Below are 288358 nucleotides of genomic sequence, written 5' to 3' on the forward strand. Positions count from 1 at the left end.
GCCGCCGGGGCTGCGCGGCCGCCGCTGCCCCGCAGGGATCCTCTCTCGCTGCTCCTCCTCTTTCTCCTTCACCCTCTCCCCCCACCTTCACCCCCCGGCTGAGTTCATTCACTGGGATTGGTTTCAAATGACGCCATCGCTTTATATTTACACCAATGACCTCATCCCAGCAGCTTGAAGTTTACTGACCAGCAAAACTCTTTTCTCTCGCTCGTTCCTCTCCTTGTGCCTGCTCTTCCCGGGTGTTTGTAGTCGCTTCTGTCATTCTGGGATTTTAAGGCTTAAAAAAAAAAACAAAACAACTAAACAAAAACCCCCAAACGAACAAAAAGACCAAACACACACACACACAAAACCCCAACCTCCCAAACTTCTTCCCTCCTCCCGAGCTTTTTTGGTGTGTGTGTCCCCCTCATCACCGTCCCCTTTTTATTTTTTCAAGCCATCTTGGGAGGGGGGAAGCAGAGGGAAAAGAGAGCTCCAAAGCTTCAAATGTTTCCTTTTTCTGCTCCTCTCCCCTCTCACCTTCACGCTTCCCACTCTTAAAAAAAAAAAAAAAAAGCCGAATATATTTTTTTCTTTTCTAATTTTTAAATTTGCTGGGGGGTTGGGTGTTGGTTTTGGGAGGGCTTTTTTTTGTTGTTTGGTTTTGGGGTTGTTTTTTGGTTTTTTTTTTCCCCTTATTGAAGAAGAAGGAAAAAGAGGAGCTTTCCCAGCGACTGGAAGAAGACAAAGTTGTTTCGGGCGGCAGCGGCGAGGCTAGTGGGCAATTGCTTTTATCCTTGCCGAGGGGACAGGCAGCCAGGCTGACAGGGCTGACACAGTAAGTGCCGGAGCCGCGCAGGGGACCCCGACCCGGGGCCGCACCGCGGAAGACAAGACGGGAGGGGGGCGAGGGGCGCGGGGGGGCCGGGCCGGGCCGGGCTGGGCGGGGAGGAGGAGGAGGGGGAGGGAGGTGAGGGAGAGGCGGGCGGCGGGAGCCCTCCCTCCCTCCTCCCGCATGCCCTTCCCCGCCGCCCCCTCACCTCCGGAGGAGAGCGCCCGCAGTGGACAGGTCGCTGCCCCGGCCCGGGCGGGCTCCGGCCGCCTCCGCAGGTGGTAAGAACGGGGGCCGGAGGGAGGGGGAACGGCACAGGCACCGCACGGCACCGGCGGCCGCCCCGCGCTGCCCTCCCTACCTGCTGCCGGCACCCTGCTGCCCGCGGCGGCTCCTGCCTCCCGTCCCTTCCTCGCCCTCCTCCCGGCATCCACCTGCCTCTCCCGGTGCGGGGAGGAAGCCGGGCGCCGCCGGAGCGCGGGGCGGGAGGAGGCGCTGCCGGGAGAAGCGATGGGAAGGAGCCCGCGGGCTGCCCCGCGGGGGGCTCGGCGCTGCCCGTGAGCCGCGGCGTGCGCGGCTGCCCGGCTAAACTTAGCCCGGAGCGCTGGCTCCGAGCGCAAAATGGTCGGGGATGCTTTAAAGCCCCGGAGGGCTCCCGAAGAAATGCTGAAGTTCTGCCTTCGCCTTGGAAAACGTTTAAATTGAGGCGGCTGACAAAATGGAGGGCTGCCGCGGCGTCCAGGAGGGAGGCAAATTGTTAACCTGGCATCGCGCTCGCCCGAGCTCCCGGCCCGGGGCTGGCGCCGGGACGCGGCCTGACAGATCCCCGCTCCCGGCTTTGTCCCCCCCGGCCCGGGATGCGGGGCTGAGCGCGCATCACCAGGTGTATGGGATGTGCCTATTGCCGAGCCTGACCAATGGCAGGATTTTTCAGCGGCCAAAAAACATTTGGTTACATGTCAGATGAGAAGCTGGGATTTTAATTTTTTTTTTTTAATTTATTTTAGTTTTTTTTTTTTTTTTTAGAAAAGGAAACCCTCGTTTACCGTCGTTTCAGCTGGTTGAAATATAACAACAATTTCTTTGGTTTTCCTTCAAATGAAGGGTGTAGTGATAGCGAGCTATATTGTCTGACCTCTGACTAATTTTTCTGTTCAAACATTCTGCGTATACCCAGCAGAAAAAATAGATCTGTGCTAGTTTTGAAACCTAAAAGCAGATCGAACTGTTTCTCTTTGCAGGGATGTTTGTTGGGGTTCTTAAAAGAGAAAACCCCAACCAAAACCCGAGAATGATTTTGTAATCCTTGCTCTGAGATTTATACTATTCCTGGCAGTGTGTGGTTTGGTAGATACAGAGTTTACAAAGTCACAACTGACCAAACAGGAGTTGGTTTAGACTCTTGTGTTTTGAGGGGAGGTGGAAAAATAGTAAGTCTTAATTTCTTTTTATGGTGTTCATCCCACTGCCCATTGGAGATTGAAACATTCATCACAGTTGTTTATGTTGGTTGTCTGGGAGTTTCTGCTTGAATGTGGACCGAAGTATGCAGCAGGGAGGTGTACATGTATTTTTAGCTTTTCATTTTTAATGACAAAAGATACAAAGAATAGTGATATTCACAAGTAAATCTTGCATTTACTGAGTATGCTCATTAATATTTTGAGGATGGAATCAATAAGAAATACCTGAGTTGTAGTAAGTTCCACTTGTTGCACTTGTTTAATACAATAGTGCTTTAGTAAACCCTAATACACAATTTAAAAGTCCCTTTTTAAATGAACAAATACATAAAAGCAGCAGAGAATGTGTCAGTTCCTGTGCTACAGATGGTAGCTTTGTTTTAATACATATGGGAAGGTCCAGAAAAACAAACCAAGCATTTAAAAATGTAACATGTTGTATGAAGATACCTGAGTACATTCCTGCTCCAGTAGCTCTGCTTTTGTTAGCTACCCAAGCAGATGTAATGGAACAAAATCACACCAGAAAAACTTCTGTAGAAGATAGCGAGCTCAGTTATCTTTGTTTCTGTAAAAATGCACGCTCCTCTTCCAGCAAAGACAGCTGGCCGGGCAGGGGTGTTTGTTTTTAGCTTGGCCTGACCATAGGGACGGTATCGGCAGAAGCTGTGCAGGAATGTGTTAAATGGATTTCGCTGGGAGCTCTGTCTCCCAAGGCAGCCCCGGCGGGATGCCAGCCCTCAGCCCGTGGGAGGAGTTGTGGTTGTATCTGCCATGTGCCCGTGCACCTTCCTTGGCAAACCGACTCTGCCCTGCGAGCTCCGTGCTGCTGCTCACAGGGGCAGTGAAGTCATACGGAGTCCCTGGCAACTGGGCGTGAGATGGGCCAGTCCTCTTCTGCCTATCAGATAAGAGGTTCACGTAGGCCTGCCGAAGCCCTCAGGGGCTGAATTCAGGCTCTCTTTGTAAGGCCGGCCTTCACAAGAAATGTCAAATAGACAAGTTAGATGTTGGTTTCTGTTACTCGCATTTATCTTCAAGTGAGCTCTGCTCCAATGCATTGGGCAGTAAGAGGTGTGTGTGGGGTGAGGGCTTTGCTCTGTCACCTGGGTTTTTAAAGTTCAATGGAGGGTTATGAGGATTATGGAATCCTCACCTCAATTCAGCAATATTTACTGTTTTCAAAATCTAATTTTGCTAAGAAATACAGTAAGTACAGCTGAAGTATTTTTCCCCCAAAGAAAAGTAGGGAGCAGGATGATAGCTTTCACTTTGTAGTATGTCAGCTGAATTTTCTAGGAGCTTTTTTTTCTTTTTCCTTTCTGTAGAAGCAGTCAGGAAAGCATCATGTATATTCTTCAAGTGCTGACAGTCCTTAATAGCCAGATGGCATAGAGTAGTTACTGTCAAAGGATGAGGTGTGGAAGGATTGACACATCCCTTCCTTTTTCTTTTCCACGATTTTTTCCAACCTTTGAAAGAAACATGGGTTTGGTCTGTGACTCCACTGAATCTGCCCCTATGGATTTGTTGTTATGATAGTGACTAAATGCTTCTTGCAATCTTGTAGTGTTTTGTGCATGGTTGTGTAATGCTAAATCCTTGATTATTTAAGGATTTTCAAGAAGCTGGTTTTCTTAGTAATAGGGAAGAAAGTGTGTCCCTAATGTGTCAAATGATACATTCACTTTCCCTGCAATTCCTTAGGGGTGGCTTCCAGAATGAGCATTGTGACATGGAGGATTTCTGTAGAATATTTTAAATACCAATAAGTATGTATCAATATTGCTAGTATTTCTGTGGTTTGTTTGTATCCCCCTCATACACAAAGGGTAGTGTATCATCCTTTAGGGCTGCCAGTTGAATACGTGGCCTCTGCTTTCTGCACAATTCAAAAGCCACAGGTGATGGCTGGCCTGGTGGTATGTGTCAGGATGTTGTTCTGGGCAAAAGCTATTAATTGACTGAAGATCATGGGTCATTTGCAAGAAATTGAAGTGAACACTAAGCTCAGGCTGCTTCGTAGTTGTTACTTGGGGGACCTATCCCCCGGAATTTATCACTAATAGTATCCTCACCCCAATACTAAAGCTAATGGAGATCAAACTGCCTCTGGAGCAAGGGAGGAGGCTGGGATGCCCTGTGCTCCTGCAGTATTCCTGCTGTGTGAGTACAGGCATGGCAACAGGGCAGCTCTTCTCTGCTCCACCACTTCTCTGTTCCACCATGTCTGATCTTGGCATTGGTCTTGTCTTGCCAGCTCCAAATAGCGAATCTCTAGTATAGTTACTCTGTAAGTTCCTGTAACTCCTGAAGGAAGTAAAAAAATGAATGGTAAAGTTTGGCATCTTAACTTCTAGATTTGCCTAGTTTTAACCTGAGCAGTTCTTGGTTTGCCCATGGGTAGGGCCTGCTGGCAGGTACCATGGTCTCCGGCAGAGATGGAGCTGGGCACCAGTGAATTACTGCTCAGACCTGCATGTAGGGTGTGTGTATGGAGAGCAAGATGGGTGTGAGTTCAAGGCCCTGTGTTTCCTTCTGCTGCACTATGTGGTCTGCTGCTGAGCCAAGAGTGTTCTACTCGGAGCTGGCTCTGGGAAGGCTGGCAGCCTTCCATGTTGTGTCCCTATGAAATGCTCCAACAGCTGAAAAAAACCCCACCAAAATTCATAATTGGGCAAGCTAGGAAAGAGGGGAAAGAGTGTTGTTTCAGTGATGGGAAGTTTCCAGTAGGGCTGCGGGGATTCATTGGGAACATTCCCAAGCTCCCTTGGTGCTGCTTTTCTGTGCTTTCACTGTCCCAAGCTGGAAGGTATCAAAGGAACTCCTGAAACAAGGTTCTTCTTTGAGGGGAATTTAGTTATCTCTTCTCTTTCCTGGTTACAATATGATACTTATGTTGCCAGTGACTTACACAGCTTCTCTCTAAGTGTGTTTTTGGAACTAATTTTTCTCTGTGCAGTATGAGTTTTCATGCTGTTCCTCATAAACTAGGATCAGTTCCTTGCTCAGACCTCCTCAGGTACATTTGCACTCTTGTTTGCTTTCAAGCTGAAGATATAAACTTTTGTCATTAGTTTAGCAAATAAAGATACAAAAGTTTGTGTCTTTGTATAAAAGAGATGTGCAGAAGCTTTCATTAGTTGAGAATAAGATCTTTTTGCACACTAGTCAGAGTGATGGTCTGCTAAAATAGTATGAAAAAATTCTTCATAAAATCATTGCGGAACTGTGTTCCATTACATTAGTTTGGCAGAAAATTGACACATTTCCTAATATTGAGACTGAAATAGCATTACCCATTTTCATTCTGCTTCACTTGATTTTTGCTTTGCTAAAATGGTCTATGAATTGAGCCTGTTGACTAAATGATAGATCAGTGGCTGTACAGATACTCTCTTTTTACATATCCCTGCCTGCTTGTCTAATGTTTTAACAGTACTGAAGGCAATGTGGGAGGCAAAAAGATGAGTCTGAGTGTGCAATGTAGCAACACTGAAATGAGAGCTTTACCGAGAGCATGAACTGAGGAGGACAACGGGGACTAATTGTATGAAATTCCTTTTATGCACACGTTCTTGAGTTTGAATAACTAGTATGTATTCAGCCTGCTGGATTAGAAGGCTTTGGCTCTGCATGTGTAGCATAGATGTTGCTCTCAAAATAGGAAAGGAACTCTCCCTCCTCCCACGCTATTCTGGATAAAATTGATTCAGTGCTGCATTTTGCTCCTACTGAACCCCTAGTAAAGCATGTTTAGGCTTTATAGTTCTGTTTAGGCTGAATAGTTCACAGTGTTAGAGATATAAATGCCCCACTTTTAATAGCCCGCGTGTTGGTTTTGCTTCTTGATTGCTAGGGATAAGAATCATTCACCCCAGACTTGGTAGACTCAAATCCCATGCCAGAACTTGAGCTTTTACCTGCAAGATGGTCCTTGCAGGAGCGTGCCTTTCTCCACAGTGCATATTTCACTAAGTTTGTGCAGTCCCTCAAGCAGGACAGGCGCCCATCTTCTAAACACCATCTTACAAATACATGCAAAGAGTCTGAGTTATGCTTCACAGGGCTTCTCTCAGCCATCCTGCCACTGAAACAAGACTTATGTCAGAGGTGGATTGAAATCACCTGAAGAACAGGCATGGGGTTACTTTCGGCTCATTCTATTAATGCTACCTGGAATAGGTATAGCACCTATCAGCTATCCAGTTCCCACAGGTGTTTGTTACAAGTGCTTAGGTGTTTCATACCTCCCTACTTGAAAATTCCTGCTTGGGACACAGTGTTTTCTCTTGCTTTCCAGCTTTGCTCTCCCTGACTTTCACGGGAGTCTGTTTGAACTCTGGAAAACTGGGAGGGAAGAGAGGGGGAGAGGGAAGAAACTTTGTGTTACATGTCATTCTTCTAATGCCGTCATACTCAGAAGTGCCTTTCCAAACTAAGAGAATTTAGGTAGAGGCCTCTTACTAAGAACAGTTGGGTAGCAAACAGAGTAAGATTCAGCTTGGTTTCCACAAAGATTCATAAATGTTTGCCAATTTCTAAGCGAGAAGAAAAACTATTGCAGCTTGCAGCAGAGGAGTACAGCAGTAATCTCAGTGCATTGGGTTGACATGTTGTTGGATTCTAGTAAGTTTCAAACTATGCAACAGACTGAATCCAGATCAGCAGAAGGCAAATGGTGTCACCACTTTAGGAGGGCTCCCTCCACCTGTCAGAAGACCTTGTGTTTAAGACAGGTGTGCTCCAAACTGAGGATGGGCTGTGAAAGACTCTCTTCCCGTACTCTGCTTGGAGTTCTGCATTGATGGTAAGTCTCTTCTCCTAGCAAGAGGACTCTGAACCTTCTTCCCTTTTCTCCCAGGCTACTCCCATGTCCTTTCAGTTTCCTAAAAGCTCTCCAGCTCTCCAGTGGGTGTTGGGAGGCCTTACCGAAGCAGGGTCATCTCCAGCAACTAGTCTGTATGTTCATAGTCCTGTGTCTCAGGAAGGCAGGGGCAGCTAAGGCAGATGGGCACCATTCTTATGAGAGCTGGTAAACTTCATGTTCTCCTGGCCAGCAGGAGACGTGCAATGAAGTCTAGTAAAGCTAAGAGAGCTGCTTGTACTTGTACTATCTGCTGCACCTTGTTTGTTTCTCAAAATCTCACGTTTTTGTTTTGGTTTTTCTTGCATGTAACTTTTCAGCTGATTTTCCTGGTCCTTTTTTTCTTGTTCAGCTGCTGAAAATCCCTGCCTTCTCATGGCTGATACAGTGTGGGCATGCTGTCATCTTCTCAGTCCTCTTGTTCCCAGTCCCCAGTTCTGCTTGTTAGATAATTCATAATGTTAGAGATAGAATGCCACACTTTTAATAACCATAGATACAGATCCATGTGTGGTTACCATACAGGTGAAAAAGCCTGTTTCCTCAGTGTGGCTCACTTTGCTGTCTGCTGAGATTTCCAGGTTAGACCTATTTGAAGATGCCTGAAAAATTTGCCTATCTAGCCCAGACATGATTGTATGAGTAGTCCATTTGTTGCCTGTTTCCTGTCTAAATATTACTGAAAGAAATTTATCTCCTTCAAGAAAAACAGGGATGAAAAAGAACAGGAGTTCAAATCTCCAAGATACTGGTCCGGACAGCAAAAGAAAGTGATGAAATGCTGATTAACTATTACTGCCATTGCACATTTTCCCAATATACTGTTTCCATGAAGAGACACACATCTTTCCACCCCCTCAAATTTACATGATTTGAATCTTTTTCTGCAACTGAGGCTTGCATGACTTGCCAGCTCTCCTGCAGGCGTGACCTGTTGTGAAATGAGGAAATGTGTGGTGCATTTGTCCCTGCTGCCTCATGTATGCTTAAACTATAGAAAGCTATGGAGGAAGCACAGGCACACTGCTCCTCTGACAGCCTTCTGCAAATACAAGCTATTAATGACCATTGCCTTTCATGGGCAAAACCAGTCTTGGCAATTGCTTTGTGCCCTTCATTTCATGGTGCAACAAGCAAGCACATTAGCTATTTTTATTCAACCCCCCAGACATAAGCCAGTATGGCAAAGTGGCCATGAAATGTCTGCATAGCTAAGTGAAAATACAGCTGCTGTTTAACACTAAATCTTTTTCTTTTATTTTATATTGAAGGTTCAACCAATGATCATCTAATCTTTCTAATTGAGTCATGGTGAGGATTTTGAAGATTTAGCATTAAAATAGGCAGAATATTCTTTTCACTCACTGTCTTTGTCTACTGTTTAAGTCAGCAATAAGGAGGTAATGCAGTAGGAGAGGTGGGTGGGTGGGAAGAGGGGGCTGCTTTGTGGTAAAGGTTCAGGTCTTGGCCTTTCAGAAGGCTTTGGGGCTACATCTTTGAATGTGCTGCTTAGTGGCTGGCACACAAAAAAGCTGGATACAGTGGTACTCTTAGCAAATGCTGGCTTAGAGAGATGAGTTGTTTTGAGAATTTTTAAAGGCTGCCTAGCTGTGTGATGGTGGTTTTCCCATTTTTTTTTCATTTTATTTTCCTTCCCCCTTTCCCCTGAAGAGGCTGTCTACTTTGACAGAAAGATGGCTTTCAAAGCATGATGAATAATTTTTAAAAAATGTAAGACTGTGATGATGATTTAAGTATTTCAATATTTCAAAGCCAAGAATTTATGTCATGAATTAACTTGGGAGCAATGTTAGGCATATAAGTTTTTGTGTATGTACATGCTCAGCATATATATATATACCTCAGTACTGACATGTGATCTCCAATTCAATTATGGTTAAAAAAAGAAAAGAAAGAAAACAAACCTTTCAGCACAAGGTAGATGTTAGAGATCCTAAGGAAAAAAGAGACATCTCCTAATATGCTTTTTCCCTGACCTGCCTGATTCTGGAGTAGATATCCAGTAGCAGCATTTTTATATATTTTAGCTTAACTGAATTATTAAGTGCACTTACAAAAATCTTCTTGTTGTATCCACCAAAGTAAAGCATTTCTATTGAGTGTTTAGTATTTGGCTCAGCTTGTGGTACTGCTTTTATGTACAGTCATACCTTGTGCTTACTTAGCTATTTATTACTTATTTACCTATTTTTGTAATTTATGTGGCAAAATGAGAATATACAAATCTTACTTCCTTCTTGAAATGTCTCTCCCTTTCAAATGTCAATTGTTATACATGAAAGCACAGCTAGAGAAGTTCCAGGAAACAGAATTACTCTTTCTTTAAGGTGAAGTGGGATGGGTGTTAAGTCGATCAGCTGCTTTGGGACAAGATGTTGATAAAGAAATTGAACCACCAACATGTAACCACATCCTTCAGCTTCTCTAACACCAGGAAAATCGGTTTCCTTGAATTCCAAATTCTGCACATTTTGTTCTGATTTATGTTTAAATGTTTAACTTGAAATGTAGTTCTATTTTCTGATGTCTGTGGACAGAACTGTGATCCTGCTTTTATTCAAAATGCAGTTAAATTGCACTACAGTGGAAAAATACTCAGGCTTATCACTTTCTCAAGCTGAAGTTTCAAACAGTTTATCCAGTTTCAAAAGTTGTATGTTATAAAGGTCAACTTCTGTCATAGCGAAAATACTAGAAAAGGAGGATGTGTGTAAGGAACAGAACTGGAGAGAGAGAAAGGACAGGTCACAATAGAAAGAAGAGGTATTGAGAAGATGTTGAGAAAATATACCTATGTGCATTAAATAAAGGAAGAAGGAAAGAAGAAGGTAGAGTCAACAGAGATTAAAAGTATTTCTAAGAAGAAGGAAGAAAAGTTCTGCACTAGTTGCACGTGAAAATGACATTTCATTTAAATCACAGAAGCTGTAATGTCTGTTCTGTCTGACAGCAGAATAGGATCATTTCATTTAAGTTGGTAATGCTAGGCTTGCAGGGGTAGATAACAGAAGAGTTAATTTCTGTGTGTATGAGGAGAAGGATTTTGGACAGGCTGTCTAAATAAAGTCTTAATGACAAGTTGCAGGAAGTACAGGGAAAGGTGTAATTTCTAATAGGTTCATAGTAGTAAATACTATTAGTGCATTTAGAAAATATCTTCTAAAGATTGTTAAACAGTTTGTTTGATTTATAATTCCTTGAAGATACACCTTAAAACCTAGAAATGTTGGGTGAGATTATGTGATGGCTTTTGAGTATATAACATTGTGTGGGTTTGTGTATTTTGTCTTTGTCACTAGGTTTTTTAAAATATTTAAGAATGAGTTGATTTCAAAACTTTTCCTTATAAACCATATCTTCATGTTGAAAACTTTACAGTTCAGAGGCTTAAGCTTCAAATAGTATGCTCCTGAGTCCACATAAAGAAATGTCTTTCAGTGCAACTGAGGGGATGGGAAGAAGTGTGGAAAATGATCTGTCTGAATACTTCTATTGTGAGTTGCTATTTTTCCTCGTGCTGTTAGTAATTTATTGTTGGCTCTTTTTAAGATCTGGTATGTATGGAGTTATTCTAGACAGAAGAGAAACTTTTATTAAAGAAAAAAGTTGGCAAATTTTGTGTTTCCTTCTAAAATATGTTGAGTACAAGAGGCTGATATCCTCTAAATATATTGTAGGTACAAATGTGTGTTTACAATGTAGATACCCAAGCTCCCCCAGGCCCTTGCTGTTTGTCTTCCAGCATTTTGGGGTTATGCTAAATGGTGCTATTGGTGGGAGTGCTTTGTAAGTACAAGTAGTCAGTGCCCCAAGGAGCCTTAACCTAAATACACAAAGCAGAAGAACAGCGACTAAAGACTATTGACAAAGTGTCTTTTTCCAGCTGTGCACGTAGAAAAGGTTACCACGGCTGGCTGCTTGACCCAGTCCCTCTGCCTGTAGCTGCTACCCTAAGCCTGCTGCTTAGGGTAGTTTGTATGACTGTTCATACTTCACTTGAGGCCAAGTTGGGGAATAAATTCACAAGTAGCCTATTTTCTTTGTGTTTGGTTTGAAGCAGACCAGAAATCCATCATACTGCTTGCTCCGTAGGCTCTAGGTGGTTGTTCGCTCCATGCCAGACCCTAAATTACCTGCCTTCTCAAAATCTTAGAAGAAAAATACTTTGTAGACTGTCTTTCCTTTCTTCTGTGTTCTGCCCAACTGGCTATTAGCCTTGTTGTCCAAAAGAAGTGGGTTCAGTCACAGTAAAAGTGGAATTGGAGAACATTAACATGGATCTGCTGAAAGTACTGGAGCTCTCTCTCTCACGTGAGGATGACACAGAGTGCATTTCTGTGGCAAGTAACACCAAAGCCTTGCAGGTACTGGGATTCTTTCTTGTCTTCCCAGCTACTGTCTTTTCAAACTCACTCTTCTAATGGCTGTCAGGATCCCATAGTGAGCCAGAGCTGGGAACCAGAAATGCCTGAAGATTGTTTGGCTGTTGCTTACTGCTGCATTTGTTTATTCTACTTGGTTGTACAGTCGGTTTGTGACTGATGTAACTCTTTAAGTCAGCTTGCTGGATTAACTTGTGAGCTGGCATGAGGGAGGCTGCTCACTGGTAGCCCTGACTTCACTTGTTTTAAGCTGCCATGGAATGTACCCCCTCAAGCTTGTCTTCTGCAGAGGCAGCAAGAAGTATATTCATGACATGGATTTACCCACTGGAAACCAAGGCTGGAGCCATTGATTCAGGCTATTAAGCTGATTACTCTTTATTTGCCAGTGTGCATTCAAGTTGGCTTGTCTTGGCTTTCCAGGGCTCCAGAAACTTTGTGCTCCATTGCAAACTCTTGTCTGCCACCTGACAAGTTTAGAGTTTGGGTTCTGTCAGGATGCTTTTGGTCTAAAACATGGCCAGGACATAGACATATATGTGTATGTGTTTTCATATATACACCCACCTACAAACGATGTACATGAATGTGCATGTGCACCATATACTCTCTCCAGAGTTTGTGTCTTATAAAGCTTTCACTCTATGTGACTTTCTTTTTGGTTTTTTGGCAGTTTATATGATAAGAAAAGCAATTAATTAGCTAGGAGAACAAAATAGCCTTGCAGATGATAACGCTTCTTAGGCTCTTTCTAGGGATAATGAATTGAGAAAATCTGGTTACATGGTCTTCATGTAGTAGGTAGTTTTAGTGGTCATAGCTATCTGAAGTAGGCAGGTAAATTTTGTACATTTGGTAGGGTATGGTGCGTCTGTGTGATCAGAAATCACAAGGATATTCATTACTTATCTTTCAAAGGAAAGTGAAATGAAAACCTCTTCCTACTCAAAAGCATTTATTTTGTATCATACTTATTTGGTAAAATGAAAAATCTCTTTTCTGATATGAGAATGGATAGTTAGTAATGTCTTTTCATTTTTTACCCTTGTTTTTTTTTTTTTTTCCTTCTCATATTAACTTAAATGGTGCTGGTGTGTTCAGAGTTGTCAGTTTTCTCACTTGTTAATAGCTTGTGTCATCTCTGCCCACTGCTCTGGGGAAAGTTTTGATTAAACCTACAACTCTGTTTAGCACTCCCATTCCTGTTCAAGTGGTAGTGTTGGATTTCTTTTTAATCCTAATGCTGTATTTGTATACAGTTTCAATCTCAATCATTTGGGGGTTTTGAGTATTCCTTACATTTACTCTAAGTAATAGCATGGTGATACCAGGAGCATGTTCTTGGAGTCCTGCCTGGAGTAAAAGGATTCTGCAGGTTCAGCTGGAGCTCTGCTGAGCTCCTGGTGCTGCATGGCACTGCTGGAATGGGATGGCATCCACACTGGAAGAGGTGGTGTTGCAGAAGATCTTGTCTTGTGCAGATGGGAATCCAGAACATCCTACTGGTGAACCCGCCATCCCTACAGCATGTTGGGACTAGTCATGTTACTGGTGACATTTTGTCAGCTGAAGGCTTTTGTCATTCAGGGAAGAGATTTTTTTTTTCCCCGCTGCCAGATCATTAAGACTGCATTTTGCTAACTTGTGCCAAATTTGCATGTGGGTTTGGCAAACCAGTCAACTGAAGTAGCCTGTCCGTCATGTCAGCACAGCTCTGCCCTTCAGCCAGGTGCAAATCTAAAGTGGTTAGTTCCCAATGGCTTCATCCAATGTTGCTACTATCAACAGACACATAAATTTGGGGGGTTTTGGGGTTTCTCTACCACTTTACTGAGGGATTTTTTCCATCTCCTTGGGTAGGGAATGAGTGCATATGGTTGTAAATATTACATTTATCTTAAAATTTAGATTTTTAAAAACTTTTTGCTATAGGCTTCAAAGTGAGCTTTCCAGAAAGTCTACGTAAAGTCCCTTCAAGCAATGGAGTTGACATACTCAAAGACACATGAGGAAATTTAATGGTGGCTTTGGGTCTGGAAGAGAAGGGTGTTTCTGTGTCCTCCCTCATTTCTTGTCATATCCTCCTTTATGCCTGTCATAAGGTCTGTCAGAAGCTCTGCGTGGCTAGTCTTAACTAACTTGTTCTGGTACTGAAGTTCAGCAATCTTTCTGTCTTTTTCTTCTTTTCTGTCACGTATAGCACTTTCTACAAACACTTTGTACCTATGCTGGAATAGCTTGCTTTGTGACTATTGCGACCATTAGTGACCACTACATATTTCTGTTTTCTGCTCAACCCTTTAAATACTTAATCCCCTCATAAATGTTGAGAACATGGTGCCTTACTCTTAGTTAATCAACTTTTTTCCCCTCTTCTTCTGCTGTGTCAGCCCTGACTTAACCCATCTTGAACTTACCTTTTGCCAGCACCCTATGTGGGAGGGGTCCTTGCAAAGAAACCTCTCATTGCTTTCTCAGTTATTATTATCTAGTTAGTGATATCAAATTGAATTGCACTCTTTGATTTTTGTGCATAAGCTCCTAGGATTTTTCTTATATCTGATACTTTTTGTTCTTCTAATTTTTTTTCCCTTTTTTTTTTTCTATCTGCTGTCACTTATATTGCTTTCAGTTTCTTCACCGAAGCTTTGATTCACATTTTTCTGGGATATGCTCATTTGGCCTGTGTAACCTCAAGAAAATGTTACCGTTTCAACATAATGACTCTTTTCTTTCATGGGCTTCCTGTTCCCTTTCCTTGTGAAGTGGTATGTATACCTTCCACAACTTCCAGACTCAGCTGGGAGCTAAACACGCAGCTTTTCATTTCCTCTCCCTTCTCGAATTGAGGATCTTTTGGACCGACCAGCAGTATCTAAACCACTGTTTCTGAAGCATAGCAGCATGGCAGGGGTTTTGGTGGGATCTCTTCCAGGAATGTGGTGAACTGGTTGTGTTATGGGCACTGTCATTCAGCAGTGAGCTCATGCAAACAGTGACCTACCTTTCCAACATATAAGATCCTTCTAGTGAAGAGCAGGGGAAAAGCTTATTTTCCTATTGCCAGGTAAAGAACAAACACGGAACAAAAAATGTCCCTTGGCATGACCTGCAGTGGTTCAATGGCTAAATTGAAATGTAGATTCTCCATCAAATTAAATTCCTCTTGTGCTTGGCTCGGTGTTCCCCTTACTTCCTTCTCTAAACAGAATTGGCTGGACCCTTCTCCCTTTTCCACAGTAACTGTGTGATTCCTTGTTTAGTTTGTGGGAATTGCAAGAGCTCTGATGTTTTTCTGAATTAAAGATGCCAGATTCGTAGTGATTTCTTCCTCCTTCCTGTTGTTCCTCCCCTCCTCCCCTGATGGACTCTCTTGGGAGTTGGTTTGTTCTCATTTTCCCTTAGGAGAAGACGTTACCTCATCAGTCCTCATGGCAACTTATGGTTCCTTGTGTTCCTTGAGTTGACTTCAGTGCCCTTTCACCAATGGACCTAAGGAAGGCTGCGCTACAGTGGAGCAGTAGAGTGCACTCTCTGCTTCTGTGTCAGCTGTGTTCATTTCATTTTCCTTCTGGATAGGTTTCCATTTTGAGATACACTCTGTCTGGAATGACACAGCATCTCTGCAGCCACAAAATTGTTATGAAACGCTGAACACAGAGACCTTGCTATCAAAATACTTGTTTCTTCATCTTGTTTTGATCACTGTTGTGAAATGAAATGATTAAGAAGTTCTGCTCCAAAAGTAGAGAAAAGGTATTGGAGCTTGCATCTTTTTTGTGCAAAATAATGCTGTCTTGAGACCCAATTATTCAAAAACAAGTTGTAATGAAAATATCCTAAAATCCTCAGCTTTAGCTTGGTTGTATCAAATACTTGGTAAAACTCCAAAGTGGTAAATAACTTGGTTATTTTCTTTGTGGAGTACTAATCTTGTTTGCTTTGGCATGTAAAACCAAAGACACAGCTTATTTTTACTTAGTGTACACTTTTTTAGAGTATCCCTTCCATACAGTATTAAAGAGATTTATTACAGACCCCAGGAAGCCAGTCACAGACCATGGACTGCTCTGTTTGGTGGTCTCAGAGGCAAAGTGTTCACCTAGGCAGTTCTGGTCAGCACAAATAGTCTTAGTACTGATGCCAAAGTCCTTGTAGACAGTTCAGCAAATAATGGTTTGGAGGGAGTGTGACAGAGGTGACAGTCTCATGCTGTTTTATATAGCTTAAGAAGAAAATAAAGATGCATCTGGTCTAAGAACAAGTCTAAAAAATTACATTTGCTGAAGTGTGTAGGTGTGAGCAGCACAGTTAAGGCAAAAAGAAACACTACTGTGCTACTAGAGAAGAAATCATGTGCCTAGGCGAGCATCTCTCATCCTTCTGTGTGGTTTGAAGTGTCTTAGGATGAAGCAGAAAAATGAGAAGAACTCTGACTTAAATGTAGAAGTCTGGGGGAAAATCCATCACATAAAATGGTGTAAGAGAAGAAAACTGAAAAAGGGGAACCTGTTGGCTGTAGCAGGTAGCTGAATTCCTTCAGGAGGGTACTGGAAATTTTTTGGAACGTGCACTGACTTGACTTGAAGGTGAAACCATTACCTGGTGTTGCATTTTTCAAGACTGGCCATCAGTTAATCATGTTTTCTTTCTGTCACTGCTTTTATTGCAATGTGTGGTGGTTAAAATCCAGGAGAAAGTGTCATGACATCTTAAGTTGACTGTCTTTTCAGTTACTTCTGTTAAAAGCAAGAATTTATTTTTGTTGATGATGCCAACAGTTCACATGCACAAGATGACATTTTCAAAGTAAGTCTTTAACAAATAAACCCCATTTTTTCTCTAACTTCTAGTGTAAATACCTGTCTTTCTGCTTTTTTTCTTGAGACTGTATTACAAGCAATACTGGTTTTCTTAATGTGTGATTAGGTTTGCTGCGGAGGTTTTAACAGAGCCAAATTTTGAGACAGCCAGTCTAAGATGAGATGAGCTGTCAAGGTGATTGGTTTACACCCGATGGTTCCTGACAATCCCTAAAACATTTCATGTAAACTTGTTTCTTCTCTATCAGGACAAATCCCTTGACCACTGTTGTTGCTGTGTTATCTTGGGAACTTAGTGCACATGGTGTGTGTTGAATGGAGATTTATTTTCAGGGTGTTGATGTTCTTAAAAAAACTCAAAGCTACAACAAATGGCCAAGTCTTCTGATTGAACTTTCAGATCTGACTGTGTCTTTTTGAGTGCTAATATGTCATCCTGGGTGTTCACTGAACTGTTTGTATATGATGCCACAGATTTATTTATCTCTTAATGAGGATGTCAACCTCAAACAACGAAGCTAAATTTATAGTTTTATAGCAGATCAAATAACTCCTCTGGATTCAAAAATTAAAATCAAATCACAGTTGATCATGATGACAATATAAATAGGGTAACAAAATTACCAGACCTTCCAGGAGGCTTAATCTCTTGTTCTTTATGGTTTAGTTGAAATCTGTGAATCATAAAAGGTGGCCCAGTGTTGCTCTTCTCCTTCATAATTATTTAACTTTAAGGTTTTCTTAATTGTTGTGAGACAATCAAAAGATGCCTATCTCAGCAAACCTGATGGCACTGTTTCCTCCAGGCTGCTCTCTCTGTGGAGTTTCAAATGCTTCTGCCATGGTGGATGCATCACCATTCCTGCTTGGGGCATCAGTAGTCTAGAGGTGGATTTTGCAATTTTGTCTGTGTCTGAAACTGCTGGTAACCTAATTGCTGGGTTCAGACAGGGAACTTGCTCCTTAGAAAAGCTTTCTCAGGGATAGACCTGCATGCATTTGAATGTCTGAAAAACCCAGAGGTGGGGTAGAGTACCATGGGAATTGCCTTTAGCCTTGCTGGATGGATATACAGCCTGTGAAAGGCCTGAGGAGAATTTGACCGTGCTTTAAAAATACAAAAAGAAGGCACCCATTTTTAAATTCTTAGTCTGGTTCTCTGTGACCATTTATCCCTAAAAAGAAACATGAGTTCCAAGTCAAATCTTTCACTTTATGTCAGTTGTTCACCAAAAGAATTTTGGATATGACTACGATATTTTCGAGCTAGTCATCTTAAAAGAAACTTACCTGGACTATTCATTGCCCATCTGGGAGCCACTGCTTTAAGTCGTAGGTGTTACATGCAGTAGTAGGTGCCAAGTGTAGTGGAGCAGGGCATTTTACTGCACATCTCTATCTTTGTTGAGTTGGGACAGGGTGAGTGTTTTTTCACGTGTTCTTCTTGGAGCTGGGGAAATTCGTCTATTTATTCCTTTTGGAAGAAAGACCTCAAATGCTTTTAAGCAGCTCATGCAGAGAAGGATCCTGCTTTTTCTGTGGTTACAAGCTCAGGTGCTGGTAGCAAGGGTATTTTTATTGGGCAGGCAGAGAGAGAAGCTGATGTTCCTGGGTAGATCTGTGCTACTTAAATTGCTATCTGAACTAGGGCAGTTTGCCTGGGGAGTCCTTTTCTTGTTTGAGAGGGGCTAAAGGTACAGCAAGATACAGTTTCTTCTCTGCTGCTTTCTTCATACTAGTCTACCTGAAGCAGAGTTGCTCTGGCTCTAAAATTGTCATTAAGCTTCCTAGGAATACTTTTATTAAGTGTAATTGCCTGTATAGGTTGACAAGATTAGCAAAGCATGGAGAGCACTTGCTACTGTTAGTTTTTTCTTTTAATGACAAAGTTTTTTTGGATTTGGCACAGTCTGTCTGCTGCAAACTCCTGAAGTAAAAAAAGTGAGGGCTTGGCAAGCAGCACAGCTCCAGCAGGAGGATGTTTGGGCCAAGGACTCCTAGCCAAGCTCTTACCTTTTCACATAAGATTTTCTTTAACGGGAATGCAAAGGAGATGGGACTGTGGTTAAATAATTACTCCTTGATTGAGGGAACAGCCCTGAGGGAGGTGCTCATGTAATGAGCGTCCCTATTGTGCTGTGTAAGAACAAAGATGCTGTGCCGAGACTGTGAGCAATCATCACGCTGGAGCTGGCTCATACCTGACTCTACAGACCTGTGCTGAAAGGCACTATTGACTTCAATTTTACCTCAAACACACCAAAAACCCATGGCAGTCCAGCATGTGGGACAATACTGTACTTCAGACTGTGCAGCAGGACTTTGGACCTTCATGCCCAGGCACCATCCATTTGTACCAGTGGAGTGGGAATTCTGTGTGGCCAAGTTCCCTTTTCCCATCCAAGCAATGCATACTTTGTTTAAAACCAAAGGTATATCCTGGGGAATACTGTACGTTTCACAGATTATGATCTGGTGGCTGGGTTGATCTTCTTGGAGCACTAGGGTATTTTTCCTCTCCTTCAGCATACTTCTCACTCAATTCCATATGCAGCCCCTGCTGTCTGCAGCAGCCTGTTTGTGTTGCCTGTACAGGCAACCTGTTTGTGCTGGTGGCAAGTTTATTTTCCATTCCTTACACTCTTTGTGTGTCTGAGCAGGAGTAATAACAGAAGCTTAGAGATCTCTGCTTTGTCCAGTGTTTGGTACTGTAATGGACACGGCACTCTGGGATGTTGCGGCTGGAGATGCTCAGCCTAGTCCATCTGCCCTGCACTGTGGATTGGCAAGGAGGAAAGGTTTAGCTTGGGTATGTAAAGCTCTCTAGCTGTGCCATGAGGTGAGCTTGCACAAATAAACTCTCCTTTTTATCAAGGCTGGCTTGAGCACTACACTGGTGGTTTGGCTCAGAGGTAGCTCATGAGTCTTAGGTTTAAGCATCTCCCCTGCATGCTGTCCCTACACCGAAGCATGCATGGAATATCAGAGTAATTTAGCTGCCAAACCATTACAAAAACCTCTCAAACCTGCAGCCTCTTGCTTTTTCACTAAAATTCATGGATATGGCCTTAAGCATACCTTTGATATCAGGTGGTCTCCCTGCCAAACCTAAAGCTGATTCTCAGTAAGGTCTTATGTGGTTATGCTTTCAATAGAGTGCCAGAAAGCTAAAGCTTGGCAAGACTGTGCTTTAAGCTGATGGTGAGAATAAGTTTAGGAAGAATGTTTAGTCCTGGATAGGCATTGTAGCCTAGAAACATTTTCTTCTAGAACTAAGTCATAGGTTTTATTTATTTTGCCTCTTCCAAGGCAGTCTAATCTACATTAAAACATAGATGTTCTAAAGAATTATTTGGATTTGTGCTTGATCTTTCCCATCTCCCAGGTTGTGGATTACTTGCCTTTGGAAGTACATGCCCCAGGCATTCCTGCTCTGACTTGAGCCCAGTGGTGAGGCTGCAGAGGAAGAAGCCTGAAGAGGGTGGGAGGAGCCCTTCTCCTTCCCCCCTTTCCTGGTGACCTCCGCTTCTGTGCGTGCGCTCAGCTCTCTTCCTGCACGTTCGGACCCGTGCTAGAATCCTATCAGAGAGGGCAGTTGCAGTCAGGGATGAAGTCTTTGCTGGAAAAAGTTTCTCACCTTAGTCTGCACAGTGTCTTTTGGTGTTTATTAGTAGGAATTGGCTCCTTTTACTCTGTGGTTCAAAGCACCAGGGTTAATCTTTTCACGCCACTTGGTATTCCTGTGGAGAGCCTAACTGCACACGCCATTCCCAGGGGCAAACCGGCTCCAGATAACATTTCTTTGCAATTCAAATAAAGTTCAAAAAATGAGCAGAATGACCCCAGGTAACAAACGCATCAACTACATCTATCTCTGTCATGACTTTATAAAGGTAAATGTGCTTAATCTCCCCTGCTATCTTTGTCAAATATGCGTAATCTCACCTGCTGTCTTTGTCACTGCTACCTAAATCAGCTTGGAACTCCAGCAGAAGAAAATTTGTTTTACTTTAAAACACCCAAGTTACTGTTTCCTCATTGTATTGCAGGATGAAATTTCTAGTTCTAGAATTTTGATTAATGCACTGTATTTTAAGTTGTATCTGGAAATGGTCAAAGTTTTGCAGTAACCTGGAGAACATTTTAAAGGAAAGTAATTTTCATATGGTGTTTTTTTTGAGGGCTTTTATTTGTTTGGGTGGATTCTTGTTTGTTTCATTTTTTCAGAAAATACAAACATTTTCATATTTTCAAACAGGCTACAAGAAGGGTTTGTAAGGAGATTTTTTTCACTTTCGACTGACTTATTTGGAGAAGACAGGCAAGGCTTCAGGAACACAAACTTCACTTAAATCTTGAAAAAAACCCAGTGAATATAAAGCTAGGTCAAGTGTCAGTTAATAGCAATAAACAACTTTATAATCCAGGGAAAAGTTTGTTTATGGGAAAAATCTACAAAAAATCTAGTAACTTCATGATGACTCCAGGATTTTCTTGTCTTGGTATCAACTCCAAGAATTTGGGTGGGGAGAGTGTTCTTTCTTTGAGGTTATCTTTTAGGTTTCTTTCTGTCTTTTATCACATATTTCCAGTGGTGTGACTTCAGCCAGACAGTTTCCATAAGAATATGATTCACTGTGTAATTTATTACATGCTTCGGGATGTGCTTTGGACTTCTTTTCCTGTTTGGGAAGAGGGGCAGGCTGGATGTGGAGATGTGTTGGAAGCCTTGGCTGCAGTTTCTGTGTCACGGTTTGGTTCTGTTTCACGTCAGTGGATGTGAGGAAGGGCTTGTGCATTCTGGAGTTCATGCCCTCCCTCTCCTTATCACTTCATATTAACCTCTCTCATAAAAGATATCACCTCTCCCCGCAAGACTTGCCTTTCCTGTATCCTTGGGCACTTGCAGATGCAGCAGGAACAGCGGGGATCTGTTGGATATGCAGTTCTTGTGGACCACATCTGTTTCTTTTCTTTCATAAAGTACCTGGGATTTACTGTGGTGCTGGAAATGACTCTGGGTTGATGTGCCCTTTCCTGAGACAGAGTGGCATGCATTTCTAAGGATGTTAAGGGTTCATGCAATAGCATTGTTGCATGATTATGTAATACAGGTTTGAACATACTGACATGATATTTTAAAATTTACAAAAAAAACCAAAATAAAAATGTCTGTATGAGTTGTGAACACAACCTCATGAATGAGAGTGGGAGAGCCTGGGCCAGCATTACATCTCTCATAGCATAGCCCCAAGAGAAATGCTTTAGCAGCATAAAAATGGCCACTTTTTCCTCTTTTCCTTCTGCTCCAGCTTAGTGTATATAGGTAAAGTCTCTGCAGTGGGAAACAGAGGCTGTGTGCATCTTCACTGCAGTCAATGTTTAGTATAGCTATTTAGTGACAGGCACAAACTTGAGTCAAATGGTGAGAGTTGGGATTGCTAAGAACAAACTTGCAGGTGACCATTTTTAAACAGTGATCTGGTTTGTGGGGTTTTTTTAACCTACCATTGTATTTCTAGAGGGCTTTCCTTTACTCTCACCTAAGAATTTTTGTGCCCTCGTCTTTAGAGGATATTCCCACAAAAACCTGATTGTGCCTATTTGGGAGAATGTTCCCTGTTCAACCTGGCCTTGGACACTTCCAGGGATGGGGCAGCCACAGCTTCTCTGGGCACCCTGTGCCAGGGCCTCACCACCTTGAACGGGAAGATTTTCTATTTCTTCTTATTATCTAATCTAAACCTATTCCCTTTCAGTTTCAAGCCATTCTTTCTTGTACTATTTTACTTGCCCTTGTAAAAAGCCCTTCCCTGACTTATTGTAGGCCCCCTTTAATTATTGAAATGATTGAGCTGAATTAGTTAAAAACACCTGTTTCCCACACATTTTAGTGAGTGGTTCTCTTCTGGATGTTGTGAGGAAGGTGAGGTCTGAAATGGTAACCGAATACAGACACATATTCCTAAACTTCTAGTTAGTAAAGTTAGAGAAAATAAAAAAAAAATAGAAAAGGAAGAAAAAAACCCCCAAACTGTGCAGTATTTGACGGGAAGCAAGTGCAACTGCCTTGAAACTGGAGTGGCATGCCTGAGTCAGTGAAGTATGAGCTAAGAACCTGGCAGAAGCCTTTTGCACAAAGGAAGGTTGAGAGAGTCTCTCAGGAAGCCTGTGCTCTGCTAAATGTGGCATGTTTGAACATGAGACTGACATCATCGTGAGTTCATAGTAGTGAAAGAACAAAGTATCAGCCACAAATTAGACTGACCTAATTTTTAAGTCACTTATAAAAACTTAATAGCACAGTATCTTGCTTGTGCAAGCTGTTTATTTCTATCCCAACCTCTGACTACTTCAATTAAACTGCAAGTTAACCCTCTAAACTGTTAAAGGAGTTGTTCAGGAAGGTGGGGGGGCAGGGGGTGTTTGAGGGGTGCTGCAGACTTCCTTCCTTGGCTCTTTTTCTACTCTGACCTCAGTTTTCCCATAAAGGAAGTGATTAAGGACCACCCATCGCATACCTTCATCCTTCAGGATCAGTTTCTGGAGGTAAAAACCTCAGGACTGCTACCAAATCCCAACTCGTTCTTATTGGCTGCTCGCATGCAGACTGGAAGTCTGTCTGCAAATTGCCAGAACACGTGCCAACGGTATCAGCAGGAGTTTATGTAGAATGAGTAAGCTATTATAAAACCAATCAGTATCATTTATTGATGTATCTGTGATTGTTGACAAGGAACCAATGCTTTTTCCGTTGCTGAATACTTAGGAAATAGAAGGATCTTGCAGTTTGCAGATGATAAACTTCTTTCCAAGTATTTTAGTTGGCTCTGCATGCCCTGAAGTTGATCCATTCTGTTGATGTATTACTTCAGTTTTTGCAGAAATTTTATAAGCTTTCCAAGCTTGGGATTACTTCGACAACAGTCAGTGCCTTTCCAGTTGCTTTTTAAAGGACTGTAAAACAAGACACCTCAACAGATTCTGAAGAAATGTAGCATTTATAGTTTTGTACAGGGCTGTGCATACATATAAGCACACATCAAATAATACGGGTGTATTTTAAGGGAGCATATTTCATTTCTCTTTGATATTCAAAATTCTGTTATAAACCAGAAAGGTTGTTATAAACATTTCTTGCTGACCCTGGTCCTTGAGTAAGATGCCTATCAGATAATAACAATGTGATTTACTCCCTTGGTTTGGTATTGTGCATTTTTTCCCTTCAAAATTACAAAAGTCCTGGTCCCTTTTGGTTCTTGCCCACTACATAAAACGGTGGTCACATTTCATCAGTTGTTCTTAAGGGGATTTCTGTATTTCTTGGTTAGGTCACTTTTCATCCTCTACATCAGGCAGGAGCACCTGAAGGGAACCTACAAGAGATGTTACACGGGCATGGAGTGATAGGACAAGGGGAAATGGCTTCAAGCTGACAGAGAGCAGGGTGGGTTTAGGTACTGGGAAGAAATTCTTCCTTGTGAGGTTGGTGAGGCCCTGGCACAGGTTGCCCTGGCACAGAGAAGCTGGGACTGCCCCATCTCTGGATGTGTTCAAGGCCAGGCTGGGCAGGGCTTGAAGCAACCTGGGACAGTGGAAGGTGTCTCTGCCCATGGCAGGAGGGTTGAACTGAAATGGACTTTCAAGGTCCCTTCCAACCCAAGCCATTCTTTGACTCTGTGATTCTACTTCAGTGGTAATGTTTGTAGTGATGCAAGAAGCACAGCTGGGGAAGAGAAGTCACCCTCTGCCCTCCTTCTCCCATTGTACAGATGTTCTCTTTTTAGCCATGTGGTTGCCATGTTGGAAATGCGACTTTGGAACCGCTGCAGGCCTGGTATAACCTGATTCAAATTCAAAGAAGCATTTGGGATCCTTTGGGAAAGACACACCAGACCATGTGACTGGGTTCATAGCTCAGTGAGGTACCATGACTCTTGCTTTTATTCCCAGCTGAGGCCCTGTTGGTACCCTCTTGTCAATTGAATTAATATTTGAAAGCAATTTTAATAAGCAAGCCATCATAATTACCTTTGTGGGTACAAATTAGGTATGAAAACATGTTCTGTTCCCAGAGTGTGAGCTGTCAGTAGTCTTACACCACGGTGAGAGATTTGAGTCACCATCATCTGGATCTAAGGGTTTGTTAATTTGTTTTCTGTGCTTCAGCTGCAATTCAGCCATCACTCCATATCGTAGCCTGAACCGCTCAGTGCTCTGAACAGCCCAGAATGTTAGCAGGATTACTGCAGCTGTTTAATTTCTGGGAATGTATAACGACTTGATTTATTTCTCCCTGTTAATTGCGAGCCGTTGCTGTACAGCGTATTCCTCAAAGTTTCCTTTTCTACTCCCACTTGAAGATAGCTGGGCTGGCCCATGTTTGTGGACTCGCTGTTTTCCGGCATCTATTCTGTTTCCTTGCCATGTAAATGTCGTTTAAGGAGAACCCAATTAAATTTAACTGCTGTAATGAGTAGGACTGAGCTTATATATGTGTAATGTCAGTGTTTTATTTGGCCCAGCCTCCCTTCTGAAGATGCTTCTGCGTGCTTTTATCACAATGTAGCATACACTGGTGGTAATATTAATTTTGTATAGAGCATGCAGAGGGCTTTAAAATGAGTTTGACAACAGACTTAATTAACACTTTTATTAGGTTTTTTTTAAACTTCTAGATATTTCCCTGTACAGCTGACAGGACATGCATGCAGCGCAGTGCAGCACCGTGTTTTCAGACACAAGCAGGAAGAAACAAAGTATTAATGTTGACAGTTTAAAAAAAAAAAATTCCTTTCAAACTTTCTCATGCCCTGATGTGAAGGGGTTGAATGTGCATGTTGCCTTCCGGGAGAACTGGTGTCATTTCCTCAAATGGGTGAAAGACCAGAACGTTTTAACCCACGCTGTTCCATACCATGCAAGCAGTTTACAAGTCTCTGTTCTTAAAGGAGATTGACTCATTTGAGTCATTCAGTTTAATTTAAGAGAAGAGTCAATAAAAAGTCTGCTGCAAGAAATTCATCCCTGCCTTGCCCAGAAGCTATTCTGATTAATTTCCCCAATAGAATTGCCATCATTATCCTCTGTCTTTAATCCATCCTAGTCCTTGTTTGATGGTTTCAGATCCACCTTCTGTTTTTATCATACAGTGACCACGAAGTAGATCAGAGTTACCCTTTCTTAAATCTAGTTTTTGGTTCCTTATTTGCAGGGCCATATTATTTGGATGTCTCGTTCTCATTAGGCAGAATGCCTTATGTTTAAAAGTTAACCACTGTCTGAAGACTCTGAGATCCCATCTTACCCTCTTGCCTGGTAAGCCTTTTAAAGAAGTAGCATGGACTATTGTAACAGCTGTGCTTGATGTTTATTTAGCACTACTCTTCAGAGCACTTCTCTTTTTAATCTGTTTCTCAGCAAAAAGATGACCATGCAAAATACAGATGACCATGTGTTGGTCTGCAGAGCTGCAGAACAGGTGATTCAGAACGGGCAGCTTGTGTAGGAGATGAAACCTAGGTGTCGTGAAAGATGCTGCTGTAAAACACCAGTGTCATACAAATAGCAAAGATATGCTGGAATTGCAACAGCTTGAAGATTTATGAATTAGTTCAACACCTTAAGTTTTTCATTGTGTTACTTTGTTTTCTTTGTGCCTTTGAAAGCTACCATACAGGTGCTGGTAGAGGGTGGCAGGTATGGACAATTGGTCACAATTACACAATCAATCTTTGCCATTTGGTGTACAGAGCCAAAGTAGCACTTGTGATGTGTTTTGTAGGGATAGGCAGTTGCCATTCAGTTGTCCTTCAGTTCAGTTGTCTTTCAGTTTTAATTTCGTTTGTGAATTCATGTGTTACATGCTGTGGTTTTGGATTGGATCTCTTCAGACTTGGATTACATAGATAAGTGAAATAATTTTCTAACTTACTGCAAATTTTATAAATATTATACCAGATACTTCATACAGGATTAGATTTTTGGGAAAAAGAGGAAGGTGGTGATGTCCTTAGCGGGATGCTGTCACATTTGACTGCTCCATCTCTCCCTAGCTTCTCTCTTGCTCGATTCTACTCGCTCTCTGCGTGGGAGGAATGCTCTGCGTGACCCCACTGGTTGGGTTTGTTTAGCTGCAGTTTAGGGAAGGCCCTGAGCAAGAGAGGAGAAAAAAAGGCTTCAGTTTTTGATTCTGGAAAAGAGAAAAAGGTATTTAAATAAGGCCTCGAGGACTTCTTATTTGCCAGAAGTGAGTATAAAGACAAGTTTATATCCTTCTGTAACTCACCCTAATTGAAAGGATGTATATTTCTTTTTCTAAAGTCAGCAGAAAAATCCTGGCCTCTTAATGATGAAAGACTTTTTTAAAAAACTTTCTTCTAAGCACAAATAGCTGAAGTTTCCACTTTAAACTTGGGTGGCTCATTCATATTTCACTTAATAGTAATATGGTATCCTCTCTCTCTCTTCCCTTCCTTACCACCAAGACTGAAAAGGGGAGGGAGGGGGGATATAAAATGTTTCTGAAAATTACAGGAAATGTCTTTTCCTTAAACAGCTTTGCCAGGGAATTTCCAAATATGCTTAATGCTTATGGCTGAAGTTGTAGGAGTTCAGTCTTCAATCATGAGTGGATCCTGTTCTTAAAATGTGACACCTCCTTCCAGTAAACTGTGTTGAAATTGAGTACATGCATTGTTTCTCATCTGCTCTTCAGCAGAATTAATCATTCCCTGTGGTGAAATCAGGGCTCTTGGGGGCTGCTCTAAACATTTGATTAACATGTATTTATTAAAGTGGGGAAAACAGAATATAGTGTCCTGAGGTGAGAGCTGGTTAATTTGTAAGAACATCAGAGAGGTGTGGCTGGCAGAAGGAGTCATGGCCTGGCATGGATGGCACAGAGAGGCAGGTAGTGGTGAGTGTGAAGGCTACCTGACCGCTCTCAGGGGGACTTCAGGAGCTGCATGTGAGGCACTAAGGAACAAAAGGGGAGATGCTTTTTGTCTCAGGACTTTGTTTCCTTGGGCTGTCACAAGGTGGTCTCCGATCATAGGGCCCTGTCTCTAGACAGAGCCTCATCAGTGCCGAGCATTAGTTTAGTGTTCATTTCTGGGATGAGATTATAAAGAGGGATAGCAACAAGTACGAAGAGTAGGTTGTGTTTTCTCTTTGTTCTCTATTGCCTTCTGCCAGGCTTTAACCACTGAATTATGGAAAGGAGCAAGGGAGGTCTGCAGAGCCTCTTCCTGAGGCTCAGAAAGAAATGAAAATCTGGAGCAGGCAGAGGGGGGAAAAGGACCCAGCCCAATTTGAACAGATCTTCTGATCCAGCTCTCTGCCCCGCTGCTCATGCATACATATCCCTACATACTAATGATGGAAGAGAGAGGATCTCCAGCCTGGGTCCTTCCAGGGAAAAACACAGGGTCCCAGTCAAGAGATGACCCTAGTGAGCAAAGCCTGTTCTGGGTTGTAACCTCAGTATTGTCTGAAGGGTTCTCACCCCATGTTCTACTGCTGCCATTTGCCTAAAGACAGAGAGGTGATTGATCCCTGTAGTTCTTTTCCTTGTGGGATGCTGTGGGCTTTCAGGCTGCTCACCATAACATGCCCAGCCCTTTGCTGGGGTGGCTCTTCTCAGTTGTCATATCCTTTACTCCGTGCTTCAGGGCCACTCCTGGATCTCACAGCAAGGCACTGCTTGGCAATAATTTATTGTCATGGTTTACATCACAGTGATTAAGGGAAGCTGTCATCTCTTGGCAGCCATGATTGATTCAAATCAGGGGTTTAGCTGCCCAGGAAACAGTTTGGAACTGATACTGATGTGTTTATCTTTGCTTCCTTGTGTAAAAGTTGTAATTTAATTTGTTCCTGTTGGAACAGCAGGTGCTTTGGGTAGAAGTTGTATGGGTATGACTGTGTGGAATGATTGGTGACACTAGTGTTACCAGTTTCCAGTGCTGGCTTTTTTAGAGTGTGGGGAGGTGGGCTTAATTACACAAATGTCCTGATTCATTGGTCTCTGTCCATGCAAAATACAGCTGTATTCACACTTACTTGTGGCAATCTTTCACATTAATAGGTACTGATCAAGAGACTGTGAATTTGTTTAATTCCGTGCAAATACATCACCTTTAATGCTGAGTTGTACATTGGTTTTCTAGCAGTGAGTTGTGTCAAAGAGTTTGGAAGGCTATCACTGGTTTTTTTTTGTTTGTTGGAGTTTTTAAAAGCATCTCCATTAAAAAAAAAATTTAAATTCAAGATAGTAGAGGGACTTGCTGTGGTGGGTTTTTCTCTTTTCTTTTAGAAAATCAGTGTAGCATAACTTTCTATTTTGGACCCATTCCATGTAAATGAATGCCAGCATTCATAAATAACTTCTCACCTAGGTTTTCATGTGTTTGGGGGAGTTGTACAGCAAATGACTGCACTGAAAGTGTAAAATCCATTTCCTGGTTTGGGTTGGGAGGTGTTTGTCTGGGTTTTTTTGGTGTTTTTTTTTAATCTTGTAATAAGGATTTTATTACTGTTATTATTAATATTATTATTTTTCCTGTGTTTAGGTAATTCCTTCTGCTGGCCTTTGTATGTGGACCACCTTCTGTCCTGTTCAGGCCATATAAATTGTGACTTAAATGTAGGTGAGTAACAGCTTTTGACATGAAATAATAATAAATTAATAAAAAATTCATACTCCAAAATTTTCCATTGCTTTGACTTGGAGGTCATCGAGGGAGAACTATTATTTTAAATCCATTGACTCTTTTCCTGGTTTTTTAGTGTCCCAGGCAATAGGAACCTAAAAATGTAATGTATTATAGTATATGTTTGAAGCAGATTAAATAATCTTTCGTTCTGGTTGCCACAGACCTATATGCTGTGAACCTGCAGTGAAAAAGTATTTTGAAATGGAAAGAGCTTCTCGCTCAATTGGGTGGAGAGGGGAATCCCCAGATTAAGTCTGAGTGTCATTTGAGCAGAGTGATGTAACACATCAACAGCATGTTCTAATGCTTCCCATGAGGCCACGTTCTGCCAGTCAGGTTTCCCTGTGGTCACATTTAATAAATGTTTATTGTTTCACTGGGAATGTGAGAGAGATTGGCTCCTTGGTAAAATCAAGTGATGATAACCTGGCTTATTGCTTAGAGATGGTGATGGTGCCTGGATGCTATCTGCAAGAACATTGCAGATGTTTGAGAGCTATGCTGAGTAGGTCAGCAAAGTGTGGTCGTTTGGTGTGTTTTTCGGTTTTATTTTGAAATAATATAATGTATTATTTCAAATATGATTATTTGTGTGACAGGAAATATCTGTTATCTAAATGGAAGGCCCATTCCTCTTGCTTAGCCCAGCTGTCTCAGAGTGTCAGTGGTAAAAATGTTGCTAGACATTTTCAAATGGTGTAGACATAGAGTGAGCTTAAAGATCTTCAGTGAACATCTTTTATGCAGTGTATTTGTGGGAAGCTGATTTCCTTTCTGGCTTTCTCTGTGTCTGTTTTCACATTGGTGAGCACAAAAATGTAGGGAGACTTTTCTTTAGAACTTTAATCAAAGTTGAGTGATTAGTCAAGCAGGATGAAGGACGAGAGTACTGAACAGAAAATCCACCTTCATCTATGTTTTTTCCAATGCATTACACTTGCCTTTCTCATGGTGGTAGAGTGTGTAATCTAAAATGCATGTGGCTGGTATTTCTACAAGGAAGAGAAAATTAACACTATGCATTGTGATTGCGTATATAGGATAAAAGTACAGGTATGTTGAAAGTAGGAGAAGAGGGAGCACCCATAGATAAGCAAAGGAAAACAGGGCAAAATTTTTTAAACTGCTTCCTTTTTATGAACATGGTACATGAGGGACATTAAAAAAATTAAAATCTATGTGTTTCTATTTAAGTGACTTTCTCTGCTACTGTCCAATCTTGCACCACAGTGAAGAGTGCTCAGAGGGTGCTGGAAACTGTCTGTTCTTCAACCTCCCTGCCAGGAAGCATAAGGAAATGATGTGTTTATGAGATAGTGACACTTATTTGAATCATCCCAAAAGGCCAAGACACCCTCATTCCCCTGAGCTGAGGGAATGACACAAGCCCTTGCTAACAGAGCTCTTTGAATTGACGAGCGTTTGTTATCTCACTCCTATGTGTTCTGCACAATGGCAGGTAATACATATGCTTCTTTAACTACTTCAGCTACTGTTTTTTCCCCAGACTTTGCACTTTATTACACAGTTGTTGATCTCTGGAATTTACTGGCTTGCTTGCTGAATTCAAAGGAAGAGCTATTCCTCACTTTCAATTAAAAATTTTATTTCCCTTGTGCTCCATAGACATTCTGTGTTTCTGAACACTGAGTAGCATCTTGAGCAAGGGTTGGACCTCTCTCAGCTGTCACTTAGTCTCTCACAGCACTGGGAAAAGGAACCATCCAGAACACAATTCATTTCCATCTTTTTGAGGCTGGTGAGGGAATGCTGTGCCTGTCATAGGTGTTGGCAGAGGGGAAAAGGTTCTTGCAGGAGTAGAAATTCACCCTGTGGTCCCTGGATCTGGGGTTCCTCTGTAATTTGTGTACACGTCTTTGTCCAGTATCTCGTGGGCTGTGGTAACAGGCTCTGGTGCTGGTGGTACTGGCACCTGCTATTGAACCACTGGCCACTCCCAGTAACACTGGAGCCAAACACCCCTTTTGTAACAGTCAGCAGTAGCTTGTGTCCTGCAGTTTGGGATGTTCTACATTTGCATGTAAATTCAGCTTTTCAGTTCTTTTACAAGGGTGCCCACCCTAAGAACCATGAAAAGGACACTAGGGGATGATAGTGTTTTTCTCATATGTACATGTGTTTGCCTGTTAAAAGTAGAAAAATATACAGTTTAAAAAACCTAACTCTGTCAGGTGTTTCAGCAGAGTCCATAAAGGCTGCCCATCAGGACCTTGTTCAGATGCTGTAAAGTGATTCTGTCAGAGTTTTGCATGACGTGGGAGCACTGCTGCAGACTCCTGACAAAGCAGGCATCAGTGACGTAGCCACACGTTTATGACAGCAAGGTTCAACTTCAAGGTTATCTTCTTACGTGAGCCAGAAGTCTTTCAGAGATTGTAGCAAGGCTTTGAGAAGCTCTTTGCTAGTTCCTTAACTGGGGTAGAATTAGAGACTCTTGTTCTGAGAGTTTTTAAAATATATTCCTAACACATCTGCCTCTCATTCCCAGAAGTATTTGAAAGATGTGTAGATGTGGAGCTTAGGGACATGGCTTAGTGGTGGACTTGGCAATGTTACTCTAACAGTTGGACTTAATGATCTTGGAGGTCTTTTCCAAACTAAATAATTCTGTGATTTTATATGAGCCAAAACCTGAGAACTCAAACAATCATCCTGTTGGGATGGAAAGGAATTGCTTGGAGTCAAAGTGATAGCAGTAGAAATTAAGGGAGTGCATACAAAATGTGAGTTATACTGACTGAAAAACCAAACACAGCCACATAACCAAATGTGTGGCACTTGCTTATTTCACTGCATCTGAACCAGTTGGGATGGGGACAGGAATCCCTGAGGCAAGAGATCCTATAAAATTAAACAAACATGTAAACATTAGTCATCCACTGTTGTTTGTGTGCAAGATAGTAGGAGGATTGTTGGTTTGGTTCTTTAAACAATCAAGAAAAGCTGTAAAGGTACTGGGCAAGTGTAGAACAGATCTTTTTCATTTCACAGTGAGTTAGATGTTTAATTTTCTTGTTTAAAAGTGCCAGTGTTACAGCTCCTCTAGAACGAGGAAGCAGCCATGCAGTGTTCCCAGTGGGTACATGAATGACCCTGTGGGAGATTCTCATGGCTCAATTATGGATCACTTTTCATAATCCTGATTTCAGCATGGAACACCCTGTGACTAGGATGGCTTCCTAGCTTTAAGGTCAGCAGCACAATGGCCTGTGTGGGGCAAAGCATTATATGACATCATTTTATGAGACACTATAATACCATTGAGATCTAAGACACAAGTAGAAAGAGAACAGTCAAGAAATTTAATTTTATCTGTTTTACAAATGCATTAGAAATTAAACAGATGTTTCCACGCCTCAAAGAAGCTGAATTATAAGAGCAGTCATGAGGAATGAGATGAGTGTTCAAGTATTTACCTAAAGCAAGAGGCTACCAATTGTTCTTGTTTAGATAGGTCCCAGGTAAGACTCCCAAACACTGACAGTTCCAGAAACTGAGAGAATTAAGAAAAACCTGTACTTCATAAAAGGTTGTTTCTCCCCAGCACAATTGAGATGTTCCTGTCAAAATAGGACTTCAGTTGCAATAACTCAAGGTGACATTACTGTTAAGTTTATTGTTTCAAACCATGGGCAGAATCCTTTCAAGGTACTTAGTATGTTAAGGTAATAGGGCTATTTTAAAGGATTCTTGACTGAAGCCCACTCGCCCTATGTTCTTTACATGCTCTTTATCCTGTCACCAGATATGACTGGTTTGAGTTCTTCACAACAGTTTTCTGAAACAAAAACTTCTGTTGTATGAAAGTGAAGGCTGAGAAAGCAAACAGTAAGCTTCTAGAAGATAAGAAGCATACACAAACTGAAAGTTGCAAATTAAAGATTAAGTATTTCTAACAGCATCCGTTTTAGAGTTCTTTCTCAGCTTTTAGAAGAGTTCTTTCTCAGCTTTTAGAGTACTTTCTCAGCTGCTATATTTTCCTGTTATTACTCGAGCTTCAAGTCAGCAATTTATCCATCAAAACAAACTGTCTAGTTCACGAACAAACTGTCTAGCTTGCAAAGGAGCTGGAGCCAATTCCCACTAGAGCCAGTGGAAAAGTTTTCATTGAGTTTAGTGGATTTGGTATCTGGCAACCTTTGATGTGAATAAAAGAGAATCAAAATTTGTCACAGGACATGTTAAGAGAAATTTTAAAAATTGCATAATACTATTTTCCTGGGGGGGAATAATTTGACATAACTATCAAGATTCCTCCTCCTCACCATCCCCCGTTGCAAAATGTCATTTTGATAATCAATTGTCTTTTGATATCTTCCTGAGACTAGTGTATAATGACTGCTCTTTGAGGGGGGGCACACCTGCCAACCAGGTTCTTTAAAACATTTAATTAAAACTTGGTATAGTATATTTTCCAGTATTTTTACTGTAGTTTAGAGCAATGTGCGTTTCACTGCTGTGTGCTTCCATTTATCTGGGCAAGCTTACCAGCACTGTCACAACAGCACTAAATCAGGACAAATGGAAGATCACATTTTGTTAACCTAATGTCTGTCTACGTGGAAGCTGGTGTTTTCTTGTATTGCCACATGAAACTCATGAAACAACTTCCAGTTTCCTCTTTTGGGTTGCTAACGTCAAGTTTGTACTTTTTGCAGAATTTATTTTGCTTAACATTGTGTAAATATAGGTTTGTACAATCTATCTAAAGAGTAAAACATCTTCAGACCTGGGACTTCCCACTGCCAAATGCAACTGGCCTGTTGGTATAACAGGACTTTTAATATAAATGTATTGATAGTTGGAATTCATTACTTCCCTTGCAATTAAGGCAAATAATAAACAAGCATTTCAACTCAAGCAGCAAGTCAACACTATAAAATCTAAGTTCAAATGTAAGCTAAATCCCCAAAGGACGTAGCCCCGTGGTGGCTCCTTTCTGAGGAGTGTTCCTACAAGGACTTGTGCCATCAGAATGTGTTTTGGGGCACTCTGAGGAGCCTAAGGGCAGCTGTGAGGCAGTGCTACGAGGAGGAGGATAAAGGTGTTGGGGTTTGACTGCTCTGCTGCTGCCACTCTCAGCTGATGTTGTTCAGATGCTGTCAGGATCTAATTTTAGAGAAATATAGTTTGTTTTAAAGATTATTTAGCATGAGTGCTGGGGGTTACACAGCTCTAGGAAGAACAGAAGAGTGCTCACTGATTTACCTTCCAGTAGTGTGAGACCTCGTCCATCTCTGGTGATTAATTAAAATAAAATGCTTGTGTCCTGATGTGGCATCTTGTCCTGGTTTCTATTCAAGCATTTTCTTCAGAGAAATGGATGTAAGTTTGGTCCTTTCTTTTGTGTAGTTCCAGTTCCCCAACTTGCAGTACTGTTTTGTGAAATATTTTCCAAGTCATTAAATTTTGAAATGTTTAATGTTTAAAATATTTTAGTGTTTTAAAAACAAATTTACTTCTTACTAAGTTGTGCAGTGCTGAAATGTGTTTAAATAGTTTTGCTATTGAAAGGAATACCATCATTCAGGGCAGCATCTCTTAATTATGTTCTAACAAAGTCTTGTGAAGAGGCAGAGCTAGTGGCAACAAAAGTCTGCAATTAAGGCAGGGTATGTTGCCTGAAATACAAGATAATTGTCCAGGCAAGATCACTGGAATGGATTCAGAGCCTGTAGTTGCCAATGCTCTCTCTAGGTGTTTGGCACATCCAGCAGAGAGGAGAACTCCTCAGGAATGTGTTTGTTCCATGTATGGCCCACTGTACAGCTAAGCCTCAGAGCTGAGTGTTTTGTTCTGCAAAGTTTCATGGCCTCATCTGGTTTGTGTTTTTTGTTTTTTTTCGTCTTCCCCTTCTTACAGGCTCTCAATCTGGTATAAAGCTGATGGGTGGGAGCAAAGGTAAAGAATGATGTAATGCAGCAGCAGCCAGAAAGCATCTTTTGTGTGAATTGTGAAATGGCTACTCCGTAGTCATCTCCCGATGAATCAGACGCGAGGGGCCGCTTTGTGGAGCCAACCCTTTGTACATCAACTGGAAGCAGGAGGAGACGCTCAGCCCAACAGCTCTTTCTGAAAATGGATTTAACTTTTCTTTTGCCAGTCACTACCAGCATGACCTCATACACTTCTAGTACAATGGTGTGGCTAAGCCTTTGAGTACACAGCCATTACATCATCGCAGCAAATTAGAGAGGGCGGTGGGGAAAGAGGCCTCGTTGTTGTCATGGCCCATGAGATGATCAGGACCCAGCTCATTGTGGCCGAGAAGTTGGTGGCTTTGCTGGAGAGTGGGACAGAGAAGCTGCTGCTGATTGATAGCCGCCCCTTTGTGGAGTACAACACCTCCCACATCCTGGATGCCATCAACATCAACTGCTCCAAGCTCATGAAGCGCAGGCTGCAGCAGGACAAAGTTTTGATCACAGAGCTCATTCAGCACTCAGCAAAACACAAGGTGGGGGTCATTTTCCTCTTATTCCTTGTATTTGTTTAAAGGAGTGGCTGGAAAGCAACTTGTAATATTTTTTTCCTTAAGTATTTAATTAAATTAATAAAAAAAAAAACCAAACCAACAACCAAAACCCAACAAGATTAGAGGACTGAATTTAGCTGAGATGTTACCTGATCAAAGAGGGTATTGGTTACTACTGTGTTTATCATTGGGAATCAGTGGCAGAGTTAAGGGGAGTGATTTAGGAATTACTCAGAAAGAATGTTCTCAGGATTCTTGTGTGTCTTGCAAAGCACAGTCTCTCAAATGTATGTAACTAAGACAGGAAACATTCTCTCCTAAACTATGAAGGATTCTTAAGGGTCTGTGTTGCTTGCTTAGCAAGTGGTTATTTGGTTTGCAAAGAAACTGCCTCTCTGTCAGTCCTGGCTCCTACTTGCTGTTTAAAGGGCTTTTCATGGGGGTAGTTTGATTTTGGTGTTTGTTTTGTTGTTTGTTTATTTGGGAGGAGGGTGTGTGGTTTTCTCCAAATAGTGTTATCAGTGAAAAGAAAATAGTTATGCTGTTTAAAAGTAATGTGTATCTGTGTCTGTGTGTGTCTTTGTGTGTGTGTGTAGGGGATATTGTGGTTTTTTTTATCCATTGATATTTGTTTCACATGTTTTGGGTACAAAAATAATCTACTATGTTCTTGCTTTGACATGTTAAAAATGAAGCTTTTTATTTTATATATAAAGTTGTGCAGGTAACCAAAATGTGTGTGGCTTAGAGGCAGTTTAAGGTCTCTTTACTGTTTATGTACAAAACTCTCAGAAGCAGAAAGTGAGCTAGGGCCACCTTCTCAAAAGCTCAGCTTCTAAACAAATTCACCATCCTAGCTGAAGGTAGAGCAATTCACAAGTGACATAAAATTACCAAATTATAGAAATTCATGGAGTGGGTTTCAACTTGCAGCAAATAATCAATTTACAAACTCTCCAAGGAATTAAATCTGAGAGGCTTATGAAGTATAAAGTAAAAACTGTTTAGTGAACAAGTGCATAAGAAATCTATATATCTGAACTGCTCTTATAGCAAGTGTGTGGGAACCCTGATGGAGGTGATAATGTGGGGCTTTTAATCATCTTCCTCCTTCCTGTTTTACTCTGAGTTCCTTGTGTTTCAGATTGAAATTGATTGCAAGCAGGAAGTGGTGGTGTATGACCAAAGTTCTAAAGATGTGACCTCTCTCTCATCTGACTGTTTTCTTACTGTGCTCCTGGGCAAACTGGAGAAGAACTTCAGCTCTGTGTATCTGCTTTCAGGTAAGATGTAACAAAAGAAACCCCTTTCAGGTGACGTGTACCAAAAGAAACCTCTGAAACACTTGAATAAAGAGAAGAAAGAAAATGCTGTTGGCATAGCAGACCTGTACAGTTTTGCAAGTGCTGGTATAAACTTCAGTTACAGTAGAGACTTTTCTGTAGTTCTTTTTGCATATAGGGACACTCATAATACATGCACTGCTTAGAAATTGCATCTTGCAGGGGATATATATTATACCATTACTCTGTGTAAATGGACATGGAGCAATGCAGAGGTTTTTAGATGCATATGTCTTCTACTTAGGGTCAAAAAATAGTAAAAAAAAATGGGCTTCCCTGTTTTTTAAGTATTGCACATGGTAGAAAGAAAATCTCTTCCTTACTGAATTGGTAACTGCTAAAATAAGAACAAAGGAAATGATCTCCCAGAGTTACAGAGATTAGTTTGTATGACATTTTAAACTTCAGCTCCCTAAGTGGTAGCACTTTATTTAGGTCTTTTTCTTCACCCTCTTTTTTTTTTTTTTTTTTTTTTTTTTTTTTTTTTTTTTTTTGTGGTTTTTTGGTTTTGTTTTTGGTTTTGTTTTTTTTATTCTAAATCCCAGGTCAAAGAACCTATAGAAATTCAATTCCTGATAACACAGAATTTGCTGCTCTCAGCATGTTCTAGTGCCATTATTTGTCATGGAAGAGCAGACAGTGTTCACAAGAAGGAGCAAGGAGGGGCATGAAGTAGATCCAAGGCTGAAAGAAGAGGGAATGACAAATTTAAACAGGAAATCCATTGCAGTGACTGGATCAGTGATCTAATGAAGTGTACACCTAGTGTCTGAGCAATGCTGAAACACAGGGCCTGAATAATGGTGAGAGAAAGGAAATAACTCCTGAGAGATGCTTCCTCTTAGCTACAGGGTTTCACTACAGTTTGTAGTGACTTCACATGACAGTGAGAGGTTGTGGTACTGGGAAAGCTTTTCTCAACTTCTTTTGAAAGTGATTGCAGAGAAAGTGAATGATTTCTGCACTTGGACATGAGTTTGGTGCTGATGTGAGCTTTACTTACAGTAAGCCAAGTGGGTTTTGCTTTGGCTAGGGTTGGAGATTTTGTTTTCTTTGCCGTCTAGGTAAGAATTACACCTGTGGGTGGTGGATTACAGTATTAGATTAAGTAACTCTTCTTACATATGAGCTACCAAGAATTGTATGGTGTGTAGGCACAGTAAATGCTTAATGCAGAAATGCTGAAATAAGTGGGCAATACTCTCTTAAACTGAAAATTGTTCTTTGAAAAATAAGCCAGTCTAGAAACAGTTAGTATCTCCTCAGAAATCCTTTTCTTGTTCAAATTCCCAACTCTGCTCAGCTGTCCTGAAGCAGATTACAGCTCCAGGCAGGAATCAGACTATCCTCAACTTAATTTCCATGACAGAAACACCTCTCTTACAACTGAGAATTAGACCTCATGGCAGGGAGGTGTTGGGGAGGGGCCAAGCACACGAAAGTGTCACGAACTTCTCTTCCTCTCACTGTTCCTCACTCGTGTGAGACATGTCTTTGATCTTCTGGCTCATCTGCTGGACCCTGTGAACGTGCTCAGAGTCTCAACTCTCAGACTTGCCCGTGGCTCTCCTAGGAATGCACAGGACTAGGAAGGGAATATGTTCCCAGCTGTTCCCAGCTTCCCAGTGCATCACCTGGCCAATCACCAGTTGCATGTATCGTAATGATACTGGGAGAAATGGTTTTCTTTTCATTTCCAGCATGTGGTCATTTTCTGTTCAAGATGAAAATGTTGCCTAAACCCCAAGCAGGATGGTATGTACATGAGCTGAGGTGAACTTAGCCACACACACAGCTGGTAAGGGTTAGTTTGGGAATCTAATGTGTCAAAATCCTCCTTATAAGAAGCAGGACTTCTGCTTTAGTGTGTCAAATGGCAAAGATCAGGTTTGAGAATTTCCTCTTATGTTTGTTTACATAAGAGGAAATTTGTTTATATTTTGTATATTTGTTTATATATTTGTTAATTTTTGTTTATAGTTAGGATGGGGATATTTATGAATGCAGAAACAACTGATGGCTTTAAACCAGTGGAAGAGGAGGACAAGGAAAAAAGGGAAATATAAGGAAATCATTTACTACTGATCTGTAACAGTTAAGTGCTTATTTCATGTGCTTTTTTTTTTTTTTTTTTACATCTCTTAAAAATCTAGCTACTCAATGCACACACAAGAAACCTTTTAGGATGTGGGGTGAAGGAGAATTGGGTGAATTCAGTGTTGCAGAAAGCTCCTTGGAGTTTATTGATATGTGGCTGTAGGAAACTAGATAAAATATGTTGTCTCAGCAAGCTGATGATGAACTCTAATAAATGTTTATGGCCCATAATGAGGGCAGGGGTCAGTGTACTGTGTAAAAAAAAAGGAACCTTTGGACTTGAGTTTTCCATGTGACACTAAATCTGGTTTATTTAAAATAGTGACCTTAAATAAACATTTTGGGATAGGAAAATATTTTTTGTTGGGATAGAATAAGGACTATTTAACAAATATCTGAAATTCCTGCCTCCGTTCTTGTTAAAACCCCCCATTACTGAGCACTCAGTAAGGTGGTTTTTTTATTTAGGTTGTGCATTAAGGTGTGCTCTGCCCTGGAGGTTGTTTTTGATTGAAGTAGCTATTGTAAAGACCTCAAAGGAACCCTTACTAATTAGTTTAAGATCTTGATATAACCTCATAAAAATAATTTGGTGAGGAATGTTTTCAGGAATTAAATGTTCCATTTGGTACTTAATTTTTAACACTGCACAGAATACTGACACCAAGGGCTTAATTCTATTCCCATCATGGCACCTTCTACTCTGACTTAAGTAAGATTTAAACACAGGGATGTCACCTGATTCCTTCTCATAGTTTGAGAATTGGATTTACTTGCAATGTAGTCCTTTTCCTAGTTAGTAGTGTTATGATTTTCCTGCCTGCTCCGCAGAAACAGTTAGGAGAGACTAGTGATTTTTGTTTGAATGATCATTATTGAGGCAGTAAACATCAAGAGCCTTGATTAAATTCTGTTCCACTTTGTGAATGGAAGCATTCACATTCTACTTTCCTTAAATACTTGTTCTCCCCTGCTTTTAATCTGGCTTAGTTCTGCTTGTTCAAGCACAGATGTCTTCATGACAGTTACCTTTCAAATGTTTCCTGTGAAGAAGGTGAAGCCCAGCTTTTTATTTTGTGTTGATTTTTTTAACTTTGTGTCTGTGTGTGTGTGTTCAGAATACTTTGTCTAAATGGAAGGTGTTCTGAAAGACAGGGAAAAAACCTAAACAAAACCCTTTTATATGTACAAATTGTCATTAAAAACTGTCACAGCCTAACACTGAAACACTGTGTGCCTCCCTCTCAAAACAATGGTTGGTGGGGACTTGTCTTCTAATCTCTTGCTACCCTTCTGCCTATGAAAAATATCAGTAGTAATGTGAGGTAGTGGATTCTTCCTTCACCAGAGCTCTCTGACAAACTCCTGCAGAGCACAAAGGAGTAATAAGGAGAAATAAATACGTTTTTGGTTTTTTATTCAGTGACAAATGTTGGGGTCATATGCATGGACAGTGAAGGGCAGCCTAGGCAGAATGAGTTCAGTGAGATTGGACAAAGGTCCTGGAAACAAAGCAGTGAGTGATTACCCAGGGAGTGTGGCAAAAGGTATGTTTTTGCTGAAACTTCCCAGTTCCTTGTTTCCCCCTGACCCGTCCCTCACCTGACAGGGTGTGTATACCAAATGGAAGACTTGCATGGAAGATATGAGAAGGAAGTAAGTCAGGAACTCTTCTTCAGTCTTCTTTATCCTGCCATTCATTTTAGAAATATTTGCAATTGGAAGCCCATTTAAAGAAATCTTTAGTGTAAAAATACTGAAGTATCTCTGGTATATTCACCATTGTGTTGTCTTACTTGCCTAAAGAAAAGCCTAAATAAGAAAAGTGCTTTCTCCCTGCTTTATCTCCAAGGAAGCATTCCCTGTGGCAGGGGAGCAGGAAATCTGAAGAACATTCTCTTGTAGGTAGAGCTGGTCATTTCCATGTGCTGAAGGGACCAGGGCTGTTACCCAGGGCTTTATTCCCAGTTTCTGCAGTCCCCTATGTCAAGTAAGGGTGGTTCAGTGTGGACTGAAAGAAGGCACAAGGTTTGATAAAGTCCTGGCAAACATCCTGGCACCTTTTAACATTTGGATTTGGAGCTTTATAACTTTCAGTTGTGGCTTACTGATGTTCTGAGTGTTTCCTACATATAAGCCTTTGCAGAGTACCCCAGCACACCTTAAAATGGTGGTGTCATCAATTACAATAATCAGGTTATCTGAAAATTGAAATAAGTACGGTGTGAATGAGCTGTTAAATTTCCTGCCACCATTTGGAGGAGGAGAGATTACTGCACAGTGATGCCAGCTTTCCTGAAATTCTGACTTCCATTAGAAGGAAGCCTCTACTGAGAGAGGTACAATCTTGCTGAGGGAATGCAGTATTCCCCAAGTGGTCCCATAAACCCATGGAGTACAGCCAGTGTTGGCAGAGAGGAGATGGGAGTGAGAGAGGAGCTTAGCTCTGGATCACCCCCTTGAAAAGTCTCCATCAATTTTTAAGAGAGCCTAGAAAAGCAAGCACCCTTGGCTACAGCCAGGCCTCTGACTATCCTCCCACCATCTGTACTTAAAATGCAATTTTCAGTGTTCATTTAGTGCCATAATTGTTTTAAGCACTTGAAGAATGGGAGTAGGGTTTATTACTTTCATATGTGTATCCACTTGCTGTCTTTTGAGAGAGAGCAAAGTTTGAATAAAGTAGAGCTCACATAACATTTCTCAAACCCAAGAATAACTTGTTAAGTTTGCTTTTGTTTTGGATACCTCTGGATGCCTGTGAAATTTAATTGACTGAAAGTATGGTGAAGGTTTTTTGGTTTTTTTTTCCCTTAAAGGCAGAAAGGGCGAGTGAGGGTGTCCACTCTGCTCTTTGTACTTGCCATGCCACATGGAATATGGCACTTGGGTGGGATGGGAAGCTTGACCCCATTCTCACACATCTTCCCTTCCTTGTTTGCTTAACCTGCCTATTAACCTTGTCTTACCAAAGGCAGAAACCCTCCAGGGCAGAGAATTTACCCTGCTACTGTGCTTGTAAAACACCTGGAATAACGGGGCCGCTTTCTGAACACCACTGGAATAAAAACACCCCTGGCTTTCCCAAAGTGTGAAACCTTGGATCCTGTGGAAGGACTGCCCGTGGCTGAGGAGGGGGGACAGGAATTGGGATGGGAGCCCTCCCAACAGGGCTCTCCAGCCTGAGCTTATGTAATGGAAAATGGCACGGGTCCCTGCGGAGCGGAGCTGGAATGCGGCAATTGTAGTGCCTCTGGAGGTCTGCGGCTCGTTTAAACAGAGTGGAAACATTGCAGATTCATAAAACTTGTGAGTCAGAAAGTTTACAGCTTTCCTTCCTTACGGCAAGGGAGGAAAAAATCTATACTGCAGCTTTTAGATAAACATGTTAATGTTCAACAGGAATGTGACTGGGAAAGAGCACGAAGAGCCTCTGAGGCAAAGCAAACTTAAAACTTCGGGGTTTGTATATTTTGTGTTTGCTATAGTGCTGTTTGATTTATTTCTTTTTAGCCTAGTTTTTGGTAATGTTTCCTTACTGCCCTGGCACTAATCACTATTTACAGTAACAAATTCTAAATTGCTATTTAGGAGAGGAAAAGAAAGCCCCAAAAGCTAAATATGAGTTATTCCACTGAATGCCTTTGGTGAATACAGGCATTTGGTGAGGCTTACTTAAAATCATAGGGCCTAAATATTATGTTTTAGAGGTAGCTGCAAATTTTCCTGCTTTTTTATTCTTTATTTCCTTTAAAAGGTAAAATTAAATGAAAAAGGAAAAAAAAGTATAGCAATATTCCTTTTTAAAAAGGGATAGCAATATAATATTTAGTAGTATGTGGTTATATAAAATTGTGAATAATTAGTGCCCTTAATGAAGAAAAAAATTCTGGATTAAATAAAGGTGAAATTGTCTGTTAAATCCACAAGCTTCATATTCTCCTTCTTGCAATGCTGTCTGAGTACATGCATGTAGTCTTTAGTTTTCTGACTCATCACTTGGGTCTCGGACCTTTTCCACTCCCTGCTTTAAAATAATGGGTTTTGATGGTGAATTAACACTGATGTACTGGCAGACAATTAGGTCTTGTGGGAAAGGGAAGGAGGTAGCTTCTAGTCTATTTTCATGAATTAATTGAAGAAAACCAATTTCTCCCTTTGGCTTTTTCAGTACAGTCAGAATCCAAAACAGGGGAGAAAGGAGCAGTATCTGATTTAAATGGCACTTCAGAAAAATGCCAGCTTACTCTGTTACCAGTGTGCCTTGTCTGTGGTCTTTTCTAGCAGACTCCATGTGAAAAAAGGACACATCCACTGTCTCTTACATCTCCACCAGGAGCACCACACAGGATCTTTCTGTGCCTCCTGGGTGAGGCCCATGGAGCTGCAGGGCCAGCTGGAGCTGCAGGGATGTTGTATTAAACACTTCTTAGGCTTTTCTTAGCCTGGAGTTTTAGGGAAGCCAGGCTCTTAGGGGTTGCCATGCTGTCTGTGTCTCTGCAGTCACTCACAAAAGACGTTTCAAAAGCTCATCGGTCAGCTTCAATAAGGCTTGACAAAAGGAGTCATTAAATGAAAAAAAGTCATCTAAGTTCTAGTGAGCTGTATGAAATGAGCACTGGTACACTGCAGAGCCTCAAATTAGTGTCTCTCCCTGAAAAGCTGAGCTGGGAATGGATTTGCTGGTGTGACCAAGCAGCTCAGGCTGGAAGCATGCAAGGATCTGCTGTGAGATGGGCACTGGTGGCAGGTGGGATTCCTTGGTTCTGCAGCCCCTCAGTTACTTGGATGAAAAACATGTTTATGTAACCTGAAAGTGGAAAGCTGCTCCTCTGGTCTTTGGAGTTATTCTCCATTAGTTGGAGAAGATGCCAGAGACTTTCACCCTGGTTACCACCTCTTCTCCAGCTGCATCTCCTCTCCCCTCTGCCTTGGCCACACTGCCAGGCTCTAGGGCTCAGAAGCAATTGCTGGGGTTCTCCATCGAGCTGTAGCTGGCCAGGCTCACTGCAAACATGTGAAGGGATGTGAACACCTCTTTTCTCACCTTTCTTTCATTCCAAGTTAGGTTTCATGACTGCATTTACAAAGAAATAGTACAAAATCCTCATGGCACAAATGCACCGTCAGCTTGTTTCTACATTCTTAACTGTTAGGATTTGTGTATGCATGGAGCTCTCACCTGTGCAGGAGTTGTCTCTGTACTTGGATGGAGAGTTACACTGAAAAGACAAGTCACACCTCATGGTAAGGTCCCCTCTTTTCATCTCTCCCTTTCCTCCTTTCCTTGCAGAGATGTGGAAACTCAGAGTTGCCCCTCAGCTGTTGCTCTTCAGATTCACACACAAACTTGACCCACCTTATCTGTGCAGCACAGTCAGATCTCTGTTCCTTTGTCTGCTTTGTCAGTATGCACATGCCCGATTAGCAAGAGCAGCTCTCTCTAGATGATTAAGGATAAAAATTCTGGTGTAAATATCTCTGCAGGCACTTGATGAAAAGGAACTTGGCTGTTTCAAGAATTGGCTGTTTCAACAGTAGAGTCATGAGCAACTATAAAGAGCTATTAGAATTGCCTCCTGATGATTTTTTTTCCTATTTGTTAGAAATACATGTAATTTGAGAGATAGGATGGATGTATGAGGGAGCATCTGTGGTCTGTGAATGAGGAACAATGCTTGCATTTTGAAAACTGATTTTGTAGTAACTGATGCTTCTATTTAACCTTTTTGCTCTTCCCTGGGCCAAATCAGTACTTGGTATGTTCCCTGTGAATTTGTCTTGTCTAATTATGGTCACATCTCTGAATGGTTTGACATCCCATTGAAGGAAATATAAAGACCAGGAGGAAGAAGAGAAATCAGTGTAACATGGAATGAACATAAGAACCATCCACCTGTCCTGTTATGGTGTCATTTAACTGGAAAGGTTTCATTAAATATTGGATAAAACCAATGAAATATGATCTGCACTTCACAACTTTTTACGAAGTGTTCAATCCAGACCTTTGGGGCTTAGCTGATCCTTCCTTTGCAAACCTGCAGAATGGTTTGCAGAGCTCTGTCCATGATTGCAGCAGGGCAGCTGGCAGCACTGGAATGCTCCTGCTCTGTTTCCACAGAACGCAGAGAAATGAGCTGCTGTAACTGCTTGCGCCTCCCCGGAGTCATTCCTCTGGATTAATTTATGATTTGTGTTTAGTGGTAGTTAAACTAAGTAATCATAAGGATCTGGATTGACTCCATTCCCTCAGTGAAAGGAAGCTCTTCCCAAATCAACAATATTTCTCTATCATTTGTTGCCTCCTGATGTCATATTCTTTCCCTGCCTCTTCCTGTTTCTAGCAAAGTTAATTGGGAATTCTGTTTATATAAGGACTTAGACAGTGAATCTATAAGGAGGAATAACTTTTACCACAGCATTTGCTGTAACTTTTTTTCATCCGTTCTGGTTTTGGCCCTGTTTTGTTTCCTGAGTTGGCTGAGAAGGGAGCTGACACTTCTGACGCCAAGATTCCCCTAAAGATCATACCTTTATGATCCCAGCTGTGCTTAGGGAAGCCTTGATCAAAGGGAAGTTTGTGGTCACTGCTTTGCAGAACCATAGCAACAGGGCAATCAAGTAGTTCCCTGGGTCTTGCCAGATTTCTGCTAATGGATGTGGAGGCTTGTAAGCAAGAAACACTTTGCTGTAAGGACTGGGAGGTGTTGGGTTGTCCGCCACACACAAGCGCTGCAAAAGCAGAGAGCTTTTGGCACCTTGACATGGTTTTGTAGAGACATCCTGTTGAATGTCAAGAGAGCTGTTTCAGCTCAGCTTACCACTAAGAATACAGAGAACCTGTGTGGTTCAGAGCTATTGAGGAGAGAATATTTTGGAGTTATTTGTCAGTCATGTATTTCCAAGGCCCAGTGACATTTATCAAAGAATTCAGTGAAACTCTATTAACCCAGCAGCTCTGTTAATGATGTGTGGATTTTTGCTTTCCTCCCCCCCATAGTCTCAACATGCTCTTGCAATTGATTTATTATTCACGTGAGGCTGGAGCAGTGGTGGGAGAAAGGGTGTTATTAAAAGCTAGCTCCAGAAGAAAAGTGTATTTTCTCTAATTAAAAAAAAAACCTGCACAGTGCTGCCAATGTCCCTGTTCCAACTGAGGTAGGTAACGAGATTTAAAGGAAAAAAATTGCCTTCTTGCAAAGGTCATCCCCAAATTATGGAATTTGAAACAAAACCTGTCCCATTTTTCTTTTAAGGCTCAATTTTCTGTTCTGCATTCCTACCTGTAGACTAAATTAATTTTCCAAGTGTTTAAGGTTTATTTTTTGAAAACTGCTTCATTTACAGCAGAAGTGTACAGGTGGTCTGAGTGCTTAAAACACTTTCCTCATAAGAGGCTCCTCATGTAGACTGGTTATCGAGTTCATCTGGGGAGCCACCATCTGTGTTAGAAAACAGAAACATTTGAGATAAATGCCTTTTCTCTATACATTTTTAGGTGCTGAGGGTTTTTTTTTAAATAAATTTCCCTGTGTATTTTAAAAATATGTGTATTTTGTAAGTTAATGCAGGCAAATAGTGATGAGTATAGTTCTTTTGAACAGAAATGAGTCTCATAATGCCATGACAGCTCAGAGATTGTACACGTAGATGCTGTTGTTCCAGACCCCTGATAGTTTGTGGCAGTGAAAGAAATTGGTACTTAAGCAGGATGCATATGTGAGTGTGTCTTCTTGGTTTGGGATTTGCTTGCTTGTGGGCTTTTAAAGCAATTTTTCCATCCACATTGACCTGGAATGGGTTTTTCATATTGGGAAGTGCCATAAAGCAAAGCCAGATTAATTGAAAAGCCACTAGCCTTTTCAAAACCTGGTCATAGAGGATGGCAGGGAAGACAGCTTAATATTTGAAACAAATCACTGGGTTTGTGCTTTCTCAAATCAGTTCAGTACAGATACCAACACCAGGTTAAAATATACTCAGAGGAAAGGAGAGTTCACTTGGTGCACATGTAAAGGCAGGCAGTATATCAGACTTTGAAGATTTGAGAGTTTTGTGAGTGTGATTCACGTTGTAAAGATCCTGAAGCAACATGTTACTAGGAAAGCATGAGTAGAAAAGATGAAACATGACTTTGAAAGGACGAATGCCATGGAGGAAGTATTGAAGCATCTAATCTTGAATCTTTTCAATTGGCCTTGATAGAGTCCTGGAATAAAAATAAAACAAAATAAAAGAATGCTCCTTATCTTAGGATGACAGAGCATGGGTTCCATCTCCCCAGAATCTCAGGTGTTTTGCACATTAGCTTCTTGCCTAATTTCTTGCCACAGGTTTCACACAGAAATGAGACCAATCCCATGGTAGTTGGGAAGACCTTTTTTGCTGAACTTTTCCCATGTAGTCTTTTGCAAAGATAGCACAGATGTAAAATCCTTTCTTCTGCAGCTTCTTTGTAAGGACTTCTCTATTTCCAGCCATGTCAGTGAGAGGATCCACAAAGCAGCCAACAACGCTCCCAGAAAATAAAGGATAAGCAAATGAAACCAAGGCAAATACATGATTTCCTCTTCTTCACTATCCTCTCAAATAACTGCTTAAATTCAATCTCAGAGGTATATAGGGCCTATAAATTCAAGGAATGCTTCCTGTAACAGAAAGGAAAACATTGGGCCATACAGAAGAAAATTTAGCAAGTGTGTGAGAGAATTGTTCTGCAAACTCTTCCTCTCATTTGATGGGACAAGCAGGATCTGTGCCCCTGATGGGCAGTGCCTTAGCTTGTCTCACAAAATAGTCAAGGTATTTATTTTATTTGTTCATTTATTTATTTATTTATTCAGGAGACTGAGCAGGAATTAATTCATAAAATGTTTACTCTAGAATCTGCTTACTGGCTTTTTTATTAGATAAAATGGGTTGTTACACACTATTGCCTTGGTATTCCAACAATTACTAATGATACAGATTTTAAAATGCAAAGAATAAGCATAATTCAGGCAATGGTAATGCAAGCCCTGGCAAAACAGTACATTAACTTATTCCTGAGTAATTTTAATTCACATCTTCAAATTGTAATCATAGTGAACATAGCATTTGGCAGATTGAGCATGTCAGTGCTTCAATTCCTTGATGATAAAAAGGTGCTCTGTTCTGAACAGGTTATAATTACTCTTCCTTCAGTTAAAACTCTGCTCATCTGGGAGGAAAGAGCTGAGGATTTTCACTGTGCTTTGCAAGTCTTCCCTCTTCTTCACCTCCCCCACTTGAGATGGAGAAGCCTTGGCTTGATGTGGTTTTGAAAGATGAAACTTCTTCCAATGTCCTTGATGAAATACATTAATTGCGGAGCAGCACACAAAATAGCTGCAGGATTTTAATTAGTACTGTAGGATTTTAATTAGTAATGTAGGATTTTAAAAGTTAACATTACCAAATGCATATTAATGGAGTAAACATGACTTTTTCTTAATGAGCTCTCAGTATAAAGCTGATATGGGAGAAGGAAGTGTCTAGTAAGCATCTTCTAGGGTGGAGACTAAAAGGTGTGCCAGCTTATGGTGTGGTGGGTGCTGTGCCTGTTTTTCTGAAGAATCATTTCCACATACTAAGAATGGGAAGAAGCATCCAAAACTTCAGAGAAGTGGAGGGAAAGAAATAAATATTCCAGGCAGAGTGGGAATATGAGCCAGGCCTTTGGTGCCAATGTATGGTTCCACAGAATGTTGTGCATTTCTTCTCATATTCTAAGGAGTGAAAAACCAAGGATTATTGTTTCCCATTTTGTCTGGAGAACCACAAAGCTGACCTAAGGAAAGGCACGTGCACAGCTTCTCTGCCAAGGCTTTCCTGCTACCCCTCAGTGCCTCCCCATGTCCCATGCTAAACGCTGCTCTCCCAGAACTGGCACGAGCACCACCATGTTTGTAGATTAAATACCTGCTCTTCCTCTCACAGGTGGATTTGCTGAGTTCTCCAGCTCTTTCCCTGGTCTCTGTGAAGGAAAATCCACACTCATCCCTACTTGCATTTCTCAACCCTGCCTACCTGTTTCCAACACTGGCCCAACTAGAATCCTGCCTCATCTCTACCTTGGGTGTCAGCGAGATGTCCTCAACAAGGTGAGCATTCTGGGAGCCATGTGGGTCACTGGATGTCCTCAGTGAGATGTCCTCAACAAGGTGAGCATTCTGGGAGCCATGTGGGTCACTGGAAGGAGTATCTGATCTCCAGGGATCTTCCATCATGGGGCATCGTTACAGCTATGAAACAGCAGCAGTGGGGGCAGGTAATGCACAAGCCATGGAAAGCTGTGGGAGATGCAGTGATCCACGCACGATGCAATTAATCTGTGGGTCATGTAATATGAAACTTGGGTGTCTTTCTCCTTCGTGCTGGGGCAGATGGAATGGTACATTCCTCAGGAACCTATCAACCAAACCATCACATCTCCATGACAGCAGGTCAAGTGCGTTCCTGTCACAGCTCTGACCAGCTTGTTTTGGCAGGTTTTGGAGGTTGACACAATTATATTCATGGTTACAGCAGGACAAAGGAAGATTGTCTAGTTTTAGTATTTCCTTCAAGTGTAAGGAAAAGACAGCATTTAAACACCATGAATTGTATAATAAGGGATTACTGCAAACAAATCTTTGAGCACCCAATGAAATCAGTGGGGCTGTAAAAATGAGCTTTTGTGGTCGCACTGCATTAAGAAACTTTTACTGTTTCTATGTAACTTAAATTACTAAAAATTAGTAACTTCAACTCCTAAAGAATAGCAAAAAAAATTATATACCTAAAATAGTCAGCAAAGTTATCAAATATAGCACTTGTAGGATGCTGGACTATCAGATGTCAAAGAGAGATTGTCTCAAATTTCCAGGGGTCTCTATTCCTATGTGTATCCACAGATGTTTGCCTCCATGAGGAGCCAGCTCACACTGCTTCCATCCTGCACCTTGGGTCCCTTCAAAGGGAATTTTTATTCCTTGTGCTGCATGTGGCCTCTTGCCTCCCATGCTCTCTGACACTCCTATTCATTAGTTGAATCCCCAACAGCCTTCATAAGCTGGCATTAAATGCATGGATGGGGGTAGAGGGAAGGAGTGCTTCACCCTAGAATTTTGCCTTAATTATGTGCAAGGCTTATGTGTATGATTTTTTTTATCTGCATACAAACCTTAAGCCTATAGAGCTACCATAAGTAGTCCTGTAACTGGATAAAATTTATGTACTTTGACCATTTTAATTTTCACTTTCTACTTCTTTCAGTTTCTTCTACTTTTGCTCCATCCCAGTCTGGCCATTAATAGGCTATTTTTCACATTTTTTAAGGGGATTTTTGACACACAAGCAATAATGTAGGAGGTAATTATGGTTTAGCAGAAAGCACAGAAATAGAGGATAGTCAGCAGTCATTGCATCTACTTTGTCCTTTAAAATCTTCCCTGTCTTTACTGCCAGGTAGCAAGTCAGCCATTCAATTCAGTGATTCACTTATGATGGATGTCAGAGCAGCTTATGACTCTTCCAACCACAAAAGTAATTTATGGTCCTCCAGACAAAAGACAGCAGGAACTAAGTAATTAAAAAAAACCCCAAAAACTTCTTTCAGTTGATAAGGTATTAGATGTTTTTATGCTGTTTGTGTCAGTGTGGCTGCAATCTTGGTGTCACTTCAGTGTGGCTCAAAAGGAACCGTGCAGCTGTAGATACTTTAGAATTAGTGCAAGAGCCCCAGGAGCTGGTCAGATTTGTACATCTTCACATGTTCTTGGGAATGAAAATCAAGGATTACTGTGTTTCCTGTGCTGTATGGAGAACAACATAAATGATAGCACACCACCTATTCAGCTGTTGAGGAAGTTCTTACCACCTGGTGTCATCCCTGACAGTCAGTGTTTTGGAAGTTCTTCCATTGGTGATGTCTTATATTTTTTACCCATTTTTAGGACAAATACAAATCTTTTGGTTTTGTAAATGTATTTTTTTTTGTACCTTTTCCTCTTTCTTGGGCATGTCACTTGCTGGCTGCACTAAACAAGACCTGAGCACCAGTGGCTTATCCACATCTTCAGATTCCATGTTTGCCTCTGGAGAATGCAAAATGGTTTCCATTTTTAATATGGGAAAATACTAAGAAGCTGTGCAAACAAATTACAGTTTCTACCTCTTAGAAGGCACTTGATGTTTTCCCCAATACCAGCAACTCCCAGTTTCCTGGGTTTCATCAGTTTCTGGATTTAACTAAAAGCTACTGGTAGCCACACACTGGCACATTAGAATCACAAGCTTTGGATCTCTGCTGCTCTTCCTGCAACATGCTTGGCTTCTGGGAAGCCTGGGTCCTTCACAGGGGCTTTGGGGAGAGCAAGGAGCATGACTGACTACACTGATTGCCCAGAAACACATGGCAAAAAATCTGGGAAGTAAAAAACATTCAAAAGCAGAGGGCCAGAAATAAAAAAACAAACCAAGAAAAAAATCAAAAAAAACCCACACTGAAAAACCAAAAACAAACAAAAAACCCTCACCAAACAACAACAAAAACCAACCAAACAAAAGCAGGGTCAAGTAGCAAAATGCTGTGTCTGTTAGGACAGTCCAGGAGCTGGTAAGTGGCTATGTTTGCAGGCTCTAGTTTACTGGCCTTGCTGGGGATACTTAGGACAGGAAGTCAGCTTTCTGCTAAGATTAAAATAGCTCTCTTCTATTCAAATCCAGATTATTAAAAAAAAAAAAATGCTGAAAAATTCCAGTAAGATTCCCCAAACTTATGATGTAGTTGTATGACTGACCTTATTTTTGCCTTCAAGTGCTGTGAGTTCTCATGATTCCTTCCATTCACTGGACATACCAATCTCTCTGAAATGAAATAATCTCAAAAATATCTGCAAGAAACTCCTAATCAGCACTACAGACCTGATGAACTAAAGATGTGAATTTTCATCGGGTTTTATCAAGATGAGCTTATCTCTTCAGAATCTTTATAAGCTTATCTCCGAGTGCCTGAGTAGGGAAATGCTTCTGTTGTTGCAGAACAATCTGGATGCATGACCTTTTCAGAATACTAATGCTATTTACCATTAATACCTCTGCTGATAATGCTTTATTTAGGAAAGATGCACAGCCACAAATGCTTGATTTCTGTCCTTTAGCAAAACTAATGATTCATTTAGGAAAATCGTCGGAGAATTTTTTAACTTTTTTGCAATTTCTTTCTAAATGTTTAATTCTGAAAACATTAATTTTTTTTGCAGTGTTGAAATGCTAAAATCTCCCTAAGAGTTCTAAGAGAAAAGTTTGCTCATTTTGGGTCTCAGTGTGCTACACTGTGGTTATTTTCCTGTGATAGACTGGTGGCATTGCAAGACATTACTTTTACAGAAGATCTTCCTTGCTCTTGAGAAAGAGAGGAAAATTGCATTCTAACCTACATAGGAGTGACAGTGTCCTTTCTGAAAGTTAGTGTGACAGAAAGCAATCTTTAGTGTGGTTATGGGCTTGAAGGAGCTTCCTACTTACACCTCATGGCTTGTGCCAGCATTTAAAATGTATAACTTTCTGCCCTCCCACTTGCATAACTATTCTTTTTTTCCAGACCTGGATTTTATTTCCTGGAACAAAATAACATTTTAAGGTGCTATTAATTTTCAGATTAAACAAGTAATAAAATGTCAATAAGCTTACAAAAGAGCATTTACCTTCTTTTCACAGAGTTGTTAGTATTAGGATTTCTGCATCTTCCTCCCATCGTAATTCACTTTTTCCTCTTGGGTGCCTTACAATGAAGGCACTGTTATGGTTATTACACTGGAGCATGTCACAGTGGGAATGATTGATTCTTCAGAACAGAAGGAAGCATAACTTCTTTCTTTAGCCTCAGCCTGAAAGACAAGCACTAATATTTTGGGGTGGTTTTCTTGGCTCGTAGATTTCGGACTTTGGCGTCTGCAGCCTTCTTGTTCCATATGAATAATCAATCCTACAACAAAAACCTGGCATAACTGTGACAGCTGGACTGTGCAGCCCATCAATGGTTATGTTTTAAAAGAAATAATAAGGTTTTCTGGCTTTCTATTCTTCTCAATTCATCACCCCCCCTTAGCTATGTTCTTAACAAACCTGACCGAGGCAGTCCATTTGTTAGTGAAAGCTTCACCACCCCCCTCATCCTACCTGGGAATTCAGGACCCCACGTGTGCTTTGTGGATATTCCAGTTGCTCCTCGCTCTCCTTCAAGCAGTGACAACAGGGAGTGAGCTGTTTGGGGTCAGTATTTCAGCCCAGTGACCTAAAGCCAGTAATTGTTTCCCAGGATTTGCTGCTGAAGAGCTTTGGGATCCTGGGAGGGAAAAGCTGTGTAGTTCAGGACAGTGAGGTGGGGATGCTGGGGATCAGGGGTCTCCCTGGCACATTTAAGATACTAGGAGTCCAGTTAGTGCCCTGTGCCAAGAATCCCATTCCCACTACCTCTCCCCTCTGGATAATTCCCAATATTCCTGTATTTCCTTACAGCACTCCTGCTTTTAGGCATGTCAGTGTGTGAGAGTGAATCTAGGCAAGGAAGGTGCAGCAGCAGCTGTGGAAGGCACGCAGGGCTGGAGGTGCTTTAGCTGGGGGACGTGAAGGAAAGGAGAGGGGCAAACAGGGACATACTGGAATTTGTTGATGAGAAGCTGAGCTATACTGGGAGTCTGACCCAGGAAATTAGCAAGGCAAGAAGCACCAAGGCTGACAACTTACCTTGACACATACAACCCTTTTCCTTTTTTTTTTTTTTTTTAATTTTTTTATTTTGACCATTGCTGCAAATAATATTTCTGATTATTTTCTTTGCAAGGAATTGTCCATCTCCTGTTCCCCTTGGATGGGCATGTTCATGACATAATACATTGGTTTAATCTATTGGTTTAATGTGCCCATGCATGTGCTGGTGTGAGGGACTTCCCATGAGAGGTTGGAGGAGCAGTTCATTTTGCTCCAGGCAACAAAAATCAGCTCCCTAGCAGAAATTCATGTAAATTCCCTGTTTACAACCACTGCTTTGGCTGGACCTTGTGCACTTTGCTCTGAAGTGACTGAAGTAGATTCCCTTCTCCCCTGCAGCTCTTTCAGGTTCTCACTCAGCATTTAATTTATGCATGGATATCCCTGTGTCTGTGTTCATCCCTTCTACACACGCTGTGCCGTGAGTGTGGGGTACCAGAGCTCAACATCACATGTTAGACTGCTCTGACTGAACAAGATAGAGTTCTGGCTCTTCTGCTAAATAAACATCTCCCTGTTTCTCCTCACTAAAAGATGTATATGCTTGCAGAAAGAATTTGGGGAAGAATCAACCATTTGGCTTTGTGACTTTGTATTTTTCTGCTGGTAGGTCTCCAGTTGAAATCATCAGTGTAAGAATTTGTTCATGCTGCTGCTCCTATGGATTGACAAACTTTATTATATATCTGCTATGAAAGAAAAAGGATTAAAACCAGATTTTGGGTTGTTTTCTTTTTCTTAATGTTTATTTTGAGGTAAGAGTTTCCATAGAAATCTGGCCAAAAGCTCCCCAGTGTTTATGTTCAGTGTAAGTAGTGTCCAAGCCTAGTATTGCATGTCACTTACTGCCAGATCCTCTCTGAACCGTGGCAGTTTGATAAGCATTACTCTAGCACGCTAAATTGCTTTTCTGTGTCAAGATGCTTCCTTGGAGGAGACTGGATGGCTTGTGGTGCAGCCATCTCTACTTTTCCTGTACTTCCTCCATTTGTTTTTGTACTGAGGTGCTCACTGCACCAAACTACTGTGCACAACCCTGAATACCGTGCATGTGGCGAGATGCAGAAAAGAGGTGCCTCTCTTCTATTTCAGCCATGAAAACTGACTTACTTAAAAAGCCTTGTGCACCCTTAAATGTACACTGAATGTCTTTGCTTGTTCCTGTGACATTTTTCTGAGGCAAGAGGCCTAGAGACTGAAAACTGAAATTGTACATCACAGAGCAGGACTCCTGTAAAATGCCACTCAGTGCTGTGTGGAAATGGTTTAATTAAAGATCTTAATCTCTTTCCTTGAGGTTTTGAGAGAATTTTGCACATTCCCTTAGAAACAAGAAACTCCTGGACTTGAGAGGTGACTGCAGGAGGCATCCATCTCATTTCCTATTTCCCACCAATATCTGTGATGGGGCAATTTCAGTCCTAGATATGTGATCTGGAAAACACATATTCAGGTCAGCAAGCTGCATGTGGGAAGTGTTTGTTGTCAGCTTGCATGCTGAGAATTCAAACCAAAGTAGCAAAAAGTTCATTCTCTTGGAAGTGATGCTTCAGAGTAGCAGAAGGTATTCTACCATTACTTCTGTTCTTTGTTAACTTTGTTTTTATGGGATGTGCAGGCCATACATTATTTGGACACACTAGATGTCTCATTAGAAGTTGTTAAAAGAATTCAAAGCTGAGGAGGTGTCTTTTTCCTAGAAGAATGTCCCTTACACAGCTAGAGCAATTCCAACACAAATTTCAGCTTGGTCTTTAGCTTTGTAATGTGCCAAAGGTACTATTTGACTTTTCTAGGCCTAATCTTCCTCTCTTTCCCAGGAGCTGATGCAGCAGAATGACATTGGCTACGTCCTGAATGCCAGCAATACTTGTCCAAAGCCTGATTTTATTCCAGAATCCCATTTCCTCAGAGTGCCTGTGAATGACAGCTTTTGTGAGAAAATTTTGCCTTGGTTGGATAAATCAGTCGATTTTATAGGTGAGTAGAAAATTTCAATTCTCTCTCTCAAACAGTGTTTGGGTTCCTCTGCGTGTCTGCTGTGCTGTTTTGGCTGGAGAAGCCCCGAGTTCTTTCCGGGTAGTGTGAAAATACCCTCAGGATCTATGGACATGATCAGCATCACTTCATAAGCACAGGAGCAAAAAGTGGGGAGATTCTGCCCCTGCCTGTTCCTGCATTACAGAACAAAGACTCTTCAGAGCTGCTTTCAGGCAGCCTCATAGACGCCTGATGTATGTCTGCCGAGAGCGGGTTAGAAATTTGGACATACAACTTTTGCCTTTACCTTTGGGAAGTGAACTAGCCATATTTGAACTGGCCAAATTGTTCCATCGTGAATGCTTGCTTTTTACTTGCATATAAAATTAGAGACAATCACCTTTCCCAGACATCTAAATAGGGCTGTTTATGTGCACATTAAAATGAGCTATGCTGTGACTGCAGGATATTTCCTGTGTGTAGTCATGCTTTTTCTATACTCAATGCTACTACACAGTGCTAGAGGAAATAAGTGAGTTTTGTTTCAAGCTTCCATGAGATTTGCAATTAGCAGTTCAATTGGAAGCTTTGAATAATTTTCAATAACAGTGCTTTCTTTAAAAATTTTTTATCCTGGTATGATGCTGCTGAGTTTGACAGTTGCCAATTTCTTTTGCCATGTAGAAAAAGCAAAAGCATCCAATGGCCGTGTGCTGGTGCACTGTTTAGCTGGGATATCTCGCTCTGCCACAATTGCCATTGCATACATCATGAAAAGAATGGATATGTCCTTGGATGAAGCTTACAGGTAGGGACAAATCTTCCCTTCCTACTAACTCTTGTGCCTGTTGCCCTCTTTTTAGGGTGGATGATAAAATGTTCTATGACCAGGGGCAGAAGTAGATATTTTATCTGGTAGCTCACTGGCCACATTTGTTTTAAGCATAGGTTTCCTCCAGAAACAAATTAATGGTATTGAATAGATATCAAACAGCTAATATTAATTGCCCGCTGCAGAATGATCTTTGAACCAAGCATGCAAATACATGGAATGTAAACTGCCTATTCAATGTATGTGTCTTGTCCTGCTGCTGGCCAGGATGGGGTTAATGTTTGCAGTAGCCAGGAGAGGCATGGCCATGACCTGGAGGTAGGGTCCATTCTGAGGCAGGGTCAGGTGCTCTGGGGCTTCCACACGGTGTGAATCACTTGCCTCCTTTCTCACTCCCTCTGTCATTACTATGGTGCTGTTAGTGTTCATTTTCTAATCTCAGCACTGTTCCCAGTAAATTGTTCTTTTCCCAGCCCATGTGCCTCCAGCTCTCCTCTCCATCCTGCTGCAGAGGAGCAGTGCATGGTTTGGGGGTGTTTTGGTGGGAACATGGTTCCTGAACCACAGCTGCTGGGTACAAACACACATGGGTAACAGCATCTTGTGAGCCACAGGGACAGCAGAACGGTCAGGGCTGGAGAGAACCGAGGATATTTAGAGCCACACTTAGACAAATGCTGGGCTGGATCTGGCTCCTACAGTCTGGTAGTGCTCACAAAGAGCTGCCCGAAAGTGAAATGCCCAGGAATGGAGAAAGCTTCTTTGTTACTCTTGAAGTCAACCAAAAACTCTGTGAGAAAGCATTTTGAAGTATCACTTCATTTGGCGTTCGGTAATATTTGTGGAGACCTCCTTCCCCTTCCTCCTTTACAGACACTTTTTCTCTACTTGGATTGTGAACACTTTCCTACCCACCAGGTGTCTTGGCTGACTTCTGTATTTACTTTAACCAACTGCTTTGTTGCGTTGTACAGAAAATGATGATTTTGTTTTGATGGGCTCCCTGGCACAGCTAGTGCATCACTGTAAGGAGTTCTGCAGAACCAGTTTGAGTAATTGCCCTGGAGCAGGGGCAGAGGAGCCCCTTTGGAATCACCTGGGTGTGATTCCAAACCACCATCCCTAAAACAGGGATGAGGACAGAGAGATGAACACTGGATACTCCCATGTGGAGCGTGATTTCCACAGAAACTTTTCTTTTAAGCTGTTGAATGTTACGTGTGCAGTGAAAAAACTGCATGCAAGAGGTGCCTGAGCTACATCTCTCTCCTGCTGTGTTTGGACACTTCCCACATTTCCTTACTAGAGCCTGCTGGGAGCTTGGTGTTGTGCAGGAATTTCAACGTGGAACGGGTTTGCTTAAGAAGTTAAAGCTCGGTTTTTCAGGTACAGATAACAAGCATGAATTACAGTCAGTGTGCACAGATACTGTGCAAGGTGTGAGCTCAGTGAAAAACCTGCCTGGTCTCAGGCTGTAGTGGCTGAGGGCAGAGCTGTAGAGAACTAAACGCTGCTAAAATGCACACACTTCAAGGAATTTCTTCAGGGAGCTTCTAAATTCCTCCATGAAATCTCTGCATTAAATTCTAATTTGTATCTTAATCAAAAGCATGAACAGAGTGTGAAGGATTATTCCCACTAAGTATTTTTCTCTTAGGAGTAAGCAACTGCTGTGAAATTTAGATTATATTCCATCATATTTCCTTTGATATGGCTCAGGGAGAATCCTCTGCAGAACATTTCACTCATTGGTTTGGGATCTCTTGTTGGCCAAACTTAAAAGAAAAATACTTTTCTTTGAATTAGTGGAAGTCATTAGATAAAATGTTTGTCTGACACTATTACAAAAATAAAAAGGTGATACTATTACTTGAAGCCAAAGTCAAAGAAAGAAACTTTTAAAATCTTTTAACAGACTATTTAACAGAAATAAACATAAGAATTAAACATCATACATATTTTCCAATTCGAAAAAATAATGCATATTTTGAGATGAAAAAGCTTGCAAAGCAGGGGATCCAGCAGGCTTTCCCTGCTCTTTTCATTTTTAAAAAATTCTAGTTTTAAATCCAAGACTGCCTAGTATTTTGGAGAGAGAGGAGAAAGTGGAGATGAGGAGAAAGTGAAAAGAACAGAGTGTTGGGGAGGCTACCAGAACACAGGCAAGAAGGACCTTCCTTTAATAATTAACCCAAGTACAACAATTTTGACTGGGAAAAAAAAGGAACAAAGACTATGAATTCCTGGGAGCAAATTGCAAAAAACCTTCACATCAAATGCTAGGAGGACAAACTACAGAGTTTTTCCTGAGGAGACTCACTAGATTTCTCCATTTGCCAGTGTTACACTTCTTGGTGGAAGTTTCCACTATCAGCCTGTGCAATCTGATATTCCAGGTCATAGTGTCAGCTTGACTACTCCTAGGATTGTTTGTTCTCTGGCAAATTAAAAAAAAAAAACAACAGTAATAAAAAATGCAGGTTTTGACATTGTTCATGTGCTAGCATGTACACACATACACAAGTATGCCTTTCCATTTTTCTCACACTGCTCTTAATGACTGCACACTCATCTTCTGTACACTTCCCCAGAAAGGTTTTATTTTTAATAGTATTTAGTTTTCCCAGTGACACATTACGTGTGTGTTTGTACTAGATTTAGCTCCTCAAGGTTTCTTCTCTTATTAATTCTCTTGTCGTCTGGTTAAGCATAGTTCCAGGAATGTTTCTTAAAAAAAACAAACCAAAAAAACCCCCAAAACTGGAGATGGGGGGATTTGGGCACCTCTGTTTTGCAGCCTGTTAAAAGCAAAGTACTTATTTATCTGTATTGCAAATCAGACAGGTAGGAAATAAGTATTTATATTTAACTTTGAAATAAATAGAAATCATGTGATACAAGTCTTTTGTACATGCAGAATCCTGGTTCAGCAAAACATTTTCCCTACCATTGCACTTGCCGTGCATGAGTGGATTGGCACATCTGTGCCAGCCAGGCTGCTTCCTACAGCTCCCAAAAATACCCAAAATAGGTGAACTCCTCCAGGGATTTGGCAATCTTGTTTCCCTGTACTGCTGAACCCCAGCAGGGATTTTGTTTTAATGCTGCATTTGCACCTTTCTAGTTTTGGTCACCCCATCAGTGGTCAAGTATAGCGTGGGGCAGAAACCGCTGGCACTTGCTGGACAAGGTCAGAATGTACCGGGGCTCTCTGTCCTGCCTGACAGTGACAAACAGGGTGGGCAGTGCAGAAGTGACATGAGAGGTGACAGGAACATGTGATGTCACTGGCATGGTGGGGAAGGTGTCCACTCTCTGTAGCACATGGGAAGAAGTCTCTTGGCTAAAGCTCGAGCGCTGTTCATGCAAAACTCCAGGAGTTCTTTACTCTGGTCAGAAACCAAGGTAGCAAAGATCCCGGTGATGAAGTAAATAAGGAAAATTATTCACTTGAATCACTTGTGGGCATCATGAAGAGTTAAAATGTTTATTTCCCCCCACAGTTTTTAGCCACCTTTAAACTATAGAGTCAACTGAGAGCATGCAGCAAGCGTAATTTTGCTTTAAACTGCCTTTTTTAAACTCCATCCTCAAGTTACTTATGCTTGGCTGAACCTTAGTCCAAGTGAAGAATAGGCTGTAGACGTTCACAACATTCAGCGTAGGGTTATCTTATACCTGAGCAGCAGGCTCTTGAATTAATTCTCCCTTTGTCTCCTCTTACCAGATTTGTGAAAGAAAAGAGGCCAACCATTTCTCCCAACTTCAACTTCCTGGGCCAGCTTTTGGATTTCGAGAAGAAGCTCAAGAACCAGAGCGGTCAGCCTGGCCACATCAGCAAGCTGAAGCTCCTGCACTTGGAGAAGAGCAGCGAGCAGGTGCAGGTGCTGGAAGGGGGGCTCCAGAGCAGCCTCTCCCCCGGGCAGCTCTGCCTCTCCGCCGCCCCGGAGCTGCTGGAGCCCAAGGCCACGGAGGGCGGCGCGGCCCCCCGCGGGCACCCGGCCCCGCTGGAGGACGGCCCGCTGCTGCAGGGCATCAACGGGCTGCACGTCTCCCTGGACAAGGTGGAAGACAGCAACCGGCTGAAGCGCTCCTTCTCCTTGGATATCAAATCCGTGTCCTACTCGGCGAGCAGCAGCTGCGTCACCGCATCGGTGCAGGGCTTCGCCTCCTCCGAGGACACGCTGGAGTACTACAAACACGCGGCTGGGCTGGAGGGCAGCAGCAAGCTGTGCCAGTTCTCCCCCGTGCAGGAGGTGTCGGAGCAGAGCCCGGGGAGCAGCCCCGACAAGGAGGAGGCGGCCCGGCCGCAGGAGGCCCCGGGCCCGTGGCCGCTGGACAGCCCGGCCTCACGGCCGCACCCCCGGCCCCTGCTGTACCCCCTGCACCGCAGCGGCAGCGTGGAGGACGCCTACAGAACGAACTTCGTGTTCGGGCTCTCCAGCAGCCAGCAGCACCTGGCCAAGTCCGCCGCGGGGCTGGGCCTCAAGGGCTGGCACTCGGACATCCTGGCCCCGCAGCCCTCGTCGCTCACCAACAGCTGGTATTTCGCCGCCGAGTCCTCGCATTTCTACTCGGCCTCGGCGGTGTTCGGGGGCGGCGCCGCCTTCCCCGCCTACAGCTGCAGCCAGCTGCCCTCGGGCTGCGAGCAGCCGGGCGCCGTGCGCCGCCGGGCCCGCCAGGCCGACCGCGGCGACTCCCGGCGCAGCTGGCACGAGGAGAGCTCCTTCGAGAAGCAGTTCAAGCGCAGGAGCTGCCAGATGGAGTTCGGGGAGAGCATCCTGTCGGACAACAGGTCCAGAGAGGAACTGGGCAAAGTGGGCAGTCAGTCGAGTTTTTCAGGCAGCATGGAAATCATTGAAGTGTCCTGAGGGGCGGAGGCTCGCGTGACTGCGGCGGAGCCGCTCCCCCAGCGTGTGAGAGGTCCCTGTAAATCTGAAACTTTGGGGAAAAAGGTGGGGGGAAGAAAGAACCGGAGACTTTCCTGGGAGCCAGGAAAAGGGTGGTACTGCAGGGAAGCGACCACGGCCTCTGCCCGAGGAGACCAAGGTTGCTGCTGGGTTTTCTCCTCCCCTCTCCGGGAGAAGGGTACAACATTTCACAGACCTTTCCCTGTCAGAGGAAGCAATTCCGTGCAACGGATTGCCCATCCTTTCAGTGGCTTTCAACAAGGAAGCTCTCTTGGTGTCAAACCCTTTCTCTGCTTCCACTGAATCAGGCTCCTACCTGTCAGAACTAGTTTTGTTCTTCCCTCCCATGCCCCACGTCTTCACCAGTGCACCTTAGCCCTGACACTGAGCCAACCTCTGGAGGGAGACCTTTTTCCTATAAGAAAAGGAGACTGGGAGCGATTCCAAAGGCCATCGGGACCGGTTACAGCAAGGCTGGTCTGAACACACCGTTCAGACAAATGTAAATACTGGTGTAACTATTGTTCTAATGAATAGGCTTTAGGTGATTCGCTAGAGAGCTGCTTCAGAGAAAACAAAACCCCAGTACCTCAAAAATACATAAAATAAACTAGGGCTTTATGGCTGCCACATGCTGGTAGTGAGTTCATAAACAATGTGAACAAGTAATGACTGGCCACGTTTAATTTTATTTTTTTTTAAAGCTGTCCACGCACAAGTGTTTCAGTTGGCTCAGCAGCAATTCTTAAAAGATGAATGAACCATACTTAGGACTGTTTCCCCCAGTCTTTTGATAAAGTATTTGTATTTTTGATACTCAGCTGGCTTCTGGGAGAGGGGTAGCTGCTTTGGCTTCTAAGCTATAAAGGAGTGGTTGATACATAGAGCTACATGCAAGAGAAGTGGCTGGTGTGAGTGGCCACAACACACTTTTCATGCCCATTAACAATTCAATTGCTGAAAAACAATTCAAATATTTGGGGCTTTTTTAAGGTAAAAATGAGCTGGGGTGGGCTTTTGTCATTAACTGAGCAGTTCCGGGGTGGAACTGCAGATGCTCAAGGCTCTACCACATCCTCACCCTCTGTACCCCAGGGCAGACATCGCCATCTCGAGGAGGTGTCACAGCCCTGGTTTCACAGGAGACGAGGCACAGCCCTTCCCATGTTTTTAACAGCGACCCAGCTGCTTCCCCTCCCACCTTGGCTGCTGCTCACCTTGGGCTCCGTGTGCACATTGCCATGAGAGGTTTATGGTCAGCGAGGGATGGTAGCCGAGCCACCGTGTAAAGCTGCATCCTTCCTGCCCCCAGGGCCTTCCCCAGCACTCCTCAGAACACCTTGAGGGGAAACTGTATTCTTTTGTCCCATTTCAGTGCAGGCAGCTGAAAACTCTAGTAACAAATAATTAACCCTGGCCAACAGCTTTAAAAAAAAAAATCGTCAGCAGCAAACTGAAGCCCTAATTCAAGTCAGCAGCTTGGGTTATGTTTGGGGTTTTTTTACTGTAAGTTTAGCTAGTTTGTGACTCAAATCTCAGGTTTTACTATATTGAAAAGTGGAGAAGATTTTTGTCATTGTTTTGTTTTGTGGCTAGGATGTGACTTTAATTTCCTACAATGGACCGTTGAAAATAGCACTGAAAGCTACAGCATTGATTAACTTGATCCTAAAAAGTGCAAAAGGCACAGAGAGAGGAGGCACCAGGAGTCACTGAGCCCCGAGGCTCTTTGTGCTGCGTGTGCAAGAGGCTGGACAAAGGGCCTGGGCAAGGGAGAGGCTGACATCACCCTGGACACCGTGTCAGGTGCTGGCTGTTCACTGAACGTGCTGCCACTTGTCTCTGTTTACATCTCCAGTGGAAGTGATTACATCACAGCTATTTTCAGCTGTGTGTGTATTTGCCTATGTTAACAGCTGAGCAGGGCTCCTCTCAGCCACATTTCAGGAAAAGCGGGTGGCTTTGATTTAAACCAGTTAATGGGAGTTAGCATGTATCAATCCCTAGAGGCAGAAACAGATTCTTCCTCTTGTGCTTCCTCAGACACATGTGTTGTCCCCTTCTTTGTATGTTTGGGGTTGGTTTGGTTGATTGCCTTTTGAAGAACTGAAATCTGGTCTTGTGGCTCCTCGTGATTCCCAGTGTGTTCTGGATGAATCCAAGGTGGAAGCTCAGTACTTAGAGGGGGCAGGTTCCCATAGGAGGAAGCCTTAACCCCGTGTCCTGCACAGGGTGGTGCCCTGGCTCATACCTGAACTAGAGTCCTATCCCTGAACAATACTGGAAATGGTTTGCAGAAGGCTGAAAAGCAAAGTGGAGGATGCGAGAGGGAAAAATGTGTACATATTCAGTATGAATATAACGTATGGCATTTGGTGTGTGGCATAATTGGCACGTTTGGTGTATGGCAATGGTGAAATGGTTCAGAGAGATGTGAGTTTCTCATCTTGTTGTGTCATGAGCATTACATGTATGTTATGATGAAATAAAATCAGAAATGGTACCTGTTTATACAGAAGGCTGAGGAAGGAGTTGTGTTTTACCTGCAGCAGGACCTGCTCCCCCCGCAGCCAGGAGAGCAGGGGCCTTGTCCTTTACGGGACACCCTCTTCCCTGCAGGTGTGGTCATGAATGACAGGGCTGGAGCAGCTTTAGACCACTTCTCACAAGCAGCAGTGATCTGACAGCACCAGTAACCATTTAGGGCTCTTACCCGTCCCTGATTATCCCCCTTCTTCTGCTCCATTGATGAGCAGCAGTGGCACTTGTCTGCATTAACACCTTCCACTGTCTAATCCAGATGTGAGTAACCTGTTCCTCAGGCAGCTGGGGTGGTCTTGGTGAAGAAAGTATTTCAGATTGTTGAAGCTACCCAGAATGAACCCCATGCTTTTTTCTTGCCTCCTTCCCATACTACTTATTTGAAGAATAATTTAATTACTCGTTTGAATACTTGTTTTGACTGATGCTGTCAGTCTTGGAAGAATTCAGAGCAAGTTCTGCTCACTGAGATTGGAGCACACCCCTCACTGCTGCTTCAGAGAATGGCTCACACAAATATATCACAGATTAGAATTAAAGAGGGCTGCCACAGCAGTATCCTTAGAGGAGAAAGCTGCGAGTTTATGTAACACCATCTTCAAACTCAGGTGCAGTAACAAAGCCGTTTCTTTTGAGAATTTCAAAGGACAGTCCCAGAAAGGGAAATGCAAAATCTTCAGCCTCTCTAAAAGAAACCAAACCATCAGAGCACAAGGAACAACCTGTGAGTTTCTGTGCTTGTTTTCTACAAACAAGATCTAGCAGCTCCTAGAGAACAAAACAAGAACCATGCAAATTCAATGGCATCATCAACTGCTTAGCCTATACAACAGGTTGACATGACAATCTTCTTAGATTTAGCTGCTCACCCCACTCTAAAGTCCAGTTCTGATTGTAGTAGCTCTGTTCCCTCAAATTCTGTTTTTTGAAGCATTCACTTCAGCTTTCACCACTCCTCCTGCCTGCTTTGCAGGACTTGCTCTGCTCCTGCTCTCTCCATCCCTGGCCCTGCCACCAGCCAGCTCTGGGAAGAGACAGCCTAAATCCACCTCCAGTAAAAACCCAAGGGGCAACTGAAATCTGCCTCATGCATGTCACCAACACCTAATTTTCATTTCACTGCCTGGCATTACTGGGAAGAGGTCCCCAAGGTCAGTGGGCTCCTGATGTAACCATTCCAATGACATTCCTAGAATGAAGTGAACTGAAAACAGCAAACCTCCTCCCAGCAGGGATCAGGTAGCCCTGCTTTTGAGGGGGCTGGGGAGGATAAGAGAGTAGAAATGTGGTGATCAGGTGAACTACTGTCTTTACTAACTGTATGCATCAGCTAGGTGCTCAATGTGCTGCGATTCACAGCACAAGTTATAAACTGGCTTCTACCAGACAGTGGGGGCATGAAAAGCCCAGAACAAGGGGAACAGCACTAGGGTTCTAATAAGACTTGTTACTATTTAAATCCAAAATCACTGTGATTCAACCAAATTTACCTAACCAGACATCTTAACTAGCCAGCCATACACCTAGCTAGTCTGTCATTAATCTGTGATAGAAGTAGTTATTCTAGCACTTTTAGACAGTGTAACATACACAACACCACAATTACGGCATACGCACAAACCCACAACTGAGAATTCAGGTAGAACAGTGTTCCTCATCCACCAGCTTTGCCTGGCAACAGCACTTGCCCTTTGAATGCTGCCTGCAAAGAACTTCTTGGCCCTCAGGTCCAAATGGTTGCTCTGAGGCAAACTGAAGTGTTTCTGCAGTAAGGCCTTGAGCTAGTTCTGCACTTCCAAGAATATTAGTAAGTCACCATAAATAGAAAAGGAAAGGGAGCTATTTCTTGCCTTCTGCAACACCCACCCCTCTGGGAAGGGGCTGCTTTCCTGGCGTGTAAAATGCTGCCAAACACTTCTGGAGAGTTGTCCTGCTGCAAGGGTTTGCTCACTTTGAGGAGTGGATTTCAGCTGCCATTTCCAGGGACCCTCACCATGCTCCACTGCTGAACAAAGTGTGACACTGCAGGCAGCAATGAGGCTGGGGCATCGGGCTACTAAAAATAAAAAAACAAAAGCAAAAACAAAACAGCAGCAAAATAAAAAGAAACCCTGTAAATCTGCCTCTCTTCATTCAGTATCACCCGTGCAGGTGAGAGTTCATCACCATTCCACTTTCCCAATGCCAAGTCCCAAGCATTGCTGCTCATATCTTCTATTCAAACTGGACATCAGTGCCAACCAGAACTGGGACAGCATCAGGGGAAAAAAACCAACCGGCATTTATTTTCATTCCATTTTCTTTCCATCCCATGGCAGAGGCAGCCCCAGGGCAGCTGAAATCAGCCACCTCCGTGTCACAGAGTGAGTTCAAAGTAAAGCTGAGATACGCCTGCACTGCCCAACACCACGGTGGGATGCGGGAATGAAGAATGAGCAGTAAGGCAACTGGAGAAACAACACGCTTGGAAAAGAGCCACACCAAAAGTTTTAATGCTGGAGCTGTGGAAGACGGAGCATGTAGGAAGCTGAACGGGGTAACCACCCATAAACCATGGAGTGCTCAGCCACAAGGCTGGCAATCAAAATACCCTCTGGCAACTTGGGAACTGGAGGGATGTTCCAGCAGTACCTCGGGAAGCTTCTGGCACACAGTCTGAGAGAGGAGCTGGCTCATGCAACCAATGGGCTGCGAAAATGTGTATTTCTACTCTCTCTGTGTAAAAGCTTGGAGGAGGGGAAAACACACTAAAATATTTAAGAATATTTAAATATATTTAATTTAAAATACATACATTAAAAAAAAAACAACAACAAAAACTCTTTTCTCTCCCCTTCAGCAGATCTTCACAGGAATTGCCCTGCAGGTAGGCTGGCACTTTAGCACCCTGTCAACGCATACAGTGACAAAAACAACGAAACAACAAAGCAAACCTGCTCTGCATGGGCAGCACAGTGACCAGTGTGAGACACAAGGAGCACCAGTGGCAGCACAACGCGGGCGTTGCAAGAGCAGAGTCAGGGGAAGGGCCAGAGCAGCTCAGGGCAGAGGGGAACCACAGCTCCAGTGACTCGTCCTGCTCCCCAGCTTTTCACAAGATCACGTATCAAGAAGCTTAGCCTGTACCCAGACCACACACCAGCAGAAAGCAGAAAAGGGCAGCAGTGTCTGGTTTCAGCACACCAGATTATTCACTGTTCATAGCACTAAATTTGTGATAGAAGTAACAGCTGGTACATTCACAAAAGATACCTGAGGCCTCCTCCAAGAGCGTTTGGCTTGGGAAAGGAAATTCCTGCACTGAAAGGTGATTCCAGTCACATCTCCAAGCTCCTGCTAAACAGCGTGGGAGGGAAGCGTCAGTCTTACCCTGAGCATCACTTACATCTGAGCTGAAGCTGAAAGCAGCATGTGGAGCAAAGCCAACAAGGAGCAGCCAAGCAGCAAACAGCAGCTCAAGAAGACGTGGCAGGACACATCTCCCCCTCAGCAAGAGGGGCAAAGACTTACAGTTCCTGAAGGCAGTGACAATGTTTTAAATAAAACTGTAAACCATCGTTCAAGGGCATTTAGAGGGTGCATGTTTCTTACAGTACTCATATGAGAGACTATCACCTGTGGAATGAAGGTGGTGACATGTGAGCACTGGAAAAAGTTGGCCTTCACATTTCAGCTCTAATTTCTTTCTAGTTCAGTTACTACGCCTTCCACAACCTGCCCTTGCTGTTCAAGAAGCTCTGTCTGTGAGGCCCAGCAGCACAGCCACAAGTTTAAAGACTACTGTTCCTAGGAACAAAGGTTTTCTCCCATTCTCAGCCCAGTGCCTTGGTGTTTTCTGGCAAATGAGGAAGGAGCTGATTTGCAGCGCTCACTCCTGCAGCCTTCAGCTGGGAATACTGTTCCTTTGCCCTCATTAGCACTGCAGGGAGCAATGCTTTGATCTGATACTCAATGGCCTGAGGCCAAACGTCTACAAGCCTCAGAGAAGTGTCTTACAGGAGAGAGCATCTGCCTTGACATCCAGTATCAGGATCTTCCCACTGGCACAGGCTTCCAGCACACCAGGGTGTGGGACACTCCTGATCCCGTCTGGCAGACAGCTGAATGTCGCACATTTTAAACATCCAGACAGCATCATCTGGACAAAGAAGACAAAAATGGCTGCAGCCACTATTTAAAGCAGCTCAATATTCTTGTGTCTGATGGTGGGAGGCAGAGACACATTCCATGATGGACAATGAGGACCCACAAGGGCATGGCCATGACAAGCAGCTTTTCCTGGGTTAAGTCTCATGTAAGCTTTTCACAATCCAAGTGTAAAACATGGCAGGAAGCTTGAACAAGGATGGAATTCTGATGTTTTATCCTGGGCAACACACAGCATATGCCTATGTACATACAACTGTGTAAAACCTCTGGGATTGGAGCAGCAGGCAAGGAGACCTGCTGCCTTTGCTAAAAACCCTCCTGCTGAGTTCCCTGCCCTCCCTGAAGCAGTCAGTCCCACTTCCTAGGGCATCATTCCAGGGGGCCTCATTTCTACAGGACTCTGCCTCTAGATAGTGTTCAGCAGGCCCTGGGATCCAACCACCAGATGCACATCTAAGCTGCCTGCAGTCTGTATGACAAAAATTGACACTACATGACCCTTGGGAATGCAACAAGAGAACAGCCTGCTGCTTCTTGCCACCAGGCAATAATTATTACAATCAAAAACCTGCTGCACTCTTACTTCCAAATGCTCAGAGACAGCCTTTTGCTTAATAAATGCTCTTAAGTACTAAGACATATTGAAGCAAATTACCTTTGGCAAGTGACCCTACCTTGTGCTGTACTGGCAGCTGGGCTGTCCCTGACTGTCCTCACTGCTGGAGCTGCACTCCTGACACACAACAACCCTTGGGGTTTATGGGCTCTTCAGCCTGGCAGGAGGCAAGAACATCCCACTGCCTTTGGAGCAGGTGGCTGAGAAGGACCCCGTGGCTTCAGTCGTTCAGCAGCGTGCCACCACCAGCTCCCGGCACAAGGGCAGCTAAACCAACACAAAGAGCCAAAGGACTTCTCACGTCTCTCCTCTCCCCCCTTATGCACTTGAAGAAGCAGCTGCACTCCACTGGTAAAAAAGACAGCACCAAGGTAACTTGAGTGTCCAAATAAAAAAAGACACCTTGTGTCCAGTTTTGAGATGCAAAGTGAGCAGGTTGGTACCGGTGCCTGTCAGAGGGACATGAAATGCCACCAGCTGGGGAACGGGGACATTGCTGGGGAAGAGGGAGAGGAACACTAAGGTTTGCTTTACATTAACAGACATACATATCTAGAACAGTTACTCCTTTACAGCCTCATAAATTAGTGAGCCCATAGAAACAGGAGCCTCATGGACATGCCAAAATCCTGCTGTGCAAACCATGTTAATTATGACAATGGCCAGATTTTAGTAAGCCAGTTCCTGGCTCCCACACTTTCCCCTATAAAACACACATATTTCCAAGGCCAGGGCATCTCAGAAATACCTCCCAGCCATCCAATTGTCTAAACCCCAATGGCACAAAAAACATGTTAGAGGGTTCATCACACCCCATATCCCTTTGAAATTTTTTTAGTAAAAAAATTAAATCAGATAAAAGGAAATTCCTTCTCTGTAAACCCCGACTCATCACAGCAATGAAACAAATGTGTCTGCACAGGCGGTGTAGCGGCAGAGGAGCCAGGAGGGCAAGAGGAGGGAGCTGAGAGAACGGTAAATCATCTCCTCCAGGGAGCTCCTGGATTCCTGGCTCTGCGGCTCCGGCAGCTGACGCCGCTCTCCCTCCGCTGCCCTGGCAGAGTCCGGCAGCAGCGCTGCCCGCTCCCAACCCGCCAGTGCAGCCTGCTGGAAGCGCTTCTGTGCCGAACGTGGAGCGTGGAAGGTGAGGAGGGGGAGCTGCCGGAGCGCTACGACCTCGGCTCCCGGTCGGGTTTCATGGAGAAGGGCTCCAGGCGCTCCCCCTCTGGCAGGAGGCTGTTCAGCCGCTCCATCAGCGGCACCGTCTGGTCGATGCCCATCTGGATGCGCCGCAGGATGGCAGACATCTCGTTGACCTTCTGGATCTGCTCCGCATACTTGGCGTACTTCTTCTGGCGCTCCTGCATGAGGCTGTAAAGAGTTTCCACAGAGAGGTCCATCTGCGTGAAAACAACAAGCACAGCAAGGCTCATTAGGCCAACTGTCGCTGCAGACCTTTCAGCACACTGTCCTTCCCAAAAGCAAGCACCTCGGATGCTCCGCTAACAGGAGGTAACAGACAGGTACAGAGGAGCTCCTCGGAAGGTACATAACCAGTCTGTCATGGAATGGGATGGTTCATAGTTGTATACCAGGGAAGACATATGATGACCTCAGTTCTCCACCCAAATACCTAAATATCTGATCAGAAAATTCTTCATTTGCAGGGCTGAAAGCCAACAGGCACTGCCAGGGTTTTCCCAATAAACCAACAAACACATCCTCCAAGTCATCCAACCCCAGGGGACCCGTGGCCTCTGCCTACAGCTGAACTATATTTTCACTGGAGATCGTTCATCTGCAAGCATGAAGCTCTATCACAGTTGCCAGAGCTAATTTTTCTCAGTTTAGCCAGGTTACTCTGCAACTAAGCCACAGCTGTTATTACCATCGTCATCTGGAAAACTCCTGCCTTGAGAGAACCACAATGGATTGCTAGTGTCCCTAATTTCCCTGAAACCCAAAAATAAGAGTGTTATAAGTGACCCCAGGAGAGACATTAAGTAAATTAGCCATGCAATTAAACACAGTCAGTACCCGAACATGGCTCGAGCATGATGACAATGACAGGAACTGCAGTGCTGTTCCTGCCATTGAGTGATGAAGGCAGCCTTTATAATTCACAGCCCATTTTTCTGTTCAGCCAGACCTGCAATCTCCAGGCAGGATTCAGCTAGTAGCCGCCAGTACCTTACACACAAGCCCAGTCAGATGGTTTAAGCTGTAAACCACCCTAAGATACATATCCTTTACATATCCTAAGATATGTACCACATGTTCCAAGAGCTTGGGTTGTTCCAAGGTTGTTCCAAGCCCTCAAGTGCACACTCGAAGCTCAGTTACTTTGGCTCACTGCAGCTGTACTTAACAACCCCGGTGACTCCAGTGCACTGGCTCTTCCAACTGGGATGTCTTTGTGGAAAGCAGTCCCCTGGCTTGGGACTCAGTACAAGCCTAGAGTGGCTAGGAGTGAAGGGCAAGAGAGGACACACACTGAGCAGTTTTAGCCCACTGTCACCCCTTCCCACTGTTTTCCCAATCCTTTCCCATCTCATTGCTCCCAGAGGAAGGAGGTCACTGCTCACGATGAAGCAGCCTCAGGGAATCGATGCTGAGAACTCCTGGTCTACCAAGAAGCACAGGTTCAAACAACATCCCTCTCCTGAACGGTGTGACAGTCAACCCATCTGGTGGAGGACAGTGACCTGTCACCCAGGACAACACACATTTATCAGTGCAGTGCTAAGAAAACACAAGGTGCTGACCTGCCCTGACTTACACAGCACTGAACAGGCAGGTGCTATCCTGACCCCGTGTCCAGTGCTGTGGGTCTGTGGGGGAGAACCTGCAACAAGGGAGGACTAGGTGGAAGTGGAACATCCCTGGAAGGCCCCACAGAGGAGGGAGGGCAGCAGAAAGAATTCTGCCATCCCACTGGTGGCAGCAGGGTTTGACTCTGGGGATAAACTGCCGTAGCTGTATGTGCTCACAAACGTCCCTTTCAAGCCCTGGGGAAGAGGCCAAGTCAAAAACAGTCAGGCAAGAAAATATTTTATTGAGAAACCTAAGTTACAAACAGCATTGGAAACAAACACACAAGTTTCTGCTGAACTGTCATGGGGATTAGGGGCCATTTTCCCCCCATCACCTCCAAAAGAGCTGCATACGGTACCAATTGACCTTTTATTTTGCCTGCACGCTTTCTACTGCTCTCAGGCTGAATTCTTCCTCTTTGCCTCTGTGCTTTCCTGTGAATTCCCTCCTCCATGCCTTCATGCATGGGACAAAATAAAAACCAGCAGAGCAGGAAACTCCAAATAGAGTGGAAACAATTTAAGCCTACACAGGGGTTTCTATTAAAACCCCAGCTTAATAATTTAGTAGCTTGGCGCTAGCTCTGTAAAGAGCAGTGTGTAAAAAGCAGACCACCACCAACCAGCAAGTTCAATCCAGTGCCTAAAAACATCCTACCTAATGAGAGACAGGGCCTGGAGGGGCAGCCAGTGGGGAACCTGCCAAAAGCCAGCATGCCTCATTAAATGGACCAGCATGGGGACCCCGGCAGAAACCTCCTCTGGTTCTGAAGTTCTCCTCCACTGGCAGGTTCTCCACATGGCCCCACAGCACTGTAGAAGGAGCAAAGCTGGCACCTACCAAGCTTTCAAGCAAAAAACACCCAAGGCCCCCCTTTCCCTCCATTCCAATAATTTCCATCTGCTGACTTTTAGGCTCCTTGTGTAAGTATGAGTAACATCCACTTACTGACAGGGGACAAGGGGAGAAGCTGATACTGACCTGCAGTAGCAAGAAGAAATGCAGAGTGGCCTCCAAGCACTTTGCTACCTTTGGACACATTCACAAGAGCCATAAAAAAAAAGCTGCCTCACGAGAAAAGGTGGAAGTGAGTGTTTCCTTACACCTACCATCCAAGTTTGCCTGCTGAGGGAGGCCACAGCAGCTGCACAGCCTGAGACACAACAGGGAGAACTGAAATGGAGCAATTGTGAGGAAAGGTCAATTTTTACTCAGTCTGAACCTAATCTTTTTAACTATTAAAAAAAAAAAAAAAAAAAAAAAAAGAGGAAACTACATGTTAATTCCTGGAGATAAATGCCAATGTTTCTCTCAGCTTTCCTTGAAGCAGGCCTAAGTACACACTTACATCCTTCCTATCTCCTCACCCTCCACACGAGCTCCTCCAGTGCCAGACCCTGTGCTTTTATCTCTCCTGGCACGCAGTCCCATTCCTCTGGCACTCAGATGGGGCTTTCAGGTTCTGAGGGTCAGCCCTATTTACCCACCACAGAGACTAACACCAGCTTGCAGGAATCCATAATGAGCAGGGAACACGCATAAGAATGCTCCTCATTCCTGTCTATTTCATTTCATATCATACAGTAGCAATAAAAAGCACCTGGAAAAGGGGAGCTGAAGTAAAGTCTGCTCCCTTGCCTACAGCCAAGGCAGTTCAAGGCACCCTCGAGGGTCAATGAGTGAAGCTGCTTTCTCTGAACAGTTCCCATCAACTCCCACGTCCCTGCCACAAAGCCCTGCCACATTCTCATCTGGAAAACATCCAACTCTCAGCCTTCTTGCCCATCCCAGACTGTGAAGCTCTCCAGGAAGCTCAGCAAGACACCCCAGAGCCAGAAGTTCTTCACTGGCCTAAAACCATCTGAGAGTGTTTATGTGAGCCATTGTTTCTGCTCTGGTTGCTCCAAGCTTCCTACGATGCCAGGCCACCAGAGCTGCAGACAACTGAACCCTATTGCCCTGAACCCATCAGATGTGACAGATGTGAAGCAGCAGCACTGTCACCAGCTCCTGACAACCAATCTGTCCTTCAAACATCACCACTCAGTAAGCGACGAACATCCCCAGCTTAGTGGTGTACAGAAGTTTCTGGAGAGTTAAGAGACTGGACTTGAAGCCTGTTAAGAAGCAACAGAACAAAGCAGAGGGCAGGGCCCAGCATGTGATGTCAGAGTCCTAATTTTCATCAAAGCAAGAGGTTCTGCCCCATCTGGAGTTGAGAAAAAAACATGTGTTCTCAATGAAGGGGTGAGAGCTCCTAATGCAAATGTTATTTCTTTCCAAAAATCCTTCCTCCTGTCACAGCAGTAAACCTGAGGCTGGACAGGTTTACAGGCTGGACAGGCTGCCCAGAGCAGAAGACAGGATCTTTTCTCCTCTTCCTACATCAAAAAGGATGGAGGTGTTTCTTCTGTTTTTCTTTCAGAAGCACAGGTCCATAAAAATAGACAAGCCTAAAACTCACCCTCTAGCATGACACACTTTTTTTGTACAGCCAGTTACGTTCAGAATTTGTGTCTGTTTCTGTTTCAAAGCTCATGCCTCCTCCGTGGATTATCATCAGCAGGACACTAATTTATGCCTCAGCTTCACATTTAAACATGAAATGACATCTACTGGGCTTTTCCTTCGTCAAATGAAAACAGATTAACAATTACTTCCAACAACATTGCAAGATGGATATTTTCTCACTTAAAAGGGCCCCAGCACAGCCCCTCCTACTACACCATTCACATTGTCAGCCCTGAGTCTCCTCTGCATTACACAGGCCCATTTGTAACACCACACTGATGAAACACAAAAACAACTGAGGATACTGTCAGACATCTTGCACACCATAAATTCTTGCATTCATTTAAAAATTCTTCTTGGCCCACACTGCCAAGCAGAATAAAGACATTAATTTAGCCCACAAAAAGACTGAGGTCAGCACTGGCCAATGCCCAATTCTTTTCAGGAGACCACACTGAAAACAAACCAGTGCCCATGTATATACATACATATATATATATACACACACATATATACACTTCTTACCTGGCATGGTTTTATAGTGGCCCTATCATGGGCACATGAGTGTCCTAAGCTCTCCGAAACAGAGGTCAGATCTTGTTAGTTCAATGACACAGACTGAAAACTGCAGCTAGACACATTTTCCCTAGTTGCAGAACAGGCAAATGCAATCAGAAGTTCATTAAACTTGGAATCAAATTTCTAGAGAGGCACTGCTGACATTCATAACAAAACAAATACATCTCATAAGAGGATGTTCGGACATTCCCAGCTTCTCCAGTTGCTCCTAAAATGCCAAAAAGGCAAGAAGATACTTTTGTTTCCCCCCCCCACATTTAGTAACAGCTTTCAAGAGCTCATCCAGACATGCCTGTGTCCTTGTGTCCCAACAATTTCCTCTCAGCTCCCATCTACTATGGCTGCCCCTCCAAAATACACGGCTCTTAAGGTGCAATCCTTATTCCAGAAAGTTCTTTTTCTAGAAGAGCACTCTGAGCACAAGCAGCCTTTCCTTCCCATTGTCAGGTGCTTGACTGGGGTTAAATGAACATCTTCCTGCAGCTGCACACAAACCACATCAGAAAGCAGCAGGCGGGAACATGACTGCATGGAATATTAGTCACCGTGTGCTGGTGTGAAAATACTTTTCAATCAACACTTAAAACTGAAGACAGCTCCTCTTTCTCTACTGCCTGAAAACAAATGTGCTCAATGAATGGATTTTTTTTTCTTTCTCTTTGATAATGTCACGAAAAGTCAGCACAATAGATCACAATGACTTCCTGGTGCTGGGAACATCCCCTGTTCCTCCCACCCAGCACACACTGGGAAGTGATAACCTGACTGGGCAGCTTCTGTGCCAGGGTACAGAAGAGAGATGCCAGCCACAGATCCCACCCCCTTCTCTTCAGCTTTCATGGAGCTGTACCCTTCCTCTGCCCCACTGCCAGATAAACAACTACAGTTTGTGTTTAGGATTTCCTTATCGCATCCAAGATCGAATCCACTGCCAAAATATTCCTTTTGCTCTCTCTGTGATCTCTAGTTTCTGTAAACAGTTGACAAGGGTTATTCTGTCTAAGCATTGCACAGATCACAGTCAAGTTAGAGAATGAAGACTAACCATTTTAACTGGCTCTGGAACTGAATTACAGCAATATTAATAGGTACATCAAGGCCCTTACTCCTAAAGATCTAAATGAAATCCATGTTTGGTCCCTTAGTTCTACAGTAGATACATGAAAACATGTATCAACATAAGCTGCTGCACCTGTAAATCTAATTATTCTGGGAGGCCTTGGGACAGACAAAAGCATTCAGAATTCCAAATAATAAGAAGGTTTGTTCTTGAAATAAGCTTTTCCACCTTTATGTCAGTCTTTCCCTGCCTCTTGAGTTATCCATCAGGAGGTGTTTGTCACTCCCACACAGCGTGGCCTCCTCAGCCCACACCTCCCTCCCAGCCCCAACTGGAGCCCTCCTTGCCTGAGAGCCACGAGCATCCCTCTGCCAACCGGCAGGCCCCCAAGATTAAGTTATGGTTGCTATCACTGACTGGTGCTAAAAAAAGAGTACCAAAGCTATGACTGAAACAATACCTTCCTCTTGCTTAGACCTAATGCACCCACAGACTTCCAGGTGTTTAAAAAAGGCAGGGTCCCACTTCAGAGATGAAAGAAGATGTGCAGCAAAACTTGACAGCCAGCTCTCCAGTTTGGACACATCTCCTGTCACAGTCCCATTCTACTGCTCTGTCTTTACTTATATTTCCCTCAACCCACATCTTTGTCTTTCCAAACAGCTAAACTATTTTCACAAAAACAAGTGAAACTCAGGGCACTGCAAAGCAGCAGTCACACCACCCTCCTTCAAAGGAGCTGACTTAGCACAAGCTTAGTTTTGCACCCAAGTCCTCCAAACAAATGGAGTCCTTCCAGCCTCTCTCTTCAGGGGTTTGGAATTCTGGCCCATGAGCTGACCTGACTACCAGTCTGACAGTCACAAACCAGCAGGGTCACATGGTGAAAAAGCACCATCTCTCCCCCTGCACGTGATCCTGGGTTCAAAGCCACTGTTTGCTGTGGCTGTCTCAGACTTAAATGCACAAGATTCCTGAAAAAGCAGAAAGGAAAAAAACCAAAAAGATCTGATTTTACCAGTATGCTTTCTAAACTGCCACCAAGAAAAGGTAATTTCTAGCTCATTGTCTTTGATTAATAAGAACACCTTTTTACAGCTGTCACTTGCTGCTTTTGTAGAGCAATCTAAGAAGTCACCTCTAAAATTTATCATGGCTAAAAATGTTAAGTTACATCCTGAGCATTAGAAATGCTTCCATACCTATTCTAAACAACCAAGTTTAAGAAAAATAAATACAAATACCCCACCCAAACAAAATTATTGCACCTGTGTGTGCAATACTCTCACCAAACCTCTCTTTTGTGGAATACAATTCCACAGTAATTAATAACACATTCCTGATCTGTCTTCAATCAGCTGTTCCTGGAAAAGAAAAAATATGTATCTGTTACAGATCTATTGCCTACAGGATAACTTGCACAACTCTTATTTCAGGCTACCTAACAATTCTGCTAGAAAACACAACCTTCAATCTCCTCGTTTCCTGATTTTACACTGCTGACACATTACCTGCCCACAACACTCCTATAGCCAGCCAGAGCTTGGACTACAGCAGTGATAAATGTTATTTACCCTTAGGGGATTATTTTATAATAAATTTCAGTTTTGTACTTTCAGCATGTCAGAATGACTAGCTTTAAGCAAGTTGGTTTTCCCATCACAAGTAAGCTTTGATTTGAGAAGAGATGACCACTGTCATTAATGAGATGTTTCTCAGAAAACACCATCATTCTCTTTGCAGAGTGAAAATAGTCAGCATCATTACATTTGCAAGCCATCTGCTATTTATTCTCATCTTCACAGATGGGACCTGATAGCTGTAGGTCTTCTTTTCCACATGTCCTACAGAAGTCTTTCAGAAGGGAATGATATTGCTGTTTTTAGTTAGGGATAGACACACTAAAAGAAAATTATTTTTAAGTAGAAAATGCTCTTAAATCTGTTCTCACAGAATGCAAAGGAGCTGAGTTTTAACTATTTCCTACTGTGCTGAAAGGATTATCTAAGACTCCCTCTTTTTTCTCTGGGTAACTGCAGACAAAGCTGGGCTCACAGACCCTGACACACTCACACTGCCAGTCCAAGACATCTGGGTGCAGACCTCCCTCCGTATGCTCTGCATGCCTTGGATACATGCAAGAAGGCTGCAGTGTTAGATGAGCATGGACATGAGCCCAGCAGTCAGGATTTGGGGATTTCTGGACACCTGAGAGCCCTGATGACGCTTTTGCTCTTTTCCTGCCAGCCACATTTCTCATATGAAAGCCCAAATCAACTCCCCTTCACCAGGGAAACTCAAAGGCATGTCAGTTCTAACAAAGTTGTCACTGATAACCTGAAAAGCTCATGAAATATTTATTTGTAGCTCTTCCTTCCATGTTTGAAAAGCACATGAAATGAGCCAAGTACACCCCATTAATGTTAAGGGGAGGATCTACTCCTTCATTCCCAGAAGAGACTTTCAAGGCTGACTCCACCATACTTCCACAGTGCTGAAGCTTAGACATCCCAGCAATTTTCTGGAGGTCCCAACATCTGGACAGAAAATCTCTGGCTCCAGGAAAGCTTCAAGGAAATCGTGAGCACTGTATATTGTTCACAGACCAAGCTCTTCTGAGGCTATATTGTTACAAAATATTCTAACAAGACTGTTGTTCAAAATACAGTAACAAGAGTACAAACCATCAGAGATCAGTGATACACACAAAAGTTCAGTGTGGCAGTAGTGCCAGCTCTGGTCCACTCTGAGCATTCATTTTTATTCTTTTCAGCTGCAGTGGCCTCAAGATTCACAGAAAGCTGAGTATTTCTTTCCTCTTTTTTATGTCTACTAATGAATCTCTAGAATAAACTGATCAAATGCAAGAAGGCATTTGAAAATTTGTACTACAATCTGGTAGTAGAACTTGTCATTGAAAAGTAAGTAGTTCAGTTTCTGTGTAGTCTTATGTCAGGCATAAGGAAGAATTAAATTCTATAGACTGGATAAAGCAAAAGGAAAAGCTATGACCCAAGAATCCTTTCTGACGTTAAAAACTCCTATAAATTCTTGACCATATACTGCTGTTATGTTGATTTCTTTTACAACTGCTACCTGAGCCTCTTTTTCAGCTGGAACTCATCTGATTGGGGATTTTGTCTTTCAGACAATTTGCAGCAAGTCCAGCAGCCACTCTTCAAATGCATCACTTGCTGTTCCAGTTGAAAAAAAAAAAAGTTTAAAAGTTTTATTTTTGTCAAGTTCACTACAGTTCTGGCACAGTTCATACATGTGATTACAGGGGATTCTACTATTTTATAGTTCAGCATTTTATCCAGACTTCTAGAGGTAGATGACACATCCAGTCAGGAGCGATGCCCACAGGAATTAATTAATAGTAAATCCTATGTTTCATACCTCAGAGCAGTTGCAATAATGGCTAATATAAATGTTCTCATGCAGAGGAATTCATGCCCCAGTGGCACAGAAACATTTAGGAAACCCTACCCTTCATAAAAAGCGAGACGGGCAGATTGCTTGCACTAAGGTTTTGTAATGCTTTCAACATGAAGTCATCTCTGCAGATCACATCTGATTACTGCACAATGCTCATTATGGGATTGCCAACACGAGGTCCACCCTGCTCCCTCAAGTACCAGCTACCATCTTAAAGTCATCAGTGCAATTCCAAATATTGGCAAGTAAGGCTGGCTAACTTGTCTAAAACGAAGACTAAACTGCTGAAAACATTCTAGCCAACATTCCTGGCACCTCCACACCCCAGCCCAATTCTCACTTAAGGGCAGAGCTGACACCTTGAAAATTTCAATTCAACACTGCAACAGGAGGTAACAGTTAAGAATGAAACTTGTGAATTGACTTTTCCTTTATCAACACAATCCTGCAAGGAGGGAGAAGGCCATTTTTAGTCTACATTAATGCCAAACTGATTTAGAAAGGGAAATCATTTCATTTTCTGTTGTCATTTGACTAAGCCAAACGAGCAAAGCTTTTCCACTTTCCTCCCCGAGGTTCTCCACTCCCCACACATCCTTACAGCCCTTTTCTTGTGTTTGAGCTCTTGAGAGCTGCACACAGAGATCCCTCAGCTTTGTGCAAGACAATCAGCATCCTCTCCTTTCTCCTGAAGTACAAGCTGTGATGCACCCCAGGTTGATACTTGCTTTCTTCCTACCTCAAATCCCTATCGTGTCCAAGTCCACCATCAAGTCTGCTAGCTCTGTAATGAGATCTAGCACTTTGCATTCATTCCTATTTGAAGTTCTACAAACTTGGGGCAGGGGGTTGTTGAAGGTTTTTTCCACCTGGGAAGACAAGGCTAGAATAAGAAATCCAGTTTCCTAGTTTAAGCAAGCTGTGAGAAGGAAATGAATTATGTTCCTTCTGGTACCTGATGATCATAAACTCCTTGCACTAATCCTGACGAAAGTCTTTCTAAAAGGCTTTGCATGCTATACTTGGGATCTTCAGTGACAGTTTCTTAAGCACCTAAGGTCTATAATAATACAAACCTTTCTGACTGCTAGATGCTTGTTCATGCTTAATTTTCTTCCTTGGAAATGCAGCTGTGGAAAGGATTCCAGTCTAGATCTTTTCTCAAAAGGCCATAAAGCACAAGACAAGGGAACATGCTGGAACTGATTACACACATATATTCTAGGAGCAAGGGACTGGTCTTTTTTATGACCCCAGACAAAGCAGTGCATGTCAGCAAAACAGATTTCAGACTGTCACCAGTGCAAACAATCTTTGCTCTTCCTTCATAACTGCTAGATCCCTTCATAAAGTTCAGGTACGACAGAGCACTGGCCATCTGCCTCAGGCATACACTGCTAGACATTAATTCTCTATATTAAAGTAACAATTGTGAAGCCTTTTCAAGAGCATTTTCACATTTTGGTGCTGGCTGGTTAAGACACCACCCCACCACTTAGGTATTCAAGCTACTTGCACAGCACACTGGAGAAAAATGAGCACGATCAACTAAAGGACATGAAGATTAACATGTTTCCAGCTTAATAATCCTGTGCATTTATTTCTGCATGATGGTGCCTGTTGAGATTCCAGTCTTTATAAACAACACTTCATTGCTGATGAGAGGAGACATAAAGAGCTGGATAGATTGCCACAGTCCTCATCCATCAACTTCCAAGATGCCAAAGACTAAATTTAAGGTATTTCTTTCTTACAGAATACAATGTTCCCTAGTTTGTTTTTTTTTTTTTCTAAAGGGCAGTGTGGCATTAAATCCCTTGAAAATACAAGTGGCATTTCAACTGAGGTTCTTCCCTTTTTCAGAAATATTATAGCACAGGGAATTTCAGACCCCTTTCCCTGGATTTGGGGCATTGGTAATTTAAGTCTGTGAACCAAAAGGCTCAATTTTGCTTGCAAGTTCACACAGCCTCATCTAGAACATCTTTATATGTTGTGTCAAAATTAAATACATCTCCATTTTCACTTTGGCCAGGCTTAGTTTTGATTCCCTGGCCCTCCCCTTTAATGAGCTGAAAGGTAGCTTCACGAGCTGGCCCATATGGGCCTGAAAGCTGAAGGTGCATTTTGGACTTAGTAAGGCCATTCATCTTTTCCTGGCCTAATTCAGTTTAGTCAGAAGGTGGACCACTCTCAGGGCACGTCTGCTGAGAACAGATTTCACAAGCAGTCTTGGGAACTCAGATCTGAAACCACCTAGAGGGAAACCATAACTAAGAGGAAATGGCAATAAACACCTCACTCAGATGAGTCCTGAAACAAAACAAACTAAAGACCAGGCAAAAAACATCTCCCTGAAACTTGCTCTTCATTTGTGTCTATTCCCTGAAGGGACACTGCTCAGCTGTGACTGGAGCATGGGATGAATCCCAGGCACTCCAGAATTTTCTGTCCATGGAGGGATGGAGTTAGGAGAAGTGCCTGTGGTGTCTCACACAGGAGAAGCTCTGTGTGCTTACAGCAGATGTGCACCTTGAGTCTCACTGCAGCTGTGGCTGACACAGTCCCCAGCCAGACAATGTCCTGCCAAAGTTTCTGGCCCAGATCTCATTCATTCCTGGTGATGGAACAGCTCCCTGCACTTAGGACAGCTTTTCCCTTTACCACCACCTTAAGGGACCTTGCCCTTAAATTTCCAGCAGGGATCATCAGACTGCTACAAGCTGTCCCTACCACAGCCAGCCCTCCCATAAAAGAATTTACAGGTATGAAACAAGCCATACACTGCAATTTGCTGCATGGCAAGCCAATTATTGATATTAATGTCTGCCTGTACAAGATTCATTTAACTATCACAAATATAAAAGCAACATTTATTATATTTAAAAATGTGGGGGGGTTCCCCCAACTCCCACCCATAGATGCGTGCCAGCTTAGACTGAGACATTTGAAATTTCACTTTGTATTGTAAAAACTCCTGTTTTCAAAATTATTGGCAGTCTGGGATTCCTGTGGTAATAATAAAAGCTACAAACAACACTGCATTAACATTTGTTTTCAATGCAAAGGATCAGAGCCCTCCCAGTAAACCATTTCCAAATACATCTTAAGCACGGTGTATGTAGGAACTACATTTGCCTTTAAGGGAACATCAAAGATTTCAAAAGCCCAACTCCATTGACAATGCTGGAAGTCTAGTAAGAAATGCTGAAGACCCTTTCACTCAAAGCTTCTTTGAAAAGAGCTTAGAGGGCTTTCAGTTTCCTCTCTGCTTTCATAGAAAGAAGACAGGCCTCAATTTTCACGTGTGACAAGTAATTTTTGTAAGCTTACCTTCAGATATTTTGTAAGATGTGATTTTTGAGAAGCTTAGTACATTGTGTGCACGATAATCATTTTTAAGGCACTGAAACCAGACTATTTTGAAGGCACACAAAATCGTGGGCCCTTCCTGAAAATTTATCTCTGTTCCCCAGCTTTTACCTATTCTACTTGTTTCCCATTCCCTGGTATTCACCATCCCCTATCACACGACTCTTGAAATTGTCTCCCTGGCACCCAAAACAGATATCCTCCACTGCTAAGAACTTAATGTAAAATAGTCCTCTCCCCACTTATTTGCTGCTTTCCCCCATTCAAACCTTTAGAGCTGGTCAACATTTGCCTTCAAACTAACCTTGTCAAACAAAAACCCTGCTCTGCAGATCACAAAACTGGAGCAGACACTCCCAGTGAAGAGAGCACACGTGGCTCTATCAAACCCACAGCAGCTGGAGTTCCTCAAGACTTCCAGTGAGTTACAGTGCAAATCTATAGTATTTTCCCTGAAAAGATGCAAGCACATCCTCCTTTTTTTTTTTCTTGACAGTGAAGACAAAACCTCTTGTCATAAGTCAATCACTCCCTCCCAAAACCAAAATTCATTCAGGTATGAACAACTGCTGGTATGAAAAAAGGCACCTGAGTCAATCACCTTCCATCATGTCTTCAATTCTTTCCCCTTCAAGGAATCTCTTGGATAAATGTATTTCTGCTCAAGAGAGAACAGTCACAGCCACCTGGAAGCTGCACAGGGTTCTACATTTAGGAGCAGATATGGATCTAGCCAACACTGCAAAGAAATTCTGGCTACACTGGGAAATGGGATGGGGAGCAAAGCTAGACTGCACTGCTCCCTGAAGGCAGCAAGGCACAGATGGGTCTGCTCAGACCTGCAGTCACTACTTTCATGCAAGTAGGGTTTTTTATTTAGCTCATTCTCTTTCCTATTCAGAGCCATTGTAATTCAGACTGTGTGCTGATTTGCAAACCACCACAGTTAATTCTGAGTTATTGAGGGCCAATTAATTTACAGCAGTACTTCTGAGTTTTGACAGAATCCAGGAAACTTCTTTCCTGGTGACACAGACAATGAACAAAAGATATTTGCTCTTGGACATTTTGTCAAGGAAAGACTAAAAAAATCCTGGCTGCAGGCAGTGTGAGTGTAGCATATTACAGAGCAGGACTATTAGTAGTACAGTTAGAGTCTGAGAAGTGAACATACTTCAGACAAAAGGCAGGAAAGCAGAGACTGAAGCTGACCAACATTTTGTAGAAAGTTAAAAACATCAGTCACTTGACAAATCTATTATCAGAAAAAAAAAAAAAAACACTTCAGTATTTACAGGGTTAAAGAAAGGGAAAGGGAAATACTGGCTACCAAAATGAGGATAAAAGAATTTACTGTCCCAGCTTGTGCACCCATTCTGCTTTTCACAATACACTTGATTTTCTCTTTCATTTTTACACTTTTGTAAGGGTCGAAGTTTTTTGTACATGGCAAAACAAAACCATTGCTGACAAATGGGTGAAGCCAAAGGCGATTTCCTTTGTCTGCACTTGTAAGGAGAGACATCCCCTGCTCTGGTTCAGCTGCACCCTGGGTTGTCAACAACTGTCAGCAGTGGTTCAATTTAGTGCATCAAGGAGAGCCCAAACAATTTGGAAAGAATTATTTAAGCCAAGTGGGTCCCACCCAGATCCTCCAGAACACACATGCGGAACAGCCAAAGCAAGAAAAATATTTAAAAAATATTAGGAAAATGAACAATAAAAATCCACCGGATCTGGCAGAGGGGCTGAAAGCATCTGAAGTTGCTTAGAAGTTGTGACAAAAAAAAAAAATCAAAAAGAAACCACACCTGATTTGTCAGTTTTCTGACTTACAGAATTCCCCATTTCTCCATCACTTTGTCAGAGGAGGCTGTTATAAAGCTAGTAAGAATGTCAGTATCATAATTTAATTTATTTTAGATGAAAGATAATGATAAGCCTTATGAACCGGAAGAAAACCAGTGTAGCTAATCTGAAAGGGACTCTGCCACTTGCCCTACAGAAGGCAAACCCAATTAATGAATATTGCTCTGGTGGTGTCGACCATGACTTTAAATCATGTCACTATTCCCTCTCACACTTTAACAGCCAAAAGAATTACAATCTGCTCGGATTAATGCAGTACACTGTCATTAGCCTGGCAATTAAATCCCATTTCTGAGATTGTGTGATCTGAGTCACTAACATCTGCAAATATCTTTACATCTTGTGTAATAGCTGGCCTCAGATCTTGATACACCAAAGTAAAAAGGCTTTTTTAATGCTTCCCACATTACTTTGGACTCACAACTTCATGATGACAGCAGCTTCTCAAAACAGCACATGAATCAAATTTATTACCCAGTTTGTCATGTAGGATTTTCTTAACTCTAAGCCAATAGAGCAACAACAAATCAAGGTCAGTGTTTATACTTGGTGAATAAAAATTAACCACATGCTCAAAAACATTTTTTGACACTGAACAGGTATTTGCTCTCAAGGACTTTTGAGATATGCAGAACTCACAAGCTCTTCTACACATCTGGGAGTATCTGAGAAAACACCTCAAGCAACATTTCCCTGTCATGCCAGACTCTTGATTTTTAAAAAATAAAATCTGGCAGCCATTCTACTGCTCCCAACATCAGCAGTCACACATGAGAAAGACAATCTCATTGCAGGATGCTCATCCCAGGAATTATTTCAATCCCAAACAGTATCATTCAATATTTAAACAGATCAGTGTTCCAAATGATGGTTTAGTGGTAAAAGCAGCAGCACAGGAGAACTTTTTGCCATAGAGATTGGAAATGAGATGGCATGTTATGGGTTACGGTTAGTTGAGTGTGGGGTTTCATGCCCTGGATTGGGGTGACCCCAAAAGACGGAAAAGTCTCTCCTCCAACCCGTGCCTTCAAAGAAAGACTCAGTAGTCTTCTGTTGTCCGGTCTCAAGGTTGTTTATTGTTGGTTATCTAAAACATTCTCTTCCCTGAACTGCTGTGGCCCATTCAGTCAGACAAAGGCACACTGCCCTCCCAGGGGGCTGGTGCCATCTTTTATATCATATATTATGTACTACATGTTTATACCTTTTTCCCCAATGCCTACTATCTATATTGAATGGTGACTTTCTACTCTAAACCAATCTGTGAGTGCCAACGTCACCAAAGACATGGAGGCTAGGAAGGAGAAAGAAAGAGGACAGGGCACACCCAAATCCCTCCATCTTAGATCCCCCACGTACAAAACTTGGACCCCTGCGTACAAGGCTTAAAACCCCCCTGTACAGCACTCAAAAATCCTTCCTTTCACTTCATGACTACTTCTACTACAATACCTAAACTTGTGTGTGTGGCTTGTAATTCTTCATACAGAGTTAGTAACTTGCTCCATGGGCTAAGATCAAAACCCCACGTGTGTCTTTGGCTGCATGCCAGGGTCTCAGAGCCCCCTGCCAGTGGCTCTGGCCATCCAGGGCACCCAGAGGGATGTCCTGGGTTCCCACAGTTGAGAACAAATCTAGCTCTACAAATCCACTGAAGTACTACCTTCTCCAGCCACAGAAGATGGTCAGGTAGATGTTCAGATGTTCCTTCCTTAAACTGGAGCCTAACCATGGAGCACAATAAAATGTATGCTGTACATACCTAAATAAGGAGCTACCTTAAAAATTTCAGTGATCTTTTACTTCCGCAAGAGCTGCTTGCAGCACTTGCCATTCCAGAGGAGCAGCCGCTGCTCAGGGCCAGGCCTCCCGGGCCACAGCCAGCACACAGCCAGCCTGGCAGGAGCCGCAGTGCCAGCCCGGGCACTGGGCTCGCAGGGCACAGGCGCAGGGCTGCCCCGGCGTGCCCGGGCTGCCGCAGCTCAGCCAGCGCCGTGCCCGGCCCCGCGGCCCCACGGCCCCGCGGCCCGTCCCCGCCCCGCACCTCCTTGATGCGCTTCACCAGCGCGTTCTGGTCGAAGGCCACGGCCTCGGCGCACTGGTGGAGGTGCTCCTGGTAGCGCAGGCACAGCTGCAGCACCTGCTGCGGATCCAGCTTCTCCAGCTTGGCGTTGGTTGGAGACGTCTGCCCGCTGAGGAGTCCTGCAGAGCAAAGGAAGGCCCGGAGTTAATCTGACTGCTGATACTGTTAGTTCAGCTGCAATCCAAGAGACAGCAGTGTGGCATCCACATTTTCTGAAAAATCCCTTCGCCCAGGATTTTTCTCCTGGGAAGCTGAGAAGCCTCTGAGAAAACGGAAAACAATTGTTCTCTCATTTGCTTCTCCTCTGTTTTGCCCACATGTGGAATGTGTTTGGAGACTGTTTACCAACAGGTGACTGTTTCATTGGTTTCTGCTGTGAATTGTTTTCACTCACTGGCCAATTAGTGCCAGGCTGTGTCAGGGCTCTGGAGAGAGTCACAAGTTTTCATTATTATCTTTTTAGCCTTCTGTCAGTATCCTTTCTGTATTCTTTAGTATAGTTTAGTTTAGTATTCTTTATTATAACATAGTATCTTAAAAGAATAAATTAGCCTTCTGAGAACATGGAGTCAGATTCATTGTTCCTTCCTGCCACGGGGCACCCCACAAACACAATACAGCAGAACAAACCCAGTGGACAAGATTTAGGAGGGGTGATGAAAAGCTAATTCAGAATCTTTTAAGGACGTTTTGAATGTACAGCAGTGCACAGAACAGTTCGTCATAGAGCTTGGCCCTCCCTGACAGAGCCTAAACAGATGCTAAATACATCATGGTCCATCATGTACATCTCCTCAATTTTCAGCAATATGCAAGTCCTGTTTTTTCTCCTCCACAAGCAATCCTAAACTGCGAAGAATGTAGAACTCTTCTACTTCATGTAAGACAGAAGAGGAAGGAGTTGAGATCTGCATTCTCAGAAGGGCACTGGAATCATACTATTTTCACCACACTCACACTGCCAAGACCAGAGCTCTAAAAATTCACTGGTCCCCCAAAACAAACCTGAGTAAACAAATGGCCCCCCTTAAGTTAAATTATTAGGGGTGAATTGTCTCCATCTTGCCCACCTTGCCTTTTTTAAAGCTTCAGAACTCTTCTACCTTCTAAGGCTTTTCTTTACACTCTCAAAGACTAGCAATATACCTCTTTTTGTTTCTTTAATATGGAATTAAGATCCCGACCTACTTTCATGACCAGGTTTCACAAAAAAGCTCCCCAAAAAAAAGACATTGGACTTAAAAGTGGGACACTGGTTAATATTCAGAGGAGCAGAATTGCTCAGAGAAATTTCTCCTGCCCATTGGTTGTTGCCTACATAGTGCAACTTGAGAATGTCTGCTGAGCTCAAGCATGTGTATGCCACACTGACCACCTTCCCCACAGCAGCTGGAAAAAATGATGCTAAGCTCTCTTTTTTGCTATTTCATTTGCTTACTTTTATTTCATTTTCCTTCAGCATTAGCACAACTCTCTTCTTGTTGGGACACCATCTGTGACAAACTGCACACACACACAATGTGCTTTCCCCAAAACATCCATCAAGCTATGTAAACTGAATTCAGTGACTGCACGCATGTGCCCTCTGGGACTCTCCTTTTACAGACAGGAAAAGACATTAAAACAGCAAATGTAAGCAAGTATCACAGTAAGCAATTAAAAAGTAATAAATGCCAGTTATTTGGATTGGAAAAGCTCTTCTAAGAATGTACCTCAGTGGAAAATGGAAAGTATTTTGAATGGCCCCCATGCCTATTGGAAGCTACAACGGGTGACATCGAGTTCTTGCTAAAGCACAAGAGCAAGACAGAAACCAAGAAGCAAGTCAGAAATATCTTATGAATATGAGCAAGTTAAACCTTTTTGAAAACATCTGCCCATCAAAATGAAAATAAAACTAGACAGTAACTTCATCAAATATGAAGAAGCAGGTTTGCATTTCATCAACACTCAGCATCTTATTCTCCCAGGATGCTCTCAATTGCTCTCCACACAAAACCTCATCATAAGAGATTTAAAAAAAGGTAATTTTGTTTTACTGATTTGTCCACTACAATTGTATTGTCTCAGTCAAGAGGTGAGGAGAAGAAACAAACCATTTAGTCCCAAAACCCTGTACTAGCAACAATCAAGTTATTTTTTAATATATTTTTTTTATGTTTTGGAGGGAATAATCTCAAACAAAATCTTAGATGCAGATCTTTCAAATTTACTTTCAGGTAAAGTACAAAACTATGACAGGAACAAACTCACTGAAGGAAGTAAGACCTTTTAAAAATTGTTTATGTTTCATATTCTTGTGCTTCCTCAGTTCACAAATTGGGATCTTTTACAATATTATCTTGTCAGGATGAATGTTCAAATAATGTTGTCAACTTTTAATATGCTGAATGTTCACATAGGAATGAAGAGTTCACCACACACCTGAGGCACTTATCCTGTCTCTGCACTGATCAAATACATGATGCTATCAGCAAACTAATTTTCTTTTATTACTAATCTCTCACCAACTGCAAGAGGAAAAAGAAAATTAGACACTGTTTGAGAGATTTAATTAACATGAAGTATGTACTTTGGCCAACTTATGCTGCTTATGAGAATTTTGAAGTGGAATAGGCCAAGGACTGTAAAATGAGCTAATAAAGAACATGCTACTTAAACTCATGTACTTACAGCCTTGCACAGGTTACATAATGCTAAAACAAAAATTAATAAACCTAAGCCTCTCATTTCCTATCCTGAAAAACACAAGCTCGAGTGAAGGGAGACATTCCCTATTCAGCTGGAATTCCTTCATAAGAAGCAGAGGGGGAAATACAATCCAGTACAAATGTTTGGACTAGGGATAAAAACAAACATCATATGCTGCTTAAAGATAGACCATGGTATTATTCTGGGTGATGCAGTAGGGAGAAACCAAAAGAATTAGCTTCTTCAAAGACCTCTGGGGTAATGCTGACAATGCCAGAGAACAATTTAGCTTATTTTCAACTTGCAAGAAAGGAAAAAGTACAGTAAACAAGGGCCCAAAAAGGCCACGCAGCCTGGCAGGAACTCCCATTGTCAGAAGGTCAATCCACCATTTTTTGCTGCTCACTGTAACCACTTACTAACCACGCTATAAATCTGCATTTCTTTCTAACACTCCCCTCTGCCCCACTCAGCTGTGACCCCACCTGGAGCACTGCATCCAGCTCTGGGGACCCAGCACGAGACAGACATGGATCTGCTGGAGTGAGGCCACAACAGGCACACAAAAATGGTCAGAAGGCTGCAACACCTCTCCAGTGAGGAAAGACAGAGCGCTGGGGTTGTTCAGTCTAAGAAACAGAAATCTCCAGGGAGACCTTATCAGTATTTAAAGGGACTTGTGAAAAAGAGAAAGAGAGACTTGCACCAGGTGACAGCACAAGGGACAGTAGTTTTAAACATGAAGACATTTCAATTGGACATAAGGAAGACACTGTAAATGTGTCTTTAAACATTGTAAACATGAGGGTGGTGGGAAGTTGGATGTCTCATCCCTGAAAGTGTTCAAGGTAAGGTTGGATGGGACTTTGAGCAACCTCATCTAGTGAAAGGGAGTGAAAGATGTCTGCCCATGACAGGGCGGTTGGACTAGATGATCTTCAGAGATCATCTTGTCATCCTCCCAACCAAAACCTCCCAACCATCTGATCATCCTCCCAACCAAAACCATTCTATGATTTAATTAATTTGGTGCATTTTGTTTTTTAGCAAATCTTATTTATATTATTATAATGTATTATTAAAAATCTCTCCTCTTGTAAATCATTGCTTCCTTCTTAAAGCCTTGTCCCACATTTTGACCTCTCCACTGAACAAGGCCATCCCTCAGTGACTGGTCTACATGTGGTTTGTAAGAGGATATGAGATCACATCTGTTGCAATAACATATTTACTAGGTCACTCTTACAAGTGCCAAAAAGGGGAGAGACAGAGGTCACTGAGTGCTTCAGGCTCGCTCCTGAAACATCCAGAACTTGAACCTGGCCACCAGCATATCTCAGAGCAACCAACCACTCTCCCTTCTGCACTGAGGAAATGGTGTTCCTGTGATTTCTTCTGGGGGATTATTACTCCCCAGCCCCCCAAGAGCACAGTTCTGCTCTTAAATGAAAAGAAAACAGCATCGAGAGCTTTCATTTCTTATTAAACTGAATACTCATTTTTCAAGCTGCTGGTTCTCTTCCAAAGAAGGAAGCACACCAGAAACCCTCTGTGCACTGTCTGGAGCCTTGGGAAGAGGCTCCTTGGCACATGAGTGATACAACACACCCCAGCATGAGGAGGGAGGGAGGGAGGGAGGGAGGGAGGGCTCCACGGGGGTGTTGTGGCTGGAGAGAACAGGAAGGGAAGAACAGGAGAAGGCCTCCTGCACAGCTCCAGTGCATGGACCAGAAGGGTTTGGCGAGTGCCAAACATTGCACAGTCCTGGCTATCCAATTACACCATAAAACAAGGAAGACCACAGACCACCTCTGTGCCTGCCATGATGACGAGACGTCAAATCTCCCACCTACTCACACATCTGGTCACTAAACAGCATGACCAGGAGGTGACAAACAGCAGCTGGGACAAAGAAAGAGTCACATTTCTAAAGCACAATGATGCTTCAGAAAAAAACAGCTCAATACACCAAGTACGTCGCGCACAGAGAAATATCATATATCACTACAAGGCTAGCTGACCCACAAACTTGACAAATCTGTTATTGTTTCCATATTCCTTGGCAAAGCAGAGGCATGTTAAAACCATTTTCCTCCTACTTAGTCATCTCCTTGCTGGTTCCAGGTCAACATACACGTCCAACAAATCATATCCTACTGAGCAGAAGAAAGCTGTTAGTTTAAAAAGCATTTTTATGACTAGAAGTGAAGTTCTTGAAAGCAAGCTTTTCACGCAATGCTGATTCTACACCCATACAGAACACAGGACCCCACCATAGTTATGTTCTGCTGCTTTAGTGGGCAATCCCAGCAACACTTTGAGTGCTTTCCAACCTGAAAAGCATTAATATTTCTTTTTGACTTCTGTACTTCCACTTGTCAATCCCCTTTTCAACCAGTAACAGCAGGCATTACAAAAAGAAAACCGGTAGGTTGTTAATTTATTATTACAGACTGCAAAGCATATGAGGTTGTGGGGTCTTGTTACTAATTTTAAGGCCAGAAAGAGTTGCTGTGATGAGCTAACCAATCATTCTGTGGAATATAAGAGAGGATTTGAGAAGTTACACCATCCTAAATCAGACCAGAAGTTTACCTTGCCCAGAATACTGCTTCCAACATCTAACAACAGTGGACATTTAGGGAAAAAACCATCTTTTTCATGCCTCACAAGATATTAATAAAAATTTTAGGCGGAAAAGACTGTGCTCAGTGAAGCTGTGGATACTTGAATTTCACTACTCCTTTTTGAAAGGTATAGCTTTATCTCCACAATATCTTGTGACAATAAGTATGATGCTTATTTACACAGCATGAGAAAAACCATTCTCACTTGCTTTGTGCTCTGTAGTTGTGCTGTGACACAACAGAAGTCTGAGCAGGTTGTACTTCATTCCAACATCTTTCCAAGCTCAAAAACCCCACTGGATCAGTCTCCTCTCCCACAGATAACTGAACTTCTTGGATTACCTCTGTAACACCTTCAAACACCTCTAACCTGAGGCCTTACTTCTCTCTTTAAAAGCCAAGTCAGTTCTTCTCCAGAGTATATTGGTCACACCTCTAAAAATGCAGGTGCTTTTTTAAGTGCTACCCCTTTGCAGGACCTGCTAATCATCAACACCCTTTTTAAGAGTGTGCATTACAGTGCACATCATCGCCTCTTCCCCCAGTTCCACACCATGGTTAGCAATGGCTTGTCAGCTTTCCAGAGGCATTCCTGGTGCTGGTACCTGGTTTTGGAGGGTTATTATGATGGGCATTACCATTTTTTCAAAAACCTCTTCTGTGAACACTTCTCATTCATCCTTGTAAAGAATGATGCTTCTCTGAAAGTCCCTTCTGAAGACAATCCCACAGACTCTCCAGCAAGCTTCCAGAGAACCTAAAAAGCTTTTAGGTTTTTTTTATTTTTATTAAGTACATACAAGTAGAAAATGGCTTTCCTTCAAGCCGTTCTGAAGGAGATTTCTGTTCTGCTTTTCTGATGACTTCCTAAGTAATTCACTACAGTTTTTAAGCTTTCACTCTCCTAACACAAGCTTCTTTTTGTCTGGGTTTGGGGGGTTTTTTGTTTATTTTTGCAGTGTGGGTATCTTTTTGCCTACGGGTCCCTTCATACTGCTTTAACTACACTGCTTTTCCTTCTACCATTCTTCAAACCCACCTATGCTGCCTGAAACTTATTTCAGCCATTCCCCACTTCTCTTGCCACTCTCATTTTTTTAATGATATTCCTCTTCATAAAATTAATCCATGACAGTAAAATTATTCAGCTCTTCTATTTCATATTAATTTGAGTAGATTACAGTTACAGTATATAATAACAACATAGTATATATAATAGTGTCATTTTATTTCCTATCATCAAGGCAACATTAGTTTCAGCTCAAAAAGAACTAGTGTTTTTCAAGTCTCCAGGAATTTTTCTGTGTTCCAAGGGTATTTAAAAACTATCAACCCCACAACTTGCCTCATCAAGCATTTCTAAAGCTCTTAGGTAGAAGCTACCCAGTCTGGTCAGCTGCTTAAATAAAGTCTGGCCTCAGTGGCCACAGATTAACGCTTTTATTATCGCTGTCTTCCTTGTTGCTATTTGCATGGGAAGATTGTTTTGCCAGTACCTTCAAGATTCCTAAGTACCAAAAAAAGATCCACACAAGAAACAGATGAAATTACATCCCTAAAGATGGAGTCTTGTTTCTTGACCGTTGCTGCTTGCACATGTTTGGAAGCAGCAGCTTCTCATCAGCTGCAACAGAGAGCTCATTTCCACATATTCTCTATGCAGGTGCACTTCAATATCATCTACTGAAAAGAAAGAATTGCACACCTATGTGCAGCAGAATAAAAGGTATTAAAATACTTGCATACAGATATTGTAATCAGATTTACAGGACTCTTAGTGACTAAATGCTTTGAATTCTAATTGTGTACTTCCTCTCTCATGCTCAAAAACCAAGAAAAGACTAAATTTTTCAGCAAAGCCTGAACAGTTAAAATAACTTTTCTGAAGGTTGTTTTGGTTTTGTTGTGGGGTTTTTGATGGTTTGCTTTTGGTTGGTTGAGGAAGGTTTTATTTGTTTGCATGTTTTTAATAACACCTGGGTTAGGAAAGATCAATATTTATACACTCAAATTTGAAAACTCAGGCCACCCCTAAGAAAAAGGTAATTAGCAAAAGTCAATCATAAAAAAACTGAAAAATGAAATAAAAATAAAATCACTATTATTCATCCAGAAATGTGGATGACCACATGATCTTTTACTCAGAGCAGTTAATTTTCTCAAAATCTCACTGAAAAAATACCTTGTACTAAAATACATACTCACTCCAAAACAAAAGTTGGCTTTGTTGCCTGTGTATATTTTCAATTCCTTTGAACTTTAGTGGGGGAGCACAATGACTGTAAGCAAACTGAATAGCTATTGTGTGAGCAAAGAACACATTTGTATTGTTGCAAAGAATGTTGGCTGTGGCAGCAGATTTTCCCTCTACTCTGGAGTCGGTACCATGTGACCATTTACTTCTGCATGGGTGACACATGGGCTGAGGACTCTCCTCTTGTCAAACCCTTTATGAGGCAGCTTTTCTGACCACAGAGCACAAATATGTTCTCTATGTGAATTCCCCACCTGGGTCTCCTAACACTCCCCGGTTATGGCCTGCAAGACATTAGTCACTGAGATACATAAATATAAAATCACCTCCCCTTTTGTTCCTCCACCATGTGTCTCAAAAAACAAACATTAAGAGGATCCAGGACATTTAGGCTTCTATAAAAATGCAGCTTGCTACCATTGTAAGAGAAACCCCTCACACTCCACCTATTGAGGTCACATAACTTACATTAAAGAAACTGTGATTCAGAGGGGAATTTGCTGTTACTATTATTTACATTAAGTAAGTTTTTGTTTGTGATACTTAAAAGGAGTGAAGCTGAAATAAATCAGAAATGCTGCCTCATTTAGGTTGTTAGGAACCTGAAGGTCCAAAAGAAAAGGAAACAACAGTGCACCATCTGCAGGTGCTGAGATTTCAGTCTGGAGTCACTAAAGATTCAAATATTCTGCAAGTACGAGATTGCCCAGGGGTTACACCTTCAAAAAGTTCCTAGAGGTTGCCACAAAACTGGAAACTTCTTTTGAAGCTTCAGGTAGGGAAAAAAGTACACAATATATTCCGAAGAAAACATACAGCTGCACTTTGTCAACAAAAAGTGTCAAGATCCTACTTAGTCCATCTCCCCATGAACTTTTCACTTCTACAGCACAGAAGTAATATGGAAAAGAAGTGGTTTTGACTACACAGTTCCAATATCATAGGGCCAACTTCCTGCAACAGAGCTCTAAGTATAAAAATAGACACAAGGGTGGAAAAAAGGGCAGGGTTATTCACAGGGAAGTGAGGGACGATGCTCTTGCTCTATGCAATAAACTGTATTTGCTTTGCAACACCCCTTTTTTCTTGAAAACACACTACGAGAGACCCATGGGGTACAATCATCTGGTCATACTAGCACGTCACATCCAAGGGCTGCAGCTGACCCTGTTATTCTAACTGCTCTGCAAACCCAAAAGCTAGAAGACTAACATCATCTTAAAAGATGAGGAATTGAGGCACCGAGACATTAGATGATTTATCTGAGACCACATGGAAGCTGCTGTCCCTTGGCCTGATGACTTCAGCACCAGAACATCCCTCCCCTTCTCTGACCCTCAAATACCAAACACCAGAGGGGCAGGCAGCAGAGGAGCCTCATTTCCTACAGCACCACAAGGGCTGAGCACTGAGCATCCACACGGCCTCTCCCACACAGACTCCCAGATAGCTACTAAACATTCATAAAAGCCAGAGCCAAATCAACAGCTTCTTCCTTCTGACTCCCAAATTCATGCTCCACGGAAAGGAAGATCCAACTCCCACCTTCCTCATCACGTGCCTCACCACAGCTCTTGCACAGAAAATTATTCACTCCACTAAAACCACAGACAACTAATCCTGTGGTTTCCTCTTCCCTCTCGGGTAGCAGAAGGAATCAGAGCACCACAAGATCAAATACTAGAGCTAGTCCCAGGAGAGGCAGGAGAGGGGGAAGGAAAGGACAGAGGAGAACTTCTCTGTTCTAGCAGCAACAAGATGTCACTTCAATTATTTTATGTGTGCAAAGCCTTGAGTGAGTCTCAACTTTACCAGTCCATTCATCTTCCTTAAAATAATAGGAGCTTAACTACCTTTTGTATCTCTCTCACTACAAAGTTTTCTAGGCTGCACATGGATGAGAAATGGGACAGCAGGATCAAATACACACAATTTCTTTTAAAGAATGTTTAGAAGAATCTACAAGCCAAAACCCATGCAACTGATTCTATTACTAGTGTTAAAGATAAGCCTCACAGCAATGTTTATTTTATTTTAGGCAAAAGTGCATGGGTGTTCATCCACGACACAGCCCATACCAGCAGGAAAAAAAAGCCCCAAAATACCAGCATTTTGTGGTTTAGAGAAAAGGTGACATCTAAAATCACTTCTAAGCACAAGGGCACCCACGTGAAATTGGGGTAGGTTTGCTGTTCCACAATAACCAGCCTGTGTACACAGACTAACCCCAGGTAAACAATGGGGCACATGCACTGTGCTGCTTACACCAAGAGTCCAGAAGTTCTGAGAAAATTAACAGACAGCAGTGTCAGTTTACTTTTGGGCATTTTCTTCAGCTCAGATGTAAATCTGAGAGTCTTGTTTGCAATTTATTTTCACAGCATGGTAAGGAGCAAGACTGATCAACCAGCCATTTACTAACAGGTTCAGCAAGTCCAAGATTTCAGTTCTTTTCCATGCATGGAGAAAACTGCTTTATAAGTGCTAGAGAAAATCTTCACAAAAAGAGTTCCTTTTAAAATAAGTAATAGGATCTCTTAGTGAAGGTTTTATCAGTACTTTGTAATTGCAAACCAAGCCCAGTGCTGGTACTGGTATAACCATCATTTATATTCATGAAACACAATCTCTCTTTGGTACTTTCCACAGAATCACAGAATATTCTGAGTTGGAAGGGACTCACAACAATCATCAACTCCAACTCATTTACTTCCTACCAGTTTTGTACCCGCACAATACAGTGGACAGAACGATGGCACATTGCCATAATAAAAAGAATTATGGCCATATCATGGCCCTTGCCTATTTTTCAACAGCACTGTTTAAAATGTGCATTAAAGAAGCATTGTCCAAAATATACTATTGGCATCTTCTAGCCACAGGTACTAGGAACAGTAATTTATCTCTACCATGTGCATTCAGAAAAATACAGCAAAGAACAGGAGCAAACTTGTAAATGCAACAGAGTTGACCTTTTCTACTTTATCTTCTTTTCTCACATGCAACCAAACTTATCACTCAGTAGTTTTGCTAGCAATGTGGGCTGCCATGTCACATGCAATTTTAATTTGAATGACACTTTTCTACCCTGAAGGCTTTACCAGCCTGACTTGAAATGGCTGCACTACTCAGGAGTAGCAAAGTCTAAGTGGGGCTGAGGAAATATTTGATATTTTATAATCCATCCGTACATAGCTCATACATCATATACTTTACAGAAATTAAGAAATGGCTCCTTGCTTTTTCTTATAACAAGTTTAACTGGATTCTCTTGTTTTTGAGGATAAGTGGTTATCTACTAAAAGGTCCAGAGAGGGAAACATGAAGCTGGCATGAAATTATAACAACCAAATTTAGGATACTGAAATGACCTAAAAGCTGAGCTGGGGAGGGAAGGAGGCTACAACACACACACGATTTACTTCTGACAGCATTTTTAAGAAACTAATCACTCAGTTTGGAGGGCCTTATTATGGCACCTAAAACATTCAACAGTTACAGTTTCACTTACAGAAGTAAGTGGCCCTCTGTGCTCTGCATTACCTCTGCATTTATCATCTTCTGTCAAATACTTTCAAGTGCAACGTGCTTTGAACAAAGACAAAGCACAAAAAGGAATCCTTAGCACAAAGTGTTTTAAAATTCCCGGGGAGGGGGGGAAAATAAAGCAAACCACACCTCCTCAGTTTACATTCTTTCTGCAGTTCAGTAAATGAACTCATTAGTAAAAATATTATGAAAGAACGTAATCTCACTATTAAAATAAGCTGCTACTTAAGCAAGCTTTGAATACCTAATGACATTTGTGTGATCCCGTCCTTCTAGGCAACTCAATCTAGGAGTACTGCTTTTACCAGCTGTAACAGCCCAGGCTCAGGAAACCTGGGAGCTTTTGAGCCTGACTCCAGCACGTGCGCCACTTCTCTGCAGTTAGAAATAGCCAGAATAAAACAATTCATTAATTCCTCCACTTAACCCCCTCAAAACAGGGCAGCTGTAAAAACATCCCCCCTTGTTTTTTTATTTTTCTATATCCAGCCTGCTGATGGTGTGCTCACACACAGCATGAACCAGTTTCCTATGTCTGTCATGGAAAGTATCAGTCATTTTACAGCAAAACTTCACCACAAAGGTTTCAAATAAGGGGCAGGTGGAGTTCTGCTCATCCTAAATCATATCTCCCTCAAGGTACTTATAAGGTCCGTTACAATACCTATAAAGCTGGAAAGCCTCCTAGCAGTAGGAAAAGTCCCCTGTCCCTATTAAAGACACACTCTCAGAACTACATCCTGAGTAGATCTTGGGGTGCTGTCCCAAAAATGGAATTCATTCTTGTTGCTCTGCCACCCCTCCTTGCCTTTCTTGTTCCAGTTCTGGTTCTCACTAAGCTCCTACACAGATGGATTCAGCCCACCAACCTACCAGAAAACTACCTACTTGTCACTCCTGCATTCTCCTCATCCCACTGAGCCAAGCTGGCTCACAAGGGGGCCAACAAGCCCCAGAAGCAGCACGAAACACAAAGCCGTAGGTATGTCCTCCCTCCTCACAGCTGTTACACTGACTCTCCTGCTCTGGGGATGATCTGGAGAGAGACAGACAGACAGACATTCTTCCACAGTCTGGGGCAGAGTCTGGCATGCAAACTTATAAAAGCACCTCCCTGAGCACAGAACTCACTCTTGGCATAATCTTCCTGCACCGTGAGGAAGATCATGTTATGGATACATAGCACAACACTGGAATACCACCAATGAGAGTAATTGTGGTACACGAGGACATACTAATACCAGATGCTCCTAATACTAGAAAATATGCACAACAGCCAAATAGAACTAAAAACACTGAACAGTTATTCAGCTGGTGAGTCTAATATTAATATATATACATGTCCATAAAGCTCACTTTCTCTTCATTGAAACAACAACTTGGTTTGTGACACTGACAGCAATTAATTCTGCAGCTATTAACAGAAAGTAGCTGTTCCAGATGCTTGTTTCATATCAAGTCCTATGCAAACATCTCCACTTTTGCAGTGATTTTAGCACTGCTTTTTCAAACAACACAAAAACAGACTGAGAGGTAGATTTCAGTAAAGGCCACACATTTTCTGAAGTTGTAGAAGAATTTTGATCATCTGGGATCATCTGTAACCACAGGGGTGATGACAGAAGAACCGTTTCTTGTTCTTACTAATATAAATACATATCAACATGTTGACTCCACATCTCTGCCCTAACAATAAAAATCTAAAAGCAATAAGAAAACAAAGTGTGATAGTGCAGACACATATGCATCTCTTCCTGGACTGGAGAAGAAAGAATAGGAAAACTAGCTCTACATAAATACGAGCAACAGCAACATGTAACACTATCTACCTCTTCAACTTATTTAAAATTAAGGTATAAAACAATTTAGAACATGTTAGAACTTTAAAGTCCACAGATTTTACTTCTTAAGACTCTCCTAAAAATTCACCAGAACCTTAAAATTTTTCATTCAACTGTGTAGGTAATGAATGTGTGTTTTTTCCCCTTCTTATGACTTAATTTAAGAGAGGAAGACAGCACTTGCAGCAGCAGTTATTTGTTTGATTCTGAAAGCTTTCAATAAAGGAGTGGAACATGCAACAAACCTGACTGTTCCTCCTTCCCAAGTGAAACTGCCTGCACTTATCAAAGGCTCCAGCCAACACAAACACAACAGCTTTTTCTTTTCCTTGTCCAGTGTGCCTTGAGGGCTGATGCACTGTTCTTTGCTCATGCCCAGAGCTGAGTCACTGCAAAGGTCTCAAGTGCACACGAGTCCAGTAAGGTCATTCACCAGAGAACACTCCAATCTGCTCCCTCCATCCACACCATGCCAGCTGAGTGTTCTGAAGGAGACACCATGGTCTAGCAGGAAGTGATCAAATGGAAAAGCTTCCAGAGGGTCACACATACCTAAGGGAATCCCATAGCAAGAGGGTCAAATGTAAAAGCTTTGCCTCCTTCCACTGCCACAGCAGCTCTACAAGGCTGGTGGTGAGAGCCAGCTGAACATGTCACATTGTTTACCTGATCTGAAAAGTCTGGGCTCTAAACAACCCAGCTCTTAAATCCTGTAACGTTCATGAAGAGAATGGCCCCATTTCCCACAAGTGCTCCATATCCTGAAGGGCTGTTTGATAACCACACAAACACATTAGAGATGGTTGGATAGCTCAGGTTGCTAATAGCAACCTGAGTACACGGTGAGGATGAGGAAAGGGAAAGAGGCACAACACAAAAAGTACCTCACATCCACATTCCTAAAAGGCTCAATACTCACACCTCTTCCAGCCTAGGCGAGCTCTTTTCTAGTTTAACTTGAGCCACTTTACAAATGGTCTGCTCTGAGCTAGAGTGCATGAACACAGAGCAAACACTATACATCTCCTATTCTTGTTATATGTTTTAAAATTATTTTTTTCTTAGAATCCCTGTCACTTCACGCTCTGCAGGAGCATTCATACAGGGGATGATGAGCAGTAGATGTTTCAGTATATAGACAACATATAGATTAGATGCTGTTAAAGATTTCCCATGTTTTTTTGGTTTTAGACGATTGATTGTTTCATTTCTAGGAGCAATTTTTTTTCTAGAACTGTTCTATCACTACATCCACTCATCATACCGACATCTTTTCTGAGGTGCTTTCCAAGACCGCTCACCTTGAAATTCACCAAATATCTACCAGTTGTTGCTTCTTGGCTAGCAAGTGATCCCTGTCGAAAGGCAGCTTTCACTGTTCTGCTGCCTATGTGATGTAAGTCGTTTTCTACAGAGAAAACTCTGCATTACTTGAAGTATAAAATACGATGAAGCTTCAAAATAAGGACACAGAGAGATTGAGGGTGAGGGGATGCCCTCCTACTCATTGGCCAGGCACAGAAACTACCAGAGGTCACAAAAGCTGAACTCCTTTATTCAAGCAGAAATTCCCATTGAAGCCAAATGAGATTTGGTTGAATGAGGGCCACAGGAATAAGCCTGTGGTATATTCTGGGCTGGGAGCAAGTCAAAGCAAATTACGCAACAGCTGTCAGGAATCTGTGCACAGGTCTGCAGAGCCACAGTGCAGGAGCAGCCCTGGTCCATCCTTAACTTTTGTCTATTTATGTCCCAGCACGCCGACGCCTTCCAACAAAACAAGCCATGCCTTAGTATATTTTTATTAGAACAATTTATAGCAGAGAGCTCTCTCCTCCTCTTCCTCTTTCCCCTCCCCTCCTTCCCACCGTTCCCTCTCCTTCCCCTTGCTGTGTTGTGCTGTTTGTGTGGAAAAAAACGAGCTCCCGCCCTTGCCAAGAGTGACATCAACTCATTCTTATCCGGTGATGTCCAGCAGAATCTTCCTCTGATAAACATTTGCTCAGTGTCAGAGCCCCAAGGTTACTGGCTGCATTTTGCTTTCATTGTTGTTTGTTTTCTGACACTTTGCTGCTTGTTATACATTAAAATCCTCCCCCCTGCATGTCTTGGACCTGGAGCGAGTGAGGCAGTGAACAGGACATTCCTTGCTGCTTACCCGGGTCTCCCACCACCCCCTTCCCCTGAAACAAGAGTCTGTTTGTCTCTCTGTGAACAAGAAAAAGCTGATACTGCAGAGAAGCAAAAAAAAAAAAAAAAATTAGGAGTGCAGACCTCTGTACCTCTGTCTTTTTAAACTTAGGTTTCTTTTTTTAATTTTTAATTTCTTATATCCTTTCCTGGCATGCTCTAAAGTTAGTGAAGAGCCATAGCTGATTAATGGGCTGGTGTCTCTTCCTCCCACCTGATGGAGAACCTATGATTTCCTCTTCTCCCCTCCCTCCTTTATCCATCCTCTCCTCACAAGTCACCAGCTTTCTGGAGAAAAGGAAGCAAATGATCTTTTTCCAGGCATGTTCCCCATACCCCTTACCCAAGCTGACATTTACCTGAAGTACATCAACCTGTGCCTTCAGACAACTAGTGCTGAATGAAACGCATTGCTGTCTGTCCATAGGCCCGTGGAGCCCACAGACAATCTATTAAAGCAAGAAAGCAGAGAAAATTTTGACAAAAAAGGGCTGAGTAAAGGTCAAGAGCCCTGAAATGTCTAGCAGTGAATACAGACTGGAAACAGACACCTTTTACCCTGACTGGCTCTTATATACAATTCCATCAAAGAGCAAGCATTCTACAAAAACTTCGACTTACAGAATAATTCATATGTTGCATCTACAACCTCCCTGGGTCACTGGGGAGCAAGAAAAATCCATCTGTACACTTATCCAGAAGGAAAGGTCTGCTGTAAATGGAAGGTGTTCTGCTAGCACCAACCTACTATCTCCCTCTTTTCTAGGAAACCCATCCTAAAATCTCCCCCAGTGTTCAGGAAAAGGCTGCAGCTGTTCTTAACAGCTCAAGAAAACAATGTTCTTTTAGCTTCTATGTGACACAATGAACAACAAGTACCTTCAGAAAGAAAGTAAAGAAAAAAATTCAGTTTTGAATATTACCATGAACATAAGCCAGCTGTACTAGAACATTAGAAGTACCCAGAAAAACCCACAGGAAACGATTCCTTGCCCTGCCACCATAACTTAGAGAAGGTTTTTAGAAGGAGGAAAGGCAAGATGACAACCTGGCTTCAAACAAAGCACAGGCATCCAGTGATTAGACAGGCCAGTCAACCTGTCCTTGGGCTCTTCAACCTTTCCAGGTCTCAGTGGTGTCTCTAATATCACTTGGATCCAACTGCTCTTGCAAGTTCACAAATCCCAGCAGTACCTGCTGCCACAGGGTTCCCTGCAACACCCTCTCACATAACAGCAAGCTCTGTTCTTGTGTAGTTCCCTTTATTGTTTTTTTCCAGTTCATACAGAAAATGTTAACAAACAAGACAGTTCCTCCTCATAACCTGATTTTCTAAAAGCCCTGACTGCTTTAATGGAAGTAGGCAGAGTACAAGTAACAATCATACTCAAGGTCAGGCAAGAAATATGTTCTCAAACCATGAGGAAGTAACATCCAGGCTCTCAAATTACTCTCAAAACTTTAATCAACAAATGAGACTTTTTAATCTCAATTTTCAGTGAGAAGGTTGCCATCTTGTCGAGAGGTGCTTTGGAAGATCAAGGTCTTATTTCTTCTTAACAGTTCTTTTGAAAGTGTAAAATAGTAGTAGCAGCTGAAAAATAAAGTCATCAAATACAAATTTTGCAAAGTAGTGTGCTTAATCTTATTGGGATCCCCTCTCTCTTTCCAATAAGACAGCCAGCCTAAATAAATGGAAAGTCTCCTCTTGCCTCGAAGGCCTGATAAGATGCTACACCACTACTGTAACAGACTGCCCTCAAAGGTATCCTGTCCCTTTCCACGACTAAACCGACAGGCAGATGCACCAACACCTCACACAGAGACACTACAAACATTTAACCAAACATGAACAAGCATGCCATTAAAACCCCACACAAACAGAAACTATACATACCAGCCTTAAAGTAAAATTTAAAAAAGACTGATTTTCCAGACTACACAATGAACAGTTTTAGCACAAAGTTGCTTACAAGCATTTGCACTGAAACGTATATTAACACAGTGTCCAGAGAGAGTAGAGTGGAAAAGGAGGGAATGTTTTTGGAGGGATGGAGAAGCATATCCATTTGATGCTACCCCATCAGTGGCTGTTTTGCTGTCCTAAAGGTGAAACAAGCCTTGGCTGACAAGCAGGGATGCAGCTCCATAGGAAACCTGAGTGCCAGGTTCCACCTGTTCTCATTTTAGGGTTGAGTTCTTTTCTAGGGTATCTTTTTTGCAGTATTTGAAGTATGTGAGTATTTCCAGTACCCAGAAATAGGATGTTTGGTCACAGAAATACTGACAGGAACACAAATTCCCAAACGACCTTGACTATAATTAACCATCTAATTTTAGTGGCGTTTGGCTGACTGACACCTCCCTGGCTGGTTTGTTTCAACAGACAGACTGACTGCAGAAATTGCCAGAGCTGTCCTCCAGTAGGATACACCCCATGCAACGAGGGAGGTGAGAGTTACAATACAGCAATTCATATGCCTGTGAACAAAATAAACACCTTTTTTTTTCCACATCAGGAATTAAACAACATATAGCAGCGCTGTCTCAGGGGTTTAATTAGCTTCAAATGAAGCCTGATAAGAAGACATCTTATCAGAAGCTTTTCTTTCAACAAAACCAATTAGTATCAATTGAAACAGAACCAGCTGAGATAAACGTGTACATAGCATGCATAACCTTGAGGTCCACAATGCCTAATAATTAAGTACTGGATCATTTCCCATACTCAAGAGAGAAAAGTTTGTATAAATCAACAATAATCAAAGGAGTTTTCCTCCTATGGGGACAAGAAGGGTTTGAATCCAGTACATTTATTTCAGCCAGTTGTCCTTGTGAAACTGAGCCATGGCACGGTTCAGGTTTTCTGTGCAGCTTTTTGAGATCTCCAAACAAGATTGTGAACTTTTCCTTCCTAGCATTTTGACTTACTTTCCTCCAAAAATGAGTCCACATTTCCAAAGTCTCTTACAGACAAAGGAAAAGCTAAGCCACAGCTCATTAGCAGAATTCCCACCCAAAACTGTACTTACCCAGCTCCTTTTCTTTCCCTGCTCTTCTGCAACCTTCTGTCTCTACCTCTGCATTACTATTTCTTTTTAATTTCCTGTTTCAAAAAAATATTTATCTGGACCTTTTAATTAACAATGGTTCAATGGGTCCTTACTTACTGACAAAGATTTTAACTTCATACAACCTCTAAATGGGCTGGAGAAAAGTGAGGTGGATTGAAAACTGGCTGAGCTGCTCAAAGGGCTGTGGTAAGCGGAATGAAGTCCAGCTGGAGGACAGTTACTGGTGGTGTGACTCCAGACTATGATACTGGGGCCAATACTGTTTTACATGTTTATAAATGACCCAGATGAAGGGACAGAGCCCCCTCAGCAAACTTTCAGATTATACAAAATAGCTGAAAACACCTCTGCCATTCAGAGGAACCTTGACAGGCTGGAGAAATGTGCTGATGGGAATCTTATGAAGTTCAGCAACACAAAATGCAGAGTCCTGCATCAGGGGAGTAGCCACCCCGAGCCCCAGCTTATGCTGGGGGAAAAGCAGCCTCACAGAGAAGGACTCACAGACAGACAGCAAGTTGAACATGAGCCAACAGCAAGCCTCCGCAGCAGAGGCAGCCAAGAGATCCCAGGCTGCACGGAGAAGAGCTGCCAGCAGATCAAGGAAGGTGGTCCTTCCATTCTGCCCAGCACAGCCCAGTGCTGCGTCCAGTGCTGGGCTTCCCACGACAAGGCAGGCATGGACATGCTGGCAGTAAGTCCAGCGAAGATCACAGAGATCATTAAGGGACTACAAATCTGTCCCACAAGGGAAGGCTGAGTGAGTTGGCACTGCTTACCCGCAAGAAGAAAAAGCAGGGAGGGGAATCCCATCTATGATAAACACCTGATGGGAGGCAGAAAAGGAGACAGGCTTTTCTCAAGTATGTAGTGAAAGGATAAGACATAGTGGACAAAAACTGAAATACATAAACATAAGCTTCTTTTGGTTTGGTTTTGTTGATTTTTTTTTTTTTTTTTTTTACTATGAAGGCGATCCAACAGAGGATCAGGTACCCAAAGAAGTTGGGGAGTCTGAATCCCTAGAGATACTTGAAACACAACCAAACAGGGTCTTGGGCAATCCACTTTTGCTGACCTAGCTTTGTTCAGGGAAACTGGACTAATGTGTGTCCAGAGGCACCAGCCACCTTCAGCAACTCTGAGCAATGGGCAAAGACAAATGTTAGGGTCTTTAAGGGCACTGATGACTTATAAACAGTGCTTCTGTAATCTCTGCTACTCTTAAAGTTACAAAACTTCTCAGCACATTACCCCTTTGCAGTAGGATCATTCTATACCCTTCCAACAAAGAGCTCCCCAGAAATGCTACCAGAACAGAACTTTTAACTTACACCGAGCTCCAACTCAGTGTTTGCACTCTGCCTCTTTTCTCCCACTTGGTTAATGTAAAGTGCAGCCGGGGTGGGAGAAGCAGCAGCAAGGAGCACATCATTTGTATTCTGGTATACGGCCATCACCGCCTGCGACCACAGAATGCACGTTTCCTGTGACATGAAAGAATGCTTCTGACAACATTTCAGATTCAGTCACACGGCCAAATTCCTTTCTTAGTTACTGAAAAATGGAGCAAGCTCACTGTGGTCAGGACGCAGCATCAGGCCATTGTAATTACTGTATATGTGAACGTGTGCATGCACCTATCCCACACATCGAGACTCAGTGCTACTTCCATAACTGCATTGCTACATTTCAAGACATGTAGTATTTTTTCTTTCAGCACTAGCAAAGTTATAGGACTATCTCCTGTACTTCTAGATGTGCTGGCTTCAGAGAGCTCGAAAACACATGTTCTTCCCATACTTCTCCATTTGCCTTCTGATTTTTGTCTACAAAGCAAAATGTCTAAGTGGCAATTTTTGTGGTTAGCATGCAATTCTTCAGTGCTTGTGGCTGATAAAGACAACTGTCATTCAATCAGGACACTTCAATCACATCAAGTCTTTCCTTAGCGAGAACTAAGGTAAACACAGGCGTTTCAACTTACAACTTCTGTGATGCCCACGTAAGTTCTTCAAAGTCATGCATTACTATCATCCAAACGAGCTGTACACAGGAACACTCCCCCAGGTCGCACAGGAAGAAGCCACAACTCCCCCTCCTGCATGAGTCACGCACCTCCTGCCACCTGCACCCACTGGCTTCCACAATCACACAGAGCTTGTCATTTCAACAGGAGCAGCTTCACCCTTCTCTCCTCCAAGTGAAGGGCATGAAGCCCTGCTCTGGTCCTCTTTACCAAAAGCATTCCAAGATCTATGAGTGAAAGCCACTCCTTTGCTTCATTTAAGCCAACCTCTCCCCTCTCAGAGCACACCAAACTTCACAGCTATTGATCTCCTACCTACTATGTTCAGTCTTTAAGAAGGCACTCTCTTCTCCACCAGACCAACACCACCAAACACTTTTGGCAGACTCCACTGGTTTTGAGATCAGAACACTGTCATGTCTCAGGACAATTTAAAAAGGAGAAGTGAGGTCTGAACATTTTGTAATAGCACCATCATTTCTGTGCATGCTTTAACCAATCTGTCCCAGTTTAACCAGCTGGGGCAAGAGTTGAGGAGTTCTGTCTGCATCTTTCAGGTTTCACTGCAAGAGTTCCATTCGAGAGAATGGTGATGTCAGCAGAGAACCTGGAAAAGAGGAAGCAGTTTGCATCCCAGATGTTAACCTTAAGACAGCCACTGCCAGACACCGAGACAGGCTGGAAACAGAGGGTAGAAAACTCTAACTCTGGAGAAACAAATCACTTCTCAACTATGGCTGCAGCACAAAAATAACAATGTAAAGAAACTCAAGTTTCCTTCTTTAACAACACTATATTGAAGGTACCACGTCTTTGACTCACGTCACTGAAATTACTTTTAAAATGGTGACTTTCCCTACAGCCAAATGTCACCTTCCCCATAACCATCAGACCATATGCTGCAAGGCTTCATTCATTCTTTCATCCATGGTGCTGTACACCCTGAAATCCTGGAAGTCTCTTTCCATCCTATTCTTATTTCCTAAGGAAAATTTTTTAAACTGGTAGAAGCACAGTGTAAAATCTTACCGTTTAACTATCAAGAAATTATACTGCTGCTAGAGGAACATTAATGAGCAGCCCTTGACAATATCACTCCCCTTGTTTGCAACAGGTCTTTCCAGCAAGCACCGGAAGAGAATGAAAATTCTGTCCTTTTCATTTTTATCCAAAAGCAGTGGAATTAACCCATAGGATTTTTTACTTATTTTCTTTTCTCTTAATCTTGGCAGCAAAATAAATAAATAAATAACCTCTTAAGGAATGAGGACAGTTCATGGAAGCCTAAGCTCAAACACTTAAAGTAAGGGTATAAGCCCCCAAACTTGTTTCTGCTTTGAATTTGTGTTCAGGATTGCTGGAAGAAACCCTGTATTTCAGCATACAAGGCAGGCCAATTTAAGCCAAAGCTGCTGTCCTACATCCCCATACGCAACCCAAATACACTATACTGACCTCTCCTTTACATCACTGCTGCTTCTACAGCTAGGTGGAAAGCTAGTTCAGGGAAATGAGATTGAGAGAAAGCAGTGTTGTTTTAGAGAGGGTAGGGTTAAGTTTTCAGTTGGCTCAGCTCCCTGTCTGGCTGCATGAGAGGCAGGGATAACACAAGGGAGTAGGGAAAACAAGACTGCCTTCAACCAGCTTTAAGCTCCAACTGAACTTGGCGAGCCAGCTGGAAGGTCAGCAGATGAAACCTGCTGTGCTCATGCCACTCCCCAAAGACCACTGCAGTGCTTGAGGTGTGTACAACGCACATGTTTAAAACTAGAAGCTTTGTGAAGAGGTACAAGTCAATGCTGAACAAGCAGGCAAAGCTACAGAGCCCAGTATAGGCTCTTGCAAAAGATACAGGCTGAGGTCTGGGGGAAGTGCACAACCCAAGCTCAGGGACATTTTTAACAACTTTACAGGCTGAGGATGATTCTGCCCCACTACTCTGGTTTGAGACTCCCTGACACTGCCTCACAGTGCCTAAAAGTTAGTCCCTAACACCCAAATCTACTCCTTCCCAAGGCAGTTTTGGTGTTCGCAGCAATAGTATAACTGCTGAGGGTGTACGTACCTTTATCTACCACAAGCAGCCCTCCCGTAAAATGCATAAAACCAAGAGGTTGTAACTGCATTGCATGCCAAACCTACAAATTTAATTTTCCCAGTTCCCCAAAAGCCTCAGGCATAGTTTTCAAAAAGAGAACTGCCAAAGTGGATCATAACTAGAGGACTGACTAGTGGAGCATCACACCCTAGGAGGAATGAATAACACTAATCACACTAATACTCTTTAATAGGAATATTAGGAACCCAGGCATCAGCAGAAGACAGGTAACCTCGCCAGCACAGACTCAAAAATATAAGGTATGAGACTCCCTCCAAAACGTTTGGTAATCATTTATTCTGACAATTCCCTCTATTCCTAACCCCTAAGCAAACATCCAACTCCTTTTTGAACCTTGTTAAATTCTTGGCCACAGCAGCATCCTGTGGTTGACTGTTCCAGCATCTAATTGCAATTCCTAACTTCTGGAGCCGCCTGCCGCGGTCTGTCTCACTTAAACACTGAGCCCACTCCACCCACGTGCAAGCAAAGAATGTTCCTGATAATCCTTATGAACACATCTGCTCCAGAGCAGAGCACTGCCTCAATGCAGGTCTGCACCAGGCCTCCTAAAGGTATTAAACTGCCAGGAACTGTGGGAATGCCAGAAGCAAAAAGCCTATGGCAGACTAATCCCTGCAGCAATATTTGTAAGAAGCACTTAATCGCTCTGCTAGGTAAAAATAAATAATGCAAAGGCAGAAAACAGGACAGCTGAATAAGAACAGCAGAATACTCCAGCAGTTAATAGCAAGGAGGTGCTCTGGTTTCGTCAGAATGCATTTCATCTGAATTAATCTGAATTACAGACTGGGCTCTTGTAACACATCAGTCCCTCGAAAACACAGACCAAATGTGTCAGGCACATATAGAGACTCATGTTGTATCATCTCCTGCACATCAGGGAATCCAACTGTACTGGCCAGTTTCCAGAGTGAAATCATATAGTCTGCTCTCAGCACTATGAATTTATATTTCCAGAAAATCCTGATGTCATAGCCTGAGAGCAATTATCAATGAGGAATTATTGATTTTAATGTCAAGTTGTGCAATCACTTAACAGGGGGAGAAACAGAAGACAACAGCCAAGAATGAACAGGCTATTCAATGTCTTTAAAAACAAAAAAGAATTTAAGAGTGGCTTTGATATCCAGAACAATTGCAGTCATGGCCAAAAAAAATCTAATTTCATTCCACTAGGGACTTACTGTTGGGTCCAAATTTCTTACTGTAGTTTGTTGATAAAAATAAACAGTTCAGCTGAAATGGACAATATACACGTGGCTGACAATATAAATGGCAGAAGTATGATCTACTAGATCTATTTTACTCAGCAAATGCTGCACTCAGATGTGGAAGCCATGACTTCATCTAAAGGTATGGATGCACCCTGGAGTTCTGAGCAGGAACAGCACATGTGTGCCACGGGATGCCCTAACACACCTGCCAGGCTAATGCCATCAGGGAGCCAAGTCCCCTGTGAAACATGATTCCCACCAAGGGAAAAACAAGGAAAGCTCTTTTATCACACCTGGAGACCACAGTTTCATGGCAGTCTCAGCACGTTTCAGCACGTCACCCAAACAAGCACTGGCACCAGCGCAAAGGGAAGGGACTGGGTCATCAAACAGCAACACTCAGTACCAGAGGAGCAAAGCCTCAGCATGAAGCTCCATCAGCTCCCCCCTAAAGGTTCATCACTGTCACAAAGGGGTGGTGGCCCTGCATCCACCTCCTCTCTTGTACCAGCCCCGGCACTTGTCTGATAGAGCAATAGACCAAAGCAGATTATTAACAGTCGAAAATTAACCTGGCACAGAAAGAGTTCTCTGCCAGGTTAGCAACACAAATCAGTTCCACACAGGGTCAGATGAATGTCAGACTCGGTGAGGATGGAGGGGCATGCCAAGGAGGAATGTGGGAGGGTGTATTCTCCTCCCTGGACAAGAGGGAGCTATTACATCAGCTCAAGCTACACTGCGTACCCTGAGGAGCCAGACTGTCTCACTTGGCCTTGGAAGGGCCATCAGCCTCTCTTATCAGCCTCTCCATGCAGTGTTCCAGTTATGTACAGCACCATTTTAATGTTCTCCCATCCATCAGCACAGGCAAATGAAGTCCATGAACCCCAGGTACAACCTGCACAGCAGCAGTGAACAACAACCCCCATGGTACCCATCCTACAGGCAGAGCCCAAGCCAAGCACTTTCCACACACAGGCCAGAGGAATTTTGCTTTCTGCAAGTTTGCAGAGGAAATACCCTTTAAACCTGCATTTCTTCAGTGATAGCCTCACTTTAATACAGGGCTATATGATTGCAAGGCAACAAATGTTATTTTGATAGGAATCAAATGTTCATTTGAGAAGGGGGAAAAAAGTAGTGTGTTTCCTTATTTTACTTTTCCACACCTCCCATGAGGGCTACTTTACCAGATGTGCCCAAAAAGCAAAACTAGTGCATCAATCTGATCTGTCTATTAAGAAATGATGAATCTAGAACATTTCTGAACTATATTCCAGGCATCCTCTCTGTGCAGGGATTGATTCAGCCACGCACTGGGATAACTGCTCACTCAGATAACAGAGAGATTGTATTCACTTTGCAGAAATAGCTTCCTTTCAAAGACATCAGAAAACAAGTATGCAATGACTGTTTATTTGCATCTGAAGCAGGGGACAGTGAAAATTCAACTTTGTGACTGCGTTTTTAACATTCACTGAAAAGGGACAGATAGTCACTGAATAAAAGACTACAGTGGTTTAGGATGTTCTTAAAAGTAAAGTGGTTTTTTTTGTTCAATTTAACTATTTCCAGAAGCAGAGACAGCAAAGCACATCACAGGAGTCACCTTTATGTGTTTCACTGCAAGATGCCAACATCCCAAAACAAAAAAAAAAAATAAATTCAACAGAGATATGTCAAAGGTTTGTAAGTTATTCCACCTGAGGGACAAGTTTCTCAATACAGAACAGCTTCCTAACAAAAACCTATGATAATTATCCCAAAGCAGGGGGACAGGAGTTAAGTACAACCTGCTTCACATAGTTTTTTAAAAATCCATTAGCTACAGCATCTCCTTTAGACAGAATCATTAACTGCAGAACAAGAACGTGCCTGAGGGCAAACATATTTAGTGTCATGCCAAACTCCTCAATGACACCTCAGAAGAGCAGAGCTCTTTGGGGCTAGCAATTAATTGTCTTCTACATTGTAAGAACCAAAAAAAACCCAAAAAAAACCCCCAACAATTAAAAAAAAAATCAATCTAACAATTTTTTTTTCCCTTTGCAGGTTTGGACAGTATGCCCTCCTGGATAAAAGAGATCCCCTCAGCATATTTACAGGGTCACTTCACAAGAGAATGAGAAGGTAAGGCAGTGATCTGTACATTTTACCACTGGTTAACCCCTACCTGCATTCAGGCAACAAACGCCTTTAAAACCTTAGAGCCTTTGATGGAATCATCCTCCTGTGAGGGCCTTTCAGTGAAGGCACAACAGTGTCCTTCCAAGAACAAGAACACTGAGGTGACCTTCCTAGCTCAGTTCCAAATAAAAAGCTGCCACAGTGAAACTTGAAGCCATTTAGAACATTAGGGCCCATTGTTAAGTGGCTCTGTCTTTTGCCCCATGGAGCATATAGTTCAAGAATAAGGCAAAAAAAAAATGTTGGCAGTGTTATTTGTCCTACTGCTTCCTAATGTGCAGAAGTCTTGATTATCTGTTTCTGCCTAATGGTAAATATTTATGAAAACCAAAACCAGCTACTTAACTTTTTTTGCTTTTCTACTATAGTCAGAAATCCCAGGTCTCATTTCAAAGGCTCACTGCTGAAACCAAAGCCAAAAAACAAACCTAACTCAACAAAACCCAACAAGGTACCTAATCTGTTAAGAAATCATCTGTCTTGATCCAAACTATGTGCAAAACTAAGGTTTTTTGGGCAGTAATGCAGCACATCTCCATTTCCTGACCTGTTTTACAAGAACAATACCTACACCATCACCTGCGAGGGAGCAGCTCACATGAGAGCCTCCTCCAGCAGCAGCAGCCTTGACTCTGAGCATCCCTGGAACTACAGGGAACTCCAAAGGGAGCAGCTGCTCCTTCACCAATACACATCCTAATGCAGTTGTATTTTAAGGATAAGGCTTTTCAGGTAGGCAAGTCCTAAAATGTCACTGTGAAGCAACAAAAAAAAAAAAAAAAAACAAAAAAAAACAAGGAAGAAGAACAACATACAAACACAGGAGTCTTTCAGCTCTCTGATCCTTAAGGATTGAAAGAATGTTCATTCCTTTCATAAGAAAAAAAATCGATAAACAAGAGTTGAAGCTCAGTATAAACATGAGATAAGACACTATTTTAAGGTCACTTATTACATTTCCTGTGGAAGAAATACAAAATTTTCTTTCAAGCTTAAAATTTCTTAGCACTGTTTCATGACCAACATTTTGGCTGGAACAAGCCTAGTGTGTTAAATTAATAAAAATAGTTACAAGGTACAGTAAACTCCAAACTTTGATAACTGAGACTCAAGGGAAAAAAAGACATTTGCACACAACTTTGTGCAAGTGAGCACATCCTGGCTTAATTTCAAGAGAAAATATCCCACAGCTATATCCAAAGAGGTATAGCAATAGCTCTTACCAAAGTTTAATGAAACAGTACTTAAGAGTTCACTAGCAGAACTCACTCCTCCCTGAACTTACAGACACAGTTCTAGATGGACAACAGAGTTTGTGCAGTGAGTTTGTGATTGTGACTGCCTTACTTTACCTCTACACAGAGGGAGTAGAAATGCACTGACAGAACAGCCAACATCAGTGTGTTAAGGCTTGTTACAGCCTAGAACTTTGGCACTGATTCTTTCCCCTAGAGCTCAAGAAGAGGATCCAGCCTCTTTGCTCACTGCATCTCACCCCCGTGTTACTTCTGCTTTTTTGGCTGTGCTTGCTCCACCTCAGCATGACAGGAGGCACAAAGCTCTGTGGCTGAGGAGGGGGACAGCAACCTGTGTGTCCCTCAGCCCATCTGCTCCTCAGCTGCACTGGGTGTGCATGGCCAGTGTTGGGAGCAGAGGAGGCTACAGGAGTGGCTTCTGTGAGAAGCTGCAGGAAGCTTCCCCCATGTCCAGCAAAGCCAATGCCACGGGCTCCAGGAGGCTGAGCCCATCAGGGATGGCTGGTGACACCTCTGGCACAATGGATTTATGGAGGAGCAAAGTTACTGGGTGGAAGCAATTGCAGCCAGAGAAGAGCATGGTGACAACATGTGAGGGGAACAGCCCTGCACACACTAAGGGCAGTGAGGACGGAGGGGCAGAAGATTCCCCCGTGCCCCTGCAGTCCATGGAGATGCAGAGATCCACTTGAAGCTCCTGGAGGAGTCCACACTGGAGCAGGGAGATGCCCGAAGGAGGCTGTGGAGAGAGGAGCCCACACTGGAGCACGTTTGCTGGCAGGACTTGGGACCCTGTGGGGGACCCAGACTGGAGCAGCCTGTTCCTGAGGGACTGCATCCCACAGGAGGGACCCCATGGTGGAGCACAGAAAGGTCTCCAGCCTCTCTCCCTGAGCAGGGGCAGAACAAGGTGTGGTGAACTGACCATGACCCCCATTCCAGGACCCCTGTGATGCTTGGCAGGGAGGAGGTAGAGCCCAGGAAGAAAGGAGGGGTGAGGGGAAGGTGTTTTTAAGGTTTGTTTTACTTCTCATTATACTGTTCTGATTTTGATTGGTATTAAATTAAATTAATTTTCCAAGGTCGAGTCTGTTTTGCCCACGAGTGATCTCTCTGCCCTCAACTCATGAGTCTTTCGTTGTATCTCCTCTACCCTGTGCAGCTGAGGAGGAGGGTGAGAGGGTGGTTTTCATGGGTGTCTGGCCTCCAGCCAGGGTTGCACCACCATATCAACCTATCCACTCCTATCTTTCCCAGGAAACAGCCCCAGCACATCTGAAGAGCTGCTCCTGTCACAGACACTCTCCAGAAACTGCCCTGTTAATGATAAGAGGGAAACAAGCTTGGACAAGGGGTATGAAAATTAAATATTAGTGCTAAGAAAGCAGGCAACAAATATACATCCTAGACTTGCTCATGGAAAATACCAATTGGTCTAATGCTTAGGAGGAAATTTCCCATTTCATTACAATTTCAGGAAAAGAGTTACCTAAGCATTACACGTGCTTATATAAAGACCGTTACACTGAGGTTCAAAGACTTTTTACCATATATTTGAAAGACATTCAAAATAATTCCCATTTTGCTATAAGCCATCCACAAGTACCAAGGTTGTACATGGTTTGTTGCCCGACATTTAAAGCTGAATACAGAGATTAAACAACACCCTTTGGTCACTGGTAAATACCAGGCTAAACTCAGTTCCCCCCCTCCCTGCCTCCATCCTACTGAGGCATCAGCTCCATTTACACCAGGTATAGAATGAGCAATAATAGTAAAATAGACAACTTGCCTTTAGTTTCAAGAAACAATCCCATATCTAGTCTTATGCAACAAAAACATTAGGTGCACCCTGACAGGTTTAATTTAGCACATTATCCATTGAATCCCCTCAAGGCTGAACAATGCCTCTGCCTGAAAATACACATACTAGAAAATCCCCTTTTATTTTTTAACCAAATGCCAGCAACTCAAATCCCTTCTATTTCATGCAGGGGTGCATTTGTGGCCCCATTTTGCAAAGAAACTATTTCAAAGGGGACGTAATCAGTGTGGTGGGCCACAGGAAGTGAAAACCACTTGAGAATTAGTCACATTAATTTTGCTCTTACATGCACAGAGGCTTCAGTCAAAGAGGCAAGAACTCACACACTCTCCCAACTTCCATTGAAGGTATGGTAGTACTGACAAGAAGCTGAGGAAATGACAGAGGAGAGAGAGATTTCTGTGGTTTTCAGCTGCATAGTAAGATTTATTTCATTTTGTTTTCTAATATCCAGGGCTTGAACAATATAGTAATACACACTTATCTTGATTTCACTGTACCTTATTTTGATTTGCAAGAAAAATAAGCCTAGCTATCTGGATAATAAAGAGGCAGTTTAGCACAGCAGAGAACTTGATCAGTCTTCTGAAAAACTTCAGTAGGGTTAAAATTTAGAAGTAGTACAGGTTTTGTTGTCTTACCAAGCCCCTTCAGTTAAGAAGATAAGGGAGCAGGAAAACCAAAAACATCAAAATAGTTGGCATCAAAACAGTTTCTAAACAAAAAGTTTATGAACAGTCTCAGCATGTTTTATCTTTTCCAACCTCAGTTCCTTCTGGATGGCAGCTTTCCAAAGTAAAGACCAATTCTGCTGGTTTTAGGGAAAAGAGTCCCAGGCAATTAGGTTTAGCTTGTTCTGCTCACCCTTGCTCTTGGAAAAATCACCAAACCGAAGTGAGGATTAAAGAGCAGAATACAAAATATTTGTACAGAAGCCCCAAAGGTGCAAGTCCACCAGCCCAGCTGTCTCTGCTCCCCCACAGCATCACCACCCTGAGCTTCACAACCACCCTGCCCCACTTTCCTGGGGAGTATGTCGGTCAGCAAAGCATCAGTGAATCCAAAAGGGACACGCTGTGGGAAGCCAGAGTGCCTCAATAAATCCTGCACAGGTTATCTTCTCCTGCACCAAGTCCAGAAGCTAATTTTGGATATGTGCTTGCCTTAGTCCTAAAGTACCTAACTGGGACAGCTGATCTCAGCTGGTGCCCACATGATCTCAGTGCACAACCCCCGGGATTTCTCCCCACACCAGCCCAAGTGCCTGCCAGATCCCATGGTGAGCCAATTCAAGTTCCTTGCCTGCCAAGAAACATTTTTCCTTTTTTATTTCCCAGGGAATTCCCTGGCTACATTGATCACCCTATCTTCCTTTCATCTCAAAATTTTGTTTACAAGGAGTAGAGATGAGTCACTCAGGAGGACTGGTTAAATATTAATTGATCGGAGGTTGGAAAACAAACATCCTCAGTTTCTCACCTTTTCCCAAAACTCTACCAAATCTGTTAATATTTAACAATTTCTACCTTTTCTTTTGTCCTGAATGCACTACTCTTATCTTTCCCTGTTGCACATTGACCATGCAGATCAGCACAGCCCATTTTTAGCCAACTCGCTCAGCCATTTCCCTGTATCTTTGTGGAGAGATCACCTTTTTTCACATCAATCCTATCCCTGCAGTACAGTACTTCAGAACCTACCTCACACTCCTGTTGTTTCACAGCACAGAAAACTGCTTTATTTTGACTTACATCTTAACTAGTTGATGCAATCAAAACTTTAACCTTTTTACATGCTTCCTTCTGCAAGTTGAGGTGGTACAAAGGTTGACATACCACCACAATTTTCTCTGCACAGGCAAGAGCTATGACATGAAAAATAACTCTGCTCCTACCACATTTGTCCCATTGCCTGGCATTAAAATCTAGGCCAAGACTTTACATTCCTCATCTAAATACATATGCAAACATTGACCACAAAAGTAATTGGATTCAGATAGTAATAAAAGACATTTGGCATTTAAAATAAAGAAGTGAAAGTCTAAAACACCACTGTAGCTTAATCATCGGTTGTCATAATAGAGATCATTAGACAAAAGAAATCATTTACGTTCCAAGTGATTAATCTACAAATTCCTTCTGTCTTCTCTACCACAGAACATAATAAATCAGATGAATAACTGATGTTATGTACAACAGTGTACATAATGGGAGTGTACAACAGTGGAGAATTGCAAACTATTACGAAAAAAAAGCAATTCAGCCACCACCCAAACTGACTCCAAATTTCAGTTCATACTAAAACTGGTGACAAGTTCCCTGAAGGGGAGACAACCAGAACCAAGAGTAAGTACTCTACCCTGATTTGTCCTGTTTCTGCAAATGCATAAACGGAAACATGAACTTCCATTTCAATCACCTGCATCTTGCTGCTTTCACATCACAGAAAAAGTAAGATTTGCTCTCATGGGAGGCAAAGCAGCATGCAGTACTTTAGAAGTTTTATTTCCAGTATCTCTTCCACTTCCTTTTAAAGATAAAGGTTCTGTCTAATCAGATGAAGTCAAGACTTCAGGGTTAAAAGGAAAATCAAGCTTCCCCTTTAGGTTCAGGCTTTGTTTAGCTGACAGAAACCTTCCAAGACTCTTACTACAAAGAAATGAGAATGGATGAAATTCTGACCAACCTTTTTCCCCGTCTTCCTCCTGAGCCAGCTGAGGCCAACCCTGAGCCATTCCTTGCAGAGAGATCAGCCAGCACCAGGAGTGTCAATAGTGCCTTTCCAGCAGTTTTATATGTGTTTGATACAGTATCAAAAGGAACACTTTGACTTTATCCAACACTTGTGAAGCATCACCAGGATTTGTTCTTCCCAACACCATCTTAGTTTGACTAAGAACTAAAAGCAAAGGGTTACTCACTGAAACACTACCAGATGAAAATTATGTTTTTTGAAGTCTCCTGATGACTATGATTTATAATTCCCTGGTCCATAATACCACACTTTCCAAGGAGCTCTTTGGAAGCATTCCATTTACAGCACTACAACTGCAAATGGTATCTGCAGCACAGCAGAGCCCAGGTCAGCTTCCAATGACACACAACAGTCAGAGAGAAGGTGGAGGATGCACAGCAGAAAATCCACAATAAGGACACAGCAGAGTAAAAACCACAGTAGGAAGAGACAATCATTTGTCTGGCCAGATAATATCTGAAAAAGAAAGGGATTCTTTAGGATAAGGGTATTCTTTGGCACTATGCTTCTTGTTTTAACTTGAAACATGGCTTCCCATCCATGGTAGCTGGCACAGGAGTTTAGAAAAAGTCTGCAGAAAGAGTGAACTTTAAACGAGGAAATGCAGACTCCTGTACTTTTACACCAAACTCCATGAGGTGATGAGGCATGCCTTGCCAGGGATTTCACTCTGGCCAGTTGAGATCAGGGAGAGGAGAACATGCCCAACTAATTTTGCATGGTGTCTCACCAAGAACAACTTTAGGCAAGCAGTAACGTTGCCCATATCATAGCATTTTTAATTTTTTTAAATGGTTATAAGCCAATAGGTTATAATCTTAAGTTCCTGGTAAGCACCAACAACCTTCCCAAGCACCAAAAGGTTTGGGCAGCATAGAGTGAAGGACAGTACTCTCCAGCTGATGTCCAGATGTTGTGGTACAGACCTCCTATTAATGCACTGATGAAAAGAGAATCACATAAATCCCTTGCCAACTCAAAGGGCTTTTATTGGCATGATAGACTGGACATAAGATACCTTCATGACATTTCCAAGGCAAGACAGATTAAGGTTCAAGACATTCCTCTTCCACACTCCTTCTCCTAAAAATAACTTAGGAATTAGCAAAGCACTGGATTTAGCTGAACAGACATATGTGATCAATACAAAGATTCTCCCAAACAAATGTCTCCATTTATGTGAGATTACCTGTACTCATACCTGAGGAAGATGGGGTAAAGGCCTGGAATTTTAGGCTATGACTTAACAGATAGATTATTTCTTCCCCTTTCCCCTTCTTACTTTGTGTCTCTCCCCTCACACAGTTCCTCCCATGACCTGCACTCTTGCAGCAATGCTGGTTTGTAGGGCTGGTGATGAACTGGAAAGAAGACCTCATTGAGCTGAACATTTTTGAGCCGGGGAGAAGGAAAGTGTTGCAATCATTTTCTAGACACAGTTCCCAAGTTCCACCCCCTGTGCTGAATAAACATTTTTTTTCTCAGCACAGTGGGCCACCAGGGAAGCACTTACTATGCACCGCTCTTGGCATGAGATCACCTTGGAGTTCAACACACCTATGATCAAAACAGTGTTGTCAAGAAAAAATTACTGAACTCCCTATTACAGATGGTGTACTGAGGTGAGGATCAAGAGCCATGGACAGCCTCTGAACCTCAAATTCTTTCACCTGAGTAACTGCTGATCTATATACACATTTTCTTACCACACACACTTAGAAGCCCACTAGTAACAACAACCAAAAATAAGTAGCACCCAAAATTTCTATTTTTCAAGATCATAAAGCTTTCTGAAAGGTTTTCAGCTGAAGATCACTGCACCATCTCCTCCTCACAGACCTAGTACTGTTTCAGCCTGTAGCTGCCTCTCAGTAAAAGGCACTGTGTGGCTCAACTCACAAGTCCAACGGGTACCAAACCCAGCAAGATCACCAAGGCCTTGGTCACTTGGTACCAGTGCAAATAGAACACAAATGTTAATGGAAAGAGCTTGAAGAGAAAGCAGTTTCCAGTGTGCTGTTTCAGCAAGGTTTCCACCCCTTTTCAACCAAGTCTGCTACTTCTTTTGTATTCCACTGACACCCTGTGGCACTTACCCAGACTGCAGGCTTTCCAATCTCAATATCCATTTTCTTAACTACAGGGGTAAAAAACAGCAAGTCAGAAAACACAGAAAGGACACTGCAAGTCTGAGTTGAAGGACTGCTGGTGCACCTCCTTACTCCCGAGGTATGAAATGCATAGATTTCTCCTGCACAGCAGTTACCCACTAGCAGCCTGTGCTGCTGTCCCACTATCCCACTTGCTGTTACACCTTTCCCTTGGGTACAAATACATCACTGCCATGCTGATGTAGCACGGTGAAAACAAACTAATTTTAATGCCTGAGCTTCTCAGGTCTTTTACTGCAACACTGAACGACACTTCACACTGCAACACTGCTGTCTACGTTACACAGGTGACTTCCAGGGGACATCCTAACTAACAACTGCAGCATGGGATCCCAAAGTCTCAGTTTTCACTGTGTTAGTACAGACTTGCCTACCTTTTCAAGAGTGTCATTTCTACATGCATCAGCATATTAAAAAAAAATAAACAAAAACCCCACACAAGTGTATTCCAACAGCAGCCTAGTATTTTTACTGTTTGCCTTTAACCTCATTAAAAAACCTCTCATAAGTAGCAAGTGCACTTAATTTTGCCCTTCAGCTCTTTACCACATGAAGAAACATACTCATAGCGGCTCTTTATTACAACAGGCAGGCAGGAGATATTGCACATTTTGCATTTAATGAACACATCAAGGGGCAGCCTGGGCATATTGTGTCTTCTCCGAAATTATGTGCCACAATTACACACATAATTATGATATTATAAATATTTTTAAACATGAGAGAAGTAGATATGTGCAACACAGGTAAAAGCACCCATGTAAACAGTCACACAAACACACACAGGAAAACCTCAAACAAAAAACTCCACAAGCATCCAAGATACCAGCTCACACACAGAAGGTGCTCACATCGCTGCAGTGCCATCTTCAGAACTTCTCTAAGTGGCTTAAGATTGCTGAAAGAGAAGAATTTCCACCATAAAAAAAGAAAAACACGACTCTCGCACACTAATAAGCATTACAGTATTCCAAGGATGACCAGAGGCTGAGCAGTGTTTCAGCAGCTCCCACCAAAGGCTGCCTGGAGCCCCTTAGCTCAGCCTGCAGGCGTGCTGGCAGAGCGGTGCCTATGCACAGCTACAGCAGGCAGCAATTCCACTCCCTACTAACATTACTACTCATCACTTTGTTACTACTGCAAACTGAAAATCAGGATGTTCAGGAGATCATCTCAGGGTTCAATATGCAATCTGCAAGCGCACATCTTCTGGTTTATGCGTGCAAGGGTGTCAACAAGCCAAGCATACCATGGCCAGCCCCACATGGAAAATAGAGGGAATATTCAGTATGTCAGACCTCACTGTTTAAGCCAAATGAACCACAAAATTCCTATTTTCCCTTTTGTTAAGATGCCCTAAGAAAGGAATAGAGGCAGATCAAATTTGATTCTAAACTTCAAGGTTTCATAACAATGAGCTTGCTGACCTGTGCTTTATTGGTCAGCTGTTGATCTCATCTTACACAATTATCCAGAGAGAACATGGTTAAAGCTGAGCTCCCACCACACTGCTTTGATAACAAGGCTAAGGGCTGGAGCAGACCTGCTTTTTCATTTGTACCTTAAAACCCTTTTTGTTTTTATGCTATTTTATTAAGTCAAACACTAATTAGAAAAGGGGCTTATTATTTACACATGTGACTTTCTGGGATATGCTCTTTATTCTGCTGATAGTGTTTGGGGAGGAAATAAATACCAGAGTGGAGTTTTTGAATTATGTGATGTTATAGAAAGTGCAGTTAACTGCAGACAGGCACAGAAGCATCCACTCATCTTTTACCTCCACCATAGCCACTTGACTGAATCAGCACCCATAGGGGAAAAAAAATCAATAGCTAGAGTGCAATAATTTACACCCTCTTGGGTAAGCATAATATTTCTCAATAAACTAACTGGCCCAAAACCAAATAACCTTCTGGACTTGGATGAACTCATTAATTCCTATCAAGCCTAAGATCAAATGGAAACGTCCCATTTTCAAAAGTGATGCAATGCAACGCTGCTGCTGGTCCAGCAGTAAGACACAAACATTCCAAAACCAGCCACCAGTCAAGAGAAAGAATATTAATGGGGGTGGGGGGCATGCAGCATCACATGAAGCAACCTACACATGTACAGCTGGTACATACAGTAAAGACAGGTCTGTACAGTACAGATGTACAGGGCATAAATGTATCTCCTAGACACATTTCTGACATGAACAGCTCATTGCATGCAATCTTCATTGATAGAAAACATCACATTCAACAGACGGACATCCATCAGAGAAAGACGCCAACAGACACATTAAAAAGAAGTGAGAAATTTAACTGGCCCCTCAGTCAGAGACTCCATCAAGTCTTAACTTATGAACAAGGCAGTAATGCTGAATAAAAGTACACAAATGTGAAAAAGAGAGAGAGAAAAAAGAAAAAATTCTATCCAGATTTTGATGCCTAAAATCCTTGAGGACAAAAAAAGAGTTCTCCATGTGCTTTCCCATTACATGTTTATCCTTGTCTGGAAAGATTCACCATCTACAATCCAGAAGAACACAGTAGCTCCTCAGCCTGATCAATCAGATGCATCTGATTTCCAGTCTCCTCCCAACATAAAGACATTACACATTCTGTTAGCATTTATGATTACACTTGGATATGTGGGTGTTACAAGCAGTTATTTGCCTTTCACCTTAGCCTGTTAATAGTGATTTCAAGGTACACTGGCCACCATGCAGATATGCCTCATCAAAGTCTGTGGCAAACTGATAAGCCAGGACACAGTTAACTCCCTCCCACATGGTTCTTTTGCTCAGCACATCTTCTGATGTATCCCAAGGGCAGCTGCGCCCCAAGGGCTGCACTGCCAGCTGAAGAGCTCTGCCAGGCTCTGTGAAGGTAAAGGAAGGAGGATCTGCAGGTGACTTGAGATGACCACCAAAGCTTATTCCCATGCAGCAAGATGGTGGGGAGGAGCACTGTGTGCCTGAGGAGATCCAGGTAACAGTCACAGCTATTGGGTTCAGCAGAAATCGGAGCTCCAAGGTCCCCAGCCAGGGAAGAGGCCGGGCTAACCCCCTAGGCAGACAAGCTTACACTCATTCTGCTCATCAGCCAACACACAAACTACACCAAGGGGTGTGGAACAGCTGGCAAAGGGGAAGGGAAAGGTAGAAAGGCAGAGAACTCGTATCTGCAGTTCCTAATGCTCTCCCTGTGGGTGTTGAGCACATTGACTGGATAATGTCTAACCACAGACCCAAATCCTCTCACACAGAACACTGACTTAGATCAGGTCTCCAAACAGCCAACCAACAACTGAGGAATACATGGAAGTCAGACATCATCCTCATCCACTCCTTCAGCTGTCCTTTGAAGGGAAAGCTCCTTTCCTCAAAACTGAAGCATCTTCTAGATTGTGATTTCAGGAGCTACTTTCAAGTCATGAATTCAAAATGGATAGACAGATCTCTACAATACAGAATATTGCTCTACAAGCCTAAAAAAAACCCAAAGAAACACCAAACCCACACCAAAAAAAAAAAAAAAATCCACTAACAAACAAAATAACAATAAAAGAACTCAAACTCACCAGGCCAGGCAGATGTACTCACATTCTTGGTACTTGTTTCCACCCAACATGCAAATTTTGTTACAAGTACTAGGCATGGGGTCCATCCAACAAACTTGGATGTTTCAAATTCTAGTAGAAGCCTGTACCCTCAGCAGTTGCAAGCAGCAGATCCTCCTTGTAAGGCACAGGGACAGAATTATAAAAGTATTCAAGTACCATGTGTGGAGAATTATAGGAATAAAGCTCACGGACATGTGCTATTAGCTAAATTCCCTACACTATAAATTGAAGTAGGAGCATACAGTAAGGAAAGGGGAAGAAGAGAGGATGTAAGAAAATACTGAGGAGTGAGATGTGACAAAATCTTGCTTTAAATGCAGTAAACTCTAAACATCCATCCTTCCTTTATACACTATGCTAGAAAGAAAAATACACCACCGTTTTTTTTAGACAAGTAGCTTTCCTACCCAAAAAACTACTTCATTAAAGAAGTTATAAAAGTATAAACAGTCATTTCAAGGTAACACGAGCTTCTGTTTCCAGTCCCTGGAGGACAAGGGAAGATCCACGGAGCATCCATGGTGTCTTTCTCTTGACATCATCATAAGTTTCACCCCAGATTTCTCAGCATCTCCCTGTGCTTCTCTGCTGAAGATGTACACCAGCTGTAATATATGACAAGTTTTCTACTTCAAAATATATTGAGCCTAAAATGAAATTCCTTATGCTGGACCTGCTCTTCCTGCCATGTAACCTGGGTTTCCTTGTTGCACTATTTCCAGGTAAACTATAGCCTCGACTTTTCAGAGTAAAAGTCTCACTGTGTTCTTTATGAAATGCCTTTCTTAATAAATAACAATAATAAATATGGGCAGCAAGCAGCACAGTAAGTAAAGTTCTCACTGTATACTCCTTAATGTAATTACTTAATTAATTTACTTCCAGTTCATGACTGACAGAGCTTTGCTTAATATGCCCTTAAAAACTTTAAGAGCAGAAATGCCACAACCTTCCTGAGCAACCTCCTCCCATTACTTACTATTCTTAGAAAAACAGGAGATTATTTGCAGGACAAGAATCCAGTTATTCTGGGCTAGAGGATGCTAATGAGCTGCACACAAGACTGTAAGATGAAGACCACCTATGTTAGACAAAGTGGTCTTCAAAACAAGGGGGAATGGAGTGCACAAGTAACTTGCTGGATGCGTGCAAAAAAGACACCTCTCATCTACGTGATACACCTGGGAACGCAGGTGAGCCTCTGCTGACCTTTTTTCTCTCAGTGCTTGAGGGACCAGGCGTTCCTATGACAGAAGACATGCTGCACATGACAAATGCAATTTGCATGTGACATAGCTGAACTGTTGATAGGCCAGCAGCACATCAGCACATTGCTTAATTCACAGAAACAATCCCTGCTGTCCTGGGAACTTGCACACAACAATCCAAACACCATCAGACAAAACAAAACAGAAAGAAAAGTATCATCCCGTTCTTGCAGAAAGCCAAGCAGGCACCACCAACAGCTTCAACAGCTAAATATCTAACATTAAAATTGTTCTTTTAGTAGTAAGGTTTCCTCCAGAAATAAGTCAGAACACAAAATGGGGCTGCTGAATTATCTCTAAATAACCACAAGCTTATATTCAGTGAACTCACAGTATGCTTAATACTCAGTATCACACTTCCAAGGGATGCTGCCATAATACCTTCCTCCAAACAAGGAGGAAACAACAAGGGAAAGGGCAGCACAAAAACATAACCAGTACTTACAGGGGACCAGTTACCAAAAGCTTATTTCATGTTACTACAGGTGCTGTTTTAGTTATGGGCTAATTTTAATGTAAAAGACACACCAGAGGGAGGTCACAGTCTTCCCTGACATGCCAGCAGCAGCTGACAGTCACTGCCTATCTGGCAGCTTTTGTCAACCACTCAGGATCCTCAGATGGTCACAATAACACCAGGCTGACCTGAAGAACCATGAAATAAGATTGGAGAGGAAACTAATCACAAAATCCTATGGGAACGGGAGACAGCACAGTATGTAAAGAAGTTTCTGCTGCTCACACAGTGCCTTTGCAGTGATATAGTAACCTCTGTTTCTATTGCTTCTTCATGCTGAATACCTTTTACCAGTGCATAATTCTAGCCATAAGCAAGAAAATGTTTCTTTGTCCAAAAAACCTCCAGAGACAAATAAAGCTAGTAAGAAAGAGAGAGACTTTTTGTCTAGGCCTGCAATGAAGGAGAAAGGACATAGGTTTTAAACCAAAGAGGGTAGGTTTAGATTGGACATAAAGAAGAAATTTTTTTTATGATGAGGCTGGAACAGGCTTTCCAGATCATGAGGAATCTTCAGGGTCAAGTTGGACAGCGCTTTGAGCAACCTGACAGCAGCTTCCCAGCTCCTGAAGTGAGCCTACAAGAAACATGGAGAGGGACTTTTTACAAGGGGTCATAGCTGTAACTCTGAGGTGCAATTCTCCCTGTAGAAGTCAAGGGAAAGCATGAAAGATGTAATGGACAGGACACTGGCATTTTCTTCCAAGTGAGAGCGCACAGCGGTAAAGATTTCCAGATTCACTGATCATACGCTCAACTCAATACGGCTAGGAGGAAAAAGGGTATTTGTTTTTCAAGAACATGCAGTGTTTACATGACCATGTACTTTGCCAGTCCATTTATTTAAAGATTATTCCCCTTTTGAAACTCCAAAGCAAAATAAAACCCCTTGGGTTTGCTTAGACAAGGAGAAACTGAATAGAACAATGAAGTCCACTTTATGGTGGACTATAAGTCCACCTGCAAGCTGGTAGATCACAAGACACAAGCTTTTAGAATGAGCTCCTAAAAGATCTTGAAACTTCTTCAACCTTTCCAGAAACATCATCTTGCATGGGAAGAATACAGATAAGAGACCAGTCCAAAACAGAACAGTTTCTGAAGTGGGCCTGTGGTAGATTTGCCATCTCTCAGGAGTCAACTCACTCAACAGGCTCACACCGCTTTCTGTAGTGAACACAAGTACCACAGTCTGGTTGTTCAGGTAATAACAAGTACCTGACGCTGAAAAAGGTGTTCACAAAAGTGATTCAGCATGCAAAACTCTTGAGCAGTCACCAGATGTCACCATGTCTCAGGAGACTCATAGGGAAGCAGCAGGCCAAGTGACAAAAACAGAAGAGAATGTTTCTATCATACACATCCACAGCTTCAGGTCCAAAGTAAGGCCAGAAAAAGCAACTCAGTCACCAAGACAACTTAAAGGGTGCACATTTAGGAGCTGAAGGACCTGGACTGGTCATCTAAGCGCCCTCCAACCCTTGCATCTCAGCCACATGGCTGCTGCTCTGTTCCTTCTCACTTCCCACCTCAAGCCCTGGACCCTTGAGACTCTAACAGCCTCACAGGAACACCATCTCTGGAAGTGATCACCAGTCTCACTTCCCAGGACTTCCTTCCACAGGTCACGTGCAACCCAGGTTTGCTCATGAGCTTGGGTGGAACTGAAACTCTTTGTCATCACATTCTTACACAGACACAACTTTCATGCCAGATGTTGTAGCATCTTGTAAATTTTTTCTCTCGTATTAAAACTTCCTCATTTCTTTTAGGGATTTGGATTCCAGCATTTACATTTCAAGCTGTCACTAGCATGACCCTGGTTCTGTCTTACATACAAAGCAGGACGAAGCACGTGCTTTACAGGCGAAGCGTGTTCTGCTTTTTTTCATGGCCTCTCTATTTTTTTGCCCCTTCTGCAGGAAACAGCAGTCAGTGCCATGTACATACAGAACATACTCATAAAATAAAGTGCCCAATAAAATGTTAAATGTATGGCCCAGTAGGCTACAATAATGTCTACAAGTTTTAGTCATGTCTCAGGACCCTCATGCAGTAGGCATACACAAACAAGAAGTAAATACTTTCTGTCCAAAAAGTGGTGGTGTGATGCTACCTGTGGTAGATTTTCCCTCGTAATGCCTTTTCAGGTAATAAGGCCACTCTGCATTTTCTTCACAAAGAGAGAGCTAGAAGCCAGGCCATAAAACACACAGGCCAGGTTTTTTTGTTAAACTGTAGGCTCAACAGCTATGATTGAAATCTTCACTTTCCTTTGAACAGAAGAAACAAAGAATGAGTGCAAGGGATGAAAGAAAAAAAAAAAAAGAGTGGGAGGAAAAGAAACAAAGAAAAGTCTCGGCCCATCTACCCCACTACAAAAAACAAGAATAAAACCTGTTCTGCATTGAAAACTCCACAAGGTACCTTGGTTTCAAGCACCTGAATGCACACACAGGTAGCTATGACTCTGAGAGTTACACACATTCTGTTTTTAAAAGACTAGAGCAAAACAGGAGACTGTCATCCATTATATATCAGAACATAACAGAGCATCTCTCATCAACCAGTGGTACAGGGGAAGCTGGTAGGCTTGGAGCTGTTTTGCCTTCACAGTAGATGGTTCCATTGCAGAGAATATTACCAGCACACCTCTAAAATAGTTGACCCACTGCTTAGGAGGCTGGGATTAATTATGGCATAACAAAAGAGAGTAAGGTTTAAAACAAAAGGGGAAGTGAAAAATAGGGACAGAGATATGAACTTCAGTAGAAACCTCAGGATACAAAAATGCCATTAGGTACAAAAAAAGAGGGCATTTAAAAACAGAGAAAGATCAATCACTTACCTTTCAAAAGGGGCTGGAAAGTTGGAATTTCCTGCAGTTTTATGACATCTGGATCATTGCTGACATTCCGTGAGGACTGTGTCCCTGGGGCTACCACCACAATGTCGTCCATTTTTGCTCGATGCTTGGCTGGCAACGGAGATGCTGGATATTGGACGGAGAGGGAATAATCAACTTTACAAGCCGATTACACCAGAATCCAACCCTACGCGAATATTGCTCTATTTAACATCGCACAGGTATGCTTTTCATGGCACATCGCCGAGATCACTGAAGGGCTCTAAGCTCTTTTTCCTCTCCCCACCGGGGAGCAGCTGATTCCGGAACACCGGCACCACTGACGGCCCGCCAGCTCCGCACCGCGCCCGGGGCGCTGCCCATCCCCGGCTCTGCTCCCCCGGCCCGGGCGGTGCCCCCGCGCCGTCACAGGAAGGGCCGGGCCGCGCTGCCGCTGCCTCCCGGAGAAACAGCCCTTCCCTTCTCCAAGCCCTTCCCTTCTCCACAGCCGCCGTCCCTCCCAAGGAAACAGCCGTGCCCCTCTCCACGGCCGCTGCGCCGGCACAGCGCCCTCGCTCCCCGCCAGGCACCGACCTGCGGCGCTGGGCTCGCCCGGGCGGCTCTCGGCCTCGGCGCTCTGCTCCGCGCCCATGGCGCTGCCTCCGTCCCCCGCCCGCCGCAGCGCGGGGGCCGCCGCCGCCGCCCACGGGGTTCCGGCTGCGCCGGGTCAGGCGACTCCGCCCAGCGGGCGGGGCCCCGCTCGGGGCCGCGGGGCCGGGGCTGCTCCGCTCTGCCCCGCCAGAGCCGGGGTGCTGGGGCTACGGGGGGTGGTAGAGCGGCGCTGATGTGTGTTGTCAGGGAAAATGCTCCTCCTCCCTGCTCGGCCCTAGTGAGGCCGATATTTGTAGTGCTGTGTCCCCTTCTGTGCTCCTCGGTGTTACCGGACAAGTTATATTTCTTTAAAAAGGATCCTGTGACCGAATGTCCTGAGTTGGGAGGGACCCACAAGGATCATCCAGTCCAACCCCTGGCCCTGCACAGACACCCCAACAATCCCACCTGTGCATCCCTGAGAGCGTTGTCCAAATGCTCCCGGAGCTCTGGCAGCCTTGGGGCCGTGACCATTCCCTGGGGAGCCTGGGCAGTGCCCGACACCCTCTGGGGGAAGAACCTTTCCCTGATATCCAGTGTGACCCTCTGACCCAGCTCCAGCCGTTCCCTCGGGTCCTGTCCCTGGTCCCAGAGAGCAGAGCTCAGTGCCTGCCCCTCCTCTGCCCCTCAGGAGAAGCTGTGGCTGCCATGGCTGCCCTCAGCCTCCTCCAGCTGAACAGACCAAGTGCCCTCAGCTGCTCCTCACACGGCTTCCCCTCAAGGCCCTTCACCATCCTCGTGCCCTCCTTTGGACACTGTCTAACGGTTTAATGTCTCTCTGATATTGTGGCACCCAAAACGTCACACAATATTCGAGGTGAGGCTGCCCCAGCCTAGAGCAGAGCAGGACAATCCTCTCCCTGGCCCAGCCAGGGATGCTCGGTATTTGTGCTGAAATCAGCTCCAGTTGGGAAAAGGTAATTCTGGTAGGGGGGATCTCCAACCACTGATCACAGGCCACTAACCCAAGAAACTCCTTGACCCAAAAGAAGAGAAAAACTGAGCATGTGGACTAATTAACATGAAAAGCAAGTGAATCATTAACCAATAGAATATAGAATAGTAATTAATAAGAGAACTACAAAACCAGTAACCAATGAATACTAATTCCTTTGTTTACCAAAATGTATAAATAGTAAAAAGTTTTGATAACTGATTAACAAGTCTGGTGAGGCAATACCCACATACCTCTGTGCTGAATAAAGTAGTGTCAGCTTTCTAACCTATCAAACTGGGTGAGAGAGCTCATTTCCCAGTTTGTGGTGAGGAGAGGGTCTAGCAGAGGCCACAAGAATGATGTGGGTCTGGAGAATCTCTCCTATAAGAGTGCCATTCACATAAGCTCTGCCCTAGCTCAGATTTTGGCAACCGTTTAAGTGTAAGGACTCACTCTGGCCTGCAAGTTCTAGTGATGGCAGATCAGGTCTATTTATAAAAATGAATTATTTATTGAACAGACAAGTGATAAACAGCCAAAAGATCTTAATCAGAATTACTTACTACACAGTATAAAACTAAAACAACTAGGGGTAAATTACAGCATAACACAAAACAGTGCACAATATCAAGGTACCTCTATTAAAGGTAACAAAAGAAATAGTACTAGGAGCAATATGTAACTTCCACTGAAAGGTCAATAACATTCACAGATCCCTTTACTCTGCCTCCAGAGAGTATCCACAAAGCAGTATCCCTGCTCAGGGGAGAAACTCCACACATTTCCAGGGAAATGTGTAGAAGATTTCTGCTTTGTGGAAGTTTGGTGTGGCTTTTATAGTTGTAAAGTGAAGTGTCTGTCAGTCAGAAATCCAGCTTATCATTCCAGATCTCACTTTGGACAGTGAGAGATTTATTGGCAGTTGGGAGATGACAGACCCATGGCCCCAAAATGACCAACTACGAGACTGCTTATCCTGTTTGAGCTGTCTGACCAGTCAACAAATGACAAATAAGTTCTTGTGAGGGGTGAGATGCCCTGCTACAAAGAGACTGTGGAGGCTGGGCCTTTTTAGTCTGGAGAAGAGACAACTGAGAGAGGCTCTCTTTAATGCAGATAAATATCTTAAAGGAGGAGGAACCAGAGGAGGAACCAGACTCTTTTCAGTGGTGCCCAGTGACAGGACAAGAGCAACGGCCATAAAGTAAAATACGAGAAGTTTTATTTCACCATGAAGAAGAGCTTCCCATTTAGGATGACAGAGCACTGGAACAGCTGCCCAGGGAGGTTGTGGAGTCTTCCCTTCTGGAGAAATTCCAAAGCCACCTGGAATGTGGGTTGCTGTGTCACCTGCTCTGGGTGACCCCTTGGCAGGGGGGCAGGATTAGATGATCTCCAGAGATCCCTTCCAACCCTAACAATTCTGTGATTGTGTGATTTTTTAAATTAAAGGCATTCATTCTTCTGTACCAAGGCAAACCTGCCAAACCCCAAAGTGCTGGGCACAGAGCAGAGTAGTGTGGGCAGCACCCATCACCAGCAGCCCTTGTATACCCATGTGCCAAGAGTGAGGGAAAAGCAGCCCAGATCAAAAGTCCACACACAGCTTAGGCTTAGGAAAACAAGATTTAAAAACTCAAAAAATGCCAGTGTAAATGACAAGGAAACATACTTTGAGATTTAAGACATACTGTTTTCATATTTGACAGTCAAATCAGCAAACACATCATGCCTATGACAGAAGAATTGTCTATAAGTAAGAACTGCCCTGGCCTGTGCTGGTTTCTGAACAAGCCTGTTCTCTGCTCACGCCCAAAGCCCAATATTATCCAAAGCTCTGCACTGAACTCGGCACCGTTTCTCTTGGCTGCCTTTGCTAATTTCCACCAAGATCTAATCTCACACAATCATGATGCTCCTACCTCTTGAGGACTGCACCTCAGCAGTGTTACTGGGATCCAGGCCATGGAAAGGCAATCCCAATCCAACAGAAGTTGCTGCTAGCTGTAAGTTGTATGCTGCACTAGGTACTTTTGCAACCTATTAGAATGGATACCAATAGAGATTCATCTTATCTGTGCCCGAGTGTTTCACCATTTAGGGCACTGGCTCCAAAGCAGAGAGATGCTCTACAGAAAACACTTGTACTATGCCTAAGAGCTAATGGTGTCCCACCATTCTCCCTCTCTCAGCCTCCTTTTCTTCCCATTGCTGTGGTAAGGGAACTCAGCAGTGCTGGGCAAGGCTGGCTCTCTCCTAGCTCAGTGGATGTGGTTTCTGCCTTGCTTTTGATGGACCTTGGCTTCCCTGCACCTCAGCAGCCTGATCAACTTGCTTCTGGTCTCCCCAGGGAGACTGAGTGCCTGCCCCACCAGGAAGAGCAGAAAATTGCCATGGTGGCCGGAGTGGGGCAGTCGTGTTATCCCCAGTATCTCTGCTGCCCATATTATAGGTGACATCAGCCCTTCTCATTTTCCCATGGTCATCTGTGCCTGTCTGATCACAGCAGTCTCTGTGCATATTCTCACATTCACCATCCCAAGAGCTCAGGTGAAAAATCAGTTTCCCGAGCTGTTCTGACCACTCAGCCAGACCTTTAGCTTTATTTTTCAGCTTCTTTCTGCTTGGCTTCTTCCACCACCTCTACATAAGCTAAGGCAGGTGGAAGCTGCAACTTTATCTAATACATAGGAGGGGTTATACCTGTGCTTGCTTTTAGTATTCATTCCTCATTCATTCACTGTGTGATGCAGTTAGCAGGCAACACCTTAATGTTCAGATTCTCTTGGGACTTATTCTTTTAACACTGAAAATAATGTCACCAGTTTACCAAAAGAGGGCTAGAAAGGAACATTTTCTTAAACAAATGCAGCTGAACATTTTAGAAGAAACCATCCTACCAAGACTGCAAGAATCACAAACAAACATTATTAATTGCCCCAAGATGGCCATGTGATGCAAAATGAGATGGTGGGCTCAGTGTCTCACAATACTCATGTCCAGATAAAAGCCAATACCCAGCAGTATTGACAAAGGGGACTCACTGGCCATGAAAAACAAGACAACTGCCCATGCCTTGGCATCTAACCATTACAATACATGAACTAACCTACAATACATAAACTAACCTGCCTTTTGGGATCTCTTCAGGTAATGCACATTTCTGAAAAGAAAACGGTCTCTTTCCTGAAAAAGAAGGAATCTGTCTTATAATCCTTTTACTCTTTGCACTCCTTTAGTCTACTTTTACTCCTACACACTACTCCAAAATAGTAAGGAAAAAAAAAAACTGGAAAGAGGAAATGAAAAATTTCCAAGCAAAAACATGACACCAGTCAGGGTCCCAGACAGCCTTTTTTGTTCCTTTTTTTCCCCATTCCACAAACATCTTGTGCTTGGTTATGATTTGAACAGGATTACTCAGGCAGCAAGGAGTCTTTTACACACACGTGGAAATGTGCCCACGTCCGTTTAGTCCAGGATATGCATATTAATCGCTTTCATTACAGCTCCCAAAAGCAGATCTCAGGTGGAGGAAAAGTCTGTCTGTGGGTAAAGCCGTATCAGCTTGACCACCAAGAGCTTCTCTAGGTGTTCTTGCCTTTGTGTCTGATGCTCAGGAAGGACCCTTGGTGCCGGCGAGTGGCTGTAGCAGCGGAATACCCTGGCAGCCCCGCTGGGCAGGCAGGAGGAGGAGGGCGGGAGGAAGTCAGGAGAAGGTCAGGCGGGAGGAAGAAGGGGGCAGGAGGGGGGAAGCAAGGGAGAAGGAGGGAAAGCAGGAGAAAAGGCAGAAATGGGACAGGAGGATGGCGGGCAGTGAGAAGGAAGCAAGAGAGGAGGAGGGCAGGCTGGAAGGCAGGAGGAAGGCAGGTAGGGTAGGTAAGCAGGAATTCCAGGAGGAGGAGGAGGAGGGCAGGCAGACAGGAGGAGGGCAGCAGGCGTCCCGGGCCCGCCTCCCACGGCCCCTCCTCCCGGACGTGCCGGGACAGCCGCGGTTCCCCCGAGCCGCCGTCCCGATCCCTGCCGGGCTCTGCCGCTGCCTTCCCGACCCCTCGCTGCGGGCAGGGGTAGCCCGGAGGTGCCCCGGGAACGCGTGCCCGCCCCGGGAGCAGCGGCTGCCGCTGGCCGCGAATCCCGGCCGTGCCGGAGGAGCCCCGCGGGGACCGGCCCGGGTCACCATGTCCCGCGGGGGCAGCCGCTGGCCGGTTCGCCTGCTGGTGCTCACCTGCCTGACGGCCGGGCCGGCGCTGAGCCAGGAGTGCTCCGCGGAGAAGATGGAGAATTCCATCATCGATATAGACTTGTCCCTGCCCCGCGGCGTCCGGGGCGCGGAGCCGCTGCGCGTCCCCAGCGCGGGTGCGTGTGTCCGCGCCTGCTGCTCGGGGCCCCGGCTCGCAGGTAACCTCGGCCTCCTTCTCCGCCACTGCCTGGGAGGATAGTTCTGGAGTTTGGGCTCGCGGGGCGGTCAGCTGCTGGTGTTCTCCGTATTGAGCACGTAATTTACCCTCTCATTCAGGCTGCGCTTAATTCCAGTTTGCGGCTGCTACCTTCTTTTGCCAGTAGATGTTAGATCTTAACTCAAGAGCCCGTAGTGTTCAGGAAAATAGTTGCATCACAGAAACAGCGTTAGTTTTAGGCGTTAAAACCTCCCAAGTTCTGAACGCTGAAGGTGTGTAAGCTGTGTTTAGTAGATGCGCTAAAAGTAGCTGACGTTTTGCAGCATATTTAATTTTAGCCAAAAATGAGAATGCTCACCCTCCTCTGAGACAGCTGGTTTGAATCAAGCTCTTGGAGCAGTAGGAGGTAGAGCAGCAAGTAGAAATGACAGTGGTGAAGGTGACCCCCCGAAGCAGCAACTAGCCAAGCGATTCCTGGGATGTAATAAGGAAAAATCTCTAAATAATTTTTTCCCCATGAGTATATCGAGGAGGTTTTCGGATTTATCAGGATGTGTAAGCGAGCAATTGTATAAAGTGGTGCCAGGGTGTTTTGCGTGAGGGGAGGATATGAGATTAGACTCATAATTTCCCCAACTTTATTTGTACAGGAAAAGGAAGGTGTGACCTTTCATGCTTTGGCCCTGGGCCATTCTTCTGCAGTCCTAGGCGGTTTTTTCCTGTAGGAATGTTATGCGTTAGTCACATGAGCAAAAGTTAACAAACTAGATCTCATTACCGTTCTGCTATAAAAGTTCTTACTGCTGAAACAGGCATTTACTTTGTTTTGCAGGAGACAAGAAGTGTAATTTGGTTATTTTTTATGCTGCAAGAACAAGTACACATCCAAACTGCTATTTGTTTTACTGTCCTAGCACTGAGGCTTGCCCAATGAAACCTGCAACAGGACTTGTGAGCTACAAGATAACTACAGGTAAACAATATTGAGAGCCATCAGCTCCCACACCACACTGCAAAATAACTTTTGCACCTGTGAACTTTCAGTAGTGACCAGGAACTGTTTGGGAGTCATATTTTTAGTAAAGCCAAGCATTATGATTTAAAAATATTGCTCTTTTTCGTTGCGGAGGATGGATGGGCAGGTGTGTGGTGAGCTCCTTTGTGGGCCCAGCTTCCCGCTTGGAATAATGTCCCCACCCTTATAACATTCCTTCACATTAGGTTCAGAAATCCTCATAATTTGTCCTTGCTTAAAACAAAAAGAAGCTGCTTCCACCTAGATATAGTCAGGAAGGAAAATTTCCTGTACTTAATACTGAAAAGTATCACAAAAACCAATGGAAATACCACGCCCCTGTAGCCAGCTGTGTATTTATAGTTGGCAATAATAATAATAAATAATCATTATTTTCTGCATTCAGTTAGGGAACCTGAAGTGCAGAAGCAAACTTTCTAAACTCAGAGCTTTATGGCATGTGGGCTGCACAAACAAGGAATTTCTTGCTCTCTGGTCTATGCTGGTTTTTTTTTTTTTTTTTTTTTTTTTAACAGCAAGGTCTACTTGTTGATTGACATTGACTTGCACCAGACTCGTTTGAATAGCTCAGATAAGAAACTGATAATCAGACTGTCCTGCCAAGGTGGTTTCTGTATGGCTGCTCGAGAGACCAAACTTTTGCTGAAAAAGAGAACTTTTCCAGCAGGAACTATGCAAGGACCAACAGTATGATGTATAGAAAGATTACTCATGTAATGTTACCAAGTATTTTTGTGCGAGCACAGTCTCACAGGAATCATGCAAAAACAATGTGCAACAAATGAACTGCATTTCTGTAAAATTATTACAAAATTACACTTCCCTCCAGCTCTTTCTCCCTTAGAAGAACTTGGGGGTTTCAAACAAAGAAACAAGAAATGCAATCATGCTTGTGCTTTTGTTCAGCATGTAATGCAATGCTGAGTGAACAACGTGATTGCATTTAACACTTCTTTTTCTTTTTGGAGACTTGATCTCCTGTGAACATTTAATTGTGGCAAGATTATGCTAGCTTGTTTAATGTTCCTGGTAAGTTTTCAAAGGTAGCACCTGAGCACTGTCGGTAGCAACAAATGTTTCAAACTTTGTTCTTTCATATGAGAATCTGTATGTGGTTACACTGAAAACCAAGCTGGAAGGGGGAAAGATACTTCTTTATTTATTTCATTTCCAATGGATTTAACAAACCTTTTTGTTTCAATATTAAAAGGAGATTAGTGAGAGTCAGAACTACTTGAGAGCATGTTTACTTTTAAATGTTCAGTGCAGCAGCTGAATGGTTATCATGAATATATTATATATATTTCCATATTTTTATAAATAAAATCATATAATTATATATATAATATGAATTGACAATTAGCCTGTCTTTCCAACAGCTCATGCTCAGCCAAATACTTTCTATAATACCTGTAAATCAGGTAAACACTGTAGAAAAAATATTGTAAAATCAGGTAGCTTTTAGGATTATTATTTGTATGGTATTTCTGCACAGAACACTGTCATGTGACTAGGCTTGAGGCTGACAGCTTTTATGACATAGAATTTAAATGTCACTGTGCATATTTTAAAGAAAGGAAGTTTCATTAGTCATTATCTCTTAGAGCCCCCTTACATAATTTTTTTCTAAGAAACACAAATAGAGTAAGCCTACATTAGTCAAAGATAGATTTAATCATTAAATACCAGTATTTCTGTTTCCAGACATTCATGCCCTAGAGGATAAATCCATCAAAACTGAGAACTTTTCTTCAAATGAGTATTCTTTGCCTTCGGATGCTGGAACCTTTCTTTCTCACAGTCAGGACATCCATCAGAATCACACTGCCAGTTTGGAGCAGTCTGTCTTTCATCAGGCCTCTGAACTCCTGAACCACATAGGCAAGCATTTGGACAACATGGAACTTCATACAGTTTCTCCTGAATCTCAAAGAGCAAAAGAATCTGAGAGCTTAGACCCCATCTCAAGGCAGCAGGTAATTAATGGGCCACCAAGCAAGCCTTCTGCTGCTCCAGTTGGAGACCCCACTGCTTCCTTCCCCACCACTGCTCGGGCAGGTGCCCCTGAGACCAGCAGAGCTTCTCTTGCTCCTCTGCCGACAGGCACTGCCCAGCTGGAGTCTCTTAGAACCTCTCTGCATCCTGTTGCTGCCAAGCCAACCACAGCTGCCTCTCCACCTGCTGCAGCCCCTGCAGCTAAAACTGCTGTCCCTGCCACCAGCATCGCTGTTACTCAGGTTCCTCTTCCCAAGCCCACAAATTCTGCTTCTCCTTCCACAACCGTGCCAGTCACCATGACTTCTGGATCTGCTGCTACCCTATCAGGGCTAACGACTCCAGCCATGGCTCCTCAGCCAACAGTTGTCTCTTCCAGTGATACCAGCCATGTGACCCTCCTCTCTTTGCCAGGTTTCATTCTGTCCAGCGATTCCCCCGCATCTTCTCAAAATGACCTTCGGGGTTATGACCCAACTGACTCAGAAGGCTCCCTGTTAGAAGGTGTTCTGAGAGGGAAAGGTGTCTTTCAGCTGGGGGAAAAAAGCAGCCTTGTAGCAGCTTTGTTTTTTGGGGTGATATTCTTGTTGCTAGTTATTGTGCTGACAGGGAAGAAAATCCATGAATCTCTTCAGAAGAGGCATTACACCAGGCTGGATTATTTGATCAATGGAATGTATGCTGATGTCTGACTAAATAAATAGGAGAGGGAATAAATTTTGAGGATCATCTCTGACTTTTGAGAGGAGAACTCTGAAGTGGAACAGTAGATATTGAAATCCCAGAAGAGGATGGATTCCTGGGATCTAGTGGGAAAGCAAGAGACAGGAGATGGGTTGGGTGGTGAGGAGGAATGCTCTGTCTGTGCTGAACTATAATGTCTGTCATTTTTGATTTATTCCTAAATCCTGAGAGTAAACATCTAAATCCAAGTTAAGCTAAGAAGGTCTTATATTTAAGGAGAAAAAGCATTTCATGAGCTTAATCTGTACTGTGACAAGATTAATGAAATTGAAGTACACCTAATAAATTGAGTACCTGTGCAGCATGGGTATTTTCAGCGCTGTTTGCACCAAATGCTGGAGTGTTACACAATTGCCTGGCAATCCTATTTACCCTATTTGTAGCTTTAAAGGAATACTTAGTAATAGAGCTTTGCATCCAAATGGTTTTAGGTACAAACAGGAAAAAAATACATTACACATGGCATGATTTAATTTTCCTTATCTAAATATAGTTTATGGTTATATACATATCTTTAAAGTTCTTCTTCTGCATACATCACAGCTATCCTTAAAACTACATAATGCAAATGTGAGTGCTCTCAAAGCACACCCTCTTCACTTCTAGCATCCCCTTCATGTGACTGGTAATAAGCATGGCTGCTTAGTAATAATTATCTTGATATTTGAGTTTTTTTCCAACCTAAACAACTCCATGATTTTATGTTTTCGTGACTCTTCAATGGGGAGAGTAAGTGGGAGCATCTACAGCCACACAACTTCCAGTTCATGTTATTTAAATTTCCCTTTACGTGCAGTCAGTCTAAACCTGGTTTTGGAATGAAAGGCTGGGTTTCAAAGTGTTCATGTCAGGTGGCATGATCAACAACAAATGTCACAGCAGAGGAGTAAGGGTGCCTCACGAATGCAAGGAAACAATTCTATTACAAAATATGAAATTTGACTCACATCCAAGTGATTCTTAGATCTGTCGTGCTTACTGGGGTGGGAAGCAGGTGTGATCCAAAAAATGGCCTCAAGGCAAGTTTTCTGAAAGCTCTAAATAACTAAATGCAGAAAATTCTCTGAGAATTCTGTTATTCAGAGATCAAAGAAAAGTCAGTGTTCCTTGTGTCAAGAACTTGAATTCTCACTATATGGAGGCTGCAAATTGCTTTATATATATATAAAAACAGCTGGTCTGCTTCATTGTTTAAGTCTGACAATGGTTAAAAGAAAAGTAGTCTGGATAGCCTCTTAAAAGTGAACAAAATTACAGAAGAAATGTACCTCAAATTTATCAGCTTGGTTTTTTACTGTGCTTTGTTTAACTTCATTTTCTTTTCTTTTTTATTTTAATAGCTATTTTCAGAGGTTTCTAGTCAAGGAACATAACAAGGAGGAACATTTCTGGGAAATGAGTTCACAGAATGATGAGTACTAGTCCTAGCTGTAAAAAAGCAGATGCAGATCTGAGGTTCACCATCATTTTCTCTCATAAGAACTGCAACCTTCATGAGAAGCTTTCTGTGTTGCTGGTGTCATCACAGCAGGAGAGGTGCTGAGGACAACCCCTGAATGCTCACTGTGCATTTCTGTTGCCATAAATAATTTGTTGGAGGGAAAGGTGGTTGGTATTAACTGATGTGGTTACAATACAGTAGCAAAATATTCAAGAGAAACCAGCAGATGTATCTCAGGGTTGTTCAGAGCACAGGTCATGTATTCATCTGGAGGAGGGGCATTTTACAAGAACATGCAGTGATAGGACAAGGGGGAATAGCTTTAAACTAAAAGAGAGGTTTAGATTAGATACTGAGAAGAAATTGTTCCCTGTGAGGATGGTGAGGCCCTGGCACAGGATGCCCAGAGAAGCTGTGGCTGCCCCATCCCTGGAAGTGTCCAAGGCCGGGTTGGACAGGGCTTGGAGCAATCTGGGGTAGTGGAAGGCATCCCTGCCCATGGCCAAGGGTTTGAATGAGCTGATCCTTACGATCCCTTCCAAGCCAAAGCACTGTCAGGGTACTCAGTGTGGCCCATGTCATTGGGAGCTGCCTTCCAGCCCAAGCAGCAGTGCACACCCAGCACAGTGAATGGCAGAGGTAAAGCTGAGAGGTGCTCAAGCATCACGCCTGATTTGGTGAGGATGCTGACCTCAGTGGTCTTTCAAAACATGAGTAAAACAGCTTTAGAAGCTGTTACATGAAAGATCTTCTTTTATGCTCCAGTAAAGAAAACAAGGTATTAGGCAGGTGTACTGAAACACTTATTAAAAATTATTTTTCCCATCCATTTGTCACGTTGGATTAAGAACTAATGGAATTAATTGATAGCTGACCAGTCTGGATCTTTCTGGAGGGGCCTTTACAAGCTGCGTTTGAACACTAGAGGGCAACAACAGTTTATGAAATAGAATTGACAAGTTATGAGGATTTTTGATAATTTTAAAAAGTTTTAGTTAGATTGTTTTTTTAACTTCCCAAACTGGCTATTTCATTGCAGAAAGGTTTTAAAGGAAAGGTTTTTGTTTATTGAAAGGGTTTGGGTGAAGGATTATATACATACATTTTTAAAACTTTTTACTGCATCATATAATATAGAAGACAACAAAACTAAGCATATTCTCTATTTAATAACATCAAATCAGGTTGCATTATTAATCACGTATTGGCATTTCAAATTAACAGAGAAAGAGAGAGATTTCCCATCATCATTCTTTTGACTATGATGCTTTATTATATGGATTTTTGGAACTTATTTATTTGCCTGGATAGTGCTCTTGTATTATGAATCAAAAAGGAGTGAGACAAAGTAACTAAAAAAGTCCATCCAGTTTGTTATGCTTTCCAACATTAAAACTTCTGTGCACTCTTCTGTTTTTCCACTGACGTCTCCTGTGGTCTTCACTGTGCACCACACATGGAACTGGATCATTAATCACCACGCTGTGATGACAAGTCTCACATTGGGGTGGCTCTTTCTGGACGTAACCAGTTCAGTGATGGCAGCAGGCCAGAAGCTGATTGACGTTTGTCACCTGGAGAGCGTCATAAATTCTGTGGCCGCTTGTTTTCATGTTGTTGCTTTACAGTGCTGAGCAAACACAAGGTGTATAAATATAGACTGTCCTGAACAAAACTGTCTTGTGGTATCGTACGGTAAAGCAAATAGCCCAAATTTTGTAACCACTGCCAACAATGGCAAAGAAACAAATTGTAGTTCTATTTGAGATGGATGAGAAGGGTGCAAAGTCCCTGCCTCCAAGGGCAGCAAACTCAGCATGGTGTGCTCTCTGCAAATAGTGCTTCAGTTCATTTTAAATCCTGTAGGAGCAGGAAATGCTTACACTTGTGGTATTTGTGAGGTCCCCAGGAAGATGGAAGGAGAATCTGACTCCATGTTCTTAGAAGGCTAATTTATTATTCTATTCTATTCTATTCTATTCTATTCTATTCTATTCTATTCTATTCTATTCTATTATGATGCTATACTAAACTCTACTAAAGAATAGAGAAAGGATACTTACAGAAGGCTTAACAAGAATTATATTGAAAACCTGTGACTCCTTCCAGAGTCCTGACACAGCTGGATGGTGATTGGTCATTAAGTTAAAACAATTCGCATTAAACCAATCCAATAGTGACCAGTTGGTAAACAATCTCCATACCACATGCCAAAGCAGCATAACACAGGAGAAGCGAATCAGATAAATATTATTTATGTTTTTTTCTGAGGCTTCTCAGCTTCCCAGGAGAAAAAATCCTGGCGAAGGCATTTTTCAAAAAATATGACAGTGACATACACTCAGGATTATTTCAAGTAAGTTACTAACCAACTAACAAAACCCAACAAACAAACAAGGAAATAAACCCACAAAAAAAAAATTACATGAGAAGGCAGTTTCAAAACTGGATCTTGTTTTCCTGCCTCCTGCAAAACCATCTTGGTGGATTTGAATCTGATGACATGCTTTGATCCTACCGTCCCACACTCCATGCTGATAAAAACGTGGAGTTTAAAGTGCCAGTGCTGCAGTCAGCAGTTCCCAGACAGTATCCCATCATACAGAGAGCTGGACTTCTGTAGACTTCTTTCTGTCACTCTCCTGAAATGGGTCTAGACAGCTGTGCTCTCCCTGTGCATTACTCATCCTCCCACACAGGTAATGCACTTCTCTACATTAATTCTGAACAAATTCCTGTTCACTGCTAGTTGTGGGATAGCTGCATCTCCTCATCCTTGAAGTCTTGCACATACCTTCAGGAGTGTACATGCTGTTCCCAGATGTTTTCCCAGTGTCTTGATAGGTATGTCCCCTGAAGGGCTAGGATATATTGAACATTTTTCTTCCTCTTCAGAAAGCCTACACTCAATCTCACAGTCTAAATTTGCTTTTTTTCCTTTAGGTCTCTACACTTCTTGAGGATGTCAAAGCACAGAGCATAAAACTGCCACTGTTTGTCACCTGTGTGTTTGGTATTATAAACAATGTATAAAAGTATTTTTAAGTTTCAGTACAACAATGCTGTATCACTGTTTTCTGTATATTGGCTCAATTTAAAAAAAAAAAGGTGTGAGGGTCATGCATTACTTCTTTTCTCTTTTTCTCTTACTCCTTCCAGCCTACAAAATGTAATTTTTGTAAGTGGCAAGAGTTTAGATATGCCATGTTCATGCTGTTCTGATCCTTTTTCTTTTTGGTTCACTTTGTTTTAATAGAAAATTGATAGTTCTGTCATACCAATAATATCCAGGAGTAGTAATCAGATAATTTGTGCACACTGTATTTTCTCCAAGAAATTTAACAAGCAGTTAACATCCAGAACAACTGGCTAAACCATAAGGAATGATTTGAAACATTTGCTGATTTGAACAGTCACTCTGAAGACCAAAAAGGTATTTCATCACAATGCTGTGATGGTAAGGATGGTTATATGAGGCAAAATAACTCCTTATACGATGCTTTGGTACCAGCTACCTCAGAGCAGCAGCTGAATTCTGGCTGAAAGTTACCAGGAACATCACCAGAGTTTCTCTGTGCTTCCACTTGTACAGAGGAAAGGATGTCATCAGTGGAGCTTAGACTTTGACACTGTGACTTTTGCAACAATTCTCAACAACACCTAGATGGAAAATTGGCACAAAGTTTAAACATACATTCTTGTGCTGTGAAAATGGTGGAAATCCCCCCTCTATGACACAGATCTCCTATAGGCTTGTCTGCTGTTTAATTAGTTTCTGAGTAAATTTTTCTGTTTGCTTTTATGAAAGAGCTTTTTTTCCTGAAGCCCAGGTTCCACCAACACTACTGAAATACTTGTGTGTAAGTATCTGCATCCTACAAGCAAGGTTTTTTTGATCCTTCACGTAAGGATCCAGGTTAGTTTGGGTCCTCTGAGTAAACTGAATGAGATGATCCCTTTACTACAGTGGTCGTGTGTTACGTGTTTTTGTCAGTGCAGCTCCTGTTGGTGTCAGCTGGGAGGTCTTCCAGCACATATTTATAAGTCAAGTCCTCCCACTTAAGGCTCATTAACTGTTCAAAACAGTTGCCACACAGGATGACAGAACATCTCAGCCCAGAGGTAAAATTTCTGAAATAATCTGTAGAACATTTTCCCAGCTGCTTCTGATTATTTAACCAGGACAATGTTGTCCTTCTTTGGTTCTGGGACATGAAATAAGGAGTTCAAATGTTTTTCCACCATGTGGTAACTCAGGCAGTACTTCTGGAAAGACTCCAGATTTGGCACACACTGTATATTGCCTTTATGGAGAGCTCTGGTTTAGAAAGGGCAAAAAATAATTTGCTTGTGGGATACAGTTTTAAACCCACGAGAACAGCTCACTCCATTCTTCTCACTGCTCAGCAAGATTCACATGTGGCTTTCCTACACTGACAAGGGTACACCCCATTCAAGTGAACATTATAAAGGATGGTGGAATTTGAAAATGAAAGCCTGAATGCTGAAGCCTATCCACACGCTACATCTAGCAGAGGTGCTACATCTGGCAACTTTTCCAGAAATATGCCAGACACTCCATCTCAAGGGTGAATTCTAGTGTAGTTAAGTGCTGGGATGTTTTTGCAGATGCCAAAAATGGGTATCCCTGGTGATGGTATTGAAAATTATTTCAGGAGCATTGACAACAGCAAAAGCAGCAATCAAAGAAGTGTCTGTGTGCTGCAAGCAGGTACAGTACAGGTCACTTCCTCTTGCCTGGAGCATCTCCTGACGCTTTCTAAACCATCAGGCATTTGGAACATAGAAGAAGGTTATCCTGGGCAGCAAACAGAGTAAAAGTGGGAAGACGCAGCAAGTCAGCATACAAAAGAAATGCATGGAATTTGTGAGGCACTAGCTTTCCAATATGATGTAAATTAATTTATTTTTGCTTCTGTTCATGCTATAATGAGACATTAATCAGAGTTTATCAATGCACGGTGAATTTCAGTTTCTGAAAAAGCATAGTAATAAAAAAGTTATGTGTTTAAAGCTTCCAAATCTAGCTTTTCAATACCACCAGTGCCTACTCTTAGGGCAGTGGGGGCTGTGCTGGCTGTGGGGTTAGTGAGGGCTATGGGGGCCGTGAGGGGTGTTAGGGCTATAGGGTCTCTGAGAGCTATAGGGTCTGTGAGGGGCAGTGAGGGCTATGGAGTGTTTGAGTGCTATGAGGGTTGTGAGCTCTACGAGGTCTCAGGGGGTTTGAATGCTGTAAGGGCTATGGGGTCTGTAAGCTGTGGTGGCTATAGGATCTTGGAGGGCTTTGGGGTCTGTGAGGTCTTTGGGGGCTATGGGTGCTCTGAGGGCAATGAGGGTTACAGGGGCTGTGAATGCTATGGGGGCTGTAAGCTCTCGGGGGGCTGAGAGGGCTGTGGAGTTTGTGAGGGGTGTGGCATCTGTGAGGGCTGTGGTTCTGACATTTTTTAGTCACCTCCTTTTCCTTCTTTCTCCCCCTTTTCTTTTCTTTTTTATTTTTTGGTATGGTTTGGGTTTTTTGGTATGGGTTTTGATTTTTGGTTTTTGGTTTTTGGTTTGGTTTTTTTTTTTTCCCTCTGGTTGGCATTCCCTCTTCTCTGCTCAAGCCTCTCTTTTCTTACTTTTCCTTTGCTTTTCATTTTTCTGCAGGAAGCCTGCAAACCCCTCCACCCAACAGTGGGCTTATACAGCTAAAGCCAGCATCAGCTGGAATCAGCTCTTGGTTTAGCCAAAGCTGACTCATTTTACCCTCTTTTCTTGGAAAAGCTTTTTAGGTCTCCCATGTAATGCCAAGGAATCTGCTGTAGTCTCTGGGGTGCACAGGGTGAAAGCAATGGGTGCCTAAACCAGAAATGTCAGAGTCAGAAATTTGACAAGGCCAAGTGTCTGCAAACATTTTTGTTTCCCATCTTTAAGTGGTTTTGGTCTGTGGTTCCCATTGTTTTGGGTTTTTAATTATGGTGACTGGGACACCTTTTTCTATACTGAATTATTTACTGCTACAGTGTACCTTAGGCCACACATATACGAGCTGTTTCTTCCTGTTAAAGTGCCAGGATCCTTAAACCACAAGTGAAGATAGGACTCTAAATCATACTTCCTTTCAACACTTAGAGCTTTGGTTGTCTTGAAGGAAAAAAGTGTTTTGGGAAAATAGCACTCTAAATGTATTGTTCAAAAAAAAAAAAAGATTTCTTAATATGCTGAGATTAAACAGGGATTTTGCTCTGTGTAAGCCCTTTTCAAATGGTTGTAAAGGTATTAGATTTTTCACAATTGCAATAAGGAAAAAAATAGTAGATGTTGCATTAACTGCAAAGCTCTGACACTGAAAAAGGCATTGGAAGGAGCTTTACGAGTCAGGGCTATTCAGACACAATTCCCTGTCTTTTATGCAAAGATCCATGTGACCAAATACTGTCTTTGTGGTTTTGACTGGGGAGAGGGTAGAAAAAGGAAGGATGAGGAATGGATTGGGTAACCTCACTCTAATCACTGTTTCTTCTTGAGAGGAGAAAATATAATCTAATTATTCCAAAATAGAATATTATCTTACAATAATGTCTTCATAGCAGCCACTAGTTTTAAAATAAATATATTTGGGGACTGGGTCTTACTTTTTCTGAGTTTTCCTTTGTCATTTATCTACATTTAGTAGCCAGCTATATTGGAAGAGCATTTATTGAAATCTACACTGCAAGGAAATTATTCAAAGAGCTGATGAAAATGGAAAGGCAGTGAATGACACTTCAGCTCTGTATAATTGCCTCTTCTATCCTCTCATCACGTGAAGAATGAATGTGGCCATAAGCCACAGAAACCTTTATAGATGCAGCCAGTGCAAGCTTAAGGACCCACATGCATCCCTGTTGAAACAGGCAATGCCTTGTCATTAGTTGATTTAAAGACTTTCTTAAGAATTTTGTTCCTTGAAGTTCACTCTTGCAAGAGTGAGATCAGTCTCTAGGGCATCCACAATATCTTTTATGATACTGAAATAAACTGGATATCTTTCATGCTGTTTTTTCAGACCTTGAATCATTTCCCACAGTGAAATATAGAATTTGTCAAATCCAGTATGAGTAATAGTTCTGAATTGTCAGAGGCATCCCTCTTCCTCTGAGAAACCCTGGCTAATGGTAGTTTAATGAAAACGTTACCAAGAATATGCCTTCATCTTTGTTTTTAATAATGAATTTATTCATCAATTAAGAGTATAACAAAGATTTGGGTTTTCCTTGAAATAATAAATTGTTCCAACATCTTGCATTTGTGTGGCCTTACCTTACAAATCACATAGAAGAGGAGCACTTCATAAAACATTGCAGACATTAAACCTAGAGATTAACCATTAGAGGGCAATCTTTCCTGCTTTGAGGGACGCAGCGTGGTTTTCTAGCCTATTTTGAGAACTTGACTAACAGCTCATAAAAACAACACCCCAGAAGAGATACCATGGTTGATGCTCCACACCCATGTTCTTGGGGTGCTTAGTGTCTTTGCTGAACTGCATACTAATTTATATATGAACATAAACATAAATATATTAATATCAACATAAATATGACCATGGCTATAAATATGAAATACAAATAGGAAATATGAATATGACTCTTCCTCACAAAGTCTGATTGAAGAGGGATGGGTCTCTTTACTTGCCATACACTGCACTCTGTGGGTCGAGTACTTTAGCCCAGAAGTGGCTACTGCAGGTGGCAAATGAGCTCTTCTCTGCACACACATGTTGTGTCACACCATGAGACTGAAAACTGTTGTAGGGAAGACTGCTAATTTCTGTGACACAGCGACTTACCTTTCTTGACCATAGGCATAAATTCTAGTCACTAATCCCTGTGACTAAAAGAGTGCAAGAAAATGTACAAGGCTTTACCAGTAACTAATTTTTAAACTTCAAAGGCTGCAGTGCAAAGCAAAATTCTTAAATATTATGCATATTGCAAAACGCTGAAGGGGTTTGAAAGGGGGTTGAAAAGGAAATATTCTTAAATTGTTGTTGCTTAAAAGGCACGCACGTTATGGTTAATAGAGCCCAGATGCTGACTGGTTTTGAAAAGCTGAGCAAGCTAAAACAAAATAGTGTTTTGGTGTCTGTCAGCCTGAAATGTGAGCTCTTTTAAAAGGATGTTTTCGCTGTATCAACATAGCATTAAAGCACTTTACAAATTTTAGAACAGTAACTCTCTCAAATGACATTTTTGTAATATGGCTTTGAAATGTAGCCACAGCTAAATATTCCTAAGGAAAGTCTTGGACTTGCCCTGTGCTCTGGTGGTGGGCAGTGCCAAATTAAAATCAGAATCCTGTATAGTTCACACTAAAAAACATGACCACTGAAGAAGCGTATCCTCAGGCAGTGCTATTTTCAACTCCCTGGGAGATGGGAGAGGAGAAAAGAGGTAGTAGGTAGACAGCCTGACCTTGAAAGCACCACCAGCAGGAGTCCAAACACTCCTCCAAAGTCACAAAGAAAATGCCCAAGCCTTCCAGGTCATCTTATTTCACATTTCCCTGTGGGGATGTTGCTGGATTTCTGTTAGACTAGCTTGCCTGTATGGACTGCTGAACTCAAGCACCTTCTCCTCTGTGAAGTTTTTGTTGTAAAGATTTTTTTTTTAGCCACAAAGAAATGCAGTTCTCATCCTGGGCATCAGGCAACCTCTTCTGGTAGAGAAGATGGGAAAGAAAGGATGGGTATTGAGGGGGGTAGGGCAGAGCTGGGGGGAATAATAAAATAGTATTGAAATGCAAGGAGAAAATGCAACTCCATGTGTGATTAAAAAAGGGGATTTGATGGGCTATTTGATGGGAAAATTGCCCCAGAATTAGTGGAAGTGCTAATTTTTGCTATGATTTGGTTGTGGTGATAGTGATGGCAAAAACAAGTCAGGTTTGATGCTTGGAGAAAATTGCTGAACTCTGTTCAAGGAAATCTGCTTATAAGGCACCTATATCCTGGTAAAAAGTGCAGTTCACATGGCACAGGAGGAAAAGTGAGGGGAAAAGTATCAATGCTTGTGATTGAACTTCAAGAAGGAAAACATGATCCCTGAGGGAAGTGATTCTGCTCTCATGTGATCTCACCTGAAGTCCTGCATCCTGCTCTGGCCCCCCCCATATAGGAGGGATGTGGACCTGCTGGATCTAGAGGCAGGGCACAAAGATGAGCTCGGGGCAGGAGCCCCTCTGCCATGGATGCAGGTTGAGGGAGTTGGGGTCGTTCAGCCTGGAGAAGAGGAGGCTTCAAGCCTTCTAGTGCCTGAAGTGGGCTTACAGATGGAGAGGGGCTTTTCACAAGGGCATAACAGGACAAGGGAGAATGTTTCCAACTGGAAGAATGGAAGAAATTCTAGGAAGAAATTCTTTATTATCCTATGATCTGGCCCTCTACTCATTGAAGAAGGAACACCATGGTGAGCCCATTGCACTCTTGGAATAGGATAAACTGTGTCAGACATTTCTATCACATTTATTAGAACTGACCTTGTTTTGAGGAAGAGTTGGATGAAATATTTTTCTTTATAAACTGTATGACCTAAGTAGTGTGGCAAGATGAGGACGATGACATCACAGTTCAGGGTGTCCTGTCTTTTTCTGTGAAACGATTGTAACAGGCATCATTGGATGGCAACACCACATCCCATTTCCCCAGCTCCTGTGCTGCAGACTGTGCCTCAGACCTGGGGGCATGAGGACTTGAGCTTGAGTTCCAGTATGAAACCCTGGCCCTTTTGAAATCAGTGAGAACTTTACCATTGCCTTCAGAGGGGCCAGCATTTCAGCACGCTATGCCCATTAATTCTTGTTGAAATATTCCATGAGAAAGCTCATTATGATAGTGGCTTCTGTGATGTGGGTAGCCACAAATTCAGTTGCTGAGCATTCATCTTCTTCTAACAGCTTTTGCTCATTAGGGACTTTGGTTCTGGTTCTACAGAAGATCCCATTGACTCCACTTGAACTCGGGGCACAGCTCAAAAGCAGAGTGACTTTGGCAGTCGCTGCCGGTTTCATGAGCTCTGGCTGCTGTCCCTTGCTGTCCTGGGAGCTGACACAACTGCTCATGAAGCTGGGCCACCAACTAAACCAGGGAACTTGCCCAAGTCTGAAAATAATCCCATGAAAACTCTTGTGTCATTGAGCCACCATCCAAGTTCAGAGGTAAGAGTAAAGCTGTCCAGGTTTCTCAGCCTCAGCTGGATTTGAGCCAGCAAACCGAGGTCTCTGTTTCTAAGGTGAATGAAAATAACTGTGACCAACCAGGGGAGTTTCTTATTAAAATAAAAGAGATATTCCCTCTCCACTAAGACTGAAGTCTTAGTTTGACTTTAAGCTCAAATAAAGGAACATAATCACCTGAGAGAAATCATGCCTGTTGGAGGCCTTTTTGTGTGTGGTAATCTTGCCTCCTATTTTACTTTGTAAAAGCCTCTGCTATGAAGTTAATGCTACATGGATGAATTGAAGTAAAGCTGACAAACATTTAGGAGATAGACTTGGTCTTGAATCCTAAGCACTGATGGGGAAAAGGGTTCAAGAAAGGCCATTTTTGCAGGGGTAGTGATCAATGGTTCGGAGTCTGTACCTCAGTGAAAAGTGGTGTCCTTCAGGAATCCACATTGGACCAGAGTTCTTTGAATATCTTCATTATTAACACAGACAAAGGGATCGAGTGCACCTCAGCAGGTTTGCAGATGACACCAAGCTGAGGGTGCAGGGACACACCTGAAGGACAGGCCAATCCAGAGGACATGGATGAGCCCCAGAAGTGGCCCATGGGAAGTGGAGTCCCAGCACAGGAAAGGCCTCAGCCTGTTGGAATGAGTCTAGAGAAGGCCAACAAGCTGATCAAAGGGATGGAGCACCTCTGCTGTGAGAAAAGGCTGGGAGAACTGGGATTGTTCAGCCTGGAAAGGAGAAGGCTTCAGGGTGACTGTCCTGCTTCCACCCAAGAGGGTTAATTTTTGTAGCAGCCAGGAGAGGCCATGGCAAAGACATGGAAGCTATCCTATACACCTTCTGTCAGTGCTAGGGGTAAGGGGAAGGGAATCTCTTCTGAGGAGAAGGGGCTCCTTCCAGTGGAGTAACTAAGTTGAATAGAGAAGTGGGGAGAAGTTCAGGTTCTGAACCAGAGGGAACATTTTATTGTCTGTTGTTGGGGCTCCTGCAGTGAGCAAGAATGTTTCTTTTTCATACTCTGGGTCATTACTATAGTGCTGTTACTATTCATTTCCTTATCTCATCACTGTTTCCAGTGAATTGTTCTTATCCCAACCCACGATCTTTGCCTTCTGTGCCTCCAATTCTCCTCTCCATCCTGCTGCAGAGGGGAGAAGGGATTTGGGGGAGTGAGTGGGTTGGAGAGTCTTGGTGGGAGCACTAAATTGGGGAGCACCATTCCTAAACTATAACTGTGATATACAAGAACATACCGTGATAGGACAAGGGCTAATGGCTTCAAACTGAAACAGGGCAGTTTCAGTCAAACATCAGGAAAATCTTCCCGGTGAGGGTGGTGAGGCCCTGGCACAGGTTGCCCAGAGAAGCTGTGGCTGCCTCATCCCTGGAAGAATCCAAGGCCAGGTTGGACTTTGACCTGGGAGCAACTTGGGACAGTGAAATGTATTCCTGCCCATGGCAGGGGGCTGGAACTAGGTGTTCTTTAAGGCCCCTTCCAATCTAAACCGTTTTGTGATTCTATGATTTTATGATACTTGGGCTGGAAGAGACAGAGGAGGATTCTAGGCAGGCTGTGGGGAAAGGGGCTAGGCTGAGGGAGGTGAAGCCAACAATCATTAAGTGGCTTAGAGGAAATCCAAGTAGGAAAGGGTTAGAATTATAGAAAAATGGCAAAATGCACCAGTGACAGCATATAAGTGTTCAAAAGCTAAAAATAAATCCAGTCAGCTTGGGCAGCAGGGAAGATGTCTTTAAGAGTCAGAGCAACCAAGCAGGGGATCAGGCTCCCAAGGGAGATAGTCAAGACACCAGAGTGTTTCCAGCAGAAACAGATAAGATGTGAGGGGGAATGGCATGTGGAGAAATGTGGTTTAGTGATGCAGGGGTGCAGGCTTGAGGTTTTCCTCAGCTGTGCAGTGTATGATGAAGACACAAAGAATTCATTACAGATCTGCCATACTTCTCAAGAGGTAAATGACAGATTGTGGAACACTATGAGGAAAAAGTATAAGGAAACACTGTGAGGGGAAAAAAACCCCAAACCCCAAATCAACAACAACTTCATTTTCCTTTTAAACAGTGAATATGAAAGTGTGCTCCTTTTGCCTGCTCCTGATAAACAAGGATTGGACACAGTTTCTCTCTTCTCCAGGGCACATTTTTGTATGGCAAGTCTTCCCATCCATTATCCATGTGGATCTTGCTTGAGTTTGCTAATCCTCCCAGCTGACAGCACAGTAACAGAGGGGGCTATTTCACCCAGCAGACAGTCAAGGACAAAATTTTTTAATGTAGACCTGGCCTCAGGCAGATATTGCTGTTGAGCCGAATTATTTACATTTTCAAAATCTTTTTTTTTTGCAACCTTGAAGGTTGAAAATACACTTCATTTTAAAAAATCCCTCTGTTTTCTTCTATTTTTAAAAAATTTTCCACAGTAAAAGCTGAGAGTCTGATAATATCACATGACACCAGGAGCCCCCTAGAATCAGCCTACAATGCCCAGGCCTTTAATATGGCCCAGATGTTATCTCCTACTGTAATAACAAGAAAAGCTATGAAAATATATGTTGAACACATATGAAGGAAAAAGTTAAATGTTTCTGTGAGTTTCTAATAATCCTGAGAATAATACCGATTTTGGAATGCAAGTGCCTCAAATGTTGCTCTAAGTTGTTCTGCTTCATATCATTATTCTACTCACCAGCTGTCACGTTCTGTGAGGGAGAGAGAATGTGATGTAGATGTCTAGACTGAGTGAAAACGTTGAAATCATGAAGTAGATTTTCTCATCTAGAGGAGATGCGAGAAAGCTGCATTTTACATTGTTTATTAGGAACAAACAAAGAAGGTAAGGAGGGAAGTTTTTTTTTTTTTTTCAGTTGAGGGTGTATTACAAAATCTAAACTATGCAAGAGGGAAAAGACTATGTTTAAAGACAGCAGATGGGCCACTCACGTTATTGGTAACACCGCTCCAAGCAGCACAAACCCAGCCCATCACATTTAGTTTAGCAAGGGGGACAATAACGCAGAGCACCCCCAAAAGCGCTGGGAAATAAATCACGCATCATTACATCAGCCGGGCAGCAATTCCTGCTGATAAGGAACGCCTGCTCCCTCTGCTCTGGGAAAGGCCGGGATTTATTGCTTTTCAGCCCGCACACCGGGGGGACGGACCGTAACTTCATTCTGCCTGCCGCCCGCCCCCCGGGCGATGCTCCGGCGCTACAGCCCGTTCCAGGAGCGGGATCGGGATGGGGATGAGGACCGGGATCAGGACGGGAATCGGGATCGGAGCCTTTGTGCTGCCGCTCGGACGCCGCCGCAGCTCTGTGGCAGAAAGTAGTCCCGTCCTCACGGGCCAGGGCTGAACGCATCGCAGCCGGCGGAGGGGGCGAGGGGAGGCAAAGTAGTCCCGCTGGAATGCGGCTGCCCCCCACCTCGCCCCGTCCCTGTGCTCGGGGGGTGCCGTAACCCCGCTCACCTGCCTCCCTTAGGGAGCTCCCCCCTTGGGGGCCGCGCTCCCCGCCGGGGCTCTGCCGGCTGCGGAGCTGCCGGGGGTGTGCGCGATCCCGCCCGGGAGAGCGGAGCTGCGCGCCCCCGCCCCTCCGCTCCCGCCCTCCCCGACGGGAGCGGTGCCGGGGGGCGGGCGCTGCGCCGGGAGCCGGCCGGGCACGGCGCGGGAGGAGGAGGAGAAGGAAGAGGAGGAGGAGAAGGAGGAGGACTGTATCCCTGCGCCTGTGCGCGCCCGGCGGAGGGGTGGATGGGGGAAGGACCGCGGCGGTCGCGGTGAGGCGGCGGCAGCGGCCGGCATGGAGGGCAGCGCCCGCTCCCGCGGCGGCACGCCGGGGCCAGTGGCCTGCTAGGGACCGGCGAGGGGGGATCTCCGCGGCCGCCCTTCCCCGCCTCCCGCCCTCCCCTTCCCCGCCGCCTCCCCCGCCCGCCTGGAAGCATGAACTGGCAGCGGAGGTGCTGCTCCCCGCCGCCGCCTCCCCGCCGGTGAGAGCGAGGAGGGAGGGAAGATGGGGGCCGTCCTGCGCAGCCTACTCGCCTGCAGTTTTTGTTCCCTGATGCGAGGTGAGCGGGGCGGGCGGCGGCGGGAGGGGCAGGGGGAAAGTTGCCGGGTTGGTGGCGAGGGGCCATGTTTGGGCGTGCGGGAGGGGAGCGGCGAGGCCTGGCTGCCGGCGGGGCGCGGGGCCCGGCGCGGGGGCAGCGCTCCCTCCCTGGCTCCCGGCCGCTGCCGCCTCCCCGGCTCCCGAGCAACTTCCCGAGCCGCGCCGGGAGCAGCCCGCCCCGCCGGCGGCCACCGGCCGCGTCCCGAGCCGCCCCATTGTTGTTTTCAAGTTTTTTTTCTTTTTCTTTTCTTATTTTTTTGCCTTTTTTTTTAAGGATCCCCCTAAACTGTCGCACGCTCCCCCCGTGTCTCTCTGCAAGCCCAGCAGTCCGTGGGCAGCAGCGGCTCTGGGGCAGAGCTCGGCCCCGGCGGTGTCAGGCCGGTCCCGCTGTGCCCATCGCCGGGCCGGTCCCGCTCACCCCGCGCCGTTCCATCCTGCGGGCAGCGCGGAGCCCCCGCGTGCTCGGCTGCGGGAGCGGGGAACGCCCGGGAGCCGCTGCTGCGCCGACCCTCGCCCCGCAGCCGGGGCACCAGTGAAGGCTCAGCTCTCAGCTAGGCTGGCGCTGCGCTGGGACTTGAGAGAAGTTTGTTTTTCTCTGGTGAAGCACCACGGATGTTCACACAGCTTTAGAGGAGCAGTCGAGTGCCTTACGAGGGGATGTTACTTAAAGTAGCTGAGAATTTCGATTCCGCTTCCCGGCTCCAACAAAATTTCTTGTATTGCAGGGCACAATCTGAAAGAAAACAGGATTTTTTTTTTTTTTTTAATGCTGTAGACCTAACTACAGTAACTATTATCTGTGTTCAGTCTTTCTGGAAAGAAATCGTCTGTGGTGCTTGCATACATAATGTTTCTGTTTACTTGATTTTGACTTTTTTCATACTAGATGTGCTAGAGATTAATTGCTAACAGTCAATCAACCACATTTTGATTTAGAGAGTTCCTCTCCATTAGAGTGTTTTGATGAAAGTTACTCTAAAGGTGGTGTAGGTTGAAGTAACTGCTCAGTCTCCAGTTGCTCAGTAATCTGGAAAACAAAGATTTTCATCTCATCCATAGCCTTTTTTTTTACCCTGTGCATCTGTTTGCCATATTGTATCCTGTTTGCAGAGATACAAATATACTTATTTGAATGGCATGTGTAACTTTTCATACTTACATTGTGGCTGTTAACCCCCAAATTTTAAAAGTTAAGTTGGCTCTCGGGGATAGGGAGAAAGTGTTTCCTGATTATTTTAATAAGTAACAATCATACCCATGCTTAAAATACCATGTGTTTGGCTTTAATTTGATGTTCAGCCTAGTTCAAATGACAGCACAGAAATAGCTGTTGTTTGTGATGTCACAGAATATTGTTACAGCAAATTAACCTCAAAATAGTGACATGTGCTTTTGCAAATTTCTGTATACTTCATGCTTAATGGGACACTTTGAAGAAGCATTAAGTCTATAAATCATACGGCTGTCGTTTCTTTTCTTATCTCTCACCTCTGTCTATTGCCAAGGACATTTGTATCCCAGCAGCATTTCTGTTTCTTCTGTGTTCATGGTGCCCTGCTGTTTGATTGCCTACCTGAAGTTGTAATCCTCTGCTTGTGACACGATAGTAATTTTCCTACTGGCTAATTGTTACTTTGGATAGAGATAAACAGCAGGAACAGCTGAACCGTGAAGAAACAAAAATCAAATTTTAATGCATACATCCTCCCTAATAAACAGCATCTGTGCAAGTGGAGTAAGATGTGTTGAGTTCAGAAGAGGTGTCAGCAGTTCCATAATGAGGCAGAGGCAGTGCCAGCATGAGTTTGAATAAGCTTATACATGAAAGTAGAGCTGAAGTTAGGAAGTTCACTGTTTAGTTTGTGAATTCAGTGCTGTAGAGGATGCCAAGCCAACAGTGCTGGAGACAGAAACTCAGCAAATGTAGTGGTGTGTGTTTGTGGATTGCAGCATCCTCTCTGCTTCCAGAGCCAGCCTCCCATTCTCACAGAAAAGGCAAATGGACAAAGGTTTATGGCAACTGAACTATTACTCTGAAGAAACTGTGGTGCACTTGCTTACTAGTCTGGAAAGGAAAAAAATCAGTACCCTGGAAATGCATAACGACTTGAAGAAGAATGAAGCTGTTACTGGCTAGAAATGGATGCGCAGGGCGAGGCACCTGTCTCAAAAATCACCCAAGGACTGCAGTAAACCAGATCCTACTGAAGTTGTCAGGGCAAGTGTTTGAATTTCTGAGAGACGGGAGGTTACCATCATAACACCATGCTGTGGAGGTTCTGTGGTTTGGGCTTGGGGATTTTTTTAATGTTATAGCTGCTAGAAGAAAGATGTCCCTGGTCTCTGTTCTCTCCTCTTGGCCCATGGTTTGATTTGGGAGATTGGCCTTCCACCTCTCTGACCGACAGTGCTTCTTGAAGCCACTCCCTTAGGGTATTCCAGAGGAGTGGAGTTAGAGCTGCTCCATGGCAGCTTTGAGGTGTTCCTCAGAACAGCTGTGAAACCAATGGGAGAGATAATTGCTAGATAACTGACAGCTGCAGTGTCATCACATCTGTCAGGGCACTACAGTGAGTGTGAAACTGAGGTTTCAACTTTTTAAGAAGTGATAAATAGAGTTCTTCCTCCACCAGTGTTCATGACTCGCTTTCTTCCTGAAATAGCTCTCCAGTCAGCATGCAATTGCTGCTTTGTTTTGGCTTTACCCTGATCATGCAGGCAGTGCATAAAGCTCTTGCTTGACTAGAAATCCTATAAAGGATATTTGTGCAAACCTACTGAATGTTACAGACCTCTGTGTTTAGGGTCAGATAGTGAAGAAATGAAAATGTCTTTTTGGTAATAGGTATTTTCAAACTATGCTTTCCTAGAGTTGAGAAGAGAGTTTGTTTGAATCCCTTATTATTGTTGTAATATTGTTACTGTTTTAATTAATTTTAATCCATTGTTTCTGTGTTCATAAACAGATCCTTGTTTTTTTGTGTTTTTTTTTTTAAAGATCTATTTGCATGTTGTTTAGAAGAGTTTAATGTTCAAAACTTTGCTAAGCGGTGGTGTGTTCGAAACTTTGCTAAACTTTGGTGGTGTGTGCACGTGTTTTTCTACCAGAAGTCAGAGAAGGGGATAAAGAATAGGTTTTTACTCCTGAAGCACTCAGGTTGGAGACCAAGTGTGTCATTTCCAGGCAGAGCTGTGTTTTTGCATTCAGGTGAAGGGTCTCTTCACCTAGAGGCTGTACAATACTATGACAGTAAGACTTGAAAATATTTTTTATTTTAAATAATCATGGTCTATTTCTTCTCCCAAGCTTGAATCAACTGTTTTCTAGTCATGTTTCTTCATTGTATGATTCCTCAGAAATCAGTGTGCCCTTGTCTGCCATTTTCCTCTTTCATCTTTTCATAGAGTAGTCTAAAATTAGTGTGATCTAAGGTGTTCCAAAATCCACTATTAATTTTACAGTTCTTTCAATTGCATCTCTGTGATATAGTTTAGTTATCATCAGATTGCTTTAGCTTTTATTTAAAACTGAAAAAATAGGACTTAAAAAGTTTGATGGCAATTTTTACTGTCTCGGAGGTAAGGTAAAGTAGCATTTTTGACAAGATATGGGGAAGTTCTGAAGATATAGGGAAGGTCTGGTCAGAGGTATGTGCAGGTAAAGGACTTCTTGTATCCTTCAGCATGAGGAGTTCTATGAAGGTATTCAGGTAGAAAGCTTTGTTTTTGTTTCACAGCAATACTGGTTAGAGGGGCATGAACTGTATTCATGTTTCCTTTTTCCCTAGAGAGTTGCTTCAATCTGCATTCCCAGAGTTCTAGGTAAGGAATTTGGCTACAAGCGATGGAATATGTAGAAGGGTTTTGTTTTCATTTTGTTTTTAAGTATTGGGGATATAGGAACCTTTCAAGCTCTATCTTTGGGAGCTGGAGAAATCAGATTCCTTTGGACATCTATAATTCACCTTTATGATGATGTCGCATTTCAAAAATGCCAGCTTCAAAAATATCTGCTGCAGTGCATGTAATATTTACATTTAAAATTTACTTTTTAGTTTAAACCAACTAGAGTGAAGATATTTTTTCTTCCCTCTGAGGGAGTGGGCTAGGGCAGGAAAACAGGGAGAAACTGGTCTCAGTTTCTGATTTGCCACCATTCATCTCCTCTGGCAGCAAGTTTGCAGACTTAAATACTATATTCTTTGTCCCCAACATATTTAACTTCATTAATTTCTTAAGAAATGTTAAATACTTGGGTTGCTTTGCTGGTGCCATCTTCCAAAGTTCCTCGTACTGTAGGGAGGGGTCCATGTTACTGTTGTGTGGTGCCAGAAATGCAGTTGGAGCTCTAGCTTTGATGCACGTTCCTGCTTCTGGCTGAGCTGGTGGCTCTGCTGGGTCTGGGAGCCTGCTCTGCTCCTTCTCCAGTTCTCCTGCTGGGGAGCCCTCATGCCTCAGCCCCCTCACCTGAGAGCTTTGGGCAGAATTTAGGTTGATCAGGAATTTCCCTCAGATGGGCTTGTACCAGTAAGAGGTGTAAGTTGCTTAGAAAGATGTGGAGGGGGGGATGCAGCTGCCCTTGCAGGCTTCAGGGATGGTCTGTTCATGTTCACGGGTGGTGCTCCTCACTTAAAACTGAGCCCTCAAGTTTTAAATGCTGTGGCTCAGCCAGGGTGACTGTTGGTGTGTGCACATGAGGTTTGGGGTGAGCCAGCAGCCAGCGATTCCACTTCTTCTGTGCCAAGCACTTTGTAGTGATGACTCTTCCAAAGTGTAATTGCTGTTCAGTGAACGAAGTACATGCTCTCCTAATAACCTTTAGTTTTTCAGCTCCCACTTCAGGTGTGGCTTCAGAGTATGTACCACTTGCAGAGTTACAGAATGCACAGTGCTCCAAACAAAGAGGCTGTGTCATTCTTTTGTGGTAATTGTCCAAAGCTTGAAAGGGGCAAGCTTTGGATCTTTAACAGATTATCCATAAATGCTGGGTATTGACACATTAATCAACCTTTTCCAATGTATGTATTTACCAGGCAAACTGACATAGAGAGCCTTCATTAAACTCTCTAGATGTCCTTGCAGTTTATAAATATTTATGTCAGGACATTCACAATGTGAAAGGCTTGCTATTTGCTCCACATGGACTAACTTGCTCAGAACACAGTGCTTGCATTTGCAAGTAGAAATGATCTTGTTGTCATTTCTGCTTTTTGATATATTCTCTGGTGAAATGGTTATGAAAATAGGGTGGGGTTTTTGTCTCATTATTATCTTGCTACAGACCTTTCAATTTCCATGTAGTTGGAACAATTCCTCACCAATTTTGAAATGGAGTCAAACATACCAGTCTATGAATAGAATGGGAATGCTGTTAATGCCTTTGTCTGTAATACCTTATTCATAATAGGCTTTTTAGAAACTAACCAGTCAAAGTCTAGGTTAAAAGAGGCAATGCTTTAGTTAGTAAAACTTTGTTTCCTTTGCAAAATGTTATAAACTACTTGGAGATAGAAGCATGTTAGTTTAAAAGCTGGAATGCTTTTTGAGCTTCAGTATTTATAAGGAGAGAACAATAAGGAAATGTTTTTAGTATAAACAGACGTGGAAAATGGCAACATTCATGCAGATTTTTTTAGTATCTTGTTACAGGATCACATTACCTAAATAGAATTACTCCCTTGTGATATAATCAATGCAGCAATAATGGGATTATAGTTTTATTTCTGCTTATGAGGGCCATGTGTCAGTTCTTGATGTCCAATTTGGAAAGTAATCATATTTGAGACAGAAAATTTTAATCAACTAGCTATATAATTTTGCTTAATCAAAAATGGTTTGTTTTCTTCTCTATGATACCTTTATATTTTTCCTGTTATTCCTCCCCTTCCTCCCCTCTCTGCCCAATTAGTTCCCAGAGGAAAAATATAGTTTGTATGTAGTGTGCTGGGGTTTTTAAACTATTTGTGCCTCTAGAATTCCTTAATAACAAAGATTCTCCTCTGTCCATTGTCAGAGCTCAGGCTTATAGAAAGAAGCTGATATGTTTGCTGGAATTCTGGAAGTTAAGGATATGTGGAAAGTAACAGAAATTTAAGGTGTTATAGAATTTTAAACTTTGTTCCCTTAGTTGTTCTGTCAAAGCAGGGAATAAAACTCATAGTATTAATGTTAATTAAAATATTAACACTTTCTTTGGAAATCCAAGAATCCTCTTGTCCACACACAGATTAATAGAGAAAGAATATTAAGAATAATAAAGGAGTAGGAATTTGTAGACCTTAGGAATTTGTTGGTCTACAAAGACCTTATAAGATACAAGGTCTACAAATTATAAGACCTTGAGTCTTATTATGTCCATTTAGAAAACGCAGTGATGTTCTTATAACTCAAAAACTGAAGCTCAGCAGTTACCCTTTTACCCTGTAGGTAATGGTAAAAGGAGTAATGTAATTCCAAGTTGGGTGGTTTTGTGTTTATGGGTTTATTTGTTTTTCTTTTGAATTTCCAGGAATGAGTCCCATTCAATTTTATAAAAGACAAGGTCGTTCACCTTTTCCAAGGGATCCTGCTTATATGAGTGTGTGTGTGTGTGTGTGTGTGTGTGTTGTTTCACGGGGTGGTTTGTTTAGTTTTCTCCTATGTGTTATTACATCTCATGGAAGCCTGTTGACCCTTTGGCATTAGTAGTGCTGGGATATTAAAAGTATGAGAGTTAAAAGTATGCTACAACAGTTTTTTCACAAAGTAAAAATTAAATGTCCCATAATTTTCAAAATTACTGAAGTAAGTGCACATCTTTCTTTACCCATTAAAACAGTCCATAAATATTCATTCTAACTGGGGTCTTTTGTGCTAAATTCTATGTTCCTGCCTTACAGCAACTTCCTGATAGTGCTTAAATAATCTAAACTAACAAAAAAAAAAAAAAAAAAAACAAAAAAAAAAAAAAAACCAAAAAAAAAAAAACAAACCAAACCCCAGCCTCAAAACAGAATAAATAATCTGTTTTGTTTGATTTGGTTTTTACCTGAAACAAACTGACCCACCTCAGGAAATATTTTTTGAGTATCTTTTAGACTGGTGTGCAGCTTTGGATAAATTGTTGGAAAAATCGTCTGAGAGTAGTTCATTGCCTGTGAGCTTCTTGTCAGTGTGGAGAAAGGCCTTCTTTGTTGGAAGTGTGCTGCTGTTGAGGGTGTGAATTCTTTGATCCATGTGAGACTGAGAGCAGTTGGGGTAAGACCCCATGGCTTGGGCTGTGCCCATGGGTTTCACTCCAGCAAAGGAGGTGAGTGAGCTGGTGGGAGTGACAGAGAGTAACACTTCCAGGCCAGGGTGTACGAAGTGTGTCTTGTGGCCTTTAGCCTTCCTAGAATTTGGGAAATGGGTTCCAGGTGTCCCAGCGCCACAGCGGTGTGTCTCGGTGCTGTCCTTCAGTGGTGGGACTCAGCTTCAACAGCTTCCTGAGGAATGTGATCAAGGCTTTTGGCTTGTTTCTCACTGTAGGAAAAGGTGATGCCAGAAGGTGTGAAGGGCAGTGTTTTGTTTCAGTGTGATCCAGTTCTCTTCCCTTAGTTTAGATTGCAGAATACCATCCCTGCTGAGCTGTGGGGCTCTCAGTGGTGGAGCCAAACAAGGCTTTTCTGCAGGAGCAGAGGTGCTCGCTAACTAACTTTTTCATCAAACAGATCGTGTCGATTTAAACATGGGAGTTGCCAGTAGAACTGGGGAAGTATTGCCAATGTGTGTGGAACTGGTATGACTTCATCTGCAGTGCTGTGTGTTATCTCTGTTTGAGAGGCTGGAAGAGTGCTGAAGGAAGATTATGAGGACACCTGAGAAAATGAGCTGTATAATGGTGAAGTTCTGCAGACCTTAATGTGGATCACGGAAGTACTTGATTGCACATCCCTAAGGAGCCTTCCTGCTTTCCATAGCCTGCAGTTTGCCCTGGAAAGTGCCAGGTCACCTTTATTTTACTGCTGCTCTGTAACCAGAAGGGTCATGGAAGAAGGTGGTAGTGTTTGATGGAAATGCAGCTGCAAGATGATGCATCAGCTCTCTGCTCATCCTGTTGTCGGCCAGGTAGATTCAGAATATAAAATTAGAAAAATGTCAGAGCTAAAGTGCTGTGTTCCACCCCCATGAGAGTGCAATCAAAAGAACTTCAGAACAGGGGAGTCCATATTACAGAAAGGTGGACAAAAGATCTGTGTGAGTGTGCTACCTAGCACTGAGAAGAGCCATGCTCTGGTAATCCTGCTGTATGGCTCTGTTGCCAGTGGGATGATTTGGCAGGTGATACCTGCTATTCAGAAGGTTTTTTGCCTGTCATAGGATGGGACTTCGTGGTGTATTTCAGTCATGAGTGCTTTTGCTATAATCTGGCATGTCTATTGGCTTTTTATGCCTGGACCTGGTATTTCTTTTCTTTCCTGAAGTCCTTTTTATTTTTTTTTCCTCCTCTCATTCTCATGTCTCCATCCTTTTATCTTTAGTAAGGTAAATTTTTTCCTGCATTTAGCATGCTAAAGGATGACTTACTGCCTCTGTACCAGCTAGTCCTGCCGGATGTCTTGGTCTGTATGGACAGTATCTGGCCAAAGGCCTGAAAACAGTAAAGTTTAGTGCAGAATCCAAATGTTGTTGTTGCCTAACTTGGTGTCTTTGCTTTTGCACTGATATGGCTGCTCATCTCCTTCACTGGCCTGCTGCTCCTGTGACCTATTGAGTTACCATCTGAACAGCCCTTGCATGGCTTTAACCTGAGGAATATATTTAAGGTTAGCTGAAAAGAGGAGAAAAATCCCTTTCTGCCAAGTTTGGGCTGCCTCATGCTTGTTTACTAAATTCCTGGTTGCCTGCTGTGTCCTGCAAGTATATTTGTGAGAATAAGGAGTTCACAGAGAAGAGCGCTCTCTGTTCACAGTGAAAGAGGAATGGTGGGCACTAGTAAGTCAGTTAACTATTTTTATTTTAAAAAATGTATGGAATTGTGTCTTGTGTGGAAAAAACTGAGAAAGCGCTGTGATGGAGAAGTGGGTGCAAAATCCTGGCCTGTTGCTTGCTGTGCTTTATAACTTGTATGTATTTCGTGGTGATTTTATTGTTTGCTTGAAAATATAAACCATCTCTGTATAAGTTTCTTGAGGCTGGCTCCCTGCTATTTGGAAAAATTTATGTTAATTTTCAAATTGTCTCTCTTATTTGATACAAGTCTCCCAGGCTTTATTCCCAATGCTACCTCAGTCTTTTCATTCTTGCTTCTCCAAACTGAGCAGCAAAACTCAAATATTTGCAGAAAATAAATATACAGAATTTCTTAGAAGCGTGAGCAGTGGTGAAGAAATTTGAAACCCAGGGAGTGAAGGGACAGTCCTCACAACTGACTGCTCCAGAGTCCTTGTGCCAGTCCAGAAACATTTCCTTACGTTCTTGTGTTGGTTCTCTGTGGGACACCTTGGGGATGATTACTGTATTGTGTACAAGGAGTTTTGTGTATTGAATGGTTTTAGGGAGGTTGCAATTAATGTTCTTTGCTGGTTATCTATGTCCATTTCTCTACTTTTCCTTCTTTTGTGAGCTGAATGTGAGCTCATTGTCATTCCGTCAAGGCATTTGGAGTCCTTGCTTACTGTGCCTCATCCAGGCCAGCATGTGTGTCTTTGGTACATCTCATCACTGTCTCCTCTTCTCTCCAGTCCTCTCTCCTCTCCATGTCCTCATAGCAGCGTGCTTGGCAGTGCCAATTCACTTTAGACACTCAGAGTTCTTCAGCAAGACTTTTACAAGATGGAGAGTATTTCCTTCCCAACTCAACATCATCATCTTTCAGTGGGACAGTCCGGGGGGTTTCTTTCCGTGACTTCACCATGGATATTTCTTTCTATAATGTCAGCAGTTGCTCAGTGGTATCCACACTGTGATTCTGTGGCAGGTTGCCACCACTTATCAGTGGCCACCTCTGCTCTGAGTCCTGTTCCTTAACTGGGGATTCATGAGGAACTGGTTCAGCTAATTAGTCAAAGCTGATGCAGTCTTTCCTTTCCCTGCTGTGCTGCTGCTTATATTGATTTGATTTTTGGTCTGAACTGATTCTGGATGATGGCTGGCTAAAAATTGCTTTTTGGCAGGTGGTGAGGAGAGCTCAGTAGCCTTCTGCACGTTTATCTCCCTATATTGTCTTGCCTGCATCGTGGCACAGGACAAGTGCTTGAGCCAAGGCAAAAGAGGGGTCGGGAACTGACAGCTGGAAGTGAAGCTGGGGAGAAGGGAGATGGCTGCAGTCGCATCTTGAGCAGATACAGCAGGCTGCCAGTGGAGGGGGGAGAGCTGCTTCCCCTTCCAGCTCCCTGCTGCTCGCCTTATGTCAGCTTTGGAGTTTGCTGAACCACTTCTCGAGTTGATTCAACTTGCTAACCCAGTCAAACCTTTCGCTGATGTAGGGATTTGAATCAGCTTGGGAGGGGGCCCTTAACTGAGGGAGGGGGTAGAACAGTATTGCTGGGGTTTGGGACTGAGAAAAAAGGATTTGGGGAAAATGAGTGTGTGCTAATTGTTTTAGCCAGGCTAAACTCCATGTCAGTGAAAGAGAATGAACATGTTGAAGGCAGGACTGCCCTTGCCTCATGGCACCCAGAGCTGTCCTGGATCACTGAAAGTAGAAAGGAGAAAGTGGGAATTTGTGGAAAAGGCCACTGGACTGACTAAAGAAAAGCATGACAAATTCTGACAGCTTAAAATTGCCACTGAAACACCAAAAAGATTTAAAATCCCTTTTAGCTGGTAAAGTGCTCGTTTTATGTCGGTTTGTAACTTTGCATCCTGTGGGCAGCAGCATTTTTATGCCTGTAAGAGATGCCCATAAGTCAGATGTACAAAGTGAGACTTGAGTAAGCAAGTGCAAGGAAAAGCAGACTTGAGTGTCCTGGGGATTAGCAACTTTCAGTAAGAGAGACAGGAGCTGCAGCCAAGAGAAATCTGTGGTGTAAGAACTGGAGATTGGCCATGGGAAGAAGGATGCTGGTAGAATTCTAGTTGTAAAAGTAAGGCAAAAAAGATAATTAAAGTCTGGATAAAAGATATTAAAGTCTGGACTTCAATACTGCATGTGGTAAACTTAGGAAAGGTCTTACCTGAACACTGGAGTTAAGAAACAGTTACAGGCTTAGTGACCACTACTGGCAGAAGTTTCTTACCATGTAAATTATTTTTGTTGCAGCTGAAATGTGTTGGACTTGAGGTTTTGTAATTTTTGTGTTCTTTAAGGAAACATTTTTTCTTGCTGGTGGATAAAAAAAAAAATCCCTTGGTTTATAACTAAACATACCTTTTACTCTGTATTGGGTACTTTAATTAGAAGAATTACCTGCATGTAGACCTCTGAGGTCATAGAGGACATAGTAATATTTAGTAGTATTTCCATTCTTGATTTCCAGGATAGGTGTTTTTATCTTTCCTGAATATGTGCTTCTCTTCAATGTGTTGTAGTTTTTTGTAGTTACACTATATTTTGTTATTATGTCTATAGAAAGGGAAATAGAAACATGTAAAGAGTTCAGCTTCTTAAAATAAAATCTAAAATCTGTCTTTTTGCCCCATTATAACTTAACTGCCAAATAGTTGCCCAGCTTTGAAAGGGGGTGCTTCTGGACTTCTGAGCCCAGTTCATAACTTCATTATTCAATTCAAGACATCTCTTCAGTGTCCTGTGCTTTCAAAGCTGGGACAGGGTGGGATCTTCTGGCGCAACTTTGCTCTTGGCACTGCTGCCTGGGTGAAGTAAATGCAGAGATGATACTCGGTCCTAATGCTGCCAACTTCAGTAACTGGCTTTTATAGCCCATTGAAGCTTTAGTGTGTTCTGGGAAGGGCTAGAGGCAGTGGGGAACAAACCTGGTTTTTATTATTTTAGTGATGAAGTCTTCATTCCTGAATGTCGCAACAAATTGGAAAGCTTAACATGCTCATCCGCCAGCCCTTTGGAATGTTACAAGTTGAGGCTTTGTATCAATCTGCATGAAGCTACACATCCTAAATGTAGCTGTGTTTCTCCCGAGTTGTCATTCAGCTGAGCTGTCTGGGCTGATGCAGAGGTGTTTGTCTGCGCTCCCTGCTCAGCCAGTCCGAGCTGCAGCAGGGAGTGAGTGAGGAACCTCTGCGGCGTGGCTGTGTGAGGCTCAGCAGTGCCTTCAGGCCTGGCTGATTACCTGGTGTCCCAGTTCAGTGCATGCTGTGTGCATGGGCGCTCCATGGTGCACATAATAATGAAGTTTGTACTCACTGGTGTGTGGATTTTCTTTCTTCCAAATGCTGAGCACGCTGTCATGCTAGAGAAAGCTGTGCCAGCTGGCTGCACACTCCTGTGTGCACTAGATGACACTGAGCTGGCTGTCAACTAGATTTTTCAGGTTACACTTGTAGGCAGGCTTTAAAAAGTAAATGTTTTTATTGTATTACAAATTTTTATGCCTTGCAGTTTAGTGTATTACAGTTCTTTACACCTTGCAGTTTATTGAATATTGAATGTTTTCTTCTGAAACATGTGGTCATCGTAAGCAATCTGCCCTTCAAGAAAATGTACTGTAATTAGTTTTAAATCTTAGGGGGTGGGAAATTATGCAAGGAAGAGAAGGAGATAGCAAAGTAAAGTAATAATAAATCCTTAAAGATTCTCCATCTAATTTTAAAGAATCTACCCCTTTTCCATGGGAAGATAATCTCTAAACTTGCATGTTTTTTCTCACAATAAAAAATTGCTTTCTAGAGAAGAGAACACAAGTACAAATTTAGTATTATTAAAACCAACAAAGTTTCACCCCTCCCTTGTTCCATCTAAAGCTCAGCGTAAATCAAGTTATATTCAGTGTTTCTAAATTTAGGATGACAGTCTAAGCAATTCAGTTTTCCTAAAAACCAACAAAACTCCTACCACCCCAAAACATAGGTAGAACTCATTTAATTGCAGGTAGATGAAGGAACATTTTTCATTCTTTCAGCTTCTCCCAATTCACATGTGACAGGGTCTTTGAGAAATTGTTTTGTGATAAGATAATGAGGGGAGTAGTCCGATCTTGGAAACCAACTTTGAGTTTACTGAAGTCTGTCAGTATTTCCAGTTTCAGTGTGAGTTTGGCATACAAACTTCTGGCAGTGTGGCCCTTGACATTACTGAGCCATGAATATCCTTGGCTCTGTAAATTTTGACCTTTTGGTTAGGATATCCATCCTGCTGCAAATTTGAAGTGCCCACCTCTGCTGAAGAATAAATCTGCAAGATCCCTGTGAAATTTGTGTGGTGACAGGTAGAGGAGCATTTATTGATCTAAATGCCTCTGTAGAGCTCTGGTGCTACAGTTTCTGAGTAAATGCAGGGAAAGGTAGAAATATCTTCTGTGTCATTGTCTGCCTTATACAAATGCAGTATTTTTCTGAACCTTTTGTTGAAGTAGGAATGAGGCTGGAATTTTCATAATGCTAAATATAGCTTGTGGTTAAAGACAATTAAGCAGGCATATTACATTTAAGAAGCTGTCTTTTTTCATGGTTACTGCTTTACATTAGTCATCTTAGGTGTTATGAAAAATATACAGGCTGTGCAAACTGGCAGGGTAAGCAAATAACACATATAAAATGAAGGTTGTGTGTTAGAGAATGGTAGAGTTGAGTTTGAAAGAACTGTGTTGCCCATTCCTGTAGAATGATTTTTCTCCCTACATCCTCATACTACCTTCAACACGCTAAACCAATATTTGCCTCATGCTGTGCAATGAATTTTGTATTTTTATGTACTGTATGTAAAATGTCTGAGATACATAATTTCAGGGAATATTGACATGCAGGTGGCTCTGATATCTTGACAGGAGTTATGCTTCTATAGAGGCAGGGTGTATATTACTAAATAATATCAAGAAAAGTAATCCTTGCTCAGGTGAGCCAGTACTGAGTGCTTAGAAAACTGCTTTACTCATCTTTCTGATCCTTTTCTACAGAGCAGTCTCATTTGGGCCCTTCAAACCTGCATTTTCTTTGTTCTCTCCCTTCTTCTTTAATGTTATTTTAATAATGCACAACCCAGAATAGTGAGCTGCCCATTACGAAGACTTGTAACCAAGTTGAAAAGGTTTGAGTCGATGCTTTTTAGTCAAACTTCAAAATGGCTCTCCAGTATTTCTTAGTTTTGTAAAGATACTCTTAAGTCTGTAGCTGCTGATGACCTGACACACCACCACAGTGCAAGCCATGCTGGGTACGAGTGATGCTAACACCCGTGTCTGTGTGTCCCCCCCGTTTCTGTCCTGTGTGCAGCCGCCCCGCTGCTGCTGTACGCGAACCGCCGGGATCTGCGGCTGGTGGACGCTGCCCACGGCAAGGAGAACGCCACGGTGATCGTGGGGGGCCTGGAGGACGCGGCCGCCGTGGACTTCGTGTTCCTCAAGGGCTTGATTTACTGGAGCGACGTCAGCGAGGAAGCCATCAAACGGACAGAGTTCAATAGATCCGGGAGCGTACAAAACGTGGTCGTTTCTGGACTTCTGTCGCCCGACGGGCTGGCCTGTGACTGGCTGGGAGAGAAGCTCTACTGGACAGATTCGGAGACAAATCGCATCGAGGTTTCTAACTTAGATGGATCGCTGAGGAAAGTTTTATTTTGGCAAGAATTGGATCAACCCAGAGCAATTGCCTTAGATCCTGCAAGAGGGTAAGTCTTTTTTAAAATAGTTACAAATACTAAAATTTGTACTATTTCTTGTTTGTTGGGTGATTTCAAATGCTGTTGTCAAAGTTGTCTAAGCCATTTTGCATCATTTGTTTCTCTTTCTATTGGTGTGATTTGCAGACTTATGAAGTTCCAATCATATTGGTTTGTGAGCAATCAGGAGTCATCAGACTTTAGAAAACAGTACTAGAAACATAGTTTGACTGTAGTGCAGAAGATTAGCGAAATTGAGAAGTTCTAGCCTAAAACTTAATAAAAATCTGCTTTCCTTAAAAAGCTGTGTCACCAGCCTGTGAACAGACAGACTTGTGCCTCTCTGATGTGTCAGGAAATGGAATTGTTTGGAGCTTTGTTCATTGTTGATATTCAAGCTTTACTGAAGCATCTGAAGAAATGGGAGAAGTTAACATACTTTATTAAGAACAACTTAAGATGTGTTTTGAAGCTAAATCAGAAAATTTACAAGAGAGGCTCCTTTCCCCACCCTTGGGGGAACTCCTGTTTTAAAAATCCTGTGTTTTTGTCCCAGCTCTTTCTAGGACTGATGTTATATTCTCAGCTCCCATTTGAGTACCTGGATGTGGCTCTTTTTGTTCTGTTCTTGGGACAAAGCAGTGTTTGCCAACAATGAAAAATTCAGTGGAGTTTTGGTGATGTTACATGAATGGCTGGCTTGAGGTTACCACAAAGGCAGTAGTCTGTGACAAGGTGTTTGGGAGAGCCAAAGGGAAATATTAATGGAATATCCTTGATGCTGTGTAACCTTTTGAAGATATTTTATATCTGTAGTATAGAAGATATTTTATATCTGTAGTATAGAACGAGTTTTTACTGTGTTTTTTTTTCCTTGAACAAGCAAGTTAATCTATTGTATTGCCATTTCACTTATGTTTTCCAGCCAACTACTTTTTGGGGGTGGCAGATTAGTGCCTTGTTTCTTTGGAAAGATAAGGGTTGGGTTTCACTGATTGCCATTTCTTATGATGACCTTTGTATTATAATTTTTGTTTGGCTTTTTTCCTCCAAAAGAAGAAAATCTCTGCAAAACACAGCTTCTTTCCTGAACTTCATAGAAACACTGTATCTTGAGTACTTTCTTCTACAGTTCCAATAGTTCTTTGACAATTTTTTTTGACAAACAGAAGATATGTTTATTTTCCTATACCTATATTTCAAGCTTTGGAAATAACAAAAGTATGGATTTATGCTTTTTCCATCTATTTGCAACTTGTAAATTGGAGGCAATGATAGTGTTAGATGTGTTTTATTAGATTCTAAAAGCCTTTAAGAGTGTAAGGAAAGTGTAATGTTCATGTCTTTTCTACCCACCATCCTGAAAGTGAGAGAAAAAGGAAGGAAGCTGACATTTAAAGTGGCTTTGATTTGGCTTGTAACCAGAGAGAATGAGATTCTTGTTGGTTAGGAGTAAAGCTCTGTTGTGGAGCCAGTTGATCTTTTTTTAGAACAGTGTTTGTATTTTCTGAACGTGCAGAATAGTATGCTCAGCAATCCCAGCTCGATGTTTGTGTACTCCTTACTCTTTCTTAATTCTTTACACCAAGAGGAAAGTACAAGAAGAAAAGTGAAATAGGTCAAAAGTAAAGCAAACCTGTAACTTTTTCCATACTGATGATCTGTTAAAGCAGTAGGAGTAAACACTCCTAAAAATATACTGAAATTTAAACCAAAACAAGCAAAAAAAAAAAAAAAGCAAACACCAAACCCCCTTTTCCAACTCAAACAAAACCCCTCTAACCAAAGCAAAAAAATCCCTCCAACAACTGTAATTTAAGGACAAAATATTTTCTTTCTTCCAAATTTTTGAAGGTTGTTTTCTAAGTTGTTATGTGAAGAGTATGTTTCAAGAAGGTAATACAGCAGTATATCCACTTTCTGGTTTACCATATTGAAGGTGCAAAAATTGCAGCTCTCACATGCAGTTTTTTAGCAGAAAACCTTTTAGCTTTTAATAAATTTGGTTACGTTTCAGAACACCCTCCAAAGCTTGAAATATAGGTGGAAGGGTGACATGAGCACAGAGATGTAAATTTAAAAAGAAAAATAATTCCCCTGACTGTTCATGTATGGATTCTTCTTTTACTATTTACATTTTTTTTACTCCTGTAATTGTCTTTTGGTTTCAAGATGTTGCCTGGCAAATAGTGGTAGGAGTAAGCCATAAAAAATACTAAGAGCAGTTAATAATATATGAAAGCTGGAAAAGCAAACCCCCTCACGTTTTCCTGTAGTCTAATCTACCTCCTATTATGCTCAGACGATGCTTGTTTCAGATACAATTTTCTAAACTTGCAATTCGTGAAAAGAAAGAATTTAGCAGCAAAACTTACACTAAGGTCATCTTTATCAATTAGTTCAGTTTTTCATCAAAGTTAAATTGTGAAAAATAGTTTATCTAATGTAGCATGCATCAAGTGTTTCATGAGAAGGCTGAAAGCTGATATGAGTCCCAAACTATTAGTCTTTTCTGGGGTTGGATGTATATTTATTAAATGTATCTTGTCTTGCTGAAAACATGAGAATGCCTACTTGGAAATGAAATGTTAACAGTATATGCTAGCAGAGATACACAGTGATGAATAATGCATTATCTTGGAAGTGTCCCACATAGTGAACTTTAATGAAATTTAAATGTTTCCCTAGTGCTCTGGTCTTCCTCACAACTGCTGCTGTAGGATACTCCAGGGTTGTGAAGGTCACTGCTTGGTGCTGTGATGCTTTGGAGGAATGTCATTGGACTCTTTCAGAGCACATCACAGAAATAGTTGAGGCATTAAAAAATAAGTGGTTTGGACAGCCTTTACTTCACTGCCAGAACCATCAGCTGATTGTGTGTGAGGTTCTGTGTGCAACTGAGATACTGGAGTACAAGTTAGACTTGGTTCCCATGTCTGTTATCAGTAATAAGAAACGCAGTGGATTTACTAATGGAAAATATTTCTTATTTGGTAACTGAGGCACAGCAGCCAAGTCTGGGGGTTTTTTTTGTTTTTTGGGTTTTTTTTCTTACTCTAGGAAGGCATTAAAATCTGAAACATCTGTGTTCTTTTCACTGGCCATCTCCTATGTCCATTCTGAGGTTTGAGCTTCTCATTGCTCATGTTCATACACTACAGCTTCCTTGTTTTATTTGTCTTGATACTCAGTAAAATACTCTGTGTGTAGCAGGGGAGATAAGGACCCTGAGATGAAGGTGAGGGGAATGGGGTCTTTAGCCTTCTTTTGAAGCGAGCTGGCAGGTTCCAGGAAGGCTCCTTGGTCCTGTCCATCCTTTCTGGAACTGTTTTCCTGACTGGTTTTAAACACGAGACCCTTTTTAATAAGATCTGCAGCTGGGGTTAACACTGACACTTTAGTGGTGACTTTTTTGCAGGAGAAGACCAGATGTTAGATCACCAAGTGCAGGAGAGCACTGTATTTAAGAGCAGCTCACATGAAAGTTGAGCAAGTAGAAAAGAGATTTTTCTGCTTCAACACTCAAGATGAAAAGAAAAAAAAAAAGGCATATCCAGATTCTTGAGCAAGTACTTCTTTAAAGTGCAGTACTGTATATTTGTACTGCTGTTTTCTTGTTGTGATGGGTTTTTTTGTTGTTGGGGTTTGGTGTGTTTGGTAATTTTTGCTTTTTAATTTGAGCAGCTCTTTTGTCCTTATGGTAAAGACTTCTTTATCATAGTTTCAATTCCCCAAAAATTACCCTGTAGACAATCAACTTTCTTCGTAAGGAGCACTATCAGAATGAGCTGGCTTTTCTCACTTCTACATGTATTGTTCACCACAAAGGGAATTTTAAGTGTCTCCTAGAAGTGGTGACTAATTGCTTGCTTTTCAGTACATGTTTTAAATCAAGTGACTATATAGAGTTACCTTAATTGTTAAGGTCTTGTAAAACTTTTGGGTTGTAAAGGGTTTTGGTTAATGAATGGAATTAGAGTACAAAGAGCTACAACACTTTTTATGGCAGCTGAAGTTGATTTCTGGATGAAGTACTTTGAATGTTGGGGAAGATCTTCAGGTTTAATGGGTATCCCTCCCCCAGCAGACTTGCATTTTTTTTTCATGCAAAATTTTGCAGGGAGAACATACTTTTTTATGGACCTACTTCTTTTGGTTTTTTGAGAGTTTAAAACTGGTGTCTGAGCATGTCAAGCACAAAAGCAACTGTAGTGCAGGACTTACATCTTAGCATTGCAACAAAACATTTGTGGGAAGTCGTAGTACTTCTGCTGAGTGGTAGATGTTATACAACAGAATAAGGGAAATGGACAGTTCTATTAACAGTTACAGTACTTTTGATTTGGGTAAAAAACATTTTAAAGATGAAAAAAATCAGAATTGCTCAGTAAATTCACTTGTACAGTATATTTTTGTTTTCAGGCAAGTTAACATTACATAAAATGGCACTTTGGATGTAAATTCCCAAAATAATGAAAATAACTGAAGGCTTTGCTTCATACCTTCTCTTGCTTGATGCCACCTCTCCCTTGAGCAGATGATTTCTGATTGGAAGTCTTTCTGCTGCTCCTCTGCTGACAGTAGTGTTCCACAGGTGACAGGTCAGTGCACTCAGCTGATCGTTTGCTGTATAGCCTGGCCTGTGTACTAAGGAGGTAATTTTGAGGTTTTACAGGTGACATGTAGGCAGGTGATATGAAATCTGCAGACTCCTGTGATGATGGCACAGAGATTTATAAGGTGTATTTCATCTTTCTTCACCTAAGGAGGCTCTGTTGATCAGATGATGTTGATGATTGCAAACACATCACTAAATTCAGGTAATAGCTGGGATATTAAACCAATCACAAGGTAATTTTTCATTACTTAAAGATTGCAACAGTATTGCAGAGGTTGTCCTGGTGAAACTGCACCAGGAGTGGCCTCTTGGGGCTGCATGTAGCTCTGGGGAGATCTGAAATGCAGCTCTGCTGTCATTCATAGGTGGGCGATCCTTGCATGGGCACTGCTGGTTGACCTTAATCTCCAGGCATGGCAGAGAAGGTTGCCAAGGCCAGGATTATACTGCCAAGAGCCTGGCACAGCATCTGGAATGCTTTTGCCATCTCCTGCCCCAGAACTGCTATAGCTCCCATTGCTTCTCAAGTACAAGCTGTTTGCAGTTTGGCTCTTGGTCCTGTGAAGGTCTTTGTGGCTACTGGGAACAAGAGCAGACATTATTCATTTACTGTAATAGCCTTGAATTTTAACTCTAGGGGATTGTTTGTTTTTCTTTAGAGTTTTTTTGCTTAGTTTTAATCTCATTGACAGGCAAAACTTGGTGAAGTTTGTTTGAGATTTGGTCATGTATGGTCCATATGGTGCTAGTTTCTAGTCCTGTGCTAGGATATTTCCATGTTGGATAGATGCAGAAATTGTAAAGGTGTCATTTTACTGCACAGCTCAAAATGGTAGTTTCTTCCTCATCTTTTTTCTCCTCATGTGAAGGAGGAGGTGAAGGCAGGTAACCAGAAACCCACATACTTAAAACAGTGAGGACTTGGAGAGGTGACCTCTCTTGTAAATCTTGCTGTGCTGGTTTTAGATGTTACTGCCACTGTCTGCCTGTCCTCACCCTACTGCCAGAGGTTGCCAAGAACTCAGAGGAACATGCTTGCTAATAGATTTTCTTTATTTTGCAGTTGTTTTACCTAGTTTTTTCTTTGTGGGAGGAGATGGAAGAGATTTGCTTGCTAAAATTCAAACCAGAGTGCACAGAATTGATTAGTGCAGGACAAATATTTTTCTTATAGACTCGTATAACAAAGTTGTAGGTGCTTTTAGCTGTAGGCAAGTTTGAAAATAGTCTTACATCCCTACCTCCTTCATTCAGTTCTTGGGCTAGAAAACAAGACTGTGGAGGGGATCAGTTGAGAGCTGTGCTTTCCAGCTCCTGCAAACCTTCCTGTGAATGTCAGTAGCATCTTGTAGCACCGTGGAGTTTGTCAGAACACTTCAGTTCTTTGGCTTTTTTTTTTCACTTTGTCTTCAGTTTCAGACTTGTTCCATGAGATATGTAAATATGATATGCAAAATGATGGTCTATTGGCAATTAAGGGTAACTTTCAAGAGTATGATTTGTCCTGTCCTTTTAACAGGTCAGTGCCGTAGTGATAAGGGTGACAGGGATTAGTTAACTTCATGCAACTTGCTATGAAGTATTCATATATCAAAGTATACTTCAGATTTGCATGCAGTGTTTATTTAATAAGTTAGAATGAAGTATTTAAAGCGAGGTAGTAATTTCTGCTCTGCATGAATAACATCTGGTGATGAGTCTTTGGGCAGGCTTCTGTATCTGCATTTTCAGTCCCTGCAATTACAATTTAGCATCCAAGTCTAGACTATGAAGACCTGTTGTATTTATAAAAAGAAAAATAATTATTTTAAGCTTCTGTTATGCATTATGTTAATTAAAAAATATTTTTTCACACACTTCTAAAAATGAAAATAGTTCTAAGATAACTTTCAGTAACTTAACAGGAACTCATGGGGACCATATTAATTTACAGCAGAGAGTTATAATCTGGTAGGTTGTTCATTCTATGTTCTTGCTTGAGAAGTCCAAAGTAGCATTGCTTGTGAAGGAAGCGGAGAGGCTTTAAAGGAAAGTCCGTGCAGTTTCTGAGGAAGGGACCAGAGGAAAAAAAAAGTGAAAAAACCCCAAACAAACCAAAAACTCTACAAATACTCCTTCTCTCCCCCAAATGTAACTTAGATAAGTTGGCAGTGTTTGTCAGGAAATCATAACTTCAGAATCCATGACAGCTATTAAGACTCGTAGCCGGGAGCTTGTGATTGCTCACTAAAACCACTGCAGCTGACTGAGTTTAATAATCACAAGGAATTACTTTTATAATTCATCTTGGAAAAAGGTTTTGTTTGTAATCTCTTTACTATCTCAAAGCAGGATATTACAGGGGGGATTTTTTCAGAAATTATGATGAGCCTTGCAGACAGTGTGTCTTACGGCAGCTCTGCACCAGAAGACAAAATTAGCCCTTAGTGATTACAGCTCATTGCAGTGTGGTTTAAACTTTTTTTCTGCATCCTGCAACCATCTTCTTGCCTTTCTTGGTGAGCTCCAGCACCACTAAGACGCTTTCTGCCATAAGATAAAATTATACTCCCAGTTCCAATACACCTGTACAGCTGCCCAGGGGCATTCGTAGCCGTGCAGAGCCAGCCTGAGTCGCAGCGGGTCAGAGGAGCGTGGTGGTGTCTGCCCTTTTCATGGGCTGCACAGATGGAAGAAATCTTACATTTCCTTCATTTAAAATCAAAGTAGGGCTGGTTGGTTATGGGTTGGGTGTGTCTTCCGTCCATGTTTTGGGGAGTTAGTGAAATGTGTTCATTTTAGAGTGTAAAGTTTGGTCCAAACTTTAGAACAAAGGTTTTGGTCTGTGTTGTAGAAAGTGGAGCAGAAAGTTGCCTTTGCTCCTCTGGAGGACAATGATGACTAGATTTATGTTTTTGATGAAAAAAAAGATTGATTTATGGCTTATTTCGTGAAGAAAGCTGATAAATTCTTTTGCTAGCATGATTTGAAACAGACTGATAATATTCTTTAAGTAAACTATGGATTACATTTGTTTAAAAAATGAAAATCAGAGCACTCAGCTGTATGAAATTTCAGCTTGATTAACAAAGAAAATAGTCTATAGAAGAACCATCTTTATTTGGCTGCATTCCTGGAAAAAAATAAGACTGTCCCTGTGGAGAATGAATGTGTTCCAGTTCTGACATCTCTGTAAAGTGGTCAGACAAAATGTTACAGGATAATACATTTAAGGAGGACATTGAGCAAATGCAGCTTTTACAGCGCAGCCAGTGAGAAAGGAGGACATACCAGGGACAAATGCTGAGGTGGCCTAATAAAATTCCTAAATAAGCATTTTGAGAACTTGTGCAGTGACCCTGGGACAGGAGCACATTAGAGTTGGTTCACATTACAGGATGTCAGGGTTGTTAGTTGAGCCTATATCTGAACCAGTACTATTTTCCCACTTTAGGATCTGTGTATATATGCCCTGAAAATCAGCTTGAGCAAAGCAAAAGTTATTGCTTTGGATTTCTGCTTGACACTTGGGGAAAGAAATTACTCCTTTTAACTCTGTGCTGTACAGCTATAGCCTAAGTTGTGAGTTTCTGGTTAGTCTGTTTCTTTGGTAGTGGATTCCCCCTTCCAGGTTGTTTTTAAAGCATCTTGGCCCAGTTGTGGGTGTTCTGTAATGAGGGAAAGTAATAGAAAAAACCTGAGCCTTGTCAGTAGGAACAGAGTCACTTCAGATCAGCCAGTGATGCTGTTCCATGGTATTGCTCTAGATTTTAGACTGTGTACTTTAAATGCATATGTGTGGGTGAGAATGTATATGTAATATGTGTTTGTGGTGTCTGTGTCTAGTTAATTGTATCTCATACTTGAAACACTCTAATTGTTTTGTACCTTAAAACCTAAAATCCAAACAAACTGACAGAACATCTCCTTCCCACCTCCCAAAAAAAACCCAGCCAAAAAACCAAACACAAACAGCAAACCGTAAGTGTCCATAAATATGGAACCCTTTTTTCCCCCCCTTGAACTGATGAGTAGAAATATAAAGAATAGTAGCTCATTTTCTGGACCTTAATGGTTTAATTAGAATCCTTCTAATACCACTCTCCTAAAAAAAAAAAAAAATGTCAGCACTCTGGGCCTCTCTCTTCCACCCTCCTCCCCCGCCTCCTTTCTTTCCCCAGGGTTGTTTAACACATACTTTACATTTTCATTTCTCATTTTCATTTCTCATGGGAACCGTGTAGTTCCTCACTTTTACATCTTAATTTCATGTTTCAGCATAAAGTATTAGTTGTATTAAGTTTTCTCTGTCACTTCAAGCAAGAAGTAGTAAAGATAGGAAATTATGCAGCTAAGAGCACTGTTAAGTCTTAAGAGCTTTTTTCTAAATAAATCTGTGTTAAGTGTGAAACTTGCTTTTCTTATTCAAAGAATAAGATCTCTGCTCTAGCCCATTGTTTAAAAATTCCCTTAAAATTCAAGAAAATGGTCTTGCTTGTGTGATTGTGTAAGCTTGTGTGATTCTTTTGCTGTGTATTGTAGCAAAGCATATAAATGTCTTTAATTCTTGTGTAGAAGCAGATTCTTTCACTATAAACAAGATGTTTGTCATAGAATAAAACTCTGCCTTATATAATGATCTAACCTCCAGGTTAAATTCTGATGAACTTACTCTTGTACTAAAAGATACTATTTTGATATTTCTATGATTTTTTAGCATGCTTTTTTTTTCTTGTATATGCTAAAAAAAATTGTTTCTGTGAAGTACATGTTTAGATCTGGTTATTAGCCTGGCATAAAAATTATGAGAGGGAGGGAAATCATTCAAGATGGATATATGGTTTATAAAGTAGTGGAACTGTAAGTACATCCTGGAAGAACTTTTGGATACATAAACCAAAACCTGCCTATTTCTTACTGTAAACACTTGAAATGTGATGGAGCTTGAGCAGTTGTTAACAGTCCAGAGCTGTCTGGTTTTTTTGTCCCTGCTTATGTTGCTGAAGTGGTGCTTCACCTGATCATGAGATGTCACACAAACGCTCTGTTAGCCGTATAAAAAGTACAGGTTGTTGTGCTGTCATTTTCCTGTGCCTTCCTGATTAAACAATTGGTTGTTTTATTGCAATAGGACGGCACGCTGTTTTAATCAGTATTTTATAATGTGCTTACTGTGGCCAGCAGTGGTAGCTGGAGGTTCTGGCTGAGCATTTCTGTTGCCCTCTCTCCACACACGTGTAAAGGCAGTCTCTTGGCTGAGCAGGAGCTGTGCTGGATGTGGTGTCCAAGCCAGCCCTCCGTGCTGAGCTGGCAGGCGTAGGATGGCTTGGCCAACCAGTCAGCACTGTAACCAGAGATTTGTTTTAGTTAAGCTCTGATTGCTGCTCATAACCACTAAAAGCTTTAGCATTAAATAAATTATATAGTCCTAATCAACATTTTATAACTACAAACCAAATTTGGATTTAAATGATGGATACTATGAAAGCATGAAAGTACAATGTGTTCTTGAGGTTTGACAGAAATGTGTTACTTAACTTGAGAAGAATTGTCTCCTTGTATAAAAGAATGTTCTTCTATTTAAAGAAATGAGACTTGGAAAACTGAGTCCTTAATATAAATGTATTTGTTTTAATGTAATTAAAAATGGTGATCTTTAATCAGCTGGTAAACCAGAGCATTTTGCCTACTATTTAAGTGGACAAAGGGCATCCTTATTGATAGCCATGAAATGTAAACAGGTTCTCCTTGCTTGCCGTCACAAGTTTCCCTGTCTGGGGCAGATTCTCATTAAACTGTGGCCCTATTGTTGCAAGTCCCATCTTCTCTGTATCCCTCTTCAGAATAAAATAGCTGCTATCACACACATATGATTAGCTTATGAAGATTAAAAAAGGAGAATCCAGAATATGGAGGATTTCTATGCATCAGCAGTTTTAAATGGACATACCTGAAATAGAGCCAAGCAGTGGCTGGAAGAAAGGCTTGGTAATTTTTGTGTTTTGGGGCTTTATGGTCATCCATGAAGAGATAGTCTTGACATTTTCTCCAGTATGAATAGGATTATTGATGTCAAAGGGCCCCCTGTGCAACAGCGTGGGAGGTTTAAGATTTTTGAACTCTGACTCCTGTTAAAGTTTTTTGTCACTGTTTTGCTTGCGAAGAGTAACCTCTGCAAGCAACTGCAGAATATTTTATCTGTGGAGCTGACCAGTATAATGTTAGCAGTACCTACACCAAATGATCTATGGATAAGAAGTGCCTGAAATGTGTTTCAGAAGCCAACCCATAAAAACAGAATGTAGTTGCAGAACAACTTGGTTTGGGTGTAGGTATTTCAGAGTCCACAAAGCCTTTGGACTTTTATCTGGAAGCCTTCATATGCTTGTTTTACCTCACACTTTGTGGTCCTGGAGCTAAGGGATTGGAACAGCTATCAGGATGTTTGGAAAAGATGGAGGAGAGAGAAACTCCTTAAGATACTGTAAAAGTAAGTTCATGAAGATCAGAAGTAAAATTTGTCATATTGGAAAATGCTGCCTGGCATCTCTTTATAGACTAGCAGAAGTCCTATATTTAAGGTAAGAAAAGACAAAACAAATACAGTGACCCTAAACAATTAAACAGGCTTGAGGAGAACGCTCCTGAAACGAAGTGGAAAGTCATCTATAGGAATTACTTGATGCTTAAACCTTGCCTTGAGTACTGCCTGTCTAATCTTAAACTCATGAGTGACTTTACATCATTCTTCCATTGCTGATTTTCAGGACTAAATTTGATTGGGGATTGTTGTTCCTAAATTTACAATACCTGCTTAACTAGGGAAAAGAAAATGTTTTGTAGCAGTGAAACAGTCTGCAGAGCCAGTTATCTATAAACTAAATTTATGGAGTACATATACTAAAACAAAAAATTCTGCTTATGGAAAAGCATGCAGTGTTTTGAAAATAGGGTTACTCGGTGAAGTTTCTGCATTAAAAACACCTAGTTAGAAGCAAATATGTAGATTTTGAGGTGGAAGAAGATGATACTTTTTTAGAATACATATTTATCAAGATCATCGAATTGTGCCATTCTTCTTTCCTTCTCTCCCCTCCATTTGCCTCCACCATGTCCACCATCCACTTTTCTGACTTTCAAAGTGTGCTTTGCCATTAGCTTTTGGAAGGAACGTGTGTAATGTAAGCATTAGGGATATCCTTTTAAGTGCTTTTCTTTCTCAAGTACTGCTTTCCAATCTATATTTAAGATGCTCCTTAGAATATGTCCTGTGACCTGTCTGGTTTTTCAGGCTGGCTTGTTGTGGTAGGCCATGCAGCTTGGACAGATAAAATCACTGTATTAATCGTTATTTTGCCATAGCAGTGCTGACCATGCTGTTTAGGTAGAGAGCTCTGGTTTTGTACAAAGAGCTTGTGGCATTCCAGTGTCCAAACATGAATGATTGTTTTCTCAGTGCAGGACCCTAGATACCATATAAAACTCCTTTTCAGGAACTACTGAATATGAACTTCAAGGGGTTTCCCCTTGAGATGGTAAAGGATATAATTAAGCTTAATCTATGTATTTTTTCTGGCCAAAATCACATTTAAAAGTGTGATGACTGCTCTCCCCTATGCGTGTGCCAAAATTGGTTAATGAAGTAGAGTTTAGCTGGGAATTTATAAAATACCCAAGCTATATAATGAGAAACAAGTATGTAATTAATTTTATGCTTGAAATTTTTAAAAATTCATTTCCACTAAAGGAATGGCTACCTTTTTCTTTTGCACACATCTTTGTGGCAAATGTATGGTTCTTGTGAACCATGAAACTTGCCATTTTCATGATATTCTGTTGCTTCTAGGTAGGTTTCCTTTGGTGTGAGCATGGTCAAGAAGTTCACATGAATGTAAGACAAAGCATGTCAAACATATATTGAGTGAATGCTTGACTAATGTTTTTATGATGGAAAAGTTCTGGGTCCTTTTTAATGAAACAATAAGAAAAATCTATGGGAACAATTAGCCTTTTTATGTCTGACTTTGAAGATATTACATGATTTGTTTCTTCATTTCAGCCTGTCCCTCTGGAATTACCAAGTCACTGGTGTCTATTTTCTCAGTAATGTTGAGAGCTGTGTACTAATCTTCACAGAGATAGTTTGGTGTTTTCTTTGCGTCGCTAACTGTGAAGTTTTAAGCATGTAAAAAAATAAAACAGTTTGATGCTCCAAAATCATAATGGGATATGATTGATATTGATTTATTGATTGATATTGATTTATTGATTGATATATCTAGAAAGGCAACAAAAATTCCTAAGCAAACCATGTACATAAAGCTTTTGGCTTTAAATAGTTTTATTTCACCTAGAATTACCCTGTCTTGTGTAACTGAAGACACCACCATTTTAATGTAGTTGTGTTTCCATGCCTGATGAGAAATCATGTAAGTTAAGAAAGTGGTAATTTAGGGCCTGGTGCAGTCTCTACCTAGACATTTGTAGACCGAGTTAGGCAATTGACATGCCCTGTTATACGGTTAATTTGATTACAACACCTTATTCGGTGTTTCAGCAGTAGGAACTGTCTGACAGGAATGGCCATGCCCAGCTTTATTTCAGAGCGTCTTATTTTCCCTTGACTTTTTTTGTGGATAGATTTGTTACCCTCTTCAGGTTTCAAGGTGCTTTAAGTTGTTTTTAAATACTGAAATTCTCTGTAGTCAGCTGATTTTGGAAACAGTAGTGGGCATGGACAGTGTTCTGGTTTGGGGCAGAGTTGCCCTTCAGTCAGGGTATGATTGCAGTTCAGTAGTGGAGGAGTTGAATTGGTTCTTTCAGAATTTAGTTTTATTTTAATTCTGGTCTATTTTTCACAAGTTTCACTGAATTTAAGTTTGTGTCTATCACCATGACAAGAAGTGGGAAGGTATTGAAAGTGGAGTGGGAAGATAGGAGGTTTTACATTAAATAAAAATAACTAGTAGTGAAGGCAGTGTGACCTGATAAATGTGTTTGTCACAAACACACGTGAACACCAAGCTCTGTTTTTCCTCCTTTCTACCACTTCTTTTCAACATAAGTGTTTTACTACTATTCCTCTTGTGAGAAGTAGGGTTGCTTTCACGTAAGAGGAAGCAACCTTTTTTTTTTTTTTTTTTTTGTCAATCACTTTTTAAGAGTTCCCTCTGCTCTTTCAGCCTTTTAGTCTGCATTGTAGTGTTTTGTCTGTGTCACTCGATGTGGTCCAAAGTGCATTGGATGAATTTGTTTAGAGGAGCAGTTCTTTTATTTATCTCTTTGGAAGCACAAGAATGGGCAAAACGTGTCAGCAGAAGTAAGCTGAATGATCCCACAAACAAACTTTTGTTGCTGCCAGAAGAAAAGTACCATTTGATTGAATTGGCATTTTGATGCTAACACTCTGTATTTTCAGTGATAAAATCTGTGACCATTGCCAAGGTGACTGAGAGTGAGGTAAATGTACTCTACTCGGAGTGCTGTTCACAGAGACTTAGGCAGTTTTTTTTTCATGTGTAGGTTCTTTTTTTGCATAGAAACACTTAGCTGTGTGATTTGTAGAATGTTCGTGTGAGTAATGTGTACACCAACACATGGAAATGGTGGCTGCTGGGCTGGAACCAGGGTCCACTTGAAGACATCTGTTGTCACGTGCACTTGGTTCTGAGTTGGTGGGTAGTGGCTTTATATCAATGACAGCTTAAAAATCACAACATAGCACAAACCCTTAAATAGACAATTGCTTAAGGGAGCATTTAATTGATGGTTTGTCACCCAAAAGGGCACACAGGCTGTGAGGTTTTGGTGTTGTAAAGGTCTAAATGTAACCTGGGAAATGAAGTCAGGAAATCTAGCAACTGAATATTTTAGTTGATGGTGAGATGCTATTTAATTTAAGTTAAAAGCTGTCAAACCACTTGCATAGGTAAATAGATGATGTCTCAAAGGAAGGTTTCTGTGTGTAACTCTTGGTATAATGAATGCTGAGCTCCTGTGATTAGCAGCAGAGCGGGCCATGATTTAAAGTATCAGGCATCCAGACAGCATAATAATTCTGAAAATGCCAACAGCTGGTTTACACAAGGAAGTCAGTGTGTAGAAAATTATAACTGTATATGGTAGCATTGCATCATTTGAGCTTCAGAACTTACTTCTTTAGATAAGCAATGTTTAGGTACTGATTAAGTTGAAGAATATATGCCCTGGAAAGGCAATAGTTACAAGCATGTAACGTTACAAAAGCATCACATATTTGGTGGTGTATTATTAAAAGACAAGCGTTTTAGTAGTGGTGCAGTCTGCCTTATCACTATAGTTGAGTGGAGTGAGTGATTTCTATATCACTGAGCAGATACTCTGTGTACTACAACATTTTTCGAGGGGTGGATAACTGAGAGTTTTGTTTCTGGTTTTTCTTTGTGTGGTGTATTGTGGTTTTGGTGGGTTTTTTGAAGACAATTACTGAGCAAATCACTATTTCTGACTTATCTTTCTTTTTCAAGACATTTGATGTTATTTAGCTGGTTTGTGAGCACAACATGGTTCTGTTTTTCTTTTTCCTGTCTTCCACTCCTGCAGATTCCTGCTGGAAGAAGTACTGAGATTCTCTCTGCCTGAATGGGATAGGCCTGGGCCAAAGCTCTGCCAGCCTTTTGTGATAGTTTTAAAATGTGTGGAGCAGCAGCTGTGCTGTTACATACTCATTCTAACAGCTCTGCTTGTCAAACAGTTTAGATGAATTAGAAAGGCAAAAGTAAAAATGTGTTTCAAAACCTAGAATTAGTGTAAACACTTTTGGGAATGCTTTGGGAGATTGAGATGAACTCTAGGAATGTTTGTGATAAAAGCAAACATTCTTTGCCATTGCTGCATCTTTATGACTGTAAAAAACATGGTGCTAATGTGCTGCTGAACTGTATATAAAGAAACAGAGGTGCTGACCTGTCTTAATTTTATATGATTTATCTTTTCTTAATGAAGAGATAAGTTATATAAACTGCATTAAATGGTGAAGTAAGAGCTAACACTTTCATTAAAGGATTTTCAGTTATAGTTGAAGTTGGTGTAGAATTATCTGACCATTTATTTTAGTTGGAATGCTGATTCATCAGTTTTTGGTGGGACATTTGTTTTGACAGCTTTCCATAAGGCTGACATCCTGGGTCACATGGCTGGAGCCTTGAGTTTCTTGTTCTCTTCCAGTCATTCCACAGTGGGTAGCTGGTAAAGGTGGATGAGGATTTTCAGCTGTGGCAGCATTGTGATCTTACTCTTCTTAGGTGTTTCTATCCACACAGGTCTTTCAGTTTCAAATGTTATTGTCACATGCTGTTCCACTGCAGTGACAACTAAGCAGTGCTTAGATGACAGTGAAATGCCTACTTCTAAAAAAAACATACTGCCCTTTCCACATCCCCAGTCCTCATTCCTTTGTCAGCTCTTCCTCATTCTGGCTCTGTGGTTTGTCCTACACTGCGTGTTGCCTAGATGGAAGATAGGATCAAGGCTTGTCAGGCTCACCAGAATTTTTATACCTGTCCTGTAGACCCTAGAAGGCAAGAGGGTGATAAAAATATAGGTTTGAGGTCTTTTTTCATGAGATAGAACAGCTGAAGAGAGATGGAGCCTCTTCCCCTTGGCAGAAGTTTTAACCTCCTGTGCTTGTTGACCTGTATACTTCCATTGTATGATCTGGTTGGCATACAGGAATGGTATTTATCTGTTTGCTGTTCTCATTGGGAATCTTTATTTTAATAGGTACTAAGCTGTCATATCAGTTTTCTAATTTTTGCTCACTGATGGTTTTTCTCTAAGGTTATTACAGACTTGAAGACACTTTAGCTACATGGTATCCCTATTTAAAAGTCTGATTTTCTTGCTGCCCTATCAAAGTTCACACTATGAAATGCAGAAACATCTAACTGTATTACTTGTCAAAAGCAATGTCATTAAATTGCTACAGCAGCCTTCTAGTTCACTTTGTGATTTGTTTATCTTTCGTCTCAGCACTAAGCAGCTTACTTTGTGAAAGTTGTATTGTCTTTAAATATATGAGCAGATGCAAAAGAGGAAATATACACAGTTATTAACAGACCCTTTTTATCGTTTGGTAGATGTTCTTGCTCCATCAGCTTCTAGCACAGGATGCATTCTTGCTTCTATAGGTGGGATTGGGAGAACAGAAAAGAAGTAGCATCGCTTTACTGCCAAAACAAATAGCTCATGTGCCTCATGCAGCACTCCAGTCTTGTCAGAACAGCTGTTAACTGAATGTTTGAGCTGCTCAGCGGTGTGGGGATTGGACACTGCTGTGGTGGAGTGGCATAGTTAGTGACAGGCAATTTTGCAAGCTAATACCTCTTTTCTCTGATAATTTTGTCTTAAATATGCACAGCTCAAAACCAGTCTGGGCACAGATTAGTGGAGGGTTGAACCAAAGAGCAGCAAGCCATTCCCGTGAGAGTACTACAAGTGCTAATGTTGCTCTATCTAGGAAGTTTCATCAAGAACTCTGCTGGTTGTCTAGCTTTCCACATACTTCGTGTATGGATATCTAAAGCCTCTTGCTACCTCTGCCAATGTGATTAAAAGCCAAAAGCTGTTAGTTGGTGATAGATGGCAATTTTCACTCCTGACCTTGGGTCACATGGAAGAGTGCAAAGGAAAGGGTTGCTGCACAACTTTGTGGTACTCTTCACTAGCTCCTCTGAGGTTACAGATTTATGCATCTGAGGTCTGTGCAGCTGAGAAAAGCAGTATTCACAGCTTTTCACATTGACTGTATGAGATTGGGTTGTGTTAAACTAACACTGAGCATGTGCATACAAAAGCCAGATGGATCTAGGGGCTGACAGTAGCTTAAAAACAGGGATAAAGCACCATTAGTAGCTAATATATGATGCATGTGTGAATACTGCAGGTATCTCTGTAACTCCCAATTTGACCTTTGCAATTTGTTGCTCAGTTTTGGTCAAGCTGGGCCCCAGCTTCATCTCCCAGTGGCCTCCCAGCTCAGTGGCATCCTGCATGTTTGCAACAGGGCACCCATATGGGACAGGCACTGCTCCAAGTGCTGCACCTGCTGGACGTGCTTCATTTAGTGCCTTTGTTGTCCTTAAACTTCAAGGAATCTAGCTTGATGGGCCTCGTTCTAGATGATCAAATTTTCTTCATTCCATTGTTCACAGAGAAAGTTCCTATGGGCTTTTTCTGTTTGTTTTCAGAGGTTTTACCCATTAGTCAACATGAGTCAACACCCAGTTCAATTCAGGGGATGCATAACAGAAAAAGCAATACATAGATCTCTGCTACTATGTTTTCTTGTAACAGTCTCTTTGTGTGAAGTTTATTTAAATGATCTAGGAAAAGTTCGCTTGTGTTTTGCGTTGAAAAAAACCCCCTAGTCTCTGCCTTGACAGAAACTCCAATTCCTCTCTAGAAGGAGCTACCTGCAGAGGAGATGATGGCCCTGCTTAAATACTGAAGTTGGTGACTTAGTCCAGATATAACTGCCTCAGTGACATCAGTTTGGATTGATGACTCCTTGCCTTTGGAAAGAATAAAAAACCCCACATGGTAATCTCTCATTAAGATACAAATGAAAGTTCAATTCTTGCCAAACTGAGCAAGCCTTATTTCTTTCACTGTTATCTGGGACCTCAAGAAAGGCACAAATCCCATTTCTTTCTGTTTGACAGTCAGAAAGCAATTTTTGAGGGGAGATATTCTTTTGCCATATTTAGGTACCCAACTGCCTGAGTTGAGCTGGCCATCTCAACTCCCTTTACAGCCACCTCCATTGCCTTTACAGTCACGAGCAGGGTGGCTTTCTCCTTGGGCTCACTCAGAGGAGTACTGTAACCTCTGCAAAAAACTACTTCTTTCCACCTATTGTTTGAGGAGCCTGGCTGGTGAGCTCACCCTTTGAAACTGGGTTTTAAAATTGGACTTTGTGATTAATGCCACTTACCCTCAAAGGACTCTGATTATTTAGAATTAATAACTATTTGTTTCAGTGCCAGATTTGCTGAGTGCAGTTGCTTCTGTGGACTGTAAAAATGATGGAGGAAAAAATGTATGTTCTTGTTTTGAAAAATTACTACAGTTTAACAATTGAATTGAAAAACTGAAATGCCCCTGCAATAAAGCAAACACCATAAATGTGACTTTATTAGACAATTTCTTAACGTGATGTAAAAGACTGAACAAAAGGGTCATCTTGCTTTCTTTTCAAGAAACTGGAACTTCCTAGACAAACAGAAGGAACTGGAGATGTTTGTGCAGCCAAGGCTTTGGTCTTGTTGCAGTTACAGGGATGTGGTGGGACAGCTCCTGTGACTGGAATGCTGGCATGAAGGGCTGCACAGTTTGGGAGAGACAGACCAGGAGGCAACAGTGGTGAGGCAGCACTTGGACTGTGTCAAGCTGTGTCTTGGTGAGGAGAATGAGTGAGTTGAGAGCTTGTGGGTTGGGACCAGAGGACAGTCTAGTAAGTGTGACACTGTTGTGGTTGTGTATGACAGGCTGCCCTGTCAGGAGGAGGGAAGTGGATGAGGCAACTAGAAGCAGTCTGAAAGTCACAGTCCCTGGTTTTTGTTGGGGATTTTTAACTGCCCTGGAATCTACTGCAGAAGCTACACAGCAAAGCACAAACAGTCCAAGAGGTTCTTGGGAAGCCTTGAGGATAATTTCCTGTCAGTGAGAGGATCCCACAAAGAATATGTGGTCCTTGACCTCATACCAACCAACATGGAAGGCCTTGCTGGAGGTGGGAAGGTGAGGGCAGCCTTGCCTGTAATGACCATGAGATTATAAAGTTCAGTGTTGAATGAAGAGGTAGCAGGACAGTAAGCAAGAGTGAGGAGACCTAACTTAAACCTGATTGAGGATATCCTTGGAAGAAGCCCATGGGAGCAGGCTCTGCAGTGAAGAGGGGTCCAAGAGAGTTGGTGAATGTTCAAGGCTCACTTCCTTCAGGCTCAACAATGATCCATCCCAATGAGAAAGAAAGAAGTGATGCTGAGGGTATGAGAACCTCCATGGATGTAAAAAGAGCTCCTGTCATTGCCCAATTACAGGCGACAAGTTCACAGGAGATGGAGGCAAGGCCAGGCCACTTGGAGTGAATATAGAGTCGTGGTCAGCATCAGTAGAAATGAGACTAGAAAGGCCAAGGCTCATCTAGAATTAAATCTGGCCAAGGATGTCAAGGATAACTAGAAGGACTTTTTCAAATAGAATACACCAACAAAAGGAAAATGAAGGATAATGTGAGCCCATTAGTGGGTGAAGGGGCGGGGCAGGTAACAGAGGATGCAGAAGAGGCAGAGGTATTGAGTGCTGCCTTTGCATCAGCCCTCACCAGTATGAGCAGCCCTCCGGGATCCCTGACCCAGGAGACCAAGGTAGAGGAATGTCAGGAAGAAAACTTTCCCTTGGTTAAGGAGGATTGGGTCAGAGAACACTTAAACAAACCTGAATGCACAAGTCCATGGGCCCTGACAGGGTGCATCCATGAGTGCTTAGAGCGCTTCGCCCTAGTAAATACACTCATGATCACCTTGGAGAGGTCATGGAGATCAGGAGAAGTGCCTGAGGACTGAAAGAAAGCAAATGTCACTCCAGTCTTCAAAATGGACAAGAAGAAACACCCTGGGAACTATTGACCAGTCAGCCTCATCTCAATGCCTGGAAAGGAGATGGAGTGCCTCATTCTGGAGGCTACCTCTGTCCACATGGAAGATAAGGTGATCAGGAGCAGTCAGCATGGCTTCACTAAAAGTAGGTAATGTTTAACCAACCTGATTGCCTTCTACAGTGAAACAGCTGATGGATGGTAGTTGTGGAGCAGTGTATATTGTCTGCCTTGACTTCAGCAAGACTTTTGACACTGCCTCTCGTGATATCCTCACTGCCAAACTCCAGAAGTGTGGGCTGGATGGTGGACAGTGAGGTGGACTGAAAACTGGCTGAGTGGCAGATCCCAGAGGGTTGTGATCAGTGGTCTAGAGTCTGGCTGGAGGCCTGTCTCTAGTGGTGTCCTCCAGGGCTCTGTTCTGGGCTTATTTTGTTTAACTTCTTCATCAGGGATTGTCTGAGGGTCGATGCCTCCTCAGCAGTTCACTGATGGCCCAAAGCTGGGAAGAGCAGCTGACAGCCCTGAGGGCTGTGCAGCCCTTCAGAGGGACTCAGCTTGGAGAGATGGGCAGAGAGGAAACGTCTGACAGTCAACGAGAGCAAATGCAGGTCCTGCACCTGGGCAGGAGCAACCCTAAGCACTTGTACAGGCGTGGGGATGATCTGCTGGAGAGCAGCTCTGTGGGGAAGGACCTGGGGGTCCTGGTGGACAATGAGCTGTCCCTGAGCCAGCAGTGCCTGGGGGACAAGAGGGCCAATAGAACTCTGGGGTGCATCAGGAAGAGCAGTGCCAGCAGGTCAGGGAGTGATCCTGCCCCTCTGCTCAGCCCTGTGAGGCACATCTGGAGAGCTGTGTCCAGCTCTGGGATCATCAGGACAGGAGGGACATGGAGCTCCTGGGGCAGGGCCAGCAGAGATGATTTAGAGCCTGGAGAATCTTCCTGACAAGGAAAGGCTGTGAGGGATAAGGGGTTGTCCAGCCTGGAGAGGAGCCCCAGCTGAGAGGGGCCCTCAGCCCTGGGTGTCCCTGTGTGCAGGGAGGGCTCCGAGCAGGGCCCAGGCTCTGCTCCAGGGGCCCAGCAATGGCACCAGAGGAACGGGCAGGAACTGATGCCAGGAGGTTCCACCTGGACGTGAGGCAGAACTTCTTCCCTGGGCAGTGCCCCGGCACTGAACAGATTGTCCAGAGAGGGTGTGGAGTCTCCCCATTCCCTTTTTAATAGGAGTCCTTATGGTTGTTATGCACTGATGTCTGAATTTGCTTTGAAAAATCTTCTTTTAGGCATCACAGCCCAGTGTAGAGGAGCACTGACTGAAGAGCTCAGAGAAGATTTTTATACTGAAAATCTTAAGGGGATAATAAAGTCATCAGTATGTACAACCCTGTAATTGTATGTATTACTTGGAATTTCAGCTTCTTAGCTTCCCTGACTACAGAGCACGGTATTGAATACTATCCTAGAAAAGGCCTTGTTTACAGAATGAATTCTTGCTGCTCTGGAAAAGCCCTTTCTCAAGCAAGTAGTTATGTCAGCTCGCTCACTTGATCCTGTAGAAATGAGTTAATTGGACTTGAGGTGGGAAAAGTACCTTGATACCCCTACCCCCGTTCTTCAAATTTCTGAGTTGTGACTTAGGGATTGGCATTACTGATGTGGGAAGGGCGTTGATTAGAAGAAGCTTTTGGGAGGTATCTACTGCTGTCGGTAAATCAATTTTCTTTCCTATGTTGTGACAAAGCTGCAGTGCCTGTTTTCTTGGATTTTTAATTAGTAAAGTTAAGCTAAATATGCATTTGATTCCACTATCAAGTAACAGAGTTACTTTGTGGTCTAGCCATCCTTTTTATACAACTGATATGGTTCTATCAAGCTCTTAGTGGCCGGTGTTGAGGGAAGTTCCCTGTTGGACCATCCAGCACCACTCTGGCTGTCGCTCTTGCACCACCTGAGCTGGGACCAAACCTCCTTCCAGCTGAGCCCCACACTCACCCAGGCAGACCAGGTTTCCCATAGCACAGTGTCATGTGCGTCAATCCTTAAAATAATTTTATCTTGGTGCAATAGCTAAATAAAGCTGGAGCTGGGTGCCTCTGAACAAAGGAAACCCTGGCCTTTTATACCCTCTAAGTCTAAGAGCAGGAAAGTGTGGGGGCTGTCGCTGCTGTCTCTGAGTGTCTGGTCACCTGGTTGTGTCACAGGTCCCTGTGCCATTTGTATTTAAAAATTTGGTCCTCTGTCTCCTCACTGTTAATCCTGCAAAACCAACCTATCCTGGCAGATCACAGCAGTCCACGGAACAGAAGAAGAGCAAGGTTATGATGAGTTAAGTCTCTTTTGAATAAGTTAACCGTCTATCTTTCTTACACACTTGGGGGAAAATTTTCCTGTTGCTAACACTTGTGTATATTATTAGAATACCCTGTTTGAATTGCTTCGTATAATTAATTTTCTAAACATATTTTTGTCCTCAGTGGTGATTCTAAATTCTGGGTTGTTTGTTGATTTGTTTGGGTTTTTGTGGTTTTTTTGTTCAGTTGCAGAACTGGAGATCCATTTTACTACAATTCAGTTCAGAGAAGAGTAGTTAAAGAGTTATTGTCAATAAAGCAGATTAAAGCCTTTGGTAAAATTGGATAACAACCGTGAAGGGATTACTGTTCATGACTTATAACAAAGGAAAGTATTATCTGAAGCAGACCATGGAATGGACAGACTAAAAGGGGATCTGATATGAAAGGAGTAAATTAAAAGTAGAGCAAAAGACATTTTTTTCGGAAGTATATTCAGTTTTCAGAAATTGTTGCACTTGACATTAGATTTGATCACTGGTGGACATAAACTCAGCTCCTGAGGAGAAGAACACCCATACATATGCACACATCATGTGGGATTTTGTTTGTGTTTTTCTACAAGCCCTGGCTGAGCATGTTGCACATTTCCATGAAAGATGGAAGCTTAAAGGAAAACCCAGAACACAGATGTTGTAACCATACTTTGCTTTCAGACAGAAATAATATACAGCAAAGCCTGTAAGTTATACAGAAAGTTGTATGGCTCTGTTGCAAATCTGAAGACTGTGACTGTAAGAGTTTGGGAACACAAGTGCTTTGTCCTCTTCAATGAAACAGTACTAATGCTGTCCTGATTCCAGGAGAGTGAATCATGGTTGCTTGGTGGACTTGGATTGATGGCAAATAGATGCTGTGTGCAGTCAGCTTGAGAAACAACTACTTTATAGTGGAGAGGAACAGTGTTGCACCAAGTGCTAAAACATCTGCTTTTGGGTGTAACAGGGATATAGTGTGAGAGCAATAATAAATAAAGTGTGGTTTGAGGGATGAGAAATTTTTATCCTTCCACTCAGTCATCCCTCTAATGCAGTTCTGTAGTGGAAAAAGGACTGCACACCACCATTGGATGTCCGTGGTCAGGAAGCAGTTCTGTGGCAGCTGACGCCAGCACCTCTCCTGTTGCATTTCCACCGCAGGGTGGGTACAGGTGTGCTTTAAAGAACAGTTGATCTTGCCTGGCATAAAGATTACAAGGCAGAATGTGACACAAGTTTGTATATTGGGAAATGCAATTTCTCTGTGAATTAAAATACTAACAATTAAGCTAGCATTTCTTCTGCTTAGCTCTCACTTGCTGTTGAAGTGCAGTTGTTCTGGGGGGTTGTATCAAGGGGTTCTTAACACCAGATCATCTGTAGTGATGCCTCAGATTTTAGCTTTTATATTTTTCAGATTCTGTACTGCTTTAGCATGTAGGTCTGAGCTTCGTATTAAGGGACAGTAAGCTCTATTCACAGAGTAGTTAGACAAAACAATTCCTTCTCTAGCTGGGGACCAAGGACAGATGATCCAAATGTCAGGCCCAAGAGCATAAACAACAGCAGAATGAAGAGAGAAAAACAAGAAGGATGTGACTTCATAACCTAAAGCTATAATTGGACAATTAACTCCAATATGCAAATCAACCAGAACTTATAAAAGTGAGAGACCTCGTGACCGGTCATGCATTTTGTGACCATTTTGGGTTCATCTTTGGTGTAGCCCTGGCTGGGCTCTTGTACTGCCCAAGGTGTATCCATTGAGGCCTTCCAACAAATACCTACTTTATTCTTTAATTCCATCTAGCCTCTGTTCTAGATCAGTCTTCTCAAGGCATCAGTGGTACCAGCTTCTCACGGAATATTCCAAGTTGGACAGATGCACAAGGATCCAACCCCTGGCCCTGCACAGACACCCCAACAATCCCACCCTGTACATCCCTGAGAGTGCCTCTGATATTGTGGCACCCAAAACTTCACACAATATTCGAGGTGAGGCTGCCCCAGCCTAGAGCAAAGCAGGACAATCCCTCTTTGGGCCAGCTGTGCCTGGAGCCCCCAGGACAGGGATGTCCCTCCTGGCTCCAGGACACTGCAGCCTCATGTCCAGGTGGGCACTGACCAGGACCCCTCCAGGTCCCTTTCCCTGGCACTGCTTTCCAGCCTCTCATTCCCGGTGTGTCCGTGCATCCAGGGCTGCCCATTCCCAGGTGGAGAACCTGGCACTGTCCCGTGTTGAACTTGGGAGGGTTGGTGATTGTCCAGCTCTTTAATCTGTCCAGGTCTCTGCAGGGCCTTTCTGAGTGTGTTAGATTCCCACTAAATGAAGCAGTAAGTTTCACCATAGAGCAAAATGAAAACCAAAAAAACCCCAATTTGCAGCAAGGACTATCCGCATACAAGCAGAAATGCCTTTTCTTGGATTCTGTTGGCTTAAATCCTGCATATTATGGCAAGGTGTCTGTTCCCCTTCCCCTTTGATAGTGACCCATAGTCGTGGTGTCTCCAGTGGGCTGTTCCAAAGGGTAAGTTACCATGAATATATATTATTCCTACAAAATGAATTACCCATCATTGTGCTCTGCACCCACAAAATTACTAAAACCACAAATGTAACAGGCTCTATTTTTTTTTTTTTTTTTGAGCAAGCTGTAACTTGGTGGGTGTCATTTTTTTTCTTTTTCCTTTAAAAGTCTAAAGCATACAGAACCTGTAAGGAGCACGGTAAAAGAGGCACTGTTAGAACTCCCCTCTTGCAGCCTATTCAAACAAGGTTGGTGCCTGGACTCCTTCTGTGCTCCTCAATTTCTGCAAGCAGATATCTCCCACTGGTTCAGGGCAGTAAGAAATTTTCCCCCACCTGTGCATATTGGATTTTGCTGTGCTTAAGTTTAATTTCCCCAACTCTTTATTTTCTCTGTGCCTTTTGTTCTGCATTTTTTTAACAGGTGAACTGTCATGAGTGAAAACACAGCAACAGACATTACGTGAGATTAAGTCGTGTGTTTAAAGTTGCCATTTTCTATTTCTACATGAAAAAATTTGGAGCATTTTATAGCTGAATAAGAGGGACTGCTAACTTTCTGATATAGCACAGTTGTATATTAGAAAGGTCTTCATACCTAACAGTGAGTCTTTAAAGTAATGAACTGTAAATCCACAATATATTTAGACATAGAAAATATGTTTATTTGGTTTTGGCCTGTTCATTTTTATCACATTCTTATGCTTGTTATACCTGTATTAGCACATAATTAACTTTATACATAGTTAGTGTTTTGTTTAATGTGACAGCTTTGCAAGTTAAATGCAAAGAACAATTACATTGTTTTGTTAAAATAGGTGAATGAGTTTTTCTATAAAATGACTAAAGTTATCTTCTGTAGGAAAAGCTTTGAACTAGATAGATTTTGTTAAGTTTGCGTGGTTTGAAAACAAGATAAGTGATTTGACCGAGGTGGGCTCCTTTGGTACCATCACTGTTTTCGGGGTTTCTGCACATCTCTACATTTTTTTCCTCCTCATGTATTGTCATTGACGCATCTTTCTCACCTCCTTGGACAGATTTGGAGTGGGTAAGAGCAGACAAAGGTAGCTGGCAGTAGGGAGAGAAGCTTTTGGGCCCTTCTGCATCAACTCTTCAGATTGATGCAGGAGAGAGGTGGAAGAGTGGCAGCCTTGAGTGGCAAAAGCATCTACAAACAGAAGGATCCCTTTATAGCTTAAGTATTTATTGGGCAAGAAAGAAACGTTATTTAAATATGGAAAATATTGTTGGAATCTTACTTTATGCTTCTGGCAGCATCAAAGTTGCACACAAAGAAAACTGGGGGTTTTGCTGATATTGAAAATCTCTGATTTTACATAAGATAGGCAATTTCTAGAGGCCACTTAGGTATGCAATAGTTCCTCACATTGTTGCTAAATAAAACTATACTTCCCCTCCCTAAGATTTTTAGTATATCATATCATTTCTGTAGTATCCATTTCTCACTTGCCCTCCCAAGAAGCAGCTGTGTTTCAAAACTTGCTCTTTTATCTAAATAAATTGCTCAAAATATGGTCCTTTCCCCTCCCTGCCCTGCAGATGCTGTAAGAAAAACGGGGAAGAACGTTTCTCTGTATGCAGCCTGTATTTTGTAAAAACCTTTTAATGGCATTTAGGATAATTTTTTTAAAATTCTGTGTGCTGATGGCAAATTATCAGCACTTTTTTTCTACTGAGCAATTCAGGCTTGAGGTGAAAGTTTTAAGAGTGAGTTTTATACTTGAGTGACTGGAAACGTATTTGAGGTTTTTCCGTTAGTGTCATATTTGGTGGGCATTTTTTGTGTGCCTTGTTAGAAGATTTCTTGTGAATGAGGCCTGTCGTAGGGCAAGGATTTGGAATTTTTCCCCACTTTTGATGTATGTATCTCTGTGCTGGAAGCAATTTGTATGCAAGTGGCTCTTGAAGAGCAGTGAGTGACCTGCAAAAGAAGCCTGTAGGGAGAAAAGCTAATGACCTGGGTTTAAAGCTCTGTTAATTGATTTTTAACTTCAGAATTCCAGGTGTGTAATAGTTGTTGTAGAACGCATAGCCACTTTTTCCATAAAAATTGAATCCAAGTACTTAATATTCAGCTGTTTACAGTAGGAATGGAAAAGTAGAAGCATTCTTACTTCCTTTATAGCAAAATCTAACCTAGAAAAAGCTGGAGTGACGTCCCAGACATCTCAATTTTTTTTATAATGATGTGATTTTATTATTATTTTTACAATAAGGTTATTTTATAATAATGTTTTCAGTATAGAAATGAAGTGGTCTTTGTTCCATCTAAGTACGAAGCCTTTGGCCAGTATTCAGACCACTTTTCCTGGACCTTTCTAAATGCTCTGGGCAAACATAGTTTCTTCTCAATAAAAGCCAAGTCTTCCTAGGTTTGTATCTCCAGAATTAGGTCTCTAACCAAATCTTGTGTAATGTAACCTGTCTCATTATGCATTAATTATGATGCATCCCTTTATTTCTATTCTTCTTACGTGCTATAGAGCAATCTCTCCTCTTCTTGCCACCCCCTTTTCTGGTGGTTTGTTTTGTAATGAATATCATGTAGCTTTTGGTTAGAAACAAGGCCATATTTCATGTAATTTTGTGGTGTGAAAAGATTAATTGGTGTGTGCCACTTTCTTACAAGAGAATAAGTGATTTAGTGGTTCTGGTGGAAGATCAAAGTGGCATCAGGTAGGTTTCCATATCAACAAACTGATAAATCACAAGGACAGGAGCTGCACTGAAGATGTACTGAACCCCTAGATGATGTGAGTTAATTGAATTTTAAAAAAAGCCTAAGGAATGATGGTTACGTGTAAGTAAGCCTGATTTACATAGCAAACAATAGGATGAAAACGATGAAAAAAGAATTAGCAGGGTGCTGAAATGTGATATGGAGGGTAAGATTCAGCATGGCTTGGCAGAACATTTAAGTTCTATAGGGCTTCTTGGAGGAGTCAGGATTCAAGAACATAAAAATCATCCAGCTGGTAGCTGTGTACTGATAGAGGGGCTGAATAGCAAGGGGATATTTTACTGATTAAAGTCTTGGAATGATAAAAAAGAAATCTCACAGAGGAAAAGTTGCAAAAAGATCTCATGATACTGAACATGTTGTTCCCCAATTTCAGTTGATGGTAGACAGGTCATATTTTTGGTAGTTTTTTTGACCTAATCATCTCTTGTTCCTGGCTGTGCCATCCTGCCCATCCATGTTTTAGCACAGGTACCCTCTTGATGTTAAGGTATGGGGAGAAATCTTTCTGCCCTTCCTGCATTCAGGATGTATAGGGAGATATACAGGTTTTTTATTGAAGTATAAGAAACAAGATTGGTTATGACTGAGCTGAAAAAGCAAGGAGTGAAAAATTATTGTAGCAGCTGACTTGTCTAGTTTCAGCCCAAAACTCTTTAAAATTACAGAATTCTAAATCCTCATTTACCAACTAAATATGTGCAATGCAAATGTTTATATTTTTAGCGCGAGTCCCTGTAAAGAAACAGATTTTTTTCATTGTACGAAGAAGCTAAATTTTATCTGAGAAATATGAAGAACTGTGATCCCACCATTTTCCCACTGCTTTCCCCCACTTGCAGTTTTAATGCAGCTAAATATTCCTATGTACTAGCTTTTACAATTTTGTTCAGTTCACAGGTGCATAGAGATCTGCACCTTTTGGTAGGTTCCTCAAGAACTATTTGGAAGGTGCTTTTCTGTGTATATGGGCTCCTCCTGGGCAAATCTGGAGTCTCTGTGAGACTCCTCAGCCCTGCAGAGTTACCCAGCACATGTTCCTGGTTCAGCTTCTCTCCTGGCCTCTTGAGAGACTCTGTCACAGTTGTTGGTTTGTGGTATTTTTGGCTGGTTTTCTTTCCTCTATTTTCCTGTTTTAGCTGAAGAACCAAGGTAGGTTGGAAGGCAAGGAATTTTCTTCTCTTCTTTTGTCCATCTCCTTTTACATTAATAATGCTTTGTTTTTCTCTTGGCTTACCTGCTGTGTGAACTTGGCAGGGTCTGGTGTATAATATCTGGAGTGGCTCCTGTGCAAGGGGCTGGCTGGAGTCTTCCGAAGCACATTTGGATCTTGCTTCTGTCTTGAGTCCAGCAAGGGTCTAGGGGTGGTGTTAATCGGTAGCAGAGAGAGGAATCCCTCTCTATATTTTTGGCATAAACTGGGAAAATAGTTTCAAATACTGTTTTTCAAATGCTGCTAAGTTTTGACAAGCTTAATTTTCTGCTTGCTCTAGGAGAAACCAAGAAATGTCTTTTGTTTCCTAACTGTGGAAGGCATGTCATTAGACCTTTTGTGTCAGGAGATAGCAAAGGTTAATTTACAAGTTCAAGGAGCAGGAGACCTTTCCACCTGCTCAAACAATTAAAATCCTGCCTTTGTGAGCATTCAGCAAAAAAAAAAAAAGCTGCTTCTTGTTTTTTAATGAATATCTTTCTCTTTTTCCTGGGGATCTGTGGCCAAAAGGACAACCACATGCATGAGACTCTGCAGTGCATCAGTGTATGTTTGACTTAGCTGTCAAACCTTACTTCCTACAGACCCTCAGAAGTGTCTGGGTGAAAATGAAAAACAATCTCTCATCTGTTTTGTTAGATTGTCCAGCATTTTCTTTAAATTTATATACCTGAAAACAGAGGCCATGGTAACTAACTTGAACAGAGTTTTTTCTTTTTGGTTATGAAATGAGAATATCACGTAGGTTTATGCTTCTATGTTGGTTTCTTATGAAAGACTTTCAGTGGCTTTCTAAAGCATTATTTTCAGGGCTTATGAATGCCATCTACAAAATCTTGTTCTAGTTTTGTACTTCATTCTTGATACTGAGCTTGAGACAAACCATCACCTTTTGATCTCTTCATCATAGCTTTTCTTCATTCCAAAAGTGGAATGTTTGCATTTATCCCTTATTTTAGAAATGGATTCCAAGAAAAGGTCTGGTGATGATTTTATTTCTCCTGCTAGTTAAGGTCTGAGTAGGGGAGTGAAACCAGCTCCAAAGTGGAAATCCTCACTTTGCCATTCTGGTTACAGATGGCTTTTGCTTGATTAGTATCCTGCCTGATGTCCTAGGATAAATGCAGACAATCGCATTACAGTGCTATCACCAGAACAGCATCTTCATCTTGAGGGAACCAGTATAGAGTACACTGGGCAAAATATTTGTATGCCTTACAAAATATAAGTCCCAGTTGGGCTTTTCCTGGTGTTTATAGAAGACTTACACGTGGAATTTTACACATGGGTTTCTCCCACTTGTCAGTCGAGTCTTTTAGCATCCCTGACAAGTGAGCTGCAGACGCTGCAGTAATTTATCCACAGTGACCCCTGTTCCTGCACAGGTTCCTGCTGTGTGAGCAGTGATGCCATATTGAGGTGTCCCTGTCACAGGTCGTTGTGTTCCAGTCACTGCACGGAGACCCCTGTCTAGGTTTGATGCTGATGGTCTGGGCTGTGGAATTCAGTATCCGAGATCCAAGCACCTATTGGGGTTGTGCTCATCCTCCACCCTCCCCAAGGTGCAAGGGATGGGGATGGAGGATCTGGGTGGGGACAGTTGCAAAGGCACAGCTGGGCCCACCGGTGCTTGCTCATCAAGCATTTTCAGCACATCTGGCTTGTTTAGTCATTTATTAGACACACTGATGCCTTGCAGAAGAGTGGAATTTAAAAAAAGGCTTGATTTTCAGTGTAAGAAATCTTGATTTGATTTTTGTCCAGTGTGCATAGCAATGCTTAAGACAGGTGGTTCAGAGCCAGCCATGCCTATCTGAAATGGGAAACTGCAGCTCTGTTGGGAACCCTTTGGCTTCTGAACCCAAAACAAGGGTAAAAAGTAAAAGATTCAGTGTGTTAGGTGTTAACAGTTCCCTGCTTAATTCACATCCATTCCTCACATAGCTGCTCTCAGTATGTGCAAGAGTAGTGCAGAGGCAACCAAAAGGCTGCAGATAGGGTAATTTGCACAGAAAATTATGTTGACTGCACGGAATAACATAAGATATTATTGTAAAGCAGCTCTGAAAATTACATTCAACTGATCTACTCAATCAACTAATATACTTATTTACAGAGACAAGCTATTGTAAAAGAGCACAGTTCTCAGCTAGCTAAAAACATATTTTCTCTCATGTTTATCTTGACTGTATCCCCAAAGGATATTTCTTCCTCTCTTTTATGAAGAATTATTTCCATATTTAATTTATATGTACATTTTTTTTGCTTTTCCTGGAGGACCGAAAATATTTTCTGACTTTTGCAGTCAGTTGAGAAACTTGTTATTAAAACCTTCTTGTCATACTCATAGTCCTCTTATTTGAAAATCCATTTTCTGTGTCTTTCATTACTGCTGAATTGCAGTTTCCCTCCCTTTGTGAACTTGCCTCAGAGTCTCCATTCAGCTACCTGGAGGGTCACTTGATTCAAATGTCTTTTTGTAAACTCCTGAACATTTCTTCTCAAGTCAAGAGCTATTTTCAATAACCAAACATACCCATTGTGCATAGTTTTCCTGAACTGCTCCAGTGCCTCGTGTTTACCTGTGTATTTATTGGTAACAGGAGTGCCAGTCCTGTTAGTGCTGAGCTGGGACAGGCTGTGTTTCACAGGGTCCACTGCAGAGCTGATGAGCTCCACAGGGGCTGCTGCAGGCTCTGAAGTTTGGCAGCTCCCTGTAGAGCTCAGAAGTTCTTAGGGCCCTCAACCAAGCATAATTTCAGAGTTGGGGCCTTCACTGTGAAGGACCTCACCAAATAATTAGCTGCCCTAATTAAGCAGCTGAGTAACATTCAGGAAAGGGAACGTTTGTGGATCAGAAAGTTGCAAAGCTGATGGGTGCTGGCAAAAAATTTCTCTCCCTCTCTGCTCACTGTCGGAAATCACTGCCAAATTACAGCATGCAATCTTGGCATTGGTAGTCTGAGAGCTTCCTTCTCTGGATGGGGGATATTCTGCCATCAGAGTGCCTAGACTTTATGGGCTTTTTGGAAAAAAGCTCTGTTACTTGTTAGATTTGTTCATCAAGCAGAATGAACTGTGACATGCTGTTTCATCCTTTTGTTTGGTTGGGTTTTTGTTTTCCTATGGCAAAATCTTCTATTTGAGGCAAACTGTGAAGTTACAACTATACAGTGCAAAGTGATTTCTGAGGCCTTTTAGAAGGAAGTTTTGTTGCCTGCATTCACCTTATGCACCAGAATGCAAAAACCAAAAAATGCTAGATTTAAAGAGGCATATAAACAGTTTGTAGGGGAAAAACTATCAAAACTCTTTCTCTATTTGTTTGTAATTTTTAATGATGGGATAAACTTTAAGATAAACCAACATTTTTGGCTGCAGTCAAACAAAACACCAACTAATTTTATTTTTTTTTAAATTTAAGTCTAAGAACCTTCCTCTCTTCTATAAGTGTATATCAAATACTTGATGTTCCTTAACTCTTTGGAGGGTGGCATGACTGTAATACTGAAAGTTACAAGCACATATAAAAAGAAATACACTTTGTTGTAGTTGTTGTTTTTCTTCTGCTTTTAGATTTTATAACAGCTCACAACCATTTCCAGACTCTGCTGGTAAAATTAAAATCTAGATTCCTGGATTTTAATTGTATTGCAAAGTATAATTAAATGATTTAGCACAAGACATTACTTTTCTCTTCATACTTTGCTCTATCCCATGGGCTTGGGTGGTGGCTTTTTTTTTTTTTAATTGAAATAGCTAAATGTTTTTGAAGAGGATGGAGAAGAGGGAGAATGGCCTTTGCCTTGTCTGCATGACTGTCATCAGCTGGAGCACGGCTGGTTCCAGAGATTTTTAATGGAGACATTAAAACCCACAGGCTTTCAAGCAAGGTGGTGGAAAAAAAAAAAGGTGATAGTGAAAAAACCCAAAACATTGAAGAAAGTGCACACAGGTCACTAGAGCTGATTGGAAATATTACTGAATCTTAAAGCCAGTTCTGTGTGTGTGTGTGTCTTCCTCTTGACAAATGAAATAGGGCTGGCTTTGTGATGTCTGGGAAGCCTTTACTTTCTTACCAAACTACCTTTACCTGTTTTGCTTGAGTAATTGCAGCGTGCATGAGAGGTGAGAGCAAGACAGGCAAGAATATGAGGCTGTAGAGCAATTAATGAGCTGCTTCAGCCCAAAAAAATCAGTCCAGCAGGCTGGTCAGAGCCTTGGAACCTATTAACCTTGAATTGGAAGTCTAAGACTTGACAGCTGGGGCAAAGCAGGGCTGTCTGAAAGAAGTTAAAAGTAAATCTCTCTATTTCTCTTTTCTTTCTCACACGCTCACCGGTGAAATGCTGCCTGACTTTCTTTTTTCAAGTGTGATTTCTTATTGCATAGCTTGACCAGGTGCCTTGCTACTGTGCTACCTGTCTGAAAATTACTTGGGGTTTGTCCTTCTTCCTGATGGAAAACCAGTTTATCTGAGGCACTTGTTTATGCCTACAGAAATCTCACATGTTCTCTTCGGATATTTTTGTGCTCTGTGTTAAGATAAACGTGTTGCTCTGTGAAGAATGACTCACTTGGGATCAAACAGGACAATATTTGTGTTAATCAGCTGTATTTCTGCTACAAATTTTGCTGCACATTAAAACAAACACATTGTAGACATGAGTTAAGGAGGAAGATATGACATGGAATTTCTTGACTCTCAAAGAATAAGAATAAGAATAAACCTTAGCCAAGAATAACTTCATCTGCAAGTGTTTCTTAAATGTGTTGCACATTTGTTTTTCTTTAGAGGATGGGTGGCTAGGCCTCTTCACATGTGGCTACCATATACTGACCTGTTGTGGTTGTGTGCTGGTCTGAGTTTGATTAAAGGCTTCAGGTCTTTCCTAATCTGGATTGTTTTGACTGAGCCAGGCTTTGGAGCACAGATACAAGCAGGTAATGCTGGCAGATGTCATGAGGTTATGAGAAGCAATTTAGGACAGTAGTCTGTTCCAGCTGCAACAACAAAGCAGAGCAAGCACCATGGACACACTTTGGCTGATCTGTTTATATTCTATGTTACTTCAGTTTAGTTATGCACCCTGTCAACAACCCACACAAGTAAATCCATTTTCTACCACCTGCAGAAGAAGGACAAATACTCTTACCCCCTGCTAGTCTCCAGCCAAAACAAAGTGATTTCCCTTGCTTTGCCTCAACCTTAAATGCAACTAAGTAACTTCCCTCTCCCCACTACTTGTTAAAAATTGATTCTTGCTACATGTTTTAAAACTTGCTTGTCCAGTCTTTAAAGATTTTACAGAGTGTTTTTCTCAGTTACTGGATGCAAGCTGTGCTTCTAAACACGTTGACTTAGCTGCTTGTCTCAGAATTTCTCTGGAAATAAAAGGACATGCATGGATTGATATTCCAACAAAAACCCTTCCCTGCATCACATGCAGCTATGTCTCCTGTAAGTCTGCACACCTTCTTCTGTGCCCCCCTAAATTCTGACACGTTAGAGAAGCTGCTGTAGTTTTATGACAATTTGTAATATCTGCCTTTGCTGTTTAATGATGAATTTTGAGATGGGTGTCAAGATCTGTTGGATATCTCCAACTTTCTCAGTTGACCTAAGGAAAGAAAGAAATATCCAGAAGTATAACCTGATATAGTACTGTGGGTTTGTCTTAAGTTGTTTTTCTTCAGCTTTTTGTAAAGTAACTTTACTTTGTTTCACAGGGTATGTGCCCCTTACCCAGTAGAGCAGAGCTCCACAGACATCGTCTCTGCAGAACAGAGAGTGCTTTTGTCTTTACTGAAAGTTGTGGATTTATACATGATTGTTTTCTTTTTGTGTCTTTTCTGCTTTCAAATAATTGTAGGTTCATGTACTGGACAGACTGGGGAGAAGCACCAAAGATAGAACGAGCTGGCATGGATGGTTCAAGCCGCTCCATCATCGTTAACACGGACATTTATTGGCCAAACGGACTGACGTTGGATTATGAGGAACAGAAGCTCTATTGGGCAGATGCTAAACTGAATTTCATCCACAAATCAAATCTGGATGGAAGTCATAGGTAAGAAGTTTTGGTTTATGGGTGTAACATGGGGATTTTCTTAGAAGATGCTGCCTAAGCAATATTGTAATCTCTGTTGCAGCGAATTGTCACGTTAGCACTCACAAAATTTTAAGCAAACCAGTGCTGTCAGAAACTTTTATCCTTCACCACCTTTCCAGCACTGTGAAGTGGAATGTGTCCTTCTCTTCAGGGTATCCTGTAACTCTCCCAAGGACTTTTCTCAGAATCAGTTCCATTAAAAAAATCCTCAAATCCTGCTCTTAATAGTGTAAGACTATATAGCAAAATTGTCTCTTTTCAGTAGGTCTTCTGTGCAGTGTTGCTGTGGTATTCCGAAATCCAGAAGATAATATGAGAAAATGGATCATCATCTATTAATATTGCAATTTCATTAACCCTAGGGGCTGGGAAATTAGTGAAACAGTCCATAAAGGAGAGCTATGTTAAAATTACTGTTTTCCTTGAACAGATTTATAGCAATGAAGTGATTCTTTTTGGTCCAATCATGATTACTTCTTCATTAAGGGTATAACTGGTACTTTGTGTATATGTGTTTATCTCTAATTTGGGTGATGACTCTCTTCATTAGATGAGTTTGACAAGTACTGCTTGCACACATGAATAAATTGCAGCTTGTGCCCAAGGTGTCATATGGAGTGATGATATTTTTGTGGGGTTGTTCTTTGCAAATTTTTGTGATGCTTCAGCTAGTTTAGATGGGCGTGAAATATCCTTTCTTATGCTCTTTGTTCTGGCCTCTTAGGGACTTGCCCACCTTTCACCACAAATGTTAATTTGACATAAATTAATTCTATTGATAAGATCGTTCTTTTGTGTGGACTGGCAAGTAGGACCACAGGCAACATGCATGAAACATGCCCACTGTCTTCTTGTGATATTTATTTTGAACTCCACAATGTCTTTGTAATGCTGGTTTGAAAGGTTACATCACTTTTCTCTTAAGTTCTGCCTTTTAAGTGATCACAAGTTCATGCAGTATGGTTCATGGAAAGTACCTGGAGTTGGCTGCAGTTTTAAATTGGTGTCTTTGGATATAAGTATTATGACTAGCTTGGTTAATACAGAACATGGATTGTGGATATCTATTTTGAAGTAGTCCCTCATTTGCCGTTTGTTTCACAAGAAAGAAAACTCAGTACCAAAAAGAGAAATATTTCATAGAGATTCTTTCAAAGAAGAAGACTGTCACATTAGTTTTCAGGTAATGGAGAGCAAAGGACAGAAATTATCATATACAGTAGAAATTTGAGTATTTTTAATTTTATCTGGTGTCTCCAGGCTTTCTTGTTCCAGTGGTACTTCAGTGTTTCCTGCTGGCAGTTCTGCTTTTTCAATCTTGTTTTACTGCTGACTTCTTTGCAGTTTCTCTCTTGCTGGTGATCTTGCACAGTGGTATAAACATACTTGGGTTTGGTATTCTGTTTTTGTTTTCATGGTGTTTATTCCCTGGTGTGCCCTGGGTTAGCCTGGGGGATGAGGCTGGGGAGGTGCTGAATTTTCTTGGTGCAAGGGGCTGACCAGCCTTGTCTGTGTGCACACAGCTGTGCCCAACGGCTGCCTCATGGCCCAGAATTGAAATCACCTGACTCCCAGCAGTTATCTCATTCCACAGTAAATTCTCTGGAATTACTTAAGCCTGTAATAAAGACCTGTATAGACAAGTAATTTAGATTTTTAGATCTACTAATTCTTTCTTAGGCAGCCATAAAAACCAAAGCAGTCCAATGCTTTAGGTTAAGTTTCTTTTTTAAATTCATACATTTCAGTATCAGGAATATGTCGTGGCAGTATTTGTCGTGGCAAACTAATATATTACTATTTGAGGGGCAGAAAGGGAAGTCATTCCTAGAAAGGAAAGCACATTTGACTTCCCTTAAGCACTCAGAGGCACAAACCAATTCTAACAGCACCTGTTTTTCCCTAGGCATGTGAGAAAGTTCTGAAGATTCAAAAAGCAGTCAACATCTGTATCTAGGCATTTTGGTTTCATTTTTTATTCTTTGCAATTACATCATAAGGGGGGGGGGGAAGAACTGTAGAAGTTAGGCTGTTCTAGAGTGGAATTGTATGGGATGGTTTTTTTCTGCTGTGACCTCTTAGCCTCTGCCTGTATTAAGAAAAAAGATCTGGGGCTGTCCCAAGTGTTGTTTTTTGGTTTTTTTTTTGGTTTTTTTTTTTTGTTTTTGTTTTGTTTAGATACTGTCTTTTGGCTATCCAACATATTCACATATTCAGCTTTTTCAATGTCATCTTTTACAGCTGTAATTTGTATTTTATCTCTTAATTATTTTGTTCATCTTTTTTGGTAACTGACTCACTAATACTAGAAAAGAAAACACAGTTTCTAATTCTGCAGCCAAAGCAAAAGCCTTTTAGGTTTTCCTTTTAAGTGGAAAAAAATCACCCCACCGAACCACCTAAAATCCACAAAGCCTTTAGTCTTTTTTTTCTAGCCATCTCCAACCCCTCAAAAAAAAAAAAGGCAACAACAAATAACCCCCCACCTACAGTTATCCACCACCACCCTTTAAGAGGGCTATAAGGTAGGATTTTTTCCTTAAGAGTTAAGTATGGGGGAGAACAAGATCATTATCAAGTGCCTAATCTAACTTAAACCTGACTCTTTGGTTTATTTAGAAACTGCCAGTTCTGGTGATTTTTTTTCCTTGATATTTAAACCATTATTTTAAACTGCTACCTTTATACTTAGTTGGTTTGAGATTTTTTCGTTTCTAAATTTCTCTTGATCGGAACAGATTCTTTTATCCTTGTGAAGTGTTAGTGGTTTTTCTGACGCCTTATCTAATGTCAGCATGTCTGGGAAAATAAATGCTTCTGGAATTTGCCCCTGTTGACATGAAAAAGGCAAACAGCTTACTGAAAGACATATTTTCATAAAAATTGGGTCTTCTAGATCTGGATGGTTTTGGTAACTTAGAAAAGGAAGGAGTAAAGATTTGATCTGTCGTGTTTTTTACTGTTGCATGACAGGAGGTGGGAAAGCATCTGAAGCAGGTAAGCAATTGTAAAAGCTTCATGTAAAGTAGGATGGCATAAGTTTTAATTGCTTTGGGAGAAATATTTGGTAGGAAGTAACATCCTTCTATCAAAAAAAAATTGAAACAGTTCAGAGAAAACTGACTTTGTGGTTTGGAAAATGAAAAAAATGCTGTGTAAATAGGAAAATATTTTAATTGGTGTCAAGGACGGTATTAAAGTATTGAAGTTCAAAACTCAGAGATCTAAAATTTGGAAGGAGTTCTTTCTAGAAATTCATGATGTATTTTAAATCTGTAGGAAATCCAAAACTTTTTTCTTCTTTTATTCTTATATTCTGAATATTAGCTCTCTACACCTGACACTACACAAGAATGAAAACTTTTAAAATTTATATATCAGAGAAGTACTTTCATCTGAATCATGGAATATCCTGACTTGGGAGGGACCCCAAGGATCATCCAGTCCAACCCCTGGCCCTGCACAGACACCCCAGCAATCCCACCCTGTGCATCCCTGAGAGCGTTGTCCAAAGGCTCCCAAGAGCTCTGGCAGCCTTGGGGCCATGACCATTCCCTGGGGAGCCTGGGCAGTGCCCGACACCCTCTGGGGGAAGAACCTTTTCTGATATCCAGTGTGAGCCTCCCCTGACCCAGCTCCAGCCGTTCCCTCGGGTCCTGTCCCTGGTCCCAGAGAGCAGAGCTCAGTGCCTGCCCCTCCTCTGCCCCTCAGGAGAAGCTGTGGCTGCCATGGCTGCCCTCAGCCTCCTCCAGCTGAACAGACCAAGTGCCCTCAGCTGCTCCTCACACGGCTTCCCCTCAAGGCCCTTCACCATCCTCGTGCCCTCCTTTAGACACTGTCTAATGGTTTAATGTCTCTCTGATATTGTGGCACCCAAAACTCCACACAATATTCGAGGTGAGGCTGCCCCAGAGCAGAGCAGAGCAGGACAATCCCTCTCTGGGCCAGCTGTGCCTGGAGCCCCCAGGACAGGGATGTCCCTCCTGGCTCCAGGACACTGCAGCCTCATGTCCAAGTGGCCATTGACCAGGACCCCTCCAGGTCCCTTTCCCTGGCACTGCTTTCCAGCCTCTCATTCCCGGTGTGTCCGTGCATCCAGGGCTGCCCCATCCCAGGTGAATGACAGACATGAATCCTTTACTTGTTGTTTGCAGGGATCTGGAAAGTGAAAGAGTACAATAGGCTGGTGGGAGGATTCTGTAGAGAGAGAAACAAATTATAAGCCTTGATTTTTGGGGTTTGGTGGAGTTTTTGTCAGCTCTTCCAGTAGGACTGGAGTCACAGTGAGCCACTAAAGCAGTGTGCAGCATGACAGCTCTGGCAGTAGTACTCAGTTAAATATGTGGTAGAGTCATAAATTCGTGAGAAAACCTCTCTAGCAAATTTTACAGGGATGATTATGGTTCATTACCTGCTAGCCCTGGGATTGACTAGCTCTAGCTGCTCCATGTTGGGCTCATTAGAATAAAGACGAAGAGCAAAGAACTTGATGACTAATGCCCTTGATTTGCCAGTGAGAGAAGGGAATGAACAGTTTTTCATGTAGAATGCAATAATTACAGAACTAAATTGATGCATAGAAGAGGTGGTTTTGTTTTTTTGCCGCTCTTGCCCTGCTCTTATCAGAGGGAACAGTTGCTTTTGGTGGGACTAATTAAACAAAACTGAAATGCAGACAGCTCTCCTGTGAGTAGAGTCCCCAAGATAGGTTGGCCTGCTAAAGCAGTTCTTGAATTAATTTCCCCTTCCTTTACCCTGCAGCAGCAGTTCTAATTAATAAGTTAACACGTTACTGGCTGAAGGGAAATGCACTTACAAGGTCCCCCAGGAAGTGTTTGTGCTAATGAGATGGTTTTTGAGGCCACTGTAAGAAAACAGACTTTCAGCAACTGTCAGAAAGCTGGGAAGCTCTTGCAAGAGGTGAATGTCTTACGTTTGCACTTGAGCATTGATTTTTCTAGTTCCTCTGTTCAAGCATCAGCTTGTGTCTGTCTGCCAGATGATTAGTTGCAGATGTGTTGAAACACTAAAAATACTGTATCCCTGCATTTAGAAGAGGATTTTTTCCTTATTTGCCTATAAATGTGTACAGTACATGACTTTATGTACAAGGTATAAAATCTCGTGTTCTGTTTATATCTTTCTGTATATTTCTGTGTTATAAAATTGCTTAACACCTTCAAGCGATGAAGAACCAGTCAGTGGTGAGAAGCCTGTTTCAATACCTCACCAACACAGGCCAGTGCAGAAGCCAAATAATGCCCTAATTAAAACTGCTAGAGAACCCTGCATAAACAGAATTAATTAGATTATTTGGACATAGAGCTAGGTTGAGTTTCTTGGTTCTTCCCCAAGGTCCTTCTGAATACAAAAATGCTGGAAATTGGAGCTTCAAAACATCTGTTTGCCTGAAAAATGACCCACAGAATGACTTCATTTCTCAACCATAATTTGATTTCTGATTGACTTTTTCAGACTTTCATTGCAGGTGGGACTTGAAATGTCATGGCTAGACCTGTTTGTTATATATTCTTTCTGGAAACACATGGCAATTGTGGCTTAAAGAAGTGGCAAAAGGCAAAAACACTTCAGTCTGAAAAGAGAGCATTTCCCACAAATCATGTTTCTTGCTTACTTTGTCAGCTAATTAAAAGCAGGCTTGTCTTCTGATAGGAATATTTGGACAAGCATTCATGGTAAAAATGCATAAAAATGCATTACTTTTCTGAGTTTGCGTTGCAAATGTCTTTGCTAGGTTGTCAGGAGGATCCTGTGAGCTGAGGGAACCAGAGCTCCCTGCCCTCCTGGTGGCATCCCTCGTGTGGTATTTTATGGGGGCATCTTAATCTTTGATCCTGCTTCGTCTGATTCATGCTCTGAGTGCTTTGGCCACTTGCTAACATTTCCAGTTGTCACAAGCTGAAGATGTGTAATTCCTGCAGTTTTGGTAATACTCAAAGCAATAAGCATACCGTACATGGCAAATAAGGTTTTGTTTAAAATATTTTCATTTGCTTCATGCAAACCTTTTATATGCTTTCTTTAATATGATTAGCACTAAAACCAGATTTTTTTTCCCTTTTCTGATAGCCTGGGAGATGGTAATAGGTATGGGATCACCCATAGGGACACTGGAGAAATGGAGTGAAACATAAATGTCACAAATGCTCGCACCCTGCCCTGGACACTGAACACAGGCAGCCTCAGGGGTCACCTGAAAGGAGTTTTGCTACTGTGAAGCTGGAGTGTTAAAGGTTTAGAGACATACAGGCCACAGCATCTAAAGTACCCCAGGTTTCCTGCAGGTGTTCTGATCAGGTCTTGAGAATAGAATGTAATGCAGCAAGAATAAAAGGCAGGTGGTTCATGGATAGTGTTTACTTTTATGGAGAAATGCTGTTATGCTTGGATATAAGACATCTGTTAATATTCTAGGGGGGAAAATAGTAGTTCTTATTATATTTTAAATTAAAATTATCTTGATTATTGCTGGTTTTCTTTTGGTGATCTGAATTATTAAATTTCACAGCTATAACATAGCTTTGAATGCTAGTATTAGTTGAAAAAGAAATCAAGGCAGACTGAGGAAATCCTGGTTAAAATAAAAGATATGAATTTAATGGGTTTTGGTCATTTTGCTGTTAATTTTTATTTCAAGTGAGTTTTGTCTTTGTCTGAAATTCATATTATCCTGAAGCAAAAGCTTTTTTGTCGTTGTTTATATTAAACTGGATAGACTGTCTATGAAGTTTAATGTATCTATTCTATTTCAGAGTTCAGTAGCTCCTTTTGCAATTCCTGCTTTAACTTGTTTATTGTTTGTTTCCATTATCTTCACAAAGTGTTTCACAGGACTCTTTAACAGAATAAGAATAGAACAAAGGTGAAAATATTTAAATCAAATCCATATTTTCTCCAGACAGTAGAAAACTCTACCATAGCAAATATTTATTGTAATGGCATCTCTGATTACCGTGATGATAAATAGTTGTATTTGAGAAATCATGATATTCAACACAGACTGAATTTAATTTCTGTGAAACTGCTGCTTTTCTCTCTGTTTCTCTCCTCACCTTCCTTCTCTGCTGTCCCTTTGCACATTTCCTTCCCAGCCAACTCAACAGAGATGGTGGCCTTTTAAATGTCAATCACCATCCAGATTTTTAAAGCAAATTTATGTGATTATATGCCTGGTGCAGGGAAGATTATTAAAGTTAGTGTGTGCTTAGTTCCATCTAATATAGAGCCAATTTGCATCTTGCTGAGGCCCTGGAGATGTCTCCTGAATGAATAACATTACTCCTTGTCCCCAGCTCTCATTTTCCCATTCTCTCTGGCGTCTCTTTTAAACAAGACTAATGATTCAAATGCAGCAGTCTGAAGGAAGCAAGGAGCTTGATGAAGGATAATAGGGTGGGGTGCCTTTTGCTGTCCTGTCACTTGTTGCAGTGGAGCCTGGCCTGCTAGTGAAGCTGCCAGCAAGGAGCTGTCAGTTCCCATCACCCGCAGCGCTGTACCTGGAACCCATCAGGGATGGAATGTGGAGACCTCTCTGCTCCCCGACCCTGTGTGGGTGCTTGTGAACCGCCCTGGGCAGGGGAGGCACCTGCTCCCAGCAGCACTGTGCAGTAGCTGAGTGCTACAGGTGTTACGGGTCACCTTCACCCACCTGGGTGTGTTTCATAAATAATCAGTCTAGGCAGACGTCAGGACCCCTGGTCTTGCTCACCAGAAGCAGAGAGAGCTCTGCAGTTCCTAGTGCAGGTTGTGCTGAAGCACAGCTGCTCACAGCAGCCATCAGAAGGTCATTTCTTCCTCCCTCCCTTCTTCCTTTTCCTGTTTTCTAATAGCTGGGCTCTCCAGCCCCTTTTTCCTGCTCCTCATTAGGGTGTGGAGGCTCATTGAACTCAACTCAAGCCACTGCTTCCATGCTGGCACACATCGTGTGGCTGCTGTTCAGCAGGGCTGCAAGTGTGGCCTGTGGAGGATTTCCAAGGGGGAAAAAGCCCTGCTGGTTTTGCTGGTTGGAAGTGAGCTATCACCTTGTACTGGCTTGCTGGAAACAAAGATTACAGAGTACACGTTACTGATCTTAATGAGATGCAAGAAATACACACTTGTGTTTGGACCCAAAGCCATCTTCATGCATTGCAACCTTATATCTGCTGAGAAAAATAATACAAGTTGAGGAGTAATTGCTTCAAGACTGTGACTGACAGCACAGTCAAATGAAGGGCTTCTGAACCTCTCCAGATAAGGGCTGGTTTAAATAAGGGTCACAGTTCACCTGATGCATTGTCATATGAATAGAGGGTTGTCTGAAAGTTAGTATGTCTAACAGCAGCTATTGTACTCAAAGATTTATTCCCACTACTGGTGGATACAAATCACATGTAAGATTCCTCTCTGTGGTTTTTGGGTTTTGTTTTGTTATTTTTGTTTTTTTTTTTTTGCTTGGTCAGTTTTGTTTTAAAGTAAGTTAGTCAGAATGCTTCATAAAAATGTGGCTTCTCTTGTTCTGGGAATGCTGTCTTTGGTGCAGGTTTGGTTATAGTGAGAGTTTTGGTTTTTGATTGTTTCTGTTTCATGTGACAAAATGTTGTATGTGTCATTTGTCAAATGTCGTACAATATGTCATCCATAAAGACTTAGTCTCCTAGCCTGCTCTAAATTAAAATTCAAATCTGAAGATATTTAGGGTTTGGGGGTAGGGTTGGTTAAAATGTTTGCAGCTTTAGAATGCCTTTATACTTGGTATGGTACCAGAATGTGTTGTGTCATTCTGGCTTCACTGTTTGGCTGGCAGGTTGCAGCTTTAAATTACGATACAATGGTCTTTTGTAAGATGCTTGGTTGGTGCATTTAATTAGAAGCAAATACATACCTGACTCCAGACAGAGATAAGAAAGAAAAGATACTATGTCCTACTTTTGAGTGCAAAATACCAAGAAATAGAGATTTCATTTCGTGTAGAATTGGAACACTAGAGTGATAAGCAAGGGAATCTGTAGGAAAAAAAAGTTTTCAAGATAATGCATCTTTTTCCAGAAGCTGAGGTGAAAGGACAGTAATGACTATAGTTTTTTTGTATTCAGAAGACACCTTCAAGCTTCTTGCTTTAATATACTCTTCTGCTCCATTTTAACAGCAAATGTTTGGAAAATAAGAGTATTTTTGTCTGTTAAGCCTCTTCAGTTGGACTTATTTCCAGAAGTCATGCCTATGGTGTGGGGGTGTTTTCTCAGTAAATGTATGGATCGTTACTGCCTTCCCTGCAAGAAGAAAAATGGGAGGCTGGTGTTCATAGTGGGCCTTATTCTGAAGGAGTAGGAGGTCTGTGTGTCAGTCCCTTATGCTTCCAGTTCAGGAAAGGGATGGTGATCCCCACTGTTCAGAAGGACCTTGCCCAGGTGGGATCACACTTCCACTTAGGCAGTTAAGAAGAAAAGAGGTGGGAAGAAGCACTCCTGTAAGTGGTACTTGTGTGGTGACCATGCTTTGTGTTGGTCCAGATGACCTCTGTAGTGCTCTCCATCTTAAACTTTTCTGTGATTCTGAGTAAAATTAAAATAAGACTTGAGCTACTTCATTCCAGTTCTGAGGATCTTAGGTACAGATAATTAGTTTCTACATCACAAGAATCTGGAAAAACTGTCTTCAGTAATGTTTGTGCTGCATTTTTGTGATGGCTAATGAGCATGTCTTTGTATATATACATAAAATATATGAGTATACGCTTTAATTTTGTTTGTGAACCTGGAGAGAGGCAGTGACCCAGTTTGCTCAGAAATTATATCATTACCATGGCAGAAAATCACTAGAATTCTGTTTAATGCCACTTCTTACAGTAAAAACAGTAGCTTAATAATTATCATAATAATGGGAGTAACTTTAAGGCTTTCTTTAGAGTGAAAAACTACTTTACAGTATTTTTTTTGATGGTTCAAAAGAGGAGCTGGAAGAGATGGATGGATAGCTAATTGACCAGTTTGTCTCAGTGTGAAATCTGCTGAGGCTGGAATTGGTGGACATGGTATATCATCAGCAGGTAGCAGTCAGACTTACATAAAATCAGCTGGTGTTCATGTGGTGGCAGAGAGCCCCCCAGGCATGGACTGTTCAAGAGATAAAAAGTACCAACAGATCTCAGTAAGGATTTCAGTTAGCATCTCTTGGGCTTCTCAGCATCAGTAGGCAGCCTGATAACAGTATTCCTGTGCTGTTCCTTCATATCATTCCCCAAAGCAGGGGCAGTATATTTGTTTCCCAGAAATAAATAAATACAAAGTTCTGATCAACGATACCCAAACTTCTTTTCACAGAAGCTGAGTTCAGGGCAAAACTGTCACATGAATGGTGTTTGAGCGTTCATTTTCTCCCTGTGCTCTATTAGGCAAGCAGTGGTTAAAGGCTCCCTTCCACATCCCTTTGCTTTGACACTGTTTGGGGACACGTTGTACTGGACTGACTGGAACACACATTCCATCTTGGCCTGCAGCAAGTACTCCGGGGAGGACCTGCGTGAAATCCATTCCAACATCTTCTCTCCCATGGATATCCATGCCTTCAGCCAGAAGAGGCAGCCAAATGGTAAGCTGTCTTGCTGTCCTTTTTTAATTGCAATCTGGAACTGATTTGCAAAAATCTTAATTAGGCTTTCTGTATGGTGCTGGGTGGCTTCACCCACGTCATGATGCAATTTTTCCAGTGCAGAGAATAGCAAAAGACCCAAAGGGAAACCAGATATTCTCTGCGTTTCTTGCAGGGATTTTTAAGTGCAAGAAAATCCCTCATCTCTTACTTTTGTTCTGCCTGACACATTTTATGCTCTTGTCGTATTTTTCTGTTTCCTGTACCATAACTTCAGGCAACACAGTATTTTTATTTTTCTAAATGGTAGTTCCTGAGTGGAAAGGAATGTTAATTGGGCAGATGATATTAAGCAGGACTAGCTCTGTGTAGTAACCACTGTCTTAACCATTGTGTTAATTTACTGTATTTGCATTTTGTTTTTATATATACATTCAGCACCAGTATGCTGAAGAGTTTGTAAAAACAAGAAGAGCAGAGCTGAAACAAAGTTCTTGTTTAGAGCTAAGTGCTACTTTCCTGAGAAGGCAAACATTCAACATCCCTGAATTTTGGTACCATAAGTACCCCACTACTCAACACTTGGAAGTAATTTTGACTTGTTCTGTGTTTATCATTTCCTCCTTTAATCTGTGTTGCTGCCACTGATTCTACCACTCAAATGCCGTTTGTGTCTTAACACATGATATGAGGTCATTCGTTATCAGAAGCATTAATCTGTGTGATTTATGTTTAACAGCTACAAACCCATGTGGAACTAATAATGGTGGCTGCTCCCACTTGTGTTTGATGTCTCCTACCAAGCCCTCTTATCAGTGTGCATGTCCCACTGGTGTGAAACTTCTTGAGAATGGAAAGACCTGCAAAGATGGTAGGCTTCGTTTTTAAAAAATCCTTTAGATTAAGCTCAAAGTAACTTTTGGAGGGAAAGGGGTTCTTCCACCTGTACTATATGAATGATGCACATTAGGGGTGGCAAATTCTAAAACTATGTATGCTTTTGCAGTACAGATAAAAGTGATTTTCAAATGTAGAGGGCATTTTCCAAAGGAAGAATTCTTGTGACTGAAGGGCAGGTTACCTCCCGTTACAAAATTTAAGTTGCACTTCTATCTCTGTCACTAACTCCCTGCAAGTTTTGGGGGACTCTGTTGTTGCTTTTTCTTAGTGAAAAAGATCTTTGATACCTACATCCTGTGTTGTCCCTAAAATATTTCTAACATTGATCATGAAGTATTTGGCTAATTAGATTGTACAACAACTTTTTTTTATGTCTGATGTCCATTTACTATATGCACTTACACCTGACATCTCTCTCTGAAAATAATGACATGTTTGTAGAGGTGCTGAAAGCCCTAAAACTCAAGACATGATCAAGATTCAGAGCTGCAAGCTCTGACCCAAAACTGCTCTTAGTTTCTTATTTTGGGCTAATATACATGATTTTAAATGGTTATATTTTGTAAGTGTAGGGCTTGTGATGTTGTGTTGTGGTTGCTGTAGTACACTAACAGGCTCAGAATTAACACTGGGAGATAATTAGCTGGATCATAAATAACCATCTTTCATGCAGATCATCTCCCTAGGACAGAAGTAAATAGAGGAAGAAACGATACAGCAGAGCTTAGTGTAAATAAGCCAAATAAAATGGATACAGAAATATTTTTTTAATTGGAGTTTTATATTTTCAAAATTATTTCAGGTTTGTCAGCTATGTTCAGAGTTTTCTTTAATTTCATGCTATTTCATGCTCACTGCTGATTATTTTTGTGTGTCTCTGTGAACCTTGTTAAAATAAATTGCTGCTTTTATGTGAAAAACAGCTCCCAATTTAGCCTGGCGGGATTGTTTATAAGAATTTCCCAATACACAAACAAGATGTTTTTCTTCCATTTCCCTTGGTGTAAGGAGAAGCTTTAATAATACTGCTCTGGGTTGGTTGTCTATAGTCAGGATGTGACACAAATCCATGTGCTTTTTCAAAAAATACTTGATATGCACAGATAAATTCCAGTGTATCAAAGAAAATTACCAAGGGTAAGTAGAAGAATGGTATTAAAAATCCACCCCAGAACCTTATTAAAAGGATTTTTCATGCAGAGATACTCAGAATCATCAGTTCACTTTTTTAGCCATTTCTTATGTCTCAGAATTTATAACTGTTGCTCTTTTCTCCCACTCCCTGAACATGAGAAGCCAAATTTTATGTTGCCAGTCAGCCATAACGTGTATTTGATTTACAGAATATAAGCCCCCACTGTACTAGAAATATTGTTAACCAAGTTGCTACAGTATTTTGTCCAGTTGTATGCAAAAAACTTTATACGGGAATATTTCTCTTATGGTTTTCAATATCATGTTGTATTTTAAACCACCATTCTGCTGCTTTATCTTTTGGGCACATTCTGCCTCTGCCTTTTCAGGAAAAAAAAACGGTGGGAAGAGGGGAGAAAATTGAGACTGTTTATTTAATTTGGTCTTAGAAAGGAGACAGCATATAACCCAGATGAAACAACCTACTCAAATTATTCATCAGGTCCATTGGTTTTGTGCAGCTTTGATCCTGTGCAGGGCTAATTTCTGACATACTCATGCAAGAAGTTCAGCATTTAGAGCTGCGCATGCCCCAAAATAGTGATTTTTTTTTTCCACTCCTCTCTCCCTGAAGGGAGGTGCAGATCCCTAAGCAGAGTTAAGGCTTTTGTGAATGACCTCCAACTTTGCAGAGCTCTTCAAGGCACAGATCCCCTGGAACTGCTCCCTGTAGGTGCAAAGGCTGCAATTACTGATTTGGGGGAGGGAAGAGAGCATGGCACGTGAACAGAGCCAGAGTAGCCATAGACCAGAGTTCAAGATGTAAATCTGGACTTGTCTCTGTGGGGACTTCCTTTCTTAGGCTCCTCCAGGACCCCTGGGAAGTAAATTTGTTTTCTCATTTTCAGGTGTGCAGAGGTGGGGGATTGATTCTAGTTTCTTGGGCTGTTTTTTTCCCCTTGTACTTGCCTATTTTCTATATCTGCCATAAAAGTAGAGTGGAAACCTGAGACCTGAACATTTTTACTTCAGATAGTTCCAGTATAGATCTGTAATGCTGCAGTGCTGATTAAATCTCCCTTTGCAATTAGAATGTGTACGTGACCGTGGGAGAGTACAGATAAGTGAAGAAGGTGAAAAATTCGGCTGAGTTTCTCTTCTTTAAGTTGGTTTTGTGTTCTAGCAGTAGAACAAAATCAGCCTGGTTCCTAAACCAAATTGTTTCATGGTGAACTGAGCCTCTTTGAGGAGAGAGCTTTATTTCATGCTGCGCTGTGGAGAGCACTGGGCTGCGCTGGAGAGATTTTGACGGGTGAATTTTGAGCGTGTGTTTGTGGTGTTTGCAGTGCTTTGGCATTGACAGATGATGCTGGCAGCCAAAGGTGAGGCTGGCTGACCCTCCCTGTGCAGTTTCCATGACAACCTAGCGTTTTTGAATATTCTTGGTTTATAGGAAATCTTTTCCTCCCTTGCCTTTCTCTCAGTGCTAGTTTCTCCATTTTTGTAGGGTTTTTTTAATCATACCTTCGAGGAGTTTCACTATTTCTGGTAAGATCTGTGAATACAATAACACGTACACATTCCAATTTTGAAGATTTCTCCACAGTGTTTCAGGAAGGGGTGATACCTTAGAATAAAACTATTTTTCTAATACCCAATAATACAAATCAAAACAGTGAAGTATACTGAGATGTGGACTTCTAGCGAGGTTTTAGCTTCCCCTTTGCCTAGGTGAAAGTTTGTAAATCCCTGTCCCTCAAACAAAAGAGAGGCAAAGTAAGTTATTTCATGGCCAGATAGTCCTCTATCAGTAACATGTGAAGCAAAGAGTCCTTTCTGAGCACCCAGGCAGGACTTGGGTCTTCTGCCAGAGACCTTTTATCACCTTGTGTCATACTCTTGGTCATGTATTGTTCTTCTGCACAACATACTGCAATTTCTTTTTCGGTATTCTGAGTTTGGCAGTGCTACATTCAAATGATCTTTTGATAGTTGTAAGACAAACCTGAATTTTCTTATATAAATGAGTTTGTCATTGGAGTTAGATTCTTACTAGTGCTTGAAGAGCTCTCTGTCCAAGTGCTCAGCTTCTGTCTTTGCCTGTAAGGAGTTGGTCTTGTGTGCTGCAGTTGCTTCTGCCAATAGTGAAACGTGGTTTAAACTGAGAAAAACCAGTGGTGACTTCAGCTGAGCAAGGAGGTGTGAGTTGCCTCACAAAGAAAAAGCAGTGCTTCACACTTCAATTTCAGCCTTGCTTAGGCCATTCTGTTCTCTTCCAGGAAAAGAATCTTTATTTTGCCCTTTATTTTGCCCATGGATGCTCACATCCTATTTCCCTGGTAGGCCTGGAGGCAGGAAGCAGAATTTTGCACCTCCTTTTTGCAATTTAGGGCTGTCCACTGCCTAATTTGCTTTGTCAGGAATAGCCAGGATCCCAATTTGACAGCACAGATCAGGATGTTAGTTTCACACCTTCATTCTTTAATTTCTTTTAAAGGAAAGAAGAAATCGATAGTTAATTGCAGATGAATGTTCTTTTGCCTTCGTAGTTTTAAGGTTGAGCTTACATGAAAAACTCTAGTTTGTATTGTTGTATCGGGGACTCTTTTCACAATAGTGACTTCAAAACTGCGGGAAAACATTTAGGAATTAAATATTTTGGTCAAATGTGAAGTAATTTTATTTGGGATGTATTAATAATCGTGATTTCTCAGATACAGGGAATGCATTATACATGTCTTGGGTCTAGCACTTCTTTTGTATGCATTCCTGAGCATGTGTCTGTGTAGCTCAGCAACCACTGATGGTTTTAAAGTTCAATAACTTACAAATGACTGAGGCCTGTATATCATTGAGAAGATGTAATTAATTATAAAGGTTAGAAGGGCATTGGACTTAAAGCTGTGCCTTTGCATGTATCTTCGTGCTTGCTCCGATTCCCCCTTTTTCCCCCTTCTCTTGACTTCAACTAGCACACAGATTTAAATTATTTAGAATTTTAATAGTGAATTTTTGAGGCAAGCATTAGTTCCAGTACTAATGTAATGCACCGTCCGTGAGCTTGTAATCCCAGCTTTCAAAGTGCTTAATAAAAGTAGGCTAAAGCTCTCATCACTAAGAGTCTGGAGTAGTAAGGCTTATATGTCCATATTTAGACAAGTAAGGGACTGGGCTTTCAAAAAATTGCTAACTCTCTTGAATATCCTGTGACTTCAGGCACTGCTAAAAAGAATCTTGAGCTTAGTCCACAAGTTGAATGGTTTAGAAACAGAGGGAAAACTGCCTCAGGTCTGCATATGTGTGTGAGATCAGAGTTCTGGCTGCAGCCTCCATGTGCCCTTTGAAAGCATCTAAGCCAGCTGAGGTTTGAGGAGTTTTATACGTTTGTGACTTGTTCCAGTTCCCCTAATAAGTGCTGATAAATTTTTTTTAAAAGCCAAAAATAAAGTTATGCTTGCATGCAGCCTGCATTGTCTTTTTCTTTTTTTTTTTTGAAGTACAATTCTGTACTCATGATATTCTCTCCCTCGTGCTCGTCATCAGAGGCTTGATTTTTCTTAGGCAAGGCAAGAGGTCTGGAGAGCCTGCTGTCATCTTAGCTTTTGCTTCATAACTGATCTTTGGAGTAGAAGTGAACAAAATTGATTGGTTTTGTCATGTCCTGGCACCCTTGAGTACCTGGAGCATCTTCTGAGTGGTGACCAGTGCCTAGCCAGGTAAACTTTGCACAGCTGGTGTTTGCCACACTTCTGAGACCACCTGGGGTTCTTTTACCCTGGCTGTTATCAGGGTGGTAATGGGATCAGTCTATAAATCCTCCCAGCTCTTGCTATTGTCAGGACAAGCCTGGAGGTATTCAGAGCCATCTTTCCCTCACCTTGCCTGGAGGTGTGGTGCTTCTCTGCTGCTGGGTTTCTTTTTCCTGAGCAGAATGACTGCTGATCTAACTAAGCAGCTGAGGTGTTGGTTTGCAAATGTTTGGGTAATAGCTCTGATGTAAGTTTTCAACTTTTTTATTGCCTGGTTGGAGGGCTCAGGGCTGGTGTTTGATGGAGGCATTGGAATGCTGGCAAAGCCGCCAGATAAGGACCATGAAATTCTTAGCTCGGGGTTCCAGAATCCAACACGGGTGAGCTGAAAGCCAGTCATTTCCCAGTGCTGAATTAAAGCTGAAACACAGTGGGTTGTTTCACTAAGGCAGAATACTGAAGCTGTTCAAATGGGTCGTCTTTGGGAAGAATGGGAAGGTCAATTGGTCAATTTTAAGGGTGAGTTCGAGCAAGGGTATGGTTATTCTGAACTGAGTCTTTCTGGAAACCTGGCATTGGTTCTTTGAAATGACTGTCAACTTCAGCCAGAACACACAAATTATTTTTAAATTATGCCTTACACTATTTCTGTAAATGGTGGACTCTCTCTCTCTCTCTATATATATACATCTTTTTTTCTTTTCTTTTTTTTTTTTTTTTAACTCTGAGGTTAGGGCATTTGCTCAACCTTAGGCTTACTTGATAACGCAAAAAAGATATCATTGTTTGGGGTTTTTAATAAGTTGGTCATTATCATGTTTAAAAATCAGGTTGGATAAATGAGTGTGAAGTTGCTAAGAAAATGTAGTAGGGGTTTCTTTCTTCCTTGAACCTAAATTGTAGGGATTAGTTATGTACTAAGCCTTTCTATGAACGTAATGCACCTGTCTGCTTGAATCTTGATGCTGAATTTTTTTCTTGTACGTAGTAGCAGCAAATGCACATGTATATAGAGACTGCTGTGTCAAGATTATTTGCTTCTGTAATTATAAAAAAAAAAACCCTCTCTCTAACAGGCCTTTTTTCCATTGGCTGTGTCTCATGCTTTACAGTATTTTGAAGAATATATAGGCATATAATTATAGGTTCCCCTCTCCTGATTAATTAATGCATAAGAGTTACTCACTAGAAGAACAGCTGAGTACTGTGTACATGTATTTCTGAACACGAGGTGTTTTAGGGCAGAGGATCCCAAAGCTGATCTTAGTCCATTCTGGACTACCAATCAGAAACACTTGTAATAATATCCTCAACTTTAGTTGTTGAAAGGTGCTGTTTCCTGCAGCACTGTGAAAGTGTTTTAGAGGTTTTTAACACCTAAAACTTGCTGTAAATGAAGCAGTGGCTGCTTTGGCATCTTTCCAAGGTTTAGCATGCAGTGAGGTTTCAGCTAGCACCGACATCAATTACTGTCTTCTTTTTAAAAAACAAATTTGGCATAAGACACCAAAATTCTTCTTTCAGCACCAACTTACTTCAGTTTCAGCTCTTTCAGTCTTCTAGCTCTTATTTATACTCGAGACATGGACACAATGTGGCTTGGCAATTGCTCATTTTCACTGCATGTTCATGCATTTGTTTTCCTAAGCCTTCTCCACCCTCCCCCTCATCCTCCATCGGTCCCTGCCAAAGCCTGTCCTCTCACTCTTTGAGAGCCATTGCACCACACTTTCCCTGCAATTATACATGCATTTTTCACCTTAGCTCAGGCTTCCCTCGGGCCTGAGCTGCTCTTATCTCCCTAAGACTCCAAACTGATAAGCTAGTTTAATTGGAATGGGGTGTGGTGCTTGTTTATCCTTCATTACCTTGAAAACTGGAGACATAGAATAGAAAATTAAATGAAAATGCGTTAGATTAGACAATAAGTGCAACTGTCATTGACAGTACCATTAAACATGCTGTGTTGCCTACGTGAAAACATCTTCTGCAGTGCAAGCAGATCTTAGTTATTTATCGTGATTCTGACTTTTGACCCAAAAGCCAGCAAGGCTTTTGTGTGCTTTGGCTCAAAATTACTCTGTAAGATACTGTTATTTATCTTCATGTCTTCAATAAGCTTGTTCTTAGCAAATGTGGGAGAAGGTGACGGCCCTCCTGCTCTGCATGGTCATTGCACGGTGGTGTGTTCCCAAATCTGACTCCTCCAATAAGTGTTTCTCAAAAGAGGTTTACTCGTGGTGTTCTGTGTTACATGTTGAAACATACAGCATGTTTGTCATGGTTGTCCTCTCACCAACAGCAGCAAACAGTCAATAAATAATTAATTTCTCATCTAAGAGGTTGCAGGCCATCTGTTGATTTGCATGAAATAGCAGCATAGTTGCTGCATATCTATTTCACTAATTTGGAGGGAATGATGTGGATAAAGAATATGTGCAACATGATCCATTCTGGGAAAGGAAAGGACCACTGAATTTTCTCTGTAAACACATCTTGTTTTGAAGAAGAAGCAGCAGAGACATTGTCAGCAGCTTCACATTTGATACCTTGGAGTGGAATTCTCTGCTGGTATCGAGCAGTTTGGTTAGGTCCTGTGAAATCAAGGTAGCTGGACCATGTTGTTGGTGTTACAGATGGACAATGAGATGATTGGCTCTCGCAATTAAAAGATAACTGTTGTTTGAATATTAATAAAACCTTTAGTGATGTATAGTTATGTTATTGCAGTTTAGATGTCCTCTCTTCTCCCCATGGTTCCCTTTCCCCCACTGTATTGTTGCCATCAGACAGCTGGGGTTGTCTAGGACAGGTAGAAAGAAGTCGTGCACATGTGTCCCTTGCATGGGGCAGCTGGGAATGGAAAAGCTTGGGGCTTAGGGGGTGAGGCATGGCAACACCTGACCTCCAATCAAGTCACAAGAAAGCAATCTCCACCGATAAATGGCAAAGAGCTGACTGACAGACTTCGGGAGGGGCCAGGGCTGGCTGATGCAACCCCAGGGGTATAAAAGACTGAGCATCCATCTTGAAGATGATCTGGCCATGTGGTATCAATGAGGGGCAGTTCCCAGCGCTGCGAATTGTTCCTGATCTAGTCCTTTGTTGTATTTTTGTTAAGGTTTAATAAACGTTTTTAAATTTTCAAAGTTGTTTCTCACATTGGGAAAGAACAGACTGAGGTTCTCTATTTCCAGGCCTCTTGCACGGTGTTTCCAAGGTGTTTGTGTTTGTCCTGTTCCTGCAGGTGCCACCGCGCTGCTGCTCCTGGCCCGCCGGACGGACCTGAGGCGTATTTCCTTGGACACGCCCGATTTCACGGACATTGTGCTGCCGCTGGAGGACATCCGCCACGCCATCGCCATCGACTTTGACCCTCTGGAAGGATACATCTACTGGACGGACGACGAAGTGAGGGCCATCCGCCGCTCCTTCCTCGACGGCTCGGGCAGCCAGTTCGTGGTCACGGCGCAGATCGCGCACCCCGACGGCATCGCCGTGGACTGGGTGGCCCGCAACCTGTACTGGACGGACACCGGCACGGACCGCATCGAAGTCACCAGGCTGAATGGGACCATGAGGAAAATCTTGATATCAGAAGACCTGGAAGAACCCAGAGCTATTGTGCTGGATCCCATGGTTGGGTGAGGAGCTGTTTGGGAGGATTTTTTAAAATATTGGTCATGCAAAGAAGATACCTCTGTCTGCTTCTATATAGATAATGGGATGCAGTGATAAACTTCTGAGCTTTCTAAATGAAAATACTGGGATTCTCTGAAAGTTAAGGCTCTGAGGCACAAGCACTGCTGCTCTATTTTGACCACCTGGGTAGTTACCTTATATGTCTATATTTTATTATTTTTAAAAATATTTCTGTGGACTGCTTGAATCAGCTTGTTTATTCTAGCTAATAACACTGTAACCAGTTACAGTTATTGTCTTGCTGAGCAGACTGATGCAGGAATTTTGTGTGTTTACATGCCAATTTTTTCTGAATGGTTTGGGCATTCTTACCTAGGTAAGGAAATATTTTTGGCTTAGGGGTGTAACTTTTTGTGTGCTATGTGGTTTCGGGGAAGAGCAGTCCAGAAGAAGGTATAAGAATATTGGAGGTTTGGATTAAGAAGGTTTTGTTTCCTTTGCAGGTACATGTACTGGACTGACTGGGGAGAAATCCCAAAGATTGAGAGGGCAGCACTGGATGGCTCAGACAGAATTGTGCTGGTGAACACCTCGCTTGGCTGGCCAAATGGGTTGGCACTGGATTATGCAGAAAGCAAAATATACTGGGGAGATGCCAAAACAGACAAAATAGAGGTTTGTAACTGTACCTGCATTTTTTATTCCATAAAGTTATAGAATGTGGTTTTGCTTTTCTAGGTGTTCATATTCTGATAGAGCCAGAAAGGGCCATAGGATGGTGGTTGAGTTGTGCTTTTAGAAACAACTCTATTCTTCTCAGCCTTTGGGCAAGTTACTTGCTAGTCTTCTCTATTTTTTTTTTTTGGTGTAAAATAGAAATTATATCCATGTAGTAGAGCTGTCTTTGTAAGAATGTGTGATAAGGACTTGTTAAATAAGTCAATTCTTAGGTCATCTGGGGAAAAAGCTTTTTACTGGGATTAATGTATGTAGTTTTAAAAAAATTATCTTTCAGTCTTTGCACCGCTCAATTTAGAGCCTAGTAAAATATATTTTAAAGAAATAAATCTTATTTCACATATACTTATTTATACTTCCAGAAATCCTTTATACTTTACATCTTGCTTGTTTTATTAGAGTTTCAGCAAGAGTTTAGATTTTCTTTTTTTTCTGATGTGTCCAGTTGAAACTTTTAATTTAAAAAAAAGACACATTTTCTTCTCTCCCACATTGAAAGTCTTGCATTTATTTTGTTGTGTAACAGTTACAAAACAAATTTGGCATTTATTATCCGTCAGTCTTTGAGAAAATGGTATTGTTTAGCATTTGATCAGTTTGCTGTAAAAAGCTTTTGTTGGAAGTGGAAGACTTGACTGCTACCTGGTGCTCAGGTCTGCCTGTGCTATATCCTGGTAGATTTGCCTTCCTTTGAGGAATTACGGCTTTCCTTGTTGATTCCCAACCGTTGCAAATAACTTTTGGTACTTACCGTATTAGTCACAATCATAGCAAATAACTTTTAGCACTTATCGTATTAGGCACAATCATATCTTTTCTAGACTTACGAAGTTGTTTTTACTCATTTATAACTACAAATAAGTCAAGGTGAAGTCGTAGTCATGTGCTGGAAGGTCACATAACTGTTAGCTCTCCTTTAGAGCCAAAGTAACTCCAGTCCTGCAAGGTGAGTTGTTGCTTTGAAGCAGTCCTTGAGAGAGCCTCAGGGAGCAGAGTTTTCTTTGTCCTGAAAACAGGATTTATAGTCTGTAATTCACTTAATATTACACCAGCTCTGAGAAAAGAGGAGAAAATAGTCTTAGTGATGTGTAGAGATTTTTTATTGCGCGCTTCAGCCCTGATACTGTCTCAGCTTTGAATGTGTTTTGCGAAAGGAAAGTTAGGCATTCTTCACCCTCATGTTTGCCAGAACACTGAGACTCCTTATTCATTAATAATGATTCTATTCAGTGCTGGATCAGTTTGTGGCAGAAATTTTCATCTAGATCAGGCATGAGCTCACTGCTGCAATTCAGTCAAACTGGCTAGAACACATCATAGAATGTTTATGTCGACATTACAGTGTCTGTGGCAGGACAGAAGATATCTGATTTGGCACAAAGGTTTTTTTTGGGACAATTTCCAGTTCATTGTTCTTAAATCAGTGTAAGCCAGCAAAATGAGTTTGTTCCAGGTTGTCATGTACCATCTCTGCAGGGCATCAGAAGAGATTTATCACTGTAAGATTTCAGAATTGCTAGTTATTTTTTTCCTATGAGTCTCCAAGTGTTAGAGTTATATTACTGCTGCTGCTTTTTATAAAAAGTTAACATTTGTTAACTCTTCTCAACTTGCAGTAAATCTTGAAACAGTTGGGCTAAAACCTTTAAAGCAACAGAGAAGAAGTTATCCCACAGTTTTTCTGCGGTGCTTTTGGATTTTAGTTTTGTTTGGGGATGTGGGTTTGGGTTTGGTCTTTTAATTCCTGAAGGTATTCATTTAGGCATATGTGACATAGATCTATAAAATTTTGTGTAAGGTGACCAACACTTCCCACACAGACACCTCTTTTCACAGAAGATGTTGGTCCTTGTAACTAATTTTGGGTGGTGGGTGCAGAACAAACAAAAGCAGATGCTGTAAGTTGTGGAAATGGTTGTAGATGTTAAAAGCTTACACATGTTACTAGGAAGACTGGGTAGGTTTGGGGAAGGGAATTCCACTGCAATTTAGTGGCAAATAAAATTACCTCTGAACTACAAATCACTGAACTGAAAAGCGCTGTAGAAGGAAGGAGTCTTCTTGGAAAGTTTCTGTATGCATTTCCTTTGTTATGCAGTTCTGTGAGTGTAAGTGTTGATTATTCTCTGAGAAAGGTTACTGGGATGGGTAGACCTTTGGATGGAACCCATACAGCCTCTCCTCTCCTGTGTTGAGGCCATTCTGTCATGTTCTTCCTTAGATGCAGTGTTGCTGCTTGCTAACTGCACTTCAGAGGGGCAGAAGGGGCTTGAAGATCAGTGACCCTGGTAGTGATCAGCACACGTGTTCAGTGTGGCTTCTGCAGCTAGTAAAGCATGGAAGGGCTCTATAGAATGAAGTGGGGGGTGTCCACCCAAGAGAATGGCTCAGCCTAAGGGTTTGGTTTTTTTTTATCCACACCTGTCATGATTAAGCAATGGTGCTCCCACCAAGACTCTCCAAACCACACACCTCTCACTTCCCCCAACAGGATGGAGAGGAGAATTGGAGGCACAAAAAGCTAAGGTCACTGGCTGAGATAAGAATAATTTACTGAAAACAGTGAGGAGATAAGAAAACTAACAGTGACAGCAGAATAGTAATGAGAGAAAGAAATTATTCATTCAGACTATCCCTGACAATAGAAAAAAACTGGATGGCTCCCTCTCCCCCTGCCATGTTTCCTCAATTTGAAAGAATCTCTTCTCCCTGGAAGAGAATCCTTTCCCCCACCCCCAGCAATGACTTGAGGGGGTACAGAATAACCTCCAGGTCCTGGCCATGCCCCCTCCTTATTACTGCAAAAATTAATCCTGTCCTGGCCAGAACCAGGACATGTCCTACCCCTTATTTTATACCATGCACATCATGCCTAGGTCCTACTCCTTCCAACTATATCCATGTATATTTACACACAGACAAACACACACCAAGTACAGCTCTCATTTCTGTAGTCAGTGGCCATCCCCCCAAGATGCCTGTTGAGTTAGAACCCACAGCCATGGACCAAATTATCTGTCTCAGGTGTCTTCCAGGACAGGAGGACTCTTGTGATGTTGGCTGGTTGCAAATTACATCAGGAGCTTGTGACTGGTGTGTGTGGAGCAGTCCAGCCTCATTGTCCATGGAGTTATGGCATGCTTGGCAGTGTCATTTGGCCACCAGTATTATACAGCTCAACATCACACACAGTTCTCACCCAAAATATAAATCCCCCTGAGGTATACCCATTTTGTTTCCTCATCCCAGTCTTGAGCAAAACCAATCCCACAGATGGGTTTGCCTTTGCTTGAGGCAGAACTGATCCAAACTGTCTTCCCTAACACATTCCTCATAGGCACCACAAGGACTTTATACCCTCCTACAGTATGTGGAGATTTTGATTGGGCAGGGCCAGCTGGACTGGTAGAGCCTCTGGTGTTAACTAACCAGGTGGCCTTTGCTAAATGTAGATTCCTATCTTAATCTATGATAGCTAAAATATTATTAACGTTTCAAGTTTGCTCACAATGCCTACTCTCCAATGGCAATCAGGAATCTTGAGGAGATTTACTGCGCTTTCCATGCCCTCACCATCCATTTTTTTAATATCTGTGTAATAGAAGATGCTTTGGTCTTCAGTAAATGTTTTAAACTTTTATTTGAAGAAAGGACACTGGCATAGGTGCAACAAAGAAAGATACTTGTGACAAGTTCCAAAGATGAAACTTGGAATTGGACATGAAAGCATCAGAATAAAATACCTGGTCCCTGCTTTGCTTCATGTGTTTGTGTACAGTTGAAAAGGGGGATAAAAGCAAGATAAATGCATTTGTGTACTTGCCTTTATTGCCTTTAAGTAGTTTTTTCATACATGATTTTACATACTTGATGCTTTTCTCATTTTTCTCGCCTTTGCATGTGGGATTCCTCGGAACGGTTATTTAATTGCAGGGGTACCAAACCGAATGCCATTCTTGCAAACCATGCTTCTGGTTTGTTTGTGCTACATAGGAGCTTTTATTATTTATTTTTTACCCACTGATTCATGCTATGCTGTTCTGGAGCCCCCAGATGATAATAAAGCATCAGCAGGGGTTAATGGAGACTGGTAGGGGGTACAGCAGGGAGCTTTTGTTCCCATTTTATCTGGCAGCCTGCAGCAGGCAGAAGCAGGCTGTGGCTCAACAGCTTCGTCATTTATCTCGGTCAGGTTTCACTGCTGATAAACTTCTATTGAAATGGATGGCTGCTATTGTGCTTACCAGTGGGGAAGATTTCTCATTGACTTGCTACAGGTTTAAAGCATTTTCCTGCCGTGCTATGAGGTTAAAAATGTATGATCTGCTCTGTTGAATTGGTCCTGTGTTTTCCTGCTCTAGTGAATATTTGTGTTCCTGGCACGTACGCTACCTGTTTTAAGGCATAGGTTGGATTTTTAAATGGTCAGCAAAGCTGGTATTGACAAAGCAATTATAAATGTCTGTATGCATGTGTGGCTGTGTGTGTTAAGGGGAAGTCACGATGATATGGCTGATTTCTCATAGTTTTTCAATCTCTGCTTCATTTTTCTTTATTCTTCCTCTCCTACTCGCCATTCTCAGAGCCGGAGATGGCACCCACTAACACCTACTAGTGGTGAGTGTAAAGAAAGGATGTACCTCCTGCTCAGATCCAACCTTTATCTGCTGATTTTTGAGTGCAGCTCCAACTTGAGGTGTTTGTGCATTCCCAAATCTATTAGCCATGCCTGGCATTACAGTCTCTAATCCTCATGATTAATATGGAAAGTATTACATCCTGCTGTTTTTCAGCTTAAGTATACACCAGTGTTCAGAACTCAGCCTTGCTGGACAACAGAAAAGCAGATGCTGCAAAGACTTTATAGAGCACAGAAATCTTGAACAGAGGGGACATTTTTGTCTTTGACCTAGGAGCTAATAGTCTGGCATCTAGAGAATGCTCTAATTCATATTCTAATCCTGAAATTGCAGGGCTATATTTTCCTCCGATGACAACTCCCTCAATTTTACTGCCACCCTAATAAGGAAATTTTGTTTTCTAAGTATACACCAATTATTTTCTGACTGAGAATTTTTGTCTCGTACCATTAATCTTTGTACTGTGAAATGCTGATGACTTACAAGCCTGGTTACTGATCCTACCCCATCCAGCCTACTTGAAGCACAGGTTTGAAAATTGAGAAGCAGAATCCATTATATTCCTAGCTCTTGAACACAGCTGCTTTTGTGTACTTGCATTAAACTTTTGCAGGTATGAGAAGTAAGGTAGTTGAAACAAATACCTGAAGTTGCTTTGCTGTTTACTTTTGCTTTGGATAGTTGTGGCACTTGGGAATTTCATTCAACAAAAAACAAGTATGTACTGTAGAGGGTAGGGACAGAAATTCCCAGTTTCAGAAATTTAAAGCTTACTTTGTTGGGATATTTCCAGCTATTTCTTAACACCTGCTAAGCCTGTACTAAGAAAAATATAGATTTTTGAAATTAGTAGTAGAGTAAGAATTTATTTAAAAAAAAAACCCCAAACTAGTATTAATTTATACTTGGTGTAATTTTCATTTGAGAGGATTCTTTTGAACTTCTGAATGAAATTTTGTGATGCTGACCAAGTTGTAAAATTTTATTAAAAAGCAAACAAATGACAGCCACAGACAACATATTAGTAAGGTCTCCTGGCTGTTGCAGAGCTGGATACAAGGATTTGAATGGTCCCTTGTCATGGATTTTAATGCTGAGTTAGGACCTCCTGGCATTGTAAGCTTGTTACTATTTATAAAAAATAAATTCCTTTTTTTCACTTTGACTTTTGAACATGGGGCTACAGAATTGTCACTTTGAGATGTACTTTTTCTCAGAATCACAGAGTTGTAAGACTTGAAGGGACCTCTAGAGATCATCTAGTCAACCCGAGGTGTTTTAATGCAAAAAATAAAAAAGAAGAAACATTCAAAACATCCATGCTAGTTTCAAATATGGAACATTCAAAGTTAACTTTTTATTACTTTTGACAAATTGAGATTACCTAAACAAAATTCAGATATGAAAAGTGTGATGATTGAGACCTTACATTACAAGCCACTTGTGCTTAGGAGTTCTCCAAGAAGTCCTGAGGGATCTGCTATCCACAGGCTGTCATGCTTCATGGGACAGGGAGAGGTTCCTACCAAAGAGGCTACTGAGGGAAGCTTTTGGGGAGATGGAGCCAGAACTGCTGCCCAAGAGTAACTTGACTCTCTGATCTGAGTACCAAACATGGTATTTTTCTAAGTGAAATTACTGCCTTAAAAATTATGTGGAGAAGACTTTGGCATTCAGTTTTCAAATGGTTCTTCTGTCATAGATTTGCAATTCATCCTGAAACCTGTAGTTTCATCTCATGAGATATGTAGATACATTCAGTTTATTTAAGTTCCTTTGTGTTGCCTTTATAAAAATGTTGGAAATCAGCACTCCCACGCTGTAAAAGTTTAGAATAGATTGGATGAGTCCTACTCTAAAGCACTGGGGTTTTTTTCTGTTCCCTCTAAGGACAGCCTGGAATCACCATGTCAGAGGCAAGTACCCACACTTGAGACACATTTGAGCAGAAAATTGTGCTGACTTGCTCACACTGGGAGTTCAGAGACATTTCTTACAACCTTTGCTAAAAGATGAGCAGTCCTGGTTTGCTGCTGCTAGCTCTGAAAGCCTCATGGTCCCCATGGTCCAGCATGCAGCTGATTGGAGTATAACTGTTGGATCCACATTCATATGTTGTACATGCTTCCCAGATTTTTCACACTGGAGTTAGGAAATTGTATTTTGGTTTATACAGGTGTCTCACCTAGAAAGCAACAAGCCTCTGCTAGCAGCCAGTATCGGTTACCTAAGGGAAAACACTGAAATCCCTCAAACCAACCCAGCCAGAGTCATCAGCTCAGCTGAGTCTGACATACTTCAAATATTTCATGGCAAGCTGGGGAGCAGTGTGAAGAGATACTGCGCTATTGTCTGTGTTTCTGATTCAGCTGAGTACTGTTTGTCAGTCCGCTATTATCCCTTAGTCTCCAAAATTCTGGCTCTTTTTTCCCCTTTTCACAAACTGAGTTGCATTGCTGTGCAAAACCTTGTACTGATCTTGGACCTGGGCTTCTTTGGAGGTATTCACCTGACCTCCAGCCACTCTCAATAATAATTTAGCTTTCTTCACACAGACTTCTTACTTTGCTGTGAGACTTTGTAGTCTTAACCTGAACATCTTTTCTGGTACCATGCATCATCTTGTAGTGTGGCAAAGAGTCTGTGGAAAAAGGTGGAAAACCAAGCTTTGGACATGCAAGACCCTTGGAATCAAAGAGATTTAGTGAATAGGAGCAATTGAATCAACTTGAAAGCTTACTGCCACCAAAGGTGAAAAGTATCTCACAACTGGCTGAGTCTTTCACTGCACTATTCCCTGAACCGTTTGGATTTGGTAAAACAGTAGAAAACTTCCCACATTTTTTCTGCTCTATAAAAAACCAGTTATAGTCTCTAGTTTACTAAAGAGTCTGGAAAACATGAGGTTAGGTAGAGAACAAATGAAAAAATAAGTTTCTGGGGCAAGGCACTGAAAGAAAGAACCCTGGGAAAGAAGAGCACAGAGGCTTTTGCCCACATGCAAGAGCATCAGGACTTGCTAGGCTGAACTTGTAAAACTGTTCTCCCAAACCCGCTGTGAGGTTTCAGCTTGGTCTTGGCTAGTCTGATTACATTCTGCCAAGTGTTGTGTGCAGCTGCCCAGAGGTCTTAGTTGCTAAATAGCGAGTTGCAAAATGCAGTCATTAGTTTCCTTTGTTGCCCCCACAGCCTATGCCCAGGTAACAGCACTCCCTGACTGCTGCCGCTCCACCCTATGGATTACATACCAAAATTAAGCTCTGTAGTAAAGTGGTTTTAGTCACCTGTTTTACCACTGAATCTTTTCAGAGGAGCTCCTTTTTTCCCCCCATGAAAATCTCTCATCTTATTTATCATTTTGGCTCTTTTTTTTTTTTTTGTCTTAGCCTGTTCTTTACAAATGCAGGATTATTTTGTGTTGCACGTAATTTCCTAGGAGATGTCATCTGTGATTGTCACAATGGTTCTAAAATCTTTTCCTTGCCTACTTGTAACTTGACCTGACTTGAACCATTTCATTCAAAACTGAACCACTTGTTTCTAAAATTAAATTCCATCATGAGGAAAACGTTTCTGCTGTTGGCATTGGTCAGTGAGCTAAGAAAGTTGTCCTATTGTGAAAGAAATGAGCTTACAGCAGTGTGTGTAGCCTGATAGAAAGGGTGTTTATGAAGTTAATCTCTGTACTGTTTGTACATATTTATCTTCGCAGCAGTCCTATTAGGAATATTATCCATGCTCAGAAAAAATATATATTTTGAATTCTTTGGAGAAATTGTTATAGCTCTAAAGGAAACTGAGGGTGCTGAGGAACTGTTAAATTAGGAATTGTTAATGGCTATTATAAAACAATTAACAGTAAGAAATCATGGACTTGGCCGGAGGCATTTGGTTTCTGAAGCAAATCCAAAGGGTTCCTGGGATCCCTTCTGCTGATTCCTCAGGATTTCACCACAATGAAGAGAGGACTTCCCATTTCATTCCTTAATATTTTAGAATTGAAGAGAAATGCTGTTAATAGTAAGTAAATGACACTGACAGAATAATTTCTTCAAACTGAGATGAAAGCTTCAGTTGTTCACTTAAAGAGAGTATAGTTGATCAAGACTTTTTTAGAGAGAAGACTAATAAAACTGGAAATTAAGACAAGATATCTCTTTGTTTCTCTCTTAGAGCAGCTGTTTTGCAGTAAATACATGTGTTAATTATATGATATTGCTGCAGCCATAACAGTGAAATCATTCCAGTCTGTTTTATGTTGCTTAGAGAAGTTGAAAATACATTATTCTTAAACTCAATCCGAAAAAAAATGTGAATATAATGATTAGAAGGCATTCCAGCTATCTTTTAGAGTTATTTTTAAGAGAGATGCTGCTCAAGATTCTTTTTTTTAACCAAATCTAATTCATGTAGTGTTGGTTTTCACTTTCCATGTAAAATAAGATTCATGTGCATTTAGATAGACAATGAACAGTAATATATCCCTGATTAGCATTGCCATGCACTGAGTTGTTACTTGTTGCATCAAACAGCATGTGTAGGTATTTACCTCTGGATAATCAGGGCTGAAGTAAGTAAGCCTTGAGTGTGAATACTCCTAAATTATTTCAGGTATAATGCAAGCCTTGCTCACCATGGTATGTTGGAATACCTGGGGCATTTGTACTGAATTCAGTATTTCAGGGTGTTCTACAGTAGTGCTTCCTTGGGATCATCTCAAGTAGATCAGTGTTAATGATCAAACTCATGAGAAATTCCCCTTTTTACCTCATTGCTCTAAGTTGTATCTATTCCTGTGGTGCACCAGCGTGACCCATGTTGAAATTGTGAAGGTAGAAGCCGGTGCCAAATGTCTGGGGGTTTGTGCATCTGTAAGGTAAACCATAACTATATATCCAGAGTATATTTCAGCATCTCCCAAGGAAACAACAAGCTAGTGTGCTCTGCACTTGTGTGACTTGCCAAGCATTGCCATGGAGTCAGAAGGCTTTCTAATTCCTTATCCTTCCAGAAGAAAGATGAATGCTACGGTTGCATCCTTCCTGTGACTCAGTGGGGGAGCATGCTTTCCAGCTGTGATGCCTGATACAAATTTTGTAGACATGGGGCAGTGATGGCACTAGTACTTGAGCAGAGCAATTGAGGTCCTGCATATTAAGTGAGGTCTTCTGGCCTCTCTGAGGATGAGTAAGGTAAAGATGCTGAAGTTCAGGAATTAATAATGGCTAAGGTATCTGTTGTTGGTCCAAAAACAGGCTGTTTTTTTTGGTTTTGTTTTTTTTAATCAGGGCTTAGGTTCAAGTATCTGAAACTAGAGGAGCTTATGGATTTTACTGGAAGAGTTGTTTGTTTTAGGGGGGTTGGCTTTTTGTTTTACTGATGTGTGTCTGTGAAAGAAATAAAGTTTTGGCAACATCTTGTAGTGTAACTGGGGACTTACAGTCCATCAGAGAGGCCTATTCCATGCTCATAAGTAATATATTTTTTGAACATAGTGTTATCAGGTATTGTTTATGAATTTTCATTGATTGTTGACTTTCTCTGCTTATATCAGCCAGAGAGAGCTTAACACACATGATATTTAACCTGCTCCCTGAACATTTAAAGTATATCCAAAAGAGGACCTGAGAAGCTACAGGCCCATTAGTCTTATTCCAGTCCCTGGAACAAGTTCTCCTAGAAACCTGCAAGCCAAAGGAAGCAGGTGGTTGGGACAAGCCAATGCAGGTTTACTGAGGGCAAACGATGCCAGTGTGCTGCTGTACGATGAAGGCAAACAGGATCCTGGGCTGCATCCATGGGGACATTGATCATCCCACTCAGGAATGTCAGGCCATACCCAGCTGTGTGTAGCTCTTGTCCCCAAATTCAACAGAGATGCAGGGAGAGGGGAGAGCGCCTGAAGGCATGATGAGAACCCACCCTGTGAGGAAACACCGAAGGGGTTTGGTTTTTTCTCCATGGGGAGGAGAAGGCTGACATTTTTCCAGTACTCAGGGAGGAGGAGGGAGGCTCTCATGGTACATGGATGGTGCCACATTGGAGAGGACAGGGACAGCTGGTGCAAGGGGCCTTGAGGGAGGTTTCATTTTAATATAAGAAAGAAATACTTTACTGATGCATGTAGTGGAGTCCCTTCTCTTACTAGAAGTTTTCAAGATGTAACTGGACAGGATGCTGGATAATCTTATTGTGGCTTCTTTCCCCCCATTAAATGGACCAGATGATCTTTCAGGGGTTCTTCCAGCCTGGGCTGGTCTATGATTCTGTGGTCCTATACTGAACATTCAACCATGCTTATTGAGTTAAGGTGAAAGCTAATGGTCTGCACTCTGTCACCTTCATCTCAGTCTTGACACCTTGTAGGACTGGGCTGTTAGCTTGGTATTGATCTCAGCATAGCACAGCCTGATAGGGACAGACCCTTTCTGTGATGGGCATTTCCTTAGCACTGTGCACATAAACCTGAGCACATCTGCTCAGTCTCTGCTGCCCCTGTCCTGGTGCACTGGACCTGAGGGGTCTGCTAGCCTGCACTTCTGCCAGGGTCCCAGCACAAGCTCCACACAGAGCTCAGCGTGGTTTTCGTAAATGAGAGAGATTTAATGATGAAACTCTAGACCTAAAGCAGTCAAGTGACAAGTTTAAACTACCATATATTCAAATCCCAGATTATCAAAAAGGTAAATTCACTGCATTAGCCTATTTATCCCAGTGATTACTGGTACTTAGAAGTGAATTGAATGCAAAGTATCTTCCTAACAAAAAAGACCCTTAGAATATGTCACTGTGCATTCCAGTCTGTAACTTTAAATTAGAAGTAGTGCTTCAAAGTTATTTTATTGTTCCTGCTGATCACTAAGTACAGCATTTTAAAATATGACTACATTTTCAGCAGTAATTCACTTACTTTGAATAAGCTGTACGTTCATGAGGCTGTAGGTTTGCATTCATTATTGTTTCAGGATAAACAAAGCCCTTATTCTTCGAGCAGGATATTTGGTATTTTGTCTGAGGCCCTTTAATTTTTGCACTTTTACATTTTTTTTTCATGGAACTACTCGCTCTTTCAGTAAAGGTGGTGTTTGTGGTTACACCACATCTGTTTCCTGTTGTAGCCTATATTCTCAGTGTGATTTGCAGTATTCAGAATGGCCTCAGAATGTGAAACTCACACCACATTGTGGTTAAAAGCAGCATAAACCTCTGGAGACACTGCCTCGTAGCAGCTGAAGGTGGGTTTATTGTGTGTGGGATTCTGTGGGGCTTCCCTGTGAGGAGCCTGATCCATGTGGAGCTGGGGAAGGGGAAAGAATCCAGAAAGGATTATAGCCTGGGACTTGGTTGTTGTCTGTGTTTGACTATGCGAAAAGATGATGCTGAAATCCCTTGAAACTGGTTGTTAAGTGATTGTTCCTTTTTGCTTTATTCTTCTTGTATGTATCAGCCCTACATCCCTTGGCTCTTCCCTTCTGCCTTACAGCAGGCTGTTTGAGTCTGTAGCCAGTGGCTGTAATTCTATTGAAATCACCCAACATGCAGCAAAGTCAGTGCAGACAACATGGTGCCATGGAAATTATATATATATATATATATATATATAATGGTAATGGTAGCTGGCTGCTACTATATATGTGTGTGTATATATATATATATATATATATATATATGTGTGTATCAGGTAAAATTGCAGTGGGAGCAGAGTGGCAGGTATATGAAAGTACTTTCAGAAAGGTGCATGTTTTGTCTAGGAGATGTAAGGCTGTCTTTCAAAATAGCCTTTATGTGTCAAACCAAAAATTAATTAAAAGCAGATACTTAATCCTTAAGTCCCTTCTCTTTTCCTGAACTCTTTTCAGTACAGGGGGAAGCTGATTTGAACAGCTCTTAAAGTCTGCCAAAGAAAGTTCATCTCACACCACACACCTTCCAACTAATTTTCTTTGCCAGTAGTTAAGCACTCCCTTAAATAGAGAATTTTATTTATTTTATGAGGCAAAAAATGTAATTTTAGAAAATGCTAGTTTATGATGGTGATGTTTTATTTCTTATTACTGTGTGGTTTTAGTTGGTTCACTTTTCAACATCCTTCCATTCTGTGTATCTTCTTGGTCTGCTCAGCAAGCACTAATTGCCATGTATTAATTAGTTGCAAACAAATGGCTTATCTCTGTAGTTTAAGGGGGAAGGGGAAACAAGTCACCACAGACAAGTCATCTATTTTTCAGATAAATGTGCATTAGTGCATTTGTAAAAGCATGCTGTATATTCTGCTGGACTAAAGGGCTTTGGTGAGCTAATTCCATAAAGTAATTCTGACTTTTCTTCAAAAGTAAATATAGAGTTTATTCCTACAATATTCAGCATCCCTTTAGGGAAATGTGCACATAAAGATTCAGTTCCTATTTTAATATACTGAGAGTAAGTGCCAAAATGTTGGGAGGTTTGACAAGATATAGTTTTAAGGAGAAATTTAGTTCTTGTGAAGGTTATAGCATTTCTTCCACTTTTTAAAGAGAATTTATAAAGATTTTATTATACTGTGTCCTGGGAAAGGTGTGTGTTTCAGTTCCATTTCTCTATTCCTTTCCTCTCTTCTCATATGTGCCTGGGTAGGAGTTGCTCCAAACTAGCCTTTACATTTCTTGTGATCTGGAAAGATGTGGCCACCAGCTATCATCAGTCTAGTCTGAGGTACTAAACCAGTTGATCCTGAAGGTTGTCATTGCATAAATCTTTGGGTTTGAGCCATGGGAAGGATGGGAAGCCATACAGATTTGTTTGTGGTTATCTCAATTCCATAAGTGAGAGAGATTTGAAAACAGTGGTTTAATAAACCACCCCTTTTCCAGTCATTTACTTAGAACATGCTTGGGTGGTGGGAAGGATGCTGTAATGTTTCAGGGATTAGCATGCTGCCTTGGATTTTATGAATCGCATTGTTTCTGAAAGTTTTTATATTAAGGTTGGTTGGGGGTTTTTCCCTGCTTTTGGAAGGGTGGTATACATACTGTAAACTTCAGCTATGGCCTTGAAACAAGTAGAAATATTTCAGAAGGATTTTTTTTCTGAAAAATTGCAGCACTGAACCATTTTTAAGCTTGGCTTAAAACACGGGACTCTTTACTCCTGTCAGTATGGTACATTTAATAATAATACTTGGTGTTCATGAGGCCCTCATTCACTTGAACAAGCATACATATGTTTAATTAATCCTTTCAGTGCCTCACTGAGGAAGTTAGGTATTACTCCTTTTTAGCAGCAGAGAAAAATGACATAGTAAATTCAAGTGTCTTGATCAAAGGCATGCAATTATTTACAGACTACGGCTGTTCCTTATAGTAAAAAAAATTACTGTACTTAATTTTGAAGAATGTAAAACTGGTTCCTTATTCAGACTGGGGAATATAAATATACTCTGTAGATCTTCTTCACTGTTTGCCTCCCAGTATTTGTGTGGGGTCTCCTCTTAAGGCTCTCTGTAATATGGGCAAAGCTCACTTGGGAGGGACTGTGGACTAGAAGATGCTAAGCCAGAACTTCTTTCAGGCATTATAAACTTGAAGGCATTATAAATTTGCCTTCAAGAACTTCAAGAATTTGCCTTCAGAACTTCTTTCAGGCATTATAAACTGAAGGCATTATAAATTTGCCTTCATTTGTGTAAAACACAGTGACTCCTCTTTAAAACTAAATTCATGTCAGAAATGAGAGAGTCATAACAGGAGTAACTATTATTACATAATAATAGTTGCTGAAGCAAAGGTAACGAGTGTTGTGTCTAATTCCACATTACGATCTGGTTACAAGACTAACCTTCTAAATAAGGCTTTTAGAATAAGTACCTGTTAATAAAGAGTCTCTTCTTTCTTATTAGGGTGCTGTGTAACATTGATAGCATTATAATGCATAGGAGATTATTTTTTAATTTGAAGTCTGAGCATGGAGCAGCTAATTTGTTAATCTGCCAAACAGTGGCAGGTTTATTCTATGTATCTAAAAAGTTGGTCTATATTCATAGGTCATGAATGCTGATGGAACTGGCAGGAGAGTGCTGGTGGAGGACAAGCTGCCTCATATATTTGGATTCACTCTGTTGGGAGACTACATTTACTGGACAGACTGGCAGAGGCGCAGCATTGAGCGCGTGCACAAGTGCACAGCAGAGAGAGAGATCATCATCGATCAGCTGCCCGATCTGATGGGCCTGAAAGCCACCAACGTCCACCAGATCATCGGTGAGTGCTCTGCTAATCAGCCAAGGCACAATGGGATAGAAAATGCCAGCAGTGCTGTACTGCAGAGTTTTAGAAATGGGCAGAATTCAGTCCTATGACATGATTACTGAAGGCTGTAGCTTGGGTTAGGTCTTCTGTGAGGAGCTTCAGTTCTGTAGCTTGGAAGAATATCAAGCTGAACGTGTGCTCCCAGTATGCAAAAGCTAAGAATGAGCCAGTTTTAGTCCATTCAGTAGTTTTTACATTAATATTAGAAAATTATCTTTAAAAATACCTAGAAGTACTTCCTCCCCTGTAGCGTCTGTGGTGCAAAAAAGCAGCATCTAGCTTTAAATGCACTGGTGGCAGTATAATTGTAGCCTCACAGAACTCATCAGTACCTGAGTGTCCTGCTGTGTGGATAAGGCTTGCAGCTTCTCGCTGCCATGTCTGGATTGTACTGCAGGAAAGGAGTGAAATGTAGTTGATATGTATCTTTGGGTGGCTGATGCCCCAAGGTACCATGTTTTGAATGCAGCCCTCTTTCCAATTGAACTCCTTAGTGCCAATTGAACTCCTTAGTGCCAAGCCTCTCTTAGTTCAATTTCCAGCATGTGCAGGTACATAAGTGAGTATTGCAAAGAGCTGCTTCGCTTGCATCCTGGAGAGACCATTGAATGGATGTGAAAATAGCTCTGCAATTTTTTTACCTGCAGGAATGCAAGGAATTATGTAGCTGGACCAGTGTATTGTAAAAGGCAGCAGAACATACACTTACCATGCATTCAGTGCTTGGGATCATCAGTAGCTGTTGAAGCCCAGATCCCTTTCCCTAGTGCTGGGTTTATTTCTTGGCATAAGGTAAACAATCACTGGCTTTCCAGCTGAGGAGAGTAAGGTCTGTCTAAAGGATTACAGGAAATGAATGAAAAATTATTTGGTCAGAGAATACAAGGAGAAAAACTGCATGCTTGCTTGGAGGACTCATAGTGTGGCTGATGCATGGGAGGACTAGCTTCACCTTTCACCTGCAGTCAGTTTGCAATGGTTGCTTTTCCTCTCGCTGCCTGCTTAGGTACAAACCCCTGTGCAGAAGACAACGGCGGCTGCAGCCACCTGTGTCTGTACCGACCACAAGGCCTTCGCTGCGCCTGCCCCATCGGCCTGGAGCTCATCAGTGACATGAAGACCTGCATCGTGCCTGAGGCTTTCCTGCTCTTCTCCAGGAGAGCAGACATCAGGCGCATCTCCCTTGAAACCAACAATAACAACGTTGCTATTCCGCTCACTGGAGTCAAGGAAGCTTCTGCTCTGGATTTTGATGTGACAGACAATCGCATTTACTGGACTGACATTTCACTGAAGGTACAGATTTAGTCCATGTTTGCTATTAAGCTGCTACATGCTCCTTGAGATCTTTAAGAGTAGGTTGATTAATGGGGTTTACAAAATTCAAGGGATATGTAAAAGAGTTTAGTTTTTACATTTTCTGCTACTGACTTGAGACATGTGCCAACAATAACTTACGAATTTTTGCAATTGGAGAATCATAGTAGTTAAAAACACAGCATTTAAATGAATCTGCCAGAGGTGACTTGGCTGAACTCCCTAAGCATGATATTCTTATGAGCTGAGTAAGTGATACATGTGAAGACTCATCTATAAACTGCCCTGCTATGTGCTGTCACAAACTGGCATAATTAGCAGGTTGTGTTCAAACTAGGAAGTAAACCAAAATCAGGGATTTGTTAACTTCTGATTGGTTGTGAGTTTGAGGAGTGTATGCAGATAGAAATATTGAGGACATGGAAAGGTAGCCCCTGTTTGCCAAAAGAATTCTGTACTATTCTAACATTTTCAGGCTTATCAGGGAATGCCTAAACTCTAATATTATTATTATGGAATTCTGGCTGTATCTGCTATCACAAGCTCATCCCGATGGCAGCATAAAATGAATAAAAGTCCAAGAAGAGATTGTGCTTAGTGGAATTAAATTTAGCCATCAGTACTGAAGCTACTGAGCTCATCAGTCGTTTGGTTGTTTTCTTCTATCTGCACTTTTGTTTCATTAGGCTGCTTTAAATAGTGTTCCATGCTATAACATTGATGCTTTTGTATAGTCCTGGGAGAGCCAAAATATTTCCCCCTCGAAGTTGGCACTGAGTTATTAAGGTCACTTTGTCATGTAGATGCTTAATTCAACCAGACTAGTTATCCCATTTATTTCCCCAGTGAAATGCTATTGTAATTGACACAGAATACATTCACAGAGCGCAGTAAATCATTACTTCTGAATAGCAGCATTGTTTGCTTTGCAAATAAGTCGCATATTGTAAGATCCTCTTTCCTATGAGATGTCTAAAATCTGAAAGTGTTTAAAATTCAACAAAGAAAACAAGCAGCCCAGTGACAGACTGGTAAGTTTTCTAATTTGCCTGTGTATCTTTGTATCCCTGCAGACCATCAGCAGAGCGTTTATGAATGGCAGCGCGCTGGAACACGTCGTGGAGTTCGGCTTGGATTATCCCGAGGGCATGGCTGTGGACTGGCTGGGGAAGAACTTGTACTGGGCTGACACTGGCACCAACCGGATCGAGGTGTCCAAGCTGGACGGGCAGCACCGCCAGGTGCTCGTGTGGAAAGATCTCGACAGTCCCCGGGCACTGGCACTCGACCCTGCTGAGGGGTAACCTGCTGATTTCATTCTGGGTTTATGAACTGTGAAAAACAACATTGTAATGCTTCCTCTAGGGCATGGTAGAGGACGCTGTCTGTAAACCCTGAGAGAACTGAGCTGGGGAATACAACCTGGTAATTTAGAGAAATATGCTCTTAATGTCCTGAATAATCATTAAAAATACTAAAAAGAAAAAAAAATCAGAGCAGCTCATTAGAAAGGGATTTATATTTAGTTTTTTAATTAACCACAGAATCAAAGTAGTTTTATGTTTATGGAATTCATTAATCAGAAAAGGACTATAGCATTGAAAAGAATATATTTATCGTTTTAGAAATTAGGATTCTTTTTATCACAAGTTAGGGTCCAATAAAGGTATTAAATGATTTAATTTGAGGGTGGGAGAGCAAAGTTTATAGTCTGAGCAAAAGGAAGGTATTTATTTCTTCAGATAAGGAAACCTTTTAGTTTGTACAGACAAGGGAAGAGGGACAGAAAAGGAGTGGAAACAATTATATTCACCTATGCCCCGAATGAAAGATTTTTCTGAGAAGAAACTTCTCAGTTTTATTGAAGGGTAATAGCAAAAGCAGGGCAATAAACAGGGAGAGGGAGGAAGGAATGGGGCAAGTCAAGCTAACTATTCAGCTTCTGAACTAGCTCTTCTACCCTGAAACACTCACTTCACAATAACTAATTACTGCAAAAACTTTTTGAGGTATACCAATATTGCATTATTTTTCAAATGAAGGAACTTCATTTACAAGGGTTACAACCTTGTCACAGTTCCCAGTCACACTGTGAGAGCTACAGCAAGGCAGAGAACTTGAAACACATTCTTTCTGCTTTATTTCAACAAGGGGGTGGCAATGGTCACCTCCAGTGGGATCCTAGATTGGATTCAGCCCTGATGTGCCTGGGGTTGCCTAGATGAGAATTCCACATCAGATTCTTAGATCCAGTTACTTATTTGTAACAAAAGGCTGCTATGGATGATGCTGTTTTTACACTGGAAGTAGGTTTTTCCCAAGGATTATCATCATTCAGTGCTTTATCTCTTCACCACATATCAGAAAAAAAATTGCTTGGGTCAGAATGCCCCTTTTTCCTTACAGCAATAGTATAGCTGTATACTTATATATGTATGTATACTTGTATAAATATACATACAGTATAGTTGTACTTTAAATGGAAGTTTTCAAGGCATTGCTGCCATGGGGGCAATTCTAACACTTGGCTCCATGTTGTGTCCAATTTGCAAAATTTATACACAAAGTATCTGCCTAATTTTTAAGAAAAATTTGCAAGTATTCCTGGGGTCTAATGAATTTCTCCCCATTGATCATCAGTTTCTGAAACAACCTTTCCTATTGTGCAGTTGGTTGGCACTGAAAGATTTCCCAAGGGCTTGTTACTAGAGTTATTAAAACCCAAAGGCATAAATATTGGATAGCTGCCTCTCACTTTTATTTTTGAATGGTATCGGCTTCATATTTTGGAAGTGACTAACTTCCAAATATATAATATACAAATATACATCCTACTCTACTGTGCAGTGCCTAAAGAAAATGTAAACATGTGCACGTCTGTCCTTCTTCCAAACGAGGCATAAGCTGGCATGGGAGTGTGTAATAATTGTATTTTTGCTCCAGTGGAAATGCCATAAGTTTTGTGTGCCTTGGCTGAGATGTAATAACTTGTGTACATGGCTGGTTGACTTAGTTGTGTAGACATGAGTAGTGGCACCTATTAACAAAAGTACCCTGCAGATCTATCTTTTTGTGTTCCTTCATTTGAGAGACAACTAACTAGAAACAGAAGATAAGTGCTCTGCAAAAACACCCTGCTAAATAACCAGGTCTAAATGAAGGTGCCTGACTGCCAGCCTCTGCCTCTTAAATGACATGCATGGATAAGTTACTAGCAAAGTGCTGTCACACAGAACTTGCTGGTGAAAATCCAGGTCCAAGTGGGAAAAAATAATCTTGGAAGCATTTTGAGGAAACTTGACTCACTTTCTTGCCTACACTTTGGACAAAAAAACCAACCTAATTTAGCACAATGGGTCTAAATAAATGCTTGAATTTACAGCTCTTCTTTTTCTCGTATGCTTTCTAAGGATTTTTGTTTTGGTTTTCCTCTTGGGTTCTCTTGGATTGAATGCAATTCTTTTTCTTTCTTCTGTTCATTTAATCAGGTTCATGTACTGGACTGAGTGGGGTGGCAAGCCAAAGATTGACAGAGCTGCTATGGATGGCAGTGAGAGGACCACGCTGGTCCCAAACGTGGGACGTGCTAACGGGCTGACCATTGACTACGCCAAGAGGCGCCTGTACTGGACCGACCTGGACACCAACCTGATAGAGTCCTCCAACATGTTAGGTGAGCCCCAGAGCCCTGGGCAGCATCCCGAGGGCAACGCTGCTTTTTGCAGCTCCCTCGTGGCAAATTGTGGCTTAAATAATGCAAAGATACACATCATAAGACAAAAATAAAATTTCCCGAACCCGCATGCCTTTAATGTTTGCTTCTACGATTCATGTTCATGGGACACTGTGGTTAGCAAGGCCTCGATTTTCTTGTGATTGGGTTGCTCAGAAAGTTAAAATTACACAAGGTGTACGTATTTCCATATATATGTAGGACAAAGATGTCATCTTGCAGTGTTTTGGAGAGTCTTGTTTTGCCACTCTCAAGAGCACTAGAAAATACAAAACAAAGGTAGAAAGAAAGTCAACAAGAAGATAACAACATCTTATTCAACATGCAATTTAATACAATTTGGTTTTATATCTTTGTTAGTATCCTCAGGCATTTTCTCCCCCTGTATTCTGCATGTTAAGCACCTTTTCCTGGCTAGTGCTTATCAGCAGGAGAGTTCTCTTGTGCTGAGGTCTGTGATGATTTTATAAACTGGTTATTGCAGCTAAATGGAGGTGGAATGTTTTATTCTTTCACTGTTCCAGAGTATTGTGTACGACCAAGGCTCTCTCAGATTTGCACAGTACCTTGTTTTAACTTCTTAGCACCCACAGGAGTGAACTGCCTTGTTTTATGCTAAATTATTCAGATTAGCATTAACAATAGCCAATATTTAAGCATTAATAATTAGCCAGTATTTAATGCTAAAGGAGTTAGTCTGCTTTAAACAGTTTGCTTGCGGTAGTGGAACAAAGCTAGAAAAAGATCAAAACAGGAAAATGCAATATGGGAATTACGTGTGATAGAAAAGCTTTTCTTCAGCTTCTCAAATATTTTGGTGTGCTGTGGAGGCCTGCTCCATGTTACCCTCTGAAATGTGGGACTGGAAACAGCATTAGAGCTTCTTTTTCCCTGTGCCTGTGGCTGGTGACAGCAGAGTGTGGGGCTGTGCATCCTTGACTTCTGTATGCAAAGAGGGAATGACTTTGTGCTTCATAATCTCCTGTTCATTTTGTGTGGCTACACAGCAGGAGGTACCATGGTAAGGAAGTGGTTGATAAAACAGTTGAAATAATTTCCCCCTGCCGTGTCCTGCTCCTTAAGATCTCTTAACATTTCCATGGTATATACAATTAGCTGTTCCCTGTCCTGACTTTCTGGCTGCTCTGGAATGTTGTGACATTCCAGAGACAAGTTATTTTAGCCTTGTACATTTAATTTTTCTCATAATGCAATGTAGTATTTCATTAAGCTCATAGCAATTTTCTTTTTATAAGCAGTGGGAAAAGTGTGGTGCAAGAAATGCTCAACTGGAAATACAGTGTCACTACCCTGCATTAGATTGAGAGGCATCCTGTCAGTTTTGGGAAGGAGGGAAAGGACAGAATCTTTCTGAGAACCTGATAATTTTCTAAATTGAAATTTTTTATTCAGTAAACTACTTTTTTTCTGTGAATAGCAAGCAGGATGAGCACATTTCTGTGATAGACTCTGAGATTCCTTTTGACTACTGTACATTACTTTGTAATTGACTCTTGGAATGATGAAATATAACTTTAAAGTAATTGTGTGGTGACCTTTCTGGGCAGGGGACTTGTTCAACGGTACAGTTACAGTTACACAGGCACAACAGCTTGTGCCCGTGTAACTCCACTTGTCTCTCCCTTCTTTTTGGATGCAGGCCTGGACCGTGAGATCATAGCTGATGATTTGCCTCACCCCTTTGGCCTGACCCAGTACCAGGATTACATTTACTGGACAGACTGGAGCCGGCGCAGCATCGAACGGGCCAACAAGACCAGCGGCCAGAACCGAACCATCATCCAGGGCCACCTGGATTACGTGATGGACATCCTGGTCTTCCACTCCTCCCGGCAGGCGGGCTGGAACGAGTGTGCCTCCAGCAATGGGCACTGCTCTCACCTGTGCCTGGCAGTGCCCGTGGGAGGCTTTGTCTGTGGCTGCCCAGCTCACTATTCCTTGAACTCCGACAACAGGACCTGCAGTGGTAAGCCAGAGGGAATGAACAGGAAATGCAGGAGCACATGAGCTTAGTAACCCGTTCCAGCATTGTACTTGGAGGAAAGAAGAGTTTTACAGTTCTCCAGTAGCAATATCTTACTGAGTTTTAAGACAACATAGGATGTTGAAAGCAAAAAAAAAACCCCAAAACCTAGCAACATACCAATATCTTAATTAAATAAGAAAAATGTTAGTGAACTTTTCCAGTGGCTCGGCTACATTTGTGTCAACACAAAAGCTAAAAATGTTTTGGTTCTGTGTCTCTGTCAGACCCTCTTCAAGTGTTTACTTGCTTGTTTATCTCTCTGCTTATGTATTCCTAGTCTTTCCTGGCATAAAGTGTATGTGATACTTTAGTCTGGATTCTAGACTTTGTGCAGCTTTTATGGGGTCAGGATTTCATTCTGTACTAGCTGTGTTTGCTGGCTCATGAGATGCTGAGGTGGGCCACTCTCAGACCTCTACAAGTGTTTTTCCTCAGTGAGGAGGGGTTGGACTCCATAGCTTCCCCAGCAGTCTGGTTCCTGATCTCAGTGCAGCCAAGCCCCATTTTTCTTTATTGTTGTGCAGAATACAAACCGCAAGGCCCCTCAGGCTGTATGTAATTAGTTTCTAAGCAAATAATTTATCCATCTCTCAATAACTGGCTGCAGTGAAGCTCTCATAATTTTGGCAGCAGCTCTGGATGGCTGATTTCCACTGGTGTCATTCACATTAGTCAGTGGGTGAAGAGATTCCTGGTACAGAGAGACAGATTGTATCTCATCCGCATTATGCACGAGTAGAGACATCCAACTGTTGTCTTAAAGCCAAAGGCTGGGCAGATTGTTGCACAAATGCCACCTCATGGCATTTTTTGAAAACCATGCTTTTCAAAAAACTGTGCTTTTCTACTCCCCGTGTGTTCTGTACTTCTCCTCTCCTTTTTTTCTTACAATGGCCCCTTGCATGACAGCTGGATTCTTGCATCCTGGTACTTTCACATGTTTGTGCAAGTTAGAGGCACAGCTGGCATCTCTCTGATAGTGACCGTCATCTTCTAGGTGGAGGAATTTGACTTTCAGTGAAAAAAAAGTGGCAGAATGATCAAAGGTCATGTTTTTCTTGTGAAAATGCTCCTGGAAACAGGGCAAGGAGCAAAATAGAGGAAATACATTGCGAGCAAATAGAACCATTTCCCCATGGTACAGTTCAGGGCTCTTTGTGTGGTATTAAGAGTTTTCCTCTGCTATATTCAAACCTGGGAAATTTCCAGCTTCTCATTTGTAGCTAATTGGAGATTTAGGCCTCTCTGCGTGTAATTTAATTCCTTTTTTTGGACACTATAATTGGAGCAAGAATTGTTTTAACTTTCTTTTGCCTTTATTACTTGCTTATGTACCTCCTGAACATTATTAGTCCAGGCCCTGTCTAGAGGTCCTCCCTTCCAGAATACCCTGCTCATGCATGCATAGGTTCTTTTAATTATACTCTGGTGAGATCTCTTCAGACCTACCACGTGTCATGAAGTTGGAAGGCAGGGTTACACAGGAGACATACTCAATGCACTCCATTTGCCTGCTGCCAAAAATACAGTTAAAATATGTGACTATTGGGAGGGAGAATGATGAAAACTGGAAAGGGATTTCTGAAATTGGTACTGTTTCAGAGATGTGGAGTCTCAAGGGGAGAAATTCTGCTGTTGCTTTTTATAACGAGCCATCAATTCAAAGTTGTAAGCCAGGCAGTCTTAGAAAGTGAGAGGGTATCTTTGGGGAAGAGTAGAAATAATTTTAGGTGCTTACATGTTTACCTGCATTGTTTTACCTTCAGTTTTTTCCCTTTCCATTTCTATCATAATTTCTTGGTAAGAATTTTGATGTTTCTGAATCCATTATTTTGCTGTACACATTCATATAAACTTGTCTTTGCTTTATTTTTTTTGTGCTTTCTTACATGGTTTAGAGCTAAGTAGGAGGCAGCTTAAATTATTGGAGAAGTGCTTGGAGGGAAATAGAGATTTTCCAGAAAGCAAAAATACCTTGCAATTAGGCCTGATTGTTATAGGATGTTGGGAGAGAGTGTTGGTTTCCAAGGAAACTCCTCCCTGCCTTTTTTTTCCCAGCAGTCAGAATAGCTGTTCAAAGCATATGCTAAAATAACAAAGCAAGGTGATGATGTTCTCTAGGAGACTTTTGCTTCCTCCCCTTTCCCAGGTGCTGCATTACCTGTTTTACAGGCTGGAAAATGAATGCAGTGTCCCACTGCTAATCTCTCTACAGGCTTGGGCTGTAGAGAATTGATTGTACAAACTTCAGGGAGGCTTCAAGCTGCATTTCTGGCAATTTGCTCTTGTACCATCTTGCACAGCAGTGGCTTCAGGTAGAGCATTATTGAAAAGAACCCTCTGAAAAAGGAAAATGCTTTCACTGCCTTCTCTGATTTCTGGCCCAATTATGTAACACAGGGGTAATTTTTCTCAGTGATGTATTAAATGCTTTGTGTACTTCCTGTAAGTTACAGCTGGTAAACTACAGCTGTATGGGGTGTTGAAGTCTTACCTTCTGCTCCTTGCTGGCATTTCTAATTACAAAGAACAAACATTTGTCCAGGAAATTTTTGCAGGGCAGAATATCAGGTTTCTTTTTCTCATTGCAGGTCATCATTCCCAGATAACCACCTAGAAATAGTAAAGATACATAGCTTTGAGAAGAGCAAATGCATTTTTCTCCAAAAACACAGCCTCGCACACAGTTAAGAAATTTTCCTGTGAATTAGTTGTTTCATTCCAGTACAGGTAGAAAAAGGATTTGTAGGAACAGGACTGAACCACTGTCAATCTCTTTTCCCTGAAACATCTAAATAAGGAAGCAGTGCTGGCTTTTTCTTACCTTCCTCTGCAAGTAGAAGTGCACTTAGCAAAGGGTTCAACTTCAGTATAGTGGAGCTGCATTTTCTTGAGACCCCTTTGGAAAGAAAATGGACAGTTCTTTGAGAGGCATAATTGACCATTCTTCTTTGAGATGCTTTTGACAGAAGTCTTCGCATTCACAAATCGTGCCACTTTAAAAATCTGATCTTTGCCTATCACATTCACATACAGACATTTACAGTAGAAAGAGTAAATTTGAAGGGCTTTTTGTACTCATCAGAGATTGAGATTGTTATGTTTTGATTTTTTGTTTGGTTTTGGCAAAGGAAGAGGGAAAAGGGGAATGAAATAAATGTCTGGTTATGGATTGTAGTTGTCATTCTTAAACATAAAAATGCCCAGTTTTATTGCCATGTGTAACCCTTTCAACCTTTTTTTCTTTTTTTAACCCGTCCAGCTCCTACCACCTTTCTGTTGTTCAGCCAGAAGAACGCCATCAATCGCATGGTGATAGACGAGCAGCAGAGCCCAGATATCATCCTGCCCATCCACAGCCTGCGCAACGTGCGCGCCATTGACTACGACCCCCTGGACAAGCAGCTCTACTGGATTGACTCCCGGCAGAACATCATCCGCAAGGCACAGGAAGATGGCAGCCAGGTATCCCGAGGGGGTGGAACTGCTGAACACTGGGCACGCCTGTGCCAAACAATGACTGCTTGTATGGGGATCATTAGATGCACAGACTTCCCCGTAGGTTACTGTCCCTTGGCAAAACAACTGCCATCTGGAGTTTTCTGGAGTCCTCACTCAGTAAATCTGGGAGGTGCAGCAATGAATAAAACATGGAAAACCAAGGCCAGCTTGAGCATACTGTTGTTCCCAGCACATTATTTGCTCAACACTGTCTTTTGTGTGGAAGCTGTTTGAAGCCCATATTTGAGATATGAAACATGGAAGGGAAGGTTCTCGGGAGAAACAGGGGGTGTGACAAAGGTGAGCAGAGTGCAGGGGTAGATTCTCTGAAACGAGGAGGCTGGAACTGTGTGAGCAACCTGCTGTGTCTGGAGCCTCCCAGGTTCTGGAGCAGATAGGAAGAGAGATGTTGTAAGTCACAGGGGCTTGGAGTGACTAGACTGAACCTGTAAAAGATGTAGCAGGCTTAGGAAAATGTATTTGACTGGAGAATACAGAGAAAGTAGAGTAGGGTAGAAGGCAAAAGGCAATACAGGCTGTGGTGGTTCAACCCTGGCTGGAGGCCAGACACCCACCCAAACCACCCTGTCACTTCCCTCCTCAGCTGGACAGGGGAGACAAGATACAGCAAAAGGCTCATGAGTTGGGATAAGGGATTGCAGTCTGTTCATCACACTTTGTTCTGCCACTGTTTCCTCCTCATGGAGAGGAGTCTTTTCCCTGCTCCAGTGTGGGGTCACTCCCACCAGAGATAGTCTTCCATGAACTTCTGCCTCCAAAATGAGTCCTTCCTATGGGCTTTGTTTGCTTCATGAACTGCTTCAGTGTGAGTCCTTCCCATGGGGTGCTGTCCCTCAGGAACAGGCCCTGGGCCCCTCACACGGTCACATGTCCTACCACAAAACCTGCTCCAGTGTGGGCTCTTCTCCCCATGGGGTTTCCCATGGGGTCACAGCCTCCTTTGGGCATCCCCCTGCTCCATCAAGGGCTCCTCCAGGGGCTGCAGTGGATCTCTGCACCCCCGTGCCCTCCTTTGGCTGCAGGGTCACAGGGCAATCCTGGAGCAGCTCTTGCCCCTCCTTCCTCACTGCCCTTGCTGTTTGCAGGGCTGTTCCTCTCACATATTCTCATTGCACTCTTCTCTGACTGCAATTGCTTCTGCCCAATAACATTTTTTCCTCTTAAATATGTTATCCCAGAGGTGTTACCAGCATCCCTGATTGGCCCAGCCTTGGCCGGTGGTGGGACCATCCTGGATTTGGTGGCATTGGCTCTGCTGGGCATGGGGGAACTTCCAGCACCTTCTCAGAGAACCCATCCCCACTCCCAACCAAAACCTGGCCATACAAACCCAATATGCAAGCTTAGTGAGGTTAACTGTGACCAGTGACTGCTTTTTCGATTTTGCATTTTAAAATAGATCTTTTCTTCCTGATTTTTTGGATGTGGGATGAGCGAGAAACTAAGACGAGCAACACAACACAAGAGAGGTGCTATATTCAGCTGAATTTTAAGAGTGTGGTTTCTGGTGGTGGGTGTGGTAGTAGTTGGATCCTGCTGTATGCCCTTCAGCCTCAACTCTTAATTTAGCAATGCTTTTAATTTTGGAATATCTAAATAATACCCAAAACTAGTCAAAGCCACCATGTTTTTGCCAGCTTCAGCAGAATAAACAAATGGAAGACTTGCAGGCACACCATTTCATAGAGGTGACAAGCCAAATAAAGTTAGGCAAATTTTCTGGTGAAGTTTAATTTGGGGATGAGAGTGTAGAGGCTGCTCACTTCATAACCATGGCTTCCAAAATGTTTACGTAGGCCATGTTTACTGATTTTATTAATCCTCTTCAGAATTTTAGAAAAGTCCATGAAATATGTTGATGAGGTTGCTTCTAAAAGTAATAATAATTTAAAAAAAAGAAGAAAAAGGCATGCTAACTCCAGAAGTCTAGACCAGTAGAAGGCAAGACCTTGAACTAGGAAGGTGTTAGCTGGAAATGCTCTGAAGTCAGTGTTGAACACTAGCTGATGTCCTTTCCATCTTTGGCAGAGCTGCCTTCCATTCACTAACCTCCCTCATGTCCTCCAGCTGAGATGGCAGCAATGGTGGAGAAGAATGAGGCCAGCGTTTCAAGAGCTGTCTGGCCTCACTTTGCCTTTGTTTTTCTCTGCTCAACTGCAGCTTTGGGAATTAGTGGTGGTACATTTCTATTGTAGAGTGTTAAATGTGCTGGGTTTGGGTCTATCCAAACTGAACCCTTGAGTTGTCAAAAAAGTAGAGGAAATAGAGGAGCTTACTCTGGACCTTGAGCACAGAGACAATTTGGACTTACTGGTCAAACTTGCAAAGTCTTACAAGCTGCAGTCAGCTTGTGTGATTGCCACTACAGCAAACCATCAGGACTGTCTCTATTTTATCAAAGGCGTTGGTGTAGCAACAGAACCTGGGTCTCTCCTTACTTTATGCTAATATTTTGGCTGTCTCCTTTTTCTGAGCAATAGTTAGACATGGTGCATCCATAGCATATAAAGTTATTCACATTAGATTAAGATTAAATGTCCTCCTGTGTGTTGTTTCTCTTTCCTTTGCAGAGCCTCACTGTTGTGACAAGTCCAGTTCCCAATCAGAACCTGGATATGCAGCCCTACGACCTGAGCATTGACATCTACAGCCGCTACATCTACTGGACCTGTGAGGCCACCAACGTCATCAACGTGACTCGCCTGGATGGGAGACCCATGGGAGTGGTGCTCAAGGGGGATCAGGATAGGCCCAGAGCCATTGTGGTGAATCCAGAGAAAGGGTATGTGGGAAAATCCAGGCCCAGGGTTTTGAGAATCAAGCTGTTTTCTTGCTGCAGCTTGTTTTCTGTTTGGCAGAATGAAAAACAACTTTGACATTTGTTAAGATGTCTCGGATTTATAGCAAAAATGTGGAAAGATCAAATGAACCTTTTTTTTCCTCTAATCATTCCTGTTCCAGATACATGTATTTCACCAACCTCCAGGAGAGATCTCCTAAAATTGAGAGAGCAGCATTGGATGGAACTGAGCGAGAAGTCCTTTTTTTCAGTGGTTTGAGCAAGCCCATCGCCTTAGCTGTTGACAGCCAGCTGGGCAAGTTGTTCTGGGCTGACTCAGATCTGCGCAGAATTGAAAGCAGTGACCTTTCAGGTAGAGTAGCACCTTAATTCAGTGACTCATTTGTGTGGTGTGGGTGTGGGGGAATGCAGAGAAAGGTGTCATCTTTTCCTTCCTACTATAAACAGTCTGTACTATGATTCTAATCACTCCCTGAATTCCCAGCCAGGGAATGTGCATGATTCATGCAGCGTGTCTTTACGGTTTCATGACTCTGTGATTTGCATTATTAATTGCTACACATGCTACTTACTTTGGTTTCTCACTGCAAAACCTTGGTGTAGTTTCCCAAAGTCAGTTGACAAATAGCAGCAGTTTTGGAAAGGGGAGAAAAAGAGTTGTTTTTAAAGGCATTGCTTTTGGTGCAGTAATCAGTCAATCAGAGGAAAATTCCCTGTTAGTGGAAAAATATGTCCTGCAGAGTTGAAGCAGCAGGTGTCCAGGTTACTTTTGTACCTGTCATATGGGGTGAAAAGATGTGAGAAGGATAGAGAAGATGTAACATCTCTCTGTCGTCAAAAGACAAAAACTTCCCTCTTCCAGCTGTGGAATTCTCTTTGCTTGCTCCCCAAGATTGGTTATGCTGCTCGTCTGACCTCCTCTATGAGTTCATTCAGCCCATTTAACAATAACCTAACAACATTATACAGAAAAAGACAAATAGAGAATGGTGTTCTGTTGGCTTGGAAAGCTGCATTGGTTCAGGAAAGAGTCCAGCAAGCAACCAGAAGTGGAGCAAGAGAAGAGAGGAAAATTATATGGTCCAGATTGGGTAAGAAAGACAAATGTCTTTCATTTACTAGCCTAATCTAGCAAACTGCTGGGATCAGCTCAGCTGCCTCATGTAGCATCAGTACTAATTTGTGATACAGATTGGGCTGGATGTTGTTGCTGGAAGTGAGAGCTGAAAACATAAAAGGAGTTATGACAGCTTGCAGTAATGTTTGTGGTAATGTCATCCACTTATGACATGGTACCTTCATTCAAAGTAGCAGCATGTAACCCTGTTGACACCACTTGGATTTTCAGCCTTTCGTTAAGTTCCTAGAATAAGCTTTTGGTTTGGAAAACATTTTGTTTTTCCTAGATGGTTGGAATTAAAGCTCAGAAAGACAGTATTTTTTTTCAGTGGTGTGTCACTGGAAGATTCAGGGTCACTACTGAACCGTGATAACATGATTGTTTACTGTTTTAAAATGCAAGACACAACCTGAGTTAGTAAATTATTAAAGAACAAAAAAAAAAAAAAAAAAGTGCTGTGGTGTTGCTTGGTACGTTCCAAGCTGTCCCAGATCCAGGGTTTGCATGAGTAGAGTAACAGGCAGGAGAATATTACACGTGCTTTATTTCTCTATTTGTCTCTTCTCTGCCTGAAATTAGGACATCAGACAAGGAGATGGGTCTAAATTCTAATTTAGTCTAGGTTTAATGATTCAGCTTTTTTTTTTTTTTTCTTTAAAGATGTGGCTGTTGGATCACCAATGTTATGCAGTAAAAGTTTTTACTTTACAAACCATATTTCAAAGAGCACGAAGAAAAAACCATTCCAAAACCTCCCTTGCTTTTTGGCATTTGCACCACAAATAGATTGCTATAATCACCACGATAAATTGCTAACTGCTGCGATGCATTCCTGTGCTTAGGAATGCTGATTAATAAGCTCTTTTGACCAGCAGAGTAATTTTTCTGCATGTTAGCTTCTTAAAAACATTCAGTCTATTCAGTCTCTTGCTCTGTCAATTCTGTAGATTCCAGTACCCATAAAGACAAGGACAGCTAGGATGCCTTTTATGTGATGTAGTCCTTTTCCTCCCTGTCCTTCAGGCAAGAGTTAGGACTTGGTTATTCTGCCCAAATGGGAGATCCTATTGAAGTTAACCAGATTCTTCACATGATTAAGGGGTTGTTTATGAAAAGATGACTGGAATTAGCTCCCTACCATGGAAACTATTTGGAAATTAGTTCTTCTATTCCAGAATAATTAGTGTGATTTGGAAATGTCTAATGATTCTGGAATTAAGTAATTTTTATTTGGAAATAGAATGAGCTCTGGGTGTGTCTTGATTTTTGTATTTATTTGGTTGGTTTTAAGTCTTTTTGTAAATGGTATTGCTGGAAAGGGGATGGTGATGCCAGGAGACAAAGCTCTTCTTAATCATGTCTCCCTTTCATCTGACATTCCCAATAAAGGAGACTAGCACCCTGATGAGTCAGCTTTGGGTTTCATTGTTGGTTTATGGAAGAAGGGATTTAATGTCTCAGTTTAGTCAGAAATAGTCAGTTACACTTGGTCACAAATATTAAAAAGAAAGATTAAGACATTAAGGGAATGAAAATATTAAGCTTCAGAGCTTTAGGAACATACTGCAAAATGCCATGCTGATTGATGTGGGCATGGCAGAGCAGGGCATGTACAGACTCCATTTGGGTAGGTCAAGGTTTTAGCTTTTGTATTCCTTTCTGTCTTCCTTGCATTTTGCCCTGTTCTCAGCTTAACTTTATTTCTCAAGATGCAGGTTTCTGTTTCTTACCTTTTCCTGACAGAATTAGTCATGTTATTGGAGTTTATAATAGATGGTTGCAGTTATTTAGGTTGACTTACATCACTCTGTCTATTAATTTCTACATCAGTCTGGGTATAACCTCCTTCAGAATTCACCAACGTATTTTCTTAATCAGATCATTGCTGGTGTTGCTCCAAAGTGGTGGTAAGAGCCCAGCCTAGCTGAATTGAATTCCCATGTTTTCCTTCAGGTTTTAACACTTAGTAAATGTTTGGAAGGTTACTTGACTTCTGAGAGCTCTGTGCATTTAGTGAAAAGGAGAGAAATACAATTTTCATATCTCAATTTGTTTCTAAGTCATCATCATTGACATAATGTTGATTAAATTCTCAACAAGCAAAAAACCCTTTTGTGCTACTAAACAAAGCAGAGAGGGATAGAATTTATTCAAAGTATCAAATAAGTGCATGTGTCTTCTGTCCTGTAAGGAGATCTTGTGTGGCTAAGGTAGATTTTTTTCCCCTGGTATTCAGTTATTCCAGTATATTTGTACAGAACAAAAATATAAAAACTTTGAGCAAATCATTCTATGGATGAACAATGTAAAGCTATTGTTTGCTGTAGTAGAAGTGAAAAATAAGCACAGCAGTGAGCTCAGATATCAGAAATACCGGGATTTAGAGGGAAATTTTCAAGCTTTAGCTTGGTTTATGTGATCCTGTTTCAGCTTCTCAAAATTGAAGCAGATTCCGTGTGCTTCACAAGTAATTTTTGCTCATAATCTGATCAACTCACTGAATATTTGACTGTTAATGACCACGTCATTGTGTTAAATAAAGGAAGCATGGATTAAGCCTCCCTCCTGAGCCCTCAGGTTTTGACTAACATTTTTCTTCTGTGTGAGTTACAAAGTCTTCACTGTCTTCAGACAGACTTCAGTGCTACCTTTAAAACAACTGTGTTCTGCTCGTGTGGAGAGTTAACCATGAAATGTGACAGTCGCTCTTGACTGTATTTAATGCCAGAAAATCTGGCATAGAAATCAACAACCACTCTTCAGAGGTGTAAGTCCCCTTGTCTGCTCCTGGTGATTGCCAGAGGAACTCAGGAAATTAGGTCTTTGCTAGAAAGAAAGGAGCATTCCCAATTTAGCACTAATAGCTTAGTGAAGGTAACGTAGCTGAAAGAAAAGAACGTGAGGAAATCAGAAGTGTTAATCTCATCATTCATGTGAGAAGTCCTGAATTACCCTGCTTTCACTTGGAATTTATCTTGTATGGGTTAGCTGAAGCCAATAATCCATCTTATTCCCCGTTGTATGGCAAGACAAAGCAATTAATCTCTCAAAAAGGAAAAGAAGAATGAAAAGAGCTACTGATTTCCATCATATTGATAAGAGACTGGAAAGGCTCATGAGAGATGAGCCCCTCCACTCCAGGTGCTTCTTAAATGCACTAGATATTTTTTGAGCACAAAACCTCTCTTCTTGGTGAAAGCAGAAAAAATAACTTGATCATCTGTCTGCAAAATGCATTAGTCTTGCATCAGAGGACCCAGAATTGCCTGGATTTTGTAGCAGGCTTACCCAGCAGCATAAAAGTAGTGAAAAATAATGGTGTGAGTAGTGTAGGAGATGTTTGTGTTGAACCAAAGCACTGTCTCCCTTCTGCAGGTGCTAACCGGATCGTTTTGGAAGACTCCAATATCTTGCAGCCTGTGGGACTAACTGTCTTTGAGAACTGGCTGTACTGGATTGACAGGCAGCAGCAGATGATCGAGAAGATCGATATGACCGGTCGAGAAGGACGTACAAAGGTCCAGGCTCGTATTGCACAACTCAGTGACATCCATGCCGTGAAGGAACTCAACCTGCAGGAATACAGTGAGTGCAATCCCTGCTTGCAGGTGCAAACAGGGCCTGTGAGACTCGAGCCAAGAGACACGAGCCTGTTGTGCCTTGTTGCTGATCAACATCAGTGCAGATGGAGGGGGTGAGAAGTTGGTATCGGCGCTGTTAGGTTGTTTCCTTCAGGCACTTGGCAACGGACTGGAAATCTATCAGAACCCCAGCATCATGTTTTGTTGCTGATGACAACTTGATTGGTAGTCCCATCCAGGCACCTGGCGTTTGAGTGTCTCTAGACACAGTGGAAACATCCTGTTATCCCTAACAGAGGACTTTCTGGATCATGCCAGTGCATTGCTATTGGGTGTTCACTGTTTAGGCAAGCACAGATCTCAGGGCCTGTCACTAGCTGTCAATGTTTCAGTGGACTGCCTGCCTCGAAGGCAAAGTGAACAATTTTTGGTGGTGGTATTTCATACTGAAAGTGAATTGACAGAAGAGCAAAGTTGCATTGCACAAAGGAAGTGTGTATTAAATAGCAATTTGTGTTGATCGTGGCTGCGCTTAAAAAGTTTCTGCTTACCAAGCCTTTCCACATACACATGCTTGAAGTGGTGGGAGATGAATGGTTAAAGCAGTGGAGTTGCTGCCATCCTGGAGGAAATAGGCCTGGTTAATAGGCAGTGGTGCATGCCTTGGAGAAATATGTAGAAAAATGTCTGGGGATGTTTAATTAAAACAGCAGTGCAGACTACTACTAGTTTTGTGTGCTATTAATCTCAGTAAATCTGTCAGGAGTTCCAAAAGAAGTATGTTGTCCTTATTAAACATTAAAATGAAGAGATATATTTATCTAGAGCATGTTAATTTGAGTTTCAGAGATAGTGTGGAAGCTTCAGAATTCGTAAATTAGAAAAGTTTATTTTTTTAATCGTCTTTGGTGTAGAGAAAATGAAGTATGGAATCCAAGACATCTTTTTGTATTACTAATGTGCTATTTGCTGTGGAGAGCTACTGCTACCTCACACAAGAAGCAAAATGCTTTGAGTACTGTTTTAGCATAAATTCTTAGAGTAGTTTCAGATCATGGTGAGTTACCAATGTATAATTTTAGATGTGTGTAAAGGGAGAAATACACACAACAGAATACAACATAACCAGAGATTTTTCATTAATCCTCTCCCTAGGGGGTAGGGATAATGAAGAAATGACTGAAAGGTCATAAAATAGTTGGGGATTTCTTATCAGTCCCTGTCTCACTTTTAAAATCCTAGGACAACATCCGTGCTCTCAGGATAATGGTGGCTGCTCCCACATTTGCATCGTGAAGGGGGACGGCTCCACGCGCTGCTCTTGCCCCGTGCACCTGGTGCTGCTGCAGGATGAGTTGTCCTGTGGAGGTGAGTCCTTCCCAAGTTCTGTGTCGCTGAGCTCTTAGCTTTGGCCTTGGGGAGGGTCTCCATCTTCAGCGATGGCTTCTGAGCCAAAGGAATGTGACAGTGCACCAGGTGCTGTTACACACCTGTACAGACACACCTCTTTCCCTCCACCCTCCAGCTAAACTTGCAAGTATTGAGAAAGGAGTAAGGGAAGAGGAAAAAAATCCCTAACTGTTGAATAAGGATTTCTGTTCACCCTTTCTACTTAAGACTCACACTTAAGACTCAACTTAAGTTGAATTATTTCAACTTGATTCTTTAATTGTATGGTTTTTATTACTTTTTGCTGTCAGTCCCCATGTTCTGCTTTTTCAGGCAGTGGTAGATTCTCACATTCTGCCACATTGCACAGTCTGTGCTGTTTTGTTCTTCTCTGTTGTCCTCCCCAAGCTCACCCTGTGTGTGTCTTTCTGAGCTGCAGTCCCAGAAGGGCAAGCTGCCTCCTTCCATGGCAATTTGGCCACTGTAGCCCACACCCTGGTGTCTCCAGGGGTGGGGCTGGAATGGGGGAGAGGACAGGCACTTTGGTGCCACTGGACTGAATGGATTTATTGTGCAATCATCTCACCATCGAGGCGACGTGTGGTCTCACAATGGAACAAGAGCTAACATAATCCAGATATTTTCTCAGAGCAAGTTTCATACCAGGCCAAAAAGCCGTGGGAGGAAAGGGGGATTAAAAAAAGGGAAAAGATCCACACTCACTTACTGCCTGAGATTAACAGTTAACGTAGTAAATGTTAAATAACAGCTTACAGATGTGTTGAGGTACTGGAATTTGACTAGATGGAGCAGTTTTTTGTTTTAAAATAATTTTGACTGAATAGAGCTGTGAAGGGCACATAACTAGACACTGAGTCACAGTGCATCCATCTGCAGCAAATTACATCCTTTTAACATCTTCTATACAATGACTGTCAAACATGAAAAAGAGGGTAAGCCACTGGCTGTGTATGCAGTGGTGTTGCAGGAAAGGGGGAGTTGAAGAGTGTGATGACTTTGACATGAAGTCTTACTAAGAGAAAGGTGTGACAGTCTGAAGTGGGAAGGGAAGAAAATAATTATGTTTTGAGTGTGCGTGTTTCTCTGTTCCTCTCCTTCTTCATCTGTCAGGCCCCCGTTGCTGTGAGCCTGCATCGGTCACACTGGCCTCAAGGTCTGCAAAAGTGGCTGTGAACACAGTGGCTGTGGAAGTGACCTTATGATGTGGCACGCTGTTCATCAGCTGCTTTGATATAGGAAAGCAGCTGAGCTCTTGTCCTTACCTGTCCTGATCTGCTGTTTGTTCCCCTGGATTTTTAACTTCTGTTTGTTTGCTTGATTTTCAAAGAACCACCAACGTGCTCCCCTCAGCAGTTCACCTGTTTCACAGGTGAGATTGACTGCATCCCGGTGGCCTGGCGCTGCGATGGGTTCACCGAGTGTGAGGACCACAGCGACGAGAAGAACTGCCCGGTGTGCTCTGACAGCCAGTTCCAGTGTGAGAGCGGGCAGTGCATCGACAGTGCCCTGCGCTGCAACGGGGAAGCCAACTGCCAGGACAACTCGGACGAGAAGAACTGCGAAGGTACGGGGGATACTGCCAAGTGGGATGGAAATGTACCTGTCAGGGGACACTGGCATGAGTACCAGTGTTGCTGCTGAGTAGGATTTGAAAAGATCCAAAGTCCCGCTAGTTTTTAAACTGGTCTGTTAAATAGAAGTTATAAAATAACTCCATACTTTCATTTCTCTCCCTGTGAAGTGGAAATTCAGATTGATCTCCATCAGAGTGGCTGAAATGCTGTTTGTGAAAAGTACTATAAAAATGGCACATTTTAAGCTCTAAAAACCTAGTATCTAGGAGTGAGCTGCAAAGTGGAGCAAATCCTTGTCATAGCTTTCCGTGTGCCTCATACTGAGTAAAGGTTTGGGGATTGTTTATTTTACAATACCTGAACAAAATGAGCTTTTCTGAGTAAGCAGGAGTGAGAGACAGAGATTTCTGGAGACCTCTTCCTCCCACAGATCACAGAGAGTATTTAAGCTGTCTTTACAGAGGGAAATGCTGTTGCCAGCACAATGAGAATTAAGTTCATTTTGGAAAGGACAGGTTTTGCTGGTGAAATCTGAACGGTCCCACCACTACAAAACATGAAATCTGAGCAAACTTATCCTTTCCTTATTGCAGATGTAGTGAAGAGTTGTAGGGACAGCTTGTAAGCTTGAAAGGATGCTTCTTCTTTATATCCTTTCAGTGTATTTTCCTTCTTTGTGGAGACTGTTGAAATGACTTTAAATCAAGGCTAAATTTCTTTCCAAAAGATGGGCTCCAGCTCAAACAAAAACATAGAACTGAAATTCCTGTGTGCTGAAAGGTGACTATTAGCCAGCTGAGATGCTGACATCTGAAAATCTGTTGTGCAAGTTAACTTCCCAGTTGTCTTTCAGCAACTGGAGATGTCAGACTAGGGGCTGTTTATCACCTTCAAAGTGGTCCTGTTGCTGAGAGTATTCAAGTTCATTACAAATCAGAAAAGCCTTCAGTTTAACTTCTTAATTCAGCTGAAGACAAAAAAGGATTTCTGGATTTATGAGAAACAGGAGGCAGGAATATGTGGAAACAGCAGCAGCCAACATCTTGCCTGCAGCACCTTTTATTTTTTCAGTGTACTGGCAATGCTTCAGTTTTATATTTTGTCCTTCATTTCAGTTTAAAAACATAATATCAAGTCAGTATATTGTCTCATGATTGAGGACTTTTCTGGTTTACAGGAAGAGCACAAGGATATTAAGAAGGACATTTGTCTTTCTTAAACAGTTTATTATCATGGTTTGGCAGATTTATTTTTCATAACTTAATTATTCTCTTATATTCCAGTAAATGCTTGGGTTTGGAGATTCTTATAGTAATATTGCAATAACCATGTCCTGAGAGAAGTGCCTGTCTTCTCAGTGGCCTCTGAGTTATTTTAGATGAGGGTCACTTTATCTTGTAGTGTTCTCACTGTAAGCAGGCAGTAAAGCCCACGTACCAGTTTGCACTGTCCTCAACAGAACACTGAGTCATTTGCTCTGCATGGTTCACATGAGGGACTTAGTGTGCCACTGGCCACTTCCAGAAATGAAGCTTGCAGCGCTCCAAGCTCTCCCAAGATACTCCTGATTGTATGCCTGGGTGTCTTTATTTCTTAATGATTTTCAAGAGAAGTTTCTGATGCTGACTGTTGGTGTGGGGGTTCTTTGCAGTGCTGTGCTTAACGGATCAGTTCCGCTGTGCCAGCGGGCAGTGCATCGGGAAAAGCAAGAAGTGTGATCACAACCTGGACTGCACTGACAGCTCTGACGAGCAAGGATGTTGTAAGTGTACTGCCTGAGACTGGAGACTTGGTCGCAGCATCCAAAATTTGCTTCTCACCTTTCCTACGAGTTTGATTCTATTCTGCCAAGCTGACTGAATTAGTTGTTCCCAGAATTAACGCTTCATAACTGCTGTCATGCAATTAATGCACAATGTGGTGGAACAAGAGTAACAAAAATAATTGGTATTCTGAAGAAGTAGTTTCTGAGGCAGAGAATGCCTGTTATTTTTCTTCTTACTTTTTTAAATTTTAAAAGTAGTAAAAGGTTTGTTTTACTGTAATGTTTATATGCTGAGTTGGTGCAATGTGAAAAAATATCTATTGGCATGAGGCATTCATACGTAACTTCTCTGCTTCATGGTTTTCTCATCCAGAGAATTAATAGCAGGTGCTTTTAGAATCAGAGGAGCACTCTGTTTATAAAGTAAACCTTCTAAATTTTTTCTTTTTATCTTGAAAGGATGTAATTCTGAGCTTGATTTCTGATTTGTAACATGTGATATCCCCTACCTTGAAATCTCCAGGGCTCTACAAGAAAGCCACTGCCTTTAAAATTCCAACTCGAAAGTTCACTTTCACTGTTGGTGCTTTAAAAGAAATTGTAAATAGGGACATCTTGTATTGTGTTAGAGATCCATATATCACAGCTGGCACACAGATAATTTGAAAATGCAAAGCCAGAGTTGGACCCTTGATCTTAAGGAGTATTAAGAGATGTTCTGTCACGCTACCAAGTCACTGGTGACATTATCACAGGCTTGTGCCATTCCCTTTATTAGAGTTTGTGTGTTCTCCAGTTTTTTAACAGAGGATGGAAAATTGGCCCACCCAGAATAAGATGGCAGTTGTCACCATCCTTCTTTCACTATGATCAGAAGTCTGTTTACTTATCTCTGTAGACTGTGACAAGCTGGTTCAAATGGGGGTTTGGTGTTCAGGGAGAAGAAAATGTGTTGAGGAAAAAACTTTCAGTAATGCGTAAGATGTAAAACACTGACTAGAACAGAAAATACTTTAAAGTCTGCCTTTCTTGTCAAATTCATGAGCACAGGCAGGGGGTTGTCAGTTACTCCCAGAAATGTCATTGCTTAGAATTGGTCTTGTAGGGAAAGCCACTCATTTTGACTGTTGAATAATTGGTTTGGGTGCAGATTCCTCATAAGGTGGCACTTCTCAGGCTGATGCTCAGCTGTATCTGTAACCAGAAGGGTGGGTCAGATGTGGAATAGTTTAGGTAGCTTAATAAACAGCAGTAATCCCCAAATTCATCACTGCTGAACAGTCAGGGTGGTGCACCATAAGTGATTGTTACGCTGCTGAGAAAAGGGAGTGCCAGTCTGTTACCCTGATAGCTGAGGTGTGACATGAAAAGCAGTTGTTGCCATCTTCAGTGACAAGAAAAGCACAAGAGGAGTCCCCTGCACAGTGTCATCAGGAGACGTGGCTGCAGGTCTTGTTCATCAAGTTCAAAGGAAAGCTCTCCTTCTCAGCCTGAAGCAAGAGCAGGGCCATCACTCTCCCTGCACATGCATGCACTTACTGCTCATTTCCTGTTATTTGTCATCCAAAAAACCTCATGGCATGTTTGGAGGTCATCTTGGAGGCTGCAGGTAGCCCTTATGGACACTCAGAGTCTTTGAACAGACCTGTCCTAGGGCCTGTTTGTTCCTCCCATGTATTAATTTGAAAGTTGTTGTCTGCCTGCAGAAGGAGGAGGAAAGTGAAAAGATGCAAGGAAAACTGACGTTGCTCTAAACTTACATGGTCTGATTTTCCTTTTCCCTTTTAGACACAACGGAGGAACCTGCACCACAGCCCAACAACACCATAGGCTCCATCATTGGTGTGATCCTTACAGTCTTTGTGGTGGGAGCAATGTACTTCATCTGCCAGAGGGTGCTGTGCCCACGCATGAAGGGCGACGGGGAAACCATGACCAATGACTACGTGGTGCACGGGCCAGCCTCGGTACCTCTGGGCTACGTGCCTCACCCGAGCTCTCTGTCAGGGTCTCTCCCTGGTAAGTAAAGGGGGTGATCCTCGTCCTTGGCACCCCACAGCTGTACTTGAGGATGCTGTGCATCTGTGTGCAGGAAATGTCTGCTCCAGATGCAGTTCTTGGAAGCTGAGGGAAGCCAGGACTGCCAAGGCTTGTTGCCATCCTTCTTCACAATAATGAGCTGCTATTTTACCCGTGCTGTTCACAAGTATTTAGGTACTTAGCAGAACCTAAGCTTAAATAAATGCACACACTGTGCATTTTCTTCTTTTGCTGCTAAGGAATCCCCTTTTTGGGCTATCGTAGCATCAGCAAAGTTTCACAACAGTACAGGGTAAAGTTACACAGAGTTATATTCATGGGACTTTAAACATTATGTAATCATTCTTGGTAGGTTTGCAGTCTGAGTTTGTATGCTTGTGAGACTTCTTGCCAAGTCTGTAATGATCAGCAATAACTTTGGTCTCAGCTTATTTCATTTAACGATGAATTTTCCAATACCAGTCCAAGCACATGATGCTACTGCTGCTTAAAAATAAAATTTAACCACAACATTGCACTTCATCTATATGCATTGCTTCTGTATATATTGATTAAATATGTACTGTAACTTGTGGCTTTTAGATCCAGCAGGCTCCTCTCAGAGCATAATTTGGTTTTAATACCAAGAAAATTAATTTTGGGTTTGCAAGTTGTGCTTATTCTGCTGTTGTCCTCCAGATTATTTTTTTAAGCTTCCTTTTGTCTGTGAATTGAGGAAGAATTGAATACTGACATACATCTCTGTTCTTCAGGTATGTCTCGAGGTAAATCTGTCATCAGCTCCCTCAGCATTATGGGAGGGAGCAGTGGCCCACCCTATGACAGGGCCCATGTTACAGGAGCCTCCTCCAGCAGTTCTTCAAGTACCAAAGGCACTTACTTTCCTCCAGTAAGTCATTTTGTTATTCATAAACCTTTAATGACGTTCAGGGAAGTGACAGTGTCTTTCTAAAGGTTAATCAATTGACAGATTATTGTTTTGATTTAGAATTCTAGTCTAATAAACTTGTTTGGATATGGAGTAAGTGATTTTGGAAGGGAAGAGGATTGTCTTTTTCCAAAATGGTCTAGAAATTTTCACTTAATTAAAAAAAACGTTGTGAGAGAGCTCAGTGCCAGGAAGAAAGATATTAGATTGAATGTCAGGAGAGGTGAAAAAAATCCCTGTAGATGATGAGCAGCTCTCCTTTCATTATACTCTGCCATGTGCCTCTGAAGGTAAAACTAAGGTTGATTCTGTACAGACCTTTCAAGGAATTAAAGTGAAGCTTTGTGTCATGCGTCTTACGAGTGACAGGTAAATAAGTAAACAAGTGTTTTGCAGCTCAGTAATGTCCCTCCATCACAAATTTGTAATGTGCTGCACTAAGTGCTGTGTAACAGTTGGTGCCAGCCCTAGAGGGCTCCCTGTCTTTTCACTTCGAGCATCTGTGGTGGTTGGTTTGGGAATTTTTATGGAGCTCACCAAGCCACTGTCGAGTGTTAGAGTCCCATGCTTGGTCAGTGAAGGCTGGAATCTTCAACTGTCAGTTTTCAGTTCTGAGAATCAACTGATCAGGCTTTAAATCAGCTTTAAATGAATCCAAATACAGGGAGTAAGAACATGCCTGCATAGGGAAGGAATGCTTGCCTTGGCCTGCACGCTGCAAGTATTGTGAGCAGGGCAATACTTGGGGACTGCAGCTTGCAGGAGCAGAGATCTGCCAGTCTGCCTTGGGCACTGGGGTCCCTAGTGACAATCCAGAATTGAACAGCTTGCTGCAACTTTACTTCTCACCACTGGCTATGTCAAAATGGCCAAAGCAGTCAGCGTTTTTTGAGAAGAGCCAATAGGAATGGCAACAACTGGCATTTCCAGGGTCTGCTTAAGAGCTGGGGAATAAACAGGAAAACAAATTGTGTTTACTGGGAGGGCTATATACACAATTCTTTACTTGAGGTTCCTATTAGACAGTACTAAAAACCATAAACTGTTGTCTTCCCAAGTTCCCTTTGTATCTTTCCTTTTTAAAAGTGCCTTTTTTCCTTTCTTACTCCTTAGATTTTGAACCCACCACCATCACCAGCTACTGAACGTTCACACTATACCATGGAATTTGGTTATTCTTCAAACAGCCCATCCACTCATAGATCCTACAGGTAATTACTATCACAATAGCTTCTGTCAGGATCAAAGCAGTCAGTGTAGAAAATGGAGAATAAAGGCAGCCTCTGCTCTGTAAGAATTACAATCAAAGGCCCTAATTCTGCAAGCACTAAACTGGTGCTTAAATGGGCTCACGTGTATCACGTCACTGCTGCCTGTGTGGAAGTGCAGCACTGTTTGAGGTAAATCCTACACTAAGTGGGTAGTGATACATTCCTGGGGTATATTCCTTAGGGGAATGGCAGCTCTCATCACTAAACTAGCTACATGCCAAAAGAAACGCAGTGCCATGAGTATTTTGAGCCAAAACAACTTACCCTGGAGTGAACCCTGCCTTTTTTAGGCTTCTGCCATAATTAATTTGTTACATAATTATCAGAAATTATAAGCAAATACCCTGTGGAGGAAAAGTGGGCAATATTTAGGCTAATAAGTCAGGAGTAACATTAACGTTGTTGTCTAGATAAAGCACAGAATTTCTAGTTTGACACATTAAGGGTTAATATCTGGAAAAGATTGCTAACCTTTTGCTTGATTTTCTCTTGACTAGTATTTATGAGCACGCATTTTATCTCTGAATGTATTTTTCTTACTTTCCCTGTAAGAATGCTGGAGTTAGTTACGATTTTATAACAAGTTACCAAAAATAGATCCCTGCTCCCCAAGGGTGTAAAGGTTCCCCTCCCAAATCACCAGTATATGTGGCCAGTGAGAAGAGAGTGCTGTATTTGTCTGAAAGATGTGCCTCCCTAACACAGAGCCTTTGGGGGCTCTGGGTAATGAGGTCTCAGGGGCTGAACAGACATCTCTTCTCCATTAGCAGAAAATATGGCCTCTGTTGTGCAGAAGGTCAGACCAGATGTTTATAATGATCCCTTGCAGCCATATGAAAAATCTTTTAAAATTACAAGTAATTTTCTAATGAAAGATACCAAATTCAGGCACCAGCATGGGCCATGTGCTGGTTAGCTGATGTGACTTTCAGTATTATAAATTATATTAGGGATGTAGCATAGGGTTTGATATTTTCCAAATGCTCCCCCACCCAAAAATAAACTCTTGCTCCTTCTGATCTTACTTCTTTCCTAATATTCTGACTTTACTATAGAGGAGCTGCATCCCCTCATGTTCCCAGCCCCTGACTGTGATGCTGGGAGTTGTAGTTACCATGCATTTCCCTTTCTAATTTGCTTCCTTGAAACTATATTGGGCTCATTTTAAAAGATGTTTTGTGGTAGCAGCCTTTGAGAATTTCATCCCAGTTAGTTCTCCAAAGAATGCTTCTCCTGAGTGCTATGAGTGTGCCAGGTAATTTTCAGTCTTTCTGTCTGCCCTTGGAAGTTAGTACCCAGAAACTGTGTAATGGAAACAGAATTATCTTCTCCATAATTGCAACACAGCTATTACAGAGGCACAAGCACACCCGTGCCCTCCCTGCCCCACTGTCTCAGGAGCATCTTTTCCTACCTCAGTTAAGTCCTTGGGGAGCCTGTTGTGTGAGAGACTCTTCTCAGCCACGGCTCCTTTCTGTGCCACAGCACAAGCTCTTACAGGTGCTCCTTGCATCCCTGAGCAGAAACATCTGGAGATGGGGAAGCACTTAGCAAACCTGGGCTCTCCAGTGATCTTGGCATCACAGAATGCTGTGGGTGGGAGGGAACTGGAGCCCGTCCAGCTCTACCCCCTGCCACGGGCAGGACATCTTCCACTAGACCAGGTTAGTCCGTGCCCCGTCCAGGCTAGCCTGGAACACTTCCAGAGATGGAGAGCCCACAACATTATGGATTCAATTAACCCAAACACGATGATAGGATACTTGCACCAAACGTGGCTCACTGTCCAACTCCAGCAGTTTGGAGCACAAAATTAATTTCCTACGAAGTGCTGTAGCACTTCGGCGGGGAAGTTCGGAGAGGAGATGCCGCGCGTTACTGCAGAGCTTGCCCTGCTCTCCGTTTCCACCTTGAGAAAGGAAAAGTGACCCCTTTCCCCGCTCCGTCTCCCCGCTGCAGCTACCGGCCCTACAGCTACCGGCACTTCGCGCCGCCCACGACGCCCTGCAGCACGGACGTGTGCGACAGCGACTACGGCCCGAGCCGCCGCCTGCCCGCGGCCGCCGCCAAGGGCTACACCAGCGACCTCAACTACGACTCGGAGCCGGTGCCGCCGCCGCCCACGCCGCGCAGCCAGTACCTGTCGGCCGAGGAGAACTGCGAGAGCTGCCCGCCGTCGCCGTACACCGAGCGCAGCTACTCGCACCACCTGTACCCGCCGCCGCCGTCGCCCTGCACCGACTCGTCCTGAGGCGCAGCCCCCCGCCCCGCGCCCGCCGCCCGCGCTGTAAATACCAGAGGGTCCGCTGGGGACGGGGGGAGGGAGCCCAGGGGCAGCACAGTGTACAGTTAAATGTGGGGCGGAGGAGCACTGAAGATATTTGTACAGAAGAATTTAAAAAAAAAAAAAAAGGGGGGAAAAGAAAAAAAAAAAAAAAGGATATTTATATATTTTCTTAAACGGCAGCTGCTGCTTGTGCCATAAGAAGAAAAATTTTTGTATAAAAGAACCCAGACGTTTGTACAAAAAGTTTTTATTTTTGCAAATGGAACACGAAAACATGCCTTAATCCAGTGAAGTGACTGAGCACATAAGGAAATGGAAGGACTGGGATGTTTCTTGTCCAGCGAGGTGATACGTGGGTTTTGTCAATACCAAAAATGTTTAAAGTAATTAATAATAAAGAAGTCCGTCTCGGAGCAGCATACCATAGATACTTGGAAGTAGCCAAATAACCTCTATGTTAACTGCAGAGGGCCAGCAACTAAAGTTAAACTTGAAAATGCAGTCAGGACAGATATTAACCTTACACAAAGGGCTTTGTTTTCTACAGGAATACAGCAGTCGTAGCAGTGAATCCAGAAAATCAATTGCACACTTTTTTAAATGAATACACCTGTTTTTCCTTAATGCATTTAACAAATGAGAGCGTTTCAAGCTTTCTCCCTGCTTCTGGAATTTCAGTTATTTTTGTTGGGTGTATCTCAAAATTTGGTTTTTAATCCCAGTTAGGTTTTCTTGTATTTTCTTCATCCTTTCTTCCTGCCCATGTCACTTAAATTCATGATATTTGTATTTAAAATACTGCTAGAACTGGGCTGCTGTAAATGCCGGGTTTTCTCCTAATTAGCCTTGTCATGCAGTGGTTATCATGCTATACATTACCCTCCTCATTTTGCCAGCATGCCAGGACTCTGTTTTTTACCAGGTCAGTACAATTCTCACATCATTGACAAGGGTAATATGCATATACCTGAATGATTTTTAGTCCCTTAAAAAAGAAAATCTTATTTTGACCTAGTGCCCACAAAATGTCAAATATTTTTATACCACATATAATATAGACAGCATATTTATAATCTATAAATTTAACCATGGATTGTTAGTTTTACTGTAAATGAATAATATATCCTTGCAGTACTTTCAGTGTATATTGATATCGCAGTATACAAATCATATATAAAAATATATATATTATTTTTTCCTAGTAAGGAAGCATTTAACTTTCAGTGGAACAACTGTCCATAAGAAAAGTAGATGTTTTGATCATTGGAAGGGGTTCCCCTGCTGTATTAACTGCTCGTGTTTTCTTTGTGTTAGGTAAAGCCAGTTTTTCTCAGTATGATTTTGACATACCTCCTCTTTTGCGTGGTGTGAGTTTAATACTTAAGTATTAACCGCTGTGAATGTCAAATTTTAAGATATTCTTAACCAAACCATTTTATATTCACATCTCTATTTTTGTATATTGTCATATTTAGCCCCTTCTCCCATCAGCCTCACCATGGTGATTTTGACAGGGAGATTATTTAATCAAGTGAAAACGTTATTTGTGTAGTTTAAGGGGCAACCTAAGGATATTGTTAAGTCCTCTTGGACTCCAGTGCAGTGCTTAGAATTTGTTTTGTTGCAGCAGAGCACACAGTATACCTGGTCTTAGATGGCATTGTGCATTTGCACCTTCTTCTGACATCACAGCCACTGAAGGTGCTCAGTGCCTTCACAGACTGGCCCTCTGAGTCTTCTCTCTCAAAACAAAGGTCCTGGGAGCTCCTGCCTCCTCACCTTTGGGTATGGAATGGGGATAGCAACTTTCCAGAGGCGCCTTTTGGGTTTTATTGTTCTCTGTTGCTTCCTTCACAGCCAGTTTCACCTAAAAGAGAAGTTATCTGAAAATATGGCATGGGCTTGCAATTGATGCTGTTGACAAAATTAGTGACAAGTTATTCTTGCTAGCTGCCACTCATCTGGAGTGCTGGATCCTCATTTGGTTTCAGCTCCAAGGAAAACTGTGTCATTGGGATTCCACCTGTAATAAAGGGTTTTTCCTACTAGTCCAGAATACCTGAGGAATCTTTAAAAAGCCTTAGTGATCTCCAGGCTCTTGCTGTTGGTCTCTGAAGATGGTGTACTGAGGGGTTTTTTGCCCAGCTTCATTCTAGGTTTCTAGGAATTGTGGTAGCTGTTCTTCTGGCTCTTCCTTGCTGGTGGAGAAGCTTCCTTGTGTTGTCCAGCAGGGTGGATGTTGAGGAGGGTGTTGTGAACTCCAAGGGAACTGAAAACCATATATATGAAGGGGGGGAGGGCGGGTGTGTCGGGCTGGGGGGTGAGGCTGGCACACCGATGAGAATTAGAATTTCTCTGTTGTTTACATTTTTTCATGTGCAGCATTCCGTGTGGGGTTCACATGTGGAAACTTGCACTAATGAACTCAGAAGAATATTGTATTGTTGTATCTCAGTCCAAGTGCTTGTACTGCAGTGGCAATGGTCTCTTCTTGCAAAATGCTTTTCTCAGTGTGCCAATTTCTTTTTTGAAAAACTCCAGGATGGTTGAGCTTAAGGAGTGGTATCCTCTTTCTGGTGCAGCTGGACTGCCTCAGTGAGGCATCCCCTTGGAGGGAGCTTCCTGCAGGTAAATCCGTGTGTTAATTATAAGCAAGAATTTGTTTAGAAGGATGACGTTCTCTGCATATAGATCGTGCTGCCTCCTGTGCTGGTTTACATCCACATAACCCAGCTGAAGTCAGCAGGGTTGCCATACCATGATCAGGTCTTTCTGATACAGATGTTTCAATTTGTGCATCAAATATTTCGGGTGCCTCTGGGAGGTTCATGAGAGGGAAAGTAGGCAGGCTAGGGTTTTCCACTGAAAATGTCCAGTATAGAGAACAGGCTGTTCCTTGTCTGACTGTGATATGATTTTGCAGATACATGCATTTTCCCAGTAAATCTGGAATACATTTTTGAAAGAGGCACTGATCTGTGAAGCTCCTCTTGGGCAGACCTCCAAATTGCAAAAGCTTTGACGCAACCAGTACCCACACCTGACACATTCCCAATGGATAAATGCTGAGACTGAACATTTTCTCTTTGTTCCCCTTTGGCACTGAGCCAGTTGTGATTCATATTCTCTCCTTCCCTCAGTGGGGGATCATCTTTTCTCCTGCTTCTCCAGTTGACTGAGGTATTGGGACCGTAGGTAACACAGGCATGCCCATTCAGGAGATTGCTGAAGTGGGTTTGTAGCATTGGCATGGAAGGGATCTCACTGATGGCAGTGGAAATTGTTCCTCGTCCTTCCAGTTAAGCATAATGGTCCTTATCCTACAGTTCAGTAGGGCATTAACACAGGGACCCTTGTGTCTACCTGAGTCTACCTTTTAAAGTTATACCTGGCATGTCATGGTGCCTGCAGTTCTTGGCTTCCTAAGGGGAACTCTTCATTTCCCCACTGCTTTTGGGTACCAAGATATTTGTTAGGAAATAATTTGGATGCGGTAAATGGAACATGCACGTGGCATCTGCATTTGAAATAAAGAATGCTTTCCATTAATATAAATTCATGCAACCTGTGCACATACATTAAATACTTACAGTAATGCAAAATACATAAGTGAGCCATTTGATATCAAAGGATTCACTTTGCTGTGAGCTGAAACTTTCTGCACTGTAAATTCCGTATTTCTGCCACAGCATTTCCCTCTCCACGTGCAAGTACAAGTGTGTGAGCAGGTACCCAAATCTTTGATAACAGGCACCTACCCAAAGCTGATCATTTTCTCTTGTGCATTGATTCAGCCTCCCTGACTCCCAGAGTGCTAATGCTGAGTGTTGTCCTGCCGTGTCTCACCTTCCCTGGGCTCCTTTTGGCCAGGTTGTACGACAGACAGCAGAACACCTGAATCCTTAATGCTCTGTCAGGCCAGGCAGGAGAGGAAGCACATTTCTTATACTGTTCCCCTACTTTTGGAGTCCATTTTGCAGATGAGTAAAGCTCCTCTGTGTTTTGTAGGGACATGAAAAGCAGTCTGCTGCAGCCCTAGCATAATTATGAAGAAAATTGCACCCAAACTGCTTGACATGGCAGGTGCTGCAGTCAGCTGTAAGTGAAGGTGCGTGTGGAAAATCCCTGTCATTCTTATTTATTACACTAATGGGCCTTGATGGTGTTGTGGTCTCCAGCTCTGCATTGCTTCTCTATTCTCTAGAGATGGCCTCACTGGTAAGTCCTAAGCACAGTTTAAGCTTTAAAGTAGTTAAACCTGTACTAAGATGAAGAAAAGGCCACTGTCTTGAATATTATTTCCATTCCTGATTGCTTGGCAAATGTCAGATTAATTAATTAGGACCATTCTGGGGGGAACTGCTTGAGCTACAGAACTGCCTGCTGTTGGATCAGATGACTTCTTCAAAACACCTCTTAAGAAGAAATCAATCACTTTCTTTTCCTGACCCTTTTGCCTTGAGCATGTTTGTCACACAGTATTGTTAGTGACCAAATCTGCTTCTGAACCTGTGCTGTGCAGATTACTTATTAGTTCTGCAACAGAAAAATAACTGGCTTATTGAGTGCAAAAATAATTTAAGCATTGCTATTCAGAAATTGCTTTCTTAGCAATGAGGTTTTTTTAAATTGCATTTTGGTGTTGGTATGGCTTGAAAATTAACCTTTAACTTAACGGCAAGTGACAGATAAACGTTGCCAGTAAGTTAGGAATGAACTGATAGCCTGAAAAGGGTTACAAAGCAGTCGATTTCTTTTCTAAAAGAAGTCAAAATTTTCTTTCTTTTCCATCTTTAAAAAGGGAAGGGATTTGTAGCAATTATAGGGAGTGGTGATTCACACCAGAACTGTGCAGGGCAGGGTAGGTAAAGTGTTAGTGTTTCATTCAGGATTGTCCTAGTGGAAGGCAGGGTGTTTGTTACAAACTGTTGGAGAGCCAGTGTTCCCCTCTTTGAATGAAGCAGGAGCAGCTTTGGAGTCCTGATTAAAATGGCTGCAGCCTTAAGCCATGCAGGGGAGAGGCAGAGGAAAAGGGAAGTGGTTTTTTTGTAAAGAGGATACCACCAGGCTTAAGCTGAACTAGCCTTGTTTGCAAGTGAAGGATCTGGTGCTGCTTTCAGATTTTAACTCTTTGTTTTGTTTTTGGTTTGTTTTGTTTGTTTTGGTTTTGTTTTTTTTTTTTTTGTAAGCTTTAATCACTGTTTGTCATTGTCTTAAAGCCAGCTGGTGTCTCTTGTTCATCAACTTCAGTACGATGGTGCTTTGCAAGGATGTATTTATATTATAATGGCCAACATTTGGCCAGCCCTATTCACTCATTCACTAACTTTTTTTTTTTTGTAAAATAAAGTGCTTTACTTGTACGGTGTATATAAACCTTGTACAAAAATCCTTTCCAATTATTACTATAAACTGAGTTGTAACAAATGAAATGTTGATTTTTATAATAAAACTAAGAGTGAAAAAGGAGAAGTATGTTTCATTTTATTTCAGCATCTGCAGGACAGGTAATTAAAGCTACACTGTGTGTCTTTGCTCTCCATAAAAGTCACAATGGGCTGAGTTTTCTAATGCTGTAAAATGCTGCACACACATGGATTTGAAATGCAACTGATGATATTTTAAAGCTTAAAGTCTCAATTATTGATCACTGAGATTGGTTTACAGGATAATACCAACCAGATTATTTTGCCAAATGAATCTTTTTCAGGTGCCAGGTGACCATTTTGGACAGTGCTGATTCTTGAAATCTCTACTGAAATGTTCAGCAAGAGAGAAGCATTTAACTTCAAAATGTAAAAGAAATTCCCCCAACCCCTCATCCTATTGCTGTAACAAGTAATTGGCAAAGACCCAGTTCTGAATTTATAAACTCAGCACAGGAATTCCCCACTCCACTTGCATCCACTGGTCTTGGGAAAAAAATACATGGTTTTCTATTAGTTTGTATCTGGCTGTACTGAGACTCTTTTGCAGCTCCAGTTTTTCTGCACGGAAGCCTGGACAAGTCACATACCACTTTCCATGGCAGTAAGTCAGGGTCTGCATTTCTCAATCTCACAGAGCATTGTAAAAACACCTCCCTTTCACTCTCAGCCAGGGTGCTGTGCTCACTTTGTTTCAAGGTGTTACATTGATTTTGCCTTGGAAAACAAGGCAAATTAGTTGGAAAAACAAGGCAGATTAGTTGGAAGCTGCAGGGTGCTGTGTTTTTCTCTAAAAATGCCTGTTGGGAATTGCTGCTGGGCTGCAAAAGGTTCAACAGCCCTTCCTTTTTTTTTTTTCCCTTCATTTAAACGATGGTGGCTACATTTAGTGTCTGTGCAGTTGTAATATGTTGTGTAATAACAGTGAGGGGCTGTTGTGCCAGCAAGACCAGCTGCCAGTGCTTGGGCCAGCCAGCAGGGAGCAGGCAAGCTGGAAGAGGACATGGCATCAGGAATTACCTGAGAAACCTCAGAATCACAGAATAAAGAGGTTTGAAGAGACCTCTAAGATCATCGAGTCCAACCTATGCCCTGACACCTCAACTAGACTATAGCACCAAGTGCCATGCCCAGTCTTTTTTAAACACATCCAGAGATGGTGATTCTACCACCTCCCTGGGACGAGCATTCCAGTACTTTATTATTCTTTTGGTGGAACACTTTTTCCTAATATCCAACCTAGACCTTCCCTGAGGTAGCTTGAGACTGTGTCCTCTTGTTCCGTCAGCTGCTGCCCGGTGGAAGAGACCGACCCCCACCTGTCTACAGCCTCCCTTCAGGAAGTTGTAGGGAGCAGTAAGGCCACCTCTCAGCCTCCTCTTCTCAAGGCTGAACACCCCCAGCTCCTTCAAGCGTTCCTCACAGGGCTCGTGTTCCAAGCCCCTCACCAGCCTTGCTGCCCTCCTCTGGACGCGCTCAAGCGTCTCAAGGTCCTTCCCAAACTGAGGGGTCAGAACTGGACACAGCACTCCCTTCCTTCTCCCGAAATTCCCCTGTGAGCTGCACCTGTGTACAGCCTCTTTCCTGCCTTGCACCTCCCCTGCCTCGCTAACAAACACCAGAGCTTGGCCTCCGAGGGCATTCCCGGAGCTTTTGTGGCTCCTTCCTTAGCACAGAGCCATTGTCCTCGCTCTGGAATCACACTCCTGGGAATGCTGCTGGCACTGACTCTGCTTCCGCTGCGGAGGGAGCAGCAGGGGAGTCCTGAATCTGATCCAGATTTGAGATAAACACATCCTGTGCTGAAAAGTCAAGGAAGAAATTACCAGAACATGACACCCACTGTGGACAGGAGAAGAGTTTGGAAATGAATTTTTTATTTAAATGGCTCATGAGGCAATCGATGCTTTAAAAATATAAATCCATTGGTCTATTTTCCCTAACTTTGTGGGTTTTGGGAATGCTCTCTTTGATATAGACAGAGTGATTCCTCCCTAAATGCCACTGTATTCTTTCCATCCTGCAAATGTTTTAAGAAACCCTGTGGCTGCAGTATTGCTGTGCAGCTGGCCTAATGTGGGCTGATGTTCTGAAGCACAGCTGTGAGGGATTCATTATTTGATGGAAGAAAACCCAATTTCAGATGCTTTTAATAAAAAAACTGTTCCACCAGCAGCACTAATAAAGAAGGCTGATGTACTTGAAAAAATTCACTTCTCTCTCTTGCCTTCCAGTGTGATGGTAAGTGGCCACAGGTTCACTCCACTCTGTGTTGCAGCTTGAGTAGTGGAAGAAGAAAAACAGATTTCCTCAAATTTTGAAAAAGGAGGGAAGGGTTACCAATTGTCTCCTTCACTGGCATCCCTCTGACTCCTAAAAATATATATTTAAAAAATGCTTAGGAGTAAAAAGTTAGAAGCATGGGCTTGTCATGAAGCTGGAATTGGAGGGACAGATTCTGGCAAATGGCAGCAGGTAAGGAAGAACTGCAGGTCTCTGTCAGCACAGGCCATGTGGGAACAGGTGGGAAAGGGAGAGGTGGGAGTTCTGTTGTTTAGAATATCGGGCTCCTTTGACCACATGGGTATTTCCTTCCTCTTCTCATTTAATGTTTGTATTGTCCTTCAGCTTTGGATGGCTCCAAAACGAGGACCAAAAGGACAAGAGATGTAACCATCATGTCCCAATCGTTAATTATTTTGAGTTCATTTTATGTTGATAATAAAACTTCTGTTTTTCCATGAGTGTAAAAGATAATGGGCAAAGCACCTGTAGAGCTGGGAGGGCTTGGCAACTCAGATCCATAATTTAACGTGGGATTTCTCCAACATCTTTTCCCAATGGAGCTGGCACTTGCCATTGTGCACAATTAACTGCAGTTGCTGTCAGCAGGTATTTGGTGATTTCTTGGTGGATTTCTTGGTGGATTTAGTCTCCAGCATGCACTGGAAGCCAGCTGTAAGTCACTAAAAGGATTGTTTCAGAGAAAAGGATTGAGGGTGAGCTTTTTTTGGTTTTGTTTTTGGCAGAGGATCTTCACCATTGCACAGTTGTGTGAGACCACTTCATATTTGAAATTATCCCCGGCCAGTCCTATTCCTGTGTTATTTTGTGATATGGAAGAGCTGGTGAAAAGCAAAAAAGGGCTGCAAGCAAAGATTATATTAAATGTGAAGATCCCTCCCCAATGTCCAAAGGTACTTTGCTTCTTGTAAGTCTAAAAGTCCTTAGAAGGAATTGAATTTCATGTGCAGCATCAAGAGAAGAATGTTCCTCTGAATGTTCCTTCTGTTCCTTCTGCATTGCTAGTGATAGTTTTATAGTTAATGATTTCTACTTTGGTTCCTTCCAGACATAATAAGTTCAGTGATCTGATGTATCTTTTACTTCTTTGTGGGCTTTTAATGTATTTTATATTATATATATGCCTAGAAGAGCTCCATGCCTTATTTGTAATTACAGCCATCTCCACTGTTTTCATTGCATTTTTTTCAGAAAAAAACACAGAGGGTGGATTTTTTGGTTTTATGTAGATTTTCATTTCAGAATGTGCACAAGAAGCTGACATCCCATCCTTCTTGGGAACAGCTACCTCAAAATGCTCAGCTCTGCGAGAGCTGTGAGAGCACCAATCTTCACCCATCCCTGGGCCGCTAGAAAGAGGGACCCTGAGGCCAGAAGGTAATTAGCCGACTTACTTTAAGGCTGAGATGCTTGATAATGTCCCTACTGAATGAATAATAATTCAAACTCACATTCACAGTATTAACACCAGATTTGCTCCCAGAGTTGTTTCCAGTTTCATCCTTGCTTTGCTTGAGCCACTACCTGTAAGTAAAATACGACCTGTTCCAACCCTTTTTTTGAAAACCCCTAGTATTTAATGCTGGCAATTAGGATGTTCTGCAGGTTTCCTGCTCCCTTTCCTTGTGTGAGAGGCCCTGGTGAGTGATTCCACACAGGTCTGCATTTTCCTGGGCTCTGTCCAAGCAGGAGAGGAGGTGGCAGCCTCAACCCACTTCCTTTCCCCAAAGCTCAAGTACAAAACACAAGGTGCTGGGGTGCTGAGGGGAAGGTTACCCCAAGCCCCCAGACTTAGAGCAAAATACACTTTCTGAATCTTAAAACCTTCTCCAAAGGCAGAAAGAAAAAAGAAAACTTAGCCTTCAAAGTGACTGTGAGTCACACCCCTTTCAAAGCATTTTCACAAATTTCTTGAAGTTTCTTTCCAGTGTGTATTCCAAACATTTTTGTGGGGGTGATAAATCTTTCCTGTCTCACATTTTATTTTGGTCCATCAAACTGGCCCTCATTTTGGTTTTCTTCTGGCACTAAGGGCCAATTTGTGTTCTTTAATTGAATGCAGACACTGTGTCCAACAATGACAGGCCCTAGCACTCAAACATGGGGTATCATCTTTCCTACGTGCCTTAATTGAGAGCAGAGGGGTGACCTCAGCCCTGAACTCTGCCCTTGCTAGGAGTTTCACACATCGCTTCACCCTAAGGCACAACAGAGCACCTGCAAGTTCCTGGGGGGACAGAAATCCATTTTCAGGCAGGACCTAGGATCTAGTATAAATTCTGTGGTCTGTTGAATGTCCAGTCTGGGTTTCAGGCTTGGAGTCAGGTGTTTAAACCTTCAAGGCTTCATCTTTCATGACTAAATTTAGGACTTTGTGTGCTCAGGTGCCCATCACTCACATCAGCACCTCTGGTGTTCAGCAATCCTTGGGTTTCTTTGTGAACTGGGAGGGTTCAGCAATAGCTACCCTGGCTTGGCCACAGTGGAAGTGTAACAAAGGAAGCCCCAATCTCCCAAACTGGGATAGGGATGGTGCAAACCAGGAGGCAGCCGAGGCTGAAGGGGTGTGGGATGGGGTGTGTAGAGGTGGTGGTGAATGCTCCCCCCTGGGGCTGGGCTGTCCTTGTGCAGGCATTGCCTGGGGAAAAGGCACACAGAAACTGTCTGAAAATCCACTCAAGAAAATCCAGGGCCAGATCTCTAGGGAAGATATCATAAGCATAATCCAAAGTTTCCATTGCAGTGCTGTGTGTAATTAATATTTAAGGCAGGACCACTCCAGTGGCAGACAGAAAGTTCCACATTGGGTTTTAGACTTCTGAAATTTATCTCCCTCCAGCAACCAGGCATGAATTTGGTTGGTTTCTCTTTCAGCATGCCAGCTTTGGTTGGGAAGCATCTAAACTTCCCCTAAGAGAAAAGAGCCATGTTTGGCATGGGTCTGCCAAAAGGACTCTGGAGTGGAAAGATGAGGGGCAGTCTAGCTTAACAGTCAGCATAGAGATAATATCAGTCAGTAAAGCTGCTGATGCCAGCAAGAAACTTTTGGAACCCATCACTTCCACCTCCCCAGGCAGGAAGAGGCATCATCTCTGCATTTTGTACAGCAAAAAGTTTTCTACTTTGGCTGCAGTAGGTACCCAGTGGAGCAAGACCTGGGACACAGGAGAAACCTGAGGGCTGACTTCTTGAGGGTTGCCTAGGAAGGATCGCAGTAGCTCCAAGTCCAGAATGTCTCCTAACCCCATCCCACAACATGCTGTGTGGGATTTCATGCAACAGCACCAGAATTCCTGACCGGCTGGTGGAGTTTGCACCACCCCTGGCAAGAGTAGCCCAGGTTCAGATAACAAACAAGCACAGCATCAGCTCTAATGGGTTGTGCCTGGTTCTCACCCTTCACTCACACTGCAACACCCCAGCTGTGAACTTTTAACCCTGAACTTGTTCCACACTGTGAGCCCGTGCAGCAGACAAGTCCCAGGCAGTAAATCCACTTTCAGACAAGTGCCTGAGCAGAGGGGAATGGAGCTGTTCCCCTCTGCGTCTCACTGCAATTCACCTCCCACCTGCCTGCTGCCTTTCTGCCCACTCACACGTGTGTTGGGAGCAGCATCCTGCTCACCCGTGGGCAGCCTGAGAAGGGGAAGACTCTGTGATGCTGTGAGAAGAACCAAGGATGTCTTCTATGACTCATCAGCCTGGTATTGGAGAAATACTGAATTTACCATCATTTCCTGAGAGCTGAAGCAAAGGTAGGCAACAGGCATATAAAATATTTATATGGGTTTGACTGAAGGCTGTTTTCTAGTATTTCTGCCTCCTGCTTACTTGCTGGAGCAAGGAACACTGTGGCCATGAGCTGGTACAGAGCTCCTTTGTGCAATGTGTGCACATGGACAGTGGGACAGTGCCCATGGACAGTGGGAGCTCCTCACCTGATGCTGTAGCTGCTCCAGGGAATGGCAGGGGCACAGGTCCCACTCTGCTGGGAGCACAGCCTGCCCCAGTGGGCTGGCTCCCTTTAACACAGCAGAAATCAGCTGCAGGACACATGCAGCATCCTCTTCAAATAAATCCCTCCATCACCTGCACTGGGCTGAACGCTGTTGTTGCAACCCCAACACACAGTGAAATCTGCCGGTTTTAAACCCCAACTTGCTGATATAACAAGTACTGATGCTGCTCTGGGTGGATATATAAGAAAAATCCCAAGTGGCACTTCTTGTATTAACAACAAACCTCTACCTTTTGCAGGAACACCCCAAATAGGCACCAGAGGGTCCTACAACAGAACACAAAGATGTTTTTTGAAAGATTAATGTAAAATGAAGGCATGGCCAGTCACTCTGAAATATGACTGGCACTTGCCTTGTTAAACTTCACTGATTGGTGATGGCCATCTCTCTGTTTTGTCCAGATCTCTCTCTGGGGTCTCTCTGTCCTCGAGGGAGTCAACAGCTCCTACCAATTTTGTATCATCTGCAAACTTATTTGGTCTCCCTTCCAGTCCTGCATCCAAGTCATTAATGAGGATGAAGAGCACAGGGCTGAGAATGGAGGCCTGCAGAACCTGCCAGTGACTGGTGCCAGCCTGATGTCACCCCAGTCACTGTCACCCTTTGTGCCCAACCCATGAGCCACTTCCTCACCCATCCCATGACGTGTTTCTCCAGCTGGAAGCTGGACAGATTGTCCAGAAGGATCCTGGGAGAGGCAATATCGAAAGCTTTGCTGAAGTCCAAAAACATCACATTCCCTTGGTGAAGCCAAGTGTGTTACCTTGTCATAAAAGGAAATTGAGCTTTGGCTGCATGAATTGTCTCCCTAATGTTCCTCTCACATCACCTGACCCTGCTTCCACTGGGCACACATCTTCCTTTTTTTGCCTTATCTCCAAAGGAAGATCCCTGCTTAGCCAAGCTGGCCTGTTGTCTTGCCAGCCTGACTTCTGACATTTTGGAATTGCGTGTTCCTGTGCCCACATGAGGTGATGTTTAACAAGTGAACCTGCACTGATGGACCCCAGCACCTGCACAGACACTTTCCCAGGGGACTTTACTCACTGGTTCCCTGTGTAGCCTGAAGCCTGCTCTCCTCATGCCCAGGGTTGAGGTTTTCCTGGCACTTTTCCTCTCGTCAACAGAGATTTTAAACTTCATGACCAAGGACTTGATCTTTGGTCACTGTGGCCAAGACAGTCCCAATCCCCACTTTGCTCATGAGACCCTCTCTGTTGACAAGCAGCAGATCAAGGACATCTTTCCAAGCCAGCTCCCTGTTCCATAAAGTTGTCATCCAGGTTTTTTAGGAATCTTTGGACCTGTTTGTGCCAGCTGTGTAATGCTCCCAGTTTATTTCTGGCGAGTTGAAGTCCCCCACAGGGACAAGGGAAGTTGATACAGAAGTGTCCCTTGTTCCTCAAAGAGTAATTCATTGGCATCAAGAGTCAGAGCCATACCTGAGACAGGGCACGCAAGTAAGGCTGGGGCTGAAAGGGCTCTTTGTGCCCTCCTTCCCCAGCTCCTGGGTATATTTGCTAACTCTGGTGTCTGCTCCAGGATGGTGGAAGAGGAGCACTTCCTTCTCACCCTGACCATGCAAACCGACCCATCCCAGGTGCAGGTCTTTCCCTTCAGCTCTGCTCTCGTGTACAGAGGAGCAGATTGGGCTACATGGTAGTGGAGGCTTTTCCCATGCCAGGGGAAGAAAAGGCCAGGTTTTCTCTCCCAGCTTTTCCAGCTGAATCCTTTCCTCCTGGATGACCCTGACTCACTGACAGTTCTCACGGAGAAAAGCAGAACCACTGCAGGTCTTCAGGGTTCATTAAGCAGCACGGCCAGTCCTTCCCATAAAAAAAAAAAAAAAACAACAAAAACCCTATGTGCTGTCTGTGCAAGAGAACTGAGCTGTTTTAAACTGTATGGATGGTGTGGGAAGCTGCTTTTGCACAGAAACCCACCCAGCAGAACCCCTCTACATGGTACAGTGGATGCACTGTCATACAGTTGCCTTAGGATGGAAAGCAGTAACTCACAAGATTGAGGATTATGTCCCCTCATTTAACCTTGACTGAACAGGGCACAACCTAATTAGCAAGGCAGAGTTGATCTAGGATGCCAGGGAAAACATCCCTGGTGGCAACAGGGGTTACTGATGTGAAACAGAGACACCACATGCTGTAGGAAAAGGCCTAGGCTTTTTTAGGATACAGGTCCTTCAGAAGAGGGAGGAGCTGTCTGCTGGCCTGTGCCTGTCCAGAAATATTCCCCATGTTCCAAACTGAGAGGCTGCCACAGGCTCAGCCTCTCGAAGGGAAGGGATGCAGTGCTTGGCTTTTGGCACCAGCAGAAGCAGTGGGTCACCTGCTCATTACCTGCACTAGACTGAATTGGCCATCACTGTGCAGCAAAGATCTGGTAGCAAAAAGGGAATACCAGATGTGCCTGCTGACAGTTTTAGGGCTGCCTGTCACCTGCTGGATCATCCCCACTATTCACTTGGTTGGACTAGGGCTCTAAAATCCCAGGGCAGTTCCTTCCCTTTTTGATACCACAAAATATTTGATACCTGAAAGGACATTTTTTGGTATCTAAATTAATGATGATAAATATAGCCATATAATCCATATACAACTAAGATCCAGAGAATCTTTTCCTGGATTATAGACAACATAATGCAAAAGAAACTGAGTTCAGACAAGAAAAGGTTTTTTGATTACCTTCCATCGCTATTGCACCTGGGTACCTGCTGATTTGCATTCTTTCTTCTCCTCTTCCAGTGGCTAGACTCGTCCTGCCAGAGCCAGCCTTGCAAGCACAGCACTTCCCTTAAGAGCATAGAAGTTCACTTCTTTCATTCCATATTTTCAGTCTTTCATCAAAACATGTTCATAAGCTTTCACTGAGAAGGGCACTGCACTTGCAGTAAAATTCGATGCCTATTGAGCTTCCTTATGAGAAGAACATTCAAACAAGTCAGTCTGCTTATAGTTGTGGCTTAGGAATGGCACTTCCCAATGCAGTGCTTGCACTGAGACTCTTCTCCTACCAACACCCATAAACTAATGTATATTTTTTCATATGGCATTGCATTTGTTTTCCAAACTCATGTTAAGCATTAATTAGGTAAATCAGTAAAATGGCATGGTGATGCTCTTGTAGCTCATGGACCAAAATTATGATTCTGTATAACTAACACCAAGCACACTTCCCTTTTAGGAGGGATTTTCACCACAGTGATGATCCTCCATTTCCAAAATAAGCTTGCACACGCAATCGCTAGGAGGGGCCCCGTGCATATGAAACAGCTGAATGGGGGAATACTTGCATTTATCTGTGGCAGAGAAACAGTTTTAGGAGATGCAGAGGGATTTCTTAATGGGAGGAGAACAAAAGCACTTGAGGCTGCACCTTCATCCGAGGCTGTTGCATAGATGAGCTCATCCTGGTGCCTTTCCTTCCAACAGAGGAATTTACTAGTAGGAGCAGAAATATGGGCAGAATGAACTTTGGATTTTCCAGGGAATAGCAGCTTGGAGTTCACATATACATTGCAGGCTTATAGAAGGCTTTTTGTTCATGTTCACTGAAGCTTCCTATTTCCTTCCTGCTTTCCTTGGACCAGCTGACCTCAGAGCAAGAATAGCAGATGGAAAGCTTGCATATTAAGGATTATTAATGATCTGTCATGCCCTGAACTGCAAAAACTTCAAATTTTGTTTTCTTTTCAAACATACCTCGTATCCTGATGCAGAATATATTTGCTCCAAAACTAAAAGGAGGGAAGGGGGTGGGGGGAAAGGGAAGTGGTACTTGAGGCCCAGTAAAGGGAAGGACAGCCTGAAGGGAACAGGAAAAAAATAACTAAACCACAGGCTTAAAGGTGAACTTTTGTATTTTTGTATTTTATAGAAACAGTAAGAAAGAGAGAAGAGTAAGCAAAACCAAACTAATGTCAACTCTGCCCCATTTTATCTACCCTGTTCCCATATAAATTATTGCCTTGTTGTCCTGTGTCCTATCACGACAAAAAGGGGGAAAATGGCCATTTTCCACTTGGCATTTGTGTTTATCTTATAACCACAGCTGTATTTATAGTCCTGCATAACTTTTGAAATATACTGGCAAAGAATAACTTTCATCTGGTTGGATTGGATTGGATTGGATTGGATTGGATTGGATTGGATTGGGCTGGACTGGATTGGATTGGATTGGATTGGATTGGATTGGATTGGATTGGATTGGATTGGATTGAGGCAGCATCACTACCCACAGAGCAATGTCCTCCTCCAACATACAGCCACTCACCCAACCTGCTACTTCCACCATCTTCTGCCACTTTCCACCTCAGAATATACCCTTGAGATAGCCATTCTGCCCATAGTTTTAAACTGAAAATCAAAATAAAACACCTTGATTCTTTTAAATCTCTGGTGGTATTTAGGGAATAGTGCGTCAGTCCATGTTTGCAAACTGCCAGCCCTGGCTGCACACAGGAAAAGCTGTAGCCAGCTTTCTTTCTAGACTGGAGCTCTGGGTTTCTGAAAGCTCTGGGTGGAGGGACCTGACTTTGTCCATTATGGAGCAGTATAAGAACAGAGAGATTTCTAAACGTTTTACAGCCAGCCTGGGTGGATGTGGGTATAAGGGAAGGTGTAATCTGACTCCTTCTTTCCTTTTGGCAGTAGCTTTTTCAAACAGAACTGGAAACTGTCCCAGAGTAGGCAAGATGTATGTAAAGGGGAAACTCTGATAGAGACAATACAATATAATTTTTTATGTGCTTTAACTATTTTTGCTTCATTGTGCTTGTCTATTTTCATCCCACTGCTTTGTCTCACAAGGAAAATTTATTTCAAGAGCCTTTCCAGAAAGAGCATTGAAGAGTTAACATTCTGAATAATGGTAGTATAATTCCCCACTTTCCACAGTGTTCACATTTGGTTTCTCTTCTTCTCTTCAGCTTCTCAGTCTCTTCATGAAGTTTCTCACATTAAGACTAAAACGATGTTGATTTTTATTACATGTATCGAGCCAAAAGTGTAAGAATATTCCCCTTAAAAAATGGGAAGAGACTGTGAGCTCTGCTGAGAGGAAATATTTGTTTCCAGGAGGGAAAAATAAATCAAAGAGGGAAAGAACTTCGTTTGAGAGATGGAAGGGCTTGGGTTACGTTTTTTCCTCACCAGCAACAATAGCGCCGGGAGTTTCCAAGGGTACAGAGCTGGGCACAGGCGGGTCAGCGGTGCCTCCGCGCATCATCTGCCAACAAACGCCAGCATCTCTGCCCAGCAGCTGCCACGCTCACCTCGGGCCTTCGGGCTGCTCAGCAAGAGCTCCCGGGGGGACGGCGGGTTTGGAGCAGTGCCTTCGGCCGCGCCGCCTGCAGCGCTGCCCGGGGAGCGCCGGCCGAGGCTGCGGCACTGCGGGACTGCCCCGGCCCCAGCCCGGCCTCGGCCCGGCCCCAACCCGGCCCCGGCTGAGGCTGCGGCACTGCGGGACTGCCCCGGCCCCGGCCCGGCCCCAACCCGGCCCCGGCCGAGGCTGCGGCACTGCGGGACTGCCCCGGCCCCAACCCGGCCCCGGCCTCAGCCTGTGCCCTGTCCCGGCCCCAGCCCGGCCTAAGCCCCAGCCCCGGCCCCGGCCCCGGCCCCGGCCTCAACATGGCCCCCGCCCCGGCCGGGAAAAGGCGTCGGGCAGCGACACCCGGTGGGGGAAGCGGCTGCAGGGCCCGGGAGAGCCGCCCTCCCTCGGCACGGCAGCGGGCACTCGCAGCCCGGGACGAGCTGCTGGCTCCGCTGGAGAGCCACGAGCCGAGCCGGCGTGAGGGGCTTTGGCTCTTGTGCCCGGCAAGAGGCGTGAAACACGGACTGAGCTCCAGAGCAGACTGAGGCGCCGAAAAGCGGCGGAGCGCCCCTCCTGGAGCTTGTCACTGTGCCAAACCAGAAATTAAATGTGCAAGGGGAGATCACACCAAGATACACCGCGCATTAAAGTGTGTTTCTGAGCGGTGCTGCTGCCCTTGCTTCTTTGGTTAGATGGAAGCTTTCTTCTTTTTTTAAGTTACCGAATGAGGGAGCTTTTCTGAAGTGTTTTGTCTCATCTCCTCTCTGTGTATTGCGATGGAGTGAGTGGTGTGGCATAGCGAGGCTGGGGGTCGTGAGGCACTGCTCTCCTCCTCCTCCTCTTCCAACACTCTGGCATTCCCTCCTCCTCCCCCGGGTTTGTCACTGATGCTCCAGGCCACCAGACGTGGTGTGACTGCGTGACACCAGATGGGCTGCCAGGGAAAGCCACAGAAGGAGCCTTCACTGGGGACGAGGCTTTTCCCTGCTGTGCTCAGGGTTGCATCTCGCTCAGGCCCTCACTCTTTGTGCTGCAGCTCTGCCAGTCCAGACCTGACTCCTCCTGAGCTCTTGGCTGTCCCAAGGATCACCAAGCCAGCTCTGCCCACCTTGCACAGGTGCTGGGGGCTGTCCTGTGCCCATGAGGATGCTGCTCTGGGCTGCTTGCTGTCATCTCCAGCTCTTGGCTCCCTTTTCCTATGGAGCAGCCTGCTCTGGTGGCACCCAGGCTCTCAGAAACCTCAAGCCATGCCATGAAGCTGCCAGTAGAAAAGTAATCCTGGGCTGGATTTCTTTTGGTACACTGCATGCAAGGAAATCTGTGTCCCGCTATTTTTCTTGCTATTTACAGTCACTTCTTGTCTTTCTTCTGACTGGCAGCTCAGCACAGTTCAGGTGGGATAAAGTCAAGACACTGCAGTCTCCCACTGCCCTGCCCTTTAACCAGTTTGGTTTAGGGTGCTGTAGGCTGTGGTCTGTCCTGAGTGCCAAGGATGTGTTCCAGAGCACGGGAGTCAGCAAAACATTTGAATATCGTCCTCTTTTCTCCCAGCCTTTTCAATAAGGCATTAAGTAGTATTTCCCTAAAAGCTACTGAGACAAAATTCCTCTAAGCAAGTTTTTCTTAATTCCTTTATTTCTATAAGAATAAACCCAAACCACAAAATGTGTAAATTTCTGGATTAATAGTGAAATATGAGAGAGGCATTGACTAAAAAGTCATATACAGCTGTCTCTGGAAAGTATTTTCTCATTTGAGTTGAATTTCCTGACGTCATTGAGCTGTTTCAGATTCTTGAACTATCCATTACTGTACATTCCTGTTTGTGAGGGAGGGATTCTGCCCTGCTACTCCACTCTGGAGTGATGCATCCAGCCTTCAGCATGGGAAAGACACGGATCTGTTGGAGCAAATCCAGGAGAGGCCACAAAGATGGACAGAAGGCTGGAGCACCTCCTGTGTGAAGATAGGCTGGGAGAGCTGGGAGTTCTTCAGCCTGGAGAAGGCCCTGAGGAGACCTTATTGGGAATTTTCAGTGTATAGAAGGGGCAAAGACAAATGGAGAGGGGCTTTTTACCAGATCCTGCAGTACAGCACAAAGGATAATGGTTTTAAACTGAAGAAGGCAGGTTTAGAGTGGATATAAGGAAGAAATTTATAACGATGAGGATGGTGAGGCCCGGGCACAGGCTGCCCAGAGAAACTGTGGCTGCCCCATCCC

The 288358-nt window shown here is 42.4% G+C and overlaps 4 protein-coding genes across 12 annotated transcripts; 3 read left to right on the forward strand and 1 right to left on the reverse strand.

Annotated features, from left to right (window-relative positions):
* The first annotated feature begins 592 nt into the window (after nt 1–592).
* Nucleotides 593–64037, forward strand: DUSP16 (dual specificity phosphatase 16). Of its 5 annotated transcripts, none has more exons than XM_038155120.1 (9): nt 967–1098; nt 25588–25691; nt 28946–29023; nt 34973–35567; nt 36730–36868; nt 48983–49146; nt 55618–55777; nt 56462–56585; nt 60337–64037. In XM_038155120.1, the coding sequence occupies exons 4-9, from the start codon at nt 35337–35339 to the stop codon at nt 61478–61480; spliced, it is 1962 nt and encodes a 653-aa protein (XP_038011048.1). In that variant the 5' UTR covers nt 967–1098; nt 25588–25691; nt 28946–29023; nt 34973–35336; the 3' UTR covers nt 61481–64037. The 5 variants fall into 5 exon arrangements, with proteins under 5 accessions (XP_038011049.1, XP_038011047.1, XP_038011050.1 ...); XM_038155124.1 differs by having other exon boundaries at nt 28946–29019; XM_038155121.1 differs by lacking the exons at nt 967–1098; nt 25588–25691 and adding an exon at nt 593–823.
* A 2132-nt stretch (nt 64038–66169) lies between these two features.
* Nucleotides 66170–129333, reverse strand: BORCS5 (BLOC-1 related complex subunit 5). Of its 2 annotated transcripts, XM_038155126.1 has the most exons (4): nt 129175–129333; nt 128584–128727; nt 86513–86670; nt 66170–70225 (listed from the first exon to the last, which is right to left on the reverse strand). In XM_038155126.1, exons 1-4 carry the CDS (start codon nt 129230–129232, stop codon nt 69995–69997), a joined length of 591 nt encoding a protein of 196 aa, XP_038011054.1. In that variant the 5' UTR covers nt 129233–129333; the 3' UTR covers nt 66170–69994. The 2 variants fall into 2 exon arrangements, with proteins under 2 accessions (XP_038011054.1, XP_038011053.1); XM_038155125.1 differs by lacking the exon at nt 66170–70225 and having other exon boundaries at nt 85963–86670.
* A 1408-nt stretch (nt 129334–130741) lies between these two features.
* Nucleotides 130742–142876, forward strand: MANSC1 (MANSC domain containing 1). Its single transcript, XM_038153020.1, has 3 exons — nt 130742–134566; nt 135398–135538; nt 137306–142876. Exons 1-3 carry the CDS (start codon nt 133975–133977, stop codon nt 138286–138288), a joined length of 1716 nt encoding a protein of 571 aa, XP_038008948.1. The 5' UTR covers nt 130742–133974; the 3' UTR covers nt 138289–142876.
* Nucleotides 142877–153707: 10831 nt separating this feature from the next.
* LRP6 (LDL receptor related protein 6) lies at nt 153708–271815 on the forward strand. Of its 4 annotated transcripts, none has more exons than XM_038153022.1 (23): nt 153708–154075; nt 168421–168814; nt 203747–203944; nt 214380–214576; nt 215316–215447; nt 223607–224003; nt 224505–224676; nt 239401–239617; nt 240672–240961; nt 242056–242282; nt 244471–244655; nt 246376–246702; nt 250025–250227; nt 252855–253066; nt 253246–253436; nt 257580–257789; nt 259028–259153; nt 260565–260759; nt 262421–262531; nt 264323–264553; nt 265327–265463; nt 266616–266713; nt 268733–271815. In XM_038153022.1, exons 1-23 carry the CDS (start codon nt 154021–154023, stop codon nt 269022–269024), a joined length of 4797 nt encoding a protein of 1598 aa, XP_038008950.1. In that variant the 5' UTR covers nt 153708–154020; the 3' UTR covers nt 269025–271815. The 4 variants fall into 4 exon arrangements, with proteins under 4 accessions (XP_038008950.1, XP_038008951.1, XP_038008949.1 ...); XM_038153021.1 differs by having other exon boundaries at nt 153709–154075; nt 260523–260759; XM_038153023.1 differs by lacking the exon at nt 215316–215447 and having other exon boundaries at nt 260523–260759.
* Nucleotides 271816–288358: the final 16543 nt, after the last annotated feature.

Source organism: Motacilla alba, chromosome 1A, assembly GCF_015832195.1.
Source record: "Motacilla alba alba isolate MOTALB_02 chromosome 1A, Motacilla_alba_V1.0_pri, whole genome shotgun sequence".
In the NCBI taxonomy this organism is placed as follows: domain Eukaryota; kingdom Metazoa; phylum Chordata; class Aves; order Passeriformes; family Motacillidae; genus Motacilla; species Motacilla alba.

Excerpts from the sequence above, each read along its gene's own strand:
- DUSP16 (XM_038155121.1), top strand. The coding sequence starts at position 35,337 with ATGGCCCATGAGATGATCAGGACCCAGCTCATTGTGGCCGAGAAGTTG. Across the intron at positions 36,869-48,982 it reads CTCTGTGTATCTGCTTTCAG|GTGGATTTGCTGAGTTCTCC; the intron begins GTAAGATGTAAC and ends TTCCTCTCACAG. Across the intron at positions 55,778-56,461 it reads TAAATCAGTCGATTTTATAG|AAAAAGCAAAAGCATCCAAT; the intron begins GTGAGTAGAAAA and ends TTTGCCATGTAG.
- BORCS5 (XM_038155125.1), bottom strand. The coding sequence starts at position 129,232 with ATGGGCGCGGAGCAGAGCGCCGAGGCCGAGAGCCGCCCGGGCGAGCCC. Across the intron at positions 128,728-129,174 it reads GGGCGAGCCCAGCGCCGCAG|CATCTCCGTTGCCAGCCAAG; the intron begins GTCGGTGCCTGG and ends TCCAATATCCAG. Across the intron at positions 86,671-128,583 it reads TTTCCAGCCCCTTTTGAAAG|GACTCCTCAGCGGGCAGACG; the intron begins GTAAGTGATTGA and ends TTTGCTCTGCAG.
- MANSC1 (XM_038153020.1), top strand. The coding sequence starts at position 133,975 with ATGGCGGGCAGTGAGAAGGAAGCAAGAGAGGAGGAGGGCAGGCTGGAA. Across the intron at positions 134,567-135,397 it reads CTCGGGGCCCCGGCTCGCAG|GAGACAAGAAGTGTAATTTG; the intron begins GTAACCTCGGCC and ends TTTGTTTTGCAG. Across the intron at positions 135,539-137,305 it reads GAGCTACAAGATAACTACAG|ACATTCATGCCCTAGAGGAT; the intron begins GTAAACAATATT and ends TTCTGTTTCCAG.
- LRP6 (XM_038153021.1), top strand. The coding sequence starts at position 154,021 with ATGGGGGCCGTCCTGCGCAGCCTACTCGCCTGCAGTTTTTGTTCCCTG. Across the intron at positions 203,945-214,379 it reads AATCTGGATGGAAGTCATAG|GCAAGCAGTGGTTAAAGGCT; the intron begins GTAAGAAGTTTT and ends GTGCTCTATTAG. Across the intron at positions 215,448-223,606 it reads TGGAAAGACCTGCAAAGATG|GTGCCACCGCGCTGCTGCTC; the intron begins GTAGGCTTCGTT and ends CTGTTCCTGCAG.